Source organism: Chelonia mydas, chromosome 1 (assembly GCF_015237465.2).
Source record: "Chelonia mydas isolate rCheMyd1 chromosome 1, rCheMyd1.pri.v2, whole genome shotgun sequence".
Lineage (NCBI taxonomy): Eukaryota > Metazoa > Chordata > Testudines > Cheloniidae > Chelonia > Chelonia mydas.
In genome coordinates, this window is record NC_057849.1 from 124,468,598 (window position 1) to 124,756,955 (window position 288,358).

Genomic DNA, 288,358 nt, shown 5'->3' on the forward strand with positions numbered 1-288,358 from the left:
TTTGAAAGTATCTTGTCTCCTCATTGGTCATTTTGGTCAGGTGCCAGCGAGGTTACCTTTAGCTTCTTAACCCTTTACAGGTAAGAGGATTTTTCCTCTGGCCAGGAGGGATTTTAAAGGGGTTTACCCTTCCCTTTATATTTATGACAGTAGGAAAGATAAGAAGTATGGCAAGAGACCACCCTGGCTTAACCAGGAGATCTTCAATGATATAAAAATCATAAAAGAGTCCTACAATAAGTGGAAACTAGGTCAAATTACAAAGGATGAATATAAACAACACAAGTATGTAGGGACAAAATTAGAAAGACCAAGGCACAAAACAAGATCGAACAAGCTAGAGACATAAAGGAAACATTCTACAAATACATTAGAAGCAAGAGGAAGACCAAGAACAGGGTAGGCCCGTTACTTAATGGGGGGCGGGGAGGGGGGAGAAATAATAACAGAAAATGTGGAAATGGCAGAGGTGCTTAATAACTTCTTTGTTTCAGTTTTCACCAAGAAGGTTGGTAGTGATGGGACATCTAGCATAGTGAATGCCAGTGAAAATGAGCTAGGATCAGAAGAGGCTAAAATACAGAAGGAACAAATTACAGATTACTTGGACAGATTAGATGTCTTCAAGTCACCAGCGCCTGATGAAATGCATCCTAGAATTCTCAAGGAGCTGACTGAGGAAATATCTGAGCCATTGGCAATTATCTTTGAAAAGTCATGGAAGACAGGAGAGATTACAGAAGGCTGGCACTATATGTGCCCTTTTCCAATCTATAAAAAGAGAAATAAGGACAACCCAGGGAATTACAGACCAGTCAGCTTAACTTCTGTACCCGGTAAGACAACGGAGCAAATAATTAAGCAATCAATTTGCAAACATCTAGAAGATAATAAGGTGATAAGTAGCAGTCAGAATGGATTTGTCAAGAACAAACCGTGTCAAACCAACCTGATATGTGTCTTTGACAGGGTAAAAAGCCTTGTGGATAGGGGGAAAGCAGTACACATGGTAAATCTTGACTTTTTTGTAAAGCTTTTGATACTGTCTCACATGACCTTCTTATGAACAGACTAGGGAAATACAACCTAGATGGAGCTACTATAAGGTGGGTGAAAAACTGCTTGGAAAACCATTCCCACAGAGTAGTTATCAGTGGTTTACAGTCATGCTGGAAGGGCATAATGAGTGGAATCCCGCAGGGATCAGTTCTGGATCCGGTTCTGTTCAATATCTTCATCAATGATTTAGATAATGGCATACAGAGTCCACTTATAAAGTTTGCGGACGATACCAAGTTGGGAGGGGTTGCAAGTGCTCTGGAGGATAGGATTAAAATTCAAAATGATCTAGACAAACTGGAGAAATGGTCTGAAGCAAATAGGATAAAATTCAATAAGGACAAATGCAAAGTACTCCCTTTAGGAAGGAACAATCAGTTGCACATATAAAAATATGAAATTACTACCTAGGAAGGAGTACTGCAGAAAAGGATCTGGGGGTCATAGTGGACCACAAGCTAAATACGAGTCCATGTAACGCTCCTGCATAAAAAGCAAACGTTGTTCTGGGATGTATTAGCGGGAGTGTTGTAAGCAAGACATGAGAAGTAATTCTTCCAGTCTACTCCATGCTGATTAGGAGTCATCTGGAGTATTTGTCCTGTTCTGGGTGCCACATTTCAGGAAGGATTGGAGAGGGTCCAGAGAAGAGCGACAAAAATGATTAAAGGTCTAGAAAACACGACCTATGAGAGAACATTGAAAAAATTGGGTTTGTTTAGTCTGGAAAAGAGAAGATTGAGAGGGGACATAACAGTTTTCAAGTATGTAAAAGATTGTTACAAGGAGGAGGAAGAAATATTGTTTTTCTTAACCTTTGAGCAGAGGACAAGAAGCAATAGGCTTAAATTGAAGCAAGGAAGGTTTAGGTTGGGCATTAGGAAAAACTTTCTAACTGTCAGGGTGGTTAAGCACTGGAATAAAGTGCCTAGGGAGGTTGTGAAATCTCCATCATTGTAGATTTTTAAGAACAGGTTGGACAAACACCTGCCAGAAATGGTCTAGATAATACTTAGTCCTGCCATGAGTGCAGGGGACTGGACTAGATGACCTTTCAGGGTCCCTTTCAGTTCTATGATTCTTCAAGTGGAAGAAAACAACAAAACCCTCAAAGTCCTAAGCCTAATGAGTTAGTCTCATCTGAAGCTAAACAAGACATTTTCCACCTACCCCAAATAGAGTTTTTGGGACAGACAATGCACAAAGATGGAATCAGTCCTAGTCCTGAGAAAATAAAAACAATTTGAAAACTGAATGCACCAACTAATGTACCAGAACTGAGATGTGTGCTGGAGATGGTAAACTACCCTGGTCTATACCTACAGAACCTTTCTTCGGTGACAAAACCACTGAATGAACTCTTAATGAAACACATTTTGGTTGTGGGGGCCAAATCAAAAAATTGCCTTAAAAAAAGTTAAAGATATGATCTCAACAGCTTCAGTTCTCAAGTACGATGATGTGAACAAACCCACAATAGTCAGTGCAGATATAATTAGCTATGAATCATAGAATCATAGAATATCAGGGTTGGAAGGGACCTCAGGAGGTCATCTAGTCCAACCCCCTGCTCAAAGCAGGACCAATCCCCAATCAAATCACTATGACCTAGTGCTGTATTATTGCAACAACAAGGCTCTGAGTAAAAGCCAGTTGCATTTTGTTCTTGGACACTCACAGAAGATTAAAAAAAAAAAAGCTGGGCAAGCATATGGGCATGTGAGAACTTTTACAGATATCCATGTGGATTGGATTACTCTACACTGATAACAGACCATAATCTGCTTGTAACCATCATCAATGGAAAAGACCTGGATCTAGCACCACTGAGATGTCAATATCTATTGCTAAGGTTAATGCATTTTAACCCACTTACTAAATATGTTCCTGGGAAAAATCTGGTACTAGCGGACTAGGACAAGTGATTTTATCATAGAAGTGTATGATTGTCATGGTGAACACATAGGTTATGTCATATAATCAATGTGCGATAAATAGATACAAGTAGGATAGAACTATAGGAGTATAAGATTAACAAGTATTTAGGAGTGATAAGTGGAAATTAGGATCAGTAAAACATGGCTGTAATGCAAGGCCTAAAAGCTGAGGCCTGTAAGATTTTGGTTTAGTCACACTAGACTTCAGGCTTAATGATGCTTGACATAAGGGGGTGACCAAAGAAGAACACCATGCCAGTAAAGTAAAAAGATTACTGGAAAGAATGGATCAATAATTGATGTTACTGGAAATATGTTGTAGTGTACCCACCTACATCACAAGACACTTGATTGTAACCACAAAAAATTCTGTTCTGACCGTAGGTTACCCTGAAAACAGGCTTGCACAAATGTTAACGAGATGCTTAGAAGACAAAGGAGAGCTAAGAACAACCTATGAAAAGCAGGGCTCCCCAAAAGGAACTAAGATGTAGAGCACAAGGAGAATGGGGGTGCATGTGCAGACCACACAGACACTGCTAAAGAAAAATCGCTAGTCCTGGGTACATACAGTGTATGCACAACCTGAAATGAACTATACATAAGGACAATAACTCAAACTTCTTCATCTAGTGAAGTTGTGGTCTGGTTCAGACACTTGCGAAATTTGTATTCTCAACTAAAGAACCTTGAAATTCAAGATAGAGGGCCTGCAAAGCAGGAGTTAACACAAATACAAGAACTATTATGTTGAAATTAATGGAATTACACCAGTATAAAGCTGGTAGAAATAAAGAGAATCAGGCCTAAAATGTCTGACAACAAATTCAACTTTTCAGTGAAACTCATAACTTTTTGGCAAACCATTATCCTTTCATGGGGACCTAGGCTCTGCCCCAGCAAACTGGTCTGTGCAAGCAAAGGGGTCTTGCCCATGTATACCAGCTTGGGAGATCAGGGCTCTAGAATATAATTACATTGTTCTTGCTAAATAGATTATTTATTTCTTCAACTGAGAAAAGGGAAAGTAAAGCTCAGGCTTCAAGCCCCTTCAACCACCTTCGTTGTCAACTCATTTTGGCCTGGGACAGTTTCCTCTCCTCCCCCGGTGAGACTTCAAACTCTTGCACGTTTCTTGTCTTCTCCGTATTAGCTGTCAGGCCCTTCCTTATCTTTCTCTGCACCAAGATATCTCTGTGCATCCCCCAGGCCTCAATCTCCATCCTCCAGGCCTTTCCCCTCCCTTTTCTTATCATGTGATTAAAGACTCTCATTCTACTAGCATACAATGGGAAAGGACCCTCCCTATTTTGGCTTCCATAACCATGCTATTGTTAAAGAAATGATGGCCGATTGAAAGACAGAGCAGACCAATGTGGTTTGTGTTTTGGACTGGAGACGAGTACACTTCAACATTTCATTACAGTTGGATCTATTTAAAATTTTCTTCTCAGGTTCACGTCTATGTATGTTTAGCAGATTCTGACAGGTCTAAGTAATGGTTGATATCTTTCAACAGCTTGTAGGCACACTTACTCATCTATCTAGTGTTTTAATATTCTCACCAACAACATGGCATTGGAGAAGCACCTTCAATGGAATTATACATTTCTAGTGCTAGTTAGCCTACATTCCCCAAATATTTTTCATGTTAATACTTCAAAAAGCATATGGTCAGAAGAAACATCAAAGCATGGGATTAGGCTTTGCCAGCTCATCAGACCTGCAACTGTACAACTTCAGTAATACTGACATGTGTGGTTTGCCAAGGTAAAGTAATCAAAGATTTCTAAATGCCAGTTTAACTTCAGAACTGCATCTAACAGGACCAATCATGAAAGGTGCTGAACAGCTATTTGCAAGATACCAAGCGCTTGACTCCCACTGAAATAAGGGCACTCAGTACCTCACAGAACAGACCCCTTCGTTAGTGGTGTGTTTGACAGCATGCAGTAAATACATCATACCGTACACCTCAATTGTAATTTTACAGTGTACCATTTTGATGTAGTTTGAATATTGTGCTGAGAAAACCTGACTGCAAAAGGTTTACAGGAATTTTTTTTTTTTTTTTTTTTGGAACACAAGACTAACATTACGCATGGGAATGATACATTGTCGGTTTGTTAAATCTGACTTTTTTAAAAAAATGCTGACGTACAGGACCTGGATGTGAAAATAGCTGGTGGCTCAATAGAGGTTTTTCTTGTCTGTGAGGTCATGTCTTGAAGCAGCCATATGAATAACAACATCCTTAACATATCTCCCAGCTACTCCTTTGGGAGAGTGATGAAAAAGTGGAAAAGTGGAAAAAACAGAAAGTCTGATTCTTTGACAAGTTGTGATTTTTTTTAGTGTACTGTTCCATGTATCATACTGTCCTTTAAAGTCCCTGATTTACTAACATACTCTCAGGTTAGTGTTTTATTTCAATTAATAAATGAACATTAGTATGGTCTCACCTTATCATTGGCAATGAGACTAGCAATGGCTTTTAAGGGGAGATACCTTATCTTCTTGTTTTTGCAAAGGACTATGTATATATAAACACCTATAGAAAAATAACAATGCATATTAATCTTTAAGTAGGCTGTAATGCTGTGTTCAAATATGAATCAAGTTTAAAATGCAATTTAATTTGGTGGTTAGTCTATTCTTTAGTGGATATTGGCCACATTAAACAAGCAAGCAAACAAAAAGAATCAGCAGAGTGCATCAAGATTAGTGTCCTCTTCTTACAACAAGGTATGTCTATACTGCTGCTGGAAGTGTGCTTCCCAGTGTGGATAGATGGAAAAGTGCTAGCTCTGCTCAGCCTACTGCACTAAAAATAGCAATGCAGCTTGGGACAAGATGGGCAGAGGCTTGGGCAAGCTGCCCCAAAAGGTACCCAATGTGTCAGGGCCGGGGGGAGGGGAATGTACTCAGGCTGCTAGTCTAATCCACTATCCAGGCTACCCTTGGCTTACACAGCTATTTTTAGCATGCTAGCTCAAAGTATGCTCCCAGCTGCAGTGTAAACAGATTTAAGATTTGATCATGCAACTTCTACCCCCTCAGATAATCAATGAGACATCAGCAACATTGACTGAAGATTGGGGCCTTATGGCCTTTTCCATGAGGTATTTGTGGAGACAAAGTTCCTGCCCTTCTCAGATATGGGTAGAGAATGATCAACAGATACTGCACCTTGACATGACGTGCACTTTCCCAAGGCAGTACAGGTGGTCATTGCTGACCAAGAAGGATCCTGGGCAGGAAGCACAGAGTCTGAAGTCCTGGGCATGGTCCAGTATCGAATGGGGTCTTTAAAATAGACACTTGAATGTAACTTTGTTGTTTTTGCTTTATAAGAGGAGGACAGTCTGTATATCCCTTGACTGAGGGATTGCCAATGGGTATTAATACTAACCAAGTCACATGAAGAGAGCCCTAAATCTCCCCATTCCGAACAGGAAGCTGTTTACATATGGACTTTTGAACATGATGACTTGGTTTTCCTGGACTTTTTTTTTTTTTTTTTTTTTTTGAAGATCAGGCTCTTGAGCACCAAGGTAAAGAACAGTCAGGAATTAAATAATCCTGACTGAAACAGTTGAATGATTTACTACTTTATTTAAAAGCAAATAATACAGAAAAAGTTGTTGGACCATACTTTTATAGTACTTCCACTGTTTGTTTATTCTTTAAAATGTTTAGTTTAATGGGAGAACATTCCCCCGCAAATTGTCCAAGGCACAAAAATAATTCAGGTTCTGTTGTGTAACAGTGGCTGATCCCTTCTTGACATTGGCAAGCATCCTTTTCATTATCTGTGTTTCAGATGAGGGAGGATGCAGGAGCAGATGTTATTACCGATATACATAAATTGCTGAGCAAACAAGAAAATTACTAGAGAAGGGAAAGTACTTGGAAACAACATCAGTCTCCCAATGTTTTCAGTTAAATATATTCCAGGGCAATTCCCAAGATCCAGTTTTCAGCTAACCAGGAATGATATGCAAACTCTGTAATAATAAAGGCCAACATATATAGGCCAGTGTTTTGCAGGGGACAGGCAATTCAACTATTTCTTTAGGTCAGAGTTAATCAACCACTGCAACCCCAGGTGCAAGGTGGGATGAGCATCACAAAAAGCATTCAAGAGGGTTATGAAGCATTGAAAATGTTATTACAATCTAAAAAAAAAAAATCACTCTCCTCTCTCCTGACACACACTTGCCCTTCAAGATATTCTCTGTCAACCTCTTGAAACACACAAACATATAAAATTATATAATCTTATCATCATCACTGACACTCTTTTCTAGCAAATGTAAAGGGGTAATGAAAATTTCGGAATTCAAATAAGGGGTTGCCAACCAAAAAAGCTTGAGAAAGATTGTTGTAGATGACTCATTATGATGCTGCTTTCATCATTTCAGATACACATATGTGATATGAAAAATTTCATTCGGATTAGACAAATTTGGAGAAAAGCAGATGGATTCACTGATGGTGGTGGTGGGTGGGGGGTTGTTTGTTTTTCCCAGCCATCATTGGTTACATTCCAAGTTATTGACTTCCTCTGATTCAAGCCTGCAAGATGAGGATCTGTGGGTACAACAAACAAAAGACATCAATGGGACAAAATGACTTTATGTCCTCAGCCCCATGCTTTAGGAACTCTTACTAACTTAGTCAGGGTTACTGAAAATCCATTAAAACTCGCCAGCAGGATAAGGCCTTTTTTTCATTTTTGGTAGGCTTTGGTCTGTTTTCTGTTCATGGCATTTTTATATTGCTTTATGAACGTATTGTTTCAGTCTGTACTTTATTGCTGCTCTTGCCAGAACACCCTGGAGAATGAGATGTACAGATCAAGGATTTACTGATAAAATAAAACAGATTTGAACTCCACTGAATATAGCCTTCAGGGCAACAAAGAAACACACTACAACTTGAACATAAAATAAGTACTTCCAAAATGAAATAAGAAAATAAAGCTTGGGTTTCTTTAAAGTTGACCAGTTAAAAGGAGCCAGTAAATGTAATAACTTTCTGGCAACTGTGTTTCTATATAATGACTCAAGCATGGGTTCAAGGTGGTTTGCATTTTTTTCAGTAGATCACACGCTATAGTACATTCTTATTACTGATGAAAATATGCAAGGGGAAAAAAAAACTTTTGGATAACACATGTTCTAAAACTCACTGTTTGGTTCCATAATCTTGAAGCTTTTGTCTTTTTAGTTCCTCGAAGTACTGCCAAACTAAAATCAACCAAGATTTAGAGGGGAAAAAAAAGCTATAAATGGGTTGAATTATCCTAAATTTCAATGGGAGTGTTGGGAGGGGAACACTGTGTTAAATTGATCAGAAGGCTAATGAGTAGAGTTTCTTCCCTATTCAAATTTTAATGAATAAATGAATTTTCATTAACAATTTGAAATCAGAAATATAACAGTTCTGAATATTTATAATTATAGAAAATAGGCACATTCGGACTGAACAGCAAAATTCACTAATTACAAATGGAGTTATTTATACAAACACTATGCATGCATTTGGTACTAGGATAATACAACATTTATTCATTACATTTCTACTTTTAACTGTTAATAATACGTTAACATTAAAAAATCAAACTAAATGCTCTCCATTTGATGGACCTGCACATTTTGTACTCTACAATTAGAACAGAATCCTGTAACTGGAGTGTCTATCACCTATAACCCTAAGGAAACTCTGTTTTCAAGGTGAGTATTATATCACTCATGTTAAACCACTCCACTTCACCAATCTTGCCTGCTTTCCTATCTTTGTTACCTCAAACCTTATATATACACACCTACATAGAGAAAGGAGAGGTTACTCACCTTGTGCAATAAGTGGGGTTCTTTGAGATGTGTGCTTCTATGGGTGCTCCACTTGTAGTCTATAGGGCTAGCCTGCTTGCTTGCCTAAATATCTTTTCTTATGGGTTTCTTATTTTCTTATGGGTTTGAGCCTTTGTTTTATTATAATAGGTTTATAGATTGATATTAGAGTATTTTTGGCTGTAACGCAAGGGACGTACGTCCTGTATGTTGAGGTAAGGCAAAGTTAGCGTACACATGTTTGGGACCTTTCACCTAGATAGATGGTGATGAGCTAAAGCATCAGGTCCATATATGTTTGCGACCTTTAACATAGATAGATAAAAGATACATTGAAACAGGTTGGTATAGGGGTCTACCTAAGTTCATACCCACTTTTAAACTTAACAGGTACACCACAAAGAACTTGGAAAGAACCAAAATAACTGGGTAGGACAGAAATAAAAAAAGTGAGAATGAGCTACTGTCATTAATATGTATATATATGTCAGCAATATGTACAAACATGCCAGCCTAGAGTAAGTGTACCCCAACATTTCTGTGGGTGAGGAAACTAAGTTTGGACATAGAAGGAGGGCTCAGGTGTTCAAGCTCTATAAGAGGGGTCTATTAGTCTGTTAATCATAATTGTAAGTTTTAGGTCAGTTAGTTAAGTATAACTCTAAGTTAGCGTCTGTAGTCTTCTATACCTCTCAGCTCTCTAGCTTCTCCTAAACTCTGCACTTCCCACTCCAGAACTGGACCTGAACTCTCTTGGCATACCAGAGGCTAGGCTAGTCTTTTGTCTCTTACCACCAGGTAGGGCCCTACCAAATTCATGGTCAATTTTGGTCAATTTCATGGTAATAGGATTTTTAAAATTGTATATTTAATTATTTCAGCTATTTAAACCTGAAATTTCACAGTGTTGTAATAATAGGGGTCCTGAGTCAAAGAGGATTTGTGGGGCTTCTCAAGGTTATTGTAGGGGGGATTGTGTTACTGCTACCCTTACTTCTGCACTACTGCTGGCGGTGGTGCTGCCATCAGAGCTGAGGAGCTGGAGGGCAGAGGCTGCTGGTCAGGAGTTCAGCACTGAAGGCAGCGCCGCCACCAGCGGCTGCAATGTAGAAGTAAGGATGGCATGGTACTGTATTGCCATCCTACTTTTGCGCTGCTGCCTTCAGAGCTGGGCACCCGACCACCCACCGCCACTCTCCAGCTGCCCAGCTCTGAAGTCAGCGTGGAAGTAAGGGTGGCAATACCATGATGCCCCTAAAATAACCTTGTGACCCCCCCCCCAAACCGCCTTTTGGGTCAGGATCCCCAATTTGAGAAACGCTGTCTCCCTTGTGAAATCTTTATAGCATAGGGTAAAAGCACACAAAATACCAGATTTCACAGTAGGAGACCAGATTTCATGGTCTATGAAGCATTTTTCATGGCCATAAATTTGGTAGGGCCCTACCCCCAGGTTATCAAGGAAGAGTAGGAGCATAGTAATCAAAAGCTTTATAGTATAGTATATAATATCACATGTATCTCTAGAACAATATTCTTGCCTTTGTAACTCAAATTATTTTACCATTTGATTAGAATGTCATAACAATTCCATTTATCTCAATAAAAGTCTTTAAGGCTACATTTGTCTCAGTGTGAGCATCCTTGTCATATATCCCGAGGGTCCTTGCAAACTCTGTGTAGCCTGATTCTGGACAAGAACCTTATTGGCTTCTGATCATAGTAAGTGGTGAGCCCTATAACCCATATTATCTAAAATAATAATATTAACCTCCTAAATCAGGCAGCACATTTCAGGTACAGATGTGCCCCCTGTACCTTTGATCAGAGATTTTTGGTAGCAGTGCCCGTTCACCAAGTGTGGGCGCTCTACACATCCTGAGGATCATAGAAATAATAGAAGATTACGGTTGGAAGAGACCTCAGGAGGTCATCTAGTCCAACCCCCTGCTCAAAGAAGGACCAACCCCAACTAAATCATCCCAGCCAGGGCTTTGTCAAGTCGGGCCTTAAAAACCTCTAAGGATGGAGATTTCATCACCTCCCCAGGTAACCCATTCCAGTGCTTCACCACCCTCCTAGTGAAATAGTTTTCCCTAATATCCAACCTAGACCTCCCCCACTGCAACTCGAGACCATTGCTCCTTGTTCTGTCATCTGCCACCACTGAGAACAGTCTAGAGCCATCCTCTTTGGAATCCCCTTCAGGTAGTTGAAGGCCACTATCAAATCCCTCCTCGCTCTTCTCTTCTGCAGACTAAATAAGCCCAGTTCCCTCAGCCTCTCCTCATAAGTCATGTGCCCCAGCCCCCTGATCATTTTCATTGCCCTCCGCTGGACTCACTCCAATTTGTCCACATTGTTTCTGCAGTGGACACAATACTCGAAATGTGGCCTCACCAGTGCCAAATAGAGGGGAATAATCACCTCCCTCGATCTTCTGGCAATGCTCTTACTAATGCAGCCCAATATGTCTTGTATATAGGGCTCCATGGGTGAACCACGTTTAGTTGCTTCTCTCCCACAGAGCTCTGCAGAGGATCTCGGAAGTAGAGGGGAAGAAGGATGGTTAGTGGAGCACCCATTGGGATACACATCTCAAAGAATTTCAGTTACAGCACAAGGTGAGTAACCTCTCCTTTTTTTTTTCTTTTTTTTGAATAATGTCCCTATGAGTGCTCCACTTCAGGTGACTCCTGAGCAGTATCCCCACAGGGAGGAAGAAGCTTCAGAACAGAGTCTAATACCAAAGATAGAATTGCATTGCCAATTGCAGCATCTGATTTTGAGGCATGCACTATACATAGTGGTTGCAGAAAGCATGTACCGAAGTCCAAGTTGCAGCTCTTCAAATTATAGCAAAATTAACATCCTTGAGTAATGCCATAGAAATAGATTGAGATCTTGAGGAATGGGCTAACGCACTGTAGAAAGAAGTTCAATATTGGCAGAGTCATAACAAGAAATAGGACACCAAGAGCTACTTCTTGAGTGTCTCTGGGTGTAGGCTGCGAATCTGTTGGATTAGTCTGCAATTGAAACAACCAGTCTGGGAGACTTTCAGAAAGATTTGGTTCTGTTCAGATAGAAGGCTAACACCCTTCTGACATACAGATTCAATACAGTATGGAAAGCTGATTCCTGCCTCGTCTGATGTGGTTTTAGGGGACGGAGAGACTGGAAGGATGAATGGTCTGGCTAATATGAAATTCAGAAGAAACCTTAAGTAGAAAGTGGGATGTGATAGCAACAATAGCTTTTCCTTGAAAAAACACTGTAAAAGAAGGGTCTACTATTAAAGCCCCCAGTTGTCTGACCCTCTGGGCAGAAGTGATGGCCACTAAGGAAGCTGTTGTCATGGATGGGTGGAGCAGTGAATACCCTTCAAAGGGTGTTTCATAAGGCAGTTATGGACAAAATTGAAGTCCCATACTGGAGTAGGTTCCCTAATCTGTGGGGAAAGATTAATTAGTCCCCTGAGGAATCTTGACATTGTAGGGTGAGCAAAAATTGAAAAATCATCTGCAAATGAGTGAAAAGCTGTTATAGCCATCAAGTGAACCTTAACAGAACACATAGCAAGACCTGTTCTTTTTAATTCCCATAGGTAGTCCAAGATGGTGGAAGGAAAAGAATGAAAAGGAAAGACTTGTTGATAGGTACACCAGATGTGAAATCTCTTCCATTTCTGAAGGTATTTCATGCAGAGGTTTTTCTGCTGTTTAACAATATTTGTTGTACCTCAGTTGAACAGGAAGTGTCTATCCCTGAAAACCATCAAGAAGCAAGACCTGAAGTTGCAGAACTTCAAGATTTGAGTGAAGAATCTTATTGTCATTCTGAGACAACAGATGGCAACTGATTGGAAGTCTCAGTGATAGAAGAGAAGCAAGTCAAATGAGGCAAGAATACCAAACTTAGCTCAGACAAGTCAGTGCAATTAAAATGACTTTGGCCCTGTCCCGTTTGATCTTGTTCAGTACTTTCAAAAGTAATGGTTTTGGTGTGTAAACATAAAGAAGACCCCTTTTCCATGAAATAAGGAAGACATTCCCTGGTGGTGGATGATCTAATCCCCCCTTGACCAAAATTTCTTGCACTTTGTGTCGGCAGGGGTTGAAAAAGCTCTACTTCTGGAAAACCCCCAGGATAGAAATATGCTGTTGAGGACTCATGAATCCAACTCCCATTTGTAATTTTGGGAGAAGTAACTGCTGAGGTCATCAGCTGTGGTGTTCTGTATACCTGGGAGTTAAGAAGCTGAGATGACTATCTGGTTGCATATGTACCAGTTCCATAGTTTTATCGCTTTGGCACAAAGTAAGGTGGGGCGGGGGGGAGGCACATCCTGCCCTGAGAGTTGAGGCAGAACATGTAGGTCACATTGTCTGTCAAGATATCTACAGATTTGGCTCTGATCAGGTGAAGGAAGTGAATGCAAGCATTTCTGACTGCTCTCAACTCTAAAAGATTGGTAGACAACCATTTGCCCTGGGTAGTGTGCAACTCTAGATGCGCCTCCCTCACCCTAAGAGAGATGTGTCTCCTGTTATAACAATGGTAGGAAGAACTTGAACAAAAGGGGCTCCTGCACAGACCTTGGATGGGTCCTTCCATCAGCTGAGTGAGTCCAGAATCCAATGGGTAACAGTGAATGGTTTGATAATGTATTTCATCACAGTGAATGGTTTGATAATGTATTTCAGTTTGCCTTAACCAGGATTGTTTTTTTCTAGATTTGACTATTTCACCTAGTATAGAATAAGTTTTCCTCTTTTGCTTATTTTTTGGTCTGCATTAATACCTTATTTTCAATCATGTTTAATAATTCATTACAAAACCAGATTTCAGTCAACTTCAGATAGACTATTTTCAGATCAATAAAGACTACCTTTTGTGCCTCACTATATTGGTGTTATCCTAGGGAGACAAGGAGTTTGAGAAGATTTTTGTTTAGAATCTAGAACATAAAATGCATGATCTTCAAGGGGTGTATATGCTGTAGCAAGTTGTAGCCTTGAACTGGCTCTTCAGTTATACTTAACGAGGACCAGAATTCTCTGCTGAGCAGAGATCACACTTACTGCAACTGAGGAAAGGGGTCTTTCCTTTCCTGGGCTTGTAAAAACCCACAGAATAATTTAAGGTAGTCTGAAGGCTGCTTTAAACTATTCCAATTCCAGTAGTCTCCTGTTAATTGCAACTGCAGAAGATCCTCTGGAATATTGTACACCCTGGCCCTGCACCTTCCCATCCCTTATGGAGCAAGAATGGGTGTCACAGAGCTGGCTATGATGACTGATTCATCTCAGGGATTCCATTTCACTATGTCAGTCTGCAGCGGTCCTGTGGGTAAGTCTCCTGGCCTTTTTGGACAGCTCAGGTAGCCCCAAAACCAGAAAAGTGGCAAACATGTGGCCCTAAAAACTCCCAATTGCCATAGCAATGGAGGGGTATGGAACCGAATACATCCTTAGCAAGATATTTCTTGCTAAGCTGTTACCTCCATCTTTTGGAGACTACAAAGAGTGAGCATCTTTATATAGGCAACATCTAGGAGATAAAAAAAAAAGGAGGGAAAATTACAAATAGATCAAAAATTAAAATAGCCTAAAATTTTAAAAATGAACAGTGATGTGTTATGATACAGCTGCTATAAGGGTCGGGGAGTTGGGAGAGAACTGGGTCCTTACCTCTGCAGAAAGCTAGATTTCTAAATGGAAGATTGTCACACTTGCACTGTTCTCTTTTCTGGATGACTGACCTGAAGCATACAGAGGTATCCAAAAACAAGAAAAGCCCTCTCCCTCCTGAAAGCAATACAAAGAATAGTTAAATGTATTTTAAAAACTACAAAATCAGTCCAATTGCTACAGAAAGAAGTTTGTATAATACTGTGGATGTATAGCAGCAATTAACTCAGACATTCCATGTGTCTTAATTAATTTAGGAGTATTCAGAAAGAGATTAGCCCTTTACATGAATAGCAGACTATAGAGTTACATTTGCTAGGACAGACAGTTATTATACAGTACAGCCACATGGGGATAGAAGCCCAGGGCACAACTCTGGCTAGCCCACATCAGCTGACTTGGGCTCACAGGGCTCAGGCTGCAGGACTAAAAATTTCTTTGTAGATGTTCAGGCTCAAGCTGGAGCCTGAGCTCCAGGACCTTCCACGCTTGCAGGATCCCCGAGCTCAGGCTTCACCCCGAGCCTGAACGTCTACACAAATTTTTCAGCCCTAGAGTCTGAACCCTGCAAGCCTGAGTTAGCGGACGCGGGCTAGCTGCGGGTTTATCATCACAATGTAGACATGCCCTTAAGTGGTGCAGATAGGGCCACCTATTATTAAAGTTGGCTGAGACTTTCTATTTTAAGACCCTGATTTCAGTTACTTATAACATTGTCACACTAACTGTTTGGGCTGAAATTTTCGATGCTGAGTGTATGCACCAGGCTGGTGTTTTCTTTTCTTTTTTATTTCAGGCACAGCAGTTCAACCACTTCTCAGAACAAGGTTAGAGAAACACATTGTTTTGCTCACGTTAAGAAATTCTTATAGCCAATATTTCCAAAATTAATTTTGTTATGTGCACTAATATCAAGGTAATGAATGGATGTGCGCCACCAGTAGAAACAAAAAACCTAGATACAATATATATTTTTAAAAAGTTACCATTGGGATAATTACTTCAGCCAGGACAGGTTAGGCATTTTAGAATTTGCTACTCAAAGAATTAAATTTAAGCGTGAGCGAAATAAAAATTATGAAATGCACAGTCAAAAAACTAAAATAATATTTTGAAAGAATAAAGTTACAGAGAATATATGTGTATTGCTGGAAATATCAAGAAGTAACAATACAAGTACGTGTTGGGAAGTGAGTGAGATACACACACTATGGGCATGTGCAAGAGAGAAACAGACACTGTGTGTGAGAGAGATGTGCTACCCTTTAAGTAGAGCCGCACTCAGCAGTCTGAAACCTACTTGCTCAGACAGCAGCAGTAGCCAGCAAGCTCCAGCCCACTCCTGAGCGCTGTTGTGTCCCCCTCAGTGGAGATGGGGTACCGGGGGGGGGGGAGGAAGGAGGACATCCTGGCATAAACACCCTCTCTCCCCGCTGCTCAGCAAGCAGAAAGGGTCTGTGAGCAGTTGACCAGGGCCCAGAGGCTCCAAGGCAGAGGAGCGCGGCAATGGGGTGAGGGGCACCTGAAGTGTGTGGCACTTGATAGCCTGCTGGGTGGCTGCGCAGCTAAGAGAGAACTTAGGTTATAGCTATCATTGAGAAACTTCAGCACCCCAGTGCTTTGTGGCACTGATGTGAAATTTGGCCAGGAGGGAGGTGGGATTGTCCTGTTATAAGGGATGTGTCTTTTGCCTTTCCTGTGAAAACCTGCTCAAATGTGGCAAAGTTATGAGCCTCTGAAAATCTTTTTAGCACATGCTCAGTGGAGAGAGTTTGACAGGTAAGTTCTCCTAAGATACTGTTTTCACTTAGCACAGCCCAGGCCAGGAATGCAGAGGCTGAATAGGACTGACCATGTGGTTGCAACTCCTTGCAGGCACCAGTCACTATGAGCACAGGAGAACAGGAGCTGATGCAGGGAAACCAGGAGTGGGACAGCCTGGAGAAGCCAGCAGTAAAAGTGTATAACCACTAGAACGTTTTCCCCTCAGAACTTGGATTAGAATGTTAACGGAGATTCTCTATGCCCTAGTGAGGAGGAGAGGATGGAAGATGATAAAATACAGCTAGGATCTGATGAGAAACAGTCAAATGTAAAAAGTCCTATTCCATTACATTTACATTCAATTACAGACAGATTTAAAGTTTTTAAAGTGCTTATATACCAATGATAGATGTCTAAATAATAAGATGAGTGAGCTAGAGTACCTCATATTAAATGAGGATATTGATATAATAGGCATCATAGAAACTTGGTGGAATGAGGATAAGCAGTGGGACACAGTAATACCAGGGTACAAAATATATCAGAAGGACAGAACAGGTTGTGCTGGTAGGGGAGTGGCATGATATGTGAAAGAAAGCGTAGAATCAAATGAAGTAAAAATCCTAAATGAGGAGAGGCAATTCTTGCTTTAGTCCTAAGTGGAGCACAGGATCTGGTCCAAGAGGTGAATATATCTGGACCGCTTGGTAATAGTGACCATAATATAATTAAATTTAACATCCCTGTGGTGGGGAAAACACCACAGGAGCCAAACACTGTAGCATTTAATTTCAGAAAGGGTACTACCCCAAAATGAGGAAGTTAGAGAAAAAAATTAAAAGGTACATGCCCAAAGTGAAATCTCTGCAAGCTGCACGGGAACTTTTTAAAGACACCATAATAGAGGCCCAACTCAAACGTATACCCCAAATTAAAAAACATTAAGAGAACCAAGAAAGTGCCACCAGGGCTAAACAAAGTAAAAGAAGCAGTGACAGGCAAAAAGGAATCCTTTAAAAAGTAGAAGTTAAATCCTAGTGAAGAAAATAGAAAGGAGCACAAACTCTGGCAAATTAAGTGTAAAAGTATAATTAGGAAGACCAAAAAGAATTTGAAGAAAGCTAGCCAAAGACTCAAAAAGTAATAGCAATTTTTTTTTTTTAAAGTACATCAGAAGCAAGAACCCTGCTAAACAACCAGTGGAGCCACTGGACGATCGAGGTGCTAAAGGAGCACTCAAGGATGATAAGGCCATTGCGGAGAAACTAAATGAATTCTTTGCATTGGTCTTCAGGGCTGTGGATGCAAGGGAGATTCCCAAACCTCAGCCATTCTTTTTAGGTGACAAGTCTGAGGAACTGTGCCAGATTGAGGTGTGACTAGAGGAGGTTTTGGAACAAATTGATAAACTAAACAGTAATAAGTCACCAGGACCAGATGGTATTCATGCAAGAGTTCTGAAGGAACTCAAATGAAATATAAGAACTACTACTAACTGTCATCTGTAATCTATCATTTAAATTAGCTTCTGTACCAAATGACTGGAGGTTAGCTAATATGACACCAATTTTTAAAAAGGGCTCCAGAGGTGACCCCGGCAATTACAGGTCCTGACTTCAGTAGCGGGCAAACTGGTTGAAACTATAGTAAAGAACAAAATTGTCAGACACATAGATAAACATAATTTGTTGGGGAAGAGTCAACATGGTTTTAGTAAAGGGAAATCGTGCCCCACCAGAATTTTTTGACAGGGTCAGCAAACATGTGGACAAAGAGGATCCAGTGGATATAGTGTATTTAGATTTTCAGAAAGCCTTTGACAAAGTCCCTCACCAAAGGGTCTTAAGCAAAGTAAGCTGTCAAGGGATAAGAGTGAAGGTCCTCTCATGAATTGGTAACTGATTAAAAGATAGGAAACAAAGGGTAGGAATAAATGGTCAATTTTCAGCATGGAGAGAGGTAAATAGTGGTGTCCCCCAGGGGTGTGTACTGGGACCGGTCTTATTCAACATATTCATAAATGATCTGGAAAAAGGGGTAAACAGTGAGGTGGCAAAATTTGCAGATTATACAAAATTGCTCAAGAAAGTTAAGTCCCAGGCAGACTGCAAAGAGCTACAAACGGATCTCTCAAAACTAGGTGACCAGGCAACAAAATGGCAGATGAAATTCAATGTTGATCAATGCAAAGTAATGCACACTGGAAAACTATACATATAAAATGATGGGGCCTAAATTAGCTGTTAACACTCAAGAAAGATCTTGGCTTCATTGTGGATAGTTTTCTGAAAACATCCACTCGTGCAGGGGCAGTCAAAAAGCAAACAGAATGTTAGGCATCATTAAGAAAGGGATCAATAATAAGACAGAAAATATCATATTGCCCTTATATAAATCCATGGGACACCCACATCTTGAATATTGTGTGTAGATGTGGTCGCCCCATCTCAAAAAAGATATATTGGAATTGGAAAAGGTTCAGAAAGGGCAACAAAAATGATTAGGGGTATGGAACATCTGCCATAAGAGGAGAGATTAGTAAGACTGGGATTTTTCAGCTTGGAAAAGGGACGACTAAGGGGGGAATATGATTGAGATCTAAAATCATGAATAGTGTGGAGAAAGTAAATAAGGAAGTGTTATTTACTCTTTCACATAACAAGAACTAGGGGTCACCAAATGAAATTAATAGGCAGCAGGTTTAAAACAAACAAAAGGAAGTATTTCTTCACACAATGCAGAGTCAACCGATGGAACTCTTTGTCAGAGGATGTTGTGAAGGCCAAGACTATTTAACAGAGTTCAAAAAAGAACTAGATACATTCTTGGATAGGTCCATCAATGGTTATTAGCCAGGATGGGCAGACATGGTGTCCCTAACCTCTGTTTGCCAGCTGGGAATGAGCAACAGGGAATGGATCACTTGATTACCTGTTCTATTCATTCCCTCTGGGGCACCTGGCATTGGCCACTGTTGGAAGACAGGATACTGGGCTATATGGACCTTTGGTCTGACCCAGTATGGCCGTTCTTATGTTCTCTTCTAAGTATCTACTTATTTTTGATACTCAATTTGATATATCTACAACCTGATTTTTCAGAATACTTACCAACATACAGCATATTATTTCTTCAGAGCACAGGCCTCACTGAGTTCAAGTGTAGCTGTGAGTGCTCATCATTGTGGAAATCATATTCCAGGTTTCTTAAGTTGGGCACCCAGAAAACGAGGAACACAATTTAGTGACCACCTGTTAATTTTGGTTAAGTGACTTATTGAGCATCACAACAGAACTCTGTGGCAAAGACAGGGATAGAATCTCCAAGTGACTGATCTAAAATTATTTTGGTTGGTTCAATTTTAAGTGACTTGCGAGGGAGACCATTCTAAAATAGAATTTTAATTTGGATTTCCCCTGCCATTGTATGTTACGATCAATGCAAAACTAAAGAACTGTAGTCTGCTCTAGCAGGAAGTCATCACAACCACAGAGAAGCAGTTTGATACCACACTTACATGAACATCTGTAGAACACCATGTATTTTTCTGAGGCTCCTGAACACAGGGAATATTTAGTTAAATGTACTTGATTCAATACATGTGTTTTCACACTTGATTAAATTAAAAACAGCATGAAATGAACTTGGGGAAGATTTAGAGCATTAAATCGTGAACACGCTGAACTAGATCAGGACTAAGTGTTTACACGATTTAATGAGAACTTTGCAGATTATGTTTTTTACTATTGGAGATATCCCTGAACAAACAGGAATCAGAACATTTTTGTTCTCCAATATTTCCTGTTCACTCTTCATGCCAGTGGCTACTGAAATATCTTTCACCACCTGAGTCTTGTGCTGAGAAATCTTGACTTCTGCTTTAAAAAGGGACAGTTTAAAAAAAAAAAAATTAAGCATTTTCATTTTGAAAGCTGGTGCAGAAGTTATACCCTCTTCCCAATATAAATAGAAGCAAACTAGATTTTAGACACTTACAAAGATAGAAAGGTTTATTAAACAAATCCAGAATTGACAGATATTACATAAATTAAACAGCAGTAAAATTTTACTAAAGTTTATGTACAGATCACAGTGATTTTAATTGTGCAATGAGGGCTGACTTATGACTTTGAACAGTACTTATACATTGGATTTAGGACAAGCAACCAACAACATATAAGATTTGTCTAAGTTAACCTTGGCAGTCTAGCAGTTCAAATTGGTTAAGTAGTACACGGATGCTGCTGCAACTACCACTACTTACTATGCAAGTATTTATCAAGCAGTTAGGTTTGCCATAGAAAAGTGCAATACATGGAAAAGTCTGTACACAGTACAGTACAAAAGGAATCATGCTACAGTTCTTGAAAGCTGAAAAATAATTGTATAGCAGAGGAAGCACTGCATCACAAGTCTTCTGAATGGCAAGCAGATGGGCTGAATAGTAGGCATATTTTAATTGCTTTCAAAATCCACAAAATCCCTGTTCATCCATTTAAACATAGTTTAGTACCTATATTTTGATCAATTAACAATGACTTTTCTACAGTGGAAGATCACATTAGTTAAAGCTCAGTAGCACAAGTATTCATCAATTAAGCTAATTTACAGGAAAATCTACAGCATGTTCTCCATCTAAATCATGAAGCATTTTAATCATTTGGTTACAAGGCAATTTAGTTTACAATGCAAGTTCATTCACTTAAAAGCTCATATTGGGCAGTTTAAAAACAAATATATAAACACAAAAATAAAGATAATTTTAACGTTTCTTTTTTAACGTTCTTGTTCACTGAAGCTGAAGAAATAGAAAGGTCTTATAGACTGTTGTGGGAAACAGCACTAGTTTATATGCAAAATACTTGTTAACAAAACCAACCATTATAAAAAGAACTTTAGAGAATAACACTTGAGTCAAATAAAAAAAATGAAAAAAAATGTTTTAAATTACTGAAAAAATCAGAGTCATTCATGCAGCGTCTGTCTGAGAACTTCTGGTTAAGCACTGATATATATTTGCAACAGTGTGGTGTGAAATCCCAATGAGCAAAGAGGTAAAATGAAACTGACCCAGCTATGCAAATAAATAAAATGGGTAGGCAATGGTGCCTCTTAAATTCTATATTGTACAGGAAAAAACTGCTCATAATTACAAAACCGTTTTCATTTAAATAATGTTCTGAAAGTGGTCTATAGTTAATAATTATAAGTTACCAAAATGTGAAATAAGTTTTATACTAGAAAGCACATAAAGAGATTATTAGTCTGTAATAATTAGAGATCAGCAGTTGAGCTATACATGTACACACAGTTCCAGAAAGAATGTAAAGTCAATCTATCAACTTAATTTACCTGCCTGATTAGATTTCTTTACTCTCTGGCACAAAGAGTTTCAGTGCATCCATTGCCAACAATGGATAAATTTCACGGACAAAAATCTAACTCCTGGTGTGAAAACGTTCAAGATCAATTACCTCCAATGTGATACGTGTGTTCAAATGTAATGTTATTCCCCTCCTCTGGCTTTGAAGATGTAAATGAGGTCTTAGGCAGTTCAGTTTTTAAATCTGCAAACCTAGTTCTTGAAATTCAGCACATTCATTGCAATATGTACATTTTGTAATAAGAAATGGGTTTTATAGTTCTCCATGGAATACTGTAAGCTTACACATTAGAAAGAACTGTACTCTTTTGAAAATACAAGCTCTGTGTACTTAATTATTCTATCAAATCAGCAAGAGAAAGCTATCTCACTGCATATAAATACATGCCAGACCAAACATTTTACAGAGATTGATATATTTTTACCAAGTAAAATGACTGTTCCTTATGCCAGTTCTGTATCTTTTTATTTATTACCAATTTCTACACAGTATTTAATGGGAGTGGCACGTGGGGCCTATTAATAATCAGTGATATGTGGCACTTGCATAAAGTTATCAAGATATCAATAGCAACACAGAATTTCCCCTTCGGTGTCTCAGTTTACTACCAGATAAACACTGTCTGCATTTCTGCAAGACACTTATGTAATCAGTCACACTCCGGTATATAGGTCCAGGGATATATCCCATTAATTTTTCAATATAAAGCAAAAATGGGAGTTTGACGTATGATTAATTATATCTGTCAGCTCACTGCACTTGTGAACTGATGAGAACTAGGTGGGTACAGATGTCAGCAGCTTTTTACTGCTAGAGACTCCTGGCTGAAATCTGACTGAAGTCAGAAGCAGAATTATTTTACTAACTTGGGTTATGAGCCAAGTGACCATTTGAATACCACATACTGTACTATATTGCATTCAGCATGCAGTTCAGAACAATTACCCAACTTAGGCTTAGATTTCAACAATACCTAGGGCACTGCAGGTTATGACTGAGGTGCAGAGATCTGTGGAGAAGTGTCCACATCATCTGTTTTGGTATTCTTAAACTCTACTTAGAGCTATCAGTATAAGTAGTAAGACTCCAGGGCACAAATGTGCCTTTTAAAAAAATACTTTTGGCCTAACTACAAATTTATCTACAACACAATCATTGGAAGCATGTATTTTTTGTTTTGTTTTTAAACCCTGATACTTCAAAATCAATTCCTTATGTTAGCGCAATTATCACAGTGTGAAACATGAAATCAAATATTCTTAAATTATATCTAAATCTACCTCTGCATGTATGTGTATACACACATCACCTGCTAGTATTTGGTATTACTTAAAATGAAGCATTATTGCAAATATTCCTTAAATACAGTGCGCTCCACTTATAAACGGATGTGGTCCACCTAGAAAACTGATCAGAGTAGATAAAAAACAGATTAGGTTTAAACCTGAAGTCCAATCCTGCACATGTTTAAAGTCCTAATGGTGAGGACTTATAAAACAAGACCCGCATAAGTTTAGCCCTGGATTTTCAAATATAGGAGCACAAAGCTAGGCATCTAAACCCATATTTAGGCACCTGTCTGATTTTCAAAAGTACTGAGCACCCAACAGCTCCTACTTAGGTCAATAACAAAAATAATTTCAACTATGATCAAAGTATGACGACACTGCTTGTACTCAACTTGGGGAAAATAGAGCTGCTACGGAGAGCCAGGAAGTTTAAAAAAAAATGGAGCTATTGTACAGATCATTTCCACAAAGTTAAGTAATTCCATGATTTTTAGGAAAAATATTCAAAGATAATTCCATATTTTGCAGCATAACCAAACAACAACGTTTAGTAGTTTTTGGTTGGTTTTTTAAAATCTAGATTTTTTTGTTAGGGAGGATTGTGTACTCTTCACTAACACGTTCACACTGTTTATACTACTGTTCACATCTTTTAGATTACACATTTTTCATATTTTCTTTGAGTAACTCATTCTCCTACTTAAATATCAGAAATTGGATAAAGTAGAAACACAGTGAGAGGAACAATCGATCTACCTCCCGCCCCTCATGAGCAGCATGCACTGCTTTATTTGCCCTACAGTGATTTCACATATAAGGGAAACCCACTATACACAGCGTGTAGTCATCAAATATCATGTCATGTAAAAACACAATGCATTGTTTTAACCAAAGTCACTTATGAAGTTAATATGTTTTTGAAATGAACAACAAAACATGTCCTTTTTCCTTCTGCTTTCAAGTATTATGGTTGCAAATGTGAAGCACTGGAAATTTTAGGTACAAATCTTTTTAAACTTAATTATTTTTATTTTTTACAAAGAATTATAAAATGCATATAAGATGATGAAAAACTCATTTATCCTTTTACGATTTTCCCCCAGAGAACTTCTTGAAAAACATTATTTGAAAAATAAAAATCATAGACTCTGCAAAGTACAAAAATTTACATCTTTGCACAGTTCCTGTGCTTTAGTTGTATTGTATTCATTATATACATATATACTAATTTGTGCTTTTAATTACACAAGTTTAGTATAAACTTATAAAATTAAGACTATGAGTTAACTATGCAAAAAGGATCTGGGCATAGCAGGAAACTAACACTAAAACAAGTTAAAAAACTACAACATAGAATTTTTCATGAGTCTACTACAGAGTAGACTTTCAGTATCATAATTTGCTAAACTAATGCCATTTCTATACAGTTAAAATGAGTCTCACCTGCCTGCCAATTGTTTAAATATTTATCTACTAATGTGCACATATGAATGTGATAACACTCTCCTATATGCCAAAGAATGTCCTCATGTATGTACTTAGTTCTTCTTTGCAAACCTGCGAATACCATGTCAATCTTCTTCCAGTTTCCACCATAAAACTAAAAGAAAAAAAAAAAAACGTTTTAAAAGAATGCCAAGTTCCAGACTATTATAGTTAAGATTACAATGCTGTGAAAATAGGGACATACAAATGCTTGGACCACCTCATCTGTAAACTTAGCTAGTATCTCTTCATCTAGTATACTTCATATTATTTATATATTTACTATACATTACCCTTCTCCATTTTTCTCACCCTAACCGAATCTTAAAAAGAGCATGGCGAATTATATAGCGATGTGATTAAATAATCAGAAGCTGTTGTTACCCATCAGCTCTGTGTTCTTGGGGAACCAGGGAACAGTATCCAGCCTGTCTGTCTCATGAAAAGACCTTCCCATCCCCAGCCTCTGCTTGAACCAAAACCGATCAGAAGAAAGACTTACGAAAAGGCAGTGGAAGACACACCTAAACCCCTGGGATAAGGGTGACAGGATAAAGGAAACTCCCCTAACGTCATTTGCATCAAGGATGGGACAGGGAGGCATCCCCATTAGCATACTGAATGGAGAACAGAGATTCCAAGGGAAGAACTGCACTGAATCCTGGGACCAGAAAAGCAGGGAAGCACTGCATGATGGGGGATCTCTGCTCCAGATGTTAATGAACCCACGCCTGCACACATCCAGCGCAGTAATTATCAGACCAATTCTAGTAATGAATCCTTTATTGGTATCCAAAGTACTGAAGCTGCCTAATTGTATTGTGAGCTCCCTCGAAGGAACATCGCCCATGGCCAGGAATGATCAGTTCCTATTGTCTAGCCTGAACAATACAACTTTCGTATACTCCCTTGAGCCATCAGTTTAGCCATAAACAAATCTAGTGTTCTCCCTTGAACCACTGTTCTGTCCCTACAAAAAACCCCACCCATGCTCAAGTAAGTGTTCTAATGCTTGGTTCAAAAATCTGCATCAGTTCCATTGGGACTTCATCTTCTCCTGACTGATCATGCTAAGGGCTCTGCCTGTCTCCACCACTCCGGACCCTCAGCTACCACCACCACCTGGGACCCCTGATTGATTCAAGCTTCACGGAGTGGTGAGAACCCAGCTCGCGCTCTCTCTCTCTCGGTATAGCCTTCTGACCCTGACTTGTGTGATCAGTTATAGTTTTCTAAACCTGACTTTCATAATCAAATTTAAGTTAGATTTAATATTATAACTGTTTTGTTTGTTTGGCTCCCCTACGGTCATTACATGGCAATACATAACTTTCATGGTTAAGCTGGTTGCTCCTCTCTTGCCCCCTCCATCGTAGGTGTTTTTTGGCTCTCTCATTCGCTCTGCAGCAACACTCCTCGTTCCTAAGCTAAAGATCCCTGCAGCACCCAAAAATCCTGTGGAGTTTGTTCACCAAGTGGGTTACTACCAAAACAACTGTAATGTAAAAGTGGGGATAGGGATGTGCTGAACCTGGGACATAGGAGGGTGGTAGCTTAAAAGTGCTGCTCAATCCAGCCTGCTCAGGCATACTCTATTCCGGTGCAGTGCCCATGGCATATGAGGGTGACAGTTTGGAGGTGCTGTTTGACCCAACCTGCTGAGTCCAAGGGCCTATGAGGGTGACAGCTTAGAAGTGCTGCTCGATCCAGGCTACTGAGTCCAGGGACATATAAGGGGTCAGCTTGGGAATGCTGATGGTCCCGGTCCTCTCAGACACGTGTGTGTTCGTTTGCCTGATTCTGGGGCTGGAAGAACCCAGCCCTGGGGAACCTAGGTCCTGTAGGATAGCTCCATTGGGAGGGAACTTGCAGAAGTAGAGCTCTGTACGAGAACACAAGTGACACAAACAGTACATTGATAAAATTACGAACCCCGCCCCAGAAGAGTAACTCTAATAAATGAGCATACCCCACAATAACAGGCAAATCTGGTAGCACTGTTTTTTCTGCACAAGGCTCTGTTCTACAAACCGACATTTCCTACAGAATTTCAACATACATACTACATGCTGCTATTTTACTAAGGTTACAACTGACAAAGATGAAGGTCAAATACCTTGCCGAGTTTGGTTGTCCCCCCTCAGAAGTTCTGGAAAATTTCTAGATCTTTAGGGGCTACAGGAGGGGTTTTGTTCCAGTCATCTTCAGGATAAGCTTCAAAATTAGACGTATCTCCATCATTGGATACCTTCGGCACTATTGGAGGCTGACCAGAAATAAACAATACAAAAATGAAATAGATGTTTTCATACCACAGTAATTATCTCTTCATCATCATCTTTTTGAACACATACTGTAGTAGTGCCTAGAGGCCAGTCAGGTTGGTGCCCACATTGTAAACGTTGTACAAACAGCAAGTGACAGTCCCTGCTCAAAGAGCTTGCAGTCTAAAATACCAGACAACAGGAGGACAAGAGAAAAAAGCAGGTTAGTGGGGCGGGGAGGGGTGATGAGGGGAACAGGATAACAAAAATAAGATTGGCTAAAAATTACACAATCAGGGGCACTATTTACAATTCCCACCTGCATACTGTTATCAGGGTGCAATTTGCTCTCTGCATTATGGAAGAAGTGATTTTTGAGTAGAAATTTGCAGGACAAGATTTATGGATTTAACTAGGAGTTTTTCTCCCATTCATGAAGAGTTGGGATGCGAGTGGGTGAGGGAGAAGCAAGTGCTCTAGGCTGCTATCACTGGTAGAAGGAAGACAGGAATCAATGGCTCAACAACCTAGTAGGACAAATAGATCCAGGCTAAATGCTGAAGGACCTTAAAGACGACGACCAGGAGTTTGACTAGGACAACGGGACAGACAAGAGGGTGGAGGGGGGCTTATGTGGTCTGTGCGATAGACAGGAAGAGGTTCCTGTCAGCAGTACTTGGAATGATTTTAGAGGGGGCATTCATATTTTCAGATACGATGGCTCTATTAAGACATAGAATAACATTTCTGTGATTTAATTTTTGATACAAGGATGAGCAGAGCTAAGAAAAAGGCTTTGGAATAATGTTGACTCTGGATTAAACACAAGAGAGTACAAAGATTACATCAAGGCTGAAGCTCCATCCTTAACTCATCTGTTTTTTCCTAGAGATTTGACCATCATCAATAGTCACATCTTTTAACTCTCTCTAAGGGTCAATGGACATCTTAGCACTGACTCTATACTGGGCAATATCAATAAATAATGTAGGACCAATTATTACACATGGCACAAGGACGTGCCCCGTGGTGGTAGTTCCTTAACATTAATGGGGTAACAGGGAAGGAAAAGCAGGAGACAAGAAGAAATTAATAAACACCATGAGAGAAAGAATGAGGTAAAACAAGTAGTAAGAAAGGATAAAAATAAATAAATACTCTCCCGTACCCCTTTTTATAAAATCATCTCCCCTAATTATTTTATCATTTGTAGGCATGCTCAGGGCTTCTCAATTGTTGCACAGTGCTTACATACTGTGGTGAATGGCACTGTAGTAATACAGTAAAGATATGAGATTGAAATTTTAGTCACTAAGCAATTAGTCAGAAGCTTCAAGAATGTTCTGTTACAGAGAGTTAAATATAATCAGCAAATGACTTTTTCCTGCTGAGTATCAAGAAGGGATTTGGTCACATTAAATATTAATGTCTTTTTAATAGTCTTTGCCATGATGACATCAGTAGGTCCTTTTGCTGGCAACAAAAGTGTCTCTTTCCAACCCCTCCTCAATAGTGATTTGCATACTTTGTTTTTTGGCTCAGAAAACACCCCAAACCTATCAAACTGATTGCTTGTAAGTGCATTAAAATGTTTCACTCAGATACTTCACATCGTTAATATCCTATGTTTTTTCTAGTCTGGCAATAAACCCATGCAGGAGAAAAGCATTCAGCACTTAAAATAAAAAGTAATTTGAACTGCTGTAATTTGAAGAAAAAGTAGCCACATCATAAAATGCTGATTTTACAATGTTTTATTAATAAAAGTATTTCTTTCACCCCAGTAGATCTTTTAAAGCAAATGTGGAGATATTGTGAGGAACCATGGGTTCTTGGCTTCCCCTGAAGGTCCTTTGCATTTCTAATATTGGCCTGGGGATTCCCAGTCTCCATAGCCTTCCCTGTCTTACATCTAGCACATAAATCACCAGCCTACTCTCCTTCTGGGCCTGAAGTACAGAATGGGGTTCCCTTTGTATCTTTCTTTCATTAGCCAGTTTGGTTTGCCTTCTCTCACACAACCCCCATGCCCTGCTACCTAGACAGTAAATTTAGCATTGTAAATCAAACCTGCATCGTCTGCTTGGCATTGCAAAGGCACTGGAATATCAAATTGCCTAAAGTTTTATTCATATAATTTGCTATAAGCCATTAACAGATCAGAACATTACTATTAATTCCTTCAGGAAAAGTGATGAAAACATTTTAAAATTAAGATTATTCCTGTTAGATATGGGATATAGATGGTTTTCCTTAGTTATTTTAGTGTTACGTCCAAAGTCATGTGATCAATATGGAACTGGGGAAAAAAAACGGTGGTACTCTCATAATACTCGTTTTATTCACGAGTATTTTTAGTAAAAGTCATGGACAGGTCACGGGTAGGGTGACCGGGTGTCTGGTTTTTGACCGGAACACCCGGTCAAAAAGGGATCCTGGCAGCTCCGGTCAGCATTGCTGACCGGGCCATTGACTCTCCTCATGGTGGTGCTGCGTGGTGGTGCTGGCAGGCTCCCTGCTAGCCTCCATGCCATACAGCTGCCAGGAAGCAGACAGCAAGTCTCCCCTCCGGCTCCTACACATAAGGGCAGCCAGGTGACTCCGCACACTGCCCATGCCCTAACGCCACCCCCACAGCTCCCATTGACCGGGAACCATGACCAATGGGAGCTGAGGGGGCGGCGCCTGAGAACAGGGCAACACGCAGAGCCACCTGGCTGCGCCTCCGTGTAGGAGCCAGAGGAGGGTGTGACAGGTTCGGTCACAGAGACCCCATTAGGACTGTCACCTGCTATGCTGAATTTGCCTCTGAGCCCATTTTCCCTGCCAGCTCGGGACGCCAGAACCCTGCCTGGTTGAGCCAGACATACTAGCCAGCTGCAAACACAGATCTAGGTCTGAACCACGTCCCCCAAAGCTGCAGAATTTAACCAAAAACTGCTCAGCAGGTCACCTATCTCCAGCACCCAAACACCCAGTTCTCAATGGGATTCAAACCCCAAATAAATCCATTTTACTCTGTATAAAGCTTATTCAGGGTACACTCAAATTGTCCGCCCTCTATAACATTGATAGAGAGATATGCACAGCTGTTTGCTCCCCCAGGTATTAATCACTTACTCTGGGTTAATTAATAAACAAAAAAATGATTTTATTAAGTATAAAAAGTAGGATTTAAGTGGTTTCCAGTAATAACGGACAGAACAAAGTAAGTTACGAAGCAAAATAAAACAAAACATGCAAGTTTAAGCCTAACACATTAAGAAACTCATTACAGATAAATCACACCCTCAGAGATGTTCCATTTTACAGACTAGACCTCTTCCTAGTCTGGGCCTAATCCTTTCCCCTGGTGCAATCCTTGTTAGTTACAGCTCAGGTGGTAACTAGGGGATTTCTCATGACTGGCAGCCCCCTTTGTTCTGTTCCCCCCTTTCATAACTTTGGCACAAGGCGGGAATCCTTTGTCCCTTTGGGTCCCCACCCCTCCTTCTAAATGGAAAAACACCAGGTTTAAGATGGCTTCCAGTTCAGATCACATGTCACTGTAAGACTTCATTACCCACTCACTGGTATACAGGAAGACTTACAAGTAAGCCATTTACAACCAGTTGTCCTAGTTTATGGGAGTCATCAAGATTCCAAACCACCATTAATGGCCCACACTTTGCATAATTACAATAGGACCTCAGAGTTACAGTTCATATTTCTAGTTTTAGATACAAGAATGATACATTCATACAAATAGGATGACCACACTTAGTAGATTATAATCTTTGTAATGATACCTTACAAGAGACCTTTTGCATAAAGCATGTTCCTGTTACATCATATTCACACTTATAAACATATTTTATAAAACATATGGAGTGCAACGTCACAGGGGGACATGCTGCTGCTTCCGGGACCACCTGAGCCTGAACCTCTCACCCGTCCTGTGCCCCAACCCCCTGGCACATCCCTGATCCCATCTGCCACCCTCCAAAGCCCTCAGTCCCAGCCCGGAGCACCCTCCTACAGTTCAAACCCCTCACCCCAAGCCCGGAGCATCCTCCTGCTCCCCAAACGCCTCATCCCCAGCCCCACCCCAGGGCCCGCATCCTCAGCCAGAGCCCTCCCACCCCCCGCACTCCAACCCCCTGCCCCAGATTGGAGGCCCCTCCTGTAACCCAAACTCCTTGGTCCCAGCCCGGAGCACTCTCCTGCACCCCAAATCTTTCAGGCCAGGCTTCTCCCCAGAGCCTGCACCCCACAGCCAGAGCCCTCACACCCCCCTGTACCCCAAACCCCTGCCCCAGCCCAGAGCCCCCTCCCGCACTCCAACCCTTCGGTCCCACCCCGGAGCACCCTCCTGCTCCCCAAATCTCTCATCCCCAGACACACGTCAGAGCCCACACCCCCAGTCCAGAGCCCCTCCCATACTCCAACCCATGGCCCTGAACTCCCTCCTGCACTCCAAACCCCTCATCCCTGGCCCCACCCCAGAACCCGCACCCCCAGCGGGAGCCCTCACCGCCTCCCACACTGGAGCCCAGTGAAAATGAGCGAGTGAGTGAGGGTGGGGAGAGAAAGTGAAAGAGGAAGGGGGGATGGAGTGAACAGGGGGTGGGACCTCAGAGAAGGGGCAGGGCATGGGCGGGGACCTTGGAGGAGGGGCAGGGCAAGGGTGTTTGGTTTTGTGCAAGTAGAAAGTTGGCAACCCTAGTCATGGGCAGTAAACAAAAATTCATGGCCTGTGACCTGTCCATGACTTTTACTATATAGCCCTAAGTAAAACCCGGGGGGAGGGGAAGAACGGTGGCTCAGGGGGGCATCCCAGGGGGATGCCACGAGTGTGGCCTAGGGGGACGCCGCAGGTATCTGGGGGGAGGGGCGGCCCGGGGTGCTCGGTACACATTGTAAGGAGAGTGATCACTTTAGATAAGCTATTACCAACAGGAGAGTGGGTTTGGGGGTGGGGGGGGGGAGAAAACCTGGATTTATGCTGGAAATGGCCCAACTTGATTATCATACACATTGTAAGGAGAGTGATCACTTCAGATAAGCTATTACCAGCAGGAGAGTGGGGTGGGGGGAGAGAAAACCTTTTGTAGTGGTAAACACCCATTTTTTCATGGTTTGTATGTATAAGAACATCTTCTGTATTTTCCACATTATGCATCCGATGAAGTGAGCTGTAGCTCACGAAAGCTTATGCTCAAATAAATTGGTTAGTCTCTAAGGTGCCACAAGTCCTCCTTTTCTTTCTTCAAATATTGGTATCTCTTATATACATTTGCTCCTCTATACTGGCTGAATTTAGTGCTGCTGTATCTGTTACAATTTTAATAATAAATTCATTTTCCCCCAGATGCTTCAAATTTTATTTAAAGATTTCTCTGCACTGAAACTTAGCAGCGAGACTCAAAGCCAGAATAAAATATTTCTAATTATTTTTGAAAAACAGCTATTAACTAGCTCTTGTAAAATGAGAAATATGTATGTAATACAGGATATCATTTTCAGATTATTTTAGGGATTTTGTAATGTAAACCCACACCAATTTGGCAGATGTTAAACTGGACTAGTGAAAAGCATATCTTTTTAAAGAATCAATATTTGTAAACGCATCATATGACTATACATTTCAAATTATTCTGTAATAGATCTTAACTGAATACACATGCAACATTATACCCCTATATATTATGAGAAGAAATTTTGCATGGATGATTTTTGGTTACCATAGTCTACATAAGATTTTTGTACAAAATACCTTTAGTTTTCTTTGAGGTACAGCATCCCAGTCTATAGACCTGAACCACCGATGCCTTTTCACATCATCTGCTCCATTCTTTAATAAAACCAAAAAACAAACAAAAGATAAGATAATGTATACGCAATAAAACCTTAACCTATGTATTTCATTACAGCTGTTCTCCTGCCCCCCTCAAGTTCAAACTTTATATTAAAAAAGTCACAGAAGTCCAGAGGTCATCCATAACCCTATAATATGAAGGGAGAGAGAGAAATATGAAAAACATTTCAAAGCTTTCATAAGTGCATTAAATAACCAGTGAGCATAAAAAATTAGATACTACACAAATTCACTCTCATTTATAACATAAGCATCTATTTTATTTCTGAAAAGCTTTTAACCCTAGTTATACACCTTGGACAAGATTTCTCAGTGGCATGAAGGGCCAGTGCAAAGCCCTCTGGACCACATAAGCCCCCACCTTGGTCTGCAAACGACAGTGGTGAGAAATAGATGGAGTGGTATCTGTACCCACAGAAAGGGTCCTGGCCTGGCTCTACATAGAGTATTAAGGTAGTCCAGAGAAGGGATGAGGGGATCTGCATTGACACAGATCCAGTGACACCCAAGATCTCATACATGTGGTACAAGGACATGGGAGAGTGTGGAGCATCCCCATACCCAGGTTTTGGTTGAGTGCGTATATTCTCTCCAATATCCTCTCCCACCTGGCACTTTACCACTTGTGAAAGGCTAACAGAGAAAAGTGAAGTAATGCTGCTGAAAACCCCCCACAAAATAGGATGGATAAAAATCAATCAGATTTTTTTTTATTTAAATCTGATTTTTTGATAAAATGCTTTTTGAAGAAAAAAACCCACCTAAAAATAGTTGTAATTAAGATACCTTTGAGCTATAATGTATCTCATCACGGAATAGGGATTATAAATTCTAATTCTAATATGAGACAATTTATTCATGTAATGTTTAAGAAAAGTTTTGTAAATGAGTTCCAACAGTTCATGGATTAGGGAACCAATCTTATGGGGTTCCAGGGGCTTCTGTATAGAAAGATTAAGCTAAATGATCTACCCAATGTGACTCAGTGCTCAGTCTAGAAGATACCATCAGAGATGCTTAGTTTTGCAGTTCTCAAACTGTGGATTTGTGTCTCCAGAGGTAACATGCTTGTTAACAGCAAAAATGTTTTAAAATAAATAAATATATAGAGGTGAGAAATAAGACCTCGACTCTATTGTCCCTCTGCAAATTTGTGTACACAGAGTCAATCCCTTACCTCTCTCTAAAAGTGCAAAGTTTCAAAAAGTTCAATGAAAAGATGATTGTTGGGGACAGAATAGATCTGGACAAGGAGAAGAAGTCTGGAGATAAATGTGCAAAACAAGGGACATATGCTTGTTTTGTTAAAATATTATATGTTTGCTGTTGAAGAAAAAAAAATCCAGAATACTTAACGTTGTTGTTTTAGTTAAATAAGACAATTTAAATGTCTGTCTGGTGATGTTCTCCTCCTAATACAGCATGGCAAGAAAATCCTCCAAATATTAATGATTAACCTGTTGAATTGGAGATAGTTCACCTCCCAATGACTTCATAAATGTCTGCTTCAATTACCTTTGGTAAATGAAATAAACAATCATTCGTTTTCTGATATAGCTGTAAAATTAACCTGACAAGTCTTCAAAATAAATCACTATTTAAAAAGGTATAGTGTGTACCTTCTAAAAATGAAACCTACATCTGAGTTGTGAAGAATATGTATTAAGCTTATAACAACCAACAAGAATGCACTTTTATGTAGAAAACCATGATTAAATTGAGTCTTCCTGAGTAGTGATTTAAATCATGATTTACACCAATTTGATTTAAATCAAATCCACCCTGAAAAAAATCATTAAGAAACAAACATTAAGAACTTTGAAAATATTTTTTTCAGATATACAGTAAAGAGATAGCTATGCAAATGATTTTAATGAGGGGTATGTACTTCACCAATCAGCAACCCTCACACTCTGGCCTGCTAACCCACTGGTGGTCTAATGATCTGATAGTCTATGGAGAGCTGTCTGGTGACAGATGGTGAGTGCCAGCCCTCATTTCCAGTTGCTAAACTGCAATAACAGCAGCTAAAAACACATTAAATACTGTCCTTAATACGACTTTTTCCTACAGGGAATTGCAACATGTGTTTTGTGACTGACCTGAAGGGGATATAATCCACAAGAAAATTATTCTAATAAATGCCTCACTATGGAAAAGTCAAAATCTAATTGCAGTGGGCATTAGTCTTCTTTATATTAGCACCTTGAGTTTCATGTATCTATGGCAATTTCATTAGAGAGAAGAAAGAAAATAAATCTGTTAGCATATACCAAGACAGAATTGTAGAAGACAAGACAACAGGCTCACTAATGTGCAAGAGTACTAAACGAATATTTAAAAGTGCTGATTTTTCACTTTTTGTCTTAAAGTCCTTTAAGCTTTACACAGGAAGATGAGTTATTAGCGGAGCACAACCCTTAACATTTTTCTGGTTTTAGGTTTTATCTCTAACCATCTTCCTTTAACAATAGTTTGCCCTAAACACTGCAAAAGAAACACACACACACATCCCCACACACCATTTTCAGGATAATGGTGAAATTAGTCCTAAATTAATTAAAAATACAGAAGTAGAAAATAATCCTCAAGTCAGGCATTTCTTGCAAACTAGGATTTGGGGGAACCATAAGAATCCACTCAACCGTACACAGAATCAAACCAGTGTGGGAGTGGCCCATCTCTTGGATGAGAGATCATTGTCAGGTGAAAGCTCATCATTCTCCAAATTTCGTATTTTTTCTAAACTACATGGAAGAATCTCTTTGCTTGGTTCCTAACTGCATCAGAATTTGGAGACCACAAGACCTCACACACTGTTGGTCTAAATTTCAATCCGTTTATCTAAACTTCTTCCAAGAATTACCCACCACTAGCAGGTTGCTTCTTTGACACTCCTGATCTTATACCAATGACAACCTTTCCCGACTACTGTACCCCTTTCCAGAGTCTGATTTGTCTTGTGTACCCCCAAGTTTCACCTCACTTAAAAAATCAGACATAAAATACAGTGTCACAGCACACTATTACTGAAAAATTGCTTACTTTCTCATTTTTACCGTATGATTATAAATCAATTGGAATATAAATACTGTACTTAAATTTCAGTGTATAATATATACAGCAGTATAAACAAATCCTTGTCTATGAAATTTTAGTTCGTACTGACTTTGTTAGTACTTTTTACATAGCCTGTTGTAAAACTAGGCAAATAACTAGATGAGTTGACGTATCCCCTGGAAGACCTCTATGTACCCCCAATGGTACAAGAACCCCTGGTTGAGAACCGCTACCTTATACCACTATCCAAACAATTCAAGCTGAAAGTGCATTTCCAAGACAAATATTCAAACATCAAAAGGAGCAAGTTATCCAGCCACAATTACACTGGGCAGTCGTAACAAGCTTCAAGTTTTCTCCAGTGAAAACCTTGTTGAACCCATGAAGTCCCTTCCCATTGGACCGTTAACATCTAATATTGCATCTAATCACAGGAACTGGGGGCTAGAGATCTGAGGAGGTACTTTGATTCCTGAGAAAGAAGGCTGGGGACCTGTGGTAGTAGGGATCTGCAAATCAAATCCATCTTGGCCACAGAGGAGGCATAAGAATAGACCCAAGTCTGTCTCTTTTTTGGGGGGAGTTCAGGGGAGGATATATACAGCTGCATGAGACCTGTGGCCATAGGACTGAAAAGCATCTTGAGAAAAGTCAGATGTATTAAGTAGCTGGTGCAAAGCCTTTAAGGTACATCATAGATGTAAAGCCTTAGGTACAAGATGAGGGTTAAAAAAAATCCCTGGTGTTCATTAGAGAAGTAAAGATATCCATGGTTGAAAGTTGCATTTGGATATCAGAAAAACATCAGATTCCATGCTCTGTGGAGTACCACGCTGTAAGTCTGGAAGAGACTGACCTGCCTTACCTTTCTCAGAACTGAAGAGCTATGTAGCTTGAAAGCTTTCCTCTTTCGCTAAAAGAAGTTGGTCCAGAAAAATACATTACCTCACCCTCCTTGTCTCGCTAATATCCTGGGACCAACACAGTTACAACAACACTGCAATTAACACCCCAGCTAAGGCAAACAGGGTCTTTCCAACAGCTCTTGCCTTTAGGTGAGAGCACTCCCCGATCTCTTCTGTTCTCCACAGGGACTTCAACAAACCAGACAATTATTGTCACAACATACTTCATATCAGACAGAGATATCTCTCTAATGATAACTGAACACTGAGCCCATGACATGAAGGAGACTGGGGTTGGGGGGCGGGGGGAGGGAAGGGTAAGAGGGAGAGCGGAAAGAGGAGAGGATAATTATCAGTGACGTTCCAGGTTTGATCAGCTCCAATGTGCATGAAAAGCAGCTAGGGGCTCTGTAACAGAAAAGGAGCTCAGGAATTCACCTCAAGGAAAAATAATACAAGAAAGTGAAAGTAACGATGAGCCTGAAACAACTGGACTGATTACTTACACCTTTACTTAGGCTCTCCCGAGGTCAGTTGAGAAATAGATTAATGAAGCTCTGAATGTGATCAGCGAGCATTTGACTCAGTTAACAGTTAGTTCTAGGTTCTGAAACAAGTCTAAAATCCACTAGCTGCATAATAGTATTGTGAAGGAAAATTTAATGAACTAAATAGTTGTAAACGTAAGGAATGACTGATCTCCTGGTTCCAGAGAGCGCTGGGATTTGCCCTCTTTGTATTTTTTTTTTTTTTTTTTTAAAAACAACACTGAAATATATTGAAGAGGTCTCAAAAGAATTGCTAATCTGAGGAAATATCGTTTACTCCTAGGCCAAAGTTTAGAACTTAGCCTTCTCTTTTGAGATATGAGAGCACAGAGAATTAACAATTTTGGGTAACGGCAGAAACTACTGAAAATCTCTGAGTAACCTCTAGTGTCAATGGACCTTACCCATGATCTGATGTGGTGTATCTCCACTGCTGCAGAAACTCAGACGTGGTCTCTGATTTGGATGAGTCCTTGAGGTTGATGATAGTCAGACTAACTCTCTATATAAGCAAGTCTATGTGAGGAATCCTCTGCCCTGGCAGAACTGAAAAGTCGCTTCCCTCTGGTTTACAGAATGAAGGGTATCAGCTAAAGTTAGGTCTGATTCAGAAATAAGCCTGTGGTGTAGGAGTATTTTCACCCTCTTTTGTGGGGGGCAGTCTTTAAAAGCTTGGTCGAGAAGGTGAATGGAGCATCTGTAGGGCTTATATTCCCTCATGGAAAATGAAAAAAAAAAAAAACACCTAAGTAACTTTCTTCATGTTTCACAACAATCTTGTTGGTAGACTTGTCTGTCTCCTTAGAATGGTGTACGACACATCAGGTGTTCTGTCTGGTAATCCATTTTTCAGGTGTGGAACAAGGGAAGTCTTCTGGTTACCGTATTATTTGCTATTGAGCTCAAAGAGAATCAAACTGAATAAAGGGTGACACAATGAAGACTGGTTATACAAAGCTGATATGCATTTGTCCTTGGGAAGCAGTTCCTTAGTCCACTGCATCAGGAAGGATTAATTCATTTGAAGATCATAACCAAATTGAATGTAGCTGTAGGGACAGACACATCTGTTTATCAGCTTTTTCATCCCTTGGCTACCCAACTGGCACTCCTGCCAGTCACTTTTGTCCTCCAAGCCTATCATGGGCTCAGAAAGAGTCCAGTATCTGCCTACGTTTTGTTCCCCAACCTATAGAAGGAAGCTGCTCACTGGACAAAGCAGAAATAATAGGAACATCTTGTTCTGCTTACTTTGGTCACATCTTTAAGTCAGAATGGAAAGAATTAAAGATACCACCAAAGATGAGCAGACAAACTGCCTGCAATGCTGGGGTGATCAAGGACAGATGGACAAGATTGTAGTAAGACAGACAAAAAACTGATTCAAACTGGACAATGGTGGTAGGAAGAAGCAAAACTGAAGAGAAGGGACAGCATGTGCATAAATTGAGAAGGGGGAGAACATAAGAACTGGCTTAGACCAATGGTCCATATAGCTCAGTATCCTGTCTTCTGACAGTGGTCAGTGCCAGATAACACATAGGGAATGAACAGAACAGGGCAATTATCAAGGGATCCATCCCTTGTTGTCCGGTCCCAGCTTCTGGTAGTTAGAGGTGTAGGGACACCCAGAGCATGGAGTTCCGTCCCTGACCACCTTCGCTAATAGCCATTGATGGATCTATACTCCATGAACTTACATAATACTTCTTTTAATTCTATTTTTACCTTCACAACATAAGAACGGCCATACTGGGTCAGACCAAAGCTCCTTCTAGGCCTGTAGTCTGTCTTCCAACAGTGGCCAATGCCAGGTGCCCCAGAGGGAATGAACAGAACTGGTAACATCAAGTGATCCATCCAGTTGTCCATTCCCAGCTTTTGGCAAACAGAGGCTAGGAAAACTATCCCTGTTCATTATGGCTAATAGCCATTGATGGATCTATTCTCCATGAACTTATCTAGTTCTTTTTTGAACCCTGTTATAGACTTGGCCTTCACAACATTCTCTGGCAAGGAGTTCCACAGGTTGACTGTGTGTTGTGTGAAAAAATACTTCCTTTAGTTTGTTCTAAACATGCTGCCTATTAATTTCATTTGGTGACCCTCAGTTCTTGTGTTATGAGGAGTAAATAACACTTCCTTATTTACTTTCTCCACACCCGTCATGATTTTATAGACCTCCATCATATTCCCCCTTAGTCATCTCTTTTCCAAGCTGAAAAGTCCCAGTTTTATTAATCTCTCCTCATATAGCAGCCACTCCATACCCCTAATAATTTTTGTTGCCCTTTCCTGAACCTTTTCCAATTCCAATATATCTTTTTTGAGATAGGGAGACTACATTTGCATGCAATTTTCAAGATGTGGGCATACCATGGATTTATATAGAGGCAATATATTTTCTATCCCTTTCTTAATGATTCCCAATATTCTATTTGCTTTTTTGACTGCTGCTGCGCATTAACTGAATGTTTTCAGAGAACTATCCATAATGATACCAAGATCTCTTTCTTGAGTGATAACAGCCAATTTAGACCCCATCATTTTATACATACAGCTTGGAAAATATAATCCCATGTGCATTACTCTGCATTTATCAACACTGAATTTCATCTGCCATTTTGTTGCCCAGTCACCCACTTTTGAGAGATCCTTTCGTAGCTCTTTGCAGTCTGCCTGGGCCTTAACTATCTTGACCAATTTTGTATCATCTGCAAATTTTGCCATCTCACCATTTACCCTTTTTTTCCAGATCATTTATGAATATGTTGAATAGGCCTGGTCCCAGTACAGACCCCTGGGGGACACCACTATTTACCTCTCTCCATGCTGAAAATTGACCATTTATTCTTACCCTTTGTTTCCTATCTTTTAACCAGTTAACAATCCATGAGAGGACCTTCCTTCTTATCCCATGACAGCTTACTTTGCTTAAGCCCTTTGGCGAGGGACCTTATCAAAGGCTTTCTGAAAAATCTAAGTCCACTCTATCCACTGGATCCCCCTTGTCCACATCCTTGTTGAACCCCTCAAAGAATTCTACTGGATTGGTGAGGAATGTTTTCCCTTTACAAAATCCATGTTGAATCTTCCCCAACAAATTATGTTCATCTGTGTGTCTGACTATTTTGTTCTTTACTATAGTTGCAACCGGTTTTCCTGGTACTGAAGTCAGGGCCTGTAATTGCCGGGATCACCTCTGGAGCCCTTTTTAAAAATTGGTGTCGTATTAGCTATCCTCCAATCATTTGGTACATAAGCTGATTTAAATGGTAGGTTACAGACAACAGTTAGTAGTTCTTACATTTCACATTTGAGTTCCTTCAGAACTCTTGGGTGAATACCATCTGGTCCTGGTGACTTATTACTGTTTAGTTTATCAATTTGTTCCAAAACCTCCTCTAGTCACACCTCAATCTGGGACAGTTCCTCAGATTTGTCACCTAAAAAGAATGGCTCAGGTTTGGGAATCTCCCTCACATCCTCAGCCATGAAGACCGATGCAAAGAATTTATTTAGTTTCTTTGCAATAGCCTTATCGTCCTTGAGTGCTCCTTTAGCATCTCAATCATCCAGTGGCTACACCGGTTGTTCAGCAGGACTCCTGCTTCTTACGTACTTAAATTTAAAAAAAAAAATAAATTTTTTTTGCTATTAATTTGAGTCTTTGGGTCACTGTTCTTCGAATTCTTTTTTGGCCTTCCTAATTATATTTTTACATTTCATATGTCAGAGTTTATACTCCTTTCTATTTTCCTCACTAGGATTTAACTTCCACTTTTTAAAGGATGCCTTTTTCCCTCTCAATGCTTTTTTTCACTTTTGTTGTTTAGCCAGGGTAGCACTTTTTTGGTGGTCTAGTATCCCCTTGCAATGAGCTCCAAGGGTGAATCATGCATTGTGTGAAGTAGTACTTCCTTTTGTTTGTTTTAAACCTGCTGTCTAATAATTGAGTTACCCCTCGTTCTTGTGTTATGTGAAGGGGTAAATAACAAAGTATTCACTTTCTCTACACCATTCATGATTTTACAGACCTCTTTATATCCCTCCTTAGTCATCTGTTTTCCAAGATGATGAGTCCCAATCTTTTTAATTTCTCCTTGCATAGAAACTGTTCCATATCCCTAATCACTTTTGTTGCCCTTCTCTATACCTTTTCCAATTCGAATATATTTTTTGAGATCAGGGGACAAGAACTGCATGCAGTATTCAAGGTGTGCACATACCATGGATTTATACAGTATCATTATGATATTTTCTGTATTATCTATCCCCTTCCTAACAATTCCTAACATTGTTCGCTTTTTTGACTACTGCTGCACATTGAGCAGATGTTTTCAGAGAACTATCCATGATTCCTCCAAGATCTTTCTTGAGCGGTAACTAATTTAGACCCCACCATTTTGTATGTTTAGTTGGGATTTTTTTTTCCATTGTGTAGTACATTCTGAAAAGTCAATGTTTACCCCCTTGTCAAAATCATTTCTGAATATGCTGAACAAACAGGTTCCATACTGATCCTTCTGGGACCACGCTATTTACCGCTTTCCACTGTGAAAACTGATAATTTATTCCTACCCTTTGGTTTTCCTATCTTTTAACCAGTTAGTGATCTATGAAAGAACCTTCCCTATTCTTCCACAACTGCTTACTATATTAACTGATCATCCTTGTCCACGTGCTTGTTGACACCCTCAAAGAATCTAGTAGACCAATGAGGTATGAGTTCCCTTTACAAAAGCTGTGTTGACTCTTTCCCAATATATTGTGTTCATCTATGTGTCTGAGTGGTTGAAACTATTTGTCTAGAACTGAAGTTAGGCTAACCAGCCTTTAATTGCCAGGGTCACCTCTGGAGCCTCTTGGGAAAAAAAAAAAAAACACTGTTACATTATCTATCCTCTGGTCATCTGGTACAGAGGCAGATTTAAACAATAGGTTACATACCACAGTTCAGAGTGGCAGCCATGTTAGTCTGTATCCGCAAAAAGTGATGAAGTGAGCTGTAGCTCACGAAAGCTTATGCTCAAATAAATTTGTTAGTCTCTAAGGTGCCACAAGTCCTCCTTTTCTTTATACCACAGTTAGCAGTTCTACAGTTTCATAGTTAAGTTCCTTCAGAACTCTTGGGTGAATATCTGGTCCTCATGACTTATTTCTCTTTAATTTATCAAATTGCTCCAAAACCTCATCTACTGATACCTCAATCTGGGACTGTTCCTCATATCTGTCACCTAGAAAGAACGATTCGGGTGTGGGAATCTCCCTCGCATCCTCTTCTTTGCAATGGCCTTGTCTTCCTTGAGTGCTCCTTTAGTAATTTGTTCATCCAGCGGCCCACTGATTGTTTGGCAGGCTTCCTGCTTCTGATGTACTTAGATTTTTTTTTTAATTTTGTTTTGCACTTCTGTGTTTTTTTGCTAGTTGCTCTTCAATTTCTTTTTTAGTCTGCCAAAAGGAGACAAAACTAAAATCTTCCAGCGCTTAACTCTCCCTATGAACACCAGTCTTCCAGTCTCTGTAGCTTGAATTTGACACATCTGTAATGGAAACTGGTTGGTGTAAATCCCTGAGACCTGATACTGCAATAACCATTTCTGAAAAGTGAAACTACAGAATTTTGCAGTTTTATGTAAGGAGCATTAGTGAGGTTTCCAGCATACTATGCAAAAAAACGGAACATTTCCCTTTCCCCAGTTACTACAGCAATTCTACCAGGCTGGATCTTCACTGCTAGCCCTGAGAAACTGTGGTAACCTTATACTATATCCAAAACTTCTCAATTTCACAATGCACTACTGTTCAAACTGTAACTTGTGACATTTATGAAAATGAACTGAACTTCAGATGTACTTTATATCCTAATAAAGAAAATGATTGTAATTGTCTTGCCCAGGACTGATTTTACTTGGCCCAATCTCAGTACCACTCACATGCTCATTCCCAGCAATGGCTAAAGCAGAGATTTAGTGCTGACAGCAACAAACTGTCAGTTTTAAGTGTCTGGCCTTATAAATGTATACAATTTTAAATCAATTAAGCTAGAATTATAACAGACCATTGCATCTGCAGTTTCAAACCTTCATACCTTCTCCATCACAGATAAATTATATTTAAATGCAAATATATGGCATTATTTCTTACACCTACACATTGGCACCAAAGAGATTTCTAGCCTACTTTATATCCTGGACATGAAAACTCAGCCTATAAATATATAGTACTTGATGGACTGAACAGTTGTCTTCATTCCTCCCTGAAGGCTAAAAGGAATGTAATGTTCCAAAATGTTTTTAGCTCTAACTTCTTCCATCTTTTGCTATTAAAACAAAATCCTATTTGAGGTTTTCAAGACATCTTATATTGGACATGCTTACTTTCCTAAGTATTACCTTCCACTGGGTCATTCGCACTGCCACCCTCAGTTCAAGTGTTCTATCAGATCAGTCCCTTGGGTCTCTATAAATGTCCTGATTTGTTTCTATGTACTCTATGTACCTGATTTGTTTCTTTTACTTGCAGATATGTCTCTATTTTTAGAGCATATACACCATATAACTTGCTTAATTTATCACACTGCTAAATAATATCCTTCTTGGGAAATACAGTGCCAAACAAGGTTTGAACTATTGTTAACTTACAAGGACTTCTTCAGTTTTGAAGCCCTAGGATACTGCTCTTTATTATTCTTACTTGATGTCATGCTAGGCCTCTGTGGTCTTTTACGCTAAAAGATTGTGCTGTGCATAAAAGGCAATATGTACCATGTACAACAGTGTTGTTTTGTTAATGCACTTGCACAGATGTCCATGGTTTCCCATCAACAGTTGGAAACCAGATGGTCAATTTTCTAATGTAGACTGCAGACTTCTGATTTAGAAAATAATTGCTCTTAAAATGATCTTTTAAAATGTTTTTAGAGCTGCGTTTCTCAAGCTTTTAATGTATGTTATATTCTAGATACACAAAATTATTACTCTTTCCTGTAAATAGACTTATTACAGATTAACTCTTTTGGTTGTGTGTACAAAAACAGAAGTGTCACTTTCTCTCTTTAGAATAGTAGTTTGTTTTTACACAGATTTCATTTTCTTTTTAAGTAAATATCATGAGCAATAAGTATGGGGAAAAAACCCAGCTTCTCTCTATCTTGAAGCTGATCCAGCAAAACATGGATCTATATGCTTAACTTTAATCTTCTGAGTAATCCCACAAATGTGGATTTGGGATTGGTACTGATATTACTGGTACTGTGAGCTGATAAAATTATTTAAATGGGACTATTCACATGTAAGAAGTTAAGCACAGGGTAAGGATTAGTGTTAGGATCAGAGCCTTTTACAAAAGAAGAGTTATTTATCCTAGAGTAACTGTGGTTCTTTGAGATGTTCTAGTCAGTGTGGATTTCACTGTAGGTGACTGATAACTAGCATCCTCCCTGGACAACGACAGTGAGGAATTGCAGCTGGATTAATCAACTGACAATTGAAATCCTGCTGTCCTGACCTTGGCATCAGATCTATCTGGCACATCAACTGCATAAAATCTGACAAGTGTCTGTGGGTTTGTTCCACATTGGTACTTTGCAAATCTTAGATAGGGGCACATTTCTGAAGCAGGACAAAGATGGTGCCCGTGTCCTACTAGAGTATGCTTTGATGTTCAGAAGAGGCAATATGAAGAAGATGGGTGGAAGACTGTTTCCTTTTGAAAAAAGGGATCCATATCCATGAGATTTAGAATAGTAGAAAAATGGCAACAAAGGACATTTTATTGGCGGGATACTATATGTCTGAATGAAACTTGCTGCTAGTTACCTGTGTGGGCAGCTGACAGTACATATTTAAATCTACAGGAATTTCTAGGATGCTCACATCTCAATATATGATTTTTATTCCACTTAAACACAAAACAGGATATGAAGTTATTAGGATCACACCTTGATGTTATTTTCTATTCTTGTTCTATATTTAGAGGGTACTCTGTACAACGTGTACACACCCACCCACCCACCCCTTCTTGTGAAAAGCTGCACATTCACCTCTTTATGGACATGGTATTACATTCATTCCACAACAGATTGGTGACAAGCAGGGGATCTAAGATCTCCTGCTTGTGAATTATCACTGTAACAAGAATGCTGACACCATTTCCTTTGGCTGTGGGGGAGCCACAACATTACGGGAGAATCAATTTAAACTGGGGGGAGGGGACACACTTTCTAAATGAAGCCAATTTAGTATTGGGTACCTTTGCCTCCAAAGAAAACATCTTTTTAAAATGTAGCAGTAGTAGTAATTTTCCAAATTTTAGTAACATTAAAACAAAACAACTTGAAAATATTTTAACGCTCAGTCATTTGTACGCTTACACATACAGTTACAGGATGAGGTCGTTCCCTTCAGGGGGAAAAAAATCATTAAAACCGTCCAAGGAAATAGAACCGCAGAGGAAAGGAGTGCATCTGGACAAAGTGCCAGATGACAGCCCATTGCAGTAGATCACCCCATCACATACATACACACACCCCCTCTCCTTCCTCACTACTATTTTCTCTTTTGCTTACATTGAACTGAAAGTATGGTGCAATTATATATTCAACACCAGTAACAGCAATCAAGTGTAACAGAGGTACTTTTGTAAAGTTTAGGACAAAAATCAACTACAGCATTCATCGAACTAGTACAAGAATGAAAAAATTCAGAACACAAAAATGTAATATTTTTCATATACTAATTTAGATGTTCAGTCCTAAGTAACAGAACAGAAGCACAACTGGACCTCAAAATTTATGTGTACATTTTTTAACATATTTAACACTAACCTTCATATTTCCCAATCGTCTTGTCCTGTCAACCACTAGAAGCTTCTTAATAAGGTCCCTGTAACAGAGGAAAAAAATGTCATTGTTTTATTTCATTAGGATATGCATAGTACAGACCACTGGAAGCACTTTTATTTTACCAGCATAAACATTTTGTGCATTTTAACAATTCACGTTTTCCATATTTCAGAACGTTTTACATTCAAACAGTTCAAGGCTGGTATGAAAACAGGTAACCGGTCTCAGAAGAACACAGGGGAACAGAGGTGGGCAAACTACGGCCCGCAGGCCACATCCTGCCCACGGGACCCTCCTGTCCGGCCCCTGAGCTCCTGGCCCGTGAGGCTAGCCCCTAGCCCCTCCCCTGCTGTCCCTCCTCCCCCAGAGACTCAGCTCACTGCGCCACCAGCACAATGCTCTGGGGGGCAGTGCAGCTGCAGAGCAGTGGCCTGACCGGGTGCTCTGTGCTGCGCGATGGCGTGGCTGGCTCCAGCTGGGCAGCATGGCTGCCTGTCCTGGTGCTCTGGGTGATGCGGCTGTAGCGCAGCCAGCCACCAATGCTCCAGGCAGCACGGTAAGGGGGCAGGGAGCAGGAGGGGTTGGATAGAGGGCAGGGGAGTTTGGGGTGGTGGTCAGAGGTGTGGATAGGGGTCAGGGCGGTCAGAGGGTGGGGAACAGGAGGGTTGAATGGGGGCAGGAGTTCCAGGGGGGGAGTCAGGAATGAGGGGGGGTTGGATGGGGCAGGAGTCCCAGGGGGCCCATCGGGGGCGAGAAGCAGGGGGAGTCAGATAGGGGGTGGGGGCCGGGCCATGTCTAGCTGTTTGGGGAGGCACAGCCTCCCCTAACCGGCCCTTCATACAATTTCGGAAGCCTGATGTGGCCCTCAAGCCAAAAAGTTTGCCCGCCCCTGCTATAGAGTGTAGTTTCTTAAGAAAAGATTTGGGATACAAGTTCCTTGCCCTCCTGAAGTGTCTAACCTTCCTTTGCATGTTGTTAGGCATTCCAAATCTTAAGTCAAAACTGAACTTCCTTCAGAGCATGGTTTCAGACTAGACCTTATAGCAAATTAAAAAAGATATATAATTTTCAATCGTTAGGTTTCAGCCAATAATATATTGAATTCTACCTCAGTTAAAAATAGAGAAAATGTGCAACAGCAAGTTCTCTATTTAAAATATAGTGGGGACTAGCTCGCATTCATAAGTCCTCCATAGAAAATGAAATGTATACTTTGAGACCCTAACAATGTTTTATGAGTTTTGTATAAAGCTAAATTAAACTTTTTAAAAGCTGAGACAACGCTTAGAAAATCAAAAGTATTACGTAAATACATTTGTAATACTATGTTAACAACAAAATCAAGGATCACATTTTGTTTGGTTATTCTAGTGTAAATCCAGAATAACTCCATTAAGGCCTGGTCTACACAAATCATCTTATGTTGACCTAAGTATGTCAGTGTACACACTACAACCTTGTTGCGCCAATATAAGTGCCCTGCTACACCTACATAACTACTCCACCTCCATGAGAGGCGTATGGCTTATGTTGGTGTAGTTAGGGAGATGCAGTGTTTACGCAGACACTGCATTACTTATGTCTTCTATTGGCTGTCTTAATTTCCAGCATGGACCCGTGAAATTGACAAGAAAGCCAGGCATCTAAAGCCCGGCTGCCCCTAGGTATCTGTTCCCAGCCGGGCTGCTGCCTGGAGGTTCCTCTCTTCGTGAGATGAGGAGCCCAGGAGGCTGCCCCCCACTCCCAGCCAGGAGCGGGGTGCCAAGAGCCGGGGATGGAACGGAGGGAAACTGTGTTCCCAGCAGGGAGCTGCATGGAGGGATCAGCACCTCACACTGCCTCTCTTCCAATGGTGAAAGCGTTTCCGGTGAGGACGTGCACTACCGACAGGAGGAGGGTAGTAATTACTGTGGTGGCTGTAAGTTGACCTAATATAGGTTGACTTAGGGCATGTCTACACTAGAGCCCTAAGGCAGTGAAATTACCCTGGACATGCACTGGTATCACAGAGACTAAATTCAGCAACAAATTTCTACAGTTCTCTCAATGGCTATATTCTTAATTATCTACAACTTAACCTCTTCAGTGAAAGCAAAGTAACAGTTTTGTATGTTCCACAATAATCAATGTCTAAGACAAAACATACAGCTTAGCCATCTTCACTGTTCTGCAGCCTAAAGAAGAAAGAGGTGCTACTGCAATCTTCCTCGGATGAATCTCCAAGGGACTTCAAAACAGGAGTTCCTCACAGAAAACTTGTAAAAAAAAATAATCATATCTATATTTATCTAACCCAGCAAATAAATATTGTTTTTTTCCTTTGAGAAACCAAGTTTCTTTACAGCAAGAACGCAAATACAAGGGACAGGGACAGGATGAAATAAATCATAGCCCAAAAGACCAGAGAAGATAGATTGTCCTGTTATCAAGTGTCCTAGAAATCTTAGTCTGGCATATTGAGAATAGTGAACTGAATAATAAATTTGCTAAACAGCTTGAAAACTGTCATATGGGCAGAGCAAATATTTCTGGAACTCAGTGGAAAAAAATACTGAGCTGCCAGCTATAAGGGAATACAAATGTGAAATTGGAAGGAGATTTCCTAATCTCCCATAAACTTTTCAGCCAGTAAGTGGCTAGATTTAGATTCAGTCCTGTGATTCAGTCATTTGTAGTCATTCCTGAAGGAATTTCTCCTCCTCCAAGGGCATCCCAGAGGACACTTAAGGAAGGGTGTGTGTGTGTGTGTGTGTGTGTGTGTGTGTGTGTGTGTGTGTGTGTGGGTGGGTGGGTGGGTGGGTGGGTGGAGGGGAAATCCAACCTTTCTTGTTCTAAACAAATAGATACCCTTTCAAATAGAATAGTGAAAAGTAATTCATATTAGAAATGAAGAGCCAGATCTATTGCTGGATCCCACTGGGTTAGAAACAAGCTGTGTAGCCGCTTACTGTGTCATTTAAACCAGCATTGTGTTATTTAACTGATGCCTCTTAAAAGTTGTAGAGCTCTTCCTTTGACTGCTCCTCAAACTAGCCTTGGAAATGCAAAAAATACACAGCTGAGACATGAACTGACTCAATGATGTTGAGTTGTCACTGAAGCTGTGAATGTGTGTTGCATTCAAAGAGAAGGAGTATCCAAATTAACATCTGCATCAAGAGAAAGCGTAGTGCCTCCTTAATGTCCTTTATACACAGGATTAAAAAGTCAAGTGTTCTAACAATTCATTACATATAGTGTTGAATTCAAGTAGGTGCCGACATCCTAGATCAGACCTGCTCAATAATAATTATTTAGACTGCAGTGGCACCCCCCTTGTTATGCATTTTCAGGGCAGCCAATGTTCAGAATATGTACAGGTATGGGATACCAGGATCAGTCAGCATAAGCACATATAATAAGCTGGAGCATGCTCATGAAATCTGCTGATACAGCTTTAATAATGGTCTTATGAGAAGCCTTGTGCCTGAAGAGGCATTCAAGGAAGATGGGAGAGAGAGAGAGATTTAAATTATATTAAGTATGTTTTCACTTTGATTTCAAGACTAAATTTAGTCCAAAATATTTTCCAACAAAGCATTTTAGAATACTGCAAAAAGGTATCCTCCTATGCAGATCCTTTCAAACTATGCTAAAGAGGTAATTAAAAATAAACATGTCAGTGATGAAAGCCAGTATACTTACTTCACATACAAATCCAAATGTCTGGGGAAATCTATTTTGCCAGCAAGAATCTTCTGATATATACCAAATGGGTTGTCATCAAAAAACGGAGGAAACCTATTTGAATAAAACAACCAAAACACAGCTTTCTTTAGCAATCTGCAAAAATGTATAATGGTATTATATTGAAGTAATTTATCTGCTGACCAGTTTGTTAGGTACATAGTTATTCTCTATGCACCGAGGCACTGCGTACTGAAGTCAGGGTTAACCACACCTGTGTAACCAAATTAAAGTAGCTATTCTCCAAAACATAGAATGTACTGTGCACAGAACGAATTCAGAATATATTAAAAACAAAATACTGAGAACTATTTTAAATATTAAAACAGAAAGATCATTCACATATATTGAGGGAAGATTTCCCTTAGAAAGTCTGTGATTTGGCTTCTTCCCTATTGATGAAATTTGAGAAGCATTCACCAAAACCAGCTCTTCCCTTCTAGTCTGGACACTACTGACTTTCCCTTCACCTTGGCTGCTAATTCCAGAATTAAGCAGCTGTAGTTCCTTACCTTTAAAAGACAATATAAAAATAAGGAGCCAGTTGCCTCTATCTTTTTTTTTGGGGGGGGGGAGGGGGGGGCGACACCCTCTTGCAACAACTACGAATTTGTATCCTCTCTTGGGCTTTTCTTTCTACAGGCTGACATGTTTGCTCACCAGAAAGGTGACATATATCACTGTGCCAATATCTCAGTTCAGTAGGTTTAATGAATTGAATTCTGGACTCCATGCACTTCCTGGAATTCTGGACATCCACCTTTCTAAAAGTTACCCAGGGGAATATTTTTACCAAAAGAAGCTACTGTGCAGCTACTGCTCTCACAACCACCACCCTTGGCCTCCATACATGGCACGTGAAGTCACTGTTAGCCATGCTTATGACTCAAACTGAAAAGGGTTGCAGCTCCTCCTCTTAACTGGAGTCAAGGCTGCAGAGGGAAAAAAGCCACCACTAATTTTTACTTCACATCGAGTCTTTAGTAGTGTAATGCCTGGGTAGGCTAGGAAGAAGGCTGGTGTTTTTAATGTATTAGCTAAAATGTTTTAAAGAAGTGCTGAATAAAACCTTGTTAAATCCTATCTATATTAGGTTCTAACACCCTTAAAAGCTAGCTTCCTCCCTACTGTTTTAACACGCTTAGCTCCTTTTTTAAAAAATGTGGTGAACTCTGTATACATTAGGTGCTAATACTTTGCAAACCCTTGCTGGTCTAGACAAGACCTTAGTGCCAGAACAATAAATATTTTCCTCCTGTGTGACTTTTCTTTCTGCAGCCTTGTGTTTTTGTTTTTTTTTAATTTAGTCTCTTGTTCCACAATTACTGTATATCAGGTAGATACTAACTGGACAATTGTTTCAATTCAATTCCAGATTCTTCATGAAACAGGCACAGTAACTGGATTAACATCCCTCTTACACTGCAGTTACCAAACCACAGTCACAGGCAACAACCGAGTTCAGAGTTTCCCTAGATGCTGTTTGAGTGTCCAAGAAAAAAACAAACAAAAACAAAACGGCCATACGTTCACCAAAGAAAAGAATAACAACAAATATTTTTGGTAGGAGCAGACAAGGGAATGGAACTTTATTTTTGTTTATAAAGGTAAAAGTACCAGTGAACCTTGTTCGGATGATGTCACATGAAATAGCGGAGCTATTCACCCAGGAAAACAGGGGGAGGGATAGCTCAGTGGTTTGAGCACAACCTCTTAAACCCAGGGTTGTGAGCTCAATCCTTGAGGGGGCCATTTAGGGATCTGGGGCAAAAATTGGGGATTGGTCCTGCTTTGAGCAGGGGGTTGGACTAGATGACCTCCTGAGGTCCCTTCCAACCTTGATATTCTCTGAAACTTAAGAACATACAATCATCAAGTGTTTTTCTGAAGTCTAAGGCCCAGATTTTTAAAGGTATTTAGTCACGGCTATACTCATTGAGTTAGGAACCTAAGTCTCATTTTCAAAAGTGATTTAAGTACTTCAGAGTCCAGATGTCAGTGGGCTTTAGGCTTCAAAGTGCCTAACTGACTTTTAAAAACGTGCCTAAATATCTTTAAAAATCTGGGCCTAAATTCCTATCTCGGACAACTGCAAGAAAGAACAAGAAAGGTAGCAAGAGAGGGTATTAAATTTTGGATGTGCTCAATTTATTCCCCCTTATATAGCAGAGAGACTGAATGGATGTCCTGTTGCTTATTTAGGACAGCCTATAGAACTGTGTTGCATCTGTATAATATTTTTCTTCATCCAAAGGATATTAAACTTTAAACTTTCAATTTTGTATTTATGATTAAGATTCAATCCTATTTTTGACTTGGTGCATGCATTACAAATAGGACTGTTAGGTGCCTGAGAAATCTATCAGGAAATTGTTAATCCAGATTTATTAATAATGTAAAAGGCAAGTTAAATGAATTTTATGCAAGAAGATTTTTTTGATGGAAATTACTTCCCTCAAAAACATTTTTTTTTTTTTTAAATGACTGGATTCTCTCCCAGGGAAAAGCCCAGGTGAAACCTTGAGAAATATGATAGACTCATTCATTCCCTAACAATCAATACAAGTTATTACACTGCCACAAATTAAAAATGCAGTTTCTTTCTGCAAAAGTATGCCATTCAAGTCCAATTGTAATTGTTACATAAGACAGATATGGGCTCCCTCAGTTGCTTAGAGAACTTCTGGAGCAGGAAGCAATGCTGTCATCTGGATTCCATTCAGTGAAATGATATTGGAATGCAAGTTTGTGCTTCAAGAGTTGTCTGCTGTTGACAATTGCAGAGACATTTTACAAGCAGTACACTATTGTTGGAGTATACATTTGTTTTCTCTTCCAAGACTTAATTGCTTAACACAGCTTTGACCTTTAACATTAATCTCAGAGAAAAACCAAAATGGCAGCATCTTGGAAAACTGGTCCTATTTATAAACTGCTAAATGCTCAGTTATGGTTATAAAGCACTCCACTGTATTGTGTTCATTTTATAGGATACTACTCTGATCAGACTTTCCACTCATATGCACTAGTGATGTGAATAATCCCTATGACTAGCAGTGGAGCAGGGATTTTGTCTGTGACTATATATCCACTTTTATTCAACTCCTACATATCAAATACATTCCCAGAGGCAGAGTTCTTCATCCATTCTTGAGACTATTGACATCTCAGAGCTATTGACATGGGGACTATTAAATGCAACCATATTCTGCATAAGAGGAAAATCTGATAGCACCCAAGTGGAACTATTAAAAGAAAACAAAAGAAAGACTAAGCAACATATGATAGGACAGCAACTGTTAAGGTGGTTAGCATGTTCTCCTTGAAAAGCTGGTTAGCCTCTAAAAAAAACTGCAAAACAAAAACGTTAACATTATAGTTATCTGATGAATGTCCCTAATAAGTTTAAAAAGAGCAGACAGTAAAGTTAAATTGGACCACACCAACTTGAAATTAGTCATTTTAAAAAAAAGATGCAGATACCACACCTGCCCCTGAGTGTTCATCAAATTTGTGATTTTACAAATATCTCCCCCTCTTCATTTTTTTTTAAAGTTTCTCTCCCCTGTTTCTGTGTTAAAGACTCATACAAACGTAAGAAAAATCAGTGAAATTGATGATATAGTTATGAAATGTAAAAAATGAAAAAAAAAAAAACAACTCTATTCGTTTTCAGCTACCGTAATCTAGGTGTGACTTGTAACAATAATAGATTTAAATAAATATATCTCCAGATTTTTTAGTAATTATTAAAGTTGACCGTGTCCCTTCACAGTGTAGGCCTGACCAGAATTTGAACCCACTGCAGATCACTGTTCACCTGAAGTTCTCAGTGCTTCTGGATACCCCAGCAGCCACAGACATGGTAGGCACCCTTTTCCATGTACGTCTGGCAAGCAGGCTGTGTCCCTTCTATTGTGTTCAGACTTTGTTATGATGATTCACATATTCATGTTCTCCAGGCTTGACCGCTCTAATAATCCTCTAACTATTAATGAAGCCGACAATCTTAAATAAATAAATAAATAAAAAGCGACAGTTGACTTAGCACTGTCTGCTTAGGAACGAAGGCTGACAAATGTACATCCCCTGGAGTGCTCTCCTCACAGTCTCCTTGCGAAATACCACGTCAAATTCAATGTTTCTGTCTTAAACTTCAAAGCCACATAAGGGGTAGGTCACATTTCCCGGGGACTGCCCGACCCTGCTTCATGATGACTTCCCATGGTTTCTGTGTTCCACTATGTGCAGGAGTCAGAACTTTCTGCACAACTGCTTCACACATCTGGAGTTAACTCCCAGAAGATATTAAAATGACTACAAACCACACTGATTTCAGATGAAAATTTCCAATCCACTTTAAATCATCAGCCTTTCCAACTTAATGTAAGAAAAAGAAAAAAAGGATTCAAAGTAAAGTCTCCTTCAGTCAGCTAGGCATAGGAGAAACATTTGTGTGTTTGGAGAGGCACTCATATCTCAGCAATGGGGGCCATTTAAGAACCTAGATAAACAGATGAAGCCAGTGACCACAGACTCTAACAGACATGCACTTGCAGGTACTGTGGTATGACATCACATCCTTTGTGTAAGTCTGCCTATTCCAGTATAAGAAATACGTACATCTTCCTTGCATGAAGAGTTTTTGTAAGATCATGTGTGTGTGTGTGTGTGTGTGTGTGTGTGTTTCTTTTGCTTAAGTTTTTTACATTTTCAGGTCATTAGAGCTGGTTGGGAATTTACTGTTATAATATTTTTCTGATGGAAAAAATAGATTGCTACTGAAACAGTTTCCCAGCCTCTAGTTTCATTACTGGAAAACAGAGCTGTACCTTTCTTCTTTCCTCTTCCTGTATCTGTGGTAAAGTAAATGAGCCAACTATACCAAAAGGAGGACTTGTGGCACCTTAGAGACTAACCAATTTATTTGAGCATGAGCTTTCGTGAGCTACAGCTCACTTCATCGGATGCATACTGTGGAAATCGCAGAAGACATTATATACACAGACACCATAAAACAATACCTCCTCCCACCCCACTCTCCTGCTGGTAATAGCTTATCTAAAGTGATCATCAAGTTGGGCCATTTCCAGCACAAATCCAGGTTTTCTCACTCCCCCACCCCCATACTCACACAAACTCACTCTCCTGCTGGTAATAGCTCATCCGAAGTGACCACTCCCCCTACAATGTGCATGATAATCAAGGTGGGCCATTTCCAGCACAAATCCAGGTTCTCTCACCCCCCCCCCCCCCACAAACTCACTCTCCTGCTGGCAATAGCTCATCCAGCAGGAGAGTGAGTTTGTGTGTGTGTGGGGGGGGGGGGGGGGGTGAGAAAACCTGGATTTGTGCTGGAAATGGCCCACCTTGATTATCATGCACATTGTAGGGGGAGTGGTCACTTCGGATGAGCTATTACCAGCAGGAGAGTGAGTTTGTGTGAGTATGGGGGAGGGGGAGTGAGAAAACCTGGATTTGTGCTGGAAATGGCCCAACTTGATGATCACTTTAGATAAGCTATTACCAGCAGGAGAGTGGGGTGGGAGGAGGTATTGTTTTATGGTGTCTGTGTATATAATGTCTTCTGCGATTTCCACAGTATGCATCCGATGAAGTGAGCTGTAGCTCACGAAAGCTCATGCTCAAATAAATTGGTTAGTCTCTAAGGTGCCACAAGTCCTCCTTTTCTTTTTGCGAATACAGACTAACACGGCTGTTACTCTGAAACCAACTATACCAATTACTTATGTTGTAGAAGATCATTTTTATAACTTTGTCATCATTTACACTATAGTGTTAAAGATTTGCATGGAAAATGAACATCCTAGCTATATAGCATATATATAAAAATCAGGGCAATTATGATGGAAATTACATTCTTATTTTAGGAGCTTAACCTCTCCTCTTGCAGTATCCAATTCAATTCTAGGAAAGGAATCAAAGTGAGTTTGCCAAAAATTCTGTATGTTTTTTTTTATGAAGTGGTAACTTTCATAACCTGCACTTCCCACCTTAAATCCATCTAAATTAGAAAAATGTGATGTTAAAATAGTTATGGAATATTTTCCCCACTTTAAATTACATTAAATCAAGCATTAACAGATTTTCAAAATGTATGAATTTTGATATACAAACAAGGGCTTTTAGAATTTTATTTTTAATATGATAAACAAAGCAGACACCAAATTATGTCTAAGAGCATGTCTACCCTACAGGTGCTGCAGCTATACTTCTGTAGTAACATAGTGTAAACACTTCCTACTTCATAGTTTCATTCAAACAGTGTTTTGGAGCTTATTTAGATCATATCACTAAAGGGGTGGTGGAGACAGTTGCTTTGAGACCCGTATTCTATTCTTTAATTCGTGAAATATTACATTCAGACCTGGCTTGAGGCACAAATTAAAGAGTTTGATGACCCTAGCTGTATAAAACTGTGCAGTGATTTTGCAAAGTGAACAGACTTTATGCAAGAGAACAAAGGTTTTGTGCTAGGAAACACCTTATAAATTTACATTTTAGACTGTGTTCAGCACGAACACAAATGAAAACACAATGGCCTCCTTCCCAGCTGATAGATTATAGGTAAGGCTATGATTTTGTCTCAGAGGTTGCCGAAGTCACGGAATCCATGACTTACAAAGACCTCCAGGACTTCAGCTCTGGCAGCTGGGAGCTGCAGGGCCCCACCGCCTCCCGCAGCAGCAGGGAGCGGTAAGGTACCCCTGCTGTCATGGGCAGTGGGTGTACCCCAGGAGCTCCCTGGCCGCCGCCACAGGGGGTAAGGGGGACCCCGGCAGCACCTTTGGCTGCCGCCGCAGTGGGGACCCCAGCAGCTCTAATCCGTGGCTGGGGAGGGGCCAGTGGACCCTGCAGCTCTGAGTCCCCCTGCGTGGTGGGGGCCCCAGAGCTTTCAGCCACCCCACAGCTGGCCAGTCCCTTCCCATTTCATCATGGATATTTTTAGTAAGTGAGAGACAGGTTATGGGCTTCTGTGAATTTTTCTTTATTGCCTGTGACCTGTCCATGACTTTTACTAAAAATATCCATGACAAAATATTAGCCTTAATCATAGGCGTGTTGTGGTGCTGAAAATTTCTGTAGAAAGACAGTGGTGAACCACTCCCTTTGTTGACTGATCCATTGGATGGCATTGAAATCAATCTCATAGGATTAAATATGGATTTTGTCACTAAAAAGGTACTATAGACGCACCTGCCTCCCCCCCTCCCCGCCCATAAAAAAAAAGGATAATAAATACAAGTGCTGACAGCTGTAGGAAAAAAGAATGGTAGATAACCTACTGCCCTGTCTATTTAGGTAAGCTCCAGTATCATGTCGAGCTACCCAATAAAAACAACCCAAAATTCATGCCAATATCCCTTCATTAAAAGAGAATTTTCATTTGGCAACATAACTGATGACATGACTACAGATTGACACATCTAACTTGTTAAAGTAACTAATATTTGACATTAGGCAGAAGAGGTATCACCTATGTCTGTTCCTGAAGGGGATCAACCCATCGCAGGATAGGCAGGGTTTGAATCCTGAAGTTTTAGATTCCACCATGAAGGCAAGGCAGTTGGTGTGACGTGCCTCGCCCTGCTAGAATACCAGGTTGTGTCTTAGTTTGGATTTTCTTTAATTTTTTTTTCATGGGGGGGCTGTGGAATGGAAGTATGTGAAGATTTTGTCTCCTAAAAGGTTGAAAAAGAACCTGTTTAAAGTCTCGGAAGAGAGTGGTAGGTCTGATGCTCGCTGGGTTCAGTCCTGCTGCCACAGGCGGTAAATGGGAAATAAGGGTGGGTTACAGCCATTCTACTCTTCATACCCTTGTACAGGAGCAGAAAGAGGCACAAGACACATGTGCAGCCCAAAGAGAGACCCTTTTATACTGCTGTATGGCAGCATTAGTGATAAAATTCCATCAGTCCTCACTTTTTTTCCCAGTACACTTTCAGCAGACATGCAGTGCACATACCAGGAAAGGTATAGTTTTTAAAAACATTTTTGAAGTCTTTACATATAATATACAAGAAATACTCAGTTGGGCTTTTATTTTCAGTGTAATCAAATAGCTGTAACAGGAAGAACTATATTAATTTTCCTTTTTATTTTTCATTTTAAAAATTACATTGATTAAAAATCCAACAACAAAGAGTTTCAATTTTTCTACTTAATATTTAACTCAAATACTTAAATGAATGTATTTGAAATGCCAAGAAATCTTTCTTTAGTGGCAAAGATTTTAAGTTTGTCTACTGAGAACACTGCCATCTAGTGAATCCCAAAATATTGCTGGAAATAAATTTGATAAGCATATGAACTCAAGAAATAATCCCGATGGCTTTTGCTTTTTTACCCCTCTTCTTATTCCCCTGCACCTTTTTGGAATTTACTGTGCTTGTAATAAACATTTCATCCAGAGAAGTAAAGCACCATAACAGAGTGAACAAAATAAAATAATGCAGAATCTGTTTTCCATTCTCCATGTTCAAACTTCAATAAGATAGGAGAGGTTTTTGATACAGTAGTTAAAGTCTCAGTCTTAAAGTTATACCAAGCTCTTTAGAGCAAACTAGTAGCCTCTCTCTGCACAAGAACAGTCCATGCACAAAATCTAAACTTCTGTAAAAAAAACCTAAGCCTCCAACTGAAATATAAGTTGGAGTCAGAGGGTAGAAAATAATTAAGTTTGATCATACCACTGTTTGTTTATTTATTTTTTTTAAGGAAAAAAGAGAAACGTTTAAATATATACATATATTTTCTTAATTCTTGAACTGTGAATCAGGTGAGTTACGCTTTATGAAGCTTGCTCACTTCTCTTCAAAGAATTGCCGAACAGACAAGTTACAGTGCTAGTTTGCAGGATGCTCAACCTTTGAGAAAGGTATAACCGATTATTAATATTTTACAGAGGTTCAAACTGAACTCCATGATGGGAGAATATATAATTACAGAATTTTGTGCAGAATATTTTCATAACTGTAAACTGGGATTTTGCTGCAGAATCGCCAGGCAGGTTACTGGGAGTTGTATGGCTAAATTATTTTGCATTCCTAATTGGGTACATCTTTGCGGTCTCTCTCATAGGCTCTCAATTCTTTTCTTCACAGAAAGACAAGATAATCTGATTAGTAATAGACATAACATATACCCAAGATATTTCAAACTTGTTATTCGGAATACTGAAATAGAGTGAATGTTATGTACTTAGTATCACCAGAGAAACACTTACCCCGACAGCATCTCAAATATCAGAATTCCTAGAGCCCACCAGTCCACGGCTCTTCCATGACCTTTACTCTGTATCACTTCTGGCGCAAGGTATTCTGGTGTGCCACACAGCGTCCATGTTCTAAGAGAAATGAACCAACAAAAAACATAACATCTAAACTTTCACTTACTGTTTTAAAGGGCTGGATTGCAACTATAATTAAAATTAATACTGTAGGCAAACTAACGTTTGGAACAGTCAAGTTCACAAAGCTCTAAATGTATATTACAAGTGGCAAGTCAAGAATACTGCTGTTCTTAATCATTTCATACAAAGTCAGGAAAGACCACTGTAATTATCTACTCTGAACTCCTATAACAGAGGCATAGGAAAGTGAAATGTCTTCCTCAGGGTCAAACAGGAGGTTAGTGATAAAGATAGGAATAGAAACCAGGTTTCCTGATTCCCAGTACAGTACTCTATTCACTAGACCAGTGGTCACCAACTCATCGATTGCAATCGCCTGGTCGATCCTGGAGCCTCAGCTAGTCGATTGCGATCTCCAGGGCTAAAAGTCTGGCGGCGCAGCGGGCTCAGGCCGTTAGGCTGCCTGCCGTGGCCCCATGCTGCTCCCGGAAGTGCCTGGCTGCGGGCATGTCTCTGCGCCCTGGGGAAAGGGAGTGGGGGGGTGCGGTGGCTTTGCACACTGCCCCCACCCCTGTAGCTCCCATTGGCTGGTTCCCGGCCAATGAGAGCAGTGGGGCGGTGCTTGCAGGCACAGGCAGTGCACAGATACCCGCTACTCCCCTCACCCCCAGGGGCCGCACGCAGAGACGTGTCAGCAGCCAGCCACTTCTGGGAGTGACATGGGGCCACGGCAGGCAGTCTGAGCCCTCTGAGCTGCAGACCAGGAGCCGCCTGTGGTAAATGCCTCCAAGCTGGAGCCTGCACCTTGCACCCCTGCCTGCACCCAAACCCCTAGCCCAGAGCTGAAGATTTTTAGAATCATGTTGTTCATTCTATTTATCCATTCACATTCCTATATATACATCTTATTTTCATGCTAGGACATTTCCAATATTTATAATTAGAATTTAACATATTTTGTAAGAAAAAAGAGAGAAATAGGCAAAAAAAATCAGTAAAGTACACAGCTTTCATCTAATCCTGAAGACTGCATCCACCATGCCAACCCACAAAGCTTGCAGCTCATACAGAAATGCATCTTTTGTAGTCCTCTCAAAAGCCAAAGTTCTCCAAATTAGCTTAAATATGCAGTAAATAAATAACTTTTTAGACAATTTAAAATTATGTTCCTTATAGTGCGCTGTAGTCCTGAGTCCGAGTCACCTGTACAATCATAGAATATCAGGGTTGGAAGGGACCTCAGGAGGTCATCTAGTCCAACCCTCTGCTCAAAGCAGGGTCAATCCCCAACGAAATCATCCCAGCCAGGGCTTTGTCAAGCCTGACCTTAAAAACCTCTAAGGCACTTTTGGTCAGTCAAGAATAGTATTAGTAATACTAAGAATAGCAATAGTAGTAACTTCAGCATTGTGCATGGCGGCAATGAGTTGTTTGTGTAATGCTGCTAAAACCTCCAGTAAGCTCCAGCCATTGACAAAACCCATCTTGAATCTTCTGATTCAGTATTTAACTTTGTACTCTGATCTCTGCTAGTCATCAGTGTGCTACAACCCTACCCCTGAGGCTATTTAAGGCTCCCCGTGTGTCTGGAAATGACAACTTCCAGCAGAATCCCAGCCCTCCCTTTTAAACGCATCTGAAGGACCCGTGCCAGAGCTCCCTCCCATACCCTGCACCCCCTCCCACACCACAACACCCTGTCCCAGCCTGGAACCCCCTCCTGCATACAAACTCCCCCCAGAGCCCACACCCCTCATCTCATCTTGCACCCCAATACCCTGCACCAGCCCGGAGCCTGCTCCTGCAGCCAAACTCCCTCCTAGGGCTTGCACCCCTCACTCCTGTACCCCAGCTCCCTACCCCAGGCTCAGCCAATGCACACCACACAGTTGAGAATGTTACACTGATTTGCAACAATCCCGAAAGGATTTTGGATCTATAAACCATAAATGACACTAATAAAGAGTAAAACTCATGAACTGTCCAGTGGATTCTATGAGATTAGGTGCAGTGTGACCATATGACGCCTGCACCCAAAGCCTCTCCTAGAGCTTGCACCCCTCACTCCTGCACCCCAACCCCCTGCCCCAGACTCAGCCCAGAGCCCCCTCCCACACTCCGAACCCCTCGGCTCCAGCCCAGAGCCTGCACCTCCTCCTGCACCCCAATGCCCTGCCCCAGCCTGGTGAAAGCGAGTGAGGATGGGGGAGACAGAGTGACGGAGGTTGGGGGAAATGGAGTGAGCAGGGGCGGGGCCTCGGGGCAGCAGCAGGGTAGATAGATCCTGGGTTGAACTTAAGTTCAAAAAGTGATCTTGTGCGTAAAAAGGTTGGAAACCACTGCACTAAACTATACTGCTTTGAACTTTGTTCCAGTCTAAAAATCAATAGGGATCCATCAAACTTGTGTTTGTGTTTTAAAGCTCAGTTTACTTAGAAATATTTATTGTCGCAAGAATTATTGGAATATCCTCTCTCCGCAGATACACAGGTCTGCTAAAATTTAAACGCTCTGCAATGTAATTCAAGCAAACACTTGTATTATAGTATATTACATATACACACACATTTAACTTTCTGCTTTGACTCAGGGCTCATTTATTGTTTTGTTAGGATACATTTCTAGCCATTCAAAATGTATCTTTACTATCCAAGGTTACGCACTGTTATTAAGGAATGTTATTAAGTGGTAATTCAGCTGTCTATGTTATATACAATAGATAACTAATTGTTGTAATGAACTAGAATGCCGAACTGCTCTCTGTGAAACATCTGTGCCGCATCTCTTTCAGAGTTTCGCTGGCTTTACTATCTTGAGATTCTTTTTAAGTGTGAAAATAAAAATCCTGTTTTCATTTTTGAAGACCTGCACTTCCCTCAAATGAAGGAGTCAAAAGATAAAGCCTTAAAGAATATTCTTGAGTTGAAATGGGAAAAAGGGGCATCTGCATCACAGAAGAGGTATGTAATCTTACTCCTTGTCAAATTTTGACAAAAAATACTCCTAGAATTAATGAGAAAAATCATTTCAAAGCTTTGTATCCCACCACTATAGCTGCATTTGAAATAAAAAACCCCCCCCCCCCCCCCCCCGCAACTATACATTGGCTATATCTCGGGGCCGGGGAGTGTTTTAAGAGTCAGGCCTGAGATTTTAAATTGGGTGTTTATGAGAAAAGAAAAGACTGTTGAGGCAATCCTTTAAAAGAGGGCTCTTACTGTAGGAGTTTAAGTTTGATAATTTTTTAAATGTGGCAAAAGTTAAAGATGTTTTGCTCCAACAGAACTGTCAGAATACATTTTCAAACACACTCCTCTACGTGCCCAGCATTTCTTGAATCTGTTCATTAGCCTGAAGGTACTCCTTCAGTTTTTACCATAAGAAGCTTGGGGTATTATTTTTAAAATTTGGAAAATGTCTGATGATTAGAAAATACAATCTAATACATACAAATACCCAGACACAGCCCTGCTTTAAACACTAGTGCCATCTAGCAGTAGCCTGAAAGAGGACTATAAATGCATTACAAGGTATGCAATCAGTCTTAAAAAATGAAATTTTCAAAACAAATACAAAACAGAACCATATCATTTTAGGGTTTGATTTTTCATTCACATTAATTTGTCAAGTGCTACTGAGCCAGATTCTAGCCTCTGACTATGGACTTTATGGACAGAAAACAATGCATGCAGCACAGAAGGGAGCTGGAATCTTCTTGGATTCTGATCTTCACAACTTATTTGTGGCCAGATTTTTCAGATAGAAGAGGCCTTATGAAATATTAGAGCATTGCTTCCAGTGCACAAAAGATTACGTATCTTACTGCTAACAATAAGATTAAAATGAGCTGTTTCCTTAACTACTTGACAGTTTAGTAATGGATAAAATTACTCAACTTGCAAAAGGAAAATGACAAGTGTAGGGAAATATAATTAGAGAGTACCTGGTCAAACAGGACTATTGGGTTTTACTACTACCCAACAGGCCACCTGTTTTGACTGCTAATTTTATCACAAACTACTTATGTTAACTGATTGCCCACACACATTTGCAGGCGAGTGTGTTAACTCTTCGTCACACTGGAATCATTAGTGTATCTATTTTTCTCACACGGCATTCTCCTGGATATACTTGTGCTTTTACCTTTTTATTTTTTTAGATTTATAAAATACATTCATTCCATGTTTCAGGAATGTAAATAATTCGATAATGTTTTTTAAAAAAAATCAAGTTGCTCTGCTGAGATCAATAATAAAGTTCACCAAGTTCATAAATGGCAAGTCCCTCCCTCATACAAAAGTTCTGGGAAAAGTGACCAGCCTTACAGAATATTTATTGGCTGCATGCTTCTATTTTCTCTGAAAATATAACTGAAGCAGAAAGGCAATTAATCTTTAACGGAGTAGACAAATTATTTTAAAACACTACAAGATTTTTTATATCTTAGGTTCACAAGGTAGGAATTAAAATAAAGCAGGAAACCGAAGGGTATGGAAATTGTCTTGTGTAGGATTGTAGCTTAAATTCCCACTAAGCTGTGCAGTGGCGCAGCAGGCTATCAGGGGCCCCGCAGGCTTGCCCCGGGGCTGTGGTAGGGAGAGAGGATTCCCCCCAACCCTCTCTTACCCCAGTAGCCCAGGGCTGGGGGAGAGGCACCTCTTTCTCTCTCCCCCCCAGCCCCGGAGCTGCCATGGCAGGGGGGTCGGGGGGGAGGTTTGGGAAGAGAAGACAGAGAAAGTGGTGTCTCTCCCCCAGCCCTGGGCTACCGTGGCAAGAGAGGGTTGGGGGGAATCCTCTCTCCCTACCACAGCCCCGGGGCAGCCTGCACCCCAAACCCTGCCCCAGAGCCTGCACTCGTAGCCAAAACACTCACCCCCTGACCCTGCAACCCTCTGCCCCACCCGAGCCCCCTCCTGCATCCCAACCCCCTAATCCCCAACCCTACGCCAGAGCCAGCACCTCCAGCCAGAGCCCTCAACACCCCACACACACCGCAACCCTCTGCCCCAGCCCTGAGCCCCCACCCACACTCCAAAGCCCTCAGCCCCACCCCCGCCACACATCACCTCCCTATTGGTGCACATAAAATTAATTCTGCACACGGATATAAAAAATTAGATGGAATATTGATTGCAGCTGTATTTTCATAACAATGTGCATCTAGTCTTGTTCTTAAAACTTTAAGCTATCAGAAAAGGCTTTGCCCAGCTTGTCCAAGCAAAATGTATTCAACTAGAACTAGGGCTGACAAGTGATTAAAAAAAAAAATCACAATTAAACGCACTGTTAATAGAATACCATTTATTTAAATATTTTTGGATGTTTTCCACATTTTCAAATATATTGATTTCAATTATAACAGAATACGAAGCGTACAGGGCTCACTTGACATTTATTTTTTTTATTACAAATATTTGCACTGTTAAAAACAAAAGAAATAGTATTTTTCAATTCACCTAACACAAGTACTGTAGTGCAACCTCGATCATGAAAGTTGAACTTACAAATATAGAATTATGTACAAAAAATAACTGCATTCAAAAATAAAACAAATGTAAAACTTTAGAGCCTACAGGTCCATTCAGTCCTATTTCTTGTTCAGCCAATCGCTCAGACAAATAAGTTTGTTTACATTTGCAGGAGATAATGCTGCCTGCTTCTTGTTCACGTCACCTAAAAGTAAGAACTGGTTTTCGCATGGCACTGTTGTAGCTGGCGATGCAAGATATTTACATGCCAGATGCGCTAAACATTTGTATGTCCCTTCATGCTTCAACCACAATTCCAGAGGACATATGTCCATGCTGCTGATGGGTTCTGCTGTATAACAATCCAAAGCAGCGCAGATCAACGCATGTTCATTTTCATCATCTGAGTCAGATGTCACCAGCAAAAGGTTGATTTTCTTTTTTGGTGGTTCGGGTTCTGTAGTTTTCGCATAAGAGTGTTGCTCTTTTAATACTTCTGAAACCATGCTCGACATCTCATCCCTCAGATTTTGGAAGGCACTTCAGATTCTTAAACCTTGGGGCAAGTGCTATTGCTATCTTTAGAAATCTCACATTGGTAAAAACGTAAAACCCTTCTTTACATTTTGTCAAATGTGCAGCGAAAGTGTTCTTAAAATGAACAATATGTGCTGAGTCATCATCTGAGACTGCTGTAACATGAAATATGTGGCAGAATGCGCATAAGAGAGAGCCAGAGACATACAATTCTCCTCCAATTCTCCCCTAAGTTAGTCACAAATATAATTAACACATTATTTCTTTAATGAGCATCATCAGCATGGAAAAGTGTACTCTGGAATGGTGGCCGAAGCATGAAGGGGCATACAAATGTTTAGCATATCTGGCTCGTAAATACCATGCAATGCCGGCTACAAAAGTCCCATGTGAATGCCTTTTCTAACTTTCTGGTGACATTATAAATAAGGAGTGGGCAGTACTATCTTCTGTAAATGTAAATAAACTTGTTTGTTTTAGCGACTGACTGTATAAGTAGGAGGACTGAATGGACTTGTAGGCTAAGATTTTGCATTGTTTTGTTTTGAGTGCAGTTATTTAACAAAAAAATCTGCATTTGTAAGTTGCACTTTCACAATAAAGAGATTGTACTAGAGTACGTGTATGAGGTGAATTGAAAAATACTATTTCTTTTGTTTTTTACAGTGCAAATATTTGTAATAAAAATAATAAAGTGAGCAGTGTACACTTCTTATTCTGTGTTGTAATTGAAATGAATATATTTGAAAATGTAGAAGAACATCCAAAAATATTTAATACATTTCAATTGGTATTCTATTGTTTAACAGTGTGATTTAAACTGCAATTAATTGACAGCCCTAACTATAACTAAACAAGTCAAAATATTAGATAATTAAGATTGTAGGGTTTTATGCTGGCTCCCATCACCGTAGTATCCGAATGTCTTTACTGTAAGTCAACAGAGGAATAGCCAAGTCCTCAGTGGACGTCAAGGTTTACTTGGGTGGGGCTGTATAGGAGGAAGGGGTTTGGCTTATTTTATTTTTGGGGGGGAGGGAGGGTCGGGTGCCTAGGTGGGGTATCTATATTGTTAGTATCATTCTTGCAACAGCGTAAAGGATTTTTCAAACCCTTCAAAAAGAATTTAATAGTGTTTCCTGAAGATGGTCAGGAATGTCCTTTGGAAGTTCATTCCATACCTAGATTCCCTCAGCTGACAATGCATTATCCCCAGCTCTTATATACTTTGCCCTGTAAGACACTCATTTCTACAGTGAGAGAGCAAGAGCACTTTACAGATAGGTAGAATACTAGTCCCTAACCCAATGAATTTAGAATTCAATTAATTTCATGATGAAGTCAATGGGAATCTATCCATTGATTTAAATGGAAGTTTGATTGGGGTCCTGGGTTATAACTGTTCTGCACAGGCAAATCATGTCCATGCAGAATTTCATTGGTCTGCATTTGTAGCAGGATCAAGGTATGTGCAAACAATAATGATTGAGATATATTAAACATATCCTTCACTTCAACTCAGGCAGATACATTATTCTTATTGTGGTGCTTCCACCAACTGAGAAACAAACTGCTAATTGTAATCCACAAAATAATAACTTAATTTTGCACAGAAGTATTGTGTGGGTGTCTCCAAAAACATCTTAGTAGTATTAATATTATTTTCACCGGTTTCAAACAGTATTGGAAATTAAAGTTGTTACAAAAGGTCTGCTCAAATAAATCACATTCTATGGGCCAGTTGTGGCTTGGGATTAAACATCTCTTGTGCTGGAGCAAGAATACTCCAAAAACTTTAATGATGCTGACTTCACCACACTAACTGAAGTACCTTGACTTCCCTGAACGCTTTCCCCACCTTTAACTGAGGTTAAAACACTAGAAGGAAACCAATAGCTAAATTATCTAAAATTTCTACCATGTAAAACATTTCCCTACACCTTGAAATGTTGTGATGGCTTGTTCCAAAGCCATTTCTTAAAATCTTGAGTGAAACCCTGCATTGGATGGAGTATTAGCAGTCTTTTCCAAAACTTAAGCTCATTTTCTCCATGTTTTCAGTGAAGGCATCTGAGGGAGAGCAGTACAGAAAACAGTGAGACAGCAAGAGAAATAGGAAAATGGTGTACAGAAGTAATAGCTTAAAATAGGTGTTTTGTCCACTAAAAACCACACATGAATGAAATTAAAACCAATATGGGACTTTTATATGCTCATTCTCTTCTTCAGGCTATTGCTGATGCTTCTGTATCTTCCTCTCTTCTCCTTTTATCTCTTCCCATTTTCCCACTCTTGCTTTTGAGGTAATTGGAATATATGTTCCTAATCACATGCCTGTTGATGTCTAGGCACTTAAGCTCAAAAGTACGTTTAGTCCCGGGTGAGAGAACAAGAGCGAAAAAAAGATAATCAGGAAGTTAAGTGAGGACACACTACTTTGGAGGAAGCCACCCACATGAAGCGGAAAATTGGAAGAAAACAGTGAGTGATAGAGAAGGAAGAAAAGAAGACAAGTAAACATAAGAGAAGCAGAAAAGAGACAGCTCCTTGTTTTCTAAGGAGGGTTGGAGAAAAGAGGCAGGAGAGAATAGAAAACTAAAGAAAAATCTTATCTGCCAGAAACCACCACCTTATCATTCACAGACTGAAAAATTACTATTTTAGGGCAAAAGCGTAATATGGAGCTGGCTCGCTCCATGGAAAGCTCAGGTAGACCCGAGAAGCTATGCGTACAGGAAGGACAGTGCAGATTGCGCAATCACGGAGACTGGCGCAATTTGCTCCCTTACACATTGTGACCAGACAATCAGTGAGAGGATTTGGGAGGGTTTAACCTGGCCCACGTCTTCTTGTTATTTCCTGGGATGACATTCTCCACCCTTTTGGGCTTACCAAAGCAGCAGACCTTGTGTTCATCAGAAACTACAACTGTTTAAACCAAGGCACGGTGCGGAACTCTGTGTGGGCTCATTTATCTTCTGTATGCTGCACATGGGCTTGTCACTACCTGGCCTGTGGCAGCCAACGCATTCGGCCAAAAGTAGGAATAACGGGGGGAAAAAAAAAAATGAAGTAACCCACAAACTAAAGGGAACAGAAGAGTGAGAAATCAGTCACATTTCATGCTCAAACAATACCCTCCTGAACCATTAATCTTAATTACTCCTTTTTTAGAATACTTTGACAGCAATTTACTTCAGGCGTTTAAGAGGAAATATCAATAAATTGACATTTTTGCCACTTTTGAAAGGGAATAATCTTTACATGCAAACATTATGAAGTGTGAACCAGTGATACACAAGCTTGTCATGTTTTATAAGGCATTCTAATCCTTAGAAAGATGTCAATGTAAGTAACAGAATAATCTAAAGGCCAGGGTACAAGCACTAGGAATGGTATAATTCTATTTAATTCCTTTTTGAGGGAAGAGAGAAACAACACAGATAATCTTGAGGTACTTCTGCTTTGATGTATAACCTGGCCTGGGCAGTTTCTTTGTAGCAGCTGTGTTAGTTTTCAGAGTTTTGAATTGTTGTATTTATATTTTTGTACAGCTCCTACCTTGGGGTAAGTGCTCTATAAATTTAAAATATTATAGCTATATAGCCACTACTTCTCTGCAATTGTATTAGGAAAGCTCTCCCTTTTTATAGATGCACAATAATACATTATAGCTATAAAGCCACTACTTCTCTGCAATCAATTGTGTTACGATAGCTCTGGTTTTATAGATGCACACTAATATATAGCAGTGGTGGGCAAACATTTTGGCAGGAGGGCCGTATCTGGGTGGGGAAATTTCATGCAGGGCCATGAATGTAGGGCTGGGGTTGGGGTGTGCTAGGGGGTGCAGTGTGCAGGAAGGGGCTGAGGGCAAGGGGTTGGGGTGCAGGAGGGGTGTGGCAGGAGGCTCAGGTCAGGGGGTTGGGGTGCAGGAAGGGTGCAATGGGGGCTCACGGCAGGGAGTTGGGGTCCGGGAGGGGTGTGGCGGGGCTCAGGACAGGGGGTTGGGGTGCGAGAGGGAGTGCGGTGTGCGAGAAGGGGCTCAGGGCAGGGGGCTGGGGTGTGGGAAGGGGCTCAGGGCAGGGGTACAGGAGAGGTGTGGTAGGGGGCTCAAGGCATAGGGTTGGGGTGCAGAGTGCAGGAGGGATTGGGGTGCAGGCTCTGGCCTGGCGCCGCTTACCTTGAATGGCTCTGGGGTGGCTGTGGCGCGCAGTGGGGCTAAGGCAGGCTCCCTGCCTGCCCTGGCCCCTCACTGCTCCCGGAAGCTGCCGGCACCATGTCCCTGCAGCCCCGGCGGGTGGGGGGGGGCAGAGGGCTCCACGCGCTGCCCATGTCTGCAGGTACCTCCCCCGAAGCTCCCATTAGCCGCAGTTCCCCATTCCCAGCCAATGGGAGCTGCAGGGGGCGGTTCCTGCAGGCGAGGGCAGTGCACAGAGCCTTCTCCCCCCCCCACGGGCTGCGGTGCCAGCCACTTCCAGGAGCAGCGCAGGGCTGGTAATCCCACAGGCCGTATCCAAAGCCCTGTCGGGCCAGATCCAGCCCGTGGGCCATAGTTTGCCCACCCCTGATATATAGTAAAAGAAATTGTAGTCATTTTAAGTTCACAATAATACGAAGGGAGAATAATATTTAACCACCAGAAGGAGATTACAACTAGCAGCATGGGTTTGATAAATTACTATTTGTGGCTGGTAAATACCATCCCCATTGCTGAAGAGCGTACTTTTTATTACTCTCCTTATCTCTTTTACAGTTGGAGTAGCTATAAATTACACACCATTCTACCATACTCAAGTCCAACCTAATGCGAGGTGCCAGACTATAATCTTATCATCTACTTTTCTGAAATAGGACAGAAAATGTAAACAGTATACAAAATACAGGAGAGGTATTACAGTATAATATTACAGAATATATTTAAATTAACCCACTTTCCCTTTGTCCTGGATTTTGAATTGCTAAAATCAATGTATATTGTTCAGTCACACTGTTGATGCTGAGTTATACCCATTATACTTAACCTCCCCAAACACCAAATTTAGATCAGTCACTAAGTGGCAGTATCTACATTTAAAAACAAAATCATGGGAATTAGTGCCAAATACAATAGTTCCAAATAATTTACTACATGCAATAAAGGTTTGTTTCTTGTTAGTTAACAGAATTCAGTGAATTGAAGTTTTATGAATTTCTGAAATAAGAATCGCCACCAGCTTATAATCACTTGTGTAAATCAGGTACTGTCTCCATAATGTCTATTAAGACAGTCATTAAAGATCTTCCATTCAAAACAATGTTTAAGTTAAATTTATTCATGCAGGAAAGGAGCAATCATTTCTATATTATTAATGTAAAACAAATCCAGACAATCCAGTGAAATGTGGTGCTCAGAAATTAAAATTAACCTCACTTTATCACAAACCTGACCTCCAATGTTTAAGAACCTTTTCTATTTCAGGACAACCTCAACACATGAGATTCATTCATGTTTTAAAAACAAGAGCTACTAGATTTCATATATGCCCAGCTTTAACTGAATTAAGACAGAATTAAACACATATTTGATCTTTGGCATTTTTCAATTGATCTTTAGCCTCAATGTGTTTTAGGTGTTCACAAGAGTTGGCAGAATCTTTTATAAATAACAGAACACCAGTCAACTGAGGTTATGCCCAACCAGCTTCATCTTTAGTCAGCACAGGATTGGAAAGATGCAAGCAAAAGTTTGTTTCCCAAGTGACCTTGCTGTTATGATTCAGCCTGCCATGTTCTGTTTTTGTCACTTTAAGGTATATGTTAGGGTAGCTGCAGCTGAGCCACTTCCATTTGGGTCCCCTTTGTAAAATCCCCACATATGCTAAAGTAGAACAAAAGTGATCATAGAGATCAGCATAATCTCTCATCAAGTTTGTGTAATATTGTTAGCATTAGTATATGATCCAGTCTAGTTTTTAGCATCCAAATCAAATGGGGTTTCCCTTACCCTGCAGGCCAACAGAGTCCTCATTGTCAGGGATTTTTCTCTAATATTCAGTTTAAGTTGTTCCTTCTTAAATTCATCCTCACATGCTAACAACCACCTCCCCTTTCCTCCCAGATAACACCTAAATATATTCTTTTACACTGTGCCCATTACCATCTTTCCAAGGTTTATGGATAGACCAAGAGATACAAGATACACTATTCAGACTTCACCCTTACATGATCAAACAAATACCCCTTTCTACCAGAGAAAGGCAATAGATGTGTTTCACAAAACATATACAGCAGCATATCTACAGGGGAGACGGTATGGGCCATAAGATTTTTCAGTGAAACTGTCATTATGCCTTCAGTCTAAGTTTTTTCATAATTGTATTTCAATAATACAATATGCTAATGAATTACCAAATTTACCAAACTGAAATGCACTCTGACCCCTCTACTTTCAAAAAGTCTCTCAAAATGTAACGGTAACAAGAAAATAAATTATAATGCATTCCAAAGTTAAACAACTTTTACTTCTAAATCTGAACGATTAATATCACATTTTAACACTGATGTTCATATATTAAGGTTTGCTCATTTCACATGAGTCACTTGGCGTTTTGCAGTGCAAGTATGAAATATCAAGTGCACAAAAACATCTATAATGTTTTGTAGAAAGCGATTCCTTAGCCACAGTGGAGCTACTTGCTATAAATATTGCTGAATACTATCTACTGTACAGTAGTTTGTTTCAGTATTACTTTCCTCCTGGTAGTAAGGGTGTAATGTGGTTCTCTTAAATGTCAACAACGCTAAGAGTGAATGCAAAACTGAGCACTGAAAGTAAACATTACTTCTCACCCAAACTTATGTTTTACTTTTTAAGTGTGATTTTAAAAAGTCTTACCTATCCACCAGCTTTTTAGCAAATCCAAAATCTGTAAGCTTGATATGCCCTTCTTTATCTAATAATATATTTTCAGGTTTTAAGTCTCTGTAAACGATTTCTTTGGAGTGCAAATATTCTATTGCACAAATAATCTCTGCAGAGTAAAACAGTCCTGTGCTGTTGTTGAAACGCCCCATGTTGCGCAGATAACTAAAAAGTTCTCCTCCAGGTACATATTCCATTAACATGTATAAAAAGCGTTCATCATGATAGGTCCAAAATCTGTAACAAAAAAGTCTTTATTAAATATTGAGCCAATAAATCATTTGTTAAACAAATAAGATATTCTGTAAAATGGTGTTGTTCCATAGTCTCAAGGAAAGAAGTGTTCTAAAATAATGCATAGTTAACTTGTGGATTTCATTGCACAAGATATCTCCAAGACCAAGAGCTCAGTAGGATTTTTAGGTGCATTTGGACTGGTATATGGATAAGATTTCCCAGAGTTAAATCAGGTAGGGGAGAGACACCCACCCCTGCCTTAGACAAGATATAAACTTTCACTCTTTAGGGCACAAGCCAACAACTAACTGGCCAAGCTTAGAAATAAAGCTTCACTTTGTAGGTAGGTTTTCCCCATAATTGTCTGTCATAGGGGTTCTTGTGCATTCCTCTGAAGCATCTGATACTGGCCACTATTATAGATACAGTGAGCCACTGTTCTTTATCTTTATCAGGACAATTCCTGTGTTCCTATATTGTATTCAACATAGTGCAGCCCAAATGAAAAATAAACAGTGATCTAAATTTGGAAAACTGCTTATGACAAAGTGTCTAAATGAAGAAAAATACACTATAGTCAAACCATTTTTTTCATTATTTAAGTCATGTCTTAATAGAAGTTTCATATCTCATCATCTTGCACTTCTATAGTGTCTTCCATTCAAGGTTCTCAAAAGGATATTTCACAAACTGGAATGTGAGCTAGTAAAGGATTATCGTCCTAATTTTAACTTTAGGGAAAGTTGGGAAGAGAACTTTAGTGTCTTGCCAGAAGTTTGTGGCATAGCCAGAAACAGAACTCACATCTTTTGACACCCAGTCCTATGACTTAACCATAAGACCATCCTGACTTGCACAACAAAATTATGATGTGGATGTTGGTAGCTGCTGCACCAATGACAAAGGGACTAGCTTTAACGAGACCCTCAGTCTTGACTAGGGCCTCTAAGCACTACTATAAAGAAACATCTACTCCCAAATATTAATCTGACAATAAATACACCCATCCTACCGATACTCTTTCCTCTTTCAATTGAGAAATACTGCTTTTTCAGTAGTACTACTACACCCAGCAGTCAAAAACAAGCTATGCAACATGAGGAAATACATTCCAGCTCATTTAAGTCAGAAGGAAGAGAGAGGTTGATCAAAACATGCTGGTACTATTAAGTACAAGTCAACAACTAATAATAAAGGCCGAGAGACAGAGAGTTTGTGTACATTTGTGTGTCTCACATACATACATAAGCATGCTTAGCACAATGGGGCCACACTCCTCAATCATGGGCTCATGGCATTAGACTAAAGGTAGTAATAATTAATAAAATAGCAAGTATAAATTAGAAATACTGTCTCACAAAAAGTTTTGTACTGAACACAAGATCATTATCTAGCATATCCTAGAAAGTGAAGATACATTTGTTTCCACCCATAGTGAGCAGACCAAATACCATACTGGCATCCAACCTGTGGGCCTAAAGAGCAAATGTGTTAAGAAGAAAGTTTGTATTGGAGTATCAACTGAACATGTGTTCTGAGACACATCCTGCAATTTCTAAACAGAATCATTCCCTTACTGCTTCTGCTGCATCAACACCACCCTACCCCCTGCCCACTGCATTGTAGGGAAAGGGGGAGAAAAGCAGAGTTGGCTGGAAAATGGAGATCCCTACCACAAAAAAATTCAGAGACAGCTCCGCCTCTTAGCCTCCACACCCTAGCTCCGGGGCCAGAGAGGCAGAGAGCTTGGGCACTCAGCCTCCCTGGCTTTAAAACTGGGGAGGGGAAGTGGGCGGGGGGGGGAGAAGGAGGAGGGCGCACAAGGAGTGGAGGGCTAAGAGGCAGAACCAGGGTGCACCACCACACCAGCCCTCCAAGAAAAAAAAGAGCTTTTGTCAAATTCACAGGCAGAAAGTAAAATTGACAAATTCCTTCTAGACAGGCAGCAAAGAAGCCCTCATTTCATTATTCCCTATGGGAAAAAACATTTCAGTTATGTGAAAAGGGTATTCTCCTGTCATAAATATTCTAATTTAACTCTAAAAAAAATAGCTTTTGCTGCTCCATTACATCTGATTTTCAGACAGGCTGCGGGAGCCCCAGGAAGAGTAGGATAGTAGCTCAACTGGTTCTTCCTAAGTCTGTGGGAGACTTGAGCAAAGTAAGGCTTCATTCCCTGACAAAGGAACCTGAGAAAGCCTAGCAGAAGGAAAAATTGAGACAATGAGAACTAAACCAGTACAGCTCCCAATTCTCAGCCCCAGCACAGGTTAGCCTGGGGGAACAGGGCACAGAACTCTGGGCCATGCTTGATGATGTTAATGTCTTTTTCAAACAAGGATGTGAAGGGCTGCCATTGACATCTTTTCTCCTAAACAAAGTAAATCCTAATGCCATTGTTCTACCAATAAAAATCTCTGATAAACCCTTTCCACAACCAGTCAAAGAAGAATTGTGCTATGGAACATGCTGAATAAGTCAAACATGTATAGTCCGGAGTTGAGAGATTCATTTTAAACAGGGCTGTCAATTATTCGCTGTTAACTCACTCGATTAACTCAAAAAAATTTAATCACACGGTTTAATAAATTTCAATTGATATTCTATTGTTTAATATTTTGGATGTTTTTCTACAATTTCAAATACATCAATTTCAATTACAACTCAGAATACAACGTGTACAGTGATCACTTCATATTATTTGATTACAAAGATTTGCACTGAAAAAACGATAAACAAAAGAAATAGTATCTTTCAATTCACCTCATACAAGTACTGTAGTGCAATCTCTTTCTCATGAAAGAACAACTTACAAATGTAGGAGGGTTTTGGTTACATAACTGCACTCAAAAAGAAAACAAAACTTTGTAGCCTACAAGTCCACTCAGTCTTACTTCTTGTTCAGCCAATTGCTTAGAGAAACAAGTTTGTTTACATTTACAGGAAACAATGCAGCCCACTTCTTAATTACGTCACCTGGAAGTGAGAACAGGCGTTCGCATGGCACTGTTGTTGCTGGCGGTGCCAGATATTTACGTGCCAGATGTGCTAAAGATTCATATGACTCTTCATGCTTCAGCCATCGTTCCAGAGAACATGCTTCCATGCTGATTGTTATACCAATAAAATAAAAACCAGCAGGATCTTATTAGAGGGGAAAAGGCAAAATACCACATTTATTGTGAATACAGAAAGAATCATAGTAAGCATTTAGTTATAGCTATAACATTCCATTCAATTTCATATTTATTCACACATTCATTCATTCATTCATTCACACACACAGGTTCTGCAAAGTTGTTATCATATTTACCAGCCTTTAGAGTTGCTCATGCTAAGCCACTGGCCAGGTGGCCTGGACATGAGGAGGGAACAGGGTCTTGTCAGATGCTCATCTGATGCTCCTGGAAGTTGATTTGCAGAATCAGACCACAAAAGTCTCAATTTCTAGAGTCCATTTTTATAGGAATTTCTTCCTATGCCAGTCTATGGGAATTGCTTCATCATGCTGTTGCTGAATCTATCAGCAGACAGCACATTCCTGACGGCTTCGTGCTGCCAGATGTTATCTTCTTCTTTGGTTCTCCCATCCTTGAGGCTGTTGGGTGGATTCCAGTCTGCCCTCCAGAGGTCCTCTGGTTATTTCCACTTGATGCTTTCTTCAGCCGATGGACACTGGATTCTTAGGCTGGCACCTCCCTTATCATTCAGTTATTATCCACACCAAGCATCCATCCACATACATCCTCTATCTCTATTTTAATCACAATTGTTAACAAAGTGAGATGAATACAACAAAAGGGTAGGGAGTCTCTGGGTGCTGTTTCTGTTGTTACAGAGTATTGCTTTGAGTCTCTCTCTGTGTGAGTAGTAGTTGTTACAAAGAATTGCTTTGAGAACAGACTCTGACTTAGAATGTACTAACACAATTAGCAGCTTGCAAGTTTCACACATAGAGGGAAGAGAAACAGTACCAAAAACCAAGAGACCTCTTAATTAGTAATACCCTAGAATTTAAACTATGGGGAATCAAACTCATTTGTGGTTTTAATACAGAACTACTTTAATATGATCCAACATGATGACACCAGTTAAAAAAAATAATGCGTTAATTAAATTTGTGACTGAACTTCTTGGGGAAGAATTGCATGTTCCCTGCTCTATTTTACCCGCATTCTGCCATATATTTCATGTTATAGCAGTCTCGGATGATGACCCAGCACATGTTGTTCGTTTTAACAACACTTTTACTGCAAATTTGACAAAATGCAAAGAAGGTACCAATGTGAAATTTCTAAAGACAGCAACTGCACTCAACTCAAGATTTAAGAATCTGAAGTGCCTTCCAAAATCTGAGAGGGATGAGGTGTGGAGCATGCTTTCAGAAGTCTTAAAAGAGCAACATTCTGATGTGGAAGCTATAGAACCCGAACCACCAAAAAAGAAAATCACCCTTCTGCTAGTGGCATCTGACTCAGATGATGAAAATGAACATGCCTCGGTTCACACTGCTTTTGATAGTTATCGAGCAGAACCCGTCATCTGCATGGATGCATGTCCTCTGGAATGGTGGTTGAAGCATCAAGGGATATATGAGTCATTAGAGCATCTGGCATGTAAATATCTTGCGATGCCGGCTACAACAGTGCCATGCAAATGCCTGTTCTGACTTTCAGGTGACATTATAAACAAGAATCAGGAAGCATTATCTTCTGCAAATGTAAACAAAACTTGTTTCTCTTAGCGATTGGCTGAACAAGAAGTAGGACTGATTGGACTTGTAGGCTCTAAAGATTTATATTGTTTTATTTTTATTGCAGGTTTTTTGTACATAATTCTACATTTATAAGTTCAACTTTCATGATAAAGTGATTGCATTACAGTATTGTATTAGGGGAATTGAAAAATACTATTTCTTTTGTTTTTTACAGTGATAATATTTGTAATCAAAAATATAAAGTGAGCATCATACACTTTGTATTCTGTGTTGTAACTGAAATCAGTATAATATGAATATGTAGAAAACATCCACAAATATTTAAATAAATGGTATTCTATTTTTTTTAACAGTGCGATTAATCGCACAATTATTTTTTTTAATCACTTGACAGCCCTAATTTTAAGAAATTAAGCAAAACAGCAGCCATATAGACAAGAAGAGTAGCTCAGCAGTAGGAAATCGTCAAACCAGACAACTCATCTTTAAAAAAATTACTGGTGACGTGAGGCAAAATGTGGCCAAAAATGGAAGACCGGGATGATCTGAATGTGAACACCAGTTTGTTTTTTGTAGGCATCTCTTAAATAATTTAGCAAAAATTAAAATAAGTGCTAACAACTAATCCATAAACTAGTGAGGCTGGGAGTGTTCTTTATTAGTTTTTAAACTAAGGTGCCACTGACTATGAAAAAACAGTACATACTATAAGACTTAAAGAAGTTTATTTTCACTTAAAAGTTATTTTTTCTTTAAACGAATGCAGCATCAATAACTTAATTGGCTTACAAAAGCTGAGGCCAAGACAACATGCACTATTTTAATATGAAGTTAGCTCTTGGATCTTATTGCGGTTACTGGGCCAACTTAAGACTCCTATTCTGCATTCTTATAACCAAGCAACTAGTTGATATTAATGGGATGATCAAACATAGGGCTCAATTTTATTCCTAATAATTATTTTTCTGAAAGCCATAAATACATAAAGTTACAGTCAAATTCACTTAGCACACATCTTTGTTTCTATAAGATTAATTTTTATCTTAATATGCCCACTGAAGGTAGCATACAAGACTACACTGTCTGGCTGTTGCAACAGTATAAAACAAGCTTTTCCTAAACAAATGTCACATTTGAGCATGTAAATGGAGACTCAGAAGCACAAATTGTTAATTGTGCACTCAAGTACATATCCAGGTGAAACTTTAGACACACTCTACAAGCTGAATTCAGGTACAAGAAGGAACAACAAAAGTAGATGTGGTATTCTTTTTCATTCAACACACCTCTTTCATCCATCAAGTAAACATCTTGCATGTGCACAAGCACACACACACACCCCTCTCCATTTTTCTCTCCATAATTAAATTGGCTACTAAAAATTATTTTGCTTCTGAGAACGATTATTCAAGAAGCATATTTAAATGTATATCCACACCAAGTTCTAATACATTTCGGATCTGAGAGATGATACAGCCAGTCGTCACTGTACAGTATGTATTTTGTGTAAATAACCAATATTCAGATCCCATTCCACCATATTACGAACGTGAGGGCTGTAAGTTTTACCTGTTTTTTAAAAAGAGAGAAGAAGATCAAATTCTGCTCTCTCCCTATGGTTAAACACATTTGCTCACATTCGTTCCCTAGTACAGTGGCTCCCAAACTTGTTTCGCCACTTGTGCAGGGAAAGGCCCTGGCGGGCCAGGCCAGTTTGTTTGTCTGCTGTGCCCACAGGTTCAGCCGATCGCAGCTCCCAGTGGCCGTGGTTCACTTCTCCAGACCAATGGGAGCTGCTGGAAGTGGCGCGGGCCGAGGGACGTACTGGCCACCGCTTTCAGTGGCCCCCATTGGCCTGGAGCAGCGAACCGTGGCCACTGGGAGCTGCAATCGGCCGAACCTGCGGACACAGCAGGTAAACAAACCGGCCCAGCCCGCCAAGGGCTTTCCCTACACAAGCGGCGGAACAAGTTTGGGAACCACTGCCCTAGTACAAGGGTTGGTGTATTCTCTCTCCAAACTACCATGGGATATTCCTACTAACTTTATATATTGCAGGAACATTCAGAGATCCCAATCAAGATTAGGTCCCTATTGTTCTAGACACTGTGCAAACATACTACTGCTGGGGGAATTCTGTGCCAAAAAATTAAGAATTCTGCACACGGTATTTTAAAATTCTGCAAAATTCAGCATACTTTGTCAAAACAACAATATAATCACGCTCGGGGCTGACAGCAGGAGTCCCAGTGACCATGCTAGCCATGGGCAGGAGTGCTGGGGGTGGGGGAGAAAAGGGATTACCAAATTCTGTGCAGAAAAATAAAATTCTGCAAGGAACATGAATTCTGCATTGTGCAATGGTGCAGAATTCCAGAAGGAAGAACATACAAGTACCTCCTCACCTCATAGTATACATTTTAAGACAAGTGACATTCAAGGGGGGAGGGGGAAGAGAGAGACAGGGACACATTTTAATGTACAAACTGCTTTTTAAATTATTAAATAAAATGTCCGCTATCCTCATCTGCTCCTCAAACTCTAGTCACCATTAGCATTTCTAGTCTCATTTTAAAACTTTAGCTCCCCCAACCTCTCTAAAAGCAGAAGAGAATAATTTACCTGCTAATAGTAGCACAAGTTTGATTTCACCCCATAGAGACCAGATGCATTAGCTCTGCCACACCTATTTTCCATCTGACGCAAAAAGTCCTGGCATCGCACCATGCTAATGAGCCAGCTGTAACACTTTAATGAATCATTTTTTCCCTGTTTGAAAATTTCTCTAGAGCAAAGAGTATTGGTGTAAAAGCAAGAGAGACTTATTTCAGCTGCAATCATCCATGATCAATTAGTGGCTGAATGTTTAAATTATGCTCTTTGACCTCAAATGTCTAATGCTTTTAAAAGTAAATAATTGAGCCCATATGTCACTAGCAGACCTGGTTTCTGGAAAACTAAATTTTGGTTCTGCTTATGGATTCAAAGAATTCCAGTCAGCGCCTGCACCTGATTTGGATTCATTGCTTTGCTCGCATCATATATATCAAAGGAAGCCAAGAAGTGGTCTAGTTTGACTGGAAGTGTGTAGAATTAGTACAGCAATGCTGAATTATATTATGCTTTCAGAAAGAGGCAGATATGGATGGCAAACAAATATGGATTAATGAGGACTTCAGCTGCATTCATGTGTACACTCACTGGGAGCAGCCTGGCTATACATGTGATTTTACAAACCTGCAGTTTAAACAAAAATCCATCATTCAGACATTATGTATTTGCACTATTCCTGGAGGACCTGAGGTCCATAAATCAATTTAAAATAACAGTGAGAATCATTATGCTGTGAAAGATGGCAAATTTAGTCTCCCATATGTGCTTTATCCACAGTAAAGGTATATTAAAGGCAGTAATGCAAATTTTTTCTATCCCATGCCTGTTCTGAGGAAGTTACTACTGGATGTGTAGTAACTTACTGCGGCAATGTAAACTGAAGGGACATAAACTGTAGAGTGCTCTAAAGAGTTGTGCTGTTACAGCCCTGGGTGGACCCTGCTGACATGCTCCAGAAGGTAGAATCATCTAATTTCACAGATAATGGAAATGCAATACAATGGGAACAGCTTGTAAACCTCATACTTTAAAGCAGGGGTGGGTAAAATATGGCCTCTGGGCCGGATCGAGCCCAACTAACATTTCTGTCCGGCCCACCAGGCTCTTTCGCTGCTCCCTCACGACCTCCGGGCCGCTAAAAGTCCTGAGACACTGCGGGGCGCTCCTGGAAGCAGCCAGCTGCTGCTGGCATGTCTCTGCATGCCCCTGGCAGAGTGGGGCGGGCAGAGGCGGCTTTGCGCATTGCCCCCACCCCCAGCACCATCCTCACAGTTCACATTGGCCAGAAACCAGCCACTGGGCGCTGTGGGGGCGGTGCTTGAGGGTGCAGGCGTCGCTCGGAGACCTGCTGACTCCCTTCCCCCAAGGGGCGCACAGATCCGTGCCAGCAGCAGCTGGCTACAGCCACTTCCGGGAGCGGCGTGGAGTCACGGCAGGCAGGCAGGCAGCCTGCCTGAGCCCTTCTGTGTCGGCAGCCGGAGCCACCTGTGGTAAGCACCTCCCAGCCAGAGCCTGCACCTCGCACCACCTCCCGCACCTCAACTCACTGCCCCAGTCCAGAGCCACCTCCTGCACTCAAACTCCCTCCCAGACCCCGCACCCCTCCATTAATACAGTAGAAACATGCGGCCTGAAACCCCAACGCGGGCAGAAACCTTGAGCCCATGGGCAGAATTGAGAGGACACAAGGATGTTGGGCCCCCAAACTACAGTGTCTTACCCACAGTGGGGCCATCCTGCAGGCAGCTTCACCCCCCCCCCCCCCCACACCACCTCCTCTCCCCCAGCCCCTCCCTCCCACCCACTATCCAGGTCCTAGACAGGAAGTTGGAGCCAGGAGGTGTGGGGCAGCTGCTCCTCTGGCTGGTGGTTCCATGTAGTGGGCAGCCATGGCATTCCCCTGTCTGCTGCTGGTTCCCAGTGTTTGGCTGCTCCTCAGCTCCCAGCCCCCTTTGACTGCTCACGCAGCCGGTCAGAGCTGCCTGGGCAGCTCCAGGTCCAGCAGAGCCCTCGGGGAGTAGCCACCAGCACACAGCTCCAGACATGTGGGTGGCCTGCTGAGGTGAGTCAGGGGTGGAAGTGGTGCTCCCTCCCTGTACCTGCTGTGCAGAGTTGGCCAGAGCCCCACCAGCCCTTGCTGCTCCCTCCCTGCAAAACAGAAGTCAAACTACACCTATGCCCAACAGTTCCCACCCCTGGCCTGGAGTGCTGAGACCCTCCTCCCCAGGGGGCCCTGGAGTTTTCTAGCATGTTGACGGGGGCCTCAGAAAGAGAAAGGTTGAGAACTCCTGACTTAAAGGACACTATTTAAGCCAATTTAAAGTTTGTTGTTACTGAATATCTGATCCAAAAAATAATCACATCAAAGAAAAAGTGAAGGCAGAAGGAAAACTTACAATCTGATCAGAAATGGGTGATTGACCTCTTTCAAGACTGACTTCTCATTGTGTACATGTTGTTCTTGTTTTAGCCGAATGACATCCGGAATGCTCATTACTTTCAGGGCAAAGTAACGTTTAGCCATTTTTTCTTTCACCAGATGAACCCGCCCAAAAGTACCTGTGCCTGAAAATTAAACAACAAACGTCAAATGAACCAAACTTTTCTACGATTGTACATATAAGAAATGCACAAATGCAATAAGTTTGTCAAAGTAACAGTTCCTTCCCATTGAACTGGGGTAACTGAATTCCAACTTATCAGTATTATTTTTTACTTCTTCCCAAACAATTGTTTCCTTAAGAATATCGATTTACAGTCAAATTTAAAAGAAATAATAATAAATAATAATAAAGATAATGAAGTCTTGGCCTGTTTAAAATCCACTCATCCTTGCTTGTAGAAGTACTTCAATTTACTTCAGTGTCTTGTTTTCTGTAGGTAACTGAAGAAGGGAAAGGTAAGCACTAAAGGGAGCCAAGAAAAGGTGGTCTATACTATTAAGGACATAAATAAAGTGATATGAAAAATAAAATGAGACAAAAGAAGTACTAAATCTGAATTTAAAATATGGTATAACCGCGTGTGGAAAAATTCTCCCAAATTTCAGAAACCAGTATTTATTTTGGGTTAGAAGAAAGTAATAATGCATATTTTATTTAAAAGCAAGACCCTTCTTGTTGTCTTACTTCCATTCCATCAGGTACGGCACATGACCCTGATTGGGGATTCTGTTTGCAATTGCAACACAGCCCGCCCCTCACAGATTTAATGACATCTTCAAAGCAATTTCTTATCACCCAAATATCAGTTCAACTAACTTGCTTGATATGTATAAATAAACTCTTCAGTTGTATATTTTGTTCCAAAATCCTATTGAGGCCTCTTCCAGACCTACGCTTCTATGATTCTACGAAAATAAATGTTTTTAGATATGTCATCAAGTAAAGGTGATTTTTTCTTTGTTTCTCCCTTTCAGCATCATTACATTTTAGCATATTAGAAAAAGTATATAAAATGAAATATGTTTTACACAAACAAAATAGGGGTAAAAGAAAAAAAGGAGAAAATCAAATCTCAAAACATTGGCAGAATTGCGTAGTCCAGGTAAAATATAAAACATGGTCAAACTCAGATTTAATACTAAATTGTCTGTGGTCTTGTGTCTCCAGACCACACACACCAAAAAAGACCAACTTTTCAGTGGCATGTCCTCTTTTACAGACAGTGTATGCTAGCAATGAATCAGGGGTGAGGAGGAAGGACTCCTGTAGAAACACCCTCCAAAATAGGCTGCACTTCAGCCATCCATTGACCTCTGTTATTTACTGTATACCTTCCATTACTTCCTTATTAAAATTCATAGCATAAAAAGTAAATCCATCATGAAGTGATTTACATCCACAGATCTTTTTGCCATTACACACTTCAAATACACCTTAAGCTTTATAATTTTTTCTAAGAATGTTGTTGTAATACTGCGTAACACCAATGTACGTAGATGAAGAGCTTTACTTTGCTTATGAGAGGAAGGTAAAGTTATAATTACTACACAATACTTGTGCTTCTACTGTCTGTTCAACCATTTTACAGCATTGACTAATTAAAGTTAACCGAGGACCTAAGTGAAATGACAAGTAAATATCTTAACACCGCAAATTATTTTAAAGAAATCAAGTTAAAAGGTAAAGGCATTTGCAAAAATATTAGGTCACATGCCAATCTTGCAAACCTCTCTCCATAACTCCAATCTCCCTTTGACAAATTATAGTTACGGGAGAAATTAAGACAGAACAGGGCAAAATGACTAATGTTAACACTTCAAACTAGCGTACTAAAATTAGTAATGACAAAATTCATTTTTCCCAAAGCTGCCTCAAACCAAAGAATGGCTGCAGAGTATTACCTGTCAAATATACTAATTGTTGATTAATATTTATATACACTGTACCAAAATTTGAAAAGGCCATGCTTTTGCATGGGCACGTCTTTAGATAAGGCTATAGTTAGAATTCAAGGATTCGATTTTTGTTGGCAAGCATCCATTATACCATATACGCACAAACTGATAACTAAATATCTCCATCGATAACTGAAATGAAGAGATAGGGAAAGAAAGAAAGACACTGCATGAGAACTTATTAGAGTTTGATTTAAGGCTTTTTACTTTTGGGAAAAGAGGAACCTACACAAGAAGGATGGACTCCACCTAAACCAAAATGGAAACAGATGGCTGGTGTATGTAAAATTAAAAAGGCTGCAGAAGATGTAAGGGCTGGTGGAAAGCAGAAAGGTGCGTAGGAGCACATGATTCAGGAGAAGACATCCCTTAGGGATGAGTTCATTATAGACTAGTAAAGAAGTTAGGAAAGACATTAGTAAACTACAGGTAGGAGCTAGTGAGAAACAGTCAAATGTAAAAGAGTCCCATTTAAATCGTACAGATAAAGGCAAGCAACTGAATATTGACAAAATACAACTGCCACAAGTCTAAATACTAAGAGGGTAAACTAGAGTGCCTGTCATTAAATGAGGATATTGATATAACAGGCATCAAGGGAAACTTGGTAGAATGAGGATAATCAATGGGACGTACTAACAACAGAGTACAAAATATATAGGAATGAGAGTAGGTTGTGCTGGTGGGAGGAGCGACACTACATGTGAAAGAAGGCAGAGTCAAAGTAAAAATCTTAAATGCATCAAACTTTACCATAGACTCTATAGATAGAAATTCAATGCTTGAACAGTGAGCTTATACCAGTATAAATATATTACCGAGCACCTGACCAGGGTGGCGACTGAAATGCTCAGGGAGACTAGAGAGACTACAAAGGCTGAACATGCAATAATAATGGGGGATTTCAACTATCCTCATAAGTGACTTGGTATGTGTCACCTTAAGAAGGGATGCAGAGAAAGTTTCTAGACTGCTTGTCCTGGAGCACATAAAGGCAGAGGCAATTCTTGATTAAGTCCTAAGTGGAATGCAGGATCTCGTACAAGATGTAAACATAAGTGAATTGTTCAGTAATAGCCGTCCTAACGTAATAAATTTAACATCCTTGTAGAGATTAAAATGGAAAAAAAAAAAAAAAAGCCCACCACCGTATTAGCACTTAACTTCAAAAGGGGAACTAGACAAAAATGAGGAAGCTAGTTAAACAGACATTAAAAGGAACAGTCACGGGGTGAAAAGTCTGCAAACTGCATGGAGACTATTTTAAAAGACCATAATACAGACTCAAACTAAATGTGAACCCCCAACTAAAAACAGTAGAAAGACCAAAAAAACTTACCATGGCTAAACAGCACAGTAAAAGAGGTGGTTAGAAGCAAAAAAAAGCATTCTTTTAAAAGTAGAAATCAAATTCTACTGAGGAAAATAGAAAGGAGCATAAACTCTAGCAAGTCAAGTGTAAAAATACACTAAGGCAGGCCAAGAGAGAATCTGAATAGCAACTAGCTAAGGACACAAAAACTAAGAGCACAAAAAACAACCCAAGGGGATGGATCACTCAAAATTGCTGTGTTCCGTTCATTTCCTCTGAAGCATCACTAGTCACTGCCAGAAGACCTACTGGGATACTGGGGTAGATGGACGGTTGATATGACCCACTATGACCGTTCTTATGTTCATGTGATGTTGACAAAGTTTTTTTAACTGTTCAAACAAATTAACTTTTTGAATCTCACTGTCACTAAATTATAGTCCAATCCTCCCCATTGTCTGCATGACCTCCACAAAATAATTTCTTGCAACCATGAGAATTTAAGTCAAAAATTTAAAAATGTTTAAAACTAATTGATATTATCCATCAAAATTATAAAAAGTAACAAAAACCAAAATCTTCCATGCCTAGCTACAGTTCATAGAGACAAATTCCAAGACCGGAAGGACCACTGATCATTAGTCTGATCTCCTGTGTAACACAGGCCATAAATTTTCCCTGATATAATTCTTAGAGCATACCTTTTACAAAAAAATTGCAATCTTTATTTAAAAATTGTCTGTGACGGAGAATCCACAATGACCCTTGGTAAACTGTTCCAATGATTAATTATTCTCGCCATTAAAAAGTTGCACCTTATCTCCAGTCTGAATTTGTCTAACATCGACTTCAAGCCATTGGATCATGTTTATCTATCTCGGTTAGACTGAAGAGCCCATTGTTAAATATATGCTCCCCATGCAGATATTTATACACTAATAAAGACACTCCTTAGCCTTCCCTTTGTTAAGCTACATAGATTGAACTCTATCATTATAATGAATGTTTTCTAATCATTTACTCATTCTAGCACAAGTTGATAAGAAAATGGCTAATTGTGTGATTAGCAAAATGCGTGTTTTGTGCATGCACCAAAACGGAAGCTCATTTATATATTTCAGTACTATCAGCAAGTTGAACTGAACTTGCACTACACTGATCTCCCAGGAATGGCCCACTGAAGACAGTTGCTTACAAATGCAAAATAACCTTTATGGGGTAAGGACTGAGTTGTCTGTGCAGCTTACCAGCAACAAATGGTAAAATAAAATGCAGAATCCTTTGGCCTTTTGTCTGAGCTAGAAGCCCCAGTTTACCTTCCACACCACGAATGCAGGTCATTTTCAAAAATAATTAAGTATTCTCTGTGTGTTTACATACTTAACATATTTTTCTGATTCATTTAGCTATTTTTTCAAGTGTTTCTAACTGAGAACAATAGAGACAAGGCATTTGTTAAAATAAGCAACAATCTGTAAAGTATTCAGTTTGTTTTTAAAATTATCTTCAAGAACATGAAGTGCAAGTCACTAACCCAGTTTATAGCACCATATGGGAGTTCAGCTGTACTCAGATACAAGTTTCAGAAATATGCAGACAAATTTTGTAGCAGAGTAAACCCATGAAAGGCTTTTGTGTCCAAACAGAAAAGATTTTAACAAAACAAAACAAAACAAAAACAATTTGTGGTCACACCTAACCTGAGTTACAGTGCCTTCATTTAACCACCAAAACTGTAAACAGAGCTCAGAGAAGGCTCGGTAACATATTGCAGTAGGTCACCAAGTTACCCTGGGAAATTTATCATGTGATTAAATCCCTTAATGCGGTCACATTACATGACTATACCTGTAAACAACCTTGTTTTCAGGTGGGCTTATGCAAGTAAAATATGATTCTAATCAAAGCACCATCATCCACAACATATTTGAAATATTAATGATCTGTGTAGTATTAGATACCTTAGACAAATCTAAAAGCAATGTGTTTGTTTGTTTTTTTTAATATAGCAGCATGTAGTTTTAAATATATGCATTGGGAGCTCAAAGAGACACAAAAACTAAAGTTACAAATGCCAAGTGAACTATTGACCAAAAGTTTTCATATTAGGTTTCTAAATTAGGTCAGTGACAACTAGAAAAAGCTATTAGAAATTAATCTGAAACGGACATTTACATTTCCAAATATGAACTCAGTATAAATAAATAAAAAATGGCATTAATACAATACAAGTGAAGGCTATTGTGTGTGTGTTAAGTTAGAAAAAATTGTATTCATTTGGTAAGAGAAGGGAAGGGAACTTGAACCCAGTGGCATTTTTGATCTCATGTTTCACAAAACTGTCATAGTTACTGTGTTGAATCTTTTATTTTGGATTTTATGATTTTCCATACTCCTGCTAGTTTAACTTTACAGATGATGGGACTCAAAACAAAATCAATCAGTTTCAAGACACGGTCTCATGGACTCAGGAAGAAGCTCACTCAAGTAGCATTGCCTCAGTTGTAAAAACTGGCAGGTTATTCCAGACCTGTGGCAAGTATCTAATCTACAGTGCCCCAGGGGAGAAACAAAGAAAAAAGAAAAGAAAAGAAAAAAGAGATGCACCCACAGATAGGCAAGAATGCACAACCTCCCTTACCAGTTTTATTGTTCGACAAATGATCTCAATCAAAGTCTTTGTGTAAACTAATCCATAAACTGTTGCAAGAAAGAAGTTATGATCCAATCAATGATCCTTCCTCTTTACTCAATCAGGGAAACATCTAATGTTTGTTTTTGCAAAGCAGAAGTCATTTTTTTACAGTATTAATTTTCTTCTATTAGAATTCCTCCAATTATGTTCAAGGCTTCTCTACCAGAAAATACCAAAGAAAGTGAAAATGCCTAAGGCAACTACCAATGACAAATGGAAGTACACACACTTTCCAGGCAGGACTTGTGATGAATAATATTCTGTTCTGGATACTCCAAACGAAAATATTCACTGTTTTGAATTTGAACTGAAGTTTTAGTTGCACATTTTAAATTATCCAACATTCCTTAAATTAGTTTGCTTTCTTCTAATCATTTGCAGTCGAGAGCAATGATCATGGTGAAATTTCATGTAATAAGCAGTAAATATTTAGTATTTAGCAAATACATTGCTATACGTCATACAGTGTGCATATACAAAGTGATATAGCTTAAAAGCATTGCTCAAATCCTATGCTTTCAATTTTAGTTCATATGTTGGCCTCTCCACTATAGGGTACTGAAGGTCTTCCCCTCCAACTATCGAGAATTTTTGTAAGCATTAATTTCTCCATAACATGGTATTAAACATGAGAATTAATGTTGATTATTAAAATAGTCCTCATGCTAATTGCACTCAACGCAGACATATGAAACACTTTGGCTTGACTGCTGATTGCCAGGCCACTCTCTCAACCCTCTCCAGGCCATCAAGGACTAGAAGACTCCCACCCAAACTGTAGAGAGCAGAGATGTACTATAAAGAAAGTCTCCTTCAGGCCTATTCAGCCAAGGAGGATTAATGCAATATGCGGGAGGGAAGGAACGTCCTCTGTCACCATTGATAATTTTTAAAATGATTGTTAGTCTCTTGTGCACACATTATTGAGAAAGACTATTGTTTAATTTGTGCATGTGCACGTGCATTTAGAGGAGTCTATTCTATATTTTCCTACTTACAGCATTCTTCAGGAGACATGACAAAGTGTATACACAAGGTGAGATACAAGTATTTGTTATTGCAGCTCAAACTTTTCATACTGTTCACCTTGTTAATTCTTTTCACTCCTGTATTGACTATACATTTATATCTGATCACACTCCTAATGGGCTCTTCCAAAGTCAAGAACTGTCATTTAGTTGTTGCTTAGCATAAGCTAAACAGGAGAGATAAAATTATGGTTGTAAATAATTCTCTTGTAAGTACATTTTGGCATTGTAATATTTACCTGGAGAGAAATTCTGGCCGTAGCTTCAAGGGTGCTGAGAATCCCACAAGCTGAAACAGCCAGGCTGTGCTGCATTGAGGAGAGGTAGGGGGTGGGATCGAGAAGGGACTGTCCATGGTATGCTTATAGCGCATGCATCATGGAGAAATTGCACAGGCTCTCACTGCAGCAGAACACAGGAGTTGGGACCAGACTGCCAACAGATCGACTGGCTCTTGCTCTCTAGTAGGTTCTTGGAAGCTACTGAAGGGTGTCTTTCTTTCATGTTAAGGATGATTCACCCCTTCCCGTTATCACCTCGGTGTCCAGCTACCCAGGCTGGTCACAGGTGAATAGACTTGGCCCTTAGCAATGTGTGCTTTACATACTACTTTGATAAGTACAAAGTTAGGATTACTTTAAAACAATGGACTCTGGTCCTGTCCATGATAAATGCATTCACTTAGATCATACAGTATTTGGAGATCTGTAGCCAATATCATTAAAATACCATATTTAGTTTGTACAGGACAACTTTAGTAGTCCCAAGTACTGTTCTCGATGAATCTTGGGAATGTTACAATGAGGTAATAATGTTGCTTCAGCAGGATAGTGACTATGCATGTATGTTGCTTGGTTACTGCAACTAAGTGTTGAATTTTTAGAATAACCAAAGGAGTTTATATATCATAAAAATGGTACTTAACTGAACAGTTTTTCTTGGAAGTCCCCCCGTTTTTGAACAAAAACATGGACCCATCAAAATAACGTACGGTAAATGAAGGCCCACAGATTCAAGTAGGCGGTGAAGTGTGTTTCTTCAGGGAGTAAAGAGAATTTCTGCTGTTTGGGAAGTGGGGCAAGACAATTCCAGACTTTCAGAGCTGAAAGGGCAAATATGTGTACTCTAAGTACAGAAAATGCTAACCATTAATCCATTATCATCTGTTTCCATGAGAAGAACACACTCCTGGAGCCTTCTGCAAATTTAGTCAGATTGCAGAACTCTGAAGAATCTCAACTATTTCCTTGATCAGATAACCTTAATATATTAGAATCCACAGTACGAGTGAGTCCACAGGAAAGAGTGTAGAAATACTAGACCACCTTGGCTGAAGTGTCACAAATTGAGGAAAGGAAAGGATTATGCATACCCAATTGTACAAACTCCAAACCAGGCTGCCTTGGCCCAGGCCAGAATTACCAAATTTTGCCATCCTAAAAGTCTTCCTAGGAGAAAACAGTAAAGGAAGTGGGGGTATTTGTTTCTTTGTGCAATTTTATATAATTGTAGTGTAAAAAGTCTATATTACAGCTGTTGATCAGACAAGACGTTTGCGTGAACAGTTTCCTACATTAATAGCAGTAGACAATATATTCGAGGCAGGGGTCATTGCCAGTAGCCTTTGCTTCCCCTTTCTGTTCACCAGAGCCAGTTGGCATTCAGATCATGTTTTAAAGTCTGGGAGCAGGAGGTTGAGTGTGGGTAAAAAAGAGCCATATTTTTGAGCTGCAAGGATTTGGGAGGTTCCATGTTTCAGAGAATTTGTGTTATATATTGTGTATTCAGAGATTCTGTACATGCACCAAAAGCATTAGGTGAGTAATTCTAAGAAAAAATAATAATGCAAGTGTATTTAAATATCCAGGTACAACAGAACAGATTTAAGAATGGATTTTCAGTTTATAGAGATTGGCATTTCGGGCTTCTACTGATTAAACGGTATACTCTGTGTTAACGTATTTACGTTCCAGAGATGGTTAGGAAAAAAAAGTGTTTTTCTCTACAAAAAACTGACAGGAAAAATTTTAGTTTTTGTGGTTGTAAATTTTTCCACAAGAGTTCCATGTAGTCAAAAAACCATCTTCAGTCAAAGTTCCAATGGAAATTTTTTCACAATCTGTTATATTATGTTAAAACTTTTACTTGGCTTAGCCAAAAGTCTCATAGAAGGACATATGTTATAAACTACATTTGTGTTTTACATGTGTATTTTTTTCACAGCAGCCCAAGAATTGTTTAGAATATAATGCAGACAAACTACTGAAACAAAAGCTAACACTAAACATATATACATAAAACTTGTCTTCAGAAGTGTTTTTTCAAGGCAACTTCTGTGACATACAGAAAAATCAGGGTGGTGAGTTTGTTTTTTTAAGCCTCAATCACTCCACTAGCTCCTCCTCCACTATATCAAGTGTTAACTTCTTACCCCATCTTATGGCACTGAATAGCTGCATTACTCTATTCTTAGTTTACCTTGAGCTTGATGATCTGACTCATACTGTACCAGGTTGACTCTAATCTAACATTGACTTTGGTGGAGATACTTCTGATTTACTATAGTATGAGTGAGATTCAGACCCCCTGTCTCTTGAAAGTCCCTCACACCGTTACTTCTCTAATGGCACCTCAGAGCTCCATCTGTCCACTCATCAAGTTACCATCAGTACTTTCTCTCCCCACAAATCTCACTATACACTTTTTCTAAGCTGGTCTACAAAGTCATACCTCTCAAGACCCACTTTGTCATGATAGGACCCAGTTCCAGAACCACATTCAAAACATACCAAGAGATAATCTATTTACAGGACAATGAAAAACCTTCATGGGGCAGCAGGGAGAAGAGAGGTCAGTTTAATAACAAAGCAAATACCCAATAAAACCCTCCCAAAAAAAGACCCTAAAAATTCACAGAATTAAAAAACAAACAAACTTCCCGGAAAGTGGAGAGATGCTGTTCTTTAGAGAAGCAGCCACCTACCTCTTCCGACTGCCATGACTGGGTCCAGCCCCTTCAGCTTCCTATGCTCTCAATCCTTGAGGGAACTACTCTTCTGGATATCAAGCTCCCCCTACTCAGACAGACATTGCCTGTTTTTAAATATGGGAAACTAGGACAAGCAACAGGACCCTGAGGGCTCCCGTATCACGGAAGCCTACACAAAGCAAGTCAGACATGGGTTTTATTTATGCTTTTTAAAAAAGTGTTCCCCACTGTGCTATGCGCTAGGCTTTGCAGAGCAGCCACATGCACTATTAGTGTAACTCCACTCTACTATTTGGTTAACCCATTTGGACAAGAGGCAAATGTCTTCTCATTGTGAGGTGCTGTCAAATCAATACATACTTTTAAAGGATAATGCTCTCCTATTTTTTTAAGTTATATATGAAAATGTATGCACAGTGTGAGACATTTTGTACTGTGGGGGAGCACCCTGGAACCCCCATATTCCTCATTTTTATATAATTGTGATCTTACATATAAAGCATGCCTTGTAAGGTGTCAGGGGAAAGGTCATGATCTGCTGAAAGTAATTTCTCTACCCATATATGTATATCATTAATGCACATGAAGTTATGAGAATTGTGTTGTATGGTGGTCACTAAAATATGCTGTAAGTTGGGGAATCAGCCAGATATTAGCTCCCAAGAGGGAACAGCAAGGAAAGTAGCCAACACCCAGGCGGGGTGTCAATCAACCCATCATCAACAACCATTGTCCAGCAAGGGAGCTATAATGCAATGACTCATCTGCATGAGGACACACCAGGGGAATTTCTCTACCTTGCCTGGAGACTCAGCAACGCACCCAGATATGCCTGGACTTCTGGTTTCCCAAGCACATGGACTGAGGGTATAAAACTGAAGACAAGGGGCCCATGCTGGGCCTTTCCTCTTCACCCACCTATGCTGCAAGCAACAAGGACACTCTGAAGACTCCAAACTCAGCGAACTGGCCCAGATTTCAAGGGTGAATCTGTATACTATGGACTACAGTATCCAGTGGGGTGAGAAAAATTGCTTAATCTAGATGTTGCCCAGTCTAATAGGGTTGAGAGTTTAGACTGCGTGGTTATATTTTCTTTTGGTAACTAACTCTGACTTTGCCTATCACTTGATATCTCTTAAAATCTACCTTCTGTAGTCAAATTTGTTTAACCTTTAATTTCTACCAGTGAGTTTGTATGAAGTGTGTGACAAATCTGGTCAGGTTTTGCAAAGGCTGGGGTATGTCCACTTTCCATTGATGAAGAGGTGAACCAATTAATAAATCTGCATTGCTCATCTTGAGCAGTACAAGACGGTATAATTCCTGAGGTACAGTGCTGGGAACTGGAGGGATTTGGCTCTGGTGCCTTTCTCTATGTTATTCATGAGTGGCTCTGGGAGAATTCATGCAATCTAGCTGGGTGTTGGTTCTCCACATGCTGTGATCACTCGCACAACTGCACCTGGAGGGGTTTGCTACTCATCACTAGCAAGGCATTGTAAGAGACAGCCTAGGCTGGAGAGAGTTCAGGGAGCACAGTGGCCCCCCAGGCCCAGGTTGCACCCTGGGGATCCCATCACACAGTAAATAACTTTACACTGGCTCTCTCTCTTTGCCTAAGCATTATCTACCATTCCCAGTTAATACTGTAGGTATTTTGGTGCAACAGTCATTTCATTTCTAGAAACGTAGAAGTGCAAAAAAGCATAGAATCATAGAATATCAGGGTTGGAAGGGACCTCTGGAGGTCATCTAGTACAACCCCCTGCTCAAAGCAGGACCAATCCCCAACTAAATCATCCCAGCCAGGGCTTTGTCAAGCCTGACCTTAAAAACTTCTAAGGAAGGAGATTCCACCACCTCCCTAGGTAACGCATTCCAGTGTTTCACCACCCTCCTAGTGAAAAAGTTTTTCCTAATATCCAACCTAAACCTCCCCCACTGCAACTTGAGACCATTACTCCTTGTTCTGTCATCTGCTACCACTGAGAACAGTCTAGATCCATCCTCTTTGGAACCCCCTTTCAGGTAGTTGAAAGCAGCTATCAAATCCCCCCTCATTATTCTCTTCCGCAGACTAAACATCCCTAGCTCCCTCAGCCTCTCCTCATAAATCATGTGTTCCAGTCCCCTAATCATTTTTGTTGCCCTCCGCTGGACGTTTTCCAATTTTTCCACATCCTTCTTGTGGTGTGGGGCCAAAACTGGACACAGTACTCCAGATGAGGCCTCACCAATAGAGGGGAACGATTACGTCCCTCGATCTGCTGGCAGTACCCCTACATCCCCAAAATGCCACGGGCCTTCTTGGCAACAAGGGCACACTGTTGACTCATATCCAGCTTCTTGTCCACTGTAACTCCTAGGTCCTTTTATGAAGAACTGCTGCCTAGCGATTTGGTTCTTAGTCTGTAGTGGTGCATGGGATTCTTCCTTCCTATGTGCAGAACTCTGCACTTGTCCTTGTTGAACCTCATCAGATTTCTTTTGGCCCAATCCTCTAATTTGTCTAGGGCCCTTTGTATCCTATCCCTACCCTCCAGCATATCTACCTCTCCTCCCAGTTTAGTGTCATCTGCAAACTTGCTGAGGGTGCAATCCATACCATCCTCCAGATCATTAATGAAGATATTGAACAAAACCGGCCAGAGGACCGACCCTTGGGGCACTCCACTTGATACCGGCTGCCAACTAGAGATGAAGCCATTGATCACTACACGTTGAGCCCAACAATCTAGCCAGCTTTCTATCCATCTTATTGTCCATTCATCCATCCCATACTTCTTTAACTTACTGGCAAGAATACTGTGGGAGACCATGTCAAAAGCTTTGCTAAAGTCAAGGAACAACATGTCCACTGCTTTCCCCTCATCCACAGAGCCAGTTATCCCGTCATAGAAGTCAATTAAGTTAGTCAGGCATGACTTGCCCTTGGTGAATCCATGCATCTTATTAATTTTTAAGTTCAAGTTAGGTTTAGAAACGAAAAAAGAATGTAAAAAACCCTCTCATGAATGCAAGACCATTTATGCCAAGCTTCAACTTGAAGAATATTTTTTCTGGAAAAAAGGAAGGACTTTAAACACCCGATTGCTTTATGAGCTATTCTGTCCCATCATACAAGTAAATGCTTTATTTTTTTTTTTTCCCTTTTGGAAAACTGACAGTGCAATTATTTCCCCAAAAGTAAATCTGAGACCTAAAGACACTAATTTTTCTGCAACCCACTCAGATTTTGAGCATTAGCGATTTCCTAGTTTTCTAAAACCTAAAAGATTTAATTAACAAGAGAAGCAATTATGTTGATTTTTCTGTAATTTTGCCTTTTACTTCCCACAACAGCTTTTAGTCTGGCACATGGCTCTGCTCACATAGATGGCTCCGACTTTCACCAAAAACTATTTGATTGATTGTTACACTGTTCTTGTAAGCAGGCCACTTCGCAGGAACACAAGAGCTCTCAATGACTCTGAAAGTCTTATGACCAGCAGCACTCACTTATTAGCCATCTTTATTTGCTTTCTTTTGTATATTGGGGTCATCATCAGAATCCTTATCTGTCTAGCCTGCAAGTCTCCCATAACGAATGATGTCTATCATTCGCCTCAACTGACAGTGACAACAGGTAGTACAGTACTTGCATCTACAGTTCAGCTTTCCTAGCAGTCCTCTGACAGGTCCTTGAAGGTCAGCTGCAGTTTAGCCACAAGCCTTCACCTTTGTGCAGTCCCCAGTTTCCAAAGACTTTGGAAATGAGGTCAATTTCTGCTCAGTTCCTTCTTGTCTCATTCAGCAAAGGATGTCTTTTCAGCCTTCAAGACAACTTAAATTGTCTAGGCTCTGCCCATTTCACCTGCAAAACTTCACATGCCAGAAAAATGTAAAGCTTTTTTTTTTAATCCCACCACCACTTATTCTTACATTGCAATTTTTAGGAATAAAGAGCATAAGACTACCAGACTAGTCAGGCCAACTGTACATTCTAGTGCAACAGTCTTTCATTTGGTTCAAAGGACGGTTATAGACTTCCATAATGGAAAGTGAGGTAACAAAAAGCCCATATGAGAAGTTTCTTCATAACGTGAAGTAATTAGTAGTTGGCTTATGACCTGAAGCATGATCTTTGTCACCTCTAGTGCTCCTTTAACAAAGCACCTTAAAAAAAACCAAAACATCATTTCTCCCTGACAATTTTAGTTCAATGTCCTTGAAACGCCTCTCCAGCTTCCCCACCTATTTGTAACTCCTCTATGGAGATGACGGATCACAGCAGCCAGCTGAGGAAATTTTCCATCAAACTGCTTGTAGAAGCCCTTATTTACTTTCCATCCCCAACATTTTCAGTGGTGCTTAGAATTTGAGCATGCACTTAAGTAACAACTTTACTGCATTATGAACAGCCAGGTGCTACAAAACAACATGCATTGCAGAATTCCACTTAAACATTGAAGGGGCATATCTTGGCTTGAGTAGTACTTTAAGGACTCTTTCCCTCTCCCCTCCTGCCCCCTTCAATAGGGACTCAGTACATACATACATATACACACACAGTACAGTTTAAAAGAAAGGTTTCATCCACAATGGAAATAGGACACCCCCCAAAAAACCAAACAAACAAAAAACCCAAAACCTTACTGATCTGTTATTCTTACTTCAGCCATTTTACAGTTATATAAAGTTTTGGTAGGACTCAACTATACTTTAAATGTAAATTATAATTGCAAAATCTTGTAGAAATATGTAGTTAAATTAATATTTTAATATATAATTAGTAAGCTACTACTGCTTTACCTAGCAAATAAGCTCTGGACTACCTTATCTGAACTAAAAGGTAACTGTAAAAACAAGGTGTTTTAAAGGACGCTAAGCTCAGGTTAATAATAATAATAATAAAAGAATGCGTTACCTTAAGATCAGGCAGACAAATACAAACTCAGCCCGCCACACACTAGAACCAAGGAAAATTAAACAGAGTAAACTAACAGTAATACAGGATGGTGCCTGGCTGGGTGGCAGTCCATCATTTAGCTATCTCAATTTAAAAATAATATCCAAAAGTAGCAATGGTATTTTTAGTTTGGACAGGTTTCAAAGTAGCAGCCATGTTAGTCAGTATTCGCAAAAAGAAAAGGAGTACTAGTGGCACCTTAGAGACTAACCAATTTATTTGAGCATAAGCTTTCATGAGCTACAGCTCACTTCATCGGATGCATTATTATTATGGACAGTTATTCTGAGAGTTTAGAAATATACAGGCAAAGCTTACACAAATTCCTTCTGGACATTTTCATGATTATTCCATATCCACAATTGAAATGAAATTTTACGTCTTGAGAATCACAATTACTTTAAAATTAGTACTTGAATCTCTCTCTCTATACACAGAAGCCAACAAGTTACTCAAGAACCATGTTACAGTGCAAGCCTCAAACGGATGTTTTCAAAAGACCCTACATCTAGACACTATTTCCCATCAATTGGAAGTCCAACTCTGAAAATATCAGGCTCCGTATTTAAATGTATTTTGTGCTCAGTGATATATGTTCAAGTGATAAAAAAAAGGACAATACTATCAGAATCGGACTTCTATATAATCAGCCTCACACTTTCACTGTAATGAAGCCTGACATTTACCTCCATCAAAACGTATGCTGGTCTCACAAATATACCTCAATCAAAAAAGTGTCCTAATCTATGGGAATTGTTATACAAGAGTGTACCACCACAGTACTCCTACACCATACACAAAATAAAGATGACAATGTGGGGGGGCAGGAGAGATCAGGGAAGTTAGTTTTCCACCCTAGTCTGGTTGTAATTAGTCCCCAAATTTTAATGCCATGAAGTTATGTTTGGTTCTGGTATGCTGGATAATACTATGAGAAAAAGCAGTGTCTTAGAATATGACCCAAAGAAAGACTCCTTTGAAGTCTCAAGTCAAGTCTCTGTCTGCTTTGGATTAACAAAATGGCCAATGGTTATAATTGCTGTTCAGGTTTCCCAGCGTATCCTTTGTAAATCAGAACTAGAACTTAGATTTGGATCTGGTAATGCACAAGGAACCAATGCAGGTTGCAGCATTGTGCAACAATAAGTTATTTTGTTTTTTCCCACTTAGGAAATGAGCTACAGAGGTTTATGATTTTTTTCCCCTCTACGCTGACAGATAGGATATTGCTGTAATCTACTCCAGAGGAAGCAAGTGGATGAACTGCCATGACTAGGGTCTGCACCCAAGTGGATGGTATAGCCTTCTTGCTTTGTTTTGTTTTATATTTATAGTTATTTTGTTGATATTTGTATGGCATATCTGTACTTTTGTCCCCTTGTCCCCATTGACAGGAGACATGGACTACTACTTTTATGTAGCTTAAGCATAGAACTTTTCTTTATAGCAGTTAGCATTTTAACGATCACTAGGTATTCCTTTATGAGACAATCTTAAAAATTCAGTAAGTCACCCTGGATATTATTTGTTCCTCTTTCTGGCAAGTGAAGTAAGTCATATGAACTTGCATATATGTACGATATAGTGTACATATAAACAAGCCTAGAATTCTTTTTTTTAAAACCAATTCAGCACTTGGAAGATCTTTTTTTTTTTAATTTTTAAAAAGGACTATCTGATGTGAATCATTCCTACATTAGAAGTCCACAAGGTAAGGAAAGTATTTGGCCTACCATCCCTGACTCCTTTTAAAAAGCAAACATAAAAAAGTCTTATTGAAGTACAAAGGTTTATTATCGCTCGCTGAGTGCAATAAAAGCTACACTGTTTGTACTTGACTGATTTTCTCCTTCACCACCATTATACAGACACCTTCAAGGGACTGGTACTTCTTGCAATATAGTGCCTTCCAATTACCTCTCATTTCCATCTTCATTTAATAACATACTGAAGGAGGAAGAAAATGGTGGTGGGAATCTACTTAGTGCAAAAAGAGCATTTACTGAAAAGACACAGATTACCTGTTAACTACTTGATTAAATCTGTAACACTTAAATTGTCCTAAAGCACAAAATTGAACAACAAAATATACTCAAGAGCATATAAACTACTGGATGAACACTCTTTGATGGTATGTAATGATCTAATTTTAGCTGTAGTTGAAACTTTCCTCATCCCCATCCAAATGTTTCACATACTTAAGAAACAGGCATGGTTATATGAAAATGTTCAACAGTAACTCCTTCCCAGAGTTCTAGGTGCTGCCTTGGAAATATGACTGAAAGGGACAGAGACTCCAATCCTACAAACACAGATGCATGTGTCTGAAGTTGAAGACACGAGTTAAGTGTTAGCAGAATTGGGATGTAATTGAGCAAGACAAACCTAAATCCAAAGCTTTTCATGCCCATAAAGAACAAAACCTATGGGAAAAAAAAAAAAAAACAGCCCTAAGTGTAGGACTAAAAAAACCACTTTCAATAAAGCAAAACAAAGGACCATGATAAATGATCCTGCAGGTTCTCAAATAATCAGATAAGTACATGGCAATATTTCTGCTGATTTCCAACAGGAACAGAGTGAGGCCAATGCTGAGTACTGTACTTCTGAAAATCCCACCTTCAGGAAAAGCAGTTCAGACTGCCAGACCAGACTTCTATCCTTCCATAGCATACAGCTCAGTTTTTTACAGTTCACCAACATAGCCAGAGTGGATGGCCAAAAACAGATCTGATGAATTTCAGGTATAACAAATTGCAGGACAGCAATAGTGTTCAGGATCAGCTTTAAGTTTACTATAATTCACAAAATATAAGAGCCAACAATAAATAATTAAAAGACTACTTCAATAACTTGAATTTAGGATTGCACCTATGTATTCAGACCAAAGGAAGAGAGATTAAAAAAAAAAAAAGCACTGAGAAAGTTGAATTCCATCCTAATACAGGAGAATGGATAAGCTTTCAAATACACACATTCAGATACTTGATCTTCCTCTTATATACTTCTGTATTGCAAATATAGACCACAGTTTCAAATTATATTGCATAAATTACACAATGAAAGAAACCAAGCAGCTTTTTAACTACCAGTCACAATAAAGCGGAAAAAAGTTACCAAAAGTACTACTGTAACATGCAAGCCTCTTTCAGTGAATACAATCGCACATCTGGAGCAGCAAATTGTACTGCAAAGAAAAATATTTTCAAAGTTGATTATATTGGGCAGGTAAGAACAATACACCAACTAATTCAGTTAATCACTGAAAACACATTTTAGACAATCATAACCCCAGTACAGCTCCGAAAAGTAGTGGGGTTGGGTTCACATTGTCCTTGTTGATGAAATAGTAATTCCTAGGAAGTGTTTCCACAGTTTAATCTTTATCCTTAAAAATTTTGACATCAACTCACAAACAAACATTATGAACTTGGTTTGTTTTTTTCCTACAGCAAGTTAATCTGTAATTAAAAATATAAATCAGAAGTCTCCAATCTTAATTCATAGACCCACCAAACATAATTCAATGCAAACAAAAACCACAGAGAAAGACGTAAGCTAGAAACGGAAGAGGTTAACAGCTCACTGTAAGGGAGTACAGTCAGTGAGTTGGAGCAGGTGACCTCAGAGAAGCAGTCTGGGGCTGTGAATGAAGCCCATTCTGCAGACTGTGGTTTCAGGGGGCCCAACGACCTTTTGGAAAAAGCTGAACTGATTTCCCTCGTCCCATCGTGGTACAAAGGCTGTATATGTTAAATTCATGGTGGCTTCCAACCATATTTCTACGGATGCATGTAGAAAGGCATGGTGGGAAGTTCAGTGGGTACATTTGTGGTCCTGTTGCAAGGCATAATTAGAAACTTTATAAAAACCAATCCTCTTTTCACAATACCAGGGAAGAGAGTCGGGGGAGAGAGAGAAGAGGTTCCACGCAAAATTTATGGGAGCAGTAAGGGTGGGGCTCTCAAAAATCCATTTCTGTTCTTCTATTGCGGCTCTACTCTGTAACTGTACAGAATGTGGTATACATACAAAGAAAACAATCACAAAATTATAGCCTTTCTAAGGCCTGGTCTACACTTAAAATTTGTCAACATAGCTACAGTGCTCAGGGGTGTGAAATATTCATACCCTTGAGCTACATAACTATGCCGAGCTAACCCCCAGTGTAGACGCAACTAGGTCGACAGAAGAATGCTTCCACCTACCTAGCTACCATCACTCAGAGGGGTGGTGTTTCCACAGCCGGGGGGGGGGGGGGGGGGGGGGGGGGGGGGGGGGGGGGGGGGGGGGGGGGGGGGGGGGGGGGGGGGGGGGAGGAGGGAGAAAGGTTGCTGTAGGCTGCATCTAAATGATAGGAATATAGTGGCATAGCTATGGTGTCAAAGTTATGTCACTCCAGTCCCTATAGTTTAGGCATGCTAGAACTTTCAGATGACATTAGTAAGCTGTGCCAGTAGTCACTCTGAATGCTGTTTCTTGTACACCATTACTTCATCTCCCCCCCACCCCATATCGATTTTAATCTCTTTGGGTCAGGGATTGTCTCATCCTATATATTTCTATAGTGCCTACCACATTTTGGGCACCAACACAATAAATAAATAAATAAATAAATATAGTGTTTATATACGCTCATGTTTGGTCTAGCCTAGTTTTAAGTGTCCCAAGCCACAATGTTTCCACCATTCCAATTTCTATTCTGTGGCCTAAAATTCTCACTATAAGGAAGATTTTTTTTTGGACCTGTGGGCTTCTCTTAATTTCATCCCAGTACTCTTTAAAAAACCCAACTTAAACCTCCATCCTTAGTTTGTATCCTTCAAATATTTGTATCGCTTTTCAGAACAGTTTTCAGAGTAACAGCCGTGTTAGTCTGTATTCGCAAAAAGAAAAGGAGTACTTGTGGCACCTTAGAGACTAACCAATTTATTTGAACACAAGCTTTCGTGAGCTACAGCTCACCTCATCGGATGCATACTGTGGAAAGCGTAGAAGATCTTTTTATACACACAAAGCATGAAAAAATACCTCCCCCCACCCCACTCTCCTGCTGGTAATAGCTTATCTAAAGTGATCACTCTCCTTACAATGTGTATGATAATCAAGGTGGGCCATTTCCAGCACAAATCCAGGGTTTAACAAGAACGTCGGGGGGGGGGGGGGTGTAGGGAAAAAAAAGGGGAAATAGGTTACCTTGCATAATGACTTAGCCACTCCCAGTCTCTATTCAAGCCTAAGTTAATTGTATCCAATTTGCAAATGAATTCCAATTCAACAGTCTCTCGCTGGAGTCTGGTTTTGAAGTTTTTTTGTTGTAATATCGCAACTTTCATGTCTGTAATCGCGTGACCAGAGAGATTGAAGTGTTCTCCGACTGGTTTATGAATGTTATAATTCTTGACATCTGATTTGTGTCCATTTATTCTTTTACGTAGAGACTGTCCAGTTTGACCAATGTACATGGCAGAGGGGCATTGCTGGCACATGATGGCATATATCACATTGGTGGATGTGCAGGTGAACGAGCCTCTGATAGTGTGGCTGATGTTATTAGGCCCTGTGATGGTGTCCCCTGAATAGATATGTGGGCACAGTTGGCAACGGGCTTTGTTGCAATGATAGGTTCCTGGGTTAGTGGTTCTGTTGTGTGGTATGTGGTTGCTGGTGAGTATTTGCTTCAGGTTGGGGGGCTGTCTGTAGGCAAGGGCTGGTCTGTCTCCCAAGATTTGTGAGAGTGTTGGGTCATCCTTCAGGATAGGTTGTAGATCCTTAATAATGCGTTGGAGGGGTTTTAGTTGGGGGCTGAAGGTGACGGCTAGTGGTGTTCTGACATGCCTCCAGCTTTCACCCTGACCACACCACACGATCCATTGTCTACAGCCAAGCTCTGCGATACAACCGCATTTGCTCCAACCCCTCAGACAGAGACAAACACCTACAAGATCTCTATCAAGCATTCTTACAACTACAATACCCACCTGCGGAAGTGAAGAAACAGATTGATAGAGCCAGAAGAGTTCCCAGAAGTCACCTACTACAGGACAGGCCTAACAAAGAAAATAACAGAACGACACTAGCCGTCACCTTTGTGCTGGAAATGGCCCACCTTGATTATCATACACATTGTAAGGAGAGTGATCACTTTAGATAAGTTATTACCAGCAGGAGAGTGGGGTGGGGGGAGGTATTTTTTCATGCTTTGTGTGTATAAAAAGATCTTCTACACTTTCCACAGTATGCATTTGATGAAGTGAGCTGTAGCTCACGAAAGCTTATGCTCAAATAAATTGGTTAGTCTCTAAGGTGCCACAAGTACTCCTTTTCTTTTTTCAGAACAGTGTAAGCTTGGCTAAGAGATGACTAATCGGACATGTTTTGTGTCTCTTTCCTTATCAAATTTGCAATCAAAGATACGTTTGCAGGCTCTTTCCTAATTGTCAGCATGTCAAGCAGGGTTCTCTCCTTCTGGCACATCATCAGTGAAAGCTTCTTCAGGCAAAATGTTGCTGTCATTAATACCAGTGAAACTCTATACCTTCAATGAGGTCGTGCAGACATAACTTACTGAAACAGTTCTACTTGTGGCACCTTAGAGACTAACCAATTTATTTGAGCATAAGCTTTCGTGAGCTACAGCTCACTTCATGCATCCGATGAAGTGAGCTGTAGCTCACGAAAGCTTATGCTCAAATAAATTGGTTAGTCTCTAAGGTGCCACAAGTACTCCTTTTCTTTTTGCGAATACAGACTAACACGGCTGTTACTCTGAAACCTGAAACAGTTCTGTTAACGCACAAGAAAGAATTCTACTCACTCTCTTAGCAGGGCTAGAAAGAGTAAAACATAGCACAAACTGCCATCACTAATAGAAGCAGACATACTACAAAGAAGAAGAAGATCTACACTTCAGAGTAGAAAATGCTAATTTTATTTCCTGATAAGCATTTAGTTATGGCCTTAATGCTCCATACATCACAACTTTATATAACACAAAGAAGCCTTAAACCTATAGAATCATGGGTATGTTCTAATATCTGATGTATTATGTTTGTGTGACTGAAAGCTTAGTTGTAGGCAGCTAAAGAGAAGCCATTAGAAAACGAGAAACTGGAAAACTACATGGTTAATCCCTACTTTCATAACTGAGCTCTTTTCCTTTAACTTATATTTAGTTTGATCTGTGTTTTATTTATTGTTATTAGTATGGACCATATGGAGAACAATACAAAGTCCTAGTTGAAAATTTCTGCATGACCTTTCAACCTCAATTAAAAAGCCCTTTATAACATGAAAAGTCTAAGTATGTCATGGGCGAAGTGCACACGACCCCAAGAGATGACCACATGTAGAGAAAGATTCCTTAATCTTGTGTGCAAGTAGAATGGATGTATGTCCAGGAAGTCTAAATGGCCTGTCTTTATTGTATGTATTGTAAATTAAATTCTACAAAACAAAGCAAAGGAAGGTGAACACGTATCACAATCCTCTCCTAACAAGTTATTTTAATCTGGAACTCTAACTGCAAATGGGTTTATTTATTTTGGTTAACTGTTAACAAGACCACTGACAATTAGCCGATGGGACAAAGTATTCCTCAAAGGGAGGTTTTGTTTATGTTCATATGATAGTATTATCAGATATTCCTTTGAGAATTTTGAGAGAGATATCAAGTGTCTAAAGTTTATTTCAGGTGCCCATTGCATTTCCTAGATACCTCCTTAACCCTGCCACACAGAAGGATGTGAAATATTCTCCCAAGGCAAGTGATGGCAGCCACATTATTTAGAAGTCAAAATTAGAATCGACACAACACCAATAATTTTATGATGTATGGAACAAAATTTGCAGGGGAAGAACAAGAAGAGATCTTTTTATTCTGTGTTTGTACACAGACTAGGCACAATGAGGTCCCGGGGGTTATAGGCAATATAGTAATACAAATAAATAATCCCATTCTCCTTAGAACTGGAATAAGTGCATGAACAAAAATAAAAAGGGTTCGGGAGAAGGCTTGGGACAGGGGGTTAGGGTATGGGAGACGGCTCCCCATCCCTGCTGCTCCTGGCGGAGGCGCGGCCAAGCGGCTCTGCAAGCAGGCACCTTCCTCCATCTGCAGGCGCCACCCCCTGCAGCTCCCATTGGCCGCGGTTCCTGGCCAACGGGCTGGGAGCCACAGTCATTGCCGGGGGAGTGGGGGGGACAGAGGCAGCGTGCCTGCAGAGAGCCGCCTGGCTGCACCTCTGCCAGCAACAGTAGGGATGGGAAGCGACTTGCAAGGACCCACTGGAGGTGAGCACCCCCCTCCCAATCCAGCACCCTAAGCCCCCTCCCACACCCCAACCTCCTGCCCCAAGCCTTCTCCCAGAGCCTGTGCCCCACAGCCCCTCCCACACCCCAGCCCTGCACTATCAACCAGACTTTCAGTGCAGATCAGAAATGCTGGTTTATAGACCTTGCCGGTTGGTGAAGTGTTGGATAAAAGAGCTTTTACTGTATAAATAAACAACAGTTAGAAAGAAACACTCAGAATACTTGGCTTAAGGAGTTGTTCCAAAAAGGTGCAATAAATATCTACTATAATACGACTAAATTGTTTTGAGACAAATGATCTGATGAATGTGAAGTCTTTAAAAAAAAATTTTACAGATTCCAAGGCCAGAAGGGACAACTGCAGTCATCCAGTTTGATCTCCAATACAACACAGGCCATAAAACTTCCCCAAATGATTCCTAAAAGCATATCTTTTAGAAAAAAAATCCAATCTTGATTTAAAAATTGTCAGAGACTGAGAATCCACCATGACGCTTGGTAAACTGTTCCAGTGGTTAATTACTCTTACCATTATAAATTTATGCTTTATTTCCAGTCTGAATTTGTCTAGCTTAAACTTCCAGACATGTATCTTTTTTTCTGCCAGATATAAGAGCCCATTATCAAATATCTGTGCCTCATTTATACTTACAGGTTGTAATCAAGTCACACTATAAACTTCTCTTTGTTAAGCTAAATAGACTGGGATCTATCACTAAAAGGCATATTTTCTAACCCTTTATTAGTTTTCCTGGATCTTCTCCGAATCCTCTCCAATTTATCAACATCCTTCTTGAATTATGGGCACCAGAACTGGACATACAATTTCAGCAGCAATCGCACCAGTGCCAAATACAGAGCTAAAATAACCTCTGCTCCTACTTGAGATTCCTCCGTTTATGCATCCCAGGATTGGATTAGCTCTTTTGGCCAGTGTCACATTGGGAGCTTAGGTTCAGCTGATTAACCACCACAAACTCCCAATCTTTTTCCAAAGTCACTCCTTCAGGATAGAGTCCTGCAACCTGTAAGTATCGCCTACATTCTTTGTTCACAAATGTATACATTTATCTGTATTAAAAAACACATTGTTTGCACCCACTTTAGGAAGTGATCCAGAGCACTCTGAATCAGTGACCTGCCCTCTTCATCATTTACCTCCCCCAACTTGTGTCATTTGCAAACTATCAGTAATGATACTGACCGCTATTCCTACCTACATGCCTCCAGCTTTCACCCTGACCTCACCACACGATCCATCGTCTACAGCCAAGCTCTGCGATACAACCGCATTTGCTCCAACCCCTCAGACAGAGACAAACACCTACAAGATCTCTATCAAACATTCTTACAACTACAATACCCACCTGCGGAAGTGAAGAAACAGATTGATAGAGCCAGAAGAGTTCCCAGAAGTCACCTACTACAGGACAGGCCTAACAAAGAAAATAACAGAACGCCACTAGCCGTCACCTTCAGCCCCCAACTAAAACCCCTCCAACGCATTATTAAGGATCTACAACCTATCCTGAAGGATGACCCAACACTCTCACAAATCTTGGGAGAAAGGCCAGTCCTTGCCTACAGACAGCCCCCCAACCTGAAGCGAATACTCACCAACAACCACATACCACACAACAGAACCACTAGCCCAGGAACCTATCCTTGCAACAAAGCCCGTTGCCAACTGTGCCCACATATCTATTCAGGGGACACCATCACAGGGCCTAACAACATCAGCCACACTATCAGAGGCTCGTTCACCTGCACATCCACCAATGTGATATATGCCATCATGTGCCAGCAATGCCCCTCTGCCATGTACATTGGTCAAACTGGACAGTCTCTACGTAAAAGAATAAATGGACACAAATCAGATGTCAAGAATTATAACATTCATAAACCAGTCGGAGAACACTTCAATCTCTCTGGTCACGCAATCACAGACATGAGGGTCGCTATCTTAAAGCAAAAAAACTTCAAATCCAGACTCCAGCGAGAAACTGCTGAATTGGAATTCATTTGCAAATTGGATACTATTAATTTGGGCTTGAATAGAGACTGGGAGTGGCTAAGTCATTATGCAAGGTAGCCTGTCTCCCCTTGTTTTTTTTCCTGCAAACCCCCCCCCAGGACGCTCTGGTTAAACTTGGATTATTGCTGTGCACATTGTAAGATGAGCTGTTGCCAGCAGGAGAATGAGTTTGTGTGTGTGGTTTTTGGAAAAAGGGGGGAGTGTGGGGGGGGGGGGTGAGAAAACCTGGATTAGTGCTGGAGGTGACCCACCTTGATTATCATGCGCATTATAAAGAGGGGTTTCAAAGGGGGATGGGCTGTTGCCAGCAGGAGAGTGAATTTGTATGTGTGTATGGGGGGGGGGGGGGGGGGGAGAAAGGGTGAGAAAACCTGGATTTGTGCTGGAAATGGCTCTACTTGAGGATCACTTTAGATAAGCTGTTGCCAGCGGGGGAGTGAGGTGGGAGGAAGTTTTGTTTCATGGTCTCTGTGTGTATATAATGTCTTCTGCAGTTTCCACGATATGCTATGCATCCGATGAAGTGAGCTGTAGCTCACGAAAGCTCATGCTCAAATAAACTGGTTAGTCTCTAAGGTGCCACAAGTACTCCTTTTCTTTTTAATGATTTTATGTTTGCTTCCAGGTAATTGATTAAAATGTTAAATAGTGTAGCACCAAGAACCAATCTCTTCAAGACCCCACTGGAACATATCTGCTCCATGATGATTCCCTGTTTACAAATTACATTTTGAGACGTATCACTTCACTAGTTTTTAATCCATTTATGTCCCATGTTAATTTTACATAATTCTAGTTTAAACAAAATGTTGTGCAGTACCAAGTCAAATGCCTTACAGAATTTTAAGTACACTACATCAACACACGATTACCTGTAAACTCATCCAAAAAGAGATATCAAAGTTAGTCTAACAGGATCTATTTTCCATAAACCAATATTGATTTGTATTAATTACATTACTCTCCTTGAGTTCTTTATTAATCAAGTCCTGTATCAGCTGCTCTATTATCTTGCCCAGGATCAATGTCAGGCTGCCAGGCCTATAAATACCTGGGTCATACCATTTACCCTTTTTGAGAATTGGTGCACTATCTGTCTTCTGCCTCACTGCCTTTAGCAAGACACTCATCAAGGCTTCCAGGGCTGACTTAGGGACCCACAACCCAGTTATGCAGTCTATACAGAGAGAACAAATAAACCGACCATCAAACAAAACTCAGACAGACCAAAAGCACTGCTCACCAATTCCTACTACGTCCAAGCACTGAGTCTGCAGCTGGAGCTTCTCCCTCCTAAACTTTCCTGTTAGCTGCATCTGTTTGTGGCTCTTGAGTTCACCTAGCAAGTGATTTTTACACCAAGTCTTCCCTGCTTAGCTCAGCCCTGCCCCTCACCTCCAGGAACGGATTTACCGCTCAGAGACTTCAAACACCTGAACTGATTAATGCTCCAAGGGCAAGAACCCAGGAGAAAGAGAGGGAGGGAAGAAGGGAACCATTTCTTGACAATACCAACTTCTTCAGAAGTTTCCTTGAGGATTATTTCCCATAAAGGCAATCTAGACACACAATAACTACACACAAAATTTCCTTTTAAAAGAAGTAATTTACGTTCATTTTAAGGACCAGATTAAGCTCAGGAGTGTGTTTCAAGTCTTAAGGAATACTGCACACCCACCAAGTCAGTTTACTTAGCGATTAGCCAATCGTGCAAAGAGGGTCTGACCCTGTTCAAATGATTCTCTAGAATCAAACTGTTCTCAAGGAAAGACAGCTCAAAAGATGAATAAACCATTGTGTTAAGGTTAATATACATTTTAGGAACACCTGTATTTACTCTATAAATACTCGGATTCCCAATTACATTGAATCCTTTCACAACAGTATTGAGATTCCCTAACCCTTGGCTCACATGGGACTGTGAGAGTTTAAGTATGCTGTATCTATATAGTTTCTTCATTGTGGTTACAGGACAGTCAGTTTGGTTTTATACACAGCATTCTAGCACTCAAATGGCAAGAAACAAGTGTACACAAAGTCATTTTATCATTAGTGTCAGACAATTCATTTAGTTTCTAAAAGGAAACTTTATTTTAATAAGGCAGATATAAAAATATGCAACTTTTATGTATGTGAGCAAAAGTCACAATACTGAATATTTTCAATGAAGATATTGTTTCAGTAAACCTACAGCTAGCTTTAAGCTCAATAAATTGCCAAAGTCAAGCTATTTTACAGTGAAATGAAACACGCTGTAAGAAGGAAGGCAACATTCTAGGTGAACCCACTCCCAACTCCAAATGGATTTCCTATAATAAATTATCCCTCAAGAACTCAAAACAAAAAAAAAAAGCCTTAATGCTAACACAAGAATGTGGCAACAAATCTCATTTTGGATAACTGAGCTGGTTTAAAGTAACTAGACGTCTTTAAAAAAAAAAAATTAAAAATAGATTATAATCTATTAATTTAGCCAAGTGGAAAATATGGACAAAAGTCACAAACCAACAGAGAACTTTGGATGCTGTGAAACAGAGAATTCCCCAGATTGTTATACAGTGGGGAAGAACAGAGGACTAGGCCTGGCACTAAATGCCAGAGAAATCTCATAGCCTCTAATCTTTCCATGAGTAGACCAAAACAACTTTTAAAGTCTTTAAAAGGCAGTACGTATTGTGACAAATGAGCACAGTTTATCTTGCCTAGGTTAAAAATAACCTTCAACAGTGGAGTACCTCTGTACTCCAAGCTAGTATTGCGGAAGAGCTCACCTTTTGATTGTTCAGGTTTACCTAGGTAATTTACTTTTTAAACAAATTTAAAATCCATGATTACGCTACTTGTTACTAGCTCCACAGATAATACACCAGCTGTTCCTTCACCACAAAGACGCAGTGCTCAAAGTGAAAGGCATTAAATTAGATTTTATCCTCAAGCTTGTCTCTCAGACTCTAACCCTATACTGTAAACAAAGGATTACTAAAGGGGCACAGTAAATGCTCTTGGTCTCTTGTATAATCCTCCAAAATAATACAGATCTCAGGAGTCACTCAATGGCTACTTTTGACAAGATATTCCATCATTTCTAGACGCTATAAGTTCTGCTTTTGGACGATGTGGAATTATTCAAGAAAATGTACTCTGCCACCTCCAAAGTAATAATATGAGATTTGGATCATACTATAGGACATGCAGAGTCCTTCTAGAAGAAGGCAAATTGGTATTTTGATTAATCAAGACAAAAACGCTGATTAATGCAATTAAAAAAAAATAAAAACCCTACTGTGTTTCTAACTTCCTTGGCAGAGTTTATAGTTTGAGTTCCCAGATTTCTTAAGTATTTTTAAACGAAGATTCTAATTGTTTTGTAAATGTGTTCACAGATGATTAGGCTTACAAACTTTGGGACAAGGTAAGGGTAACTACCAAACCTCTTTTGATTTAACGGGAGTCACAGGAGGTTTAAACACTAGATTTTTGGGATCCAGGCCCAATGTTCAGACCTTCACTCATCGGATAGTGACAGAGCAGAGGGCAGCAGTAAGTGGCTATCTCAGGGCAGACTATGCTTACCGCCTGATAGACACAGAGGAGAAGGGACAGCTGAAACACACTCCAATACCATCCCCTTAGGTCAAGTAAACTTGTGATCCCCAGAGAAAGCAAAAGGAGCAGCAAGCAAAGGGTCTACAAGACAACTGCTGAGCTCCTAGAGCTGCAGTCAGGCTAAAAGGAATAGTGTACCATCACCATCCCCCCACTGGCCGCATGATAGTATTATATGACCCGCAAAGGACTGGATGGCAGAGGGAGCAAAAGCTGACACATAGTTTCTGCGTCAGCAGCTTAGCCTCATGATCGAGTTATCATACTGAATGCACTGCTTTGACTGAGGGAGCATGGACTGGCTGACAGTTAAATAACCAGCAAGAAGAATGACCATTCTACCAACATCCAAGGACATGATTATCAAAGGCAATGTTTTTAAATTCCATTTCATGCTGAATAGTCAGAATCAAGGTGAGACCATCCTTGGGGACCTCAGGAACTAGTCTGTTCAGGGTGGAATGGATGGGAGAAAGTGGTTGGGCTGGAAGGTTATATTCAGGGTGTTTTTAGGCAGGGAAAAGAAATATATCTGTTGCAAGTGTCCAGGGGTCTCCAAACTCTTTGTATGGATCCAGGCCTTGATTAACCTTAATCAGCCCCTGATTAGAGTTGTTTGGCTACAATTGCACAATTCCCCTCCCCCCCCCCCCCCCCAATTTAAGGTTAGTGTTTTACATATGGACAATTTACAAATGGATTCCATTAAAGTCAGTCAGACATTAGAGACTGATCATTTACTCCGTCCTTCTGGCCATGCAGGATTGTTCTCCACAGTGCTTTGTGCAGTCTAGGTTTCAGAGACCCAAGCAACAGGGTTTCCACAACTTCCTCTACTTGACAGCTTATTAAAGCTCATTGCCATGAATATAATTTTGACAGTCACCATCTTTCATATTTTGCATTACTACTTTCACCCTATTACTTTTAGTTATACCCCACAAGGCAACCATTTTCTTTCTCCTTTGCGTTAATTGTCTACAGTATTTGAAGAGTGTGATGTTACACCTGAACATTCCAAGCTTGAGAAGAGTTTACTACTTCTGCAAAGACCCTAAAAACAAAAACAAAAACAATCCGTGTTTTCAGCTTTGTAATCACTTTTACTGCTCTCCTATGAATTCCTTCAAATTTGACAACTTTCTTTCACGGAGGTGCTAGAACCAAAACATAGTATTTCAGATTCTGACTCCCCAGAGCCATAAGTAAGAACTAGTGCCCCCTCTGATGTCTGCAATGCTTCAAATATGCAGTTCAAAAGTTTTATATAACAAACCACAATGAACAACAAACTAAGTGAGCTTATCACTCAGATTTTCATAAATACTAATTCTTCCCAAACAAAACACAATTATCTGGCTTTATGTTTTTCATCCTATTAAAATAATGTCCAGAATGTGAAGTAAAATGAGGTTGGTGACCAATGTTTTTTTTTTCCCCCCATCCATGTGCAGAAATAATTTTATGTGCACTAAAATTACAGCTGGCTCCAACTCCCGGACTGCAACCATTATCATCTGGCACAATTTTGCTATTTGTTCTTGTAAACATGAATACGAAATCAGAGACTGCATCATCATTTTATTGATGGAGGGTGTGGTCACTGAATATTAAAGCTGATGTATGAATGCCTATAGCATTAGTTTTGTTTAACATCAAAACTACATGCAAAAATGAATATTATGTGGATAAGTTTAACATAAAACACAGACACTATAAATTTAAGGATTTCATTTTACAGCATGATTGTTTTACAAGCAAGCATAGTAGAGTGGGAAAAGGGTAGCTAAGAGGATAGACAATGAAACATGGAGCCTATACACCCTAGGACAGGTCACTGGTTCAAACTCAACCCAGATCAGCAGTGACTGAAAAAGGGATTCATACTATTCTTATAATAGTTGACGTATGCTAAGTGTCCCACAGAATATATAAAGGACATGTTTTTTCTCTCTCTTTAGGGCAGAAGACGTGAGGATGGTTCTAGACTATTCTCAGTGGTAGAAGATGACAGGACAAGGAGTAATGGTCTCAAGTTGCAGTGGCGGAGGTTTAGGTTGGATATTAGGAAAAACTTTTTTACTAGGAGGGTGGTGAAACACTGGAATGCGTTACCTAGGAAGGTGGCAGAATCTCCTTCCTTAGAAGTTTTTAAGGTCAGGCTTGACAAAGCCCTGGCTGGGATGATTTAATTGGGGATTGGTCCTGCTTTGAGCAGGGGGTTGGACTAGATGACCTCCTGAGGTCCCTTCCAACCCTGATATTCTATGATTCTATGAGAAGAGGCTACAACACAAGTCAAACAGGTGACGTGCTGTTAGATACATAAGATACTTTCAAGTATCTTAAGTGATTTTGTGTTCCATTATAGTTCCTTGGAGACAGATGTCAATGAAGTACCCTTAGAAGACAGGACGGATTGAGAGAGATCAAAATGTTGTTTCATCCCTAAAAGTTGTCCTTCAATTTCACACACCGACGAGGCAGCATGAGGAAGCTAAATTCTGCTACTACGTGAGTGGTAAATCTTCTGTGGCTATATACAGAAAGGAATTCAACCACAAAGCACTATGATCACTTAAATTCATTTTATTCTTGGACAGAACTATTCACATATTATAAAGAAGTTATTTTTAAGTGAACTGAGTTCTCAATTTGGATGAATGTCTGACTAAGGTGTTTTGTGTATTGTTATTTGGGGGGGGGGGGGGATTTAAAGACAGACATTTAAGATTCCTTATGCCACAATCCTATCAGTACTGCTCCATAAATTCAAGACTTGAGTGAGAAGGGCAACTTAATCTTCACAACCGACAAACAAAATCTGTACCCAGATTGTAAAGTCCCCAGGGGGAAGACTATTTTTTTGTTTGGACAGCATCTAGCACTACAGGGCCCTGATCCTGCTTGGGAGCCTATGGGCATTAAAACAATACCAATAATGTTTTCCATTTAAAAGAACTTTTGAAGCATGATGCTCAAAAACTTTAGGGACACAATATGGGAGGGGAGTTAGCATTTCCAGATTTTTGCATTATTACGTCAGTGTCCAAATTAGCTTATGCCAGGAAATATATTTCAGAGAACCAATGAAGCAGGTTAGCAATAAGTGGAATAATGGAAATGTTCACAGACATTCTCCTCCCCCCCCCACCCAAATCCAGAAAAAACAAGAAGTAGGAACAAATAATTTAGAAAAAAACACTACCAGTCTGCTACAGGACCTAAGAGGTTTAGGTTAATCTGGATTTCTGAAAAAAGAAAAAAGGAGTACTTGTGGCACCTGAATATCTCACCGAAGATACTAGCTAGCTGCAACTAGGGACTTTCATTTTTCTCCCTAATACTACTTAATGCCCGAACACATGACGATCAGAGAGTTTTATCAATAGACTTCATTATGGCATATAGATTGGCAACATTCCATATATCACTGCCAAGCTTTCCGATTATCAGGGAACCAATAGCTGGCTTATTTCCAGATGAAGCATTAATATAAAGCACTGACCCAACTCCCAATTAATACTAGCTAGCGGTCAATACAGGTTTGAATATTCCTACCAAGTCAAGTAATTGCAAAAATATATGCCCTTTTCAAAAGTGACCTACAACCACCACCACCACACTCTGCTACCTGCCCAAAACTCCATCTACTACACTTTACTACTATAGTTTGCCTTAAATCCAAAGGACTGAGTTAAAGTTTGTAGTCTCGCAACATGTTCCTAGGAATGTACTCAAGACCAAGAGTTCTACATGTCCTGGTTAACGTTGTTACATGGCTGACCAATTAGGGAACATTGGTCTATTAAAGTTGTGCAATGCTCCCTTCTAACTTCCTTTAGCAGCCCCCTTTAGCTGCTTTGTCCACTGCTTGCAGGAAGAGCAGCCCGTTGCAGCTAGCTGGTGGGGGCCTGGAAACAGGGTGGACCGGCAGCCCCCTTTCAGCTCCCCGCTCCCCTAAGTTCCCTGTGCAGCAGCTGCCCAGCAGGCTATCAATTGCCTGCAGTTCAGCTGTCCCTCCCCCCACTGCCATGTGCTGCTCCTGCCCTCTGCCTTGGAGCTGCTTCCCGAGACTCCTGCTTGCTGGGGGGGGGGGGGGTGGGGGGACTGAAGGGGGGTGAAGAGGGGGGCTAATATCAGGGTGTCCCCCTCCCCCCTGCTCCTGCACGCCACTTACCCCATCTTCCATAGAGTAGGGGAACACAAGGACCACAGTCTGGTCTCAGCTTGCTGATCTAATTAACAAGGTAGTGTACTTCTGACCTCACTCTTCATACTTAAAGGGGAAATGCGCATCTCTCTCTCTCTCTCTCTCTCTCTCTCTCAAAAAAACACAGGGTGTATGTCTGTCTGCCCTCCCTCCTTTCCTGCTGCCTTGTAGAGTATGAGAGTTAACCCGTCAGGGTTCAGCCAATCGCTAGTTCATCATTTAGCAGTACTGTAAGCCATTCCCTGGGAAATATCCCACCCTCTGACTCCTCCACCTCAACAAAGCTTCACAATCATCATCACTGTGTACCAGTATTAAGTTATTGGTTTAAAACTTATACGCTGTGTGTGTGCGTGTAGTCTTTTCTCTGGTGAAAAAAATTTCCCTGGAACCTAACCCCCTCATTTACATTAAGTTTTATGGGGAAACTGGATTTGCTTAATATCGTTTCACTTAAAGTCGCATTTTTCAGGAATATAACTACAACGTTAAGTGAGGAGTTCCTGTATGCACTACTATGGAATGTTTTACCAGATACAAAACAAAATTGTGTAACAGGATTTTTGAGAGGCCTTTTGTTTCTCAATTCTTCTTGGCCTTGCATCAGGCTTAGCTCCCAGAGAATTACATCTCAGTTCCTTATGTATTCTTAGATACGATACTAAACCCTCACTTTGTGCGTGCAGAAAGAAGGTATAGTGAACTTTTTTGGTTTCAAGGCCCCAACCATAGGCATTACATGTCTTGGTCTTAAGACAAGAACAGATTTCTGAGGAGTAAGTGACATCAAAATAGGTTTTACAGCTGATATGAGCAAAAGAACTTGTGGAAATGCTGCTACTCTATAGAACGTAGTATGTAATCCATCAGATTTTAATTTTACCCGCTGCATCTTGAACTGTAGATTACTTAAAATTCTTCAGAATATACTTCCTACAATCCAAAAGTCTTTGTACTGCTACATTCTGTCAGCCCATTTCTTATACTGGTCAATAATGTCAATATTCTTTTATATTTACTCAGTTCTGCTGCATCAGCAAGTAGAGAATTCAGGATACCTTAACCACTTCATCAAAGTCCACTTAATTTAGAAAATTCATTGTTACACATTTGGGCATGTGTTAACCATCCTAATCTGGGTAGTAAAAATGTCCCCTATAAACAGGGTGCCCCGTGAACTCAAGTTTCTTGAGAATAGGTTCACTGGTTTTTCATTACCACTATCCTTCAGTGCAGGTGATCAGCAGCAGATGTCCAGAATATTTTTTTTTACATTGTTTCTTCCATTCTTTATACCTTTACAGTGGTATGTGGTAGTGAAATTCTTTGGGTTGGCACTTTTGACATATTTCTCTTTATCATTAAGCAGACTGTACCTTTCTATTGATATTTATAAGAATGATTCCACTCAGCCTTAATGGACATTATGACCTACTAAGCATTACTTTCACTTTTTCCCCTTTACTCCTTGTGTTTCATAAAAACTAATCTTATGTTTGTGTGTGTGTTCTGGAAGTACATCCTTTTATTTGAGCTAAGAGAAAGATTCGTATCTCCAACTTTCCTGTTTTATGTAGAGCTTGCCTAACAAGTCATACCAACACAGGTTTTCATCATTTCATCTAAAGAGGAGACCCTCTACTTCAAAATCTCCTAATCACAGGGGACATTTCAATTCTTAGCAATCCCCAAATCCTCCTCACTACACCACTAGAGCAACCATCAGTTAATTTCACGCATAAGTTTTTCACTCATGCTAGGAAACAGAAGAGACTCTGGGATCACCTTATCACTCCAGTCTTTTCTCAGTTTCCAGATCCCTGAAGTCCAAGCCTAAAACTCAAACTTCTCTTCACTCGTGTCATTTATTCCAATGTAGAGAAGAATACTATTAATATTATATTCCATCTTTTCACCTGTTCATCCTGACACTCAAGAAGGCATAATATTCTGCTCTCTTCAGTTGAGTTCCAACTCTCCGGACAGGTTTTTTACTATATAGAGATCGGGATTTCAGGAGTTTCCTTGTAGAGTAAATCTATAAGACCCTGCTAATGATTCCAGGCTTAATTGTCCATTTTTTATATGTTCTGAGCCTTATGAACAGCAAGATATACCTGTTCTGGGTAAACATGTTGAAATGGTGCACAATTATTCTGTTATGGAATAAGGTCAGTGAAAGTGCTCTTTCTGACATAATCTGTAGCCTCCTACATGAAATTTGGAGGAAGGAGCATAGGCTGCAGGAGTGCAGAATTTGGAGATGACATCAGGAAGCCAGTCTGTGTTCATATGCACTTGCAGAACCTCTGCAAGCAGTTCATAATAAAGACCCAGTTTACAGGTTTAGAAAAGCATGGAGTCCTCTCATGTAATTCCCTAGCATATGGTACATGAAACATGTTTCAAATCAAACTGCTGCATACAGTTGATATGTATTTAGGTTTTAAAGCAGTAGAGTTTTTGTATTATATAAAGTTACAATCTTCCACACAAATTCGAACTACAGGTAGCATGACATGCAAGATTCATTATCAGACTGCGTCCCAAAGGCTGGTGCATCACAAAGTAAAGGCATATGAGGCATGAGCTGAAACATTGTGCATGGCTATCTTTGTAGAAGCTTGGAAAGAACATGGGGGTAAAAAGACAGATACTTGTTCTGTGCCCAAAACAGATGTAATGGAAGATCCCACAGAGTTAAGTTTTATACCATTTAAGCTTCACTTAAAATTTCATTTTCTGTCCAGTTTTAAGTGCTAGAAATGCTGAGATAATGAAAATTCATCCCATGTTCTGCTATTGTCCTGTGGGGTCCCCCCCCCCCCCCCAAGTACAGTAGAACCTCAGTTATGAACACCAGAGTTACAAACTGACCAGTCAATCACACACCTTATTTGGAACCGGAAGTACACAATCAGGCAGCAGAGACAAAAAAGCAAACAAACTACTTAAAAAAGGGGAAGGTTTAAAAAAAAGCATTGACAAGGTAAGAAAATTATTCCTGTGCTTGTTTCATTTAAATTAAGATGGTTAAAAGCAGCATTTTTCTTCTGCATAGTAAAGTTTCAAAACTGTATTAAGTCAATATTATCTTTCAAAAGTTTACAACTGAACATTTTGTTCAGAGTTATGAACAACCTCCATTCCTGTGGTGTTTGTAACTGAGGTTCTCCTGTATACTGAAAGAGTTCCCATTTTATAAATCTTTGTGAAATCCTTCTCTCAAATGTCCTTTAAGTTTTGCTATTCTATCCGGTGGTTCTACATTAAAAAAAAAAATTTCTTTACCACTTAAAATTTATAACTCGTAAAGGAAAATTCCTAATGCTTATCTACTCAGGAAAGCATTATATTAGCATTAAAGGGCCATTCACAAATTGCAATTTAGTCAATTTCAAAAACTGACTTGGAAATTGTAGTGGTGCCTGAAACCACCTCCAAAGTAATCCTGTTAATTTTATGTTTTTGCAGTCATGTCTTGCTTTTAAACAAATAACCACACACAGACAAATGGGAACCAGCTAAGGGTCTAAATCTGCACTCATAGACGTTTACAGTATAATTTCCAATAGGTGACTGCCATAACTGACAAAAATAAATGGGGAGAAACAAACAAACAGATCCTCTCCCTTCCGCAATCAGACCAAAGGGTGTTTTAAGTGGAGAGTGTTCTTTTAAGATAATTTTTATATGCAAATACTAAACAAATGCATGAGAAGTAGATAAATTCCCAAGCAAGAAAAAAAAAAAAAAAGCTTAACAAGCAGAAGAAGATCTTTTAGTTAAAAGAAAAAACAAAAAACAAAAAAACCTTCATTACTTTAGTTCTCAAAGACCCTGAATTTTAACATTTGGGGGGAGGAGGGAAGAGTTACATTTACATTTTAAATGGCAATGCACAAGAGCCTACTTTAGCTTTCAGAGTGACCATGTTGCTCTGGCTCAGATGTCCCCAAAATGTGGGGTGTGCCCCCCCTAGGAGGGCACAGAGGAACATCCGGGGGGTGTGAGGGGCCCAGGCCAGCCCCCACATTTCTTAGCACGGCAGTAAACTGGGAAAATCTACTGATTCTTTCCTAGTGAACTGTGGGAGAGTTTGCCTGTCCTTTTGGGCACACAGCAGGTAGTGGCAATTGTGGGAAGACACTGGAAAACTAGCAGCACTCAAGTGGAGCTAGCCTGCATCCACACTGGTCGTATGAACAGCTGACAATTTGTGCTAACTCAGATGTAGCTTTACTCTCCTGATAGACCAGCCAAAGCAAGTTAAGAGCGCCATCATGCACAATTGAAGGGACTCGAGTTAGGAGCAACAGTCAAATTAAAATTAGAATTAACTTTGCAGGAAAACAAGATCCTGGACTCCTTTCCTAACCAGATTGGTTCCCGTGTAGTAGTTCTCTCTCATGGTCCCACGTGGTTGGTCTTCCTGCCCTCCATGTAGCTTCTTGCTATCAGTGCCATGGGCACTTGGGTACACAAGCCCACAAAGTCTACAGAAACTGTTTTTAGCAGCAAAATAATTCCACAAATTGTCAAATTCTTGTCATGGTCAACATAGTAAAATAAATTTAGACTTTTGTCTGAACTGTTTGAACTGAACAAAAATCAAGCTGCAAGATAATGAGTTTAAGGGTTATCTTCCAAATGTTTTTATTTACTTGCAAGAAGAATCTACATTAGATCAAGTTCACAATAATAAAATTCCTAGCAGATATGTTTAGTGTTAATTAACAGAGGACAAGGGAAGTTGCAGATACTTTTCTCAGAAGTCACCACCTGCAGATTGTGCAGAGTAATAACTGTATGCATTACCATTTACTGCATACAAGTCATTATAAAAAGGAAGTCACCAAATCAAAAGAAGCCTGAAAAGAATTAAAACAGTACATACAGGTGGCTAGAGAACATATAGCCATGGCAGTTTGCAGGAATTTTACAAGAATCTAATAGGATTCAGTCTCCCACTCCTATTTTCAACAGCTGCAGAAAGGTGGAAACAACTCCTTACAAGCAGATGGCAGCAAAGATCTCTAGAATCAGGATCTTCAAAAAGAGGCTTCAATTGTGACGATCAGCAACGGCAGCTCTTATTCCCACAGCGCCCACCTACATAACCCAGAAGATGTTACCTACACTGAGAGTCCACCAACGGATACAATGTAATGTGCATCACAGTTCCTGACTGTCACTGTACCTCATGCACAGCCATGTTGCTAATGACAAGAGTCATAATTCCATGTCTGACCGCTGCCTCACAGAAAATTCTAACCAGATTCTTTGTTTTAAACACTGCAGCTTTGACACCTCCTACAATGACACTAGGGCCACTAAAGTCTCAGGTGGCTCTCCCCACAAATTGGGGAGATGTCAAAGCCAATGCCACGATTAGCTATATGAGAAATGATGTTTCTACTGAGCACTGGGTCAAACCAAAATGAAATCCCAGGTCAAACACTGTACAGCAGTAACTTGGGACTAACTACCCAAACATCTGTTGGAAAAGTCATATGGCAAAACACAATCTCTAATAAATTCTTGGAACATACTGAGGGCAACTTTTTTGTTGTCACAGAAAGCACAGTAAGTAACATGTGGACAGCCATTTCAGACTTGATTCTGAGCAACAGGAAGGAATTGCTTTAGGAATCTGAAGGTGGAAAGCAATTTGGGTGGAAGTTATCATGAAATGATTTCATTATTCTATGGAAAAAAAGGAGGAGTGAAAGTAGCAGAATAAGGACAATGGACTTCAAAAAAGTAGACTAAGTCAAATCTGGTAGGTAAGGGCCTATGGAAGAAAATGTAAGGGATAAAAGGCATTCAGGAGAGCTGGCAGTTTCTCAAAGAGAACATTAAAAGCATAACTGCAAACTATCCCAAAGTGAAGGAAACCTAGGAAGAAAAGTAAGAGGCCAATACAACTCCATCAGGAGCTCTTTAATGACCTGGAAATCAAAAAGGAATCCTTAAAAAAAAAAGTTATTGTACTCCTTAGCAGTTATTCTAAGACAGAAGGTGAGTGAGGTAACAGTTTACTGGACCAACTTCTGATGGTGAGAGAAACAAGATTTTGAGCTACACAGAGCTCTTCCTCAGGTCTGGGAAAGGTACTCCCAGTTTCACAGCTAAATACAAGATCGAACAAAAGCAAAAGTAGTTAGCTCATGTGCTAAGGGAGCATTCAAGGTGATGTGGCTGTTAAAACCCCTGTAGTCATCAGACAAAGAAGGAGGGTTAGTGGGTTACAGATTGTTGTAATAAGCCATAAGTCTTGTGTCTTTATTAGACCATGATTTTTAGTTTCTAGCAAACTATGAATTTAAGCTCCCAGGCTCGTCTTTCTAAAACTATCAAAAAACCTGATGACAGCCATCCAATACAAGAAGAAAAAGTTAAACCAACTACTCCACAACCACAGATCACCATATCCGGGAGAATCCATGGCACCAGTACCCACCATACAGGCACTATATGACATCTGAACATCATCAGTTTATCAAAACTACCTCTCACTGGAGCTGAATTATCCATGTTCTCTAAGGAACTGAACTTCTGCCCTACCACAGAAACTGATACCATACTAACATGTGGAGAACTAGAAGAGGTTCTCTAAATACATATGGAGTGAGGGAAAGCATAGAGCCCTCTACTTTGTGGGGATGCAGAGATAACTGATGACATCAAAAAAGCTGAACTGTTTAATATCTATATTGATTCAGTCTTTACTAAATATTCAACACTAGATAGCGCAATATTAACAACAAGGAGGAAGAAGCACAAGCTAAAATAGAGGAAGAACAGATTAAAGAATATTTAAGTAAGTTAGATGTATTCAATTAGGCAGGGCTGGAGGAAATTCGTTTTAGTGGACTTAAGAAATTCGTTAACAGTTCTAAGATCTCGAAAATAACCTAAGCGAACTCTTGAAGGGGTGAGGTCTGGACTGGACAAGGGAAAAATCAGGGCAAAACCTTTGCCCTTGTACCTATCTTTAAAAGGGGGAAAGAAAGAGGACTCAGGAAATTACAGACCAGTCAGTCTAACTTTGCCCTTGTGTGGAAAGATACTGTACTGGAACAAATTATTAAACAATCAATTTGTAAGCACCTAGAGAATAATAGGATTATAAACAACAGCCAGCATGAATCTGTCAAGAACGAGTCATGTCAAATCAGTTTAGTTTCCTTCTTTAACATGGTTACTGGTGTAGTGGATAGAGGAAAGCAGCAGGTGTGGTATATCTTGATTTTAGTAAAGACTTTTGACACAGTCCCATGTGACTGTCGCATAAGCAAACTAGGGAAATGTCTAGATGAAATTCCTGTAAAGCAGGTTGAAAGACTATTCCCAATGCTGTTAAAATGGGAGGCCTTATCTATGGGTCAAACAAGGGTCAATCCTGGTTCTATTAGTTATTTCCATTAATAACTTGTATAGTAGAGCAGCAACTACGCTTATGAAATCTACAGTTCACACCAAGCTGCACTGTGGGGCTGCAAGCACTTTGGAGGACAGTATTAGAATTCAAAATCTTGATAAACTGGAGGATTGGTCTGAAATCAAGATAAAATTCGATAAAGGCAAGCGCAAAGTACTACACTTACTAAGGAAAGAAAAATCAAAAGCACAAACTACAAAATGGCTCAATGATAGTATACTTCTGAAAAGGATCTGAGGATTACAGTGGATCACAAATTGAGTATGAATCAATAAGGCTGTTGTGAAAAAAGCTAATATTCTGGGATGTATTAACAGGAGTGTTGTATGTAAAACAGGAGGTAACTGTCCCGGTCCACTCAGCACTGATGAGGCCACAGCTAGAGTATTGTATCCAATTCTGGGCACCATACTTTAGGAAAATGTGGACAAACTGGAAAGAGTCCAGGGCAGAACAACAAAAATAAGGTAAGGTTTTCTAAACTCTTCATACAAGGTGTCATAAATATAAAGGGAAGGGTAAACACCTTTAAAATCCCTCCTGGCCAGAGGAAAAACCCTTTCACCTGTAAAGGGTTAAGAAGCTAGGATAACCTCACTGGCACCTGACCAAAATGACCAATGAGGAGACAAGATTCTCCCCCCCTCCAGCTTTGAAAGTAACAAAGGTATTCTTGGTCTGTGTGTTTTTGCCAGGAACAGAAAAGGAATAGAGTCTTAGAACTTAGTAAGTAATCTAGATAGATATGCGTTAGATTCAAAACATAGAGAATCCCTCTAGGTAAAACCTTAAGTTACAAAAAGACACACAAACAGGAATATCCATTCCATTCCATTCAGCACAGCTTATTTTCTCAGCCATTTAAACAAAACAGAATCTGATTACCTTGTAAGGTATTTACCATCCTGATTTTACAGAGGTGATTTTTATTTTTTCTTCAATTAAACTTCTTCTTTTAAGAACCTGATTGCTTTTTCGTTGTTCTTAAGATCCCAGGATTTGGGTCTGTGTTCAACTATACAAATTGGTGAGGATTTTTATCAAGCCTTCCCCAGAGAAGGGGGTATAGGGTTTGGGAGGATTTTGGGGGGAAAGACGTTTCCAAGCGGGCTCTTTCCCGGTTATATATTTGTTAGACGCTTGGTGATGGCAGCAATAAAGTCCAAGGGCAAAATGTAAAATAGTTTGTACCTTGGGGAAGTTTTAACCTAAGCTGGTAAAAATAATCTTAGGGGTTTTTTCATGCAGGTCCCCACATCTGTACCCTAGAGTTCAGAGTGGGGAAGGAACCTTGACACAAGGAAAGTTTTAAATTAGTCTTGAGAGAAGACAGAGTGGAGCCTCAATCTTCAGGTATGCGAAAGGCTGTGATAAAGAGGACAGTAATCAACTGTTCTCTATAGACAAGAATTAAGTGCCTTAATCTACAGCAGTGGTTTTCAACCTGGGGTCCGCAGACTAGGTCTGAGATTTCCAAAGGGGTACACACCTCCATTTGAAAATTTTTAGGGGCCTGCAAATGAAAAAAGGTTGAAAACGATTGATCCTATAGCAAGGGAGAATTAGGTTAGATATTAAGGGGGGGGGGGGGGGACGGACGGACTATAATTAAGCTCCAGAATTGGCTTCCAAGGGAGATTGTGGAATCCCCAGCATTGGAGGTTTTTAAGAACGGGTTGGACAAATACTTGTGAGAGATGCTCTAAGTTTACTTGGTCCTGCCTCAGCTAAAGGTGCTGGACTTGATGACCTCTCAGCGTCCCATCCAGCCCTACATTTCTATGATTTGATAATGGTATCCAGACTCCCGCATCACTGGCATGTTATGTTTTTGTAGTAAGAAACTACCTCAGCGCTCTGCAGCCATTAGTCAGAAGATATTTGTTTCACATAAGAATGTGTATAAACAAAAAAATTTCTTTAAAGATTCCACTGAAAGATTTTGGATTTTGAATTCAGTGACATTTTTTATTTTAAATTAAACTATAAACACTGTAAATTATTTCTTTACACACACTTTTAATACGTATCAGTTGTGCAAGATAAAAATACAGACTAAGTTACAAGTTACACTTATACAGGTTAAATATATTTACTAACAACTATAAAACAGATCTATTCACTCCAACCAGTTCCAATATCAGATTAACTAGGCTACTCGAGGAAAGTTGGAGGAAGTAAGTTGTTCCATTTCTCTCATTCTTTGTCAGTTACAGTGTAGAATCTAAATACAGATTAGATACGTCCCTTGCAAGCAAAGAGAGTTCCAACATTACACTGCAGGAAGCATTTGTGTTTCATTACCAAGCAAATGGCCTACTTATTTCTGCAGCACACAGTGAAACTGATGAACCAGTAATTCCTTGTTTCTGCAAAGAAGTGTTCTAGATAACCAATTAGGAAATCCTATAAATGATCTGATAGATAAGTCTTATCTAATGCTTTTTTCTTTACCTTCTTTTAAGTTGCAGAACCCAAGAAGTTACGTATAAAGTACACGCACAACAACAGAGGCTAACTTTGTTGTTTTACTTCTATTACAGGTTGCAGAAGAAAATCCCAAAAGGAATATTGCAGCAAATACAGTAATTCCTCACTTATCGTTGTAGTTATGTTCCTGAAAAATGCCGACTTTAAGCAAAACGATGTTAAGTGAATCCAATTTAAATGAAGGGCGGGGGGGTTAGGTGCCAGGAAGCTCCCTCTGTCCTGAGCCCTGCTGGGTGTCCTCCCCGCTCTACGGAGATGGGGTAAGCGAGGTGCAGGAGCAGGGGGAGGGGGACACCCTGACATTAGCCCCCTTCTCCTCTCTTCACCCACCCCCCGAGGCTCTGGAGAGCAGCTCCAAGGCAGAGGGCAGGAGCAGCACATGGCAGTGGGGGGAGGGACAGCTGAATTGCGGGCAATTGGTAGCCTGCTGGGCAGCTGCTGCACAGGGAACTTAGGGGAGCGGGGAGCTGATTGGGGGGGGCTGCCGGTCCACTCCACCAGCTAGCTGCAACAGGCTGCTCTTCCTACAAGCAGTGGACAAAGCAGGCGGCTGCCAAACGACATTATAAAGGAGCATTGCACAACTTTAAAGGACCATGTTCCCTAATTGATCAGCAACGAAACAACGTTAAGCGGAACAACTTTAAGTGAGGAGTTACTGTACGCGGACCTCGAATTCAAAACAGTGACAAAGTCTGGAAAGGGACAGAAGGACATTTTGTACTGTTTATAAAACAGACATCTTATGACAGGCAAATTATACTGCTGAACATGTGAATAGTAAGGTTCATGCTATTAAAAAATGGCAAGAAAAAAATAAAAACCAGGCTTTGACAGAAACCTGTCAGGGAAGAATGAGACAAAAGAACCAAGAAGCTACAGATTTTCATCGAATCTGGTACTCATGTTGTGCTTTGAGGCAATCTGAGTGAATTCAGTCCATTGTTTGAGCTTTTTATTAACTATATTTCACAAAGACCCACTGGGAGCACACACTTGCCCAGATCATCATCAGCTGGAAAAAAATACCTGCCTGAAGTTTTCACTCACCAAGCTGTAACTAGGGATCTTTTGAGTGGTGGAAATTCTCTTTAGTACCTGATGCAACTCCAGAGCTTGCTTGACACCCAGCAATTAACATCCTGGCAGTGTTCTTCAGTGACAAATATAAATCAATAAATAACCATTTAAATCCTCTGTTGCTCCTCAGCACAATGCAGGGGTCATTTCAATTTGGATTCAAGACATGCTGGAGAGTACAGCCACACACAGGAAAACTGTGTCAATCAACAACGCTCCATGATGCAAATGTAATGCTTAGTGAAAGACCTGAAGGAAATGTATCCACATCTGCTGCACATTCCATGTATTGTGCATTATCTCCATGTAGGCTTTGATAATGCAATCAGAACTGATGAGTTCCATGACATCACTGAATTTGCAATACATTTTCTAGCAATATTTAAACATACCAACAGGCAAAGGTGAGCGTTTGATAAAGTTTGTCAACCAAAAAGAGCCCATCAAATGTGTCCCTGCCCTCCCCCCGTTGTACAATCGCACTGGTTTTCCTGGCTCAAGGCAATACAATTCATTCATGCGCACTGGGACAGAGTGACAGATTCTCATTAAAGGCGAGGATACAGTCAGTTCAAAGAAGACAATGAAACTATGCTGGATTGTTGAGGACGATGTAACCCTGTGAGAACCATATTGCAAGTTATCTTTTCTTTTTGTCTTTTGAGAGGAAATAAATGGGGTGCCTTTTCAAATGGAAACAAATGCACCCCAATACATCACTCTGATCTGCAAAGCTTAACCACTATTTATAAGTTGCGACTGACATAGATAATGCCTTAAGAAATAGAAGGCAAGTCAATATGCTCCAAAAGTGATCCCTTTCCATCTGCACTGTGTACTTTCACACCAGAATTTCAAAGCCAACTGAAGGCAACCATATCCCACAATGTACTCAGACTCTATGGATCGGGATTTCTGTTTAATCCATTTGTCAAGGCCCAGATGTCACACAATTTTAGCAACTACAAAAATATTCTGTGTATTTCCGTTACTAGGCAGAAGAGTTAAAGCATGATTTTGACTTGCATATGGTGTGCAAAGTGCCATGTGATGATTTGAACACTAGAGAAGGGAAACCCAGCCATTGTGTGTCATGTCCAGTGCATCACCTACACTCACAATGCCAGCAACTTCAGTGTCTATGGAAAAATCATTCTGCCTGTTGAAAAGTTCAAAGCAAACATTGCATATGCCTCTCTGAAGACCAAATTAGACAGCTCAACCTTTTGTACTGTAAGATTTGGAGATCTTCTGAAATCTAGAATCATCTGCTGACTACCATATAACTAAGCATTCCAGTAACTGTAATAAAAGGCCTGAGGTGGGTGAGTGTGTGCACATGCATACACATTTTTTGGTGGAGGGGAAGTGTCCGGGGCTGGGGAAGGAGTCTCACTTAAACCTCCTAGTCACGGAAACCTTATGGGCAAAAATCCAGTAATTTAGACTTTTCAATTAGGCTTAGACTAGCACACGAGTAGTAAAACCAAGTATGATGAGTTGACGTAAGGATATTTACTTTTGTATACTTTGATATATGATGCTGACATATTTGTTGACATAAAACAAATGTGTGTTTTAACAGTCTATAAAAGCTTTAACGTTTTCAATCTGAATGTGGCTTTAGTAGAGATGCTCCAGTTGAGGAACCTCATATTAATGAAGAAGCCTGGATAGCACATTTTGGCCAGGTCTTTAATGACTACCCCCAAATGGCTTTTTAATCTAATTCAACCATAGTTGGTGTAATGAGGAATCCTCTCTTTAATTTACCACTCTGGCCTTCAGAAATAGACAGTGAACTCTAGTCATTTATTTTAGCCCAATGATAGAAAAAAGTTCCAGGGGAAGTTTTTTCTCCCCACTGAAGTTTTTCAGAAGAATCTTGACTGGTGTCTCCAGTTTTAGCTAAATTATTTACCCTCATTAGTCATGCTGGAAGTGCATTACCAGAGGGGTTTTTTTTGTGTTTGTTTTTTTGTTTGGTTGGTTTTTTTTTTTTTTTTTTTTTTTTTTTAAACAAAGAGGAATCAAAAAAAAATCCTGATTCATATAGACCTATTAGTATGTTAGACATGGCAGGGAAAATTTATTCTAGATTTTTAATATCCAAATTTGAAATGCAGACTCTACACAAAGAGCAAAGTGGCTTTAGGGCTAGTAGAGCCACAACTGACAATTGTTTATTTTATCCTATATGATTTATAAATATACTGCAGTTAAGGGTACTAGATTGTATGTGGCTTTCATAGATCTTAAAATAGCATTTGACTTTATTAACAGAGAAACTGTGTGTGAAATTAAGAATTGGGTATCAAATTAAGACTTCTGTATATTTTGGAGGATTACACTCGGGCAACACTTCAAGGATAAGAACTAAAAATCAACCAAGACACTACTATTTTCTCTACTTCTAAGGGAGTATGTCAGAGAAGACTTCTAGCACCTCTTTTTAATTAATTTATTAATGACATGGTGTATGTTTAAAAAGAAGGTAAGGCCTCTCTGCCACAAATGAAGGATAGCTCTATCCTGTTACATGCCAGTGAGATGGCTGTTTTATCTCAAACTCCAAGAAGCCTCTGAAAGTTATGTCATTTTTCTTCATACTATAATTCTTAAGACCTGGTTCTCAATTATGATTTTGGGAAGAACTCTCTGCAAATTGAGTGGAAGACAGGAGTCTACCTTGTAGAAGAAGTCTCTGCTTGTACGTATTTAGGGATGAAGTTTCACCATTTGGGCCGTTGGTCCCCTTATCATAAAGATTTAAAACAAAAGGCCCTTAGCTCTGCTCAATGAGTGCCCTGTTTTACCCACTCAGATGGTGGGAACACAGCTTCTGCAACACTAAGTTTTTTATGCTACAATAATATCACAGATGCTTTAGGGGGGTCAAAGTTTAGTTTAGAGACCAAATTTCAGCCACAGAGATAGCTCAAAATAATTTTGAGGAGCCAATTCTCCCAAATTGTATGCTTGCCTCATTTTTACACACTGAGGTGGGTTGTGGTGGGTTTTTTTTGTGGGGTTCCCCCCCCCCCCCCCGTAAGTAGATGACCTTGAATTGCTTTTTTAAAATTTTGGTCTAAAATCTGTACTCCTCCAGATTATAGATTGCCCTAGATTTGCCTTCAGGAGATGGAGGAACAATCTGAGCACTCCTTATGTCCATGGTATAGGACCTTCCAATCGATTATAGTTAGAAAAACCTAACCTATTGTTGACTTATTGTCGGTATTGTTTGATTAACTCAATCAATTACTCAAACGGAGAGCCACAGATATTACCCAGCAAGATGATGTGGCTGTGATTCATGATTCCAAGTTTGCCTTTTGGTTCTCTACTTTGAAGACAACCAGTGTTTTTGAACAGTGAATTGATAACTCATTCATATCTCATTTATGTAAGGCATATACGCAATTAAGATTCCAAATCACGGTAACTGCAGTCCTCAAAAGTTAGATATGGAAAAGTCCCTTCAGATCTTCATTTTTGCCGATGTGAATCTGGAGCACTGGAAGATATACCTCATTATCTTTTGGATTATTCAATTTTCCGGTTTCTGAGAGCATGGTTGATTTTACCTCTTTTGTATAAAAAGAATCTTTATTAGCGCAAAAGAATGGGGTTTTTTTCAGTATTTTCTCAATGTCTGGTAGTAATTAAATTGATTGCAATTTTTGCCCTTTTAGCATTATGGCTTAGAAGAGAGTTAAGTTCTGACTGACATTTTAATGTATTACATGGATGTTGGTACAGTTTTAGATTGTGTATGTTTTTCTCTGTGTGTTTGCATGGGACATGTTATAGGTTATCTAATAAAATCGAATTTCAGCATCTGTCATTAAATAATTGCCTGGCCCCCTTCATTAATTTCATAGAACTGTAAACATTTAAATAAAAAAAAGCTTAAAAATAAAGATTTGTCAGAGATATGAAAAATAAAAATCAGGTTCCACCAGTCTTCAGTATAAGGGGTCAACAGCCAAACTGTCAGTCACGTAAACTCCTCTGTGCAGGACATACAATTGGAAAACATTTTTTTAAATTGTTTTGCAGCATCCTGCATTACTGGCTCTGTTGTGCAATGGGAAAACAAGAGCAGGAGAGACTCTCAGCAGGTACTGCTGATATATTGCAACATTTCTCTCAAACCCCATTTCCCCTGCTGCCAAGTTTCTTTCAGTACTGCAGTGAAGGAGCCCTTTCCAAGCATTTAGGACAGGGGTCTCAAACTCAATTTACCTTAGGGCCAGTGCCAGTCCTCAAATCCTCCCAGCGAGCCAATAAGGTCACTCATGCCACCCAGAACCCACCCCCCAAAACTCCACACCCCCTCGCCCAAGGCTCTGGGAGGGAGTTTGGGTGGGGGAGGATGACTGGGGTAGGAGATTGGGGTGCAAGAAACATGCGGACAAGGGGGATCCAGTGGACATAGTGTACTTAGATTTCCAGAAAGCCTTTGACAAGATCCCTCACCAAAGGCTCTTACGTAAGGTTTTGGGCTGGGCAGGAGGTGGGGGTGCAGGCTCTGGGCCGGAGGAGGGGTGAAGGCTCTGGGATGGAGTTTGGGGGATGGAAGGGATATATGGGAAGGGGGTGCAGGCTCTGGGAGAGGGTCGAGGGGGTACGGTGCTTACCTGGGGCTCTGAGGTGGGGCAGGCCAGGGGACCTCCGCGCACTGCTGCCCCCAGGCACCACCCCCACAGCTTCCCATTGGCTGCAGGGGTGCTCAGGGCGGGGGGCAGCACATGGAAGCACAGCCCCTCCCCACCCCAGGGTCGCAGGGAGGGGCCAGTGGCCACATGGAATGAGCGCACAGAAAGCCACCCAGCTTTGCTGCGCTGCCGGTGGTGAGCAGGGCCCCGGGCTGTTTTAAATCACCCAGGGGATGTGCGGGGGGAGGGGGCGTGTGCCCTGGGGCAGCAGGTGCGGCCAAGGGAGAGACCTGGCCCCAAAACTGCTGGAGCCCCGAGGGCCACAATGGGGAGGTTCTCGGGCCGCAGATGGCCCGCGGGCCAGGACTCTGAGACCCCTGGCCCGCGGGCCAGGACTCTGAGACCCCTGATTTAGGGAGAAGTAACCACATGCCCTCTCCTCACCTGAAAACTAACCACAAAATCCAGATTTTTACATAGTCTGAGAGCCACAATTTTAGTTATGAGCTATACCGATCCTGAATTGTTTCTTACAATTGTGAAATTATTATTGTTGCTCTTTCAGAGAGCTCTCTAGAGTGGAAATGTAAGGTGTTCTTTTCTTCATGTTCAAAGAATCTTTCTGAAACGATGATCTATTTATAGAATGTTAGATGCAGTACATGAATTTTTCATCTCTTGAGTTATATAAAGGTAGAACAAAAATGCGTTCATTTCACACACACACAGCTGCCTCCACCTTTCACACAAAACAAAAATGCCACAATCTTCTCTTTCAGAATTGACCATAGCATTTTAGAGTGGGAATATGAATATTTTCACCACTCATTTTACCCAGTTGTAATTATACCAAGCACAGACTGACCTCAAGATTTTGGAAAAAGTCTTCACAATTATTTTGTCTCCTCTCCACCCTTCACTACCCGGGGGGGCGGGCGGAAGAATCACTATCAGTAGAGATTGCTATTGATCCAGGAGCCCAGCTGCTCAGGATAGTGACAGCTATGCATGGATCCTACTTAAATATATAAATTGGCATATTTCCTTTTAAGCCATAAGGAATTGGACTCCCTTTATCAGTCAGAGGTTTGCCTAGAGAACCTAGTTAAGTGCCAGGTTATTTACTATCTACTCTTTCCTCCCTCCCCACCATTATTTATCTACAGAAAGAAGAGTAGTCAACAACCTTGATATAAAATAAGGACAAACACTCATCACTTTACCTACTTAAAAAAAAAAATAATAAGACCAAAGATGCAGGAAGTTTCCAAGTAAACGCAATAAAAATAAAGGGGCAAATGTTTAATAAAATTCACTGTCCTAGGAGTTGTGTGCATATTTTCCTGTTTATTCCTTTCTTCCAGTTACATATCCACATCTCGCGTTCCAGCCATCTCCATAACACTCCCACTCTTATTCCCACTGTTGTCGTCTTTCTTTGAAAGACAGCGTCGCCTTTCTTCTCCTACCAACTTTCATAATCACATCCACTTCCCTGCTCTTTCATATTACTATTTCATCCTCTAGTCTTCTATTTATGTCGTTTCTGCTCCCCAGTGTCTCATGTGATCTTTGCTCCCTTCTATATTTCAGTCTTCAGGGTCCACCCAACCTTTCCCCTTTGTGTGCTCCACGCACACACTTTGCATTTATAAAATGTAATACCTTCCATCTGACCTCTATACATTTTAAAAACTAGTTTAGTCTGAGCTCCCCCGAGACATTACATCATAGAATATCCGGGTTGGAAGGGACCTCAGGAGGTCATCTAGTCCAACCCCCTGCTCAAAGCAGGACCAATCCCCAATTTTTGCCACAGAACCCTAAATGGCCCCCTTAAGGACTGAACTCACAACCCTGGGTTTAGCAGGCCAATGCTCAAACCACTGACCTATCCCTCCCCCGTGTTCTTACTCTCATTTATTATAATAAAGAAATATTATAGGCCTGATTTGAAGAGGTACTATACACCCGAAGCTCCATATGAAGTCAATGGGAGTTTCAGGTGTTTGGTGCTTTGAAGAGTCAGGCCATAACAAAGGATTTGGTAAGTGAAATGAATGGGATTTAGGTGCCTAAATACCTTTTAAAAATCTGGGCTTAAGTGACTTGCCAAAGGTAACACAGGGCTTGTCTTCACTACCATGCTTCAGCACACATGGTGAAGACATGCTATGATAATGGGAGAGCGCTCTCCCATTGACGTAATTACTCCACCTCAGCAAGAGGCAGAAGCTAAGTCAGTGGGAGAGCGTCTCCTGCTGATGTAGTATGGTGTAGACACTACTTTAAATCGATGTAACCTGCGTCACTCAGGGGGGTATTTTTTCACATCCCTGAGTAAAGTAAATTACATCAACTTAAGCAGTAGTATAGACAAGCCCCCAGAAAACTCATTCTCATTTCCATTCCTTAAGTCCGAGGCCACTATTTCTCTCCTTTCATTGCTCCTCCTTAAAAGATTATGAGAAAGTAGTAACTATCCCATTGCACTTAGCTATCAAATAAACAGTTTTGTTCATAATATGAACCTCCAGATTTAGCCACACAAGGAATACCCCTCAGATGCACCCCTAATCCTTTGGATCAGTTCCCTCAGCACTTTAAAGGAGATTTCAATGTCCTCAAAGCTACAAAAGAGGTTCTGCCAGAACGGGCACAATGATTTCTGATGTGCTCCTGGTATGCAAGAAGGATCAGTTGAGACAATTACCTTTTTTCCCAAATCAAGCTAAGCAACTCCTATAGAATGGGAGCCCAGATACAAGCACTAGCTAGTTAAAATGAACTTTGAGCATTAAAGTAAGGGCATCAATCTTTCAATTCACTTGAAAGATACTATTTTTCCCCCTCAGGAAAACTGAAATTTATTTCAATCTTGTAACTAAAAAAAAAAGGAACTCTCACGCTTCCTTCCCATTTGAAAAGCTTATGTGAAATAATACACCTTACTAGGTAGAATTTTACGTACAGACCTTGTTTTCGGAAAAGAAATACCACCTTAGGTCAAGTCTACAATTCATAGGGGGTGTTTTTTTTAGCCATATAAACTATTTTGATTAGGGATATGATTTTTTTAAAAAACCAAAACAGTTACACCAGTAAAAGCCATAATGTGAACAGTTATACTAGTATAACTATACACCAGTATAACTGCATCCACAATAGGGGGGTTGAATAGCTTTAGTTATATCTGTACAGTGAATGCTGTGCTACTTTCTAGTGTAGACAACCCCTTACAGCAGGAACACAAATTTTGTTTCATGAAAGTTAATTCTTGGTGGCTTTTTCTGGCTTACCACTCCAACAGCTAATAAAACGTGCATAAATTGTACTGTCCATCCCCCCTTCCACTCCAGACATGCTGTATTTCACAACCAGCCTTGAAAGACAATCCGCTTGTTCTCACATCTTATTGCTCTGAAGGGAAGACTCAGAGCTCTGGGGAAGTAGAAAGGTAGGTTAGATGGGGCTCTCTGTCTCCCCATACTTGCTAGGAATCAATAGGTTTGAGTCAACAACTTCCTTGGTGCTCAATTTTTTTTACAAAGTTCTCTGTTCCAACTGAACGCCATCTCTCTATCTCCTCAGGTTAAGCATAAACTTTCCAATTGTGACTTACCATTTTACGGTGGAGAAATCCGTAATGATACATCTCCCTCTTATGCTTATGTTTTATTTGCAAAGGGAAGGAGTTATCCTACCTTTTAAACAATTAATCTGTCTGCAGCACTAGTATGAGCTGGATCTGAGATTATTCAAGCATTCACACCACAACTGACACCTTTGGGTAGCTTTGCTGACAACCATAGACAGGCCTAACTGCAGAAATTAAAAAGACATTAAACTATATCCATTTTCCTGGCAATGCAGGATTATTCCCTATTAGGGCTGTTGATTAATCGCAGTTAACTCATGCAATTAACTAAAAAATTAATAGTGATTAATCACAGCTTTAATCACACTGTTAAACAATAGAATGCCAATTGAAATATATTCAATATTTGTGGATGTTTTTCTATCTTTTCATATATATTGTATTGTGTAGTAATTGACATCAGTGTATGATATTTATTATAAATATTTGCACTGTAAAAATGATAAACAAAAGAAATAGTATTTTTCAATTCACCTCATACAAGTACTGTGGTGCAATCTGTCATGAAAGTGCAACTTACAAATGTAGATTTTTTGTTACATAACCACACTAAAAACAAAACAATGTAAAAACTTCAGACCCTACAAGTCCACTCAGTGCTACTTCTTGCTCAACCAGTCGCTCAGACAGACAAGTCTGTTTACATTCCCAGGAGATAATGCTGCCCTCTTCTTATTTACAGTGTCACCAGAAAGTGAGAACAAACATTTGAATGGCACTGTTGTAGCCAGCATCGCAAGATATTTATGTGCCAGATGCACGAAAGATTCATATGCCCCTTCATGCTTAGGCCACTATTCCAGAAGACATGCTTCCATGCCGATGACACTTGTTAAAAAAAAATATGTTAATTAAATTTGTGACTGAATTCCTTGGGGGAGAACAATATGTCCCCTGCTCTGTTTTACCTGCATTCTGCCATATATTTTGTGTTATGGCAATCACGGATGATGACCCAGCACATGTTCATTTTAAGAACACTTTCACTGCAGATTTGACAAAATGCAAAAAGGTACCACTGATATTTCTAAAGATAGCTACAGCACTTGATCCAAGATTTAAGAATCTGAAGTGCCTTCCAAAATCTGAGAGGGACAAGATGTAGAGCATCCTTTCAGAAGTCTTAAAAGAGCAACACTCCGATGCAGAAACTACAGAACCCAAACCACCAAAAAAGAAAATCAGCCTTCTGCTGCTGGCATCTGACTCAGAGGATGAAAATGAACATATATCAGTCCACACTGCTTTGGACTGTTATCAAGCAGAACCCGCCATCAGCACGGATGCACATCCCCTGGAATGTTTTTTGAAGCATGAAGGGACATATGAATCATTAGCGCATCTGGCATATAAATATCTTGCAACACCAGCTACAACAGTGCCACCAGAACGCCTGTTCTCACTTTCAGGTGACATTGTAAACAAGCAGCATGCAGCAGCATCACCTGCAAATGTAAACAAACTTGTTTGAGTGATTGGCTTAACAAGAAGTAGGACTGAGTGGACTTGCAGGCTCTAAAGTTTTATATGGTTTTATTTTTGAATGCAGGTTTTGCTGCACATAATTCTACATTTGTACATTCAATTTCCATGATAAACAGATTGCACTACAGTACTTATGTTAGGTGAATTGAAAAATACTATTTATTTTGTTTTTTTACAGTGCAAATACATTTAATCAAAAATAAAGTGAGCACTGGACACTTCGTATTTTGGGTTGTAATGGAAATCAATGTATTTTAAAATGTAGAAAACACCCAAAAATACTTAAATAGTATTCTATTATTAACAGTGTGATTAATCGCATGATTAATCGAGATTAATTTTTCTAATTGCTTGCCAGCCCTCTTCCCTAGTGTATTCTTCAGTGCTTTTCCTTGCGTGACTATTCGCTAGATCTCACTGTGAGGAAGTCTTCCCCAATATTCCACCTACATTTTCATCCATTCCAGGACATGGAGATTGGATTAGCCTTGCAATGATGCTCTCTAGCATAAATTTTGAAGAGTAACTGTTATGGGGATTAATTTCATTTTGTTTTATATCAAGGGAACTTCCCTACCCACACACATTTTCAAATACAGTCAAGTCCATAGCAGGAGCAGGGAGGGAGTCTGAGCTTGCCACATACCAATTAACTACTTTAATAAGATTAGTAGGCAAAGGAAATTTAACATTAGGGGGTAACACTGTACTGAACCAATACACATTTCTTTTCTTCACCAGTTTCTCAGATTTTACAAATCTTTCTTTCCCACAAACATTTGTTACTCTGTCTGTATCCTGAAGACCCAGTCTGTGCATGTTTTAGTCATCTCATACTCCTAGTTTGGAGGAGGAATCTTTCCTTTTGTGTCCTATTTTCCTTTTGAGAAGAGAAGGGTTGTTCATTTCTCCCTTTTATTATTCACTTACCAACCCATTAAGAACAAGGACCCTCATGGAAGAAGCCCTTCTTCTGGCCATGTAGGGTTTGATTTCTCTCTCTCCATAATCTACCAATGCTGCTTCTTCAATTACCTGTGGAACAATCCCACAGTAAAGTATTGAAGGAGCAACGGAGAAACTGACACACACCTAGTTATTTTCACTCAAATTGCTGCTGGGTCATAGCAGATTATTCAAGGACAGGTGTGAACTTGTGTGAGAAGGAGGAGAGAAGAGGAAGAAGGAAGAAAGAAGAGGAACAAAGGACAAAATAAGAAAAAAACCAAGGGCTTGTCTACACTAACGCTTTACAGCGCTGCAACTTTCCTTATTTAGGGGTGTGAAAAAACACACCCGAGTGCTGCAAGTTTCAGCACTGTAAAGTGCCAGTGTAGACAGTGTACCAGCACTGGTAGCTACTCCCCTTGTGGAGGTGTTTTTGTTTTTTAAACTACCCCCCACCCCACCCTCTTCCTGAGCACTGTGCCTTCTGCTATCAGAGGGCAAATAGAAATTTTGCCATGGCAGCCCTTTAACGTCGTTAGTGAAGACATGCCCTAAGTCACTTAACTTAAATACAGAGGCTTTGTCTTGAAGATGTGAGAATGCAACAATGAATTCAACCCTCTACAACATTATATGATTTTTTTTTCCTTCTGAAACCTACAGAGCTAAAATGTGTTTGCAAAGTAAAAGCATGGAAGAAACTATCAACTTTCCTTGAGATTGGGTAGAAAATTTAAAAACAAAAATCACTCTAAAAATGCATTATACAAAGTGATGTTATGTTTGGATTGTTGAGCAGCCAGCCAATATCATCTTATTGTTTTCATTAACTATTCAAGAGAGACTTCAAAAGTTTGATTTCTTTTTTTTTTTTTTTTTACAATGGCTGTTACAAGTTTTGGTTCCTGTGGAAAAAAGCTTCCACTAGTATTAACCAAAAAAATTGTACACTGACATACTAAATCAGAACAATAGCTGTTACTGAACAGACTATACCTATAGAAGAAATTACTAGACTTACTTGTATAGAAGCAGAAGAATTCCTACACTAGTAAAACAATAGATTTTGCCAGTGATTTTGTTTTGTTTGCAGTTTTATTTTGATCCCCCCCCCCCCATTTTTCCATGCTTACACAATTAAATAAGAGTCGGGGGTTATTTATAACATGCAGTTTCATCATACCACAAAATTTTAGTTTAGAACACTTCATAGGGATGTTTGTTTAAAAGCAACTTTGTTCACTGTAATTGTTAAATATTGTGGGAAGGTTTCCATTGCTCTTAAGGTTTTACAAAAATGGTTTACAAGTTTTAAAGTTAAGCAGTGTCTCTTTAATAAAGGCTCTGAAATTCATTACACAGTGTCAAGTTTTTTGTTTTGGTTTGTTCTTTCAATAGAAATTTTCTTCTTTCATTTCATCCCTCCTCTTCCCCACCTCTCCTTACATTCTCTTTTTTTCCTCTGTATCCTATTTCCTTGGCCATATGTTATACTCTTTGGAAAGAAAGTATTTCCTTTCCCCTACCCCTCCAGGAATGAAGCAATCACTCCTTTCCCTTCATTCTGTTGTCTTATTCTACCTCTTTATCTGACTTTTTCATCCCTTTGATAAGGCTTGGAAAAATTTGGCATATGCTATAGAAATGACAACACAGAAAAAGCTAGACAGCTCCACTGCAGAAGTTCAAGGAACAATCCCCAAGCAACTCCAGCTGTTGGGAAAAGGAGAAGATGCTGCAATTCCTCCCAGATTGATTTCTCTACATTCTCCTTAGGAGCTCCAGCTTTTGTATCAAACAATGATTCATTAGTGTTAGAAAAGGATGAGGAAGGATGATCCAGCAATTAGGGAACAAGCCTAGGACTTAGAAAACTGGGGTTCAGGTCCTCGCTATGTCACATACTTTCTATGTGACCTTAGGCAAGTCACCGCTTAGTTTCCCTATCTATAAATGGGAATAACTATTTTACCTCATGGGGGACAAACACATTAAAGATTGTGAGGTGCTCAAATAGCCACTGAAATGGCCCCCATTATTGTAGTAAGACAGTCCAAAGGACCCCAGATGCTCGTCTCTTCCCCTTTCTTCCTTTCCCATACACACACCCCAACAAAGTCAGAAATTCCTGGCTTTCCTCCCACACAAATGACTCCCATGTTCGCCTCTGACACCAGGCATAGCTTTCAATAACATCAGCAGACTAAAACTGACAATTCTTGACACAATTTTACTGAGGTTCTAAATTGCAGTGGTGAAATTAACCCTAGTATTGTTAATTTCACGCTGATGATGGGGAGGGGGAGAAGAGGTAGGACTTAAAAAAAAAAAATCTATCTAGTTAAAGCAGTGTAAAAGACTGTATGAATACACAAAACAATATGAACCTGGATTATATTGCTTTAACAATGTAAGGAACAGGTTTAAACTAAATACCCATGATCTTCTGCAACGGTTTAACAAAATCAGTTTTAAAACAGATTTAAGTTAAATCACCTCAACTTTCATTTTTAAACAAGGCCCTAGGGGTCTTTACACCAACAGATTTGTACACTCTTCTCGCCTTCCTCTCAAGTTTTGTAGTTTCTGCTGTAGCACTTCAGTGAAGATGTTACTATGCCAACAGCAGAGTTTCTTCCTTCAGTGTAGTTAATCCACCTCCACAAGAGGCACTGTAGCTACGCTGACCGCAGAAGTCCTCCCGTCAACATAGTACAGTCTACACCAGGGGTTAAGTCAGTATAACTGTCACTCAGGAGTGTGGATTTTTCACACCTCTGAGCAACATTACACTGATGTAAATTTATAGCATAGATCTGGCCACAGATGAGAGTTGGCAAGCTGGCTATGAATACCCAAGCAACAGCAAAAGGAGGGCAACAGGAAAAAATAGAAGTGCATTGTCAGTGCATTGCTAAACAGTAGGCTGCTGCTCCTACACTCTTCTCCCCACCCCACCCCCTTCCTGAGCACTGTGCCTTCTGCTATCAGAGGGCAAATAGAAATTTTTGAAGGCAACCCCCTCCCTTCACACCTCCATTCTATCAGCATTCTTTTCAGAATCCCAACTTTCCATTTTCTTAAGCGTTCAGAATCACCTTATAAAAGTCTCTGAAAAGATAGGTTTAGAAATAATTCTTGTGCCATTTTTTGCTTTCCTTGTTATTTCTAGGGATATTTGCATGACAATTATCTTTGTCTTAAGAGTTAGCCTTTTCCTGCAGTTTGTGCCCCACTTGGGGGCATAATCCTCTGTGATGACAACTGTTTCCACAGCAACTAGTTGTGATGTCACAAATGAGATTAATCACTTCCAAGGGAGTGCAGCAGGGTGTTGTATGCAAATATATCTCTATTAATAAGACTTGTTCACACTTCAACTTTTAAATATTAAAGAAAGCAATACATCTTAGGATTGGCTAATGTGGTTCATATCAACTATAAAAGTCTTAAGCCATTCTACAACCATTTTTAAAGAACCATGTTTAAATCACAATGTTGATTAAGAATAGTTTTAAACCTCAAGTGAGTTTTGGCTGCACAATATTTATTTCTATCCAGATTAGGGGGTTTGCAGCATTTGCTAGAGAGTAAGTCCATCCAAGAAATCAGACTTTTTGGCATTCTGTTGGCAAGTATAAATAAAGGTTTGGTATGGTTGCATACAAAACCATTTGAACCTAGTACAAGAACATACAGATTTACACATGCACACGCTCTCGGAATATTGATATTAGACTAGATGCAAATACCATTCAAGTTACTGTAGATGTATATGGAGTGTCAAATGTTGAAATAAATGCTACTATTTAACACACACTGGAACGGCGGTTCTCATAAAAATGGAGATCTAGATAAGGTGTGCTAGAAATCAAAAGATGCTACTTTACCTTCTTCCACAATTCCATTCAGCATAAAGGTTTTTTGCACTAGTTACCAAGAGGGCAGTGTGGATTTAGGTTGTGAAATATATTTAACTGGGTGTCAGTCAGCCTGCCCTCCTCAGTGGCCCACAAACTGCATTTAAAACTATGAATTTGTATTTTAACATGTTTCAGAGTAGCAGCTGTGTTCATCAGTATCCATAAAAAGAAAAGGAGTACTTGTGGCACCTCAGACTAACAAATTTATTAGAGCATAAGCTTTCGTGAGCTACAGCTCACTTCATCAGATGATTTTGGTGAATGTGCTAAGGCTAAACCATATAAAACAGTATTACAAAAAGAATGTACAGTGTGCCATTGAACACCGATTGTCCCACCCCCACACACAGGCCCAAAATCACGTTATTGACTGGTTCCATTGTGACTCACACATGATTATACAGCCAGCAATATCCAGCTCATCTCACTTCTGTTTTTAAACCATGCCCCAAACCCTTTTCAGTCTGAACATAGTTTGTATCCACACTACAGTGATGCCTACTGAGCTCAGCTGGAGAGCGTGTAGTGGAGTAGGAATGCTGCAATCTTAAGGCTATGACAAACTGAAAAAAGAACATCCACAGTAATGCACCAATTCATGCTAACTATAACTTTCATTCAAAAAAATGGGTCTAGTGAAAACCGCTTTCAAAGGTGGCTGAAGTTCAAAGCAATATACTGTTCTGAGATGAACAGCTTGTGGTCTTATCAAAAAAACAAAACAAAACGGCTTAACTCTATGCTTAAGATAGACGCCGAGCAAAATACTTGTTATAGACACATAAAATATCGCAATTTCCCACAGTGTCAGTAGGTTTTTCAGTGGGTGGCACCTGCCAGCCATTACACCGACATTTACAGAGCTCAACTCTGCTGTCTCAGACACGGCACCTCCAACGCTCAGGAAATACCCAGCAGGCACTGAAGTCTTCAGAAAGCCACGGGAGAGGAGCCGGGCAAGGCTGGAGCCGGCACGGAAGATGCCCCCTGGGGACCAGCCAGGGAGATGGGACTGGGCGGAGGGGAGGGCACAGGAAAGAAGTGGGCCAGAGCTCTGGCTTTGGAAAAGGGCAAAGCGGTGCCCCTGGCGGCTGCGGAGCCAACAGCTGGTGCCCGGGGCGCGCCAAGCGGCATGGCCGGAGCCCAGCGCCCGCAGCCCGGGCTAGCTGCCGGGTACCCGGGCAGAGGGACGCGGCTCCTTTGTTCGCCCCAAGGGCGCAGTGGCTGCGCCCCAGGTCCCCCCGCCCCCACTCACCCACAGTCGCCAGGGTCTCCAAATCCTCCAGCTTGCCGGCGTGGGGCTCGGGCGGCGCCGGGGAGCCGAAGCCCGCGGGGCTGGAGGAAGGGGCGGGCTGGGGCTCGCCCGCCCCCGCCGCCTCGCAGCCGCCGGCGCTTTTCGGCCCCACTTTGGCCTTCACGGCGCTGAGCGTCTCCATGGGGTCGGGGGCGCGAAGTTCGCGTCTCCGGAGCCGGCGCGGCGGCTCCCCCTTCAGCAGCAGCAGGAGCAGGGGCGGCTGCCCCGCCGGGCCAGTTCCTGGTTCAGCCTCTCAGCGGCTGCCGAGCTGCCCAGCATCGCGCCCCCGCCGCCTCCCTGCCCCGCACCACGAGCAGCAGCGGCAGCCGCCCCGGCTGCACGCCCTGCCCTGCTCCCCGCGCCGCCTCTCCCGCCTCCCGGAGCCGCCGCGTAGACAATGGGCAGCCCGGGCGGGCGAGGCGAGCGCGGAGCCGCACGCGGGGCGGGAGGAGGCGGGGCGAGCTTGGGCTTCCTGCAGCTGCGGCACAGACAGTCCCGGCGAGCGAAGGAGGGAGGGAGGCGCCCGCGGCACCAGAGCGTGGTCTCGGCTCATCCCCGCCGCCCTGCACAGAGCCCGCCCGCCTGGCCCCACCTGGGGGGGACACAAGGCGCCCTCGCTGCGCTTCCCCCACATGGGGGTGGCAGTAGCAGCAGCGGGCTGGTGCTTTCAAAATCCAGATGCCTGCCCCGCCCACACGTTTCAAACTGCGGCTCTTCCTCCCAGCCGGCGAGCCCCACCCCCAGGGACACCTGAGGCCGCCGCTCAGCCTCTCACCTCCCCCGCCACCTGGTAAACCAGGCAGGACTGGGCAGGTTCGGGGGGCTCCCCCTGCGGCGCCTCGGCTGCTAGTTGGCGTCTCAGCCCCGCGCGCTCCCCGGCTTCCACCCCGCCTCCAGCCCAGAGAAGTGTCTGGGAAGAGAAAAAGTTCTGATCGTGTAAAAGCGTGGCAAGGCGGAAAAGAGCCAGAGAGCGGCGAATCTGGCCCTGTCACCCCAGTAGCAGTGTCCCCCATAGACGGCACCAAGAAGGATCGCTGTCATATCTGCCACATTGGGACAGCAATCAGTCCTGCTAGGCACTGCTATCCCCACTTTCTTTGCTTCGCAAGTTTGCATATGGTGTTAAACGATTGCATAGTGTTCAGTGGCAGACATATTTAACCCCTGACATGCTTTACGTAGGCGGGGGTGGGGGAGGGGGGGAGGTGTTGCAATTAATGTTCTCAGACATGGACTGGAAAGGGCCCTCTCCTCTCTGGATGGCACAGGGTTAAAATGTTTGCCTGCAGTGGGTACTATCAAAGGTACAAACATTTCCTGTTACAATTGTGTTAAAGCACTATGAAAAATTAACAAATTCATCCACATTCGAATACACTATAATGTATGTATAAACTAACTACTATATAATAGTACTTGAATTGGATGCAGGTGACTACACAAGGTGTAAGGCAAAGGCAGTGAAGAATTAGGCCCATTGCCTTTCTGTAGGAGTAGACCTCAACATTGATGCAAAAATGGTTACTAATTATAATAAAAGTAACTTTAGGTTATTACAAACTTTTCTGCACGTTTGCTGAATTTATGTTGTTATTTTTATAGACATGATGCTGCTTATTAATGTAATAAGCCACTTTCTTATACAAATATTGATATTAATTTGTAATTAATTAGCTACCTGCCAATGCTTAAGCAACTCCTTACTATAAGAAGAACTTCTACAAGGATTAGTGGGGTGGGGGGAGGGGATACAATATCTTCTTTGATGACCATTTAAGTTTAAAGACTCTCTTAAACAATAATTTGTTTTAAAAAGATTATTTTGAAAGCTGAAAAACCTTTACATGGAAAATAGGCATGTTTGGACTCATTTAAAAAAGAATTTCAACTCGTATTAAACCCAATAGAACTAAAGGGATCTCAAAGTGAACTGAATAAAAGAGTTAAAAATCTAACTTTAAATATGTCCTGAGAAATTCCCACCACAGACAAAGTCATTTACAACTCTGCTACATATGTATTACCAGACAGCATCTTCAGCTCATGAATATGCAATCAAGACCTTCCCAGGAAGGTGATGAGGTAATCAAAAGGTAACAGCAGTTGATATTTGAGCCCAGTCTTCCACCCTCAGTGAGACTAGAGAAAGAGAGCAATATAAAACTCTGAATTGAGAGACCAATAGAACAGCACTTTCATCTGAGTACACGCTTCTCAACTTAGCCTGTTCATCTCATCTCTACAGGTAAGCAAAATAGCAACAAGGCAACTAAATAAAGAAGGTGACAACACAGCATCAAGATGAAGCAACCACGCAGCCCAGTGTTGTTTCTATGAAGTGATGACATCACCCAGACTTCTGAGATGCAGTTTGCAAAACCACTGCCAAGGGATTAGATGTATTTTTTTCTTGAAGTGGTTTTAATGGAATCTTGAAATGCCATTGTAATTTAAGATATTAAGAGTTTCTCCTTTTAAACACTGGACTATACTCCTGAAAAGGAGAAATAAGTGAGTCTTGGTAAACAAAGAGAAATAACATTTGATTTGAGTTTAAGATTCTTAATATTAATTAGTTGACTCCTCAAATGGCTTTAAAACACATCCAGTACTCACACACCTGTCACTAACTGGCTGACCCCAGGCAAGCACACATAAGCCACAAGACCCCCAAAATGGTAACTAGCCACGGGGGCAGGGTAAATCAATGTTCCTGGACCCTGCTGTACACTGGGCATGTGGCTCTTGGGGAGAGCTAGCACTGTAGGGTGAGCCTGATAATCATTCCTGTCCCCACACTTTCCACAGGAGGTGATCATTATGGAAGATATCTCACTGCTGAGGGTGAGCAGGGAATCAAGGGAGGGTCTTCTCCAAGCCTGTGGCTTCCGCCCTATGCAGCTAGCCTGCATGCAGCAATGGTTTTCCTCTGCCCCGCCCCCGTGACAGCACAGTGGCACGGGAAAGTTACCGTTAATGGGGCAAGAAACAAAGCAGGTCTGCCAAGGAAACTGTGGGAGCGGTTTGTCCAGTATCTCCACGAAAGTTTCCTGGAGATCTCTGAGGGAGATTCCCAAGAACTGCGGGAATGTATCAACAGCCTGTTCCGCCGCTCAAGCTAGGCACATGGTGGGAGACACGCCTGCTTTCTGCAACCCTCCTGCCCCCAACCACTGGCTTCAGCAATTCCCAAAATCAGATCCACTTACCAGGGGGCCTCCTCTCCTGTTTGCGCTTCACCAAGATCCGACTGCTTTGTGACTGGCTAGGCTCCTCCGGGGTAGAAAAGAACTCCTGACTGCATGTCTCTCTGGCCTCCAAGTCATCCTCTGCCTTGGTTCCCCCACCCCCTCTTCATCCAAGATCGCCTCCTCCTGGCTCTTGACTGGCACATGAGCCAACAAAGTATCCACAGGGGCTTACGCAGTGGATGTGGGGTCACCACCGAGTATCACCTCCAGCTCTTTGTAGAACTGGCAGCTCATGGGTGCAGCACCAGAGAGGTGGTTTGCCTCCCGTGCCTTGTGGTAGGCATTCTGCAGCTCCTTCACTTTGACCCTGCACTACAGTGTGTCCCAGTCATGGCCCCTTTCCATCATGCATCTAGAAATCTGTCCATAGGTATCATAATTCCGATGGCTGGAGCACAGCTGTGAATGCACTGCCTCCTCTCCCCAAATGCCAATGAGGTCCAGCAGCTCGGCATTGCTCCAAGCTGGGGATCGCCTGGTGCGTGGAGCAGGCATGGCCACCTGGAAAGATGCGCTGAGACCACTGCATGCATCACCGAACAAACATGAAGGGGACTTTCAAATTTTCAAAGGAATATACGGGGAGGGGCTGACGGTTGGTCACCTGAGGGCAGGGCAGTAGATTCAAACTGAAGGCCAGAGAGGTGAGAACAGGCATTGTGAGACATCTCCCAGAGGCCAATCACAGCACTGTAATCACCACAGTGTCTACACTGGCACCATAGTGCTTTAGCCCCAGCGCAGAAAGCTCTACGCCTCTCGTCAGGGTGGGTTTTTTTTAGAACGCTGCATCCGCGCAGTTTCTGCGCGCTAAGTGGCTTGGCAGTGTGTACACCTTGGGAGTTCAGCGCTCAAAGCTGCTTTACTGCGCATAAACTTGCCCCTGTAGACAGGGCCTTACTCTTCAGGGCAGGATCTGTCACCATATTATGTCCTTTAATATCATCTTTTGGCCAGAACTTGCTCCATTGTGGTCTTTCAGCTGCCCCCCGTAAACTGCTTGCTTTCACCTTTTGCAGCTTACCCTTCCCTGGAGTGTGTCCCATAATCATGGCTCTTCTAGCAAGGATAGATGCCATATGTTTTCACTTTTACCTTGCAGGTCCCTACAAGTAACATTTTTATCTCTTCTTGGAGACAGAAGACTTATCACCTAACAAATTTCTTAGCAAAACAAGTATTTTTGTTTTTGTTTTTAAAGTATAGAGAAAAATAGATTAAGGAAAAGTAAACAATTCCTTCAACACATGTTAGGTTTTACATTTCCTAAATGCTACCTAGTAGTAGGCTATTTTCAGTTTCAGTTCCACACACAGATGAATACAGTAAACTGACATTCCAAGTAAAGCTCCCTCTGTGATCCATCTGGTTCCAGCTTATTCATTCTGTTCCCCTAACTTGCCTCTCTTGTGTGTGTCTCTCTGTCTGTCTCTCTTCAGCGAGCCAAACTTCTTGCTGGTTCAGTGACTCTTCAGATGATAAATCGTTAACCTATTTTCTAATCCTCCTCTGTCTCAGGAGACTTCCTGTTAGGTAAGTACCTCCTATCTCCAATCCAGTTTTAACCTGATCTAGGAGAGTCCAGGCTACTCCTCAGGTGCAATGGTACAGAAGATTATTGCTCCGTTGTTTTGGTGGATGGGTCTCTCTGGCAGGTGGGGAGAACAAAGTCTTCCACTGTCCACTCCTATGACATATGGATTTCTTACAAGGAAAAGAGTTTGTTTTACTCACACAACTTGCCTAGGTATGAGTATCCTTACAAAAAACATAAAACTAATAAACAATGCCATAGCTTCACCTTTTGTCACAGTGGCTGACAATGTGGCCCTGCGCTCAGTTGGAATTCCTAGGCACTACAATAATTAATAAATACTACTTATATTATTTTTATGTTTTTTTTTTTAAGAAAACACGTGACTGGGCAAGTTGTGTGAGGTAAACAAACTCTTTTTCTTCTAAGAAATCCACCTGACATAGAAGTGGAAGAATATGTTCCACCCGCCTGCCAGAGAGTACCCATGTGCTACGGAAATATGATAGTTACTATGGTGAACAGCCATTTAGATTATGCAAATTGATCTATACATTTCTAAGACATCCATCATCAACCTAGTATTAAAACATGATGATGTGTAAAATTTTCAAAAGTACTTACGTGGCTTAGGAACCTCCGGGCATGTCTGCATATTGGGGGATAATGTGCATGACAGGTGTCTGATTTCTAAACTGCACTAATGTGTTGCACATTGATTGATTGGTCCATGTAGACCTTGCTGGTGCAAATTAATAGCTCCCTAACACTCATTAATGTAATACTGTTTGAAACACCACTATGTTAAAGCTAGGGTGACCAGATGTCCTGATTTTATAGGGGCAGTCCCAGTAGTCAGGGCTTTTACTTATATAGGTGCCTATTCCCCTCCACCCTGTCCTGATTTTTCACATTTTCTATCTGGTCACCTTAGTTAAAGCACAGTGGGGAACTTTTTGTACATACCAGACTACATGGACTACATGGACTAATGAATGTACAACTCATAAATGCAGTTTAGAAATCAGTCAGCCATTGTGCACATTACCCCCAACATGTAGATATACCCTAAAAATCATTGGAAGTCTAATGGCTCCTAAGTGCCTAAGTCACTTTTGAAAATGAGATTTAGACTCCTAAATCACATAAGCACTCTTGAAAAAAAATTACCCAGTCTCTGAATTTTCTACATGGGGAAGTTGTTCCAGAATAAGGTAGGCTACAAATTTAAAGCACAATAGCTATTCTGTAATAACTCCTCAGTGTACATTTATTCTGAAATAAGAACAGCCACTGGGAGAACTATTGCAGAATAGCTATTCCAGTCAGTTTCCTTGTGTTGATGAGCTTTAATGAATGAAAAGTATTTTTAAAAGAATGAAAAATAATAGGGTGAAACCAGATACCAGGAAGAGATCAGTGTGTGGTCACCTAAGAGAAGAACTAATAAACAAATTTTTTAAATAAAAATAAAGTCATGGGAATAATAGTACTACTAAACTTTACTGCCCAGTCACCTTGCTTTTGTATTCTTTCCATCAAATATATGTTTGCATATTGTATGATTAGTTTGCGTTCTAATAGGGACCTAGAATGTGGGCCTGATTCTCCACTGTCTTGCACTTTGTGTAGTCGTTTACTTCTGTGCAAAGAGTTTGTAAAATGTTACCAGCATGATCTCGAGAAATGACTACACCAGGCAGCTGAGAATCAGGTCCAGGTCCTCTTACTCTCTGAAAAGTGTTTAGTACACTTCAGTTACTGTATAAAAAAAAATGCTATTGTTTAGCAATGGTCTGATATTTTTTTGCCATGAAAATTTATCTTCTGAAGAAGGAAACCAAACAAAGGGAACAGCTGCAACAGGAGAGATTGAGAGAGCCCCACCCACTATAACCAATAGCCTGGTGGTTAGGGCACTTACTGAACCCCTTAGCGGGGATTCAAGTTCAGATCTCCTACACCCCAGATGAGTTCCCTAACTACTGGGCTATTATGTGTAAGAGGGCCACTACTCCTTCCTTCTTGTATGTTTGAATGGTCTCCTTGTGAATTTAGTCTGAAATCTCAATGTTTTGTTTTGATAAAGGTGAGATGGTACTTTTTGACATTTCAGATCTTTTTTGTTTTGACCAAAACAATTCACCATAATTGACACAAATTTATTAAAATATTTGAGTTGACCCAAATCCGCATATTTTGGTGAAAAAAATTTGCAGTCTATCTATGGAGATACAATTTTCTCTCCGCAATACACAGAAGCTGTAGAACAGCTGGGAAAAACAATGAAAGAAAATAGTGCCAGTGGCAAAACTCCCTTTGAATTCAGCCATGCTGGACCAGGACTCTCCTGTAACCTTCAGGGGTGATATCCACGTCTACTTTCCAAGCCCAAATAGTTAGGCTCTGTGCAGGTGAATAATGGAGGTGAAATGAAAGCCAAGCACAGTGCCTGTGACCTCTATTCTATTCTGTAAAACTGGGACTTCTCATCTGAGAAAGGACTACTTGAATAATAGGTTGTAGTTTCAAGCCCTGGGAACATACTGTCTCCCTCCCTTGCTCTTTACATAATACAAAACACACTAAACTTGTGTCAAAAACTCTCAACCACTTCCTGAGATTTTTCTTTATTTTAACAACAACAAAAACCTAATTTTGAGCAGGCTGTTTATAAGGGGTTTCACTTATTTATTTCTCTGCATGAAGTACTGTCTCAGCTCCTAGTTCCTTAAAGTGCAATGCAAACCCTAGTATCCTTCTGTATTGAAGCTAATGAGACCTACTTGGTCTTGCTGCTTGGCTGAGTCAGCAGGAAAGTATTGTATCTCCCTGTAGTGTCCCAGAACTTGACATCCTGTCACAATCCCCATTTTTTTCCATTAAGGATACAGTATGGTTATTAACTTAGTAGTAAGACTAGTACTGCTGGATTTAAAATTGTGTTTATATTTTTTGAAGCAACAAAGTTCACAAGCAGAAGAAAACATCTCAGTCATTTAAAACATGAAGAATAACACTTATTTACTAGTTCATTTTTTTTAACTTTTAAAATATAGCAGTAGACTCAGTGAAATGCAACCATGCCATTCAGGAGTTAGGAAAATTAGTTACACCTTGTTATTGTCTTCTTTGATGGATCATGTCACAGGATTCACACGCATGGCTCTCAAACCTCCAGCACAAGACTAGCTTCAATTCCCAAAGATAAAGAGCTTTGAAAGGCTGTGCCTCTCGCATTTACCCTCACCTCCTTCACCTACTCCAACAAGGGGAACATTCTAAACCTGCCACATAAGTGCCATAAACTTCCAGTGCCTTCAACACTCAGGGGTTTTGGTGGTTGTTTTTTCAGGAGGATTTTTAAGCAAAAGGCTAAAGTATTAGCTAATGGTAAAATAACTCCCTCGCTCTGGAGCTATGGTATAAAACAAACACATTTTTGCAGACATACCAAAATATATATACACACAGAGCCTCAGGAATGAAACAGCAAATTGAGTGGAAAGGGGTGGGTGGGTAAATGAGAATCCTGTGAGATCAGATCTTCAAAGAACCAGAATTACAAGGTAAGTAATTTTCCCTTCTTTAAAGATATCATCATCACAGGACTCTCCCTCTTTGAGAGACATCAGCTACAGAGATGCCCCCAAGTAAAACAAAGAACAATCTACACTGCAGTAGGTAGCAACTGACAAATTCCTACCCCCCCACCCCCCACCCCCCAAAAAGCAGCAGACATATAGAAAGAATTGGACCCAAGCCAAGCTTTTTCCTTCCAATGACTGTGAGGCATAAACAAGGTGTCCTGAGGATAAATGCTCATGCACCCTCTTCAAAGTGCAGGCTTGCACTATCAAATCCCATTCTCCAGAGTAGGGGATATCACTAACCAGAGTCTAGAGTCAAGAAACCCTTTTTGCCTTAAAGGGAAAATTCAGGACGAATAAAGAAGAAATCATCTCCCAAATCTGGCTAGCTATGGTCATACTAGAAACAGCCAGAGGGATCTCCGTAACCATCATGTGACAAACTGACTGTCAAGGGCACCAGAGGATGTACCACTCACGTGTCAGGACTGGAATGTTCTACCTGCTGATGTGCAGAGACTGCAGCTTTGGGAGTTTTGGGCCAGACTCAGCCTGCAAGCTTTAAACCCAAAAGTAAGGATTGTGTGACGGTGTCTTTCACAATTCAGGGCAGCTGCACCTGTACTTGTATTCCCCCTCCATTTTCGACCAAGGGCACCCACCCTAGGCTCCTGGCTCCTCAGCTGTCACCTCTCTAAGGCAGAGACCCACATCTCGCTCCCTCCTGACTGCACAGTTGCCTGCCTTTATTGCCTAAGCATGCCTGCATCTGTGCTTTGCTTTCTCCTCAGAGGGTATAAATAGTGTAATTGCCCACAGCTATATTACTACACAGCCCTTTTGAAGCAAACATGTTTATTTCTAAAGTGAAAGCATTACAGAGGAAACATTACAAACAATAAGAGAACCTCCATGCCTGCAAATAAGCTTACCCTAAATCACTCCCAACTCCAACAAGGATTCTGGCAGGTGATCAGTCCTTCAGACCCAACAAAGGGGTTTTTCTTTGGCTACAAGTTCATAACAGCTGTTAGCTCAGAACAAGCATGCCATTGAATCTGTGAATCCTCTTTTTTGCAGCTAGGGGCTTTGATCTTCAGGTAATGAGCAGACAGTGGGTTTGTCCTCCAGGTGTACCTTCAAAAGATTGGGTCCAGAGTTGGGAATTTACATTCACATCCTCCCAAGTATTTCCTAGGAAGCCGACTCAGCTTTGTTTGTCCCAAAGGTTCCTTCTTGCCTTGTCTGGCACATTGTTTGAAATAGTCCTCTGAAGCTCGTAACACTTCCCAGGGTTTATGTTGGCCACATCTCCCATCTAGTTACATACAATTCCACAATAATACGTAAACTTTCTGTTTTTAATACAATGAACTCCAAGGCTACTTACACTTCATTCAGGAAGGTTTTTAAAAGATATTGCAATATCTGTCAGTGTCTTTAAAGTAACCCTCCTTATCATAGGAGACAATGCAGTCTAGTGGAACGTGGACTGGACTGGGAATCAGCCAAGTATTCCTGGACTATGTCATTGATTTACTCACTGTGTAACCTTGGGCAAATCTCTTCTGTAAAAGGGGGATGATACCCCACTTCTCAAAAGTGCTCCGAAATCTTGAAAGGGCTATGAAAGTGCTAGGTATTCTTATTTATTTTTATTTTATGAAAACAACAATAGTTAAATCTATTATAACTACATCTTAAAATAAAAAAGTAGGGGGGCAGCAAAAAGAAAAAAATCTATCAATTGAATATAAAAATGATAATCACATTTTAATTATCTGCCACTGACTTCTGATGCCCTGAAATAATTTATTCTTTGCTTAGTCTGTTCTCTGGTATCAATTAGATTAACCATAAGCGTAAATCTGTAATTACATACTTAACATTGTAACATTCCAAGCTGGTCTGTTCTCTCTTTTCATTTTTCAGCGTCACTTAATTTAATTATCGGAACATCAGACAAGAAAGATGAAAAAATCTTTAAAGTATTTTTCTTGAAATTCTTTTGATTTGGAGGAAGTCAAGAAATTTTTTTAGATCTTTTAGAATTCATTTTTGTGTTCTTAAGTATGATACAAGCTTTTATATTTTTCACAGTTCTTGCAATACTAAAGATCTATATTTCTTCCAGTAAGTGCAATACATGTTATAGCCATCAATATTTTTGGCTCCTGTTTAAAGGCCCCAGTTCAGCAAAGCACTCAGGCATGAGCTTAACTTTAATCATGTGAGTTATCTCAGCCTTATTCAACAAAGTATCTAGGCACATGCTTAAATTTTAACAAGTACTTAAGTCCAAGTGAAATCAATGGCTTAATGCTTTGCTGAATAAGGATGAGATTACTTATATGCTCAAAATTAAGCATCTGAAGTGCTTTTTCTGAATTGGTGCCTAAAAAGTGAGGTGATCTCTTAGTTTAAAAATGAGTACATTCTAAATTATTAAATTAAAAGACCAAGTTCAAGTTCCTTTTTGCTTTTAAGAAGGAGAGATTCAGAATCAGGATTTGTAGATGCTCTTCCCCACTCTGCCACTGCTTGGCTATGATCATCAGCAAGTCACTGACATAGTGGTTTGAGCAATATAAAACCCACCATATAAACATAACTGCTACTCTTGGGGGAATTCTGCGCTCCAGCGCAAGTGCTGAATTAATATCCCCCATAGACTTTTCCCCCCTGCACAATAATTGATTCTGATGGAAAGGTGAAAGGAAGCTGCAATTACACCTTTCACCCACCAGGGGCTAATGTGGCACCAGAAGAGAAGGCGGAGCAGCCAGCTCTGGAGAGGGAGGGGGCAGGGGCTGCCTTCCTCACAGCGCCCTGCCTACGGGGCCAGGTGAGAAGGTATGAGATGGGAGGGGGGACAGACAGAGCAGGGCACCTGGGGCTCCTCGGGGTGGGTCAGAGGAGCTAGTGGGGTGACAACATTGAGTGAGGGGCTGAATAGGTTTGGGGGTGCAGGGCCACATGGGGACTGGGAGGAGTGGGGGTGCAGGGCCATATATGACTGAATGGGACAGGCTAGGGGTCAGCCAAGGTCTGCATGGGAGAGGTTCTCCAACTTCCTAACAATCCCTCCTCAAAAAACCTGTTCCATACTTCTCCCACCCACACCCAAGAAACCTCCAGATTCACTTCCCAGCAATTACTTCCCTCTCCCTTAGCTCCTCCATTACCCCTGACTCCCCCAAGCCTTTGCACTGCTCTGAGGGGTGCGGGAAATAGTATATGTATTTTGGTTAAATGAATTACTCAAAGTTCTGTATTAGTTTGCCTAGATTCCTTAATCTATTTGTCAAAAAATATTTTCTGAATCTTTTTTGTTGTCAGTATTGTTACAGACATACTTGCTGACAGGTATTTTGAAATAAATTACCAAAATAATTGAAACTGGAGTGATTTTGGCACAGAATTCCCCAACGAGCAAACTGCTTAATCTCTAGACCATGTCCAAGTGCACACCCTACATTAATTGGTCAGATTCTGTCTTGCAGATGGCAGTTGTGCCATTGAGGGACTTAAATGTGAATTGAATTATTATGATTTTATGATATTATGACAGTTTTTGCTAATTTGTTTTGCATTTTGTTAATGGGTCAGAAAATGTTGACAAAATATTAAAGGAAATTTTAACTAATGTTCTTGTTAATTTTTTCCTACAAAATTTTCTGACCAGGTTTAATTTTGTAATGATTTTTGTTCTGATTAGCAAAAAAATATATATATATTTTTTTAATCCTCTGCTGAAGAAAGACCAAGTCCTTCTCTCTCTAAGGGCTAGATTCTACCAACTTTACTCCCAATGAGTAGTACTTTACTTCAAAAGTAGTTTTATTAATTGCTGTTTCGGTCAAGAAGTAAGGTACTAATCATTGTGAATAAGGGCTTGTCTACATTATAAAAAGAACTTGTGTTATAGCAAGGAATAATTAACATGAATTAACTAACATAAATATTAAACACTCAGGGCTAGATTCTCTTTTACGCTTAGTCCCCTTTACACTGCTCTGGAATAGTTTTAGCATACCATACAACAAGAGATATATATTAAAAAAAAAACTTAAAGAATCCATACTCAGTAAATCAAGATATTAATGTAGACAGTTTCAGCAACATATAAACAGACCAATAGCTGACTGATTTTAAAAAATACCTGGCTATAAAACAATCCTGTTATATTTAATCCCCATTCTCTGCGCTCTGTGATGATCATGTTTTCAGTATTTGTCTTTGTTGTGCGTCAATGGATCATTACTTTGGACAGCTGAAATAAATCACTTATTCCCAGTTCTGTTACGGGACACTTGCAGCAGTGCATTTAAAATGCCTAAGCCTGATACTCCACTTGGTTAAACTGGTGATCCGCCGTTGTTACTCTCCAGCTTAGAACAAAAACATTGAATTCATAGGTAGGTGATAGAACTGGGGTCCACATTATCTCAGGAGACAGACAATTGCATACAGTTGTCATTTTCTCATTGCAATTACCTTCAACCCCAGGAAGAATGAAGGTGATAAAGGCATGGATCACCGAAGGAAGGTCTTCATCTCAGAGGAAAGGAAGCGTACAGTCAGCAAAAGATTGAGAATGGTATTTCTAGCTGCACTGACGACTCATCCTGAGCACCATAATAATCATTAGATGCCTTCAGTAAAGGGTGATGCCAGTGTTCTGGCAAGTTTCCCAATATGTTTACCTCTTCCTACCATCATCACCTTCCTTCATCCATGCATTTAGTTCTTCAAGGCACCATGGCATTTTGGTGATGGCAGAGACTTCATAAAAAAGCCTAGATTCACTGTTTTTTCCCCCTTCTCTCCATTAATTGATAATGATATGAGCTGATCATTAAAAGATACTTTTGTAAGGCCTGATTCAAACCTATTGAATCTTTTACACACATTTTAAAGTCTGTACAGATGTCTTTAGAAAAGATGTACTTATTCTGTTGAGCTTCATATTAGGGACAAGATTCTGCTGTTTGCTTTTAACTTCTGTTGTTTCAGTGGTTCTTTCTTTTTTTCATGTTAGGTACATTTTATTATACACTCATTCAAATGGCCTATTAAAATATATCTAAAATATTGTAAACATATCCATTTTATAATGCTTTAAAATATTGTCATTACCTGGAGACTGTTTTAATATACTGACGTGCATTTAAAATATATGCCTCATCATGAAAGCTAGAAAATTCTGAAATAATTTGTCTGTTTTAGACATTACTGGGCTATTTTACACATGCCTGGAGATTCTTAGCAGAGAATTCCCCTTGTGTATGGGGGAGTCTCAGAAGTCTCCTACCCTGGAATAAGGAGGAAGAAAGAACACACTAGGGTGCAAGAGGGGCAGGAGGAGATGTGGAGAAGCAGAGCTCCATGACACCTCACCCAAAGATGGCATAAGGTCAATTAATCTCCCTAATGCTCTAACTTCTTTCCGCTGGGCCTTGCAGTTGATGGTCATAGAGCCACAACTAGCTCTCTGCAGCTGCCACTCTCCATTATAAGTATAGGGTCCAAACCTGGTCACTTTGAAGTCAAGGGAAGTTTTGCCTTTGATTTCAGAGGGTGCATGATTCAGCCCACGGTGCAGACCACTGAAAATTAATAGCATACCTTAGGAAGGGATCAGGATTTCACTGGTTTCCTATTGCAGTCAGTTAGGATTTCAATCTTGGCTTTGCAGCTCAAGAGGGAGATTGTGCGAGCGAAATCACAATCGCCCTCAGAGTCCCCTGCTGCTCCAGGAAGAAGTAAACTGTCCTTTTGCAGCGTAAGTGCCTTGAAGCAGCACTGTTCATATACCACCAATACATGCAGAGGGCAGAACCAAGGCTATACTCACTGTTTATCCACCCCATGCATCCCCTTTGCAGAACCTGTATCCCCTTTTCCTGTGCTACCTAGTATAGGGGTATAAGTGCTCTGCCTGATCCTGCTTCCTGCTTCCATCTAGTGAGCCTTTGCTCATCTTCATTTACAGGGTTTGTATATGTTACATGATGTGTCTATGACTGATTTTTATCAAATGCATTTACATTTACTCTTTTTTCCATATAAGTGTTGAGAGCTTGCTGCTATACTGTTCTCAGAACTGCCTGGGCCTCCCTGCCTATTAACTAGAGCTGCTGGAAAAAAATAGAGCCTTTGTGAAAATTTTTGAAATAGTTTTATTTCTGCGGGTTTCAGAAATGAACAGTTTTTCATTTATTCAAAATGTTTTGATTTTGAACATTTTTTGTTTGGCTTTCTTTCCCCTTTCTCCCTCCTCAGCCCCCACTGATCCGTGGGAAAAGAAAAAGAACTAAGGGAGGAAAAGTTCAGGGAGGAGGAATAAACCAAAATGTTTCCATTTTCAGGTTTCTTGTGGGGAGGGAGATTGGTTTTTTAAGGCAATTTTTCAGGAAGAAGACGAAAAAGGATTTTTTTTAAAACTAGTTTTAGTATTAACTTTAACTTTGCTAGACCATAAAGGACAGCTTATGCTGAAGTCCTCTGCAAATCTTTGTCTGCCCAAAGTCTTTTTGTGGCTTTATTCTTTTTCAGACACTTTGCTGCCTTAACTTTTTAACAGTGGTGCTAGTTTCATGCTATTGAGTGGCTATGTTTTTTATGTTGTTTATATATTGTGGGATTCTTATCTGCTTCTGTTTTTACACACCCTTTGATCAGCAGCCAAGCTGTCTCCTTGTTCAGAACAAGGGTCATATGTCATGACGATATTAATAGAGCTGAAAAGGTTATTGTATTGGAAGAATCTGAAGAGCTCTCTCATAAAACTATACTGCATGGCTATATTTTGTACAACATCTTTCATAAAAACTGCCTCTCAAGCTAGTTTACAGCATGTTATAATATAACCACAAATTTAAATGATAAATAGCAGCAGAGGAAAATTAAAAAGTTATAGGCAAGGGAGAAAAGGAGATATTTTATTTGAAAGTTAGAATGAGATGCAGAGTCAATACAGTGGTGTGACAGGAAAGCTGTTCCAGATGGAACTGCAAGGGAGAAGCATTGGTGACGATCACTCCAGCCTGGAGAGATTCTCCCCAGAGAAGGGTTGGCAGTGGAAATACTGCCACCTTCCCTGAGGGCTCCTTCTAAGGAAAACCAACCTTAACTTCTACTAAGGATTCCCCAGGAGCCCTGTCAGCAGAGGCTACTCAGGAGATTAATTGGATCAGTGCATCCCTTGGCCAGTATCACCAGGCCTCTGCACCACACATTTCCTCCCGCATCCAGTCATATTTTCTGTCAATGGGAGTGTTACACCAGGGTTTATATCCGCCTCAGCTGGCTTACATTTTGGAATAAATCAAACCCAAGGTCCATGAGATAGGCTTGAGTGAAACCCATAGAGGATTTTTTTATAAACAAGGAGGCTTATTTCAATGTAGATCTTCAAATTAATGGGAACCCAGTGGAGTTATCTGGAGACTGGGTGAAGCATTTAGTTCTTTGTAGATGCCAAAGTATCAGCCTGTATGCTGAAATCTGAAGAGCTAGGACTCGGGGATGCCAGAGAATAGTCAAAAGAAGAGGAGAGAAAGGTATGAGCAGGGATTTCTGCAGAGGTAGACTTAAAGCAGTGAGGTACATTACAGAAGTGATTAAATCTAGAGTTGCACATAAAAGGACTGTAGTGGAAGAATGTCTCTGAGTCAAGGATGACACTAAAATATGGACAGTGGAAGTGAATGCAAATGTAATAGTAATGGCCTAATTGTAAGGCAATAGTACATTTATAAAGTTTCCCTCAAATTCCTTAAGTGTTATAGCCCTGCCACAAAAGTATGATAAAACACGAAAGGCTATCTGTGTGTATTTCTTTCTCAGTAAATATCACACATCTTCACAATTTAGTATGCAGTTATACCAGAATTAACCAGTGTAGACATATTTTATTTCCCACACAAATTCACATAAACTTTAAAGATGCATCTTACAGTATTTGTTGACTTTCCCTCATCCTTCCCTAAATCCTTACAGGGAAACTGTGCATCTCAATATAAAGCATAGATTTATAGAATTATTTTCTTAGGATAGCTATACAAAATAACTTACAAAAAAGTATGTTGCTATAATCCTCCAGTAATCACAATACCTAGGGCTTGATTCACCACCATGTTATTCCAAATTTACACTCAGGTAACTCCATTAGTGGTATAAATGCATTTGATACAGCAACGGAAGTGTCCAAGAAGCTCCAGTTTTGCTCTGGTGTAATTCTCTTGAAATCAATGCTGTAGTGAATCAGACTCCTAGTATTTTACAGTTTGAACAAAAAACAGACTTTCTGGGAAGATATGCTACAAAATTTGTATACAGAAGAGGTGAGAAAGAATGGTGAGACAATTAATTACTTGTTTATCACTTCACCAATTTATGTATTAGCTGCACTAGTTGTTCCTTTTAAAAAAATTTAATGGTCAGTTTTAGGCTTTTCCCATAAATCATCTTTAGCATTTGAAGTTCTTTCAAAGTTATTTCTGACTTTTAAACATTTTAAAGAAATTTAAGAAGGTATATTCTGACCTTTTAGTGCAGAGTCTGATAACCTTCAAGGCAGGTGTGCAGATGTCAGGGCTAAGAATTCCACTAAGGCAGAATATTTCTCTATTTTACAAGGGAAGATAAATTAAGTCAACCTTCTTGTTGGGTGGTAAAGGAGCAATTCATTCATTGATCAGATGGGACCATTGTGATCATCTAGTCTGACCTCCTGCATAACAGAGGCCATAGGACTACCTTGACTTAATTCCTGTTTGAAATAGAACACATCTTTTAGATGAAGTGCTGAAATTGTCTTTCCTGCCATTTCTTTAAAATCCCCTGGGGCCAACCCAGATGAAGGAGAAAAAAAGGCCTAGTGAAGGGAACTGAGGTGATGTCAAGAAGAGGCTGGCAAATAAACAGTTATATTTGAAACACTTACACTGAATAGGACTTATTCACAACCACTGAACCTACACTATACATTGATAGAGCTGGGGTAAGCACCCAGGCACAAACAGTGGCTTTCCCCCTCTAAATTAGGGGTTTGCACAGGTGCAGCTATGTTGTTGGCCAGCCACCAACAGGCCTAGTTAGGGAAAATCACGAATGTACAGAAGTCGTAAGTGATTGTAATGGAGCCTAAATTGATGTAAATTAGACATTACACCCCTTACTCATCACTTCTGAATCTGACCCAGTGAACAGGTATATAATATAAGCGTATGATTAGTGTAGGGTCTTATGACTTCAGTATGTAACTTTTTATATCTTCTTCCAGCTCTTCAGTGTGCAAATTTTTGTCAGACTCCTATGCACATTGTTTGAGTGGAGTCTAAATAGGCCTAAGGGAGTCCAGTTGAGTAAGGGAGTATAACTTACATCATCTTACACCTTCTGAATTTGCTCCAGTATTTTAAATTCAAATTTGACCAACCATGACGAGTACAGGGATCAAGGAAATGATTCTGTAGTATGTTGGGAACCTACTGTAAGGTGCTGATCTCCCTCTGCTCTGCTGAATACAATAAGAATTAGAGGCACTTAACCCCTCTCAGATTTGGGCCCCAAATGATGACTTTATATCAATCTGGGAGGTGACTCTCAACCAAAGGAAGGCAGAGGAGACTTTTTGTGTGGCTCACAATAGTAAGAGGGCTCCTGCAGTTTAGAATGAGTTGAGAAAGAATGTACTTAATATTTGGGTTCAGAAGTGCTCCTTATTCCTAGTTGTGAGAGACTTTGGCAGCTAGTCACCAAGTGCAGTCTAAAGAACTACCGGATTTATTGATAAGATGATAATCATTATACTCCTCTATCTGATCACAGCACTGATTATTTTAATCCCTAAAAAATCAGCTATATATTAAAGATAATATGGTAATACTGATATTTAAGTTTTTGATATAAGGATTTCAAATACTTTGTTAAATTGCCTTTTTTTAAAAAGCAAAAACAAAACCCGCTATGATTATGTTTGTAGTTTTAATATGAATACATCTTCTCAGTGATAGTTTGGGGTTTTGAGCAGAATAGAAGCCTTAATGAAATTTTAATGGAATTAAATTATGGTTTGAAGCTCTTTTGAGTGGCCCATTTTTAAAGCATTGCTCAGTTTGGCCCTGATTCAGGAAAGTATGCAATTAACTTTAAGCTCCTGCTTAAATCCCGCTGAAATCAGTGGGAATGAAGCATGTGTTTAAATGCTTTGTTGACAAAGGATGGATTTAAGCTCAAGCTTAACTTTAAATGCTCTGCTGAATTACAAGTCTTATAATTTAAACATTTTCTTTCATTTGTAGCAAGTGCAGAGTGAAAGAGAAGGGGTTATAGAACATCTTTGATTCATCGGCTCACTGAATCATTTGAACTTCAGACCTAGGGCTCTAGACCATTAATACCAAATTTAGAGAACTCCATGCACAGATGCTGCATGTTATTACCTGGCATTGGCCACTGTCAGAAGACAGGATACTGGGCTGGATGGCCCATTGTTCTGACTTAGCATGGCTGTTCTCATGTTCTTGTGTACTATGTGTTGCATTAATTTGACTGGATGTGAAACTGTTTTTCTGCTAATCTAAAAGCATGAAACCAGTACTACCAAACAGCAAAACAATGGAAAATAATCTACAAAACTGATTCATTCGAACAGCAGACTGTTATTAAAAGAGTAAAAAGACCTATTCATGGTATATCTATGAAGGAAATTCTCCTTTGGATGTCTCTCATTTTGATCACTGCTGTATGTTATTTACAAAGATAAATTTAGTTAATTGCATGAAGTTGTCAAAACATCAAATCTAGAATAATTGATTCAAAGGAAATGTGGGTATAGAAAGGTATGGGTCCCACATTTGCGAGTATCTTCTTTCCTTTTGGATATTATCCAAAAACGTGACATTGTTCTGTCTCATTGTATTGTACAAAGTCATGGGCTAACAAATTGCACATGGAATCAGGATTAATGAATCACTCTGCCCTGAGACTTTTCAGGGAATTAAAATGTTTTGCAACTGCCTGCTTTTATACTAAGACCTGCTAGTAAACTAAGGTTCTCCTTCTTATGTAATATATTGATATAATGCTTTGTAATAAAATTATTACACAACAGCTATCAAATTAAAAATATAATTGTATAAATATTTCTAAGAAGGCAAGGAAACCATAAAACTGTAAATAAGCCAACTCCACCAAAGAGCAATAAAAGCAGGACCTTTTCCTATGTAAAACATGATGGGAGAAATCCTGACCTTATTGAATACAGTAGGAGTTTTGCCATTGACTTAGTTGGGGCCAAGATTTCACCCAGTGACATATCTGTCCTGTGCTCCCAAGAAAGGCCTGTTTATTTTAAAATGATTAACTAACTTAAAATCAACCTGAAAGCAGGTAATACCTAAAAATGATTATTTTAAAAGTTTTATTAAAGTTCATGTAACAGAGTGTTTTGCCCCTTAAGGGCTGGAGGCTGGGGCTAGCCAACCTGATTACAGAATGAGGCCCACCTATAAAGGTGAGGCACACCTATAAAGGGCAGCAGATGGTTGCACTGAGAAGGGAATAGCTCAGGAGTCAGCGATAGAATCAACAGTGAGTGAGGAAAAGCTTCTGTAGGGAAGACCTGAGATCAGAGGAGTTGTCCCAGGCATGGAGACCTGGGAGAGACCCTTATTAAGCAGGGAAAGGACAGCAAAATTCCTCAGGCAAGGAGGCCTAGGAGAAGGCAGAGAAATCTTGTGTTGTGTGGACTTATGAATGGACTTCACAAATTAAACTCAAAATCCCAGTTTATTTTATATTAATAAACCCTATCTCCAAGAAGAGTTATTTTTGACCAAGGAAAAGCCTGGGTGAAATTCTATTTGAACAGTCCAAGAGGGGACATTAAGCTGTCTGTAGCGTGACTCTAGTTCCTGAGGGAATGCATGGCCCACTCCAGTTATGTATGTTATCTCAGGAGTATTTTCCTCATACTGTTTAATTCTTCACTGTGTGTTTTTGAATCAGACAAACAATGACCTCAAGAAGGCAGTGGGTCCCACTTGTGTAATTATGTTTCAGAGTCACATGCCGTTTTCCAATTAATCCTAAAGCTCTTCTAATGCCAGTTAGAACATTCCTAAGCAGTTCATTAACCTGAAATAAATAAGGAAGTTGAAGTACTGTGAAAGTGTTAAAATCACAGGTTTATGTTTCCAACTATGAAATGTTTCAGTTTTAAACCAAACATTGCTTAAGGGTCTAAAATCTTCCTGCAGAAGACACTTTTAATAACTGCTTCAGTGTGTCTTTGACAGCTCTATGCCTTATGCTTTCTAAAAAGCATATAATTACCAAAAAAAAAACCAACCAAAAAAAAACAACCCCAAATCCATCAGGCTGGATATTCTGTGTTCTTTTGTCTAGCTCAGAAATAGTTCTTTTCACTGTTCTAAGTATGGAAACAGTGAAAGCAAATCTATTCAAGATAAGTTGGATTTTGGATGGGAGGAGGCCATGTGTTCCATCTGTGTGCCCACCTATGCTATCTGTCTAACATTTGTACTCTACAAAGGTTTTTGTTTTCTCCTCTGAGGGCTAGATTGTGACTCTGGCTATACACCTGTGCAGAGGCATGAGTGGAATAAGATCTACTCTTGTTACCCTGAGTAGCCATGTTAATCAAGCCTAGCTAGAAGCTCTGAGGGCAGAGAATAAGCGTTGCACAGCTGATAGTCTCCCATGAGCAAATGAACGTGAGGGGCAGGAGATAGCAGAGAGTGAGCACAGCCATGCAGCCATGGCTCTACCCTTGATGTGCTGGTCAGCAGACTGGGCAGAATCAAGGAGGAAGTAAACTGCACCCTGAAAAGAGGGGAAGTAATTTACTCCCTCACCTCCTCTGGAGCAAGAGGGGAGCCCAGGGAGGAATTGTACCCATCTGCTTCCTGACCAGAACAGGGAGTAGTGGATGCCCTGTGTCTGCTTCCCTCTATGCACCTGCACCTAGTGCAAGTAGGCTATACAGGGATACAGAGGGATCTTACTCTGCCTTATGTCCCTGCATGGCTATGCAGCCTGGGGCATGATCTGACCTACTGCAATTAATGAGCTGCTCACAAAGCAAGGTACGTACTTCTCAATGTAAGGATAGCAGAATCTTAGAAATTACTAACTCTCTTTTTAGAATATAATCATATTTAATTGCTGTCCATCGTAGTCTATTTCACAAATTATTAGCTCTTCAAATGAAAAAGTTTCTCCAGGAGTCCATTAATGCCTGATCTTTCATAGCTTTAATATGCTCTCTCTCCTTTTTTTTTTTAATTGTTACCTTCTTAAATATTTTGGGAGAAATCCCCATCACTCTATTCCTAATGATCATGTACACCTCAAAGGTGACATTTAAATGTCAAGTTTAATCAGTCAACCTGATTATCTTATCCTCTCATCATAGCTGAAGCTCAACTCCAGATCTCCTTGCCGTTATTTATGGATTTCCACAAGCTATGAACAATAGTCCAGCTGCTTTGCTCATCACCCATTATCAGCTCTTCTGTTTTTGCAACTTTTTCCAGTGCTATCTCTATTACTTTAAATCCCACATTTCATGCCCATTACAATCTCCCCTCCCCCTCTTTGTAGCGATTCAGTCTGACAATACTTTACCTTTTATTAAAGATATCAAATTGGAATCTGTAGTTGATAGTGCTTTATGGCTACGCACTGCTACATAACATACAATATTTTTACATAGATTCTTCTCTTTTTTTCTTGTGAAGTGTTTGAAACTTCCACTAATGTTTCCTTCCCCACCATCTTTCATTCCTTTCATAATTCTGAAATGCAAACTGTCTGTTCCTAGAGCTTATTCTAGTTTTTGTTTTTTAATTACTTATCTGTACCTCCGTTTCATCAGCTTTTCATTTTCTATCCTGGGAAAAACATAGCTGTTTCTGGCATGTTTCTCATTCTCCCTAATCATTTTCTTACATTCTTTTACCTTAGATTTATATAGATATCTTCTCTTATAGCAGTGTAACTATTGATTTATGTCTTGCATGCACTTGTCTATTTTATTGTTCATTCCATTTCTATTTACTTTCCAAGTGTATAAGTGTTTGTGGTATTTTCTGTCATGTCCTTTTTTTGTCCTTCTCGTCTATTTCAGTTTTCACAGGGTTTTTTTTCCCCTTCCAGCAATGCCTGCATTTTCCCCAAATCAGTTTTACAAGAGTGCCATTTAACCAAACCTATTAAGCATTCCCAAAGGGGATATGTTGGATATCTTAGGTAATGCCCTGCATACAAAAACAAGGAAAACAAGTTAGTACAAGAAGGTTCCTTGCAGGTTGGTAATGGTCAATTATTGCTGTTTGTTGTTTTTAACCATTGGTGTTAGAAGGGACTGAAGGAAATGTAGTGACTGAAGGATGACCCCTGCACTCTCTGCATCCCACCTCCCCAAAATGGGAGAGAAACAGGGAAAATTCAGTGTGGAGAGTTTAATAGGAAGCAGGAAAAATGTCTGAAGACTATGAGGGAAGGGTAGGTGGTTTGAAGGGGAAAGTAGGTTGACAGATAGAAAAGCATGATAAAGCCTGCAGCATATCCATGGCAGGTCAAGGCCATCCAGACCTGCTCTGTTGTGAGAGTGCTCTTTTGACACACCCCGCTCCCTGGCAGAGTGGCTTCATTGGATTTGGGCTACCAAGTATTGTCCTGGCTGCTACTGCCCTCAGAGCCCTCTGGAGGAAGACTGCAGACAATATGAAACAGCCCAAAGCTGAATTATCTCTTCTCACTAGGCAATGTGGGTCTGCAGGGAGGACAGTGTGTTGCCAGCCCTCCACATGGCTGGCAACACACTGTGTGTTTCCATTTCCTCCCCTACCTGGACCCTCGACCCATGCATCATCCTCTACAGAGTCTTAAGGAGAGGAGAATGCACCACAGGGTCAGCTAAGCCCCTTGTCCATGTTAGAGGGAAAAGATCCCTGCCTGTAACAAACTGGAGTTTTGTTTCTAATTGCCCTTAGAAAATTATGTTCTACAATTAGGCAATCTTTATGTCAATAGCAATATACTTATATGCTATAATTGTGTCTGATGTTGTCTGTGATCTCCTGGCAAGATGCCTACCCAATGCAGGTTTACCATCAATTTGTGATTTTTGAAGAAAAGATTGTTTGTGGTCCTTTCAACTTTAATACATGCGAGTGTGCTTTAAAAAACAACAGTACCCAAAGGAGAAGCAGATCTGACAAGGAACTATGGTTCTGGGGGAGAACTGGGACTGGCTGCACAAAGACAGGGGTACATCAGCAGGGGAGCTGGAAGGTGTAAATTCCAGCTTGAAGAGACACACCCTCACAAGGTTTGATTGAGCTAGCATGCTAAAAATTGCAGTGTCTCCACAGTGGCATGAAAGGCAGGAGAGGCTTGCTGTCCCACATAGGATCCCATCTGAGGCCAGAGGTACATACTAGAGTGGCTAGCTCCTGCTACCATTTGTGGCATCATCACTACTCCCTATTGTTAGTGTACTAGCTCAATCAGAGTTCGTGTAGCTACGTCTCCTCAAGTGGGAATCTGCATCTTCCAGTTCTAGTGCAGAACTTAGAATCTGTTGTGCCTAGTGGCACATGAGGCAACCTATTTTTCATCTTCCAGTGATGTCCCTGTGGGTGCTCCACTCCCGGGGATGCTGCGTGCCTGTGCCTTTGCTTGGAGAGTTGTGCAGCAGTGCCCGTCCGGGTCGTGGGATCATGGCGCCTGCCTCGCATCCCTCGGGCACTTGAAGTACTACGTGCGCGGCCCGGATCCCTCAGTTCCTTCTCCACCGTCCCCGGCCTGAGACGGAGCTCAGCAATCCTCCTGAGGACTTTTAGTTTTTCTGTCAGATAAGTCTAGTTCGTTGGTCAGTTTAGTGTTCTTAGATAGTTTTAGATTTCCGTTAGCTTGCCCTGTTTAAAAAAAAAAAAATCAAAATCTTTCTTTCCCGTAGCAAGTTTACTTTCGCTCACAAAAATGCCCGGTTCACCAGGTTTTAAAAGATGTTTGACCTGCAGAGAAGCAATGCCAGTCTCTTACAGACACACTCAATGTGTGTGGTGTCTGGGGGAATCTCATGTTCCACAGAAATGTGCCCACTGTGTTACATTAAAGTCTAGGGCATGAAGAGATAGGGACCTCAGGCTGAAACTTATATTAATGGAAAATTCATTGAGACCAGCCTCCGACCCGGGACCAGAAAGACTTTCCTGACAAGTATCCCTAGTCCCTTCATCACCGAGGTCCCCAAAAGCTGAGAAGCCAGTAAAAAGATGGCCAGCTTCACCATATCAAATAGAGCAGACCAGAAAAAAAAAAAACGGTCATCTACCAAATAGCTCTCAGCAGCGCCGACTGCACCGAGGCTGAGCACTTACGATGCTTCAGGGACCTCCGGTACGGTCTGTGAGGCAGCTGCCACAGGCACCCACTACCCCGGTGCCCACGCTACTGCCTCTAGGCTGCCCGCCTCCACCACGGCACCATTGGCACCTCCAACGGAGTTGGCACCGACAACCGCTACAACCCCCGTGCCGTAGCCTGATGCGGCTAGCGCAAAAGTGCCAACACACTCCCCATCGGAGCTGATCCCCACTGCACACAGTCGCTGACGGCACCTAGACTCTCAGCACCACAACACTTTATTAATCACAGAGACCTACTGGTCTCTTCTACTCCAGAGTCTCCCCTCCTGGGCACTGACCTCTCACCTACTTCAGCGATGCCGCACCAGCAGCTATCTCCCATAGCTTCACATTACTTGAGTAATGACGATGATGAGGAGGTTGAAGGAGTATTTTCTCCTCACCACTCTTCCCCATTCAGTTCTCACATACCTGAAAGATCATCATGGTCTAGATACACTTATGACCACATGACACCATGGTACGGACACCCACACATGGGACCACCTGCTCCTTTCTCTGGCCCTTGGCCATACTGGAGCCCATGGGGGTCTTACAGAAGCCATCACGTTAGATACCACAGTCCAGGTAGAGACAACACCAGATCACCACCTCCACCCTCTGAGACAGCAGTTACTGCAGCATGGGAGATACCAATGGCAGACCAGGAAGAGGACACTGCTCCTGATGCCCCACCACCCATCGATAATACATCCTCCCCACCTACCACAGTGGATGACTTTACTCATTTCCAGGATTTGTTCAAAAGGGTGGCTACAGAACTCAAAATTGCCCTGGAATAGGTGCCAAAAACTCAACATGAGTCAACTGACTTGTTACAAGCATCCTCTTAATCAAAGATAGCACTACCAATTAACAGGACTATCATGGAACCTGCAAAAAAGGTGTAGCAAACTCCAGCTACAATCCCACCAACTGGCAAAAAAGCAGACCGTAAATATTATGTCCCCTCAAAGGGTTCAGAATTTCCATTTATGCACCCAACCCCCAACTCACTGGTGGTTGAGGCAGTCAACCAAAGAGGTAAACAGCAATATTTCCAGTCCACCCGAACTGATAGGAACAGCAAAAGGTTGGATCTCTTTGGCTGCAAAGTATACTCATCATCCACATTCCAATTTAGAGTGTCAAATTATGTGGCTTTACTCGCCAAATATGACCACAGAAATTATGATAAATTTATGGATTTTATTAATGATATTCCTGATGAAAAGAAACAGCAATTTAAGTCTTTGATATCTGAAGGACAGATGATAGCACGAACTGTGTTACAGGCCTCCCTTGACACAACTGATACTGCACCAAGATCTACCGCTACAGCAGTTGTCATGCAGTGAGTCTCATAGTTTAACTCCACAACTTTTCCTAAAGAGATTCAGAATACAGTGGAAGATCTCCCCTTCGACGGCGAGAAGTTGTTCACAGCCAAAACCAATGAGATGCTGCATACCATGAAAGATTCTCAAGCCACGCTCCAATCCCTTGGGATCCACACACCTGCCATGAGAAGAAGACAATCTAGATATCAACCATAACAGAGGAAAAGATACCCCACTTACTCTCCACAGCACCAGAGACCCTATGAGCAACAACAACATCATCAGAGACAACAACCAAAATGACGACGCCCTCCACCATTGTCAGTGCTTCAGCCACCTCCCTCTCACAAGCAAATTTTAAGCCTTGGTTGAGGGTCTAGAAAATCTATCCCAGGCTCTAGCATGTTCAACAACCACTCAGCTATTTACAGACTGTCTATTACCATTTTACCAAGAATGGCTAATCATCACCTCTGACAAATGGGCCCTGGAAGTCATCAGATAGGGCTATACTTTCCCTTTCATTTCTATACCCCCCCATCCACACCCCCTCCCCATCCCTTTTCAGGGTCCTCTCTCACAAACACTTATTACACCAAGCGGTAGAGCATCTCCTCCAACTGGGGATGGTAGAACCTGTCCCTGTGTAAAACAAGGGGAAAGGGTTTTATTCCCATTATTTTCTTACACCAGAGAAGAACTGCAGATAGCGGCCTATATAATCATAGAATATCAGGGTTGGAAGGGACCTCAGGAGGTCATCTAGTCCAACCCCCTGCTCAAAGCAGGACCAACCCCAACTAAATCATCCCAGCCAGGGCTTTGTCAAGCCTGATCTTAAAAAATTCAAAGGAAGGAGATTCCACCACCTCCCTAGGTAATGCGTTCCAGTGCTTCACTACCCTCTTAGTGAAATAGTGTTACCTAAGCCTCCCCCACTGCAACTTGAGACCATTACTCCTTGTTCTGTCATCTGCTACCACTGAGAACAGTCTAGATCCATCCTCTTTGGAACCCCCTTTCAGGTAGTTGAAAGCAGCTATCAAATCCCTCCTCATTCTTCTCTTCCGCAGACTAAACAATACCAGTTCCCTCAGCCTCTCCTCATACGTCAAGTGTTCCAGTCCCCTAATCAATTTTGTTGCCCTCCGCTGGATGCTTTCCAATTTTTCCACATCCTTCTTGTAGTGTGGGGCCCAAAACTGGACACAGTACTCCAGATGAGGCCTCACCAATAGAGGGGGAACGATCACATCCCTCGATCTGCTGGCAATGCTCCTACTTATATAGCCCAAAATGCCATTGGCCTTCTTGGCAACAAGGGCACACTGTTGACTCATATCCAGCTTCTCGTCCACTGTAACCCCTAGGTCCTTTTATGCAGAACTGCTTTCGAGCCGCTCGGTCCGTATTCTGTAGCAGTGCATGGGATTCTTCCATCTTAAGTGCAGGACTCTGCACTTGTCTTTGTTGAACCTCATCACATTTCTTTTGGCCCAATCCTCTAATTTTTCTAGGGCCCTCTGTATCCTATCCCTACGTTCCAGTGTATCTACCACTCCTCCCAGTTTCGTGTCATCTGCAAACTTGCTGAGGGTGCAATCCACACCATCCTCCAGATCATTTATGAAGATATTGAACAAAACCAGCCCCAGAACTAACCCTTGGGGCACTCCGCTTGATACCGGCTGCCAGCTAGACATGGAGCCATTGATCACTACCCATTGAGCCCGATGATCTAGCCAGCTTTCTATCCACCTTATAGTCCATTCATCCAGCCTATACTTCTTTAACTTGCTGGCAAGAATACTGTGGGAGACGGTATCAAAAGCTTTGCTAAAGTCAAGGAACAACATGTCCACCTCTTTCCCCTCATCCACAGAGCCAGTTATCTCATCATAGAAGGCAATTAGATTAGTCAGGCATCTCTTGCCCTTGGTGAATCCATGCTGACTGTTCCTGATCCATGCTGACTGTTCCTCCTCTAAGTATGCCACTAACAATCTTAAATTATTCCAGGTCTCTGCTCTTGGTCCTGACACAGCACATAGACTCGTCATACCAAGCTATTATCAAATTAGAAATCTCTGCTGGAATTCCACAGTGTCTCAAGCTCTTCCAGGAGGCTTCTCTGTGGACTCTGCCAAATAATCAAAGAATCATGGACATTGAAAAGAAATCTTCTGCTGGTAGTCTGTGCCTCTGCCAGTAAGTCTTTTCAAGGTGAAAATCTGGTCTGAACACCACCAGATTGAAATCCAGCCAGTTCTTCCCTGAGTACTCTGTCAACAGCAGTTTCCCTACTATTCAAAATGATAATGAAAATCACCTGTCCAGGTACAGATAACTGTAGAGAGGTGACCATCCTATCACAAATAAGCTGCCCCCCCTGCTTGGGAATAACACCTTTTATCCAGTCTTCAGGACAGATCTCCTTTTCCCAAACAATTCTGTACAACCTGCCCATGTCAACTGATACTTATTATCTTACCTTGTAGGTGCTTGAAAATTGATTACTTGATTATATGCTCCATTATCTTTCCAGGTACTGAAGTTAAGATGACTTGTCTATAATTCCCTGGGCTGTCCTTATTCGCCTTTTTATAGATTGGAACTATATTTGTCCTTTTCCATTTGTCCGGGATCTCTCCTGTCCTCCATGAGTTGTCAAAGATAATCACTAATGGCTGAATAAATCTCTGAGCCAGTCCCTTAAGTATTCTAGGACATATTTCATCAGGCCCTGCCGAATTGAAGACATCTAGCTCATTTAAGTAATTCTTAAATTGTGCTTTCTCTATTTTAGCTTCAAGTCCTACCCCATTTACACTGATGTTCACTACGTGGTTTGTCTGATCACTGATGACCTTTTTGATTAAAACAAACACAAAAGGCATTTAACACTTTGGCCATTGCTTTATTTTCTGTTACTGTCTTTCTTTCCTCATCAAGTAATGGACCTACCCCGTTTTTGGTCTTCCTATTGCTTTTAACTTATTTGTAAAATGGTTTCTTGTTACCCTTTATGTCCCCGGATAGTTTAATCTTGTTTTGTGCCTTAGCCTTTCTAACTTTGTCCTGACTTGCCTTTGTCTTTTTTAAAAAATATAGTCTTCCTTCATAATTTGACCTAATTTCCACTTTTTGTATGACTTTTTTTGTTTTAATTTCAGGTCATTGAAGATTTCCTAGTTAAGTCATGGTGGTCTCTTACCATACTTCCTATGGATTGAGATAGTTTGCTCATGCCCTTAATGTCTCTTTAAAAAACTGCCAACTCTCCTGATCTTTTCCCCTTACACTTGCTTCCCATGGGATCTTACCTACCAATTCCCTGTGTTTGCTAAAGTCTGCCTTCTTGATGTCCATTATCTTTATTCTGCTGTTTTCCCTCCTACCATTCCTTAGAAACATGAACTCTATCATTTCATGATCACGTTCACCCAATCAGTACTTCCTTATCTGTCAGAGTCAAATTTAGAACAGCCTCTCTCATAGTCACTTTCCCCACTTTCTGTAATAAAAGCTTGTCTCCAGTGCATTCCAAGAACTTGTTGGATAATCTGTGTCCTGTTGTATTATTTTCCCATCAGATGTCAGAGTAGTTGAATCCCCCATCATCACCAACTCCTGTGCTTTGGATGACTTTGTTAGATTACAAAATACCTCATCTACCGCTTCTTCCTGGTTAGATGATCTATAGTAGACCTCTAATATGACATAATCTTTGGGGTTTTTTACCCCTTTTATCCTTACCCAGGGACTTTAAACAGGTCTGCCTCTCAATTCTATATCAACTTCAGTGCAAGTGTATACATCTTTGATATACAACACAACACTTCCTTTCTTTTTTCCCCTGCCTGTCGTTCCTGAATAAACACTACCCTTCTATATCAATATTTCATTTACATGAATTATCCCACCAAATCTCTGTGATGCTAATTATGTCATAATTGTTATGATTCACTCTTATTTCTAGTTCTTCCTGTTTGTTCACCATACATCTTGCATTAGTATATAAACAAGATGCTCATTAGATTTCCCTTGTATATTCCCTCTTGTGTCTGCTTTATCCCTGCTATGTTCCCCCTAGATTTTGACCTTCACCCAGACTTCCATGTTCTGGATTTACCTGTGGACTTTTGTTTCCTGCTAAGCCTAGTTTAAAGCCCATCTTGCTAGATTAGCCAATCTGTATATGAAGATACTCTTCCCCTTTCTTAGTAGGTGGACCTCATCTGATTTCAGCAGTCCTTCTAGAAACAGCATCTGTCAATGTGAGTGTTAGTGATTCTAGCTGGTTGAACACAGCTTGGAAAATGGTCTATTGAACAGGCTATCTGTCCTTCCTTTGTGGTTAAAATTGAAACACAGACTGTACCATGAAACAATTGATTGAGAATTGTGATGTCAGTTGTTTAAATATCAAAAAAGTTTTTTAGAATGCCCTTTCTTAAATGCTGCCTCGGGTTCTTTTGCATTATTTCCCATCCGTTCTCTTCTCTCTTTTAGCTGATCTTTTAACTTTCTTGTCTTTGTCTTTACAGAATAGCTCTTTTATTGCTATCTCATTCTTGCTAAGCTCCCTTCTTTAATTCTTTCCTCTTTTTCAGCAAGCTTCTATGCACTTGGCTGGAGCCATTCTTCCTTCTTAGGTCTTCTCACCTCCACTGTATTCCTGGCTGCATCTATACTTGCTTTTTTGAAAAACTGCCATTGTTCTCCTATGTCATCCATCAGTATCTTTGACTCTTCTGATCTGTTGCTACATTTCAACTTGAAATGCACCTTCACTGCTGGACTTACTAATTTCCTAGTATTGGACATATCCTATGCCTTGTGTAGTGTTGCATTCTTTAATTTTATTTTGATTGTCCCAATAACAAGATTGTGGTCACTTTCGACATCTGCACTCATATATATTATGGCCTCCAATAATGATCTTCTCCAGCACCAGCAACTGGCATCATGATCAAGCTGTTCTGGGGGTGAAACCATCCTTTGATCTTCATGTCAGTTTTTGTCTTTCCTTGTGTGGAAATAGCAGACCGCCAATACAATATAGATATGCCTTTGGACAAGCAGCCAGGAAGAGAATGGGAGGAGATGAACTAGATGAGGAGCCTGAGAAGGGAGCCTGAATCTGGGTAGTTGAGAATGAGACTGGGACAAAAAGCTAGGAGTAAAGAAGAGACATGACAGGGACAGTTTGGAGAGGTTGGGTCAGAAGGGTCTATGATTTCTAGAGCACATTCCCCTCCAGAGTCTGGAATGGAACACAAGATAAATGAGTCTCACCATTCTTTGGCTGTCAGCAAATATCTGTGATGTCCGCTGACAAAATGTGTCTCACCTCCCTCTAGTCCTTGTCCACATGGAGGATGACAACCAACTACTGTTATCAGTTACTCTGTTAGCTCAAATATCAGAAATCTGGATTTGGAACTAAAGATTCCGACCCTGCTGATGACCTGTGTGGGTGTCAGATGTTAGAATTTCTGGGTTTTTTTCAGTTTGCTTTTTAGATAAACCTGAGAAAAAACAACTAACTAACACACACACACCATTAAAAGAACAGTGTGGTTGCAAAGTCAATGTTAGGAAATGTAGAGGCACAGGACACCTTAATTCTGGCATTTCCTGACTTTTGAGTCCTTGGCTTTGCAACCTTAATATTCTTGTAAAATTATGTGTGTGTGTTCTGTAATATATATTCTATATTCTTTGTTGATTTTGGGTTTAAGTTCTCCCAGACATGGTCTGTGGGGGTATGAATGGGATTGGGCATGGGTCTCATCAGCTATACTAGTTTTTGTATATCTTGAATATCAAAATTCACTTTTAAAAATTCATTCTCTAATCCCGTTTTTACCATATCTTGGTTCATACATCCCAGTTCTCCTAGTAGCTTAATACATGTATTTTTCATCCTTTTGTGAGTATATCTACAAGCATCCCTTGATCCTTGGCATAGTGGCTCTAGACAGTTTTCATCTGTATGATATATTTTCTGTTCTCTCAGCTTTTCCATTTTCTTTATAAAGTGCATGGCCTCTTGGGTATTCTGAAATGAGAACATTTTTTCTCTAAATGCTAAATAGTGTTAGCTCCCCCCTCCCTTCTACCTCATTCCAAAACACTCTACAGTAAAGCTCTTCCAAGAAAGCCATAAATGCTTGTCTGGCAGAGTCCTCTTGTCTCATTGCTTGATATATATTGATCTTTACAGCTTTCTTTGCTGCTGTCCCATTTGCCGAGAGCATTTGTATTGGTCACCTTTCAGGATATGAATCTTCAATATCTTTACTGCAACCAGGATAACAGTGGAAAGTTTTCCCCACATAAACATTTAATGAATTCTAAGCAAGTTTTGATTTAGCTGTGCTCACCAGCCTTTATATCGTCTTGATACCAGACATTTATGGGAGTGAGAATTCGGGCATCTGAATATTTGCAAAAAGGGAATTTCAGGCCCTTAGTCAAAATATATTTAATGAAGAAATGAAAGAATTTGGGGTGAAATTGGAAGCAGTGCAGTTGCCATCTTAGAAGTGTGCTTGCAATGTTTGTAAGACAGGGTAGATGAGAGGGAGAGAATGGAGGAGGAATGAAGGGGCAGAAGAGAGATAGATCAGGAGAGAAGAAGAAGGAAGACCTTGCAGCACTCCCTTCTTCATGTTTGGAAGGCTCAAGAAATTGCAGGGGGCAAGAACTCTGCCTCCTGTGAGAGGCAAGTGAGCTGAGGTATTCATGAAGATGGGGTGGACACCTTTGCACTCTGGGATTATCTGTAGTTCCATTGTAGGGTCTAGCTTCAGGTCCTAGTAACAGAAGCTGCTTCTCATCAGACAGTTTTGGTGTCATGCCCAGGAGATCAATATCTGCTCAAGGCAGAGGGACAGTAAGAGAGAGAGAGCAGCTAGTGGTCTTATGGAATGAAAAATTCAGCATCTGTGGTGTGAGAACACCTACTTTCCTTTCCGGAAGACTTTCAGGAGCTTAAAAATAGTCTAAGTTCTGCAGCAATTTACCCAGCTTCATAGTCATATTATACACAGGCCCTGGTGACAGGGTTTAGGGATGTACATAGAATATTTTTGGCATTCGCTGCCCTTGGCAAGGGTCTACTAGGTCATAATGACATTAGGCCATTTACGGATAATTGTTAGCATGCTCCTGGCACTTCTGTACTTTTCACAGACACTGCATAGTGTTCTGAAAAACTCCTCTCCACTAGAACCATAATGATGAAACCCAAGGCACTTGGGGGCAATGAAACTTTGAGTACTTGTCAACTGAAAATCAGGCCAGTTATACTAAGGCGTCTATGTGTGGATTTATGTACCTAATGTTAGACGCACAAGCTTGGAATTTTGCCCAGCTGTGCCAGAGGTGCTGGGCCAGATCCACAGCTGTGGCCAAAGAGCACTCAATTCAGCTGTGTAGTTACCTCTGCACTGCCTCCAATCCTGGGGCCCCTATGTGCCAGTCCAGCCCCTGAAAGCTGCTCTAACATGCTTCATGACACCCAAGCATCCCCCCTGCATGGCAGTTACACTATGCTTTAGAACAATTTTGTAGTGATGGAGTGGTACAAAGCTTCCCTATTTCTGTCTATTATTTGTATTTTATTACACTAGGACCTAGAGGCCCCCAATGCACAAGCTATATATATATCAGAGACTCTCCCTGCTCCAAAGAGAGTGCAGTCTAGATAGACAAGACAGAGAAAGGTTGGTAGGGCAAGAGAGTCACAGAGAAATGAAGTGTGTGTCCACAACAGGTCAGTGGCAAAACCTGGAATAGAATCCTAGTCTCTTGATTTAGAGTCCAGTGCATTATCCACTAAACCACACTGCCTCCCTGGATCTGGCCTGCTGTTTTCTGTATGAGACATAAAACCGAGACTCTGACCACTTGTGGTTATTAAAAATACTCTTGGTATGAAGTTATAACTTTTCTCCACATTATACAATACAGAATTATATTACTGTATAAATGGCCTCAGCTGTACAACTGGCAAATTACACACAAAATATAACGACAGGTTTCAGAGTAGCAGCCATGTTAGTCTGTATTCACAAAAAGAACAGGAGGACTTGTGGCACCTTAGAGACTAACAAATTTATTTGAGCATAAGCTTTCGTGAGCTACAGCTCACTTAATCTCCTCTTCTAATGATACTGCAGCTAAAACACCTTTATTTTAGTCATCTTGGAGTCCCTAGAGGAGGGTAATTTAGCCATGAGGCCATTCAGTCTCTGGCCTCATTGCTGACACGAATAGGAGTACAAAAGATTGCCAGCTCAGGAGATTGTTATGGGATGTGGACATGTATCCATTAGGAGCTGAACTGAGACAACCAACTCATTTTACATAGGCCCCTAAAGACTTGTTGGATGGCAATGATTTTCAGGCACAGTTCCTCTGGGTTGGTTCTGACTTGGGGTCTGTATCAATCTGTAGCTATCCATTCGAATAAGGTTGCTTAGTTTCTAGAACGACACACTATTAATTTAAACAATCAATGGGATGTCTTTTTGTACGAGCCTCCCCCAGAAATGTAACATCCTGAGATAATGTTTAATAGATAGGGGTTAAAATATTGAGAGATGACTAAATCCTGATCCACCAGCTGCAAGTGAAAAGGGACAGAGATGTATTAGCTGGGTGGCTGTTCTGGACTGTAAGCTCTGTGAAATCAGGAACTGTGCTTTACTCTATGTTTGTGGGCATGGTACAAATACAAAACAAATAGTAATAATACTAGTAATGAATAGGAGGCATTGTGCCTAACTGGGTAGTGTGGGTCACAGTCACCACTGCTGCACCCTTGGAAAGAACAGAGTGCACTGCCTCCAACTCTTTGCCAGCCCAGCTCTTCTGGCAAAGCAGAGGAGGGCATGGCCGTGCTCGTGCTTTTTATCACTTGCTGGAGGATTCTCTGCTCCTTGAAGTCTTTAAACCACGATTTGAGGACTTCAATAGCTCAGACATAGGTGAGAGGTTTTTTGCAGGAGTGGGTGGGTGAGATTCTGTGGCCTGCGTTGTGCAGGAGGTCAGACTAGATGATCATAATGGTCCCTTCTGACCTTAGTATCTATGAATCCCTCCCCATTTTTCTGCCTTTGGGGAATCAGTGCCTGAAACAGTTCTTATGCTCAAGACTGCACTTGTGGGTAGCCCATGGACAGGTTACAAGGGGAGGGGGAAAGGTTAACTTGTTCTATACATCCAATCTAGCCTATGATGTTACGGCTCTGATTCAAACCCAGAAGGACTAGCATATCGGAAGAAAGACAGATACTTTTGTATGCTATTAACTGAAGTTAAGTTCTCTGCTGAGCGTCAGTATTTACACTGGACCACCTATTGATTTGAGTAGGAGCCCCTTTAAGAATAGAAACCCTAATATTAGCTCTTTAGGGTGCTGGGACAGAAATGTCTCTTTGATGCTGTTGCTCAAAGTGGGAACTAAAGAGGAAAGCATGTGACCAGTCACTGCTTATCTTTCCATGTGGCCATATCAAGAGAGTATGGAAGTTTCTTGCATCAGTAACAATGAAATAAACTCCAGTCTTTGCCTATTGTAAAGAAGCTGTCAGCACTGTTACATTCTGGCTTCACTAGAAAGATTTTTTGAGGGCACTGGCACTAAGGGGTTAATGCAAAGGAAAGGAAGTGTGACTGAAGACAACATTAAAGAAATGAAAGTAATTAGTCAGCGCAAGTGTTCCACAACCCCTCTCCATAAATAGCACAGTTCACATTTCTTATAAGAAAGAACAGAAGTACCTCTGGGTGACATTGGCTTTGTGGTAGGAGAAATATAAATAGAAGCAAGTAGTTAAGAAAGCCCTTGAAAGGAGAACTACAATGTACATAGAAGACTTTGCAATCATTTAACCCAATTACAAAGAAGAGAAAGTCAGCTGTCATGTTAATGGTCTTAAAATAAGTTAAAAATAAAAAGAATAATTAACAGTAAAAGAGGAAATAACCAGCCTTGCTACTCTGCTGACATACTGTAGTTTAAAAGGTCTAGGCAAAGTGTACTGGACAGAAGCAGGGAAGTATTCCTTTCCTCTCCTGCCCAAAGTTCATGGGAACCCTCTCTGTCCAGTTGGGCCACCTCCGCCTTGTGCAGTAAAGACTTCTGAGAAAGGGTTTTTAAAAGCCCAAGGAAAGGGAGCAGGACACTTTATCACTAGTTTTCTTCGAAAATTAAAAAGAGGGAACAAGAGGGGCAGAGGATAACATGCAGTGCCTTTTGCTGCTAGGTCACAGTTTGAATCTGGCTCAGTGCAGAAGTGACAAAGTCATTACTCTGGATGTAAAATAACTCTTTCAAATTGCTTTGGAGATCCATTATTACTCCCACCCCCAAAAGCCATCCATCCCTTCTCTACTCACTCACCCAAGCCACAAGACCCCCACTTCTCATCATCTACCTACAGGGCAAATCCAGGGACTTTTTGAGAGGAAGGGGAAGCTGTTAAAGTGGTTAGCAAGGGAAATCTGTTGGAGGTTCGCTAGCTTCCCAGCTGCGTGAAAAATAGCCCATGTTTGCCGGACTTTCGTGAACATGGTCTGAGGTTTGGAAAAATCATTGAACTTCAGTCACAAGGCAACAAAATACTTTTCCAACTGACTTCCTCTTTTGCTGAGTAGAGAGGCCATGGATTAATCTGGTACACAACAAAATGGCTCAGATCCACAAACTAGGCAGCGCAGGGATGCTTTACTTAGCACTTTACATTTTCATGTGTGTGTTTGTATAGTGTTTTTCATTTTGAAAGAACTGTAAAAGCATTGACTAATATGTTATTTAAAAGAAAGAATGCAAGGACTTCATCTTTCAGCGCTAGCAATCTAGCACCTTTTACCAACACTAAATTCACTTTTAAAAGTTTATATAAAATAAAGTTAAAACCCTGAATGTTTAACAATATTTAAGAGAAAAAGGAAATGGAAACTAAATGAGGAACTTTGGAAAACATGCATAAAATGGAACAGTTGTCAAACACCGGCACTATAGTATCTATGCTGGATACAGCTAAGGAAGATCCTGGCAGTGGGGGCCCAGTGGTGGAAGTCCACATGGAAGAAAGTTACAGTCATGTTGACTTCGATTTTTCCTCTAAAGGGAGATCTGCACGCAGGCAAAGCAGGCCCTCAAGAAGAATAGTCCTGGAATCTAGCTGCTGTAGTAGCCATTACTGTGGTACCCAGGCAGCATCCCATCCCAGGTTGATTAACTGCATTCCCTAAGCAGCCTTCACCATTAGGGCTCCTCTGAATCCGTCAGTAGAGATTAAAGCTACTTCCTCTACTGAAACTCCTGAAGGTGAAAAAACACTTCTTGCCTTTCCCCAGAGTGAATTCCAGCCTGGGTGCAGTAGCTGTCACTTGCACAGGGGGACAGTAGCAGGCTTTGCTTGGGGGCCAGCATGCCTAGTTGTCAGACCATGAACAAATAGCCTATCCGAGTCTTGGAACAGCTCTCACAGGCAGTCCTGGGCCTGGAAGCCAATTCACAGTTCATCACCCCACTCCCCCAGAGTACAGGATCTCTTAGGCAGCTGGGGGAAGAGGGAAGATTAGGATGACCCAGGACATCTCCCTCCACCAGCTCCTGGCCCAGGGCCCAAGGGGAAAGAGACGAAGGTCGGCTCAGTCCCTTCTGGTTGCCTCCCTTGGGCTGCTTCCTACCTTTCCTGTTTTCCCTCCAGCTTCGGATGTGGCCCCAACCTTCTCCTTACACAATCTCAGTAATTCAGAGCCTGAATTACTTGGGATGAGGGGTTTCCAAGCTCTCTCTGAATGCTCATGTTCCAGGGAGCATGCCAGACTCCAGTCAATTTTCACTCACAGTTCCAGACCTTCCTTTGTAGATCACTCTGCCTCAGCAGTTATAGCCTAGATGTGTTTTCACAGCCACGCTCTCCTTCATTCTCCCTCCTGCATGACTGCTGGAGCTCCCTTGTAAGCTTTGGGGTAAATAAAAGCAGAGAGCACTTCATGATCTATTTTTTAAGGCCTGATTCCACCACCCTTACTCATGTTGACTAGTAGCTTGCACTGTGAGCAATCCCACTGAAATCAATAACACTGCTTGCTAAGTAAGGTACAGACTTTACACATTTATCTTACTGTTGTTGAGCACCTTTCTTTTTGCCATCATTTCAGGGTATGTTGTGCTTTTAGCCAGTCCTATAAAATGGGTTGGGTGTGAACTACTCCACCCCAGAAACATCCCTGAGAGGCATGTGAAGCATGAGACACCCCTGTGAAGCACAAGTCCAGCCAACTTCCTCCTTGCTCAGGAAAGTGATAATTTGCTGCTGGCATAGGCCAATCCACTGAGGCAGAGCCAAGGTTCCAGTCATTCCTCGTGTCCTTCCATCCCCTGACCTGCTCTGGCGTGTTGTGGCGAGTAAGTGGGCATATAACACTTGCTTATTTCTGCATCCCTGAACCCAATATTTGGGTATTGTATGAGAAGATCTTACTTCTTTGTGTGATGTGTAGTCCAAATCACAATATAGCTTTTTTGTGGGGATTTTCATAGGCCCTCAAAACTCCCTATACACTACAAGAATCACTTCCTACACCACTGAAATCCAGCCACCTCGGCAGAGAACATGGCAGATCTAATACAGTAAAAAGCCACACTACATAAAAATCTAGGCCAAGAAGTGAAGAATACCATAACCATTGAGAATGCAGAGGGGATTTGAATAGACAAAATGTAAAAATAATCCTATGTCTTGGCTAAATTCCAGTTCAGATGAACAGCCCTAGTATTGAGTAAAGTGCAATGGAATCTCTAATGACTAATACAAATTCTTCTGTTGTTTACTTCTTTTTTTTTGTCTGAACATATGATATTCAGTAAAATTGTAGATAGCAACCCCAGTGCTGGGAATTTTCACCTAAAATAGCACAAACAAATCCTGAATTAAATGTAGGTAATTAAAATTACAGGGGTAATGACATTCTATCAAATTGTCCTGCTGCATAATGTATCTGAGCTATTTCTATGGAGTTAGTTCTGGTAAATAGGATCTAATACTTCAAATCTTCATCTATAGTTAATAAGCAATTTCCAGATCCCTATAATGCAGACATTGCTATGTTGTAAAGGCACTTTCAGGGAGAAGCAAATTATGTTCATTGACATCCTTTGCTTTTGGCTACTTTCTAAATACAACTGCAATGCACTATAGTACAGAGTCTCAGGAACACAGCCCATTTATAGCAGTTACCGTACTAATCAAGAGATGCACACTGCATCCAAATGGATTTTTTTCCAGAGAAAAGCCTGAGGGGGCAACTGCCTTAGTTTACTCTAAACGGACATGCACTTAAATGTATTAAAGCCTTCTAAGAAAAATAAAAACAGCTTTTGCATTGGACATGTGACTCATTTTTCCAGTGATATGAAATGTTAGTCACATTAGTTGGGCTTCAGGATTTGAAAAGCCATCTTTGCTTTCAGAGGATTATGGGTTCAAATCCAATTGCAGGTTTCTAAGCCATTTCCTGTTAAAAGGATTGTGGTCATGTAATCGTATTAGTCACTGACTGGCCTCTGTCTGGGCAAGGCAGAATAGCATGAGTGATGCAGAAACCTGGCACATGTAAACTCAGGCCAAAGTGCATTTTTAAAGGGATTATCTCTAGAGCAGCCTTGGCTGCAGGATCACAGAAGAATCCACAGTTATGTTTTCCCATTTCTATATGTAATACTTTTCACAGCTATTCAGAAGATAATTACTGAAAAGCATTTCACATAGATATTCTCCTCGCTTGAGTACTGCTGTGTGCATGTTTCTGTCTTTGTTCACAGATTATCATTGAGGCAGTTATATCTACGGACACTTCCTTTCCAATTTTTAACCCTCATTCCTCCAGTCAAAACTTGTAAATCCAAGTGATTATATATGTTTAATACTGCAAATATTTATGCTAAATATGTTCCATGTGTTCACAAAACAGGGGAAGAATCAGTCTTCGTACACTGCATCTATTAGTATCTCCCAAAATAAGCATGTAAGAACATGAAATGGACATACTGGGTCAGACCAAAAGTCCATCTAGCCCAGTATCCTGTCTTCCAACAGTGTCCTAGGCCAGGTGCCCCAGAGGGAATGAACAGAACAGGTAATCATTAAGTGATCCCTCCCCTGTCGCTCCTTCCCAGCTTCTGGCAAACAGAGGCTAGGGGCACCACCCCTGCCCATCCTGGCTCATAGCCATTGATGGACCTATCCTCCATGAATTTATCTAGTTTTTCTGAACCCTGTTATAGCCTTGGCCTTCACAACATCCTCTGACAGAGTTCCACAGGTTGACTGTGCGTTGTGTGAAGAAATACTTCCTTTTATTTGTTTTAAGCCTGCTGCCTATTAATTTCATTGGGTGCCCCTAGTTCTTGTATTATGATAAGGAATAAATAATACTTCCTTATTTACTTTCTCCACACCACTCATGATTTTATAGACCCCTTTTTATATCCCCCTTTACTGCATATGTACTGTAGTTACATGACTAACTCCCACCAAAAGCTTAGGGCCAGGTCCTAGGTTCAGTTTATCAGCACTCAGCATAGGATCCTAGTTGGAGAGACAAGGTTACCAATGTATCACTTATGTGTTCCCCTGATTCATGGGGCTCCCTGGGTTCAGTGTGGACCCCAGCATGAGTTAGAATAGCCTCAGGGCTGCTCTGCTTTGTTTGTCTGGCTGCAGTGGATACTAAGGGGATGTTCCACAGTTGAAAATCATCTGAACACAACAGTACTTCTGCCACGCTCATTCCCTAGACCACACCTGTAGATCTGGGACTATAAGGAGAATGGTGCAGAGACGACTACATTAGCTCTGTGATATCAGGGTATTTCTGATATGCAGGAAGCCAGTAAAGGCCTCTTCATGTTGTCCCCTTTGCATCTCCAGAGTGGTTGAAAAGGAGCTTTAGCCAGGACCAGGATCTGGATGATCATATTTTAGAGCCCTACTCTCACCCCCAATCCCACTCCACAGTCTGGAGGGCAGCAAAAATACACTGGATACATACAAAAGAGGCCATGGGACTTATGGAGGAGAAAACAAGCTCACAGTATGCTACCAGTTCCTTAGTACCAACCCTTCATTTCAAGAGGAACATGTGAAAAAGGACATTTCTACTTGTTCTCCTCTTGTTTATCTATTAAAAAAGCCTTCATTATGTTAATGCTGTGATCACTGCCCTCCCAAAAATGACCAGAAGAATGCATTTGGAATTACCCAGCTGAACATTATTCTGTGTTGCCAACATATTTTGTGTGAACTTCATGCATGAACATGCCAATTTCTCAATATAAATAGTCTCAGTTTTCCTGTCCTTGTTCTGTAATTGGGCAGCTGCTTGAGAGAGGGATTGTCTGCTGCTCACACTTATGAATTCCTTGTGCAGTCAAAAGGAAAAGAATGCAGTGACAGGCCACTCAAGCTCTGTTTAACACATGCACCTACTTAATCTGACTTTACCCTAACTTGAGCAAAAATAGCAGCAAACCCTGGTGAATCTGTATATATATAAAACACCCCATGATCATTGTATGTATATAACATTCAAATTCTTAATTCAATGTTTGCAAAAGATAAAACAGTTTTTTCTTTACAACATTACAGTATTCTGCAATATTTCAGAATTGACATCAGCACCGTAAAATCCCAGGATGTCACCAGTTGATGGGATATAGAATAGCAATTTGATTAAACCCTGGAGTGTGATTCTTTTTCTGGGTTACATAAGAATGTCCCTACTGGGTTAGAATGATGGTCCATCTAGCCCAGTATCCTGTCTTCCAACAGTGGCCAGTGCCAGACTCATCAGAGGAAATGAACAGAACAGGACAATTACCAAGTGATCCATCCCTGTCATCCAGTCCCAGAAGTTTAGGGGCTCCTAGAGCATGGGGTTGCATCCCTGACCATCTTGGCTAATAGCCATTGATAGATCTACCCTCTATAAATGTATCTAATTCTTTTTTGAAACCAGTTATAATTTTGGCCTTTACCCCTGGCAATGAGTTCCAAAGGCTGACTGCACTGTGTGAAGAAGTGCTTCCTCATGTTTGTTTTAAACCTGTTGCTTATTACTTTAATTGGGTGACTTCTAGTTCCTGTGTTATGTGAAGGGGTGAAAAAACTCCGCTCTTCATTTTCTCCACATCATTCATAACTTTATAGACCTCTATCATATCCCCTCGAGCCATCTCTTTCGTAAGCTGAACAGTCCCAGTCTTTTAAATTTCTCATCACATAGAAGCTGTTCCAGCCCCCTAATAATTTTTGTTGCCTTTCCCTGTACTCTTTCCAATTCTAATATATCTTTTTTGATTGGGGCTACCAGAACTGCACACTGTATTCAAGTTGTGGGCGTACCATGGGTTTATGTAGGGGCATTATGATATTTTCTGTCTTATTATCTATCCCTTTCATAATAGTTCCTAACATTCTGTGAGCTTTTTTAACTGCCCCTGCACATTGAATAGATGTTTTCAGAGAACTAATGGGTACTATGATAGACAGAATAGGATGAAGTTTGTCCCCTGTCATATTTCAAAAATCTATTTAAACATCTTCTGTGTTTCAGAAGTACAGTGTTCAGTAAAATATGTTTCTAAGTAATTCTAAGCCAGGTATAACTAGACTTAGCTTTGTGAGTGAGGGGCTGTCTAGAATCGTATGGGTTAAAACTTTTACAACCCAACTGGATTAAGCTGATAATAAAGATCCACACCAGTTTATCATTGTAATGGATATTTTTGTGTGTGTTTGTGTGTGTCATAAGGGTTTGCAATAAAACAATCAGTGATAAAACTCCAGATGGCTGTTCTGACAACACGCTATTTTAAAAATAAATTCTCTTTCATGGTTATCTACAGCCACCTACTCACTGATAGTGAGAAAGAGAGCCAAAAAGAAAACATGAAAGAAAGAGACGTATGTTCTCATGGGTCCCAAGAATAAGGACAGGGCAATACAAAGAACATAGTTTTTCTAAATACATTACCTTTCATATAAAGGCAAAAACAAATTGCCTTTTTGTTCAGAATAATCTCTGTTTTATCTCAGCACCCCCCACAGTTGCAGACAGTTGGACAGAAAGATCAAAGATAGTTTCTATTTCAGTTGTGAATGTCAATGTGAAGACCTATATTTAAGAGCCAGAGAATTCCAGTGGTTCCTAAAGACATGCGTATTCAGCTGAAATATTGTTACAGATCAAGGCCCTGATCCTTCTATGAACTTGATGTGAGCATGCCCCAGAATCTCATCGACTTCAAGGTCCACCTGCACAGAACTCTTAGCAGGACTGGAGCCCAAATACTTCCAGTGAATTCCATGTAAGCCAGAGTTAATAAAAACAGCTGACAATGAGCCTTCATTCACATTTCAATACCATGGGGAATTTATTAGCCTAGTCTAATACAGAGAGATTCTGCCACACTTAATCACATTAAATAATATCTTATTTCAAAAGTAGTCTTATTTTCTTCGGTGGCATGATGTGACGTTAGATTCTTCTCCATATAAATGTAGCAGAATAGGTCTGATAATAGTTAGGATCATAACTGTGATTTGTTGGCATAAGACTGTTATGGAGTAACAACAGCTGAATACAAGGTAAATCCATTGCGAACGTGTACATTCAAGAGCCAGAGCCTCAGCTGGTGCCAATAGCTTTAGTCAATTGACTTCAGCGGAGCTACGCCGTTGTACACCAGCTAAGCCATGGGCCCTATACATGTACATCTTACTACACATTCATGTGGCTGCTAATCTTGAAATGGCCAGAGTTCTAAGGGTCAAAATAAGCAGTCCTATTTCACCTTTTTTTGCTCTTTATGGTTTTGCTGGAAGTTATAGTGAAGCCTCTGGTTGATGACTTTAGCTCATTATTTATTAACTGATTTTTATTTTTACAAATGTGTTCATTAATCACAGTTGTTTGACAAAGACTTTATGCAATCATATGACCACCTATGTATTGTTCTGACTATTGTGTGTTGTTATGGCCTTCAAGGACTATGGTGATACTCTCTGGTTAGGTGGGAATAGTCTTGGCTGCAGAGGCCAAAAGACTACAAAACAATTACAGATGGTGTTGGTTGGAGACTGAATCTAAATACCTTGCAAGCTTGGGCCATCCTAAATATGGGCCTGATTCAGAGCCCACTAATGTAACAGGAGTCTTTCAGTTCACTTTAGTGGACTTTGCATCATCCCCTGTGTCAACTTGATTATTTTGTTGTTAATTTATTCCCATGTTGTTGTTCTGATCCAATTAAGGTCATAGTAGTTATTAAATTAAAAGATATGATTGGCTGATTGTATTTTTAAGACATAACAAGGAAACCCCTGGCAACTGGAATGAGAACCTTTGCAGCAGCAAATTATCTGTGGAATAGCAGAGAAGGCAGAGGTCTCTGATTAGATGAGAGAAGGATAAAAAGTAAAAAGAGAAATAAAACTTGCCTTGGGCCATGGAGAAACGAACTATTTCCATTTTGATTTAAAAGGTGAAGAAAAAGATTATGTCTCACGAATGAAGCAATATTTTTGTGCAGAGACACTGAAGGCAGTCACAAAGAAAGATACATTTTCTGAAAACTGGTTTAACAGATACATGTGATTCCCTGAAGCACTGGGTCATATGAATTATGAGGAGTTGGTTGAAGTATTTTAAACAAAATTCTTAGCTCAGAGATACGAGGATCACTATGGAAATGAAAGAAAATAAGATTTCCTGTCTAGTCATGAAATACTGTCCAAGAAACGCCTGAAAAGTTTAGAGAGCACCCTTGCCGATGTGTCACATGAAAGAAGGACGGTCCAAAACACAAGCAAGGAAGGTGACAGTAATCAGTACATGCAAGGTGACCTCAACAAGGTGAAGTGCTCCATATTTCTTTTGTTTGTGACTATCATATTAAACAGAGAAATATGTCTTTAATAAATTGAATTGAAGTGAACAGAGGAGATAAAGCTGGTGCTTATTGTGCATCATAGCAGAAAAAGGAACTCTGTGGAAGGAAGTAATTTTTGCCTATATGAAGCATAACTCCCTATATTTGAATCTTAAAGAGACTATTACACTAACTTAATGAGATGGCTTGAGATTTATACCACATACCACAATAAGATGGTTTCAAATGCTGCATATTAGGTTAATGTTAAAAACAAAAACATGTTATTAAAAGAATATTATTAAGGATGCCTAATGAAGTCCAAAGTTAGCAAGTGCCAAAATTAAGGTTGCCTGTGTAACTTTAATTTGTCCCCTTGTGTGTATGCATTGTGACACAGTCTTTAATTACACGATCATATATTATTTTTTACACAGACAAATTATAGTTCTTCTAGATTTAATTTTATGATAAATAAAAACTTTAATTTTAAACAGTGAATTGTTTTATTTACATAAACTTGTAAATATTGTAATGTAACAAAGTCTACAAGTAAAGCATGCCTCATGAAATAGAAGACAAGAGTATACAAATACATGCAGGGATTAAGAGCCAGATTTTCAACAGTGCTTAGCGCCCATAACTGGAACTAGACTTTCAGAAGAGCTCAACTGCCACATAGATACCTTAATGAACAGATTTCAGAATGGGGCTGCTGGGTGCTGAGTGTCTTTAGAATTCAGGGACTTCAAATCAGTGGCTAATTATTAGTTGAGGGTCTGATTTTTTAAGGCATTGAGGTACCGAAAGACGCAGATGGACACTTAGTGGGACTTACAAACATGCCTAAGCACCTAAATACCTTTAAAATTCGGACTCCATTCTTTTGTAAATCTGACCACTTAAGCCCTGATCCAAAGCCTACTAATGTCATTGGGATGGGAGTCTTTTCATTGACTTAATATGTTTTGGATCAAGTGCTTATTTAGATTTCTAAATGAGAGCCATTGGGTGCTGATCACTTTTAAAAATCTGACCCTAATTCTAACAAATGTGAAATTGAAATGCCAAAGCACACATAATTGGCATGCATATTAATTTAAATTTTCTTAAATAAATAGCTTTATTCTCCCTCTTGACTGCAAGGAAAATGTAGGGAAACAAACAAACATAATAAAAATGTTGTTAGCTATTAAATAGTTTTTCTATTTCCTTGGGTGTTACTCATATTCATAATGTTAGTGAACTAGAAATATTATTCATACCACTTGGGAAAAAGAATATAATATGACAGTTTATCAGTTGTATTGACCTAGATGTGCATACACTTGAAAATAACTAAATTATATATTTAAGATTTTAGCTACTGAATAAAAAATAAATATAATTATACGTTAGTTTTGGCAGATGAAAAACATTTAAATGTGCCAGCAGTGTAGAATAAAGTAAAGTCTTTCAAAACAAAAAAGAAAAGAGGAAGATCTTTAAAATCAATCCTCTTCAGGGTGTCTGGTTGACTGAAAGGTGCAGCTAGGGCATTTACACCTGTTCACGAGTTTGAATCTCCGTTACATTAGTAGTACCCACAGTTAGTATCATTTTACAGAAGTAAGTTGGCTTTTGTAAATAAGTTGGGTGTGAATACAATTTTTAGGGACAGATGCTCAAGTCACAAAATACACCATAGTTTGATATTACTGCTCTGGTGGCAGTGCGTAGGGTAGGTGTAGCTGCACACACTTCAGTGAAAAGCAAGCTGTGTCCACACTGCACTGTGTAGCTACACGCATCAATGAAAGACTCTGGCAAGGGGAGGCAGTGGGCAAAGACTCCGGCAAAACCTTTTCCTGCTGCCAGATCTTTCTCTGTGGTGGTGAAAGGCTTGAACAACTATCTGAAGTAGGGAAAGTCTCCAGCTGCCAGAGACTTTCTCCACTGCCTCCCAGTGCTAGAGCCTTTCCCAATGCCAGAGTTTTTCCCTTTCCCAGGGGAGGTTAGGTATAAATAGCAATGTAGATGGGGAGGCACTGTTTAGGCGTGCAGAGGCGTGTTTCTTTCCTTACATTTTCCTTGCAGTCCTTGCATGTAGAGAGCTATGAAGGGTTCATTCCCACAGGGTTCAGGCGTGTCTTTACTCACCTATGCAGTGCCTCACCTTCTACACTGCTTGGTCACCTGGAGTGCATATACTCCACATGCCACCATGAACCAAAATCCAGAACCAAACAATCTGCAATTTCAGAGACTTTGAAATCTGTGCTTGCATCCAGTTATTGTGACTTGAGCTCTTCTCTAATACTGAAGCTGATTTTTTCATAAGACTTCTCTGGGAACCGCTCAAGAACAGAAGGGATGGCAAGAAGGAATGTCCAGTCACGTGTAATGGAAGTGAAACTAACTGTCTGAATACTTGTCCTCATTCCTGCAGTGCTGTTCTGACTGCAGCTAGGCAGGGCTAACAAGAAGTTCAACTTGGTGAGCTGGAATTGCACGATTCTGGAGAGCATTTGTTAATTTGATCCAGCACAAAAATTGCTCTGCCAGCAAATTCAGATTTTCACAATAAATATAAAAAATTGCACCATAGTAAAAGCAACATTCCCCCACCCCCACCGCAAATTTGCTCCAAATGAAACAACTTTTTCACATATTTCACCTTAGAAACATGCAAAAAAAAATTGTAACGAAAATTCAAAATGTTTGCCACTGTTGTAAAATTATAAAGAATTATTTGTAACAGTTTTGCGGGTGGTGAATATTATTTCTTCCACATTCCAGTGAGTCTGTTGCTTTAGGCGCACAAAAAACGATTTGACCCTGATCAGAGCAGCATGTATTTTTTATGCTTTTTACTGTCTAATAGATGCTCGTTTAATTAAACCTGTACACAGTGAATATCCAGCATGGTAATCAAAAGTGGATGTCATTTCCATTCTGAATTCTCATTTTTTATGGTTTCAGATGTGTTTTAATATGCAGCTCATCAACGCAACAGACCACAGCAGCTCCCTCTGAGTTGTTGCAGTCTTTCATGGCAATGAACACTGGTAGGGACTCTTAATCTGTGGATTATATGAGAGACAGATTATTTTTAAAAGCCTCATATCAACTATATTTTATAAATTTTGAAAATAAACTCTCTGCTGCAGGTGCAGTAAGTATAAACATATCGAAAATTTGAATGCAAAGTAGTTACTTTACAGGCATAACGACTGTAGCTTCTTTGAAAACCTGAACAGCTCAGGTGCTTTGTATTTGTATTAGTTGTCTGACAGGTTTTGTATTTTATTCAGAAATCTTTCTGGTCCTTATGGAAAGCCCCTATAGTTTAAACCATGCTGTAAAATTCTATATCAGGGATAGAATTATGTCAAGTTTCACACATACAGAATAAAACTGGATTTTGCTTCTCTAGAACCTTATTGGCTTAATGCCTATTAAATTCTATATGATGTTTCTATAAAGGAGTCTATAAGAGTGTAAGGAAAAGCTGATAGCTAAAATCTGCCAGAAGAATGTAGACAAAATATTGTAAAATTATTCACTTTCTGACAGTGTACGTGTCTATATTTCTGTTTTATAAGCTATTCACATAGGGCTAGAGGTGGCACAGTCCTGAGTAAGGCACCGCACGCATGTGAATTGTCCTAAGAAAAATGTTGAGAGGTTTTGTGTCTCAGAGAGGCACATTGCATCATAGGGCTTCCTGGGTGTGGTGAGAGGAATCATCTGCAACACCACGTCTACAGGGTGTGCCATTCTGGCTGCTTGCCTGCGGGATGGAGCCGTAGGTCGGTTTGCTCCCTGCCTACTCCCCACTCCCTTGCTCCTGAGGGAGCTCCTCAGGTGCAGGCCCGTTTACCCTGAGTGCTGTCATCCAGGAAACCCTACGAGATGTCACTCAAAGGGGAAGGCATTCTTACTCCCTAATATACCCCTGGGGTGAGAGCAAAATCTGGCCCATAGAACTTAAACCTGCTCCCCTTGAACACCTTAATTTTAATAGTTGTCGCCTCAGGCTTTACTGACCATAATCTTGATCATCGGTTATATAACAGAAATGCCAAGACACTTACATTTCATATTCCCATAGATCTCCAGTCATTTTTCCTCTTTTGGTGGCATCACTGACATCACATACCTTTGTGACTACACAAGTAGCATTGTTGCAGTACTTTTGCAATCTTGGTCCCCAACAATTCATTTCTCCTGCATTGCTTCAGTGGCCTGGGGTTGATGTAACTGCCTTGTTTCATGAGTCTTGATTTTCTTGATACATTGGCTCTACAGTAACTTTTGACTAGCTGCATGGTGTTTGAGGCTATTTTGTATTCACCTTATCAGCCTCTATAAAATTGCACAGAATATATCATTTCAATCTGAACATGTTTATACTTTCCCCTTCCCAAAGTTTCCCTTGTTTTATTAATGACTGGAAAATTACCAGGAGCTGCATACATCCTTCAACACTGATTCTAATAATTAATAATAATAATAATTAATAATAATAAAATTTACAGTGTAAAATTTTCAAAAATTTAACAGAGTAAGCTCTTTTCAGGCTCTACCATGTTTCCATGTAAATCCTGGAGTTTAAACATTGACTTCACTGAGAGCAGGATGGGGACCTTCATGTTTCACAATAGCATTCAGCTGTCCTACCACCAAATACCAAACTATCTTGTAGCTGTTCAACAGTCTTGGTGCTGGGGTTCAGAGGACAATGTGCAAGTTCACTGAATTTATCACAGAAGATGTTTTTCAAATCATTAATGTGGCGGTGATGGGGAATATCTGCCCCACACTGGACAGGAGGAGGTTAACCCTACACTGTGGGCTGAGGAAGCCACACCCCCACACTCCTGCTGGACATGCTCCAGCTGGAACCTCAGTATAAAAGGGAACAGTCTGCCCTGACCAAGGAGGAGAAAGGATGTGTATTATAGGCTCCTGCCCAGGAGCTGGTGGAGCCCCAGACCACAGAGATCGGACACACCATGACCCAGGTGAATACCTGGCTGTCCGCAGAAGCCCTCCAGGGGAAGGAGTTATCGGGAACTATGTCTGCCAACTATCTCGGGAAACCAGAGGACCTGGGACTTCAGAGCAGAAAGACAAGGTAGGAAGAAGTCCAGGGGAAACAGGCATTGATCTGGTTGTGGAACTGTGAGCAGAATCAGCGTGTTTTGGACGGATCTCCACTGACCCAGTAGCAGATACACTTGCCACTGATAGGGACCTGGACTGGGACCCTGTGGAGTAGAGAGGGCCTGGGTCCCTCTACCCTGGCTGCCAACCCACCTCTGGGTGGCAACCCACCCCCCTTTGGCCACATTGTCCTGTACAGAGGGGAAGTCACATCGGCTTTGGCCCCTGGACTGTACTGCCCTGTACAGAAGGGCAGCACTATTAGCTTGGCTGTAGGGCCATAATGTGCCTCCCCCTGAAAGAGGTGACAGGATATACCTGCCCTGCGACAATGGCCTAGCTGTGATTCTGGAACTGGACTCATGGAAGCACCCCAAAACCTCTTTGTGAGCCAAAAGAGATGGCTCAAGTGTCACAAATGGATTGCCTTAATTTAGGTTATCAGGACATTAATGCAGGTGTCTTGTGCATTGTTAAAATATTTTCTTAGCCAACTGGGCATTTTACAGACAGTGGTCTCGCTGACAAGAAAAATATCCATGCTATTGTTTAGTATGTAAATGTATTTAGCAACAGATTATTTCTGTTCATTCATCCATGCACTTTCATTGATTTGAAAGATGAAAATAAATTTGCATTTCCTCGACTTGTTGCTGTTATTTACCCCTCTCAAGATATTGGTTCATGTGGAAAATTAATCCCCAGTGTTACTGTGCTTGCAAAGATTTATTTGATATGTTTTAAGATTAAAAATTGTGGATAACAATGTTGATATGTCAACAGAGAGCTCTTGAAAATTACATGGTCTAAGATAGCAAACTGTTACTGTGTTTCAAAGTGGTATTTCCATGGTATATTTTAAAAAGCTGTGTACCTAATATGTCTCTGCAATACAGAAGGACCATAGTACCATAATCGGTCAGGCAGTAAGTAACAGCATGAATTTCAGAAGAGTGAGATTAAATTAGTTCTAGTTGATCAGCCAACATAAGCAGCTGGCAACAACACTCCAGTGTATTAGGAAAGCATCTATGAAAGATTTTGAATGACTTTTTTTTTTGTAATTCAAGCCAAACCATTTAATGAACAGTTGTTAGCAGCTTACCTTAAATACCACTGGAATAGCCTAGTATCTTACTAAAGAGCAGAGTCTGTCATTTTTGGATGGTACATTTGTCCTGATCAGGAAGATAAGAGACAAAAGTGTACAAAAGCCCTCTTGGCTATTTACAAGTACTGCACATTCTATCTGTCTCTGTCTCTGTCTCTCTCACACACACACACTTTGGGCTTGGCTACACTTGCGAGTTACAACGCATTAAAGGAGCCCCAGGCGCACTAGCTCACTACTGGCAAGGCACGTAGAGTGCTCTGACTCCGCGGCTAGAGAGCTCCTGGTATTCCACCTCGGCAAGTGGAATAATGTTTGGTGCACCCCCGCTGGAGCGCCGCGGCACCAGTGTGGACGCCCTGGTCTGTTAGTGTGCTCTGATCGGCCTCCAGAAGTGTCCCACAATGCCTGTGCTAGCCACTCTGGTCATCACTTTGAACTCAACTGCCCTGCCCTCAAGTGACCAACCATCAGACCCGCCCTTTAAATTCTCTGGGAATTTTGCAAATCCCCTTCCTGTTTGCTCAGCCAGGTGTGGAGTGCTCTCAGCGAATATATCCAGGTGACCATGCCTCTACGTGCAAGGTGATCCCCAGTATGGAAGAATGGCGAGGTGCTGGACCTCATCAGTGTTTGGGGGGATGAAACTGTCCAGTCCCAGCTGTGCTCGAGCCATAGGAATTATGATACCTTCGGGCAGATATCAAGGGACATGATGGAAAGGGGCCATGACTGGGATGCTCTGCAGTGCAGGGTTAAAGTGAAGGAGTTCCGGAATGCCTACTGCAAAGCCAGCAAGGCAAACAGCTGCTCCAGTGCTGCCCCAGCGACCTGCTGTTTCTACAAAAAGCTGGACACGATACTTGGGGGCGACGCCACCTCCACTCTGAGTACCACCATGGACACTTCAGAGCCCAGTTCAACAAGGCAGGAGGAAGAGGAGCAAAGCAGGAGTGAGGGTGCTAAGGTGGAGGAAGACACCCCGGAATCCCTAGATGCATGCAGCCAGGAGCTGTTCTCAAGCCAGGAAGAAGACAGCCAGTCGCGGTGGTTGGTGCTTGAGGAAGGACAAACATGAGAGGAGATTCCCGATAAGTGGCTTTTATTTTGGGAAGGAAGTTATTTGGTGTGGGCTCTTGGGGAGAGGAGGGTTAGGGCTGCATGAATGCCTAGATGAGGAATAGGGCGTTGATGTGCTCTCTCACATCGGGGTAATTGGCCTCAGTGATCTCTTCAAAGGTCTCATCCAGAACTTGGGCAATGCGCTTGTGCAGGTTTCTCGGGAGAGCCACTGTGGTCCTTGTCCCAGTAAGGCTAATTTGTCCACGCCACTGAGCCATGCGGGGCGGGGGGGACCCTTACTGCACACAGGCAAGCTGCATATGGGCCAGTGGAGAAGCCGCATTGCAGTAGAAGACCCTCCCTTGCTTCCCAGGTCACCCTCAGCAGCGAGATATCTTCCAGGATGAACTCCCGTGGAAAATGTGGGGACAGTGTTCATTATAGGGGGCCCCCTGCCGCTGTTGGCTCTCCCCAAGGCACAGAAACCCAGAGGACAGTACAGCCATGAAACAATCAGTCATGCTTGATCCTGTGTTTACTCATTTTGGGGCTCCTGTGGGTTATATGTGCTCACTTTGGGACAGGCAAATTATGCTATTGTGTAGACTGTGCTTGCCCTTAAATACGGGGGAATGATTGTGCTGTCTGGTGTGAACAATGCTGCCTCTGTTAAGTGTTGTATTTTGCCTTTACAGATGCAACCTTGAGATCTCAGCTGTCTGTTTTATCACCGGCCGAAAGACTCCAAAGAATCAGAAAGAGGCCATGTAGAAGCAAGAAAGACATGTTGCATGAAATAATGCAGCATTCAAGTAATGAAAATCAAAAAGTGCAGGAGTGGCAGGATAGTGAAAGGAGGATCCGCCATCAGAATGAGGAGCGCTGGCACAAAAGCGCAATGCTCTGGCAGCAAAGCACGGATCGGCTGATAAGCATAATGGAGCGCCAAATGGACTCTATCCAGGAGCTCGTAGCCATGCAGGTGGAGCACTACCACACCCACCCTCCCTGCCCCCCCCGCAGCCCTTGTCCCAAAACGCTTTCCCTTTTGCCCCCATGTCACTGTTGGATCATATTAAAGAAGTTCTGTATTAAAATCACAAATGAGTTTGATTCCCCATAGTTTAAATTCCAGGGTATTACTAATTAAGAGGTCTCTTGGTTTTTGGTACTGTTTCTCTCCCTCTGTGTATGAAACTTGCAAGCTACTAATTGTGTTAGTACATTCTAAGACAGAGTCTGTTCTCAAAGCAATTCACAGAGACTCAAAGCAATACTCTAACAACAGAAACAGCACCCAGAGACTCCCCGCCCTTTTGTTGTATTAACAATTGTGATTAAAATAGAGATAGAGGATGTATGTGGATGGATGCTTGGTGTGGATAATAACTGAATGATCAGGGAGGTGCCAGCCTAAGAATCCAGTGTCCATCGGCTGAAGAAGGCGTCAAGTGGAAATAACCAGAGGACCCCCGGAGGGCAGACTGGAATCCACCCAACAGCCTCAAGAATGGGAGAACCAAAGAACAAGATAACATCTTGGAGCCGTCAGGAATGTGCCATCTGCTGATTGATTCAGCAACAGCATGATGAAGCAATTCCCATAGACTGGCATAGGAAGAAATTCCTATAAAAATAGACTCTAAAAAGTGAGAACTTTGGGGTCTGATTCTGCAAAGCAACTTCCAGGAGCATCAGATGAGCATCTGACAAGGCCCTGCTCCCTCCTCATGTCCAGGCCACCTGGCCAGTGGCTTGGCATGAGCAACTCTAAGGCTGGTAACTATGATAACAACCTTGCAGAACCTGTGTGTGTGTGTGTGAATGTGTGAATAAATATGAGATTGAATGGAATGTTATAGCTATAATTAACTGCTTACTATGATAACAACCCTGCAGAACCTGTGTGTGTGTGTGTGTGTGTGTGTGTGTATGAATGAATGTGTGAATAAAGATGAGATTGAATGGAATGTTATAGCTGTAACTAACTGCTTACTATGATTCTTTCTGTATTCACAATAAATGTGGTATTTTGCCTTTTTCCCTTTAATAAGATCCTGCTGGTTTTTATTTTATTGGTACAACATCACCTCCAACCCACTTTCCCCAACATCCGGGTTCTTACCGCCACCAGCTGCATCCAACACCTGTAGCTTCCCCACCCAGCCCTGAAAACTACGACCCTTACCCACTGCACTCAACCCCCATCACCATGCAGTAGAGCCATCCTGAAGTGCAGCACTCATTGCACAGCACTCCAGACAGGAAGGCTGAGTATGACAACAGGACATTCACAAATCTGTGATTGTACCGTGCCCCACATCACCCCCTTCCCCTTTCTGTTTCTCAAGCAGTTGTGTTTCTTTTCAATAAATGAATTTTCTTTTCAATAAGTGGATTTTTTGGCTTTGAAAACATTCTTTATTATTGCATAAAGTAAAAGATACCTTAGTCCAGGAAAGAAACAAGCACTGCAAGTCAGCGTAGCAAACATAGATTCCTACTAACATTGGAACCACTGCACTTCATTGCTGTGCAGGGCACCAGACATTACTGGTGGCTTTCAGCCTCAAATTGCTCCCTCAAGGCATCCCTAATCCTTGCAGCCCCGCGCTGGGCCCCTCTAATAGCCCTGCTCTCTGGCTATTCAAATTCAGCCTCCAGGTGTTGAACCTCCGAGTTCCATGCCTGAGTGAATCATTCACCCTTCCCTTCACAAATGTTATGGAGGGTACAGCACACAGATATAACTATGGGGATGCTGTCATCGGCCAGGTCCAGCTTCCCATACAGAGAGCACCAGCGGCCCTTTAAACCACCAAAAGCACACTTCACAGTCATTCTGCACTGGCTCAGCCTGTGGTTGAACCGTTCCTTGCTGCTGTCAAGGTTCCCTGTGTAGGGTTTCATGAGCCACAGCATTAAAGGGTAAGCAGGGTCTCCAAGGGTCACAATGGGCATTTCGGCTTCCTCTACGGTGATCTTCTGGTCTGGGAAAAAAGTCCCAGCTCGCAGCTTCCTGAACAGGTCAGTGTTCTGAAAGATGCATGCGTCATGCACCTTTCCGGGCCAGCCTGCGTTAATGTCAATGAAATGCCCACGGTGATCCACAAGCACCTGGAGAACCATAGAGAAATACCCCTTCTGATTAACATATTCAGAGGCTATGTGGGCTGGTGCCAGAATTGGAATATGTGTGCCATCTATCACCCCTCCGAAGTTAGGGAAACCCATTTGTGCAAAGCCATCCATAATGTCCTGCACATTACCCAGAGTTATGGTTCTTCTGAGCAGGATGCGATTAATATCCCTGCAAACTTGCATCAACATGATTCCAACGGTCGATTGGTTAGCTGGTTAGCGACCGATTGGTAGATGTCTGGAGTTGCCAGCCTCCAGATTGCAATAGCCACCCGCTTCTCCACCATCAGGGCAGCTCTCAATCTCGTGCCCTTGCGCCGCAGGGTGGGGGCGAGCTCCTCACACAGTCCCATGAAAGTGGCTTTTCTCATCCGAAAGTTCTGCAGCCACTGCTCACCATCCCAGACGTGCACGACGACCTGATCCCACCACTCACTGCTTGTTTCCCGAGCCCAAAAACGGCGTTCCACTGAGGTGAGCATGTCCATGAATGCCGCAAGCAAACTCATGTCATATGTGTTACTCGAGTCGATATCATTGTCGGAGCCCTCACTGTCACTTTGGATCATAAGGAATAACTCGACTGCCAAACGTGACGTGCTGGCGAGACTCGTCAGCATACTCCTCAACAGTTCGGGCTCCATTCCCGCAGACCGAAAGGGAAGACAGAGCGAGCAGTACAAAAAACATTGAAAGATGGGGCCAAATGTGAACGGAAGCACAGGGATTGCTGGGATGCAAACCAATGCATCGCGGGGCATTGGGACAAGACCCAGAATGCCCTGCACTCCCCTGCACACCTTCCCACAAGCCACAGCGCCAGAATGGGAAGAGGGGCTCTGTGGGATAGCTGCCCATAATGCACCGCTCCCAATGCTGCTGCAAGTGCCACCAATGTGGCCACGCCAGTGCGCTTGCAGCTGTCAGTGTGGACAGACTGCAGCACTTTCCCTACTGTGCGCTCCGAAGGTGGGTTTAACGCACAGCGCTCTACACCTGCAAGTGTAGCCATACCCCTTTTCTCTATTGCATAACTCCAGCTTTAAGTCAGTGAAACTTCACAGATTTCAATCAAGATACAGCGATGAAAAACTAGTATAGGGCAGTGAAGAGTCAAGCACACTGTAATCAGTGTGGCTGAGATTGGCAAAATGGTTGCCAATTAGTGCTGATGGTGGTAGTTTGGTGGTCCTCCAACTAATGGATAGCCAAAAGGAGCACCTCTGTGTTCTAGAGTTTTAGGAGGCATTCATTTGTATCCCATCCATCTAGAACTATGGGGTATCCAGATGTGAGGCACTGGGACACAGTGCTTGTTATGTTGGGAACTCAGACACAGGAGTTACACAGTTAACCACAACCAGCAGCTCTTTTGCTTTTCAAAGAAGCTCAGACAGAAGAGATACTGATAGACAACTGGAAGAATGTTAAAGAATCTCTGAAATACAGAGAGAAGCCATCAGTGAGAACTCTTAATCTCCAGCTTGATGCAAGCTACACCATTCTTCTATATAAACAAACATGTTTACAGACCAGGTGATCAATAAAATATTGAATATTATTGCAGATGTAGCACATTGATTCTTTCACAGATGGTTCTGACTTAGCTAAATACAATGATAGCTTTGTGATCAATTTATATTCAGTTCCTTTCTTGACACAAATTTTATTGATTAGTACTGACGACAGCTGGGTTTCTACTGCAAAAGCTGTTCTGTGAGTGTTGGCTGGAAATTTTCAGTGACTGGCTCACACCCCTTTCTATTTGCTTTCTGTGAATATTTGTGTGATCAAGTTTGGCAGGCATGAAAGTTTGCAGAAAGTTAATGTTAAAATCACTTGCGCAGATGTGTGAGAAAACCAAATTTTAAATTTTTATTCATAAGTGTTCAAGCAGGAAATGCCTAGGAACAGATCCTGTCAGGTCACAGACACAATACCATGTAACTTACTTAGCCAATCACAACTAATTAACAGACTGAATATTGAATACTCACTGAATACTTTTAACAATCAACCCAAACAGTTTTCAACATTGGCAAAAACAATCCCTAGAATAATTTGAAGAACAGGTACATTGGAAGAAATCACTACTTCATGAATATTCCACATTCATAAAAAGAACGAGAGTTCATTGGTTAAAGTTATTCATTCAGAGTTATTTTTTTCAATACTGTTACTGACCAACTTTATGGCTCTGATGTCTGTGAACTTTTAAATGAATGGTCTTTGCCAATTACCATGAGGTTATTTTTAATTAGGTTAACTATAACTAAAGACACTACATTCTATGGGTGTATATCTAAGCCTGTGCTCTGCACTCTAACTGTCTCCTCATTTTTGTAGCAGTTGGAGGGAAAGAGATTATTTTCCCCACACAGTTTAATGTTTGTTGTGCCCCCTCCCTCTGGTTAGGTGATAATTGCTGCTATTATTCCCAAAGTTGTATATAATGGGGACATAACTGTTACATTGCTACAGCAAAATAAGCACATTCATTTAATAATTTGTGAGAGAGGGAGTAATTTGTTATATATTATAACTATCATATGCTCATTAATTTGATATATAATAAGCAACCATCCTTCAATTGCATAGCTGCATTTCTGGATGCATGCAAGTAATAAAGAGCAACAGGAAGGACCAGCACTAGGGATTATAGTATCACTTACACAGGGACACATGAATAATGGTGTGCCCTTGAAACTTCATATTATTATGATTAATAATAATTCTATTAATAAAGTGGTCTAGAGCGAATTATATATGGGGAAAGGTAAAAGTTACTGGGCACCTAGAGGACAGGCAGTGTCCCCATAATATCTTTCAAGAACAGTCCCTTATTTTTCATCTCTTTCCAGGTTTAGGTCTTTAATATTAAACAAAACAGTTTTATGGGTTTTTCATAATCACTGGTAATTTCCACATGCTTTTTGGCAACATGTCATTCTAATCACTGCGAAGGGGGAGGAATGATGTTGGGCAGTTTTATTTGAGGGATTTTAGAAGGACTATTGAATTACGAAGGTTCCCATCACAGAACAGCAAGTGGAACACTCACAATAGGTATTTCCCATTAAGCTCATTTTTAGTGCACCTGTATCTATCACAAGTTATTAGAGCCCCTAAATAAATATATGGACTGATACTCTATAAATACTTGGGTTTTATATTCATTTATATTGTTTTTAATAACCGTAATAGTTAATCTCAGTAAATATTGTTTATAAAATGCCATTTATGTGTATGGTGGTTTACAGACACAGAGGACAAGGGTCCTGCCTGGAAGAACTTACAATAATAACTAACATCTATCCTAAGATGATTGAATAAAGATGAGGAAAAAGGATGTACAGTAAAGTCATGTGATCTGGATTGTTTAGGTCTTAAAATTTAACATTTATTTAATATTTTTGTACGATATATTTCATAATTATAGGCATGAGACACCAAGTGGCTTTTGCTAACTCATGAGTAGACTCAGGTGACTCATTATCTTGCTTGTAGATAAGGGCACTGGAATAGCTTACAGAGTAAGAGAGATGATCTAGGATGTGAACTGAGCAGCTCTGAGGGAGGAACCCTAGGGAGCGGCCAAGCCACAGAAGGTTTTTGAGCTGACATTTATGATATCTTATTGTTTATTTTCTTAAAGCCAAACACCAAAAAATGGCCATGTTTGAACTTTATGTTGTGTATGGACTTTGTTTCCACACAAATTTGGAAAGGTGCCTGATAACAGTTCACATTACAGAATTGTTGCTGCAGAGATCAGTATCTAAACCTGAATTTCACTGGCAGTGAGTACACACATCACTACTATCCCCAAATATATTCATGTGCTCTTATTTTTACCTTATAATTTAAATAAAGATACAATCTTAATACTTGTCAAGATTTCTTGGACAGGAATGTGTCTGCTGCACAGTGCAATCACTGGAACCAAATGTGCTGTGCAAGTTGTAACAGAGCTAAGTACAGGAAATACAATAGGGTTTTCCCCTCCCAAAATGTCTTCTGGGAAATGCCTTTCCACCCAATAAATTTCAGCCACTTGGGAATTTCCTACCTAAAGTAATTATCATTCATGGTTTACATTTTCAATAGTTTGCTTTCACTTACTGACAATCTTCATGCTGTCTGAGCTACCCTTGAACTCTAATTAATTGCATTTCACTGAAGAAAGGGCAGGAGTCCTTTAATATTGAAATCACTGAATTGAAGTGTTACTGATAGAGACATACTGTAAACTCTCTCTTCGTATTGATTATTGTTGATTACAGATGTAGCATTACCATTTGTGGACTGTACTTGTGGCATCTCCAGCATTAAGTCTGTCAATGCTGTCAACATACAAACCTACTTTTGAGGTACGACAAACCAGGGCCATATAGTCTTTTTTCAGTAGTATATTGTGATTATAACTCATAGTTGAGGTTGATTTCTGGGTTCTCCAAGCAGGGATTTGACCTCTTTATTATGTATAAAAAATACAGCATATCCTTTCCAAACTTGAAACAGCTTTTCTTTGAGTTTAGAATGAACTTTGTGAGAATTTATAAATAAATCTGTTAATTAGGTTAGGAATTAAAATTAATCAAAACTTGGGTGCTTTGAGAAATATAGCATCTATATCAGTCTTTTCTTTGAAAAATGTGTTATTCTGTTGTTAAGATCATTTGGGACAAACTCCCCATACAGATACAATTCAGTGAAACCTTGTGGGTATGCTATTTTTGATTAAATTAGGCTGTACCTAATTGTTATGGTTAAGTAGGCTACAACAAGGTCAAACCAAAAGCTAAGGTAATTCTTAAGTGGGATACTGTGACATAAGAGCTAACAAAACCAATCAACTTTGCACTCCAGCTAATTCATGTGCAACACTCATTAGTTGTAATTCCTCAGTGGTATGAGCAGCACTGTCCACAGGTGTCAAGAGTTTTCTTTGGTTTTCTTTGGCCCAAATGTCATTTCTCTTTAAAGGTTCTGGGAAGTCCCCACTGTACAGATCAGCAGCAGTGCTGTGAAGGCTGTCTCAGTCTTTAGAGCCCCGATTGGCTAAAGGATGAGCAGACTGGAGAGGTTAGCCGCTGGGGCTACCCCACCCCTGAGAGTCTTTTCTGGCTAGACAGCTGAAATCCTTCTCCCACATTCTGCTGCAGCTATCCTCTGATGAGAGGATGGGGCCGCAAGTGGAGAAGGGAGTGCATGGGCTGAAAGAGAGAGCATGTGCTTCTTTGCCCAGCCAACCCAAACAGAGCCTGAGCTCAGGGTTGGGAGACAGCCCCCAGGGAGCAGCCTGAGTATGGGGTCCCTATGAGCCTGCAATGCTAGTAGAAATCAGTCACTGCCCAAAGGGAAGGAGGTGTTGTAGTCTGGGGCTGAGGAGCTGAAACTAGAGGGATGGAGATATCATTCCTTCTAGATGTCATGGATTTATGTTGTACTCCCGTTGACTGGCTGATCCTTTCAGTAACTCTGAGGTTCTGTACATGCTAATAAAGGTGTTGGGACAGACCTCTGCATTTTAGCAATTCCTGTGTGAATCCTGTCTCCCCAGAGGCTATAGGAGTTTGGAGCAACCTACCATAGCTAGCTTCTGGACCAGTGCATGGAATTACTGCCTCAGCTCCACTGAGGCACCATTGCTGGGGGAAACTGAAACAGGAGAGAAGAGGGAGCCCATTAATAACAGAGAAATTGGTACTTCGGGACCGGGCTCCCCCCAAACATTGTAACTCCAGGCAATTCAGAGTTAAAGGTACACTTAAGAGAAATCCCAATGTATTAAGGTATGGGAATGCAGAGTTAAGACACTCAAACAACATTAACTCTGCCCTGTAGTGACACTACAAGGGGGCAGCGGGGGAGAGGAACACAACAAAAAAAATCAAATGTCTTTAAAATCATTATAATCTAATTTGGGGCCACAGACACTAAACTGCCTTAAATATAATGCTATGGTTATTACACAGCATCAGTACAGGACAGAAATAAGGATGTTTGGGTGTCATAACTGTGAATTTCCAAACCTTAACACGTTTGGATTTCTTTTAAGTATATTAATGCTGAATTGCCTGGTTTATAATCCTTGGTTTGGGGATAATTAGAACATCCCTGTAATGTTTGTTTTTATCCTTAAGTTACTGACATGTGTGCTCACCCACAACTGCATTTTAACATGGCTTTGTGTCTTGGAATATAGTATATGGTATATTCTAATATAAAGTACATCCTAATGTTTCATATAATTTTCATAAGGAATATATTGTGGAGGGCTATGCCATATAAATGACAGAGGCAGAATTCTGCTAATCACAAGAATCATGTACATCTACATTTTTTTCTAGTGACATAAAAAGTATATTCCTCTTTGTAGAATACATAGGAAATAAGGGCAGGAAAGGAGTAAACAAGAAATGTAAAGGGGCAGATCCTCAGCTGATATAAATGGTCAGAGCTTCATTGAAGGAGATGGGACTATGATGACTTACACCAGCTGAGGATCTGTCACAAAATCTTCTCTTGGGAAAAGCCAGAAAACAAAACAGATTCAGGAACACAATTTAGATAACGATGACATTGCAAATGGAAGACCAACCCTGCCTAAATCCCCTTTGCACTGTTCCAGAAACACAAAGGGCATTTAATGCTCACTTAAATCATGAAGCAGGCAGCTGATGATTTTCCCCAGTACAAGCAAATTCTTGTACTTTCCTGATACCCACTTCTGGCACTGAGGCAGAGAAGGGCCATGTCTGGGGCAAGACTGGGAGTGGCTAGAGCACACAGCTCTCTGGCCAGCTCTCAGTCAGGGGAGCAGTGATCTGCTGGCTTTGTAGCTGCATTACACCACAGTAGTGATACACAGTGATCATAGTAGGACTGAAGATTTGGCTCATGTTGCATAAATATTATTGCCTACAACTGGAACTGCTTATCACGGTGAAGGTATTAGATTTTGTAACATGGATTCCAGAATTTCTCCCCATACCACAACTTTCCATCCTTGTGTTGGTAGGCTTATGTTTTAGGAAGGCTGTATAGACTGGCAATTTTCAGTTGAGGCCTAGCTCCGCAGATATCAGAGAGAAGACAATGGTTGAAATCTTGGCCCCTTTTAGTTGGAAGTTTGCTATTGACATCACTGCGGCCAGAATTTCACCCCATGTGTTAGGATTCAGAGCAAGAAAAGTTAGTATAGCTTACTGTGAATAACAAAGCCTAGAGCAGGTCCTGATTATTTTGAGTGTATTCCCTTGAATGGGAGGAGGTGTCATGCTTCAGAAATAGAGTGATGTCTGTGCAAGGTATCATGTACAGAGTGAATGGCTAATGTCTAGTGGTGTGAGGTTAAACCTCCTACAGGGTACGGCCCAACAAGCTGTTAATTAGGTAGCAGGTGAATATAAATAAGGAGCACAGATGGTGTGCACAGGGGTGATTGGGAACCAAGGGACAGTACAAATTCTGTGTCCTATAATCAAAATAAAAGAAAGGGGCCTGATTCTTCCCCACCTCGCACCTGGCACAGTCACTTACACCTGTGCAAAGTGAGTCCAAAGGCCCGATTGGACTGTATGTCTTGTATCAGCAGTCACCATCTGGATGGGAAATTCTGTGAACGCTTTCCAGACTAGAGAGCAAGAAACAGAGGAAAAACCCTGAGCCCTGACTACTAACACACCCATATGTCTAATAACAAAGAGCCTCAGACTTTGGAACCTGCTGTGGGAGAGGGAATGCTGACAAAGACACAGGAGTTATTCTTCTAAAGTTACGCAATAGGCTCTTTAAGCATAAACTGTTTGAATGCCAGCTGCTGTCCGGTGGGCCTCAGATAATCTATCGTTTGTGTGGGTTAAACTCTGCACTGTTTGTTGTGCAAGGGGGGAGATGGAGGAAACAGGTTATAGGGAGGGCAGAGTCCCTTCCAGCATTTAAAAGAAAGCTAGGAGTGCTGTCTGGCTAAGTAGCTGCATGGTATCATCTTACTGCTAGGGCTATGTCCAGTCCCACAACCAGGTAACACACATGGGGGGCAGTAGCAAGCTTTGGCTAAATGTTCTTACTATTCCAAAATGGCGTTCTGGACATCCACACTGCTGATATAGCTCCACATGCCCTGGATATGGGCAGGATTTTATTCATGATTACCACTAACTATATCAGATATAACTTCAAGTAGTTTGACAAATTAAAATAAAATTGAACAGTGACTGGGCAAAGACCATTAGGGGATTAGTGACAGAGAAGACAGGGTTAAATTCAAAGTTTATATGTAAGGTAATGCTCTCATAGCAATTAACCTAGACTCCTCTGCCTGCTCATCTACTTCATAAGAACTTAGACTTCCTTAGACACGTACATGTACTGATGTGTGAGGCTAATGTAGCATAATTTACATGCTGAGGAGCCAGAGGAAGCTGTAGGTGTAAGTTAAAGTATAAGGTTGTCTTCTTACATCTTGCTAGTTGCTTCACTCCTCCGTTGTGGCTGCTTGGTATTTGAGTTTCATCAATTGATAATCCCATACATTTAGCTAGACACAGTGAAACCAGTTCAGAGCTGACTAGCCAAATCATTGGCCCCCATATAGCCCGTTTGTGCCACTCCGGAGGCACACATGGTCTATAATGCCAGATTAATTGTCTGTCTGGGAATTGTATCTAATTTATTTGGAGTGATTGATATTGGTTGTGTGGGAAGCAGGAACAATTGATAATGGGTTACATTTTCACTACTGGTAGTTATGCTACCTCCGGGGCAGCCTGGGATGCAGATTGTGACTCAGAACATCACAATCTGCCTCTGTCTCCCCTCTGTTACAGGTCAGAAACAAATTGCACTGAACCTATACCCAGTGCAGCACATGTCACTCAGCACACCGGCACAGCTAGGTTAGCTAGTGTATTTGGGGGAGGAAGAAGATCTAAGAGCCAAGATTCCACAAATTCCCCTCCCCCTCCTACTCTAAGATAGGAAGAGGCTAGATGGGGGACAACTCACTGAGGGATAAATTGATTCCATGAAAAGTTCCATTAGATGCCTCCAGGGATGACCTGTCACCACAAATCCAGGCATGACTGAGAGGTGGGTAGGGAAGGTAGCTCCACAAGATTACTGCCAAGTGGTGGTCCACATTATGAAAACATTCAGCAACTCCTGTTTTGTGAGTGAGAATCTTATGATTAGGTTTTAGACCCACGTAAACCTATTTAGTTGAAGGAGACAATAGTGGTCCTAGTACTACATCTCCTGTTGCTACCAAAACAGCTGTTCTATCTTTAATAGTTTTGGTATGATTATTTATGGTGTCAGTATTCCCCAGAGTACTTATGAAAGGCTTGACCAGGCATTGTTGGCTACCTGCCACATATAAGAACCCTTTTAAACCAAAACACCTAAATGCCAGCTCTTGAAGACCTTGCAGTATTGATTGAATATCAGCACAGTGCACATCTTCAGTGACATTTTCAGTTTGTTTGTTTTTGTTGACTGCTGTAGCATCGGGGGTTCTGAATGAGTGAGGAGAGACCACGTTGCCTTCAAACTCCTATTCTGTAATGCAGACAGAATCCTCTTCTTGCAGTGCCTGTACTTGCTTTAGAGGTGGCAACAGTTAATGTCCACACCTCCCCACTCCAGAGAACACTTTGTTTCACTTTTCATTTCCCCCAGCCTCTGTTAAACCACACCTTTCTGCCACACAGCCAGTGGAGAAACCGAAGATCATTACAATATTGGAAAAATGTCTGATGCTGTTTCAATATATTAGCGAGTATGAATTAGAGACACTGGAGACTGTTCCTCCTTCAGTGTATATCGGTAACTCCCAGTGTTAATAATCATGTCAGTTATGCATCATGTCCATATAAGGAAGACTAGACCTCTATGTGCATGAAATGTTGGTACACAAGTTCACTGCTTCATCTAGAACAGTTAACATTCAGTGACAGCTGTGCTAGTTACATATAGCTAGGCTTAGATGGATTTGATTTTTGTTGGTAAGTGTCGGTCAATGCCGATTTTGCTGTATACACAAACTGACGAAAAAACATTTCCTTTGATAATAATGGAAATTTACAGATAGGGAAAGTAAGAAAAATGCTGCCTGATAACTTCTCAGAGTTTGATTTAAAGCCATCTACTTAGTATATTTTGAATATACTTGAAGCATACTTAGTTTATGCTTAAAGAGCCTAGTGATTTTCACAATTTGTGTTTTTACAGTTATAAAGCTTTAACTTTTTGAATCTCAGCAACTATTATCATTAAATAATGATTGCCTGACCCCTCCCATAATTTTACACAAGTGTGAAAATTTCAATTGATAATAAAAGTTTAAAAAGAAACATCAGTTGAAATTATAAAAAAAATCTTGAATTCTGACAAGCTTACATATAGATCTATCTCGAAATAAATGATATTACGCTGCTTAGATGACAAAAGTATGTGTAGTGTATTATATATGTAGTGTGTTTACACTCAACTTATATAGTAATCATTAAAACCACTGTCTAACTCTGTAGGTTCCTAAAGTTGCTTGGCATCTAAATATTTTCAGTACAAGTTCCCTAGGTGCCTGTGCATCTGTCTCTGAGCATGAACACTGCTGCCTCTCTCTAGGCATGTGGGCACCTATTTCTCAACTAAGCCCCAGAGTGCTTCACAAACTAGGGAAGACAGGTGTTGGTTGCCTAAGTTGCATGCGTGGCCTGACTGGTAGGTGCATTCAGAGGCCATCTAATTCAACACAGAACAGAGGTGCTGTCTAATCTCCTTTGGCCTAGTGGCTAGGGTGCTCACCAACAATATGAGATATGCCTGGTTCAAGTCTCACCCTGCCTGAGAGGGGGAAGGGATATGAACATGTGATATGAAGTGTGCTAACCACTAGACTATGGAATATGTGGGTTGCCTGCAAAATCTCCTATTGAAGTAGTGTTCCACTTTAATCAAATAATTGAATATTAGCTGAGCCGGGGGAGATAGAACTCTATAGCTTAGGGATCTTGCAGATGACAGAGCCTTGTTCAAATCCCTTCTACTCGTTAGATGGACGGAGGACTTGAATAGGGGTCTCCTAAATGCTGGGTGCGTATCCTAATCATATGGCTAAATATTATAAGGGAAATATGCCTCCTTCCTCCACCTCCAGCTACATTGTATGCAGTTAAGTGCTCTGACCTCACCTGCTGGATTGAGCCCCACACACAACTTAGGTAGCCAAACACCAATCTTTCCCCAGTTTATGAATCACAGGCAGATATAGGCACTGCACTGCAGCTTGGACTTAGGCACCAAACTCTAAGAGAGGGGCAGGGTTTATCACACACTCCTGTCATCAGCATCTCCTTTTGGCTAGTTTATGCAGCTCCCCATGTAGCGTGCTGGCTTTGTGGATTGCACTGTAATGTTCCTATCTCTCCTCATTCAGCCTATAGGGAGTGTCGCTGCCTAACTCAAGCTTCGTGGACTACAGTGTTGTTCTAGGTGATTTTCTAGGTGCCTAAAAGTTAGGCATTTTGTGACTCTAAGCATCAAAGCCTGTGCCTCTTTTGTGGGTTCAGGCCTAAATGACTTGCCCAAAATCACACAGGAAGTATTTGGCACAGCAGGGAATTAAATCCCCATCTTGAGTCCCAGACTTGCTCCCTAACAACCGGACAATCCTTCCTCTCTCATATAAGCCCACAGCATATGTTCCCTGATTGGAGAGGCATGCAAGCATTTCTAGCATCAATATTTACAAGTATTTGCTGAAATTAAATTTAAAATATGTATGTGAGAATATGAAATTTGCTATCTGAATGTTTGTAATGTATAGGCCAGCTCACATGTTTGTTGAAATAGAATGCAAAAGATGCCCAAACATGGCTGAAGCAAATTCATCTAAACACTCTGCATCTATTTTTGTATTATTTGCCCAGCTCTCATAATAATAAAGTAATGGAACTTTGTATTTATATGGAAATTTCTACCAGATTATCTCAAAACACTTTACAAACATTAATAAAATTAGCTTAACAATAATCCTGATCAATAGGCAAGTGGGTTATTATACCCAATTTACAAAAAATTAAATTAAACACAGTTGCCAAATGCTATTCTTAGTTACAACCATTGTAATCCCATTGTATATGGGAGCAGAGTTTAGATTGGAGAAATTAAGGGCCCAATCTAACTCCCACTGAAGACAGTGGAAAGGCTACCATTGACTACCAAGTTTTTTCATTGACTTCTGTGGGAGTCAGTTCAGGCCCTGACTTGCAATAGGTCACACAAAAAGTCGGTGGCAGAGCTAGGAACAGAATTTAAGTTCCTTCTGCACAAGACCATCCTTCTCCCCACCTCTACTCTAATACAGTAGTTGGAAATAATTGAATTATATGGATACTGTTTCTTCCAGTACGGGCAGCATGAATACAATTACATTCTCTCAGGTGCTTGGCCGCTCAGGATCTAACAGATCACCATCTGTGGAGTCAGGAAGGAGCTTTCCGCAGGTCAGATTGGCAGTGACTGTGTGTGGGTCACTTGCCAGGATTATCTGGGTGTATCTTGCTTAATCGTTTCCTCACCACTGCAGGGACCTCAGGCACTGGTGCACCTCAATCCCCCCTATTCTTCTCCTGTGGCACAAAATAGTCTAGTCTCCTGTGGGCGAAAACACTCTGGTCTAATTTTGGTTGTTGCGTTTAGTGTGTGGGTGTTGGATGGTGTGGGTGGCCTGTGATCTACAGGACATCAAACTACAGGATCTGGTAGTGTCTTCTGTCCTTAACTCTGTGCCATCAGTCTTTTTTTTATATTCTCTTTTTTTATTAAAAAAAAAATCCTTCCTCACAGTATTTAAAACAATACTATTTCCTGCCCCCTACAATTATAATCCACAAGCACAAAAGGCATGATCCAGAGAGGTACTGAGCACACACAACTCTCCCTGAAATCAGTAGCAGTTGTGCATTCTCACTGCCTCAGGATTAGGCCAATAATGTGGGGCCTGATCCAAAGCCCATTGATGTAAATGGAAAGACACCAATGTGTTGCAATGTGTTGGGGATTAAGGATCTTTGGATCAGGTCCTTACTCCCCAAAACAAAGAAGACTCTTCTCCTCTAAGTCCAGTGTAGTTTCTTCTCATCTTACACATTTAAAAGAAAACAGTTTAGCTGCTCAATACACAACCACTCTGACAATCAGTCTGAGAAACAACCCAATGGAATTTCATCCTGCAGCGGTTTCCTAGGTAATTAAAACATAATAACTGACTCAATCTGTTCCCGAAGCAAGGAAACCTAAACCATCAAAAGTAATCATAGCCCTTTACACTTTCTCTCCCTCCCAATACCTTTGAATAAAATTTTAAACAGGCAGACACAGTTAGAAAAAAAAAATCATTGCAGTATAAAGGATATACATAACAGGTGGCAGATAAATAGCTCATGTATCCTCTGTGGTTCATTTGTGAAGGGAGGGACTACATACTGTAACTCACTTGAGGCTTTCACTCTTTGGAGCCATGGTTCCTCCCTTCTTTCATGAACCAGCAGGGACTAACGAACAGTAATCCACGGCCATTTGTTATGTATATTATACCTAACATTTTATATATGGAGCTTGTGCACATGCCCAAAAGTGTTGCGTTCTTAATCCCCACTCACACGTTCAACATCTTGAATCATTTTATGGTCTCTAACAGCTGTCTGAGTTCTGCTCCATTCTCAGCCTTTCAAAGACGTCTGCACAGCGATGTTTTGCCTTTGAGATGGCCTCAGTGCAAGACTGCAAGATGCCTGCTTTTCTATATGCCAGAAATTGCAGAGATACGACACAGCAAGACAGCGCTCATGAGGGGAGGTTGCTGGTTAGTTGTGAGGTTTGTGAGATGCAGATTGCTTTGTGACGTGGAGGTGCCATTTGGACGATAGCACAGACACAATATAGCCCTACTCTGAGCTAGGATTAGAAGCTTGTAACTCTAATGTTCACTTTTTTAGAAGTAATGTAGCATGTAACAGAGCATTTGGTTAGGATAGTAATAAAAAGAAACCTACTTAGAAATTCTCGAGAACTTTCATGTACTGGTGTAGGCCATTCTCTCCTCCACTGGTTCTGTGACTGATAGGATACATTTAAATTCTGCAGTCTCTGCAGTGGTAACTAGAGGGCTATCATATTTTCCTGATATTTTCCTCAATAACCTTGCACTTGTTGCTGGCTCAAGTAACATAGGCTGATGTAACAATCTGCTGTGTATTGCTTGAAACTGCTTCTATTGTCTCTAACCAGGTTGGCTGCCAGTTCCAATGGATTTGTTGAAGCAGCATGCTTTTAACCAGGCTATGCTTACTCCCTTCTCTTAGCAACGAGAAGGTCTGACGTTAGCAGGCTTATTTTGGAAAGCTATGTTCTGCTCAGGGCGGGATCAGAGCACCTGGGCACCCCAAGGACTTGAAGTCGAACTTTTTAAACTTACAAACTAATTGACTAGATGCAGAAACAAGAAAAACATAGGTTCGATTCCCAGTTTAAAAAAATAGTGAATATTTGATTTGCGCCAGTAATTAAAATGTGCTAATAAGTAGAATATTCAATTGGCTGTTGATTGACAATAGTACATGAGTGATTTTTTTTTAAATTAAAGCTATAAGAAGTTTCAATAACATCAGACAAGATAACATTATAAATTGAAATCAAGCACTGCTCATTCACAAAACCAACATCACCTTCTGGGAAGAAAAATATTCTAACATACTACTCATAGGGGAAAGAGGAGAATTGAGTTGGATGAATATAGAAAATAAAGAGTCCAACTTGACAGTTTACTTTCCTGGGTATGTCTGACCCATCATTCTGCAAACAATTAGGTAAACAAGATTTTACTTGCAAGAATGTTCATGGAAAACCAAAAGCTTCTAGCACAAATAAAAATGCCTGAGAGTTCTCATCTTAGGAATCCCCCCATAGCCTTTTGGAAATTGTTTTATAAGTCGGAAGGGAAGCATGGCTAATGAGGATGAAAGAAAAATAAATCTCAGTCAAAATGAGCAGTACTTGCAACAGCAGTTGTCACTGGGACTACTCACCCCCTTAAAGTTGAGCACACACTTCAGTACTTTGCTGAATCTTAGCCTAAGTAAATAGAAGGGTCGTAAATAACAACCAAAAGAACTGGAAGTTGATTTGCAACTTATTCACACATATATTTTTGCTGCATTCCCAGCTTTACTAAACACTTTTCAGGATCAGATCCTTAACAACCAGGCTGACTCTGGGTGAATCTGCACACCCAAACAAACAAAACACAGCATTGAGTCTCAGACCCAGAGTCAACTGACTCTGTTGCCGTGAAGCTAAAAATAGCAATGTAGACATCTGGGCTCAGGCAGGAGCCTGGGCTCTGAAACTTGGTGTGGTGGGAGGGTTTCAGAGCCTGGGCTCCAGTCCGAATGGCTACGTGGCTATTTTTAGCCCGGAAGGCTGAGTCAGTTGAACCGGGTTCTGAGTCTCACTGCTGCAAGTCTTTTTTTCGGCTGTGTGGACATACGCCGAGTAACGGCTTAGGGCTCAATCCGGGAAGGTTCTGAACATTTCCGTAGGGTGAGGAGCAATTCAGTTCCCACTGACTTTAACAGGAGATGAAAGCATGAAGCAGCTCACAGGTGTGCTCCGCGCTTTGTCTACACAGCAATTAAATACCCATGGCTGGTCCCCGCCAGCTGGCTCGGGCTCAAGGGTCTTAGGCTGTGAGGCTGCAAAACTGCGGTGTAGCTGTTCAGGCTCAGGCTGAATCCGAGGCTCTGGGACACTCCCAGTCACAGGGTCCAGAGTTAGGATTCCAGCCCAAGCCTGAATATCTACCTGGAAATTTTACAGCCCCCACAGCCAGCGCCCCATGAGCCCGAGCCAGCTGACCCGGGCCGTCTGCAGATGGGGGGAGGGATAGCTCAGTGGTTTGAGCATTGGCCTGCTAAACCCAGGGTTGTGAGATCAATCCTTGAGGGGGCCATTTAGAGATCTGAGGCAAAAATTGGGGATTGGTCTGCTTCAAGCAGGGGGTTGGACTAGATGATCTCCTGAGCTCCCTTCCAACCTTCTATGATTATATGTTTAATTGCTGTGTGGACATACCCTGAAAGATCAAGTCCTTAGTGCCTTCAGTGCTTACAGAAGAGGAGTTTCTTACTGTCAGAGAGGGATAGTTGCCCTTTGGGATGAAGAAGCTGAAACAACCAGGTGGAGACTCTGATGTGCAGGTGTATGTGTCTGTGTCTCCCTCTTTGTCTCCAGATCCTATATATGACTCATCACTGAATGGAAAATAGATATGACAAGCCCTTGGGAAACCTATTCTCACAGGACATGGATATATTGCTAAGGAGGAGCCATGCAGTTAGTATACGCAAACAAAGCAAAACAAAATGCATTCTAGTTCAAACAAATCTGGTCTATACATAATTTAACACTGTTCCTATTTTAAACATAGGGGCTCCTAGTACTGACAATTTCCTTTTAGAATAAAATAGTTTTGATGCATCTTCACGGCAACATCTATTTCCAGTGATTTAAATAAATAAATAGTAGCATAAAACTGGTAGTATATTTGCCTGCAATTCCTTGACCACAAGCATGGAGCAAAAATCTTCATAAGAGAAGCTATTAAGAGAAATAACGTTTCTGGGGAAAAATATGGTAAAAATCAAAACAAAAAGCTCCAAAAGATGCATTCTTTATTTTTTTCCATGTCCCTTGTTTAGTTCATGTAGCCACCTGTAGTGGGGCAACTGCCCCACTCCTGCAGAACAGGGGATGAAAGCAGCCCTGGAGACGGCTACCGATGGGAAAAGCTAGGCTGATTGGGGAGGCTGACCACAGGTGTAGCCAGCTCAGTCAGGGCCCAGCTGGCCCTTATAAGAGGGCTGTGGGCCAGGAGCTGTAAGAGTCTCTCTTTAGCTCTTGTGAGAGAAGGACCTGGCTGCCTGGGAGAGAAGGGTATCTGAGACAGAGCAATGCTGGGGAAAGGGCTGGGGAGCTCCAGCCTGGCAGCTCCCCAGGCTGCAGGCCTTGATAGAGGCCTATGCAGGTAAGGGGACTGGGAGGAGCAGCCCAGGGTTAGGCAGAGGTATCTAGTCCAACCTCCTTGCCAATGATGAGTGGTTTACAGACTTCAGTCTGCCCCAGTGAGTGGGAGCTAAATGCTGACTGGCAGTAGCCACTGAGGTAAGGTGGAGATAGAGGGTTGGGGGTTCCCCTGGGAGGGGAGACCCAGAGTGTGGGGGTACTGCTGGGGCAGAACCCCAAGTTAAACGCACTGGGGTCCTGGAGGACACAGGGCCAGTGGCAGGCAAGACACTAGCCAGGAGGAGGTGCTCCAAATGCTGGAAAAGAGCTAATTCCCAAGATGACCAGCAGGAGGTGCCGTGGCAGTGAGTCATCACCTCACTACACCACCAAATTTGTTTTTCAAGCGGGCCAGCCCCAAATGATTTAGCCAAAGAGGCAGCCCCTCAGCTGGTGTAAATCAGTGTGGCTTCATAAGTCATGCTGATTTACACTAGGTGTGGATCTGAGCCAGATATCATTAAACGGTCCTGATTCATCCTTATGCCTGCATATCCAAAGGATAACACTTATTTAGACAGCAATTATTTTGTTGCTTCTTCTGACACAGTATCAACTGTCTGTCAAGCAATAGCAGATATCCACTGCCGTGCAAATCAGTTTCTCCATGGAGGAGAAATCAGTGACATGGAGTGGAGGTGTATTATACATGTGATTTGTTTTCCTGTGCTTCCTGAAATAGGGATGGTCAAAGAGAAGGCAGGGCCATCCCATTTTCCAGGAACCTCAGCCAAACACCAATGTTTGGTTTCCAGGAAAAATCTCTGCCCTAAGAACTGACTAAGCAGGAAGAGAGCAAACTCTCCTGGTGCGGGCACAGCTCCATCTCCAAAGAACCTTGAATAATCCAAAAACTACCACCACTATATCACGTCTTCCCAAAGCTGAACATTTACTTACACACTAAGGAATATGTGGAATAACACCACCTCATGATGCCTACAGTATCAGGGCTGTTTATATGGTAACATAGATGTGCATGGTGCCTTGCAGACAAAAATAAAGACAATAGGGCCAATTATCCATGGTCCTAAGGTCCTTTTTATGGTGCTTTGGTGACACAAAGCAGCTGTAAAAGCCTTGCATTGTCTAACTCCCCATGGGAATATCTCTGGTGTGAGGGCTCCCCAGTTAGCACCGACTGGGTAGAATGGCTCCACGTCAGCCTCCTTCACAACCCTAAGCTTATGGGACATACTGAGGAAGTTCCAAGGGAAGGACGCAGGTCCAAATTGCCACTGAACACTGGCTATTCTCATCTTCCTATGACTCCTAGGGGTTTAGGGATAGCTGAATCATAAAATAGGGCAGCCCTAAGCCCCAGCCATGTGTGGGATGGTAAAGCCTACTGACACAGGTGCGGGCCCTTTGGGGTGTCACCTGATGTGCTGGGATGCCACTGAGTCAGCCTATTCTGCCAGTCTGGGTCCCCTTTACCTGGCCTTGCTGGGCTAGGCTCACAAGCCTCTTCCAGCCAAGCACACAGGCAGGGCCCACCCAGCTACACAGAGAGACAGAGCTCTGCTCTGGAAAGATTCAGCCTTAGGGGCTTGTCCCAACACACTGGTGCCCACTCCCTTTAAGGGGTACAAACCCAAAGGGTTTATGAAATTCGCCCCCTCCCTCAATGTGGAGGGAGATATGCACAACTTCTTGCACCTCCCCCCATAGTTATATAAACTGGGTTATATTATAAACAAGAAATAAGTTTAACAACTACAAAAGGTGAATTTTAAGTGCATATATGAGATAACAGACAGAACAAAGCAGATTACTGACCAAATAAAGCAAAATATGCAAGCTATGCTTAATATACTTAAGAAACAGGTTACAAAATGTAAATTATCACCTTAAATGTTATTTTAGGCAGGCTGAAAAGTTTCTGTGGTTCAGAGTTCCAATAATATTCCTTTTCAGAGTGTACCCCTGTCTCAGTCTGGACTCCCCCTTTGCCTTTCCTTCAGATGGCTTTTGCAGTCTCTCTTCTTGGGCAGGCAGGCCATGGAGAGGAGGAATCCTGTTTGCCTTCCTCCCCACCGTTAAATAGGATTTACATAAGGTGCGAATCCTTTGATTCCCAAACTTGACGCCCCTTCCCTTCCAGTGGAAAGTAAAAGGAAGTCCCAGGTAATGTTTAGTATCAGGTGACAAGACCACCTGACTCTGTAGTATCACAGCGTCCATGAGTCAGTGGCAGTATGGAGCAGCCGCAGGAAGGCCAAGCCTTTTCATAGTCCCTTGTCCTCCCTGATGTGCCATCAGCCCTGTCTGGCTTTTCCAATGTTGTACCTGAAGTGTTAGCAGTGGGCATCACCCAAAGTAGCATAGCTGAAATACAGATACATAGTCAATATTCCTAACTTCAGATACAGAAATGATACAGGCATACAAATTGGATAATTACATGCAGTAAATTATAACCTTTCCAATGATATCTTACAAGACCCATTGTGCATAAAAAGAAAAGGAGGACTTGTGGCACCTTAGAGACTAACAAATTTATTTGAGAATAAACTTTTGTGAGCTACAGCTCACTTCATCGGATGTATGCAGTGGAAAATACAGTAGGGGGATTTTATATACACAGAAAACATGAAACAATGGGTGTTACCATATACACTGTAATGAGAGTGATCAGGTAGGGTGAGCTATTACCAGCAGGAGAGAAAAAAAAAAAACCTTTTGTAGTGATATTCAAGGTGGGCCATTTCCAGCAGTTGACAAGAACATGTAAGGAACAGTAGGGGGAAAAAATAAACATGGGGAAATAGTTTTACTTTGTGTAATGACACATGCACTCCCAGTCTTTATTTAAGCCTAATTTAGTGGTGTCCAATTTGCAAATTAATTCCACTTCAGCAGTCTCTCATTGGAGTCTGTTTCTGAAGTTTTTTGGTCATAATATTGCCACTTTTAGGTCTGTAATCGAGTGACCAGAGAGAGTGAAGTGTTCTACAACTGGTTTTTGAATGTTATAATTCTTGATGTCTGGATTGTGTCCATTTATTCTTTTACGTAGAGACTGTCCAGTTTGGCCAATGTACATGGCAGAGGGGCATCACATATATATGCCATCACGTGCCAGGAATGCCCCTCTGCCATGTACATTGGCCAAACTGGAATGGGGGAAGACTGGGTCTGGGACTGGGGGTTGGGGAATTGCAACAGATTGGGCAAGGAGATTGGAATTGGAAGCTAGAGAGGAAAATGAGATGTGTGAAATTGGGAACCACTCGGTGGGGAGAATCAGATGAGGAGTGGGGTGAGAGACAAGAAACAATGCAAGAAAACAGGCTGAGAACCAGTGGGATGGGAGACAGATCTGATGAAGAGCAAGGGAAGAATGGGAACTTCCTGGGCAAAGAGACTGGGACAAGTTGCTGAGGTGGTGACACTGAAATTGGACAAGGAGCCCAGGAAGGGAGACTGGGAGCCAGTGGGATGGGTTACATGGTCTTGGGGGGCAACTACAGGCTAGGGTGGGGGAAAGACACATTACATGAGGAGATATGAGGGGGAAACTGGTATTGGCTGGGCACAGAGACTGGTCTGGGGAGTCCAGAAGGGTGAGAGTAGATGTCATGGTTAGCGGGCTAGCAGTGCCTCTGACCCCCTTCTTGGGTCTCTGAAGGCAATCCCTCATGTCTTAGGGCTCGTGTCTCCATCTATCTCAGAGGGAATCCTGCAACTCTTCCACTCTGAGACCAGGCCCTGAGCTACAGCACTTTGTGTATCAGCCATGCTTACTCTGGTCGGTACCTGCATTTTTTTCCTTCAGGAGTCTATGACCAGTAGATTACAGTGACTCAAAGCAGTGTTCTTAAAACAAAAATATTGTTTGTTTAACCATAGGAACAAACCACAGTATAAGAGAAAAAAGGATTTTTAAAGCAACAAAAGACCTGCATATATGTCTATCTCCCCTAGAGTCCTAGGCAGGCCAGCCTTACCCCAAATTCTTACTGTCTGGGTCTGAGTCTGTTCTCATTAATCCCTGGATGGAGTAGGTGTCTTTTTTGATTTCCATCCCCCTTCACAGGGGCCAAGTTGCTCCTGAGAAAACCTGTCTGACAGGCCCAGCAGAGAGACTGATCCAGGGCTTTGAAGTCAATGAATATTGCATTACTGAAAAAGGTATATCTGGATCCATGCCCACCTTCCCTTGGTGCATTTTCTGACAATCTTGCTATTGAATTATCTCATTTTATGCCTAGAGCAAACATTACAATAACTGAATCAAGATACTGTTTTCATAAATTATTACAAGCAGCTCCAAATCTGTCAGACTAGGACTCACGAAGCAAGGAGTCTGGGACTGGAATGACAAGCCTGAGGAGCAGTGACAAGCTGTGGGAGAACAGAACTGTGATGAGGAACCATGGGAGGTGAAGAGATAGGACAGGGGCAGGATGGAGAAGATGGGACAGAATGGGGAGGGTGGAATGGGCAGAAAAGTCTGTGCCCACTAGCAAACATTCCCCTCCAGAGTCTGGAATGGAACCCAGATTCCCGAGCCTCACAATTCCTTGGCTGTCAGCAAATATCTGTGAAACCAACTGGCACAATGTGTGTCTCATCCCCCTCTAGTGCTGGTCCACACAGAGGATGACAACCTAACTATTTCTATCAGTTACTCCATTAGCTAAAGTAGCAGTTTATGTGGTAAACATTTAGGTTCCAACCATGCAGATGACCCATATCGGTGTCAGTATTATGTTGTTGTTTTTTTAAACCTAGGAAATTATACACCAAAACTACATTAAAAGACCATTATAAGGGTTGCAAAAGAGAGCAAGCAAAAGTCAGGAAAGACCAGTCTTATGCTGTGCCGACATTCACTGTGATTGCAGTGGTTTGCCTCGTTCTGGGATTCAGCCACATTACTTTTAGCCCTACCCCTTCCAGGGTAAAACAAGTCCCACATACCAATAGTCTGGCAGCATCACACAAGAGCTTCACCCAATTTCAGGCTTTGTGGGCCTTCCAGTTCTTGGCTCTGTGGTCTTTGCACCATGACCCTAACTGAGCAAGCAGGAGAATGCCGACCACCTGGTACTTTGAGTTCCAACCCAGACACCCTGTATACCAAAGATAAGGTCTGTTTGTTTAGACTCTCTGCTTTATTCCTGGGTTCCTTCCTGCCATGGCCTTCAGCTAGGCCTTTCTCACCGTCTTTACCAGGCCCACTCTGCTGCAGATCCCCCAAAAGAGGAACCTAACTAGTAATGGAGAATACAAGAAACAAAGGCCACATCAGGCCCACCTGCTCAAAGAAGACTCTGGCATTTAGGTACCTCTGTTTAGGGTCTGGGTCCAGCAAGGCCTTTCTTCAGAGGCTTACTGAATAGATCTTCTCCTAATCAGCCTCTACTGACCTGAGCTTTTCCTCTTTATCTCCTTCCTCCAGACTTGACACCTTGCATAGGTGTAAAAAGGTGCAGCTGATTGGGCCCAGAGGTGCCCATAAATGCACAAGTCTGTGTCCCATAGACTTGGGTTTGCAATGTAGTGTAGAGATACCCTAAGAAACTCCAATGAAAATCCAAAAGCACTGCAGTAATGTGCTCAGAGCAAGATATGCCCCACACAAATTAACTGCCAAATCCTGCTCAGTTGATGTTTTTTCAGTTGGATTTCAAGTGTAGTCCCTATAAGGCATGGACTATAGTCATGAGGGGACTATCTGGAAGAAACAGAGTCACAAACTCTTAGCCATACATAGATAGCTATAGATGCTGTGTGATCAAATAGCAGTTGGGAGTCAGTCCAGACTCCTAGACTGCACATCTCCACCACAAATGGCAGCCAATCACTACATAAGATTCAGTTGTGAATCTTGAACCTGATTCTTTAAGAGAAAGCGTATGAAACATTTAAAGAGACAGTGTCAATTTAAAAATTTAAATTCTGCCTATTGTTTTAACTTGGGTTAGTGTTACAAGTAACACCTAAAATGACTATTTCTGAAAGACTAGAGGGTAAACAAATCTCTGGTTTTTTTTCAGTTTGTTTCTTCTGTACATGTGAGGGCACTTTGTGTATAGTCAGTTTCACTGTTTTCCTCTGCAGAGTCAATTATTTTTTCCCTATTGTTTGTCTGGGTCTTTCAAAGAACAACAGCTGGGAGATATTTTTTTATAAGAGATTATAAAACCACAGAACTTGCAGGGTGGAATAGCACCTGAAATTACTTTAAACTCATTTGAAAAAAAAAATTAACTAGATTTCAGGTTGATGGCTTTTACAAAAAGGAACTCTCCTTGCTTCCATACTTCACTCATCGGGCTAGATCATAACCTTACAATCTGCCCTGAATAAGGGGTAATGTGTTTCTCCAGCATCTTAGGAGTAGATGGAGAATAAATTATGACTTCAAGTCACAATTCCTCTCTGGCTCCTGTTTGCTCTGAGGGAAGGATGGGTAAGTTACTTCCCCTCTTTCTCACCTGTGTGCTCAGCAAGCTATTCTGGCTGGCAAGTAGGGGAGACGGACCCACGGCTACTCCCACTTCACACTCTTCTCTGGCCCCTCCTCTCCCACTTGCTTGCAGGAGGGAGTACCAGCTGAACAACTCCTGTTTCCGCTGGTCCCTCCTGTGCTGGAGTCACAATCTGAGCAGTAGAGTAAGGATTGCACTTTCCTTTTCTGCCCTGTGTGGTTGAACATGCAGAGGCAAAGCTCAGCTATTTTACCTATGTTCCCCAATTTCTCTCTCCCATTTGAGTTCTGCTTTTAGGCTTCAAAGCTCTATTGATAAGACAGAAGGAAAGGAGAAAAAAACAAACAGTGAAATCTTCTTCATCCAAAAGATAACATTGGGTGAGGTACATTGAAGTTTTGCTTCTGTTCTATTGTGTTGAAACACAGCAGTAAACAGAAATACCATTATTTTGCGGGGTATCATATAACACTCTGGTGCAGCAAGTGGTTTGCCAGAAATAATGCAGGCATCTCTGATGATGGGGAACATACCTGCTAACCTGTCTGAAGCATTTCCATGCTTGCTGCAGCCTCTCAATCTGGTTCAGGAAAAGAATCAGGCCTGATCCTTGAGATCTAAGCCACACATTTGGAGGATTTATCAGTGGATCAAAAGCAGAGCAGCAGGTGGAAACATAGGGCACAGTAGATATAAGTAGATTTAAGGGAATCCAACTAAGTATAAGTGAATCTAAATGAGTGTAAGTGGGGTTCTAACTTGCACCACTTTAAAAATTCCCTCTGATCTGCCCTCCCCCCATTGTATTTCAGTTCCTTTTTTGCTATGTATGTATAAAACTGAATAGCTCCATCACTGCAAATGACATTCACATTGCGATGTCCTTATTGCAATAAATGTACAGGGCTGTGAAATTTGGCTTTAGCTATGATTATTTAATATTATTAAATTAAAAGAATACTGAGTGCATATTAATTTCCTTCACTTCATCAAATAGTCAATTAACTCAAATTAGTTCCAATCCTAAATGTGCCATCCCCAGGGCTTCCACAGCCTCCTTCCCCCTGCCTCTCTTTGGGTTCTTTCTTCAATCTTTTTTCCTGCTTTCATATCCTGGAGAAGAAAAGCCCATGCACACTAGTATCACTAGGCAGGACTAGGCTCTGTCACCATTCTGGGATTGGCTGTGCCTCAACTAGATAGATGAGAGAAAAAGGAGGAGAAACCACATGAGCGTGGGGGGGGGGGTGCACTTTCAGCTTTCTTACTCACATGAAGAAGGCTCTGCAGACAAATGGATGCTTGAGGGGGTGTGGTTTGAGAGACTGGGAATGGGACACAGTGCTAAATCTTGCTTGCCCTATTCATGGGAGAAGTCCCACTGATTTCACCATGACTACCAGGGTGAGAAAGCCAAGCAGGATTTGGCTCTCAGCACAATAGCCCCCAACAGCTTTTGTTGGAGCTCCTCCCTCCTTGTGATAATTGGCAGATGGGCTTCCCCCCAGCCCCATGTCCTGTCACACTATGTCCTGGCACAGTTCTGCTGTTTCTCCTCCTTTCTCTCTCATTTATCTCCCCCCCACCCCATTGCTCTCTTTTCCCTATCCATTTTCCATTTCTCTTCTTATTTTGTTTATTTGCTCTCACTATTTAGTATTTCCTTTGCTATTCACCTTTCCAATTTCCCCACTTGCCAGGGTCCCCATCCAACTGCCAGTGAAGTCAACAGAAAAACTCATAGGCCCAAATCCTCAAAAAATATGCAGGCTCCTAATTTCACTGACTGCAGTGGAAGCTAGGAGCTAACATACCTTTGAGAATCTGGGCCTTATAAGACTTTAGTGGGAGTTGGATTGGGTCTCAGAAGACTATGCTTTTGGAGGTGGATAAAAATTGTAGGAAAATTTAAAGAGGACACTTTCCCCAGTCCTTTCAAAAGAGAGAGTGCCCAGACTAGCTTTCCACAGCTGCTCAGAGTTGGTTATAAAGCAGCCATTACTAGTTAGTTCAGTTCAATATATCTGTATCTTTGCTGGCAGTTAGTGGGTGGTTCGAACTCCGAGCAGTAAAACACATAAGAGTGAACATTTGTAATCAGATACATCTCTTCTCCTAATAGCAATTTCTTCCCCCATAGCCAAAAGTGTTCCTTTTAAAATGCATTTTCCCAGTGAATGGTAAAGTGTCAGTCTTCAAAGGCGTCAGATATGAAAATTACTTCGTAGAAATTCAGTGACAAGCAAGATTAACAGAAAACACAGTGAGCAAGGTTCTGACTGCAGATTTAATGAAACAAAAAATAAACTCAACATTTCTTAAATGCTGGAATTAGAGTAACAGACAATCAGTTCAAGAGCATGTTCAGATGTAGAGGTGAGCAAATAGGAAAAGAGTGATGGAATAATTTATGAAAAATACAGCAACATTTTCTCAAATAAATTATTTGGAAGTATATTTATCAAGTTACCATCCCTGCTGTCTGGTGGGAGAATAAAAGAATTTAAAATTTATTTTAAAAATAATGTGATATTCAGTCAATAAATTATTTGATAAATACTATTCCACAAACTATATTCTGGAGTTAATAAGAATTCTGGTACTAGATTTTTTGCTCATTTCCTAAGGTACATGGGTTTTTTTCATTGTCTTTTCTGCCTCTGCCCTGTAAGAGATGTATCAAAATGGACAGTTGCCTCAGTGTTTCCTTTTAAAAAAAGGAAGTTTTTTTCCCAATGGCTACTGGGGGACAGAAGGTCAGTGAAGTTTGGAAGATTCCAACTACCTGAAAGGGGGTTCCAAAGAGGATGGCTCTAGACTGTTCTCAATGGTAGCAGATGACAGAACGAGGAGTAATGGTCTCAAGTTGCAATGGGGGAGGTTTAGATTGGATATTAGGAAAAACTTTTTCACTAAGAGGGTGGTGAAACACTGGAATGCGTTACCTAGGGAGGTGGTAGAATCTCCTTCCTTACAGGTTTTTAAGGTCAGGCTTGACAAAGCCCTGGCTGGGATGATTTAACTGGGACTTGGTCCTGCTTTGAGCAGGGGGTTGGACTAGATGACCTTCTGGGGTCCCTTCCAACCCTGATATTCTATGATTCTATGATTCTATGATTCTTCTGAGAAAGTGTGGAATGTAGAGGGAGCTGCAGGACAGATGGAGGAGAGGTTGCTGCAGAAGCAGCAGGAGAGGGAATGCACCAGGAGTTATTGCTCTACCATGTGGCAGCATTTTGGTGTGGTAGCAGGGAAGCTTATGCAGGTGACTTGTCATCTCTGCCGGAGGCTCTAGTGTGCAGATGACAAGAAGGGCACTTTGGGACCTACAAAACCACTTCTATGGCAGGCAGCTGTGGGATATTGTCTGTGCTGCATCACCCACCCGTTGCCAATCACCCCAGCAGCTACTGGCTCCAAAGAACTGCTGAGATGTGCTTTGCCTTCAGCATCCGTTTCCTCTGCATGAGGAGGAGGAAAAGGAGCAACTATAGCTGCAGCTGCTTCTTCCTGGTTCCTTCTCCAGGGAACAGGACCAATTGCTGATATTGAGAAAGCTGCCAGTCTGCAACAAAGAGGAGCACAGAGCTGTAGAGTAAGAAAAAGTGTCCCCCCAGGGACAAGGGAAGGACAAGGAGACGATGGTGGCAGAGAGGAAGAGGATGGTAGCCTAGAAGGAGAAGGATTTGGATCTTCAGTAACAGGCTTTCTTCTTCTGGATCGAGAGAACTAGTTCTCTCCCCTCTAGATCCTGCAGGACCAAACACAATCAAGCCTGATTTGTAGCAAATTAGCACCACTAAGAGCTCTCTGTCATCTTCCTCCTGGCACATGGGTTGTTGGATTGCATTGAGCCCAGGAATGATCACTCTTTCACCATCCCCTTCTAATCATATACTGGGAACTTAATGCTTGACTTGATGCCAGTTACCCCCTGAAGCACTACGAGCGTAGCCACTTTCCAAATGAGTTGACCAACTGCTTCTGCAGAGAAGCTTCTGGAAGCCTTGCTCTTCACCAGCCACCTCTCTGCAGCCAGCCTTCAGTTCCTGTCTGTTCTGCACTGAATGATCCCAGGTCTCTCAAAGTATATAACTTTCAATGTATGTGACTTGAGATGCCTAGTGAGCCACAGCAGCTGGGATGGTCAGTTGGCTAGTGAGAGGATCTGGAAACTGATTTGGGGTCTGAGTCAAGCTATCTTTGTTTTTGTTGAGGGATGTGCAGGAGCATTTGGCTGCTAACTAGGGATCAGTGGACTTTTTTTGCTATTGAGGGTTACCATTTTGAGGTTTTTATCATGGTGAGCATGTAAAGAGCTGGGCTTGAACCTTTCTGCCTATTTCAATTTGCACAGTTTCACATCCCTTGAATTTTCGAAACCACCAAGTTTATCTAGTTGCACACTTCATTCAAAACTGCACCCAAGTTTCACAACCTCCGTGAACATTTCAACAAAGCTGAGCTGCATTTCATTTTGTAAGGAAACTCGAAACCAAGTGAATTGCACAGGATTTCATAACAAAGGCTCTACATTTGCACAGATCCCATAATAATCTTGTTGGCTTCCTGTACATTCAGCAACTGCGGTATTTTCATAGTGAATCCTGTAATTGACGTGTTATATCAAGTCCTGTTACAAGAAAAATAAATCATTGCAATGTTTTTAAAAGGACCTATTTTAAAGGTTGTGGGCACTTGATTTCTGCTTTTTTAGACTTGGATTCAAAATACAGGGAAGAGATTTCACTTGTAATTTAAAAATTTGTTTATTTCATAGATGGACTAATTTGCAAGATTGACCTGTACCACCAGGGGATTCATAAAGGAAAATTACACCTTCTTCCTTTTGGAGAACAAGTGTCACTGTTCCCAGATGTAAATAGGTTTCCCGTGAGAATTAATTATCAGAGTCATCTATAGTATATTAGCCTCCAGAACACTGGTGCTACACAATTCAAGCTGACAAATACCAGCTGACATTAGCTTATGGTTTTAATTTTTTTATCTGACACAGTTCAAAGCAGCTCCAAAGTAAATCTTTTCCTTCAGTAACAAAGCAGTATGCCACTCTGCCTCAGCTCTTCTTGTCCAGAATAGGATAGGAGATATTGCTGCATGTCTTTTCTCTTCATGTGCAAAGGAACATCAACACAAAGGGCTCTTGGGAAAGCTTTATACTCAGCTACCTGAAATAATGTAAATGCCACTTAATATAATGGAAAGGAAATATTAAAAATTCACTGCAGAGTGCTAGAAAGACAATGATCTTTTCTTGTCACAGCTTTTTCATCCTTTGCTACTGGTTCTACTTTGATTCCAGTGTAGTGTAGAAGAGAAGCCCCGGGCTATAGCAGCTTTCACATTAGGGATTATATGTTGTGTCCATGACAGGTCACACTTTTGATGTGTTAAATTGAGTTCCAGCCTCAAACACACAACACAGTCACATAGGAACTGCCACAGTGAAAAAGAACAATAGCCCATCATCTACTCTGACAGGTTTCAGAGTAGCAGCCGTGTTAGTCTGTATCCGCAAAAAGAAAAGGAGTACTTGTGGCACCTTAGAGACTAACCAATTTATTTGAGCATAAGCTTCCATGAGCTACAGCTCACTTCATCGGACTCTGTTATTCTGTCTCTGACAGTAGTTAACGCTAGATATTTCACAAGAAGGCAGATCACAGAAAAATAAACAAAACTCCCCACCCGTAGTGCATCTGACCAGCTGTGCCACATTATGACTTGGGGAAAAATTTTTTCCTAACCGCAGATGGTTACCAGTGTAAAGTCTGAGCCTGAAAAAGATAATTCAAGTCAGCGTGATATGTGGTGTGATATGATTAAAAATAAATAAGTTTGAACCTACTTTGCTATCACATGGCAAGAGAAATTGTCCTGATGGAGTGTTTATGTGAATTTGTGCAATAATCAAAAACCAGGCTTCTCTTTCAGATACAGTAGCTGTGACATTTCTCTCCGAACAGACCCCTTCCTTCTGGCCACATTATGAAAAGGTACCACTCATTCTAGTAAGTAGAAAAAGAATTAGATCTAGTGTATATCATTACAATGTCCACCTTGAATTAGGGAGACAAAGTGAAAAGGAGTACTTGTGGCACCTTAGAGAGTGTGCCACAAGTCCTCCTTTTCTTTTTGCGAATACAGACTAACACGGCTGCTACTCTGAAACCGGAGACAAAGTGAGTGAGGTAATATCCTTTATTGGACCAACTTCTGTTGGTGAGAGAGATACGCTTCGCAGCTATACAGAGCTCTTCTTGGGCACTGCACAGTTGTGCTGCCCCAGGGCTAAACCAGGAAAAGACCTGTGATACAGTTCGCTTTCTGGTTTCCCCATTGCTCCAGCTCTGCTGGCTGGTGGGTTGGGGGTGGATCCAAGGGCGGAACAAAGGCTCTGTTCATTCCCCTACATGGCAGAGGGAGTAGCGGCCCTACAAAAGCTACACTCATCACCTTGCCCCCACTATGACCTATCGTGAAGGTAGCCCATGCAGGGCAGTAAAATAGCACCTGGAACCCCCTTACTCTTCTACTTGATGTAAAGGAAAGTCACAGTCCTACTCTGAGCATTTTTGGTTTAAATTGAACAATGTTCTAAAACATGTATTAAAATATTTCTGTTAAGCTTGTGTTCAAAAAGTGTGTGTAATGAAACATGTCTTTAATAAAACCAACTCCTTTCCTTGGTTTACATGTACCAAGGTAAAACAGTGTTATTTAAAAAGGACAATGTTTTGTATTGCGCTAGTCTGGCCACCTTCTCTGGTTAGCCTTGTGGAGTGAGCACTAACCTCGGCCTCAGGAGACCTAGATTCTATTCCCAGCTCTGCTGCTGCCATGCTGAGTGACCTTAGCCAAGTCACTTTACCTCTCTGTTGTAAAAAGGTGGGAAAAGATACTGATCTCCTTTGTAAAGTGCTTTGAGATCAACTGACAAATGCTAATAAGAGCTAGGTAATATGATTAGGTCTGGGTGTACTATTTGCAGTGAGCTAGTTTAGACTCTTTATTTTGGGTGGAATGCACGCATGTATAGAGAAGGCCAGAACAAGGCCCAATGCACCACTTAAAACCCTTCCAAGCCCATGCTGAGTTGTTTTAGTTCTAACAAATATTCACAGCTCTTTTATTTGAGTATTCATTCACTGTTGCTTATATCCATTGTACAGAGTTTACACAAATATAGTGCATGTAGCTGATCAAGCTACACTTGTGCACAGACTTCAAGATCAGAAGGGACCATCATGATCATCTAGTCAGTCCTCCTACACATTGCAGGCCACAGAACCTCACCCACCCACTATATTTGTTCCTTAAATCGTTTTCCTTTTTAATTTTCCATTTAAGCTCTGGAATACCTTCTTTATTTTTTGTCATTCTCTTTTTCCTAACTCACTTTTCCCTGTCGCTGTTTTATTTTTCTTTTACTGCTCTCTGCTAATTTGGCCTCAACTTTGTTCTCTGATTGTCTCATCTTGAGGCAGTCTTATTGCTGGAATTTCACAGTGGTGTATTGCTAAACCCTTTAGCAGTCTGAGTCTCTGTTGCATATTGGTTTGATTCAAGTCATCATCAAAGTGCTACTAGCAGCCTAGGCTGCACTGCACTGAACTTTTTGTCCGCTAGATCTTTAGGAGCAATAGCACCCTCTACTGGCATAATGGTCTATTTGGAATTTTTGTACCAGATAGAGAAAATGTTTGGAGTTGACTTTTTCATACAAGAAAGCCACTCCCCTGCAATTAGCTCCTCCAGGGAGTCAAGGACTGGGAAGGAAAATCCTTTTCACTTTCTTTGGGAGGGCGGGGAAGGCGCAGCTGGAGTTTAAGCAGGGACACTGAATAGTTAGGACTCCGTGAACCTTCAGGGTTAGTGTATCAATGTCCACAGAAAGGAAAGTTTTGGACACAGAATCTGGGTTTCCATGGTAGACTCAGAGGAAGAGGAGTCTGCCTCAAAGGAGGAGGAAGAAGAGGAATCCATTTCAGAGGTTTTCATTAGCTTATTTTAGAAATCTTCCTCTTTCTAAGGGTATGTTGGAGGTATACTTTCTCCCTCGACGAGACATACCTGTGCTGGCTCTGATGGAGTTAGCACACTAAAAACAGAAGCATAGCCATGATGCTGCAAGTGCTGGGAGGGGTTAGCTATCCAATGTGATATATGCCATCATGTGCCAGCAATGCCCCTCTGACATGTACATTGGCCAATCGGACAGTCTCTATGCAAAAGAATAAACGAACACAAATCTGACATCTGCAAAAAGAAAAGGAGTACTTGTGGCACCTTAGAGACTAACAAATTTATTTGAGCATAAGCTTTCGTGAGCTACAGCTCACTTCATCGGATGCATACCTACCTTCAGCTCTTTTGGTATGATGCCCATCTGTTTGCATTTGGAAAGGAAGATGATGTCTGTCTGGTATGCAGCTGATGAAGTGAGCTGTAGCTCATGAAAGCTTATGCTCAAATAAATTTGTTAGTCTCTGGAATGTATCCAATGAAGTGAGCCGTAGCTCACGAAAGCTTATGCTCAAATAAATCTGTTAGTCTCCAAGGTGCCACAAGTACTCCTTTTGTTTTTGCGGATACAGACTAACATGGCTGCTACTCTGAAATCTGACATCAGGAATCATAACATTTAAAAACCGGTAGGAGAACACTTCAATCTCTCTGGCCACTCAGTAAAAGATTTAAGGGTAGCAATTTTGCAACAGAAAAGCTTCAAAAACAGCTTTTGCAACGAGAAACTGCTGAGCTTGAATTAATATGCAAACTCGATACCATTAACTTGGGTTTGAATAGAGACTGGGAGTGACTGGGTCATTACACATATTGAATCTATTTCCTTAAGTATCCTCACACCTTCTTGTCAGCTGTCTAAATGGGCCATCTTGATTATCACTACAAAAGTTTTTTCTCCTGCTGATAATAGCTCATCTTAACTAATTAGCCTCTCACAGTTTGTATGGTAACTTCCAACTTAGATATATATATATATATATATATATATATTACTATCTTACTATATGTTCCATTCTATGCATCCGATGAAGTGGGCTGTAGCCCACAAAAGCTTATGCTCTAATAAATTTGTTAGTCTCTAAGGTGTCACAAGTACTCCTGTTCTTTTTGTGGATACAGACTAACATGGCTGCTATTCTGAAACCTGTTATTAAAAAAACAGTAGGAGAACACTTCAATCTCCCTGGACACTCAATAACATATTTAAAAGTGGCAATTCTTCAACAAAAATCTTCAAAAACAGACTCCAACAAGAAACTGGAGAACTGGAATTAGTTTGCAAACTGGACACCATCAAATTAGGCCTGAATAAAGACTAGGAGTGAATGGGTCACTACAAAAACTAATTTACCCCTGCTGATACTCACATCTTCTTCTTAACTGATTGAAATGGGCCACCTTGTTTACACTGGCCTCATTAGCACTACAAAAGTGATTTCCACCCCTTCTTGTCAACTGTTGAGAATAGCCCACTTCCACCTTAGTTGAATTGGCTTGTTAGCACTGACCCCCCACTTGATAAGGCAACTCCCATCTTTTCATATGCTGTGTATTTATACCTCTCTCCTGTATTTTCCACTCCATGCATCTGATGAAGTGGGTTTTAGCCCATGAAAGCTTATGCCCAAATAAATTTGTTAGGCTCTAAGGTGCCACAAGGATGCTTCATTGTTTTTGCTACCCAAGTATGTATCTATTGTCTTGGCCAGATCTGCCTTCCAGCCTCCATCCCACAACAGTCCAGCCTCCCTTCTGCTTCTCCTGGGGCTCTTCACTCCCTTCTCCCAGGCTTAGGTGGAGGCAGCAGTGAGGTCCCCTCTCCCCCTTCCAGGCTGGGTGCTGCAGGAAGAAGGCAAGAGCAGAGGCACTGTCCTGTCATGCTCATCACAGAAGGGGAGGGGAGAGTACTGCCACCCTGAGCTGCTGAGCAATTTCTGCTGTCCCCTCCCTTCCTGTGAGAATAGCTTCAGGATGCTCTAGGGAAAGGAAGGTGAAGAGACCCCTTGCTGTAGCAGTTGTGATTGGTTGCTCAGGCCCGGGATATGGACCGGGGTGGTGGGCAGCCAATCAGATGGTTCTAGTTCACTAAAGGGCTGGAGCTCCTTGTGTCATGGAGAGACTAGCTCCAATCCCAACCAAAATCCAATTGCTCACTAAAAAAATCCTAAAAAGAAAAGGATGCTCATGCTCAAATAAACTGGTTAGTCTCTAAGGTGCCACAAGTAATCCTTTTCTTTTTACGAATACAGACTAACACGGCTGTTACTCTGAAACCTAAAAAAATCCTGAGAGTTGGCAACACTGCAAATTACAAAACAGAGTTTTCTGCCCCCCGGGGGTACTGAGAGATCTGCTCCCCGTCAGCCATCACCTCCGCCAAGGGGACCAGAAACTTAGCATTTAATTAGGGGTGTGCTATTGTCCAAGCAGACAACAGGGCATGTGCCACAACCCTTATACTCTGTGTTCAGACTCAGTGCTGGGCTGCTAGTGAGGGGAAGGAGCTGGAGGGGAGTAAGAGAGGTGAAGAGGAGAAGATGAGTCAAAGAAGGAGAAGCAGGTCAACTGCTGCATGAAAACTAGTAGCCTAAAATCCCTCTTGCAGAACACAGCTTCCTGCGGTGGCTACAGAAGCAGCAAACAGGGGATGGTGATACAGTGCCCAGTCTTATAAGGGAGTTCAGATGTCAACATTTTATCAAGGGGGTGCCAGATGTGCTGAGCACGTACAGTTCCCATTGACTTCAGCAGGAGTTTTGGGTGCTCAGCGCTTCTGAAAATCAGGCCTGAAAAGCGCTGTGTGGAATTTCTTAGGAAGTTAAAAGTGTAAATTCTGTAAAGCTGAAATTTCTTGAGGGTGTGTTGTGTGTGGCTACACCAGCTGTGAGAAATATGCTCAGACTAAGCATGAAGATCTTGCGTAAGTCCCCTGAAAAGGATGAAGAGGAGACTCCATGAGTTCAGAATGTTAATCCAGCCACAAACAAGAACTATACAGAAAACTCAGAAGGAGTTGTGGAGTACTGTTAAACAGGAAGCAGAGGAGGGCAGATTTTCCAGAGGCTGGTGAAATCCAAATTGTCACATGAAAATGAAGTCAAATGTATACCTGTAATAAAAAGTGTTAAATAATGTATCATAGCAAATGTTGAATAAGAGTCATAAATGAAGGCAGCTGCTAGTGTGAGTTTTTAATATATACGGGATTTGGAATTTGGTGATTTGGCTATAGTCTCTCTACCAGCTATCTACCTGCAAATTTGTTAAGATGCCATGGTCCCTGATTTAGTGCCTGATATAAAGCCTACTGAAGTCAATGCATCCAGACTATATATTGTATATGTAAGTCTACCTGTAAGAGGTATTAATGCTAAAGAATGACTGCCCCAAGTAGTAGTAATATTAAAGAAAGTGAATAGCTATTCATTCACAGCAGACATGAAGAGCCGAAATACTTAGCTCAGCTTTATCTTGGTCATGCTGTACATTTCAAAAGAGCTGTCATATTTTCTCTGGCCAAAATATATCCCCAAAAGTGTAAATAAATATTGTGGAAATAGGACAGAAAACTGAGAATGGAGAGAACTAAGATTTAGAGGGGAAAGAAGAAAAAGATATCTGCAGGAAAAACACAGACACAGGGAAAACAGAAAGGCTATGTCTACACTACCAGGGTAAGTCAATTTATGCTACGCAACTGCAGCTACAAGAATAACGTAGCTGGAGTCGATCTACCTTAGGTCGAGTTACCGCGGGGTCTACACAGTGGGGAGTTGATGGGAGAAAAATCTCCCGTTGACTTACTTTACTCTTTTCATCGGGGGTAGAGTACAGGGGTTGATTGGAGAGCGATTTGCAGGCAATTTGGTGGGTCTTTACTAGACCTGCTAAATCGACCGCCGGTGGATCAATCTCAGAGCATCGATCCCTGCTGTAGTGTAGACCTGTCCTTAGACATAGATAGAAAAGTTCAGTAAAAGAATAGAACAGCCAAAGAAATTAGTGCATTTAAAATAGTTTAGTTGTTCAACAAAATTGGTAGCCAAATATTATATACAACTTACATAAAACCCAATTTATGTGTGCTAATTATTTTTTAATTAACTTCAAACACTGGGCCCAGTAATCTGCCAGGACACTTAATTACTATGAATTTATATGCTATTTGCCATATAGCTACTGAACAGTTAGGATGGTCTAATTTGTGCCCTGGAAACATTGTCCAACTGCACTTCAGAATTTGAAGTATCAGAGTCTGAGCAAGCTAGAGATAAACTACCAAAGCAACTGTCATAGTTTAGTCTTAAAATGAAGACTAAGATTGACAGTGATAATTTATTTCATGGAAGCTTTATGGATGAGAACTACTTAAAATCAGATTGTGAATCCCTTATTTACATTTGTGAGGGACAACTGTAATCAATGGCACTACTTAGGTAAGTGTTCACTGACACGAGTAAGGGCTGCACAAGCTAGAGCTAAACTACAAGGGGCCCTCTGTTCTTTGGCAAGTTGGTAGTAGGTGAGGTGTGCGTACGGGCGGGAAAAGACAACTCAACATTTGCAAGACTCCAGTTTGCCTGTAACAAGGTTGCTGGACAGTTGACAGCTATACAAGTGTGTTTTCAAGGATTCCAAGGTGCTCTTTTTGGTAATTGTGTCTACTGTGGTGCTTAGCCAGATGTTATGGATATCTGACTGAAATGGTAGACAGTAGATATGATTAGGAATTTTCCATCAAAATGAGTTTTTGATTGAAAGATGCAGTTTCTGCAAAATTGAAATTTTGTGCTGGAAAGTTTCATTTCTGGTGTCATTTTCAGTTTTAGGTGAGGAAGCTCAAAATGAATATTTTGGGTTTGGCTATGTCTGACCATTTCATTTAACTAGAGGAAGAGGTAGAAACTCTACCTGCAAAATGATTCATGGCTGTGCAACCCACTGTAAACCATCCCCGCTGGAGAGTGTTGTGAGGGCTGTGGCACACCAATCTCCTCTGATATCTGGAAGCATGCTAGTCCAGTTGTTTGAAGATAAGAGTCCCAGTATAATCCCTCCACACTATCCTGCTACCTGCAGGCAACAGTCCAACCCTGGGACATTTTCTACAGATACTGCTGGTCCCTGACAGCAACAGGATGTGTGTCACCCAGGTTCTCAGGTCCTACTATCCAGCATTCCCTCTGCAGCCAAGTGCCATGCTGCTGTCTTCAGCCTGCTGTTCCAGCTCTTATTCAGCCTTTGGTTCTCTTCTGAGCCTGGTCCCCCTCTGACCTCAGGCTGTACCTCCCTTTCCTGAACTCTGGAGGTTATGAAACCTCAGCTGGCAAGGGAGATTAACAAAGGATAAAATAATGAACCAGAAGGTTCATTACAACAGCAGTTCTGAACCAGAGGTCCGGGTTTCCCAGGGGGTGGGGGACGCAGGCAGGTTTCAGGAGATCCACCAAAATAAACCAGAGAACAGGGCCAGCATTAGACTTACTGGGGCCCAGGGCAGAAAGCTGGATCCTGAGCACTGCTGCCCGGGGCTGAAGCTGAAGCCCGAGCCCTTCCTGGGGCTGAAGCCAAAGCCTGAACAACATAGCTTCATGGGGCCCTCTGTGGCGTGGGGCCCTGGGCAATCGCTTTGCTTGCCACCCCCTAAAGCCAGCCCTGGCTTTTAATTTACTGAAAAACGGTTGTTGTGGCATGGGTGGGACGTGAAAATTTTACAGCATGTTGGGGAGGGAGGGAAAAGGTTGAGAACCCCGGTATTACAATACGAACACCTGGTGTACGTCTCCATATTCTGCTGTTCGCTCATATATATGGTCCGTTTGATGAAAACCCTGATTATTTGTGCCAGTACTGATTGCATGGAGGAACAGCTCACCGTAAGCAGCATCCACTTTATCAAGTAAGGATTTAAACAAGCGGTGCTGGAGGGCTCTCGCTCGAATCGAGTTTGCGGTTCTGACAACAATTTTCATTACATGTGAGAAGTCCATAACTTTACTCACTAGTGCTTGCTGGTGGGTTTCCAGTGGTAATTCACAAATGAAGGAAAATCTGGATCACTTCTGCAAAGTGCAACACAGCCTACATGTGCGCCAAGCATGGCGGGTGCACTCTCCAGTGTGATCGAAAGAAGTTTCTTGATTGGAATGATTTTCTCAAGCACATACTTTTTGAATTTGTTCTCTCTTTAAGGGGCAAAACAGTCAGAAGGTCCTCTTTAATTGTCACTTCCTTAAAAACCATTCAAACAAAAACAATTACCTGGGCTTGTCAGTCATTTCGACTGATTCACTGAACTGCAGTGAAAAGCATTTGCAGTCATTCAAAATCCTGCTGTAGTTGCTGAAAGACATCTTCGGACAAAGATTCCACCTGTCTCGCTACTGTGGAAGCACCAAGTGATATGCTCTGGATGGCCCTCATTATTTCCTCTTTGTTTTTAAAGTCTTTAAATAAGGAGTCCGTTGCCACAGTCATTGCCTCTTTAAATATTCTCCATCCGTAAACGATTTCTTGTGTTTTGCCAGCAGATGGCAAACATGAAATGATGCTTCAGTGGAGGCCTTCTCTTTTGCTGCTGGTTTAGTAAAACTTGACTGTTGAGCTTTCAAAACTGCCTTCAGTTCATTAACTTTCTTTGCATGGAGCGCGCTATTCAAGGGGAAACTGTCCTTGAATTTGCTATGCATTGTTTTGTGGTGTCTTTCTAATTTCCCTTTTTACTTATCGATATACTTGTGTGACATAGAAGACATACCCACTTATCTTTCACTGTTGCAAATAGAAATTCACTTTCCCATTCCGAATGGAAGTTGTAGGTTTTTGGTTTCTTTTTAGATGGCCCGGGTTTGTCACTCATCGTTAACGCTAACTAGCTAGCTAGGTATGTATTTTTTATTATAAAAAGAGAAAACAGGAGAGCACTAGCTACAACTGTAGTCTACAGGAAACACTTCTGAGTGGTAGACATGCACGCCACACACTATATGCTTTTTTTCTTTTCTTTTTTTTCAGTTCTGCACTTGCAATCAATAATTAGTGTCGTTTTAAATGAGCAGCAATGAAGCAATGAGTTATGGCGCCTCCTGGTTATTAGGAAAGATGAAGAGAGCAGCACTCCTGTACGTTGTGGGGATAAGATTGGTCATGCTGGAGCCTGTTGTTGGTGACACTGGGCATCATACTAGGTAACTCGGGAGGGTGGAAGGCCACGAGTGCCGAGGAAGCCCCCCGCGCTAGGCCCAGACAAACCAAAGCCTCTCCATTCCATGAACTTTCTGTAATCCTGCCAGACTATGAGGAAGCTAGTATAAAAACAGAGACAGAAAGCTGCAAAAACAGTTTAGAGCAGACAGCCTGCTCTCAGAGACAGCCTTCAGACAGCTCCGGCCAGGGTAAGCATATAGATAAGAAAGGAATGTTTTGCACTAGCTTTCTGCAACGCAGGAACGGATACAACCAAATAAGGCAGGGCTTACATAATGCCAATGAGGAAACATCTAATTGGCCGCTTTGGCTTTTGGCTGTATTATTGTATTATTACAGGGCAATAGGTAATTGGTTGTATATGCTTCTGTAGCTAAGTTGGGAAAAAAGGTATAAATTGTATGATGTAATCTGCAGTCGGGGCTGCAGGATTTGAGACAGCTGTGTCTCCCTGGGCCTGTTTGCAGCTGCAAATAAACTCTCTGCTTCTCCACCCTGCTGTGATTATTGGGTGACGCACACCGGGCAACGAACCCCTACTGTTGCTTGCCTTGGGCACTCTGTGCCGGCAACAGCTTTTGGCGTCCCTGGGTGGGCCACGAGGCTGCTATTTAGCCTTGCCCGGACCCCTCCTGGCGGTCGAGGATTGTGGCGACAACCGACGCCCAGTGCACACCAGTGAGTTCATTGGGGGCCTCCGAGGAGACGCGATTCGATCGACCCCGGAGGGCACAATGGTGCAACGCACTCTTATAATGGAGAAGCAACTGCGGGCGACGGTGGGGAACCGATCCAGTGGATAAGGTAGGAACAGTCCAGTGGTCTGGACTTTCTCTGTTAAGACCTGGGGACGCCCAGTGTTTTCCTGTAGGTATGGGACAGGGACAGAGTGCCACAGGCAGGATGCAGTGTACGCCCCTAGAATGCATTCTAGAAAACTGGAAAGAGTTTGGGTCAGATCCAATGATTAAAAGCAAACTAGAAAAGTTCTGTACAGTCCACTGGCCTCCATATCAGCTAGAGGACCAGGAACGGTGGCCACTGGGAGGGTCAATCAATTATAGTACGATCCTCCAATTACTCCTGTTTTGTCAGCGAACGGGTAAATGGAATGAACATCTGTATGAGCAATTGTTTATGGCTTTAAGAAATAGAATAGATATTTTACAGAGGTGTAATTTGACTCCGACAGGATTGGGAGTAATCAGTGTTAGTCCCCAGACCCCTCCTGCAGTTGTAATGGCAGATCTGGTGTCCCCTTCGGTCCTAACACCCCCACCTTATAAAGATAGGACGCCCTGGGCTCCAGAGATTGCCCCCTCGGAGGGACTCTATCCTTTGATTACCGAGACTGTTTTGGCCCGCCCAGGAGTGGACAGACGCCAGGCCACTATTATGCAAGTTTACACCTATGTGCCTTTTAATCCAGTAGGCTTGGCAGCTTTTAAAGCACAGGCTGGGGAATTCTCAATGAACCCAAGCTGATTTATTTCGGTCTTTGAGGGGTGCTTCACTAGCCACAAGCCAGACTGGGACAACTGTACTATCCTCCTGAGGACCCTATTTTCTGAGGTAGAATGGAATCAGGTTATAGCTAAGGCAAGGGAGGGGGCACAGATGAAGCTAGAAGGGAACCCCGGGGGACCCAGTATCGCCCAAATGGTCCCCCTGGCAGAACCCTAATGATACCGAGGACATGGCCAGTCTCACCTCCTATAAGGAGTTACTTTTGCATGGACTCCGACACTCGGCTGTCCAACACAACAATTGGGCCAAATCGTATGAAGTAATACAGGGACCAAAGGAGAGTCTGGTTGCCTTTCTACGGTGTGTTCAGGACACGATCCAGCAGAATACCAATGCAGACCTTGATGATCTGCAAACCGAGGCAATCATAAAGAGGGTATTTTTACCAGCCAGGCAGCCCCCGATATTAAGAGAAAGTTGCAGAAGAAGGAGAACTTAATGGGCATAACTATGGCACAGATCTTAGAGACTGCAAACCGAGCTTATAGCCTGAGAGAGGGAGAAAAGGAGAAGAGACAATGCAGGATGATGGTAGCAGCCGTGTAGGCTGGCACAAAGGGAAGTGGCCAGGGAGGAAGGGGCCGTGGACGTGGACTTTCGGGCTCGCAGGAGAGACGGCTAGGCCGCAATCAGTGTGCCTTTTGCAGGAAGGAAGGACACTGGAAAAATGAATGCCCAGAGTAGAAATGTGCCCCTGTGATGGCGGCGGAGGAACAGGAATAGGGGTTTCAGGGGAGATGGACCACCCTTCCCCCGGAACCCCGAGTAAAGATGTGGGTGGGAAGTTCCCAGACTTAAAGGGTGTACCCCTCCCAAATGCAGATCATGAGTGGTACACTGATGGTAGCAGTACTGTGATGGATGGGCAAAGGAGGGCGGGTTATGCTGTCGTGACCCTCCATGATACTGTGGAGGCTGAGAGGTTGCCTGCTGGGACCTCTGCCCAGCTTGCCGAACTAGTAGCCCTGACCCGTGCACTCGAACTGTCAAAAGAAAAGTGGGTCAACATTTTTACTGATTCAAAATATGCTTTTGGAGTGCTGCATGCTCATGCTGGCCTGTAAAAGCAAAGGGGAATGCTGACAGCTCAAGGCTCTCCAGTAAAGTACGGGCCCCAAATTCTCCGGCTTCTAGAAGCAGTGCAACTCCCCTCAAAAGTGGCGGTCGTGCATTGTAGAGCCCATCAAAGGGAAGATCAGGATGTGGCCAGAGGTAACGCCAGGGCAGATAGGGAAGCTAAGCATGCTGCCCTGAAATCCCTACAGACTGAGAATGCTTATATGCATGCCCTTATCCCATCAGTGGGGGAGCTTCTGACTCCTCAGTACTCTAGTGAAGAAAAAAAAACTAGCTGACAAACTCGGTCTTCAGGAAAAGAAGGGATGGCTCTATTCTCCGGAAGGGAAGATCCTTCTACCGAAGGGCCTGATCTGGCCAGTGCTGCAGAAACTGCACCAGACCACTCATGCTGGCAGAGAAGCTCTTATCCAGCTAATGGGAAAATACTTTTTGACCTCTGGACTCCAACCCCTGGCTACCCAGGTAACTGTGTAGTCTGCCAAAAGAATAACCCTCAACCAGGACATCCAGTACCACCAGCTACCCTGGAACCCACTCGAGGCCCCGGACTGGTTTGGCAAATAGACTTTACTGAGTTTCTTCGGACCCAAGGGTTCAAATATCTCCTTGTCTTGGTGGATTATTCAGCGGATGGCCCGATTCTCTGCCCCTTGTCCTGCTCCGCATCCGCGCTCTCCAAGGGGTAGATTAGGACTTAGTCCCTTTGAAATTATGTTTGGAAGGGCATGGCCTATGAATGGAACACCGGTTCTGGCAGGGAAGTGGGAAATGGGGTGTGGCTTTTTGTCTCAGGATATATGCTCTCTGTCTGCTGTTCTCTTTTCTCCCTGTACCTTCTTTGGAGCTCCAAATAAACTTTTCTGCTTCTCCACCCCGTTGTGTTTATTGGGTGATGCATACCGGGCAACGAACCCCTGCTGTTGCTTGCCTCTGGCACTGGGTGCCGGCAACACTGTCTCTACCCCGGCTCACCTGCAGAGAAGAAATAAAGTTTCAGTAAGTTTAATAAAGAAATTCAAGGAGAGAACTAAAACCCAACAATCTTCAATGAAAAGGCCCTGGAGCTTTGGTTGTTTCTTTGCATATGTCTGTCAGGTCCAAGTGCTCAGGTCTGACCAGCACTTCATACAGGCTCCCCGCCTGTGGAGGGAGAAAGAAGTCAGCACTCTCTGCTCCCACCGCTAGCCTTCCCAAGCAAGCACCCAGGCCTAGGAGAACCCTGTTTCAGGGCTTGTGGGAAGCAGGGCTTTGCATTTTCCCCCTCAGCGCTCCCTCGCGTGTAGGAGGGGTGCCCCATGGGCTGGAGGCCCAGGGGAAAATCCTGTGTGGGTGGGCATGCTGTGAGGCTTGGTGGAGGTTGTTTGCTTGCCCACAACCCCTGTCACAGAGAGGTGGTCTGGGCTGTCGCCTAACTCCATCTGCACTCCTACCCAAGGCAGCACCTTCTCCTCAACGCTCACAGGCACCAACTCCCCTTGGCAGCTAGTTAGCTGATTGTTTTAATCCCCCACCAGGGAGCCCCTTGCTGAACGTGCACGGGCAATTTGTGCCAGGAGCATCCCCTCCCCTCCTGAGGCTGGGGGGGTCATACTCAGAGAAATACCTTCTTGCAGGCCAGATCCACCACTTTCCGCAGCAGCTGGACCAGCTCTTTTTCATCGGATCACAGCTTAGCCCCCTGAGCACCAGCTGGGGAGCTGTGGGGGATTTCCCTGCCCGTGGCCTGCAGTGACTGGGGAGCAGCAGGGGATTCTGTTCCCACCTGCAGGGTGACTGAGGAGCTGTGGGGCAACTGGGGAGCTCTGGGGGTCCCCCGCACTCGCAGGGACTGGGGAGCCTCAGGGGATTCCCTCCTTGCCGGAGGCAACTGATGCTCCCTGCAGCCACCCGGGCAGCATTGCAGCGTGTGGTTCAGGTAGAGACCCACATCTTAGCTGTGATGTGAGTTCAGCGGGTGTACCTGGCCTCTGGGCTATCCTGTCCCTGCAGCGTGCGAAAAAAACACCTCTTGGCTGAGAGCGCAGTAGGGCAGGTGGGATGTACTCCTCTAGCTGGATACGATCCTGAAGGGGGTGGCGGGACAAGATGGGGGACTGAGACCGGGATTGATTGTCAGAGGCTCCAGGATCAATCAGTTGATTGCTATCTACCGGTTGGTGACCACTGACAATTAGCATATGCCATTCTGTCTGGACTCAGCACCCTTAGCAGAATGGATGGTGATTAATGCACAGTTGCGTGCAATAAAATTATGAGGTAAGCCACCCATATCTTTGTTGGGCTGATTTAACTTTTTCTCATTGAAGTCAGTGGAATTATTCAAGTAAAGGATGCAGGACAAGAGTCTGAGAGACCTTTATATTTGTTTCAGAGTGGTAGCTGTGTTAGTCTGTATCAGCAAAAAGAAAAGGAGTACTTGTGGCACCTTAGAGACTAACAAATTTATTTGAGCATAAGCTTTTGTGGGCTATCATCAGATGGATGAAGTGGGCTTTAGCCCATGAAAACTTATGCTCAAATAAATTTGTTAGTCTCTAAGGTGCCACAAGTACTCCTCGTCCTTTATATTTGTGCATCACTGTTTTGGATCGAAAGGAGGAGTCCAGACCTGTTAAGTTTCCCCTTTTGCTCAGGAGACTCCTAATTTTAGATGCCTTCTTCTGGGCTCCCAAGTAGCCTCTTGAATCTCCCATATCGTAGAAGCCATGAGTGCTGCCTAGAGGGCCGCAGTGGAGCCCCTGCCCATCTGTAATTCTTAACCAGATCTGGGCTGCTCTTCTCCCATTTCACCAACAGATGACAATAGGGGGATCCCTTCCATCTAAGGCAGGCGTGGCTATCCTAAGCCTGAGAAGGAGACAGAATTTATCAATGTACATTGCCAAAGAGCCACAGTAATACGTCAGCAGCCCCCCATCAGCTCCCCCCCGCCCCGCTCCCAGCACCTCCCACCCGCCGGCAGCCCCGCCGATCAGTGCCTCCCCCTCCCTCCCTGCACCTCCTGATCAGCTGTTTTGTGGCATGCAGGAGGCTCTGAGGGGGAGGAGGGAGGTGCGAGGGCACGGCAGGCTCATGGGAGGGGGCGAGAAGGGGTGGAGTGGGGGCAGGGCCTGTGGAGGGGTTGAGCAGTGAGCACTCCCCAGCTCACTGGAAAGTTGGCGCCTGTAGCTCCAGCCCCGGAGTCGGTGCCTGTACAAGGAGCCGCATATTAACTTCTGAAGAGCCGCACGTGGCTCTGGAGCCACATGTTGGCCACCCCTGGTCTAAGGCTTTAGGCCACAGGGCTTACCCCCAATAACGATAATTTTGGAAGGGATATTAAACCTCCAGCTTCAGGCTTAAGTCTTTCTCTAACTATTAAAGATCAGGATGAAATCTAATATAGGAGCAGATTTCCCCGCCCCCCTCATCTGCCCATTGGAGGGTTATTACATCTTCCTCTCAAGCATCTGGTGCTGGCCGTTGTCAGAGACAGGATACTGGACTAGATGGATGTCGGATCTCATCCAGTCTGGCAATTCCTATGTTCCTATAAATACCAAGGTGGATAACTAGACACATGGACTACTAGTTAAATTGCACAATTTCCACATCGTTACCAACCAAGTAGATTGCATACAACAACCGTGCATCATCCTTTCCCCATTTGAGACAGCCACAAGAGAAACGTATGCTGAGTAAGCCTCCATGAATCAAATACTGTAATACCATTCTACAAGATGAAATAGTCCTTACAAAAGAACATTTTGATCAGTGAAGTGTCATGAAGATAAGTGGTATCGTGGCAGGCCAGAAGTCTAGCTCATTAAAAAAAGAAAAAAAAAAGGACTAATTGTGGGATGATTCAGTGTTACTAGGGATGATAAAATTGACAGGTAACATGCTTGCAACAGTGATAGATCCAAATTTAAATTCTCTGCAGCTTTCACACACCGTGGCAGAAGACATACATCATGACAGGGTAGTTAGGAAACCTTGAACACATGGGAGAGACACAAGCAATTGGTATGGCAGAAACATCTGTTCAGTTGAGCACAGGATGGATGGCAGCTGCTGCAATAACTTCTATTTCCTCACTCCACGGGAAGTTCTCAGTGGGAGGAGCAGCAGCAGTTCTGTGATTCAAAATATCAAAGACATCACCTTTTAGAAAAATCTGGCGCAGGCTGTTTGAGTGCAAGCCTAACTAAAACCAGTTATAAACTCTATACCTCAAATACACAGCTACCTCAATGAAGTGTTTACGGATTACTAGATTTGACTGTATGCCTAGTGTAAAACACAAAACATTTTCTTCTGCCCTAGCATGGGTAGCTCTCGGATTGTTGTTCATCAGTGAAGTGTATGTTCTGAATGGACATATAGCATGTAAGAGACCACTGGGTCAGAGATCCAGTTTGTAAACAGAAAAGGCAGAAGATCAGAATCTGCCAAGATTTAGGCATAACTATTTTGTTGTCACTCTCTAACAAATTGCATGATGACTAAGATGCTGTGTGTTGGGATGAACTGCTTGTACCCTCTCTTACCTTGGAGCTACCCTGTCTACTTTATCATGGGGCTAATATAACTTTGAGGAAAGTGGAGGAATTGGTTGATCCACTATGATGCTACTACCTCCCTCCACTCTTTTTCCAGGCTCTACAATGCTAACTTAACAGAACTAGGATTTATGATTATTTGGCTACTACCTATCAAGACAGCGTGATACTTTTTCTTACAACGAGTTAAAAATCCTAATTGCACATGAACCAACTATTACGATCCTCTCTAGCAATTACTATAACCCATTACAATGTAGAAAAATATAGACCTCCCACTCAAAAAGTCTGTTAAGACAGCAGGACCATGGTTGGGAACAAGATATTTTACTTTACATGGAATGATGATGGCGTCCATCATAAATTAGTGCATTGTTTCATGGCATTATATACTCTGCCTCCTTGTTTTCGCACAAGCAGAGGTAACTTACTTTGGTAGATCCAAGGTTGGAGCATGGATGAGAGGAGTGTCCCTACATGGCATACACCCAGCAATGAGCTGCCAAAATCTGAAGAACCAGTTCCTTCAGTCGCTTCGGGTCTTCGATGGCACTTCGGCAGCACATCCTTCACTCGCTCCGGGTCTTCGGCGGCACTGAGGGACACGCCACCGAAAGGCCGCCAAAGACCCAGAGCGAGTGAAGGACCCACCGCCGAAGACCCAGAGCACCGCCGGGTGAGTAAAAAGGGATTTTCAAGGGGAGTCTCCCCAGCTGGGAGCTCAGGGGGGCTGGACAGGCCGGTCCTGCGGGCCAGATGTGGCCCGCGGGCTGGAGTTTGCCCAACCCTTTAACAACCGGTTCTAAACCGGCTTCTAAATTTAACAATCGGTTCGCGCGAACCGGTGTGAACCGGCTCCAACTCACCACTGCATACACCCCCATCTCTTTCCTAAGGCCATGGAGGAACCTTCTTTGTAGTTTTGGAGACTGAGCCTTTAAGGGCTGGCCTGTCCAGACATAGTCTGGGTGAGACACTGTGAAACTCTTTTATGCACGCAGCCATTTGGAACTGAATATGGAATGGCGAGCTCTTGCAAGTGGCTTAAGCACTGAGTGATCACTGAAAACCGCACTCTGCAGATGTTCAGTGCATTGGGAGAGACCTGGGATGGGATGAAAGTCTTCTTCTCTAGGACACGGGGAAACCTCACAAGAGTGCAAAGCGAACTCCAGGAGTTTCCATTCCCCTACCACACTGGCAAGAATAGTACATATATTTCCTGTTGCATTTGCCCCAACTCACAGAGAAGCCTTCTCTAGGATGCAGGAGGAAAAACCCACGCTCCCTAGCCATGATTCTCAAATGCAGCCATGGTGGCTACACCTGGCCTCCAGGGACATGATGCACGGCCACTGGCCACCAGAACTTTTGGGATTCCAGAGCCTCTTCCCCAAGCTGCCCACCATGTCCACCAGCTCTGCTCCTTGCAAAAGCAGGCCAAACCCAAGGTGGGCCCAGTGGTGTTTCATTATTAGTATAGAAGGGCTGCTGCCTCTGGCGGTAAGAGGGAATCTGTCTTCTTTCCCCACTCCTTTTGCCTTCATCGACAAGGGGGCACCGACAGGGCCCTAATTGGCAAGATCACTTTGTTTCCTTGCTCAGCTTCCATTGGAAGAGGGGAGTGCCACTCAGCAAGGGGCCACCTGGCTGGCTGTAGGCTAATCAGTTTGCAGAGGGAGGAGTCAGGCAGAAGTCACCTGTCTTAGAGAGGCTGTGTGCTGCTGCTGGGGCTGGGGAGCTGGGTCCCAAAAGCAGCTCTAGGGCTGGCAGCGTCAGCCAGGGAGTGCAGGTTCAGGATAGCTCATGAGCTGCAGTGACTGTAGGGGCCCTTGACAGGGAGAGAGCAGAGGCTGCAGGTTTGATTTTAAATTGATACAGTTCATAATAACCATGTACCTTTTATGATATTAAGAGTACATATTATTTTTTACACTGAAAAGATATTATTTTATTTACATGAAGCTTCCAAATAACCACAGGACTAGACTGTCACTAGTATAATATTTTAACTATCAAAACTGCAGCTACCCATGAATTTGTTGTGGCCACAACAAACATTTGTTTTAGAATCTCTCAAATCTCCCATGAGATTCCAGTCTCCTACCCACTAGCAAGAATGGTTCATTTATTTCTGTTGCATATACCCCAAACTCAAAGACAACGGTTTACTAGCCAAGTCTTATTTATGTCCCTGGATAAAAACAACAGTTTGTAATGCTATCAGTCATGGTTTTCATTATTTTTTATATATCATGGACTTTGCTTGCTTGAAAATTTTGTTTTTTAAGTTGAATTTCCCTTGACTACAGTAAGGGTTACCGTACTAGGGGAGAAAATAGTTTCACAAAACTGGAATAATTTGTGCAAATTTGCAGGATACTACAAAAATTAAAAAATAAACCCTCCAAAGCCTCTCACTCCCCAGGGTTCACCCATCCTTCACTTCTTCCTAGTAAAGTGTAGGAATTAAAGAAATGAGACAGAATATGCTTTGTAAATGAGCTTTTGTGACCAAGAGAGAGAGAGAGAGAGAGAGAGAGAGAGAGAAACGTGAGTGTGCTGTGAAGGTTCAGTGAATAGAAAAAGGAGGTACTGTAAATGTTGTGTTTTGTTTTTTAATGTGGCTTGAATTATTTTTGGTCATTATTATTGTTACAAATACTTTGTTATGGTTTTGTTCTTTCACAATGTATGAACACCCCCTCTTTTGCTACCTTTGTTTGTATTCACTCTGTATTTTGCACTTCTAAGGCATATGCTAATTTTTAGGAATAGTTAGATTTTTGGCTCAGACTACCACAATTTTTAAATTCTGTTTTGAATTGACAAGTGTGACTGTACATGGAGAATAGTAAGACTAGTTCATTTAGATGACTTGTCAGTTAAATTGTATCCACTAGAGGGCACCAAATACTGCAAGATTTTATAACATCAGCAATGGTATTAAACACACACACACATTTATTCTTTATGTTCTTCTCCCATAAGCAGCAAGAAGCAACTGATAATATCTAAAGGTGAGATTTAACTCAGTGTAACTATGCCCAAAGAAAATGCTTCCCTGGGTTATTTTTGATCTGCATTTTAGGTTGAAACAATTCAGCTCTATGCCCTTTAAAGCTGAAACTTGGTGGCTTCAATCAGTTTCTTACATTTGCAAGAATGACAGAGGAGGTTGATACATGCAAAAATTACTTGTTCTGTCTGCTTGGATTACTTTCAGGAGGTATTTTACACTGTAGGATACAGCTGGTGCACATGTTTTAAAGAGGGAGATGTCAAATATACACAGGTGTATGGTGGTATGGGGCCAGCTCTCACAAAAGAGCACAGTTGGCATTAGAGATGGGGCCACAGTGAAACTCTTTTTAGCCACAGAAAGACTGATCAGATGAGCAACAGCTGGAAACCATATGGCTCTTTATTGAATTAGTGATATAACAGTTACCTTGTGTTTCCAAGCCAACAAAATGGTGGCTCCAAAGAGAACTGTCAGAAGTGATCTGTTATCCATCTTTTCTGATGCCAGCTTTTTTTCTTTTTTAACGGGAAAAAATACAAGAAAAAAAAGAGAGGAAATGAGCTAATGTTTTGCAGGAAAAGATCTCTGCACAAGAAGCTCTGCATAATGCTGTAAATTCAAGATCATAATTAATGAACGCAGGGTTAATTAGTCGTTGCAGCTTATATTGAGATGTTGGTAACATCTGTGTATTTTGAATAATGTTTCCCTGCCGTTCATGTTACTTATATATACTCATTTAGTTAAAAAATGTCTAAAATAATTATGTTAACAGCAAGCATTTACTTTTGGCTTTAAATCTGAGATGGGGGCAACATTTGGGCTCCAAACCTGGAGAGAAAAAAGGTGGTATATTTTGCTGTATTTCTTGATGTGTTTATCTGTGTGAATTTTGAAACATGGTGATTGCTCCAGGAGCTGTAATCAGGAAGCCATTTGAAGTGCATAATAAATGTTATTGGCTCTACAAACCCCATGTATAGTGTTACATATGCTTAAGCAACAACTACTTGATCATCTATGAATTATTTATACATCTACAGACATCTCCCTTTTATAGAGGATTTCTGTAAGTGTGTTTGTTTTCCTGTACTGGCTCCAATGGGCCCATCGGTATTCCGAGAAAAGGCTATGGTTTAGACACACCATACTTCAGATGTTCCTACATCTACGATAAAGTATGTACCATGTGCCTCTTTGTTGCCTGTGTAGTTCTTCAGTGTATAATGTTTTAAAATGGGTTATTTCCGTACTGTAGTCACCTTTCTTAATACGTAGTGGTAGGCAACCTCCAGTCTCGAGAGACCATGGGTATGTGTCCCTGAGAGGTAAAGAATTTACTCAATTGCTTTTATGGTAGCCAGGGTTGTGGCTGAAGAGACCCACTCGAGAGAGACAATCTCTGCCACATATTGATTTGCCAAGTGTGGTGGTTACAGTCCACTTGTCAAATTATAAAACTCTCAGCTCCAAGCACCCACTGAAGCAGGTAGACCGTGACAGGACAGCCAGGACTGGCTCTAGGCACCAGCAAAGCAGCACAATTCCAGGGGTGGCATTCCGGCCATCCATTTTTTTTTTCTTGGGCAGTTGCGTTCTCGGAGCTTGGGGCGGCAAAAAACCTAGAGATGGCCCGGTGGACGACACCCTATTTTCTGGAGGCTGCCCAGTTTTATGGAAGGCGATGGCTGTCCAGTGAGATACAATGCTCTCTCCCACCATCGGAGACAGCCCCTGGTGCTCAGCTCCACACCAAATCGAGTAAGAGCTTAGAACCAGTGACTGCTGCCTCCTGTGTTGTGTCAAGTCAGGGCTGGAGCACCTCTCCAGAGCACAAGCCTGGGACGATGATATGGAGGCCCTGAGTTGCTCATGCATCAGGACCAGGGGCGGCTCTACCAATTTTGCCGCCCCAAGCAGTCGCCACCAAATTGCCGCCCCCGCAACGGCGGCGGAGCTGCCGCCAAATTGCTACTGCGCCCGGAAGAGCGGTGGAGCTGCCGCCCAAAAACCGCCACGTCGGGAACAGCAGCGGAGCTGCCGCCGAATTGCCGCCGTGGGACGCGGACTGCCGCCCCATTCTGAATGCCACCCCAAGCACCTGCTTGGAAAGCTGATGCCTGGAACCGGCCCTGATCAGGACTCCCCTCTTGGTATCACTGGTAAAATCCAGAAGAGAGGAAAAATTAATATATCTGGTACCCGATCTGCTGCAGGAGTTACCGGAAAGATACTAAAATGTTAGTACTTGACTGCCTGAGGGGCTCCACTCCGGATTTTCTGTCTGAGTTTACTCTCAGAGCTTTACATTCTCTGAATTCTCCCACAAGCCAATGGGGCTTTTCTGTCAGGGCTTGCTTCCTTAGCCTTACACCCTCAGGAGCTACCCACAATGTAGTGGGTTTGACGAGCCACAGGTAGTACCGTGTACTTTCATTACAGTGGCAGGCATAGCCTAACCTGGCCTTCTTAATATATAAAATGGAGAATTCTACCATCTGACATAAAGGAAAATCTTCTTCCTTAAATATTTCATTAGGATGCATACAGTGCCATAAATATACACAGGGCTTTTCAACCCAGAGTAAGATATAAGTGCTTTTGTGCCTTTCTGTAATCGCTGAAGTAAACACATATTCTAGCTGCAGAAGTGAGAGCTTTTTATTTCTTTGACTTTAGTGAAAGCATGTACAATGCAACTCAAGCTTCGAGAAAAGGAACAGAGCTGTACAAACCCCACATCTGATAACACTTACTTTAGATTGGAACCATTGTTGGCAACAATATAAACTAACACTCTAAAGCTTCCCTCAGCTCTGCTCATCCTGGATGTTGCCTGAAGTGTGATTTAGAGAGGAATACTGCATTAGGAGGGAAGCTAGTTTACAGGGATTTTTGCAGTATCAGATTTGATCAAGACCCAGTACAGTGTACTGTTGAAGACGGAAAAAGTTCCAGCTGACAGGTAATGCAGATATCTGTGGTCAGCAGAGCAGCAATGGATCGTCAGGCTGAGAAACAGAATGCCTCATTTATGCTTCAGATACATTTATATGTGACAAATATTTTCTAAATGTTACAGACGATGGTGCTGTAGAGCCCCATAGTTCAAAACCCTTTGGGAACTGGTGTATTTTACTTTCCTATAGGACTTTCAGTTAGTAGTCGTAGTATTATAGTTGCGCCTGGAGGCCCCAAGTGAAATCAAACCCTTTTGTGTTAGGACCTGCACATGCACATAGTAAGAGATAGTCCTTTTCCTGAAGAGCTTACAGTCTAAACAGACTTGTGTCACAGATCCACAGGACTGGTGCTTTGGAACAGTCTCTGGGAAGAACTTCTTAGGTGTGCCAGGCACCCAGGGGTCTCATTTCCTCCAGGGTAAGCCATGTAGCTTCACTGCCTCTTTAGACTGGACTTACGGGCCTTCAGCATTCCTGCTTCACATTGTGCGCTGTGTTCAGTGAATCTAGCCAAGACAGACTCCTGACAGAGACTTGTACACTCTTCAGTGATTAATGCACCTCATGATGCATTTGCAGTGACACCAAACAGCGTTGTCAGAACAGTTGGGTTTATTAGTCAACTGGAACACATCATAGGAAGTCCTTAGGATAGCATAGAGAAAGGAAGATTGATGCATAGATAATTTCTTCCTAGAGCCCGGATAAGCTGTTGTGAAGCCCAGTGTTCAGGATCTCTGTCACTATCTGTGATCTCCATAGTCAGGCTCCTTCCAGCAGCCCACTCTTATTCCCCTCACCTCACATCTTCCCACTCCTTTGTTCTCCACCTGGGGAATGTTCCTTTGGTCCTGGTGACTGGATTTGACATTGTCTTCTCAGATGCTCCATTAATATGAAGACCAAGACCCAGACAGCTTGGCAACACCCATACCTATGTCTCTTAGCCCGCCCTGGGAACAAACAGTCCTTTTCCATCCCCTCTGGGTAACTATGCAGCATATAGGGGAAACTGAGGCACACAGAACTCAAAAATATTGCAAAAAATTCCTACTTGGTCACAACCAGACAGAAAGAGGGTGAGGGAAAGTATTATTATTCCCATTTATAGATGGGAAAATGAGGCAGAGAGAGATTAATTGACCTACTCAGCGTGCGATGAGTCATCCCTAAGTCTGAGTTTGTGAGTCATCAGAGGCAATTACCTACAACTCCTATTATGGGCCCATGCTAATCAACTAGGGCTCAGCCAATCCACAAGCAATGGGTTAACCAGATGACCTCCCAAGGCAGGTATATAGGCTCCTCAGGGAAGCAGTGACTCTAGTCTACTCTACATCCCTATGTTGAAGTCCCAGCTCCCTGGTAGTTCTGACAGACTCCTGCTCCTGCCCCAGCCATGCCCCCAGCTATCCTACAAAGGAAGCCTGTGGTGGAGCTGAGAACTGGATTCACACAGCTGAGTCCTAGTCTGGTCCAAAATCATCTTTGAAGTCAACATTTGATGAGAACTGCTTGATGATGATTGGCTAGAAGTTTGAGGCTTTTTGTGTCCCCTCCCCACATGCCTCTGAAGTGCTGATTTTCTTTTTATTTGATTTCATGTTCTCTCATAAATCTTGGTACTGTCCATACACTTCCCTACAATTTCCTGGAGCAGTATTTTTGGTAATGCTAGCCGTAGCAAGAATGGTCTTCCAGTCATGAATTTGCAAAAGCGTATGTTTAGTTCGTTTGATTGAGGCAAGAATTTGATACCACCTCAACTTTCACCTGCCATAGCTGGTATTTCTATTTAATAGAGAAATTTTCCAGTGGAACATTTTCCCATCTGAAAAGGCTGATTTGTCAAAAGTGAACCATTAACGTAAATATATCCATTTTGACGAAATAATATCGTGAAAGAAACATTGAAACTACGTGGGCTTTATTAAGCTTGAAACATTTATTTTGGACCTTTTCAGAATGCAATGTTTCAATTTTCCATTTTGAAGTGACTGTTACAATGTTAAATTTTACATTATGTAATATACCTGTGACAAACTTCCTGCGCTACCTTGGAGGGTCTTGCACTTATTGGCGGATTTGCTCGCCTTGGCACTTCACAGCAGCCCTCAGCTTGGCCGTTTTTCTGAACCCACAGTCCAGGTCGACTCCTCCTGTGTCTGACCAGGAGTTGGGAGGATTTGGGGGGAACCCGGGCCCGCCCTCTACTCCGGGGTCCAGCCCAGGGCACTGTGGAATGCAGCTGTCTAGAGTGCCTCCTGGAACAGCTGTGCGACAGCTACAACACCCTGGGCTACTTCCCCATGGCCTCCTCCCAACACCTTCTTTATCCTCACAATAGGACCTTCCTCCTGGTGTCTGATGATGCTTGTACACCTCAGTCCTCCAACAGTCCGCATTCTCATTCTCAGCTCCTAGTGCCTCTTGCTCCCAGCTCCTCACACGCACACCACAAACTGAAGTGAGCTCCTTTTTAAAACCCAGGTGCCCTGATTAGCCTGCCTTAATTGATTCTAGCAGCTTCTTGATTGGCTGCAGGTGTTCTAATCAGCCTGTCTTAATTGTCTCCAGAAGGTTCCTGATTGTTCTGGAACCTTCCCTGTTACCTTACCCAGGGAAAAGGGACCTACTGAGCCTGGGGCTAATATATCTGCCGTCTATTACTCTCCTATAGCCATCTGGCCCGACCCTGTCACTCACCGTAAAAGTCAAAATCCCAGCAAAATATTTTGATTGACCCCAAACAAATTTTATGGGATTTTTTGTTTTTGCATTCATTTAATTTTGGAACAGAAAAAGGTTATGAACTCACTGCATTCCCTGTGAAATGAAAAATCTGGTTTCAACCACACTCTAATATTGATCTTTCTCTTCAGTACTAATTCTTTAGTATATCTAGTAGAATGAGCATGGGGCTAACCCTCATCAATTCTGAGTCTCTACTGTCTTGCTGTGTGGCTTGCACAAGTCTCTCAAATTTTTTTTTGCCTCAGTTTTCCAAGTCTAGTGTTGAGCTCCCTTTTCCATTCTAGTCAGAAGCAGGCAAGAGTAGAGGTATCATTAGTAACCCAGAAATAGTTCTTTTTACTTGCCTCATGGGTCTAAGCTTAGTCCTATGGGGAGCATAGAAGAGGATGTGATGACTCTTTCTGAAGAACCCCTGTTCGGGAAAAGAGGGGAAGCAGTGGCCATTCTCGGGGGTATCACTGTCCCTCTACATTATGCAATGAGGCTCCTCATACTAGTGCAAATTAATGAGACTTTCCTGTCAATGTTTACAAAGCCCTTTGAAGATGAGAAATGATCAGTACAGATGTGAGGTGCTAAGAGAACTGGCTTCCTGTGTAATTAAAATGTGTGATGTGAAGCTATATTTGCAAAGTGTAGTTAAGCAGGTGAGACTTTTGGACCTAAAAAAAGGCACTGAACATTATATTTGTCCCTTGTTTGAAACTTTGTTTTCCTGACCGTCTCACGATTGATACAGAAATATCACTTGTTAAATTCTCATAGACTCATAGACTTTAAGGTCAGAAGGGACCATTATGATCATCTAGTCTGACCTCCTGCACAACGCAAGCCACAGAATCTCACCCACCGACTCCTGTAACAAACCCCTGACCTATGTCTGAGCTATTGAAGTCCTCAAATCACAGTTTAAAGATTTCAAGGCGCAGAGAATCCTCCAGCAAGTGACCCATGCCCCATGCTACAGAGGAAGGCAAAAAATCCCCAGGGCTTCTGCCAATCTGCCCTGGAGGAAAATTCCTTCCCAACCCCAAATATGGCGATCAGCTAAACTCTGACCATGTGGGCAAGACTCACCAGCCAGACACCCAGGAAGAATTCTCTGTAGTAACTCAGATCCCACCCTATCTAGTGCCCCATCACAGGCCATTGGGCATATTTACCACTAATAGTCAAAGATCAATTAATTGCCAAAATTAGGCTATCCCATCATACCATCCCCTCAATAAACTTATCAAGCTTAGTCTTGAAGCCAGATATGTCTTTTGCCTCCACTGCTCCCCTTGGAAGGCTATTCCAGAACTTCACTCCTCTGATGGTTAGAAACCTTGTCCTATTTCAAGTCTAAACTTCCTGATGGTCAGTTTATATCCATTTGTATCCAGTTTATATCCATTCGTGTCCACATTGGTACTGAGCTTAAATAATTCCTCTCCCTCCCTGGTATTTATCCCTCTGATATATTTATAGAGAGCAATCATATCTCCCCTCAGCCTTCTTTTGGTTAGGCTAAACAAGCCAAGCTCTTTGAGTCTCCTTTCATAAGACAGGTTTTCCATTCCTCGGATCATCCTAGTAGCCCTTCTCTGTACCTCTTCCAGTTTGAATTTATCCTTCTTAAACATTGGAGAGCAGAACTGCACACACTATTGCAGATGAGGTCTCACCAGTGCCTTGTATAACGGTACTAACATCTCCTTATCTCTACTGGAAATACCTCGCCTGATGCATCCCAAGACTGCATTAGCTTTTTTCACTGCCACATCACATTGGCAGCTCATAGTCATCCTGTGATCAACCAATATTCCAAGGCCCTTCTCCTCCTCTGTTACTTCCAAGTGATGCATCCCCAGTTTATAATAAAAATTCTTGTTATTAATCCCTAAATGCATGACCTTGCACTTTTCACTATTAAATTCCATCCTATTACTATTACTCCAGTTTACAAGGTCATCCAGATCTTCCTGTATGATATCCCGGTCCCTCTATGTATTAGCAATACCTCCCAGCTTCGTATCATCCGCAAATTTTATTAGCACATTCCCACTTTTTGTGCCAAGGTCAGTAATAAAAAGATTAAATAAGATTGGTCCCAAAATCGATCTCTGAGGAACTCCACTAGTAACCTCCTTCCAGCCTGACAGTTCACCTTTCAGTATGACCCGTTGTAGTCTCCCCTTTAACCAGTTCCTTATCCACCTTTCAATTTTCATATTGATCCCCATCTTTTCCAATTTAGCTAATAATTCCCCATGTGGAACCGTATCAAATGCCTTACTGAAATCTAGGTAAATTAGATCCACTGCGTTTCCTTTGTCTAAAAAATCTGTTACCTTCTCAAAGAAGGAGATGAGGTTGGTTTGGCACGATCTACCTTTTGTAAAATCATGTTGTATTTTGTCCCAATTACCATTGACCTCAATGTCCTTAACGACTTTCTCCTGCAAAATTTTTGTGTGGAACAAAATGAATGATACATTTGTAGGGTATTTTTCTATTCAGCACTAAAATACATCTACAGACCCTCCCCCACACAGGTTTATATTAAGTTTTCAGTGAATATAGCTTGAGCCTATGATACATATTCCTCCCACAGAGCCTGGAGGCCACAGAAGCCAAGAAAATGTGCTGTGTAACCCATACAGCTAGCCTGCTATATAATATATCCTGTTTTGTTCTATTGGTTTGATTGATTATATTATTTTGGCTTATATTTTTATATTGAATAATTTTAGTCATGATAAATTGGCTGTAACACAAGGAACCTACAGGCCTGTATCCTGTAGGATTAGCTAAAGCAAGTTAGCATGAATACTTGTAACCTTTGGCATAGATAAATGGCCTACTGGTGACCCTTTTAGACTTTGGGGAACTGAATGTGTTTGCCAAAATTCTAGAACATACTGGTAACCACAATGAAATTTGGGCACTGACATAAATGTGGGTGAGGAAGTTTGGGGACTGACATGAATAATCGTGATAGTGCCAAGACCCTATAAGAGGGCAAACCGCCTGTGGAGTTAGTTTGTTTAGCTTTCAGTTCTTTAGTTCCTTCTGTTCTTTTCATTTAGCTGCTAGCTTAACTTTTAAATATAATTTAGCTACTCAACATCTAATCCTGATCTCCACCATCCTGGTATTGAGGAACCTGGATGATTGGACTCATTTTGGCATGCCAGAGATGAGATTGGTCCTTTCTCTCTTACCAACAGGTCCCCAAGGAAGGGTATGAGTATGCTCGTCTAAGTAGCTTTTGTAAGGAATGTTATCATGGGTACCCCATAACTATTATTTTTTCCTGATTCTGAGGTTTGAAGCTTTGAGAGCTTTTTCCTTTATTTTAATAAAAATCTCTAAAGCCTGGCTCTGTCATCAGCGGGAGTGTTCTTGCCATGCATCCCAAGGGTCCTTACAAGGTATTGAACTCTGCACATTCTCTAATTCTGTAGCCTGATTTTGGAATATGAACCTGAGTATCTTCTGGTCAGATCACTGGAGATCCACAATAAACCTCTGAAAATTAGGTTAACAGCTGCCCATACCTGCTCTTTGGCACAGCAAAGCACCTAGCCCCCATCACAACAGTGTGGTATTGCTGTGTATCATGACTGCCCCACTCAAGTGTACCTAGGCCTCTTTCCTTTAACAGAGCTCCACTGTGGTTGTGTGTTGAAGGGTTTGTCTACCCAGTGGAGTAACGTGCTCTACAGGGGTGTGATTTCTAAAGAGCATTTATTGCCCCGTGTAGAGCCTGCTGGCGCGTTTTAATGTGGTAGTACTGTTTCAAGCAGCATGTTAAAGTGTATGTGTGAACCTTTAGTGCATACCAGTGTGGACCATGAGTGCACTTCAGAAATCACATCCCTATAGGATGCATTACCCAACCATGTAGACAAGCCTCAAGTGTTTTCTCATCTGCATTCCTGTTCTTCTCTTTCTGATGTTTCAAAGTGCTGGGGGACATGGGAATGACTAGTCTAAGATTTGGTAAATCTTAGTACAGTAAAATGAGTCTACTGAATGCTGTGCACCTATTCCTTTACATCAGGAACTTTTCAGTTTAAATCAATCATCATTTTCCTCTGGATTCTGTACACACACACACACACACACACAGCCCTCTTAGAAATCCTACATTTTCACTGAGCATGCTCAGAGTCTGCAGCATTAATCTCAGGATGGAGTGACTTTTGCTTAGTCAGAATAGAGATCAGAAAAACAAAGTGGAGACTGGAGAATTTCTGTAGTAATAAAAGGAGCGATAGCTTCTGAAAAATTATACACAAGACCCATGCTATCACAGGACTTATGCTCAAACACCATATTTAGACAGGTTTAGAGAGTTTCATTTAATTCTGCTGTTGGTTTGATGTCCAGCCAGAAGTTTTGTATGCTCAATATTATCATTCTTTGCATTAATACTGAATCAAAGGAATATAGATTACTGCAAATCCCCTTCTATCACAAAGTTCACAAATGTTAATCTATATCAGTTAAAAACATCGCCACCACAAATACACACAGAAAGAGAGAGAGAGAGAGAGAGAGAGAGAGAGAGAGAGAGGAGGCCCCTTCTGACACCAGTGGTGCCTCCCTGACAACTAGTAGCAGAATTCTAGAGTCTTCTAAGTCAGTGTCCCATTAGAGGAGAAATCAGTGAAGCATGGTCTTGGTATATACTCAGTGTAACTTGCTTTATTTATACAAAGACACCAGTCCTGGAACTGAGGTGGTCATAAACAGTATGCAGGCAACCCCCTCATACAGATATCTCAGCCCACACTGCAATGCCTGGTTCCCAGGAAGCTGCTTTTTCTCTCACTAGAGTCAATATCTGGGACAAAGGCACACCTCAAACTCTACCACTCACCACAGATTCTCTCAAAAGAGAGCTGTGTAACAAATACAATGTCAGTAAAGCATTGCTTCCCAGACTAAAAGCTGTTTATATTGTTCATAACTGCCATAGTACTTCTTAGGCACCTGGGTGAACACCTCTAGTGCCTTCCCTGTCACTAAGGGGGACAGATACCTGACCCAGTCATCATCAGCCACACAACTTAACTCACGAGACCTCTCAAAAGCATTTAAAAACACATCTATGTCATCGCCATTTCTCTAGTGAGGCAACAATTTATCTATGTCGTCTGAGGGACCAAGTAACCAGGGCCTGTCCCACCTACTGAATAATGGTTTTCTTGCCCAGTCTTTCCATTTCAAAAATCATGTTTCTCTCATTCGTCCATTCTCTTCTCCAGCTGTCATTCCTTTTCCTGTCTCTGTCACTCTAGCTCTGTTTGCTCATTCTGATGCTTGGAGCAACCAGCTCCAACTGGGCTCTTTGAAATTTTAATTGCTCTTTCTTGAACTTCAGCCTCTCTCACCACAGCCTCTGTTGTTCTGTGTCACTTAGCCTCACTGTGTCTGCTCGACTGTCTGGGGAACAGTGTGTGTCACTGTCTCCTTGGTTACCTGCGGGCCCTGATAGAGGAAAAAGGAGCTCTCCATCCACGTTTGGAGTGAATACTCCATCCTGCTTCAGATCATATGAGCACAGCATGGCCACCAACTCTTATTTCTTCTAATCATCAGCAACCAGACTTGCCACACACACACAAGCCCAGAAGCTGCAATTTCCGGAGCTGTTCATAATTAATGCTTGCTAACTTATACCTGAAACAAACCAAAATATCGGCTCCCTCTTTTGACTTTAAGAGCAAAAGTGTAAGCCTTGGAAAGGTGTTTTAAAAGCTTCATACATTCCCATGTAGATCCCAAATGCTGACACCATTCTATCACAAATCTTAGCAAGTGCTCCCCTTCTGGCTCACTATAACTGCTGTGAGGGGAATCAAAGACCCCCTGTTGATCTGGATTTTGAGATTTTTAGATCCTGGAGGCTGAATGGAGGCCAGCCATTATCCCAAACATGGGGTCCTTCACACACTCTCCAGGTGCAGACTTTTATCTGGCACCCTATTCTGAAATTGGAATTCACTGTTCAGCTACCTACTCGCTCTGGGCACAGTGCTCACCCTTCAGACTACCTTGTACTTATATACATCCTCTCAGAACTCCATCCAAAAGGTGACACTTCTGGTTGTGAAGCAGTTGAAACTCATTCACACACTCTGCACAAAGTCTAACACATTTATGTTCTACTACTGAATCATATAAAACACTCCAGAGTACAGATCATAAGACAGTACATACATAGCTCCACCTTAGTTTCCTCACTACACCAGAGAGCAATTTGGCTGGAGGTCAGAGTCCCTTGGGTTCTCCAGAATCCTGCTGTCATATAGCCCTGGTACACAGTAGATTGTAGGGCTGCTCCTTGCAGGTCAGACTCCTATGCCAGATATCAACTGGCTACAGAGCTGCCTTCTCAGAAAGATACACCAGAAATCTGTATCAAAAGGACATGAGAGCCTTTAATATACTGCCAGGAATGGCTGTTGTGAGCTTAAGTTAAACATGTTACACACTGCATTACCTAGTGGCTGAATAGTATAGTTAGTACAATTTAGCATTCCATCACATCTCCCTCTTTACATTTCACCTCTTTGCCATTTACAAAACGTACACTGCCATGCTATCTTTAAAGTTCAGTATAGATCAGTCTGTCAAGTGTCTCTGAATCACACTGGTTTTTTAATTACATGAGCCAAACAAATGACAACTTGGTCATCTGGCTGTCTGTTCGTTGCAACAACTGGCTGGGGCCAATCTGGAATCTTTGAGTCATAAGACTATAAAAACATAAGTGTCAGGATCCAAACAAGGACAGTCAAGGCCAAGGGTTAGAATAGGGATGAACCTGAGTCTGGGAGTAGTGGAGGAGTTCATAGTTGTGTTCCAGGTCAGGGTCAATATCATGGTTCAGAGTCTGTGTCAGGTTTCCGGGTCCAAGTCACTAGGCAAAGTCCAAATCAAGCCGAGGTCAAAGCCAGGAATTTCCTCATAGCCTCAAGGCTTTTATGGTAATGGCTTTTAATACTCATGTGTCTGTTTACTAGTAAGCTAGTTTCAGATTTTTCAAGTTTGGCAAGTTGCTGTAGGTTTTGCTGTTTTACTAGCTCAGACTGCATTGCTATTTGAATAGCTGTTTTTAGGTCTGTGAAAAGGTCTTGTCTGTTCACCCAATAACCAGCCTGTCTCTGATATTTTCATGTTTTGCAATCCTAAAAATCCCAGTTTTTAGTCAATGCATGCAAAGCTCATATAAAAGAGTCAATATTTTCTCTTGGTTTCTGCATTGTCTGATGCATATGTACCCTTTCATAAACCAAACTGCTCTGGGGTACAAAGTATGCATCAACCACAGCCAAAACATTTGCATAGTCTTCTTTGTGACTGTCTTTAGTAAAGTCCAAGGATTTAAAGATTTGGTCCTCCTGCTTCCCCACAGAATAAATTAAAGAGCATACCTGAATGTCTCCAGGTTCCTTGTGGAGTTTGTTTGCAATATGAAATCTTGCAAAATGTTGTTTCCAGTTTGTCCATTCTGTAGGTCTATCAGAACTGAATTTCTCTGTGGCATTGAAGAGTGACATGTTGATTAGATCCTGCAATTTTTGTTCCCTCTATCTGCAACCTTTGTTGTGGTTTTCCTTCTCTTTCTGCTCTCCTCTGGCACTAGTTAGGCTACCTTTACTCTTGACGCCATGTCATGTACACCTTGTACATAATACGTTGCAGGACTGGTACTAGCAGGTCAGGCTCCTGTACCAGATATAGACTGGCTACAGAAACCCCTTCCCAGATAGATACACAACAGATGTGTCTTCCATATGATCCTTTCATGAACTGTAAAGAATGGCTGTGGTGAGCTTAAGTTAAATGGGACACATGGTGCCACCTTTTTGGCTGAATGGTATGATACAGTTTAACTTTTCATTACACCTGCTTCAGTGCACGACTCATGGTGAGTTGCTTCTGCTTCATGGACTGGAGGAAAATGGCTCCTGAGTGGAACAGTGTCATCCTTTTTAAAAACTTTCAGCCCTGTGTCAGGTGACATACTTGCCAGCTTCCCCACATGAGTACAATCTCCCGCCAGGTGACTTTGTTGCCAAGCAACCTCCCCCTTGCTAAATCAGTCTTTTATCTAGAGAGTGACTATTTCCAGTGATTGCATACTTAAAGTCAACTATTCAGTTATTATTCTTTTGCCATCAGACTTTGGAATCTCAACCTAACATGGAGGCAAACAAACTACAGAGAAGGCAAAAAGCCATACATTTAAATGGAGTTTACAGCCTGAACCAGAGACCTAGGCTTCATAATTTCACACAGAATTAATAAATTATAAAGTCATATTCCGAAATCATCACACAGGCAAAGTAAAAGAACTTGGAAAAAATGTTTAACAGTGCCACCTGGTGACACCTTCCATAACGATATGTATACATAGACATAGATAAGATACTGTAAATTTTCAGTAGTCTCTGGGTCTCCATTGCTTCTTTACCTGTCTTTTAGGTTCTTATCCTCCAAATGCTTATGCATATGCTTAACTTCATGGGACTGCTCACATGCATAATGTTAAGTATGTGCTCAAGTGTTCCCGGGATCAAGGCCTTAGGGAGTAAGTGCCTCTGAGACAAGACTGTCTTTCTTTGTGATTCGTACAATGCTAGCGATTAACCAATAACCTTAAAAATTAATAATGCATTTAAAAGCCTAAGACACACTGGGTTGTTTGAGTGAAAAACTAACTAATTTGGATGTAGCAGTATGTGGGCTGGTACTGGGAGATGAGATTTAATAAAAACTTATCAGTGGGTAAATTAGTTAAGTGAAATAATTCACAATGAATAATTTGACAAATATATACTCTACCTGTGAATTGCCTATCAGTATATTGATTGTCAGATTTATACACTTTTCACCACATAATTTTGCAAATAACTCTTGAGGCCTGGTTCTGGTCTCACACGAATAAGAATCAGTAACTCCACTGTAGCCAAAGGAGTATACCAGTGTTAAATGGTTTAAGTGGAGGAGAATCCAGCCACTGGGCTGTGGAGTATTCCTGACCAATCTGCTATATTTCAAAATGTTAAGTGTTTTGACAGGACACACAGGTCACGTAGTGTGTTTCTTTCTGCTGATTCAATTTCAAACTGGGATTCCTAAAGTTAGACATATAAATCTACAACTGAAAATTTGGCCATAACACAGAACCAGGGTCCAGTGCAGATGCTCAAATAATAGATTTAAAATTTCACTTACTTGAATATTATGAAATATTGCTTAAAATATACTATTCTTTGGCAAATATTCCTGTTAATAAATTTGCTTGCTGGAACATGAATAGAACATAAATGCAAAAGGGGTAAAAACTTATTTGAAGAGAGTTTATTAAAGAAATCTGAGCAAATATTCATAGGCTCAGGGTGACTGGGTAGTTCAGTCTTTATGGCCAATAAATCTTTGGTCTCTGTGTAAAGTCAACAAGGCTAGGCTAGATGATCATAGAAGTCTGTGACAGGCCACAACCCTCCAGCATCCCCCACTGCAGCACAAAGTGGTCCTGCAAGCATCTTGCCTCAGTTTCCTCCCATGTCCTGGAGCCTATCTAGCCATATACGAGCTTAGCCATCCAGCTAAGTGACCTCAAACCACCCAACCCCTTCCAGGGTAAAGGAGTATTTCAAAATAAAGTTCCATACAGTACAATAGAAAGAAATCTTCTAGTCAGCCAGACTCTATCTCCAGGCCCCTTATCGGTAAATAATTACCAGTCATTACCCCTTGGTCTCATACCCTAGTCAGAGGGTTCCAGTTCAATCACTATCTTCCTGGCTTCCTTCCAGCAGTCAACTCCAGCCAGACAGTCTCCACACAATTCCTTACCTCCCCACACTCTGCTTGTGGTCTTCCTCTCTCCAGTCTCAACTACTAGACTTTCCCCCTTTTAAACTCAGCACAGGTGTGATGGGTGTGGGTAACTGAGGTCAAGTCTGGCCTTCAACCCTTTGTAGCCTGGGATGGGGATATCACCCCATCATATATCCTATGAATCCTATTACTAAGCCATCCCATCCCAAATCTTTTAATTCTCTGGGATATCCTGAATTACCTTTGATTGTACTTGTTGTCATCCACCCATCCCCACATACCCAATTGGTCACTTACTTTCTCTCATTTCATTTGCCATTACCACCACACTGTGCATGACTAAAATAATTGGCAAACTGGTACAGAGCAATATATTTTTCTTGCTGTTTGGATCATTCACAGAGCCCCTGAAATACATGCAAATATGGCATAATTGATATATCCATAAAGCTCTTTGCTCAAGCAACACCTAGTGTTCGATATTTACACACTTCCAGTGAGACAGGAATGCTGAACTGGCTGTTGATGGATCAAAGTTAATAAATAAATTACAAGGAGGGGTGGGGGGAAAGCACTTCCCATTGCTTTAAAGTTCTTTCTATCCCTACCATCCAATCCCACATAAACCCCTGAAATGGCCAAAAGGCCCATGGGACATTAGCTTGGAGTCTGCTGGTTTCAGCAATATTTATGGCCTTTTCTACTCAAGTCACTATTGTTCATGACTGCTGATAAGAGCCATCCACCAGAGGACTATAAAATCGTTGGGAATGATCCTTGTCATGCTGAATTTAGGTATTTATGTATTTAATACACAGACAAATGGCCAATACAGTAAAATGAAATCATAAGCTATAACCTGCATATATATTTTTCTCATCAGGAATCAGGGAACAAAACAGAGCAATAGAGGGAGCTGTTGCCCAATGGAAAAAAACCCAGCTAACTGTGCTATTTCAGATTCTTTCCCATCCTTTCAAGCAAAATAATAATAAAAACAATGCACACACATATGCACAAAAGGGGAAAAAGGAAAGAAATAAAAAAGAAGACATGTCAGTTATAAAGAGGAAATATGATTATGCTCAGTGACTTGATGAACATGTCCCATATTGTTGAGCTTTGGGATGGCACAGCAGGGCTGTTGTGCTGTAGACAGATCCTGTTAAAAAATGTCAGTGTAGCAGCTACCCTGCAGCCAAGCCACCCAAGTCCTCGACCTAATTAATTTTGCATGGCTCGGTGGGGCATCCTTCAGGTTCATTCATTAGTTTTAAGGATAAAGCTTGCAGTGTTCTTCCATGCTGGGAAGAGAGAGAGAGAATGCAAGAGAGAAAGAAAAAGCTGTTTGGGAAACACCCTTTGGACAATTAACATTCAAAAGCAGAGCAGCGTCATCTGGCAGACATCATTTATCTTTATTGACCTTATATTTTCCAGTGGCTTTTCTTTCTGTGTGCTGCACCACTCTGGGAGATGGAAGTGATTCTAAAGGATGCACCTGCCAGATAGGACAGAGCAGCTTTATCCCCACTAATTGGGAAAACTGTGCTTTATTATGATTTACCAGCAGCTATGAAACTGTTTATCTGTTTTTCATTCACATGTGCGCAAAATACAAAGCTCGGAGCTTGGTCCGTTGCAAGAATAATTAATGCTAGTGCACTGCTTCTGTTTGCTCCTTTTGTTCTCCTCAAAGATTCACATCTCAATAATGGGAAATGTCTCTTGCTGAAATTGTCATATTATGACTAAATGTGGCCTTAACATGGCATATGATAATACCAAATGGACCACAATGTGAATTGAATACTTTATGTAAAAATAAAAAATACAAATGACTAAGAAAACAAATCATGAACGTAATCCATGGTTAGGCTTCAGAATGGTAAACAAATATATTTTATACACAAAGTCAGTTTCCTCTTCAGTTATCTGCCAATACCTAAATTCTGCCTTTCAAATTGGTCTATTTCCCTTGCTACATCACTAACTTCCAAAGCACAGCAGAGACCTTCATTCATTAATTGGTTTTAGGTGTTAGTGACTGTTTCATGGGAAACAAAGACTCCTGAGGTCCTGGAAGGTAAATCATTTTTCATTTAATCTTTTCAGTATATTTGTTTGTAGTCTTTAATGTTATGCTTGTTTTCTTTTAATGATTTGTGATGTCAAACAGTTTTAAAATATATTTGGGTTTTTAATACATCTTTTTAGAAAACTTCTGGTCCCAGTTGGAATACTGCTTGTCAGCTATACCACAAAAACCCTTTCAGTACATATGGAGATTATGAAACAGGGAATAGCTAAGGAAATGGAATGGTAACAATGGCACTACTAGATTGGGAAACTTCAATCCGCATAGAATCTTTGGAAAAGCTAAAATATGCAGAGTTACAGTGAGTTCCCTTCAGTTGAGAGGGTCTCTCAGACTCTAAGATCCTTCATTTTGAATCCTATCACACCTCTGTCCTCATAGCATACCGGTAAGGAGATTACTTACATTAGTACACAAACTGGAAAATCATCACCAGCTGCATGCACCACAATGCTGAATCCATCAGTGTGTCTTGTTAATACAAACTAAAAATAGGCATGAGCTAGACAGTTCAAATCTGGAGCTAATCTTTCTCAGCATTTAAGGGGAGTCCTTTCAGTTCAGGTGCTTCTTCCAGGCATGAGCTAATGCCTTAAAGTTTGGATCCATGAGTGAAATCCTGCCCTACTGAAGTCAATGGCACAACTTGCACTGACTTCTATAGATCCAGGATTTCACTCTAGAACTTCTCCAAAATTAGAGGGGCTTTAGATCTCATGTTCCATTTTGGATCCATGTTTACTTCAAACACTATGATATTTAACACTCTTTAACACGGTATATTGCTCACTCCTTTACTGTTCAAGAAACAACTGGAATCATGTACAATGTAATATGGGATTAAATCCATTACTGTACGTGCAATAACTTTGAAACAGGGATTTTGTGTAGCAAACACTTCATACATCGTCCATGGGGGAAATCTGATTAAAAAAATAAATCTTAAAATGGAACAAATTTTGGCCAAGGTGCTGACTGAATACTCCCCAATAACTAGGACAAGAAGCACACTTATTATCCATTTCTTTCTTCTCTTTCCCGCCCTCATTGTCTGTGGTGCCCTGACATTAACTCTTCTGCAGCCATTATTTGCCCTGAAGAGGCGGAGAATGGATATTCTTTATGGATAGACTTTTTATGCAATATCAGAGACTTAGTGCACATATCCCTCAAGTGACAATGCCTTGTGCAATCAGAAAACACTAGGCAAACATGTTCTAGTTCCTTTTGGCCTCACCAAAGGAGTTCATTCTTCTCAGGAAATCAGCTATTGCTGGATAGAGAATCATTTTAGCATCTGAGAACATACATGTTTGTCTTTGCAGCACTAAGCATTCTCTATACTATGAGTGGCACCTGTGAGCAGAACCATTCTGGATACCTTCTAACTTTTAATCTCTCTCTTTTTTGGACTTAGCCATTTTCTGATATTTTGAAATGAGAGGCAGAAATACAGGTCTGCATTGACTTGGAAATGTGTGGTGCAATGTCTGACTTGCAGATGAGAACTGCAGTGCGTGTATGTATGTGCATGCATGCACGTTCCTTTTATTTCACTGCCCTGATTCTCCCGGCCATCAGGAGGCTTATACAGATCACCATTCAACCCCACAAAGCCACTGCACCCAACTCTTATCAGATTTTTCTGTTTAGAAAACAAAATGTATGTTGTTCCTTCCACTCCCAAGCTTATTGCTTTGGCTGTCATGATGAATCACATGCAAGAACATTATTTTCACATCCCAATATCAATTCCAGTTCCAAGTCCCTAGAGCTTCAGGTTGTCATAATGTAATTTCAGGTAGCACTCTTTGTAGCAAAATACCATGGCAAAAACCACTATGTCAGTCTTATTAATTTGCATTTTGCCCTCAACAAGGTCAGTTGTAATGCTCTGATTTTTTTTATACCCTCTGTTACAATACACCATGTCCTTCTGTCACAGTTTTTAGGTGCTCTTTCCCTTCAATTTCAGGGATGCTTGAAAGCTATTTGTTGTAATTTTCCTGTCTACAGAAGTCATTACCTACTGCAAGGAATGCTTGGTTTTATTTACAGCTTCAATTTTGTGAAGGGATTCTGTGCTTTCCCTCCCCCCCCCCCCCCCACACACACATGTTATCCGCCACGAGAAAGTAAAGATGCACTTGATTTCCAGCAAAACATTTTCTTTGGTTGAGTCTGGCTGGCAGAAAAGTGCCATTCCTTTGGCATCTTCAGATTAGCTATGCAAAGGGAGAAAGGACAAGAAAGAGTCTAGCCCCACCTCACCTACACTAGAACTGTGGAAATTAGTTTTTAATCTCTGCAATTGGAATGGAATTCCCTGGCAGCAGTAAATGCAGAAGTTCATGTTTTTCAAGCAAAAAACCCAGCTACTCAGGAACATTACCAAAGCGGCAAGATGGGTGATTCAGAAGCAACATGTAGGTATAAAGACTTTTGATGACAACAATGTCTCAAAAAAGCATATGAACCTGCAAGCAGAAGAGCATGACTGCAGGAAAGACAGTCACTGGTTATTTTGGTTCCTGTTTACCAATGCAACATGAAAAGAAAAAAAAGGCTTGTATTCCCTACAGTAGAGATGAGGAAAAACAAGGAAAAAATTACTCAGAACAAATGAAGTTCCTCTTCCTCACCATGGGTAGTATGAGGCTCCAATACAGTCCTGTTACACAGAATGTAGTGAATTGTGATCCTGCAATTTGTGATTTCCAGCTGCGGCAACATACCCGTGTAAGCTCTGATTGAGCACGCACACTAAAAAAAGAGGTGTAGCACAAATGGCAGGCAGGCTAGCCACCCCAACTATGTACCTAGGGTCTTGGGTGGGATCATACTTAGGGCAGCTAGCCCTTCTTGTTGCTCATGCTGCCATGGCTGCACTTCTATTTTTAGCTTACTAGCTGCATCAGAGTTAGCATGGGTATGTCTACTTGAGCTGGAAATTACAGCTCCTGCTCCAGTGTAGACATACCCTCAGAAAACAAACACACACAGTCCTTGGACGTATAAGTAGGAGATTATCAAGTATGAGAGGGGATGTGGTATTACTACTGTATATAGCATTAGTGAGAGCATTGCTGGAATATGGTGTCCAGTTCTGGGGTAAAATTTTCAGAGACCTAAGTGTGTGGGGACCATAACTGAAACTCAGTGGGACTAGGCTCTCAAGTACCTAAGTCACTTTTGAAATGAAATTTAGGTTCTTAAGTCACTTAACCAAATCTGAAAATTTTACACTTTAAAAGAGATGTTGAGAAATTCTAAAGGCTTCAGGAAAGGGTTACAAGAATGACCTGAGGTCCAGAAAACCTCTGTGACAATGAGAGACTACAGAAGCTCAATCTATTTATTTTACCCAGACAAGATTTAGAGATGACTTGATCATAGCCTTTAAGTGCCTATAGATGGTGAAGATTTCAGACACTGCAGAGCTATAGTTTTATTTTAACAAACAAAGACATAAAGATTGAATGGCTAGAAGTTGAAGCTAGACAAATTCTGATTAGAAATAAGGTGCACAATTTTAACAGGAAGTATAATTAAGCACTGGAACAATGTATCTAAGAATATAGTGGATTTTCCATCATCTGAAGTCTTTAAATAAAGATCTGATGTTTTTCTAAAATTTGCGCTCTAGCTCAATTTGCTTTAGGCTTGATTCAGGAATTACTTTGTAAAATTCTTTGACCTGTGCTATGCTTGAGATCAGACTAGATGATTATAATGGTCCCTTGTGGCCTTAAAATCTGTTAATTTGTTTTTTAAATGCCTTTAGTTAAACTGGTGAAATCCCCTGGCTGGGTACTTTTATTTCAGTTTACGCAAGGCTTATTTTGGTTTAGCTTAAACCTGTTGCTAATTGACTTAAGCTAAACAAAATAAGCCTGGTATAAACCAAAATAAGAGTGTTCACACAGCTTATTGCAAAATCATAAATCTCATATAGTCGAGTCACTATTCTTCATCTGGGGGGGAGGGGGGAGAGAGTGTGCTTAACACATAGTCCCCAAACCAAGGACTGTCGGGAGGTGGTTGCCGAAGCCTGCCCTTATGTGGCCCCTTGAGTAAGGCCCTCTGTGTTGAGCTTTCATATGGAGTACTTCTGTATCAATAAATCATAACTTTTACCTCAATAGTACCCTTGGCATAATATTAAGGTATCTTCCCTCACAATCTATGCTGCAGATATTCATGAGGCAAACTGTGACCATAAGCAGAACTATTCAAATTGAACTACACTTCTGCAGTCCCTATCATTTCTGCTGTCCCTACATTTCTGCAGTCCCTGGCTTGAAAAGATGGCAAGAAATTGTCATGATGGTGAAACAGTTCTATCCTATCTAATTTATTTTTATAGGTCTAACTTCAGTGTTGTGGAAATACAGGTCTATTTTCACAGGCAAACTGTATGACATGGAAGATCTTGCTAGAGATCTAGCAGTTTAGTGAGACAGGCAACCCAAATGTTGCAATGCTAAGACAGTATTATATTTCATTAGAGCAGAAGATGAAATTTGAAGTGGAATGTCTAGCCAAGGCAGGAGTTCTGCCACCTGTCATGCAGAATGAATTTGCAACTCTTATTTCCCCATTGTTGAAATCAGATAACACTATCAGAGTTTGTGGGAATTTCAGACTGTAAATCCAGTATTATGTGCAGAACAGTATCCCATTCCTTCTATATAACACTTTTTGCTTCTAACCTGGAAGATTACATTTTTGCAACTTTGACCTACATGAAGCTAGCTTGCAAATGGGAGTGGAGGAAAACTCCAGGATTTGCTAATGATCAGGACTCAATAGGGAGCATACCAGCTAACTTCAGGATTTTTAAAATAGTTTATATATTTTACAATCAAATTTTAAAACTTCAGAAGTTATAAATGAAGAGATCTGTGTTTTTACAGAGTACCTAACAGTTCCACCACTTATTTTTCTTTAAAAGAAATCACTTTAATCCACTTATTTATAAAAGTGGTCAAGTTGCTTCCCCGTCTATGTCCTCCTGGCTAACTTTAAAAGGTTTAAACCTTACTTTAAATAAATAAATGCTTTTCAGCATTCATGCCTACTAATAACCTGCTAATGGTAGGTAGCAGTTTAGTAGGACTATTGCTGTAGTAATATTTTTGTGAGGCGAGGTTCTCATACAATCACTGCTATGTACTGCTCCCTCACAAGCTTGTCCTATTTATTGTAATTGCTGCCTACCTTTGTTCTCTTTATATAATTATCCATTTATGAATCCCTTCCTTTTGCTGAGGGAGGACAACAGGACTATTTGTGCAACTAAAATAAAAATGGTTCAAAATTAGATTCTTGCTGTTGTCTCTTATTTCAAAGAAAATGGCTTTCTGGACACTTTTCAATTCTGGATTTTTTTTAAATAGGTTCAGTTAAAAAGTGATCACGATCTGAATGGATGAGAATAAAGTGATTTAAAAATAATGCAACTTGGACCTGATAGTTTTCTAGAAGACACTGAACTTCAGTTCACCATCAGCATTCAAAAAGCAGTAGAGCAGGGGTGCTGAAAGATGCACTTAATGAGAAGATCTGGCCCTTTCTGAGTTCATCTTTGTATTGGTACTCCAGCCTTTGAATATTTGTGTAATGCGATAACATTCATCTTCATAACAACTTCAATGTATTCAAAAATGTATTGACCTTGGGGAGCTGAATGTTTTATGCAGTGCTCCAGCTGAAATTAAAATCCTGTATTTCATATCCTTTAGATCGAGGGACACATTTTGTCCTGGTATATGCTTCCTCCTTGCCACTCCACTTAATACGCAGTGAAAGTATATACTACACATTTGATGTTTTACTTCATGTCTTATTCTAAATGTATAGGATCATAATTCCATATCTTTTTCTTTCTAGGCAGAAGATCCTTTTCATAATAACTCTATATGAAAAAAATGTATGGGAATGACAAAAAGTTGCTACTTTGTGGTCTAGATCAGATTTAAAAAAAAACACTTTAAACCAGATACACAAAACACACTGTATTTTGATCCATTTTCTCCCATGACCTTCCTTCTGTTTAATGTCTATCTGATGAGTGTACAGGAGAATCCCTTGACTCCCGTTTATTGTGCAAGGCTTGCTGCAAAACCTCTTGTTAGGTAAATGAAAGAATTCTGTGAAACTTATTAATGGGCAAAAATTTCCTATAAATTCCCTCCAGTGCAAAAGATGGATCAAAGCCAAAAATGTTTGTTTTAATAAATAATTTTTAATAGTGAAGACCAACTGAGCTATTGCTGAAGAATTTTAGCTATCTACGAGCCAATCCCACTGCAGTATCCAGCTCCTGTGGGAATTAGTTTTGCTTTGCTAGTACGAGATATGCTATCATGAAATTACAGCTCATATCACTCTTTGGTCTGTTGGCCTGTTATGACTGCATTTCATTTCCAGCTCGTAAAATTTGATGTTTGTAAATGGCAAGCCCATCATTTCTTATCAGAGCATGTACAGCATAACTGCCATTAATTATACAACTCTCTATCATCCCTGGATACTCTACTCAAATAACCAGGAGCTGAAATTGCTGCCAGGACTTCTGTCATCAATTGGAAATATATTTTCAACTTGTTCCTTGAAAAATAGCGCCTTGGATTATGCCTCTGGTTATGACTTTGTGAATGTTATTTTAATAATAGATAATGGCTATTGCTGATTCCCTGAGTAATTTTAAAAGATGGTAATAGAAATTTTTATCTGGAGGTGAGATAGCTATGTACAAACCACTATTCACCACTGTGCATCACATCCGCCTGCTCTGACATATATCTATTTTTAAAATCAGCTTGTTGGCTTATTTCTTAAAGAAATACATTACAAAGTCACATAAAAATGGTCACAAATTATATAAAACACACTACAGTAGGACTGTAAACTGGAAAATATAAATGTAATGTTCTGACATGTTTACAGAATGAAAGCCAGATCCGCATTTGGTAAAGATCAGTGTTGCTCTGTTGAAATCAATGGAGCTGGACCCATTTATACCAGCTGAAGATTGATTTCTGAGCAAAAGCAATTCTAAACATTCTTTTTGGAAACATTTATATGAAAGTTATCAAACCAGCATAATTAAAATAGCCATCATCCCTTTCACACTCACTCGAACAGTGGTCTCCCACAACATAGATACCGTGCCACTCCAATTTACCCTGCTGTCATTTTCATCCTCCTGGCTTACATTAGCACCGTGGTCTGATAACTGGTGTGACAGTGCATGTGTGTGGCTTTCCTGCTTATCACGTCCTGTTCCTATTTATTTCCTGGTTCCTGTCCCCTGAACAAAGTTTTCTGGTTTGTGTGTGGGTGTACACATAGTGTTGGGTATGTGCAGTTACTCAGGGCCTGCTGCTACACACATGCCATTTGGACTATTATATTTTGTTCAGACTATCGCTGATTTAACTGGTTCATGGTTATTAACACGTTTTAAATGACCACCTACCTGCGTGTCTTGCTTTGATTTCCTTGTGTTTTGGGATTGCTGTTCTGGGGTGCATCACAGCATAACTTTATGGTGACGAGTGCTTCTATTCTGCAACCTATGCTGCCTGCACATCCTTCAACTGTTGACTGGTGATACTTTATTTAGGATTTTCGGACCTATGTGCAGATCCTGCAACTCTCAAATAGTGCTAGGTTACCCTTGCTGCAGAACTGCTTAGGCTGTGATGGCATTGATATTTTTATGGACTCCTGGAGCCCAAGTCCTCTTTTGGTGTGGCTGTGCAGCACCTCAACGAGCATTTTGGGACTGGAGAGTCTGTTCTTCTAAAAAGGAAAAGGATTTTTTTTAAAAAAAAAATCTTACCAGCAGACCAATGAAACCATATGTGAATTTGCAGTGGTTGGCCCCGGACTGTGAATGTGGGGACATTATGATGATCATGCTCAGAGATATTTTTGTGATTGGCATAGCCAATGACTCCCCAGGTGAACAGTTACTTGCTGACAATGCTAGAACTCTAAATTTTGATGCTGCCACTGCTAAGCGTAAGGCATTTTAAAGGGCTCGGGCTGAAAAGGGTTCTATATCTCAGCCTGCTGCTACCTTTGCGCCTACACTTAAACCTTCAGCTGTTCCTCCTGCTTCCATTGCCCAGAGTCATGCAATGCTACCTACTCCCACTCCACAGACTCAGCAGCAAAAGTTGTCAGCTCCTCACTGTTTCTGTTGTGGTAATATGGGTCACTTGGCCAATTTCTCTGCCTGCCTGGCTAGAACTGCTATGTGCCAGGCTTGTGGGAAGGAAGGACACTTTAAGTTAATTTGCTGCGATACACTGGGTCACAATGATGGGTGCCCTGAAGTGCAAAATGTAAATGTGGAATCACAGGAGACCACCTTTACCAGGGACCCTGATATTTCCTTAGCATGGTCTTATCATGTGGCAAGGCACCAGATCTGGTATCCCGTATCAGAGAAATTAATGGTATACTGCTGAAGTGCATGATGGATGGGGTGCTGAAATTAACATTCCCCCCTCTGGGTTAGTTCATAATCTGGACATTTGCCTGACTACAGTGGTTGTGAAAGCTTGGCATCTGTATGCCTTGCAGACAGTGGGTAAAACTGTATGCTCTGTGCTCTACAAAGTCATAACCACAACAACAAAGTTTTACATTGTTAAAGGCACAGCTGCAAATGCTGTTCCATTATTGTCCTACCATCAGGGCTTACAATTTGGTATTATGCATGAACTTGCATAGGACATCTTGGGTGTGATGATGTCAGCTAGAATGGAAGGAGATACCCCAATGTATTATTCAGAGACACCATGATTTATTTAATAGTCATGGTGTTCTGTTCACCGGAGGTGTATACTCTCTGCACTTGGATTCAAGCACCAAGCCCTTTGTTCTACTTGCATATCATGCATCTCCCACACTTGTGACATGATCAGAACAGAATTGCAGTGTGTGAAAGATAATGGTATCATTCAGTAGGTGGAAGGGCCTACAGATTGGAACTCACCCACAATGATAGTATACAAGAAGAATGGGGACATTCAGTTGTGCACAGATTTTAGGGCACTTAATAAATATGTGAAATGTGAGCAGTTTCAGCTGCCAAACTTCAAAGAGGTGACATGCCGGGTAAGTAGATCCTGGATCTTCATGTTGGATTACTGATCTGGTTATTGACAAATGCCTGTGGCTGAAAGTTTGCAGTTGTTTTTGATTTTTCAGCACACCATTTTGGAGGTACTGCTATTAACCACTTCCTTTTGGTTTAGTTTCTGCTTTTGAAGATTTCAGAGAGTGGTCTCTCAGCTCCTTAATTATATGCAGAGTGCCTGTTGCTATTTGGATGACATTTTCAACTTTGCTAAGACCTTTCCTGAGCATAATGCTATTCTGGACCAGGTACTAACCCGATTCCAACAAAGTTGGAATAAAAGTTGAATGTGGCCAAGTGCAGTTTTGCAGAAGATACTGTTGTGTTTCTAGGGCATTCTTTGTCAATGGTGTGAAACTGACAGCTGAACAGCTACAAGCTGTTGCTTTGCTACTGTTACCCACTGATTGTAGTTGTTTATGTTGGTTCTCTTGCCTCACTCGACACACAGGTGGCTCTGCTGTGCCCAATCTTAGTGCCCTTGTCAAGCTGCTGTAGGATTTAACCCAGGGCCAGGAACAATTGTTTTGGACTAAAGAGGTCCTGTGTCAAGCCTTTTGTCAAATCCAGGCCCATGTTTATTTTGATCCAAGGAAACCTGTAGTGATTCAGTCTGATGCATACAATGGGGGTCTGGGCACAATTCTGCTCCAGGAGGGATGGCAGGTTATATTTGCATCCTGTACTCTCAGTCTGATGCAAGCAAAGTATTCCCAGACTGAGCTAGAATTCTTGATGATGGTTTTAGCTATTGTATGCCTCAAAGTCCACCATGTGGGAAGACTTTTACATTGGAATCTGTTTGTTTGCCTATTTTGGGCCTTTATCATAAAGCCATCGACCTGTTGAGTGTGAGGATGCAGCGGTGGATTAGGCAGTTGCCGTAGTAAGTCTTTAATTTGACTTTAATACATATAAAAAGAGGACTTAATTTATGTCTGATGTTCTTTCAAGAAATTCTGCTCCATTGGCACCCTGGTATGCAGAAATGGCAGAGTACCACATATGTTTTTTTTACTGAAAGATATGCCAATTGACTTAAGGTGGACCACTGACACCACGCTTCAAGATGCTGAACTTTGCAAGGTGATGTGCCTGCAAGCAGACTGGACAGACCCAGTCCTTAACAGAACTTTCTCTACATTCTCCAAAATTCAATCTGCGCTCATAGTGAAGACATGCTACTTAACATATCTTATGCAGAGGAGCCCGGGTGATCATCCCAGTGGTGTTATGACAAATAGTCCTGGATGTGGCTTCTGAAGGACATGTGGGAATGACAAAGATGAAGGAACTTCTGAGTAGTTATGATTGGTGACCAGGGCTGCACTCAGACTTTTGAGCATCATGTGAAGGCATATTCAGCCTGCACAATGCATAGAACTACTGCTCCTCTGGCCCTTTTGAAACCAGTAGTCATAGCCAGACCATGGCAGAAAATTGGAGAGGATATTACTGTCTCCTCAACTGCACTGTATGGTTACACACTGTTGACAATTATGGATTATTACTCATGTTGCCCATTTGCATTAATAATTTAACAATGCACCTCAAAGGAGTTCATTTCTCGCCTAAGCACTTTATGTGTGATGTTTGGCCTACCTGAGAACTTTGTTTCAGATAATGGGACATTTCGTGTCAAGAAAGTTTGAAAGCTTTCTGACCAGTGTTGGCAAAATACGATATAAATCTGCCGTGTACCACCCCCTAGGAAATGGGATAGTGGCGAGACAGCATGAGCCTCTGAAGAACTATGCAGCTTGCACACTGGAGGAATGTTGAGATATAAACTACAACTCAATGCAATAGGGAAGTGTGTATGATATTCAGAGTACACCTCATGAAAGTACTGGAGAAACCTATTCTGTCAGCTCTTCAGCTGAGAACCAAGTTGTCTGTGCTGATGGAACAGGTTCATCCCACCTCTTTGCTATCCGTGAAGTTGACTGATGTTATTAGGAAATATACAAGTTTTAACAAGCGTATACCTGGAAGACTCCATGTGTTCTATCCTGGACAAGCAATGTCTGTTAGGAAGCATTTTTGACACTTGTGGCCTGATCTTATGAGCTGCAGGGTACAGAGCATGGTGACTGCATTACCACATGGAGAACATGTTGTTACTGAGTGAGATATACTGCCTACTGAAAGGGGAATGGGTAGTGAAGAAGACACTTTTCTGTGTATGATGATGTGATGTTGCACCACAGCAACAGCATCCACCCCCTGAGCTGAATTAGAGAAATAACGTACAGTCCCAGGATCGCCTGGTGTCACCTATAAGGAACCACTGAATTTCTGGGAGAGAAAAAGAGAAGGAAGTTGTGATGGCTGGTGTGTGTGTTGCCTTCCTGATTATTTCTCCCTGCTCCTGTTTGATTCTTGGTTCCTGCTCTCTCAGTTCAGTGTTCCAGTTCCTGTGTGTATGTGCACATAGGGCTAGGTGTGTGCAGTTACTCAGGACCTGCTGCTACACACCTGCCATTTGGACTATGATCATGTTTTGTTCAGACTGTTGCTGACTTAACTAGTTCATGGTTGGTTCATGTTTTGACTAACCACCTCCCTGCATGTCTTGCTTCAATTTCCTTGAAATTGTTTTGGGATTGCTGTTCTGGGGTTCATCAGTGGGTAACAAGTGGTTTGGCCTGTTTATCAACTTGCTTCTCAAACCACTCTCATGGTATCGTCCAGTACAAGTGGTATGTGTCACAAAGATGTTCACAGAAGAATGATGCTTTATGGAAGAAAGCAACTCACTCAGAAATCTGAGTCTATGTGCTCCTAAAATATGCCTCTAAGAAATTTATTTCCAGCAGAAAACTTGGAAGTTTTTTCCAGCATTCACTCCATTTTTTCAGAATTCACTCTACACATCATCTTTGCAAACCCATGCAAAACACACCTGAACTTCTACAATAGTACAGTGACATCCCTTCTCTGATAATACGTTCCAGAAAATAGCCTGAACATATTGAATCCACACAGCAAGAGGAATGTGTAGGACTAGAACTAAAATTCAAACATAAATGTCTGATAGTAAATTTTCCACTTTTTATGATAAAGATCAAATCCTCATTAACTGCTTCTATGGCCAATGTGACCACAGTGCTGGGTGAGTTTTAAGAACTGGAAAAGAACAAACTTTTAGCCATCAGCTCGGTTTTTAAAATTATTTTAATAAGACTATATTACATAATTCTATAGGAAACTTATGATTCCAAGGTAAAGTTCCCATTTGTTCCCAGATAACTAATTATAGCGAAGCACTGCAGTCTTTCCAACTCTCGCTATTTTTTCATGAGTGACAGGACTTCAGAGGGGTCTGGATCCAGCTTCCTCCTGAAGTTCAGCCCTGCTGGAAGCTGAAAATGTCTTTCCCCTCAACTTGCCGTTCTCACAGGAGGAAACGGGGAAAAGGGAGCAAAGAGCCCAGCAGCTGAGCACAACTTTGTTCTCTTCTCCCTTTCCCCGCCTATGAGGAACATGGGCAGGATGGTACTTCTGCTCCCTTCCTCCCCCTATTCGCCCCACCCCCCACCACCTGACTTGGGAAGGGACAGCGGGGCTGAAGAGCCCCTGAAGCTGACTATGCAGCTTGGGAAGGGAATGCCACTTCAGCCCTGCAGGTCTAGGGAAGGAGGGTGAAGAACCTCAGGAGGCACAGTGGTAAGGCCGAGAGTGCAGGGGGCTAAATGGGGGTGAAATGAAATTATTTTGGTGTTTTGTTTTAGCAAGAACAAAAACATTCATTTTTGGTTTGAACAGAATGGATTTTTTTTTTCTGTTTGGGGGCTGAACCAGTCAATTACTTGCTCAGCTCTAATCCTCAGCACTAAGTACTAAGGCTTAGTGAATGGGGCAATGGGCTGGAAGTCAGAAGACCTAAGCTGTGTGTAAGTTTGTGAAAGTTACTTCATCTTGTTATCGTCATCTTTAAACTAGGGACAATGGTACTTACTCTCCTTTGTAAAGCATGTGGAGGCCTATCGGTGAAAAGCACAGTAAAATGCTAAACATAATTTTTATTATCTTAACATCCTAAATTGTGCTTGAACATGTTTTCTTACTCTCAAGAGCAGCAACTGGAGTGTTATTTTGCAGTGTGGTCAGCCTAATTCATGCTAGGCTGACACAAGACACGTAACTTGTGTGTAGATCGCTCGAGTTAACTAATGAAGATGTGCTCCACAGGGCTAAAAAAGGGGATCTGAGTTAGTTGGAGAATGGATGTTCCTGAGGATGCACTGATATGAGTGCAAGGCTCAGCATGTACATGGGACTGGATTTGACAGAAGGCTTGACACAGGGTCTCTTTAGTCCACAAGAATTATTATGGAAAGATAGTGGGTGGCTGGAGTGCATGAAATGGCAGGTCTGTAAGTTGCTGGGCATAACAGAAAGGTGTAGCTAACAGCAGGCTCTGGTTCCTGCGACTGTAGATTTATGTAATGTATGAATAAAAGACTAATTGTTAAATGAGATTTAATGAAAACACTCAACATGCAAATGAGGCACTAAACCACACACCATACTCCTGCTATTAAGCATGAATAAACTGGCAGTCATACAGCAGCACTCAATGCAGGCTCAGGTGCCCTTGTCCTGCTCATTACTTTTCATCTATATGCATGATTGTCCTCAACTACACAGTATAGAATCCAGCCCTTACTGTAGATGATACAAGCAGTGAAAGGGGGTCAAGTCAATAGTCTTTTTCTGCTGCTTTTGTGGAAGTAATTACTATAACCAAAGGAAAAGCATGTTTGACTAATTGTTCTTCAGCTGTTTCCTGACAGTGATTTTTAAAATGAATTTCACATTCAAACATTTCTAAAACAATTTTGAAAGTTTTCCTCTTTGTTGAAGATGAAAGTTAATTTTGAATAATCTTTGCCACTTTTACTCTTCATGAATTTCCTGGACAGATTGGGAATTTCTCAAATGCACTTGTCTGAAAATATCTAAAATTCAGTTAAGAATTATTCTTGGTCTGAAGCTCCTTCAACAACCAGTGTATTGCTTATGCTTGATCTTCTGCTTTTGAACTCTTCTGTTTAGATGCAGAGGTCAAATGGTGTGCATTTCTATTCTTATTTAATGTGTAACTAGAGAAGCAGGTTCCTGATACTTATGATTATGAATACAAACTAGGGTCTGTGCAAGTATTCTACATGGTGTACTTTATTAGTTGTGTTGGTTCTGAGAAAATATTAATTGAAAAAGCTCAGTTTAAAATTCCAATTTTATGGAATTGGACTATGAAGACATATTTCAGAGTTTTTCTCCATTAGAAATCAGACATAAAGAATCTCTTTGCACTAGTCTTGTAGATCGGAAAAACAATCTTTTCTACCTTTTATTATAATTAAAAGGAGTATGTTTGTATCCAGCACTCCAACAATAATTGCAGTCACTGTACTCTAAGCTGTGCGCGCGCACACAGATCTTAAACCTCATGCACACAGTGAAACACTGCACGTGCAAACATTTGCACAGAAGCACAACAATTTGCACAGAAGAAATTTTTTTGTGCACACAGCCTGTCAAAAATTAGAGGGAACATTGATTGCAGGGGTGCAGTTTTTCTGCCCATTTTCCTCACACCTCCGTGAGCCAATGGTAGAGCTGATGAATCAGAACAATTTCCTTACAGGAATGTTATTGTGTATAGCAAGCATGCTGTGTGCTGCCTCATACAAAGTACAGGGAATGAAAAGAGAGGTGTAGCCACTTTGCAAATTTGGAATCCTTTCAGTTCTGAAGCAAAACTGAGTGGACTCCATAGGTCTCAAAAAGTTTGGATGTTTTCCCTCGATAAAATAGCTCCTTCTTGATGCAGCTACTACTATAAATCAAGTGGGGAGCTGAACTGAACGAATTGTTTGGAGAAGCTACTCTCCAATAAGCTAAATTTATTCAGCACTACCAATATTAAATACACTGCAGTTTGATGTTAATACGTATTTCAGTTTTCACTGGGGAAACTCAGAGTCACTACTTAGCTAAAGCTCTGAAAATACTAATGCAGTCACTTGAGTAAAAGGAGCTACAGATTTCTAAGAGTGCAATGGAAGGCCTAAGAATTTAAACATCTTTGCTTTTGTTGCTAACTTCTGCAGTGGAAATCTAACAAAACTTCCGTTGTCAGTTACATGTTCCTCTTCATTTTAATATGTTTGCAATAATAAAATAATAATAAATCATAATGTGGCAATTGTCACCCAAGTCTCTCAAAACACTTAGTGTTTCTAATTTTCTTAACTCTATGAGAATGGCTAGGGATATATCTGCAAATCTCTAGCGCTCTTAAGATGTACATGTATGATCTATCTGTATACACGCACACACACACACATATGTATAGAAAGACAGATTTTACCTGATGGACTATTGGAGGGAAGATAAATGGAGTTTTATTGCAAAAAATATCAGAATACAAACTGACTTACATCAATGTAAAATAGGAAATAATTCTACTGAATTCAGTGGATGTGTTCTTCATTTACACCAGTGTAAAAAAAGAATAGCATCTGACCCACTTTTAGGATATCAAGTGATGTTTCCTTGGTTGTATGTCACATATTGCAGAATTACATCAGAACTCACATTGATGGGTCTTATCCTCAGGAAATTTTTTAGGCATTCCTCAGATCTGCTGGGTTCTAAAAAAAATAACCCTTTCTCAAGTGTTACATACATCACAAGTACCTCAGAGAACAAAGTTACAGAATTATGAATCAGATAAGCCCCTAAAAATCCTCTTTAGCACAGGAAGTTGCAACTACCTAATCAGTCAATTATGTCCACTTTTAAATATAAATTTAATATCATTGTCAGAAATATTCAGTGTAATACATAAACTGATGTATTGTAGTTATAGAAAAACATTGTAAACACATGATATCCATGGGAAGAGTCACAAACTCTCTCTCTCTCTCTCTCTCTATACACACACACACACACACACAGGGACATTCATGCTGTGTTTGTACAGCACCTAGCACAATGGGATCCTAGTCCATGACTGGGTCTCATAGGCACTGCAGACATACAAATTATAATTATAATTATACCACAGTAGCGACTAGTATCATAACACTGATTAATTTTTCCTTTGTTGTTCCCTATGTTATATTTTAGGCAGAGCTAGTTTCACTGACTATTAAGGTTACCTGAGACTTCCATTATAAGGCCGAGTTTTCAGTTGCTTTTAACTGTGTCAAACTTCAACTCTTTGGGCTGAAAATTTCCAAGCCAGGTATCTGCCTTAAGCTGAAATTTGTTGGGAAATATGTCAGCCAAAACATTCCAGCCATTTCTGAGAACAATGTTAGAGAATACATCATTCTGCCCAGGTTAAAACATTCTGATGACTTTTCTAGGGCCCCCATGCTTTGAGGATGGGACTTTTAAAATTAAAAGGAGCGGTCTTTTAGTCAAGGATGTTCCTTTTGCTGTCTTCATGAAAATCTGACTAAATTTGGACAAGTTATAAGCTTTTGCAAAAAATCAGTTCCCACATGCTCAGTGGAGACTTCTTAGATTTTAGCAGCTAAATTCTGCAAAGATTCCATCTATACTTGACATGTTCCAGCCTGGAACTGAGCAGGACTTTCCCTGAACTGAGTGCAGGGAGATTGTCTCTCCTGTGTTCTTACTGACCCCTCTGCTGGGCCCAGGCATAATGGAGGACAAAGCTGCCTGATTTAAATGCAGAAGGGACACTGCCTCCAGGTCTCCCAGGGAGCAGGCAGTGAGACACCCATGTCTGCTCTCGGTCCCTTCCCTGATTGGGTCTTAACTTGACTCACTGAGGCTCCCAACACCAAAGCTTTCCTCTTTTCTAGGCTTAGGTGCCCTCTTTTAAAGCTAATTTGGGTCAGCTGATGTGGCACAGGTGGACTGGCCTTGCTCCCTCTTAAAGGGCCAGTGCCACCCTGTGACAGGGCAAAAAAGTCTGTGACCACTAGACACACTCCCCTCCAGAGTCTGGAATGGAACCCAAGATCTCCGAGTCTCACTATTCCTCTGCTGTCAGCAAATATCTGTGAAACACACTGGAAAAGTTTGTGTCTCATCCCCATCCAGCGCTGGTCCACATAGAGGATAACCTGCAGCTGTTATCAGTTACTCCCTTACCGCAAGTGATAGACATCTGTGTAGTGGATCTAAAGGTTCTAGCTCTACTCAGGAACCATGTGTGTGTCATTATGATGCCATATGGTAGAATTTCTCTTTTTCAGTTTGCTTTTTTAAAAAACTTTGGAAATTACACACACAAAAACTAAATGAAAGAACATTAAGCAGCTTGTAAAACCAAGCACTCAAAAGCAAGAATTCATTGAGAATCTTTTCAATTGACTTTTATAACGGGGTTCTGGAACAATTTGTACAGTGAGGGTGCTGAGAGCCATTGAACCAAACTGTAAACACTGTTTATAATGGAAACCACTTCAAGCCAGGGGGATGCGGCAGCATCCTAAGCACCCCTAGCTCCAGCATCTGTGCTTCCATGGGCTGTGGATCAGGCCTTATAATGTACCAACCACTACAAGAAACTTCTAAAGCAAATTCATATTAATGGAGTATTCAGAATTGTTCTGGTTTAAACCAGATTATTCAGAAACATGGATTAGGAGCTAAGAAATATATGTATAGGACATCTAATATTCCCCCCTCCCCCATTTCCCCAAACTCCATTAAAATAACATTATTAATGTTGCAAAGTGAAACATTGAAAAGTTTGCAAATGCCAGAAAAAAGGTGGCCTGTGCAACCTTAGTTTGGTCCTCTTATGCTTATGTATTATGCTACAGTCTACTCAGTGGAAGCTGCTTGTGGGACAGCGAGCGGAGCGGAGTGGAGGAGTTCGTGGGACAGCTGGTGGAGCGGAGCAGCTCGTGGGGCGGATCGGAGTGAAGCCTTATGGAGCTGCGGGGCAGCCAGCTTCAGATTATGTAAGGTGCCCCTTAGCTCTTCCCCCCACCACACACACACACATTTTCACCCAGACTGGGGAGCAACACTCTGCAGATGAACTTTTGAACTCTGGGGCTGGACTTTTGGATTGTTGGACTTTTTGGACTTTGGGTGATTTTTGGGTTGCTGAACTCAAGAGACGTTTGGGTTGTTGGACTCAAGAACCCGAGGGAAAGGATATGGCCCAGTTTGCTGGGGTGGGTCTTTGCTCATGGTTTGGTTAATGAACACTAGTTGTGATGTTTTCCCAATTTAATGCTGATGTCATTTACCTCATGTTATTAAAGATTCTCTGCTACACTGAGACTCTGTGCTTGCGAGAGGGGAAGTATTGCCTCTTTGAGGCACCCAGGGGTGTTTGTAAGATTTTCCCAGGTCACTGGGTGGGGGCTTGAGCCAGTTTTGCATTTGCTTTGATGAGAGGGAACCCCTGTGTACTGAACCCGGCCCTTGCTGCTATCAACTCGGCCTGGCAGAAGGGTTACACATACATCTAGCACCATAGCAAAACCCATTAGGAAATCTGTACTGTGGTTAATGTTTACTTTTAACTGGCACCCATTCTATTTGGGCATGGAATTTAGGATTTGCGAGAGGCTCCACAATTAATCATTAAACCTCTACAGCATAGGGTGACACTTGGATATCCTGCTGATACTCATTTCATCTGATTCTGTTTAGGCAATTGGAGTTTTAATCCTTAGCAGTGAATTCCCTTGCTTTCATGGGAATCTTAAATGTAGCTTTTGTTTTAACTTCTATATACCTGGGAGCACAGTGCTATATAATCAGGAGTATATAAATGTATCTAATATTTTTCATTAAACACTCCTGGCTTGCTGATGTCTGGCCAGCAATACATGAATCAAACAACTTCTGATCTGGCACAGCTTGAGGAAGTTTCTATTTTAAGAACATGCTAGCTGTAGATTAGAAATCATGTGTCTGGTTGCACCTAAAAATACACACTGACATTCTGACTGCAGCATAATGTAGCCACTGGCTATTGCAATCCTAGGGTCCAGGAACAACTGAGGGTTAAGCTATTCATAAGACCAAAATAAATTAAGGAGAAATACATAGATTGTCAAGAAAAATCTTGCCCTTGAAAAGTTTCTTCTGGATAGGGCAAAGTCAAGAGAAAAGTGCTCAGACATTATATATATATATACATATATATATATACACACACACACACACACACACACACACACACACACACACACACACACAGACACTGCATCTATTTAGTGGAGCCTTAAGCTATTACATTTGATGCTCAATAGAGCCTTCATCTGGGCTACACTGAAAAAGAACAATCAAACAGAAATGAATATGTACTGAGGAGCTTCTTGTTACTCTACTCCTGTAAGAATCTGATCTTGCCTCCTTGATTAGTAAGCACCTACTTATCTTTCCTTGACATTATTATTCTCAACCTAGCCAGTCGGGATATGTTATAGGTACTGGCAGCCGCACATTGCGGTCCCCTCCCCCCTTCTTTCTTCAAGAAAAGGCAGAGTTATGAGGGGCCTTGAGGGTGAGGACAAGAAATTTGAACTTTATATGGAGCAAACCAGGGAAGGCTGTGGAGGGATTGTTTTGGGGGAGGGGTGGGCTAAAGTCAGTGGAGTTTACTCTGATGTAGTGAACAGGGTTTGGCCCCATATATTTGTCTTCAGTTGAATGAAAGCATCAGTATAATTTGAAGTCATTAAGCCTAGGTGTACACATTTTACAAAGTGCCCGGTGTAGTCCATGTATTGTCAACTTCGTTTTAGTGTCTTTGACTGACTTTAATCCATCCATAACTTTGGCCAAATAGAATCTACGTACATTTTTCCAAGTTTCTTTCCAACAGAAGTTTCTAAACTGATGGTACTTTGGACTTCAATTAATGCATGTTTTTGAGGAGCATTTTTTTGATTAGCCTTATTCTTCTTAATGAGTAAAATGACACCTCACAAGGCATGCATTGTACAAAAAAATCATAATTATATGATAGTGGTGAATATGGGAGTTCCAAGGTGTGACTTTGAGGTACAGTGTCACTAATGGGACTACTTAAATTGAAGCTCATATAATTCTTTGTAGGATTCAGAGTCCAAGTTATTAACTTGGGTACAAGTTATCTAGTGCTTAGGAAAAATTTAGATTACATTTGGTCAAAGTCAGTGAAGGACGTAAGACTGAAGTTGAAAATAGTAGACTCTACTGGCCTCCCTCTCTCTCTACATAGGCCTAGCCTGAGTGATTTCAAGTTAGACTAATGATAATTTCGTTCCCTTGGAGACTAAACATATAAGGCCAAATTTCATATTTTTAAGTTGATTAAGAGACTTGCTTAGGAGAATGCTAAGAAGGCACAAGTGTTTCCTCCAACTCTTTCCTCCCACAAAGGGTCCTCCCGCTCATCCTCTCTCCTTTTGCCCCAGTCATTTCTGTAAAATTATTTAAAAAAAACAAAAAACAAAAAACAAAGCAGACTATTGTGGCTGCTCCTAGCTCCTTCAGTAAATCCTCCTTGGGGAATCCATACAACAGCACTTTTCATATGTCCTTGGGACAAGTGTTAGGGCTTGTTTATACAGCGAAATTTACCAGTATACTTATTCCAGTACAGTTATACCCCTATATCTACTCATGTAATACTTACTCATGATGGGTGGCTTTTTAAAAAAAAAAAAAAAAAAAAAAAGCTTATGTCAAACTGGAAAAAGTGCCACTCTTATTCTGAATAAAAGTGTCCATATGGGGAGCTATACCACTCTTGTTATACGAGTATAATACTGGTATAGTAATGCTAGTAAACTTCCCTCAGTAGGTAAGCCTTTAGATATACTGCAGGCAGTTTGGAGAGTAGTAACTGCCATGATTTGAGTACTGGAGGGATTGAGATAGTGTCAGAGGAAAGATTAAAAGGGTATGTATAGCTTGGGCAATGATGAATGTGATTACATTTCAAGGATACACACACCAAGGTAAGAGAGGTTTAGAGAAGTAACTAGGAGTAATGGGATGAAACAGAGAAAAGGAAAATTTTTTGGGCGGGGGGAGAAGATCAGGGAAAAATTTCCCTTGAGATGTATTAAGCTGCAGCATAGTCTCCCAAGGATAGCACAAAGGTCCCATCACTTGATATATATAAAATGAGAGGTCAAAGCATTAGAAGCTATATTAGGCTTGATACAACCCTGCTGGCACTGGGGAATGCCCATTTCTTCGTTACACACCCTTGACCAGGGGGATCAATTACGCGCAGAGAGATTCACCTCTTGGGCAAGGCAGCAAACAATGTTTACACCACTGGCTTGGAACTAGGGTTACACAAGAGGAGTCCAGCCAGCAGAAGCCTCTTGTGTTGAGACATCACACCTCCATGACTGACCCGGCTTCAACCCTTCTTTGGCAAGTGCCGCACATATTTAGGGCAGCAATAGCTGGCTCTCAACCACTAGTACTTTGGCGGTTGTGAGTAACACACACTATTATGAATCCCCTACCAATGGACTTTTCACTACTGCAGCCTGTAGACAGTGTTCATCTGGCTTATGCAGGTGGCAACCTGAGGTTGAATCAAACCTGTTCTATGGTAGGTGAATGGATTAAATGCTTAAGAGATCTTAGTTCTTTCCTGTCTCATTATTCATTCTCTAATGCATTCACATTTCACTGTAAGATATATATTGTGTGCTTGGGGTGTGTGTGTGCGTGCGTACACACACACACACACACACACACTACAGAATGTAGGAAAGCTAGTTCTAAGGCATCCATCACTCATGCTAGAAAGCATAGGACATTTATCCTCACCATATTCACCAATGTTACATGAAAATACAAGTTATTTAAAAGATGTTAGCCTGCACTACTAAATAAAAATGTAGCTGCAGCATAATAAATCCCAGTGCAGACTCTGCAGATTCAGGTACCTGGAACAGTTATTGTTTTGGGAAAAAATTTTTATGCAGTGCTGCCTGTTAGCTGTGTAAGGAACTTCCTGCTGTATAAAGAGCCACAATGCACAATCAGCAATTCATATCATTTTGATTTTCATTACCGGTATTAGTTATTGTTTAACATGTACAGTGCAGTAGCACTCAGAGGCCCCTGTCAAGGTCAGATCTCCACTGTGCTAGGCATGCATACAGCAAGAGACTGCCTCTGCCCCGAGGATCTTTCAATCTAAATTCTTCGTGCAACAACATGCCGAGTGCTCTGGCTCAATATAGTGAAGCACATTCTTAACTTTAGGACTGTGAATAATGTTAATTCTAGAGCTGCATGGGGAATTTTCCATCAGTGATATTTTTGACAAACAAGGCAGATGCTGCACAATTGAAATTTTCTGTGGAAAAAATTCCATTGTGTGGAGGTTTTCTGCTTTTGTCAAGAAAATCAAAACAAAATGTTTCATTTCAGATCAGCTAGACTTAGATTGGAATATTTCAATCTGTTGAACTTATCTGAAGTGTTTTCTTTGAAGTTAGGAAAAGTTTAATGTTGAACTATTATCATATAATCATAGAATATCAGGGTTGGAAGAGACTTCAGGAGGTCATCTATTCCAATCCTCTGCTCAAAGCAGGACCAACCCAACCAAATCATCTTAGCCAGGGCTTTGTCAAGCCGGGCCTTAAAAACCTCTAAGGATGGAGATTCCACCACCTCCTTAGATAACCTATTGTGGCACATTTCCTCATGGTAGCTGTAGTTCTAGCCCCCTGACCAAACTACAGCTCCTACAATTCAACACAGTCTCCCCTCTGACCAAGCTACATGAATTTTCAATCAAAATGAAACATTTCAATTGAAGATTAGATGGAAAATTCCAAAGTGAACTATTTATCCATTTCTGGATCCATTTTTCCCCCAGAATTTCTGTTCCATGAGAAATTTTCCTCCAAATTTCAGACAAAAACAAGTGCTGAAATATGAGAATTTCTCAGGGGATGGAAATCCTGATTTGCACCCAGCTCTAGTTAGTTATTTATAGCACAGTAGTGCTTAGGGCCCCCATCATAGAGTAGGACTCCAATATGCTAGGTGCTGTACGAACACATAACCAAAGACAGTTCCTGTCCCGGTGAGTTTACAATCCTACTAATAGTCCCATTAAAGTTGACAGAGACATTGGATTGGGCCAAATTGCTCAGCACTTTGCAGGACTGCATCCTAAAGCCCTGGTCTCACAAACACACTTGTGCTTTGATTTTGTTGGGACTACTCGCCTTAAAAAGGAAACTTCCATAAATCATGACAGAGCAGGTCTGCAAAAGGGAAAGATTAAGATTAGAAATATGTACAGGTTGCATGTGTGTTATGTACACAGATAGATTACCAAACAGCTGTTGAATGAATTTATATAGGTATGGAAGTTACAAGTAATTCCAATTTGTACTGAGTAAAAGCAGAGAGTGTAGCAGGGACTTCACTAGTGTGGTTCAGGCTCATCTGCTGCCTTAGTTTCACTGTTCAGATGGCTGATTATCATCTTCCCCTCCCCGCCCCCGTTGTCCTGCACGTCTCTAAACAATTAGGTCATTGAGGTGACTTAGCCTTCCAGCTAAGTCACAGAAGTCCACCCCTCTTCCAAAGTCCAAAGGAAAACACCAAAACCAGCCATCCATCCAAGACTGATTTGTCCCAGCTACAGCGCTCCCTCCACAGATCTGTCCAATTCCCCATCAGTTTCTACTCTTAGGGTATGACTACACTGCAATTAAAAACACCTGCAGCTGGCCCATATCAGCTGACTCAGGCTCACAGGGCTATAAAACTGCAGTGTAGATATCCGGGCTCAGGCTGGAGCCTGGGATCTGAGACCCCGTGAGTTAGGAGGGTCCAAGAGCCTGGGCTCCAAGCTGAGCCTGCATGTCTCCACCGCAGTTTTATAGCCCTACAGCTTGAGTCCTATGAGCGTGGGT

General features: G+C 41.3%; 1 protein-coding gene and 2 long non-coding RNA genes across 3 annotated transcripts; 2 read left to right on the plus strand and 1 right to left on the minus strand.

Annotated features, from left to right (window-relative positions):
• Positions 1–20,293: 20,293 nt before the first annotated feature.
• On the minus strand, positions 20,294–142,543 carry PRKX (protein kinase X-linked). The gene is made up of 9 exons (XM_037899761.2): positions 142,009–142,543; positions 81,920–82,088; positions 71,930–72,193; positions 58,922–59,041; positions 49,633–49,728; positions 45,931–45,988; positions 32,489–32,566; positions 26,586–26,735; positions 20,294–24,584 (listed from the first exon to the last, which is right to left on the minus strand). The coding sequence occupies exons 1-8, from the start codon at positions 142,187–142,189 to the stop codon at positions 26,610–26,612; spliced, it is 1,092 nt and encodes a 363-aa protein (XP_037755689.1). The 5' UTR covers positions 142,190–142,543; the 3' UTR covers positions 20,294–24,584; positions 26,586–26,609.
• A 287-nt stretch (positions 142,544–142,830) lies between these two features.
• LOC122462108 lies at positions 142,831–144,591 on the plus strand. The gene is made up of 2 exons (XR_006284463.1): positions 142,831–143,351; positions 144,293–144,591. It is a non-coding gene; the product is annotated as an uncharacterized LOC122462108 (long non-coding RNA).
• An 87,336-nt stretch (positions 144,592–231,927) lies between these two features.
• Positions 231,928–237,208, plus strand: LOC122462109. Its single transcript, XR_006284464.1, has 3 exons — positions 231,928–231,938; positions 233,780–233,785; positions 237,074–237,208. It is a non-coding gene; the product is annotated as an uncharacterized LOC122462109 (long non-coding RNA).
• The last annotated feature ends 51,150 nt before the right edge of the window (positions 237,209–288,358 follow it).

What these genes read in the sequence shown, in the direction of transcription:
- PRKX (XM_037899761.2), bottom strand. Translation starts at nt 142,189, where the DNA reads ATGGAGACGCTCAGCGCCGTGAAGGCCAAAGTGGGGCCGAAAAGCGCC. An exon ending in CATTTGGATTTGTATGTGAA is followed by an intron (nt 45,989 to 49,632) that starts GTAAGTATACTG and finishes CCTCTGTTACAG; the next exon opens with GGACCTTATTAAGAAGCTTC. An exon ending in TACCTCAAAGAAAACTAAAG is followed by an intron (nt 26,736 to 32,488) that starts GTATTTTGTACA and finishes ATTTCTGGTCAG; the next exon opens with CCTCCAATAGTGCCGAAGGT.